Source organism: Balaenoptera physalus (assembly GCF_965194825.1).
Source record: "Balaenoptera physalus genome assembly, chromosome: 8".
Lineage (NCBI taxonomy): Eukaryota > Metazoa > Chordata > Mammalia > Artiodactyla > Balaenopteridae > Balaenoptera > Balaenoptera physalus.
The window spans coordinates 109,165,454-109,430,931 of NC_138887.1; the positions used below are offsets into that span (position 1 = coordinate 109,165,454).

Here is a 265,478-nt window from a genome sequence, read left to right on the forward strand (position 1 = left end):
ACTACACTTCAATTTTTAAAAAAAAACACACAAAGACTCTCTCCTTGACCAAACTCCTTTGTGCCTTCTTGTCAACTAGACCTCAACCTAGCCTATAAAACCCACCAACTCTCAACACAAATGATTTTGTCCCCCCACATTACAGGCTTGAACAAACACTAACATATTTTCTAACAGCTCAAGGCTGCATCCCTAGGATGACCCTAGCCTCTCTTTTCTCAAGGCTGCCAAAAGAATTTGCTGTTTGTTCTAACCGATGCCTGACAATAGGCCCCTGAGCATATTTTCTTAGAACATTTACTAAAAAGGGTTTAGTTGTGAGTCCTTCCACTGTCCCTTCGAGATATCTCTCTCTCCATCTATCTACCTATCCATCCATCCATCCATATCTCCTACAACTCAGGACCTGAAACCTGTTCCTTTAAAATTTATTCATCAAGAATAAATAGGATCAAGAAGGATAGGCCCTCTGTCCCCCGGTCTCTGTGGGAGGACAGAATCCTAGCTTCATTGTCTGCCAGGTAGCAAGCAGAGCTGGCCTGATCAGCATTTACACTGACCAACTCTGTAATTTCTCAATTCCCTGACTCTCCTGAGCCCCACTCACCTCTCCCTTCTCCCTCGTCCTCCCTGTAAAATGCCCAGCCACCTCTGTACAGTTGAGTTCAGTTCATAGTGGACTCTCTTCTCTATGGCAATAGTTATAGTTCTAATTCAGATCTGTCCTCACCACCTTAGTGTCCAGCTTTGTTTATCTTTGACAACTGAGCACTTTGGACTATAGTATCTACATGCTTGCCTTTCCCACTGGTCTCTCTGAAGGCAGAGACTGTGTCTTTCACCTCTGATTCCTTCCGCCTAACCAGTGTGCAGCAAAAACTCAATAAACATCTGATGAGTTAGTGAATCAGAGGAGACCCACGAATGTGGCCTGTGCAAACAACCACAGTGAAGCAGGAGAGCTGTGAAGACAAAGAAAGAGGTTCTTGGGAAAACTTGAGGTTTCAAGGTTGGGAAACATTTAAATTATTGTTTTCATAAGTTCATAAGTATACATAATTAAGTCACTTGTGGAAACAAGTATCTGGCAGACCTCCCCAGGAAGTTGATTCCATGATGAGACTAAATATACAAATGGACAAGGGCCAGACCATATATAAAAATAGAACTTTAACCCAGAGTCTGCAGCAACCAGTCGAGGAAGCCAATCCACTACCTTCAGCAACTAGTCCAGGAAGTCAAACAACCTCCATAGCAATCGGTCCAGACAGCCAGGATTTGGTTAATAATGGACAGCTTCAGACAGTTTAATTAATCAGTTCTTGCCCCAACTTCCAACTTGGGACCAACCACAGAAAGCCAAATAAGTACCCCTGACCAATCACACAGGATGCCCTGCTCCTACTTAGCCCATCTACAGCCATCCCCTGCCAACAGCCTCTGATGGGGCACACCTGAAGACCTGAAGTCTTCCCCCTTTCACCATCAAGCTCTCCCACCCCACTGCCTGCCTTCGAGTCTCTGCCAAATGTATATGATGGTGGCCGACTCCCCGAATAAATAGCGTTTGCTTGTTCTCAGTTGGGTGGTCTTTGTTTATTTCCACAGTGACTATTTGTTGAACTCTTTGTTGAAACATTTGTCCTGTTCTTTGTACCCTTCAGGAGATCTTTTTACCTCGGAGATTCCTGTTACCAGGTCAAAATGAGGGAAGCTATCAAGAGGGAGTGTTAGGCTGAATTGCGTGACCCCCAAAATTCATATGTTGGAATTCTAACCCCCGGTACCTCGGAATGTGACCTTATTTGGAAATAGGGTCATTGCAATTATAATTAATTAAGATGAGGTTACCCTGGAACAGACCTCTATTGGGCCTTTAATCTGATCTGTCCTTATATAAAAAAGATTTTTTGACACAGACACACACACACACACACACACACACACACACACACAGGGAGGACAACGTGTGATGAAGGCAGAGATCAGGATGATGCATCCACAAGCCAAGGAATCCCAAAGGTCGTCAGCAACCGCCAGAAGTTGGGGGGATGGGGATAGGCCTGGAACAGATGCTCCCCACGGCCCTCAGAGGGAACCAACCCTGCCGACACCTTGATCTCGGGCTTCCAGCCTCCAGAACAGTGAGACAGTACATTTCTAATGGTCTTAGTCACCCAGTTTGTGGTATTTTATCAGAGCAACCATAGCAAACTAATACAAGAAGTATGGTTTTTTTTTAAAAGCACAGTTTCAACTTGAAACCAAGGGGAGTCTTGTGCCCAGGGTTTGCAATGCCTGGACCACAGACATGAAGTGACTGAACGTGAACAGATAGGCAGGATGGTTTCCCATGGAGCTTCAAGCTGTGGTCATGTGGAGCGAGTGAGTCACACTTGGGGATCAGAGACCCAGGCTGTCTTCCTGCACCTCCCCATGGCCCAGGACGGGTCTCCTCTCCCACACCACACACTACCTGTTCAAGAACAGGTCAGGAGGGTGGAGATGCTGCCTTGGAAGACGGGACGACTAGAGGTGGCAGATGCCAGCCCCAGGGTCACACACACCCTGTGCACAGCACAGAAGCACCATTCCATCCAGACTTACCTGCGTGAGGGCTGGGAGTGGCCAGGGGTGGAGAATGCAGGACTTGAGGGCTCTCATGTAAGTCCTGGGGTAGCAGGTAGCCCCCTTCTAGAAAACCCTATAATAAACCCACACTACACCCATGGCTGTGCACACTGTCGCCTTGTTCTGGCCACACCTGGGGCCCCTGAGCTCGCTTCCCTCACCAGCCCACTCCCTACTTACTGCCTGACACTGCCACGCTTCGTCTCCTCCTGCCCCACTGCCCCCGTCTGACTCTGAATGGTCCTGGGCAGAGGAACACGGAGTGTTTGAGAAGCCAACACAGGGCGCCTCGGGAGCACATGAGTGGGAGAGCGAGTATGGGGCCGAGGCTGCTGCCAGCTGGGATCTGGAAAGCTCTTCTAGAGCAGCTCCGGTTGTTCATATGCACTTACTCAGGTTTCCTTGAGGAATGGGCACCTTTTAAAAGTTGCATAGATGTAGCCTAAGGGCTGCGAAAACCTAAGAAAAAAGAAATGACACGTAAGATGTAACACTTGGCTTCAATTACAGGTTTGTCTGGTACAAAACACACTTGCTATATAGCATATTTGTAAATGCATTGTTTAAACTGTACTGAAATGGGAATTCCCTGGCAGTCTACTGGTTAGGACTCCGCACTTCCACTGCAGGGGGCATGGGTTCAATCCCTGGTGGGGGAATTAAGATCCCACATGCCGCATGCCGCGGCCAAAAACAACAGCAACAACAAAAACAAAAACAAACTACTGAAAAGAAAAGGCTAAAGTTAAAAAAAAAAACTTGATTACAAACAATACTCCATAAAGGCCAGACTGATAAAGTGCCATTGATAAAAAAGGCCACAGCACAGATGCGACACTGTCCAGTAGACTACAAACGTGCAGTTATGCAATTTCCACGGGCAAAGAAGCCATTCCTATTCCCCACTAAAGCAGCCAGGCCCACAAATGCAATTATCATGTTTCTTCTGTGACATGTTCATTTCTAACAAGAAGGAATAAGAGGGCTTCCCTGGTGGCGCAGTGGTTAAGAATCCGCCTGCCAATGCAGGGGACATGGGTTCGAGCCCTGGTCTGGGAAGATCCCACATGCTGCGGAGCAACTAAGCCCGTGCGCCACAACTACTGAGCCTGCGCGTCTGCAGCCTGTGCTTCGCAACGGGAGAGGCCGCAACAGTGAGAGGCCTGCGCACCGCGATGAAGAGTGGCCCCCGCTCGCCGCAACTGGAGAAAGCCCTCGCACAGAAACGAAGACCCAACACAGCCAAAAATAAATAAATAAATAAATTTAAAAAAGAAGGAATAAGAGCTAAACTGGTTCTATAAAGGTAAGCAACTATTTCTCTGTTTTCACTGGCTGAGCAAGTAGCTTATTTCTCAAATTTTGTATTGTTATAAGCAGTATATGAAATACAGAGAAAAATTATACTTTGAAGATGCTGAGATCAAATATTCTTTTTAAAAACTGAATGATAAGTTACCAAGCCATGCAAAGACATAGAGGAACCTTAAATGTACATTACCAAGTGAAGGAATACAATCTGAAATAGCTACTTATTAAATGATTCCAGCTATATGACATTCTGGAAAAGGCAAAACTATGGAGACAGTAAAAAAGATCAGTGATTGGGGGTGGGAAGGGGTGAATAGGCTGGCTGGTCACAGAGGATTTTTAGGGCAGTAAAACTATTCTGTATGATGCAATAATGTAGGATACATTTCATTACACATTTGTCCAAAACCATAGAATGTACGCCAAGAGTGAACACTTATGTAAACCATGGACTTCGGGTAATAATGATGTGTCAGTGTCGGTTCATCAATCGTAACAAATGTACTGCTCTGGTGGGAGATGCTGAGAGCCGGGGAGGTTATGCATGTGTGGGCAGGGGGTATGTGGGAAATCTCTGCATCTTCTGCTCAATTTAGCTGTGAACCTAAAGACCTAACCTAAAAAATAAAGTCTATTTTTAAAAGTGGATTTACAAGTATCTGGGAGAATCTTAGTACTCACTCCAGAGAAGGGTGGTTTTTTTATGCATCAAATTAAATATCCTTGAGTTTAAAATCTTGAACAAAAGACTACTTATACAAGGATAACTTCCGTATTGTATGCACTAGCACCAAACTTTAATGCCTAAATTAGTTTATCAAGTCCATTCTTAGTATCACTGAATAAATCAAAATTGTAAGTACTTGTTTACTCTTAAGATAACGTACTCATTTATTTACTTATTTATTTGGGGGGAAATGTCTGATATACAGCCAATGGTCAACCCAGCTTTTCTTCATTTTATTCTTTATTCAATTTTACCCCCATTTCTCTCTCATTCTCCTGCGCCCACCCTCTAAGGCAACCATATTGGTCCCTATATGGACTCCTATAAAATATGAAGTATTATTATAAGTTTAGGTACTTTGAATTCACATAAGCTAGATTTCATCCTGCCTCTTACTTTGTTCACTTGCTAGTAATGTTTTGAAGATCTGTTTATACTTCTATGTCCATAAGTCCAGAGCTTCTAGCTGCTACACAGGATTCTACCACGTGAGCAACCACGGCTTACTTCACCATTTCCGGGGAGATGTACACCCAGGTTGGCTCCAAGCCCACCTCCACATCACACTTCCACGAAAATCCTCAGAGGCCCCCATTATGGGCTTGGGAATGTATTCCCTAGGGCAATACTGCCAGCTGCAGTAATGCAGGGTCACAGGAGAAACACATTCTTAATTAAACTAAGTGTTACAGGATAACTTGTTTTTTAAATCAACATACAGATATTTCATTTTGTCCCAGAAACTGAAACTGACTTTTGTTTCTTTCTATCTCCCTGTTCCAGGATAGACATCAATCATATCCACGCCTCATCCAAGAATAATACACACAACATTCCCACTGTTAGATATTGAATTTGATCTATTGAATTCAATTTTATCTTGAATATGAAGACAGCACTGCTAATCAATTTGTATCAGAGTTAGCATTTTTCTTTTAAATGTGATTTTTTTAAAGGTTAGCTATAACAGAAATTCTAGGCAAGTGTGCATTTTAGCTGAATTGAAAAATAAAATTTACTGCCCTGTTACTCTATTCCTGGCTCCGGGGCAGATTTCTCACCTTCAGATATACCAGGTTTGTGCCAAGATTGGGGAAATGTGGAGAAGCTGTTTTGTTCAAGAGAGCAATTCTGATGGAGCTTTTTAGAACTATGATGAGACCTCAGTGTGTTTTTCCCAGAAATGAACCAAAACGTAGCTTCTACTGGGCAGTTCTGAAAGTCTGTCCCAGAAGTGAGAACAAACAGCAGAGTGGGCTATGAAGCTGGATGACACCTGTGTTCCATGTTAAGATGGTGAGGAAACCTCAGATATCGTGACTTACAAGGCTTATACTGAGGGTATTTCAGATTCTATAAAACACTAGAATGTAAATGCCAGAGAGGCAGGGGTTTTAATAATTTTAAATCATTTTTTAAAACATCTTTATTAGAGTATAATTGCTTTACAATGTTGTGTTAGTTTCTGCTGTATAACAAAGTGAATCAGCTATATGCATATGCATATCCCCATATCCCCTCCCTCTTGCGTCTCCTTCCCACCCTCCTTATCCCACCCCTCTAGGTGGTCGCAAAGCACCGAGCTGATCTCCCTGTGTTATGCGGCTGCTTCCCACTAGCTATCTAGTTTACATTTGGTAGTGTATATATGTCCATGCCACTCTCTCACTTTGTCCCAGCTTACCCTTCCCCCTCCCCATGTCCTCAAGTCCATTCTCTATGTCTGCCCCACGTCCTACCTGGTCGCTGGGGGTTCCTCCCATCCCCTTAAGTGTCCGTGGTCCCCCACTGGTGCCTGCTAGGTGCCCTAATTGTGAGGAGACGTGAATTCTGGGTCCTCCTAGTACACCATCTTGACTCTGCCCCTTAAGAATCATTTTTAATATATTAAAATAATTTCCACAGACTTGATATACCACTGCAAGAGTTAAATTTTCCCGGGGACAGACAGAACCTCCCAGGGTACCCCAACATCTCCAATTTGCATTCAGAGTTGTCAGCCTTCCAGCCCATCTCTGGATAAAGCCACGTGGAAGGCAGCCAGCTCAATAGGAGCAAACAAACCTCTCACTTCCAGCTTTCCAAGGGCAATTCCCTTTGAAGAACCCTGGGGGTGAGAGGTTAGGGTGGGGTTGGCAGGGAGCCAGGTGGATAAGATCCGTGCGATGGGAGGAATTCGCATGTAAGGCAAATCAGACCTCCATGATGGTCTGAGGATGGTAACATTTTTTTCAGCTTCCTTGAGGTATAATTGACAAAAATTGTATATATTTAAGGTGTACAATGTGACAATATTTTTAAATTTTTTGCCCGGAGATGTTTAGCTTACCATTTAATGTTATCCACATAAATTATTTTTACAGGCATCTGTGGGTTTCAGTGAAACTCAAGGAGATAATGTAAGCTGACCAAAGTCACATCACTCTAAGTAGCTCAGCTTGGATTAAAAATATTAATAATAATAAATCTGATCTTCTCCAGGCTTGGAATTCTCTGCTTTAGGTCCTCATCAGCAAGACTGCCTGGGATACTGGGACAATGTAATGAGTCGCAGAATCGGAGTTGGAAGGGACCTTAGAGGCCAACAGATTTTATCTCCTCTCTCTCTCACACACACACACACACACACACACACATGCATTTAACCATACCTCAAGAAAGATGACCTGTCTGCTTGGTGACCTCCAGGAAATGATGTTCATTGCACTACGAAAGAGCCCCTTAGGACTCCCCTGGTGGCACAGTGGTTAAGAATCGCCTGCCAATGCAGGGGACACGTGTTCAATCCCTGGCCTGGGAAGATCCCACATGTCACGAAGCAACTAAGCCCGTGCGCCACAACTACTGAGCCTGTGCTCTAGAGCCCACGAGCCACAACTACTGAGTCCTGTGCTGCAACTACTGAAGCCCATGAACCTAAAGCCCGTGCTCCCCAACAAGAGAAGCCACCACAATGAGAAGCCCACACACTGAAACGAAGAGTAGCCCCCGCTCTCCACAACTAGAGAAAGCCCGCACACAGCAACAAAGACCCAACGCAGCCAAAAATAAATAAAATTTTTTAAAAATGAAAGAAGGAGCCCCTTAAAATCCATGTATATTGAAAACATAATAATTCAAAGGAAAAAAAAGCTTAGGAAATAATCCGGGAAAGTAGTAGTTGTTTCCAGTAATTTGCTATTTTAGATAATGGAACCTACTGAGAAAAGAATACTAAATATCAAAGAACAAGGTCAAGGAAAGATAATACGACTATGGAATATTATATAGATGTAAAATGATAACTATGAAAAGTATGTGGAAATTTTTTATTGGTCAAATTATAAAATATTAAGTATATATAAAAATACTCTATTACTCAAGCTGGTGAGGGTACAATGAGATGTATTCTCAAAGTGGACCTTGAGGATATAAATTGGCCCAGGATTTCTGAAAAATAATTGATAATATGGAATAAGACCCTTTAAATCTATTCAGACCATTCACCTCAGTGATTTCATCTCTAGGAATTTATTCTAAGGAAAGGATCTGAAAATTAGACAGTTTATACACAAAGATATTTAGCACACCATTATGTACAAGAGCGAAACATTAGAAACAACCAAATGTTAAACATTGGGGGAATGGTTAAATTATGGTAGATGCACAGAGAGGAATATTATGCAAAAAAAAAAAAAAAAAAAAAAATATATATATATATATATATATATATATATATATATATATATCCCCTTTCGCCATGTGAGGATACAATGAGAAGTCTGCAACCCAGAAGGGGTGCCTCACCCCAGTAGGCTGACACACTGATCTCTATGAGTTCCACCTCCATAACTAATTACGCTTTTCATATTTAAGCAAGAATGGTGAAGGAACCAGGAATTCTTCTGTTGAAGAGTTAAAGGGAATGCAAGTGCCAACCACAAAACTTTACAAAGGAACAAATACAATCAAGTTGCTAAAGGAAAAAATGTTTTTAGTAAAGAAATTAACTCAGATACATGGAAGCTATAAGACAATGAATTATACAAGAATTTGGGGGGAAATGTCTATTTAGACATAAAATGATGGGTAAAAATAGGTCTTCAGTGACATGGGAAAATGTTTATGACAATGCTTAAGAAAACAGAATAAAACATTGTATATAGAGTATATCCCTCAACTAGGTAAAATAGGAGGCATATGGAAAAGTCTGGAAGGAATTTCACCCAAATGTTGAGAGCTGCTTGAATAAGCTGCATAGTAACCTCAGGCAACAAAATACAGGGCAATATGTATGTCTGGGTAGCACATGTATATGTGTTTAATTGTGAATTAAATACCACCATGTCTTCCAGCTTCAGTAAAACTTGTAAAGAGCTGAAACTCTGTTATAAGGTACTTGCAAGTGGACTTGGATGAGTCATAAGTATGTATTGCAAACTCTAGGGCAATTGCTTAAAAGAATAAAAATAGAAGAAAAATTGAAATGTTAAGAGAGGAGAGAAATGGAATGATATAAAATGTTCATAAAACTAGAGAAGGCAGAAAAAGACAAAAAACACCCAGAAACAACACAATCAATGAATGAAAACAGTAACAAATATGGCAAACATGTCCACAATCACTTTAAATGTGAATGGCCTTGACATGTATACACTGATGTGTATAACATTGATGACTAATAAGAACCTGCTGTATAAAAAAATAAATAAAATAAAATTCAAAAACAAAATGTGAATGGCCTAAATAAACCAATTAAAAGAATATCAAAATAGATAGAAAAAAAACAAGACCCAACTATACATTGTCTACAAGAAACCCACTTTAAATATAAAGACATAGATAGATTAAATGTAAAGGGATGGAGAAAGATATACCATGCTAGCACTAATCAAAAGAAAGTTGGCATAGTTACGTTCATTTTAGAGCAGAATTCAAAGAAGGAAATTTATCAGGGATAAAGAGAAGCATTATAAAATGATAAAGGGGCCAATTTTCCAAGGAGATATAACAACCCTTAATGTGTATACTCCTAACAACAGAGCAACAAAATACGTGAGGCAAAAACTGATAGAACAGCAGGGAGAAACAGATGAATCTACTATTATAGTTGGAGACTTCAACACCCCTCTATCCATAACTGACAAACCCATCAGGCAGAAAATCAGTAAGGACATAGTTAAACAGAACAGCGCCATCAATCAACTGAATTTAATTGACATTTATAGACTACTCCATCCAACCACAGCAGACTACACATTCTTCTCAAACTCACATGGAATATTCACCAAGATAGACTATATTCTGGGCCATAACAAATTAAAGAGAAGAAATAGCTCCGTGTCACTCAGTCATTATGTTACCCCAAATAACAGACACTATTAATTTGAATGTATCTTTCTAGCCATGGAAAATGAAGCCGAGCTCGTCTTTTAAAAAGCACAAAATTAGACAATCTACCGTGAAATAATGTTTTTGCTGCCTATTAAAAAAAAACCCTAAGCTAGTAAGTCTAAAGAAATGGTAATATATTCACTTGAAATCAATTTTTCTCAGAAGCAGAAAGGTTGTCAGTTTTCGCATCTCTACAGACTGACATGAATCTGGGCTGTGTTCTGTTTTCCTTCCTTGCACAATGGGAAAATCCCTGCTCCTCCGAACACCAATCCCCCCATTATGCTCTGAATCCCAGCCCTTCTCACGCTCCTCTCTGTCTTCACTCCATGGGCCACCCCTATCAGTGCACAACATGTCTGGTATCCATAATTTTAAGGTTGCCATATTTAGCAAATAAAAATACAGACACGTAGGTAAATTTAGTAGGAATAAATGAAACTTTGATGTTCTTTGCCTGTGTTTTAGCTTATCAATATCATTTGTAATTCTGACTGCCACCCATCACAATACCATCCTTCTACATTTTGAGGCATATCAATTTCAGTTAAGTCATTCTGAACTCATTGATGTGAAGAGCATACAAACCCAAACTTCTGAGGTCCAGGGGACAGTAACCTCAGAAGACAGAAACCTTAATTATCCAGAAAGGGGTTGAGACACGGAGGACTTTGTCATAGGCCAAAGCAGACTTTTGACCCTGCAGAGATACTTGAGATGTTACTCTTGGTTCACCCATCAATGGGTTGGGGAGAAAGAGGTAGGCAGCCTGGGCAGGAAATGCGTTATGGAAAGTTGATGTGTGTGCCAGTGAAGGGAAAGAGATCGAGGCAAACACTTTTCACAAGGGTCCCCCCAAGGCAGTGTGCAGAAGCTTTTAAGTTACCTGCGTTAAAGCCGAGGCTAGAAATGGAATACGGCTTTCTGGACCCAGCCTCCCTGTCCATGAAGTCCTCTATCTCAGCTACAAGCACTGGGAAGTCCCTGCAAAATGCCATGAAATATGTCAGGAGGTCAATCGGCCAGTGCCCCCCAGTGGAGCACAGAATTAGCCACAAAGGGGTGGGGTTCTCAAGGTCATGGTGCCATTTCCCTCCAGCAGCTGAAGAACCCCAGACACATTCCCCCATCCTTCTTCCCAGATTACATCCTGCACCAGTTCTAATCCTTTTGCCCTCTTCCTGACCCTCCCCCTGCCCTTGTATACTTTGGAATCCAAATCAATAGATTATAAGATCAATTAGAAAGCAAATCATCGTGATCAGTCCCAATCAACAAACAAGATTAAATTGGCTGTCTGGATGGGAGGGGAGTTTGGGGGAAAATGGATACCTGTATATGTGTGGCTGAGTCGCTTTGCTGTGCACATGAAACTATCACAACATTGTTAATCGCCTATACTTCTATACAAAATAAAAAGTTTTTTTTAAAAAGATTAAATTGGCTGAGATTTAAATTTTTTTATTAAAATTTTGATTGCAGTATCTCTGATGGTGGAGTTATAGTGGTTTTTATTTCTTTTTGCTAATCTGAATTTGTCCAGAAAAGGTAAAATTAAATAGATTAGGTTTAATGGGCTACCTATAGTATTGGGTTGACCAAAAGGTTTGTTCGTTTTTTTCCGTAAGATGGCTCTAGTAGCACTTAGTTGTCTTTAACTTCATTCAAAACAATTTTGTTAGAGTGTATGTGACAGCTGTCATATGAACATGCATTTAAAAAAAGACTTATCAAAATTGGTGAATATTTGTGTAGCCATTTTAAGATTGAAGATGAAAGAAAAAAGCAACATTTTTGACATATTATGCTTTATTATTTCAAGAAAGGTAAAAATGCAACTGAAACACACAAAAAGATTTGTGCAGTGTATGGAGAAGGTGCTGTGACTGATCGAACATGTCAAAAGTGGTTTGCAAAGTTTTGTGCTGGAGATTTCTTGCTGGACGATGTTCCAAGGTCGGGGCAGACCAGTTGAAGTTGAGAGCCATCAAATCAAGACATTAACTGAGAACAATCAACGTTATACCATGCGGGAGATAGCCGACATACTCAGAATATCCAAATCAAGTGCTGAAAATCATTTGCGCCAGCTTGGTTACGTTAATCGCTTTGATGTTTGGGTTCCACATAAGTTAAGCGAAAAATACCTTCTTGACTGTATTTCCATATGTGATTCTCCTTAAATGTGATGAAAACGTCCCATTTTTAAAATAAATTGTGATGGACGATGAAAAGTGGATACTGTACAACAATGTGGAATGGAAGAGATTGTGGGGCAAGTGAAATGAACTACCACCAACCACACCAAAGGCCGGTCTTCATCCAAAGAAAGTGATATTGTGTATACGGTGGGATTGGAACGGAGTCCTCTATTACGAGCTTCTTCCAGAAAACCAAATGATTAATTCCAACAAGTACTGCTCCCAATCAGACCAACTGAAAGCGGCACTCGATGAAAAGCGTCCAGAATTAGTCAACAGAAAACGCATAATCTTCCATCAGAATAACACAAGACCGCATGTTTCTTTGATGACCAGGCAAAAACTGTTACAGCTTGGCTGGGAAGTTCTGATTCATCTGCTGTATTCACCAGACATTGCACCTTCGGATTTCCATTTATTTAGGTCTTTACAAAATTCTCTTAATGGAAAAAATTTCAATTCCCTGGAAGTCTGTAAAGGCACCTGGAACAGTTCTCTGCTCAAAAAGATAAAAAGTTTTGGGAAGATGGAAGTACGAAGTTGCCTGAAAAATGGCAGAAGGTAGTGGAACAAAAGGGTGAATATGTTGTTCGATAAAGCTCTTGGTGAAAATGAAAAATGTGTGTTTTATTTTTACTTAAAAACCGAAGGCACTTTTTGGCCAACCCAAAAATATGATGTTCTGATTTAAATTTGGTTAATTGCATCTTTTTTCAAGAACTTTACTCCTAAACTTGTCTTGCAAGGAATCCAGAAAGAACAGTAGCAGGGAAATGTAAAACAGCATTCTAAACACATACCGGTTCTTGGACCTCAAATCCAGGCAGTGATTATTCGCGTGCTCTCTCTCTCACTTAAAGCTTTAGGAATTTCTAAAGGGAATAGCTACTTCTGAATTCTGCTACAAATAGAACATCCCTGCTGTTCTTCAAAAGCAGCCACACCGCCAAATTACTCTGAGGGAAAAAGACCAACATTCATTTGTACTAAAATGCAGCAACTCCATTTTAGTTTTTAAGCCATTGTTTAAAAAACAAAAACAAAAAACCCCCAACTCTTTGTACTAATGTTTTCTTTAGAACAATCTCAGAATTGTAAAATCCTGAATGAAAGACACCACTGATTTGAGGCATATCATCACATCACACAATCAAAGTCGAAATATTTACACTAATGCGTATTTTCAGGGTACTGATGTAACCACCTATGAACCAGTCACTCTAAAACAACTTTACAATAGGAGCTTTCCAGATATGTTCTCTTTCATGCTTCTGTAATGCTATCCTTTGGCACAAATATGACACATAGTAGTTTAACTACATGAATATGGGTTACCTAGAATTGTGACTACAATTTTTGCAGTCTCCCAACACCAGAGAGATCAAACACACACCACCGCTAGTTATTCCCCCAGGTGGGTGTAGCAAGGAAGGTGTGGGAGCTCTTTAGAGGAAGAAAGTTACTGGATAAATAGTGCACGGTCCAACAACAATAAAAACATTTCATTAATTATCTAACCCAGGCACTGGACCAAAGGACCTCTCTTATTTGTTATTGTTTCTTGTTTGCTTTTTACCTTAAACCGTGCTTGGCAGGTGCAACGTGGAAGACGAGAAAGAGGGACAAGAAATGCCAACTATGGTTTAAGTTCACATTCACGTCAACCCAGTGGTCAGGCTCTGGGTGTGGGACCAGCCTGACCTTCCTCCTAAGCCTTAGCTGCTTCTCCTAACTCCTTGTTCTTCCACCATTTTGAACCTTTTCACATTCCGAGCATGTAAAATCTCTTAGGGGAACGAGGTGTACCAAGTAGTCCACACTGTGTTTTTGGTTTTAATCTGAAGGATACTTATTAAAACATAATATAAAGATATATTAAAACTATTATATTTCTTCAGCTATGTCTAAAATACTGGAGTATCTGACACCACTGTGTGAATATATGTATGTTTTTAAATCCCTTTATTTTTCTTTCAAGGATTAATTTTTGGTTTTCTCAAATGTGCTTAAACTTTCCTGATATCCTGTCCTTCTGTTTTGTTAGTTTTTTTTTTTTTTTAACCTCTGTAAACAGCTGAAACACACATTAGTTTCTTCATCGTGGTCTGCTTTCTCTAATTTTTAGGTTCAAATTCTCCTTTTGGTTGATGCTGTGAACTCTCCTTCGTGAAGGCTTATTTTCTGCCAAGACTTGCAACTGTTAACTGTGGTTTCCACTTCAGCAGGAGCTGACTGTCTTCAGAAGCAAGGTAAGTTCTGGGTCATGGATGCCCACGGCAGGCTCTTATTAGCCTCTGCAGGGGCCTATGGGCTTTATCTGTACCAGATTAGTTTTTAAATTTTCAATTAATTTTAGATTTAGAGAAAAATCGCAAAAATAGAGTGTTTCTGTATACCTTTTACATAGCTTCCCCTAGTATTAAAGTTAGCAGAATCAATAAATGAACCTCTGTACAATACTGCTAACTACACTATAGACTGTATTTGGATTTCACCATTTTTTCCACTGATAACCTTTTCTGTTGTTGTTCTAGAATCCTATCCAGGTTTCCACATTTCATTCCTTTGTTGTGTTCCACTGTGTTTTGTAGTTCCTCTTGTTTTTCTCAGTTTCAAGGGGTTTTTATTTTCTTGAGTTTCATAAACAACTCCAGGTTTACCCTATTACCTTTCAAGGTTATACAAACTTCGATCTTCTCAGTTATCTTTCTAGACTGTAGTCCTAATCTTTTAATTCCAAAATGAATCTGCTCTTAATGGAAGCATCAATTTGATTAGTGGGGAGCCGTAAAGCAAAACAGTTGAGTAGAAAGGAGTGGCACCAACCAATGTGAGTGACAATTCTGCAAATTCCACACACTGAATAGACTGCTTTCAACTTAATTCCTTGGAAAATGAAAGTACCAGGTGTTCTCACGAGGGACACGAAAATTAGAGAAAAACATCTCATGCAACTTTCACATTTTGCAAATGAGAGAATTATCATGTTGCAAAGGAAATAAACAGAAAATATCACTTGACACCAATTCATAGCATTTATTGACATTTCCATTTAAAATGCTAGGAAAGCTGTATAAATTGTAAACATGGAAACCAAACACTTGCATAAATTATCTCAAAAACTCTACAGCACATTAGAAAACAGTGCAGCTAACTGAAGGGTAGAAACATAACCAGCAAAGAGAAGGGAGGGTTCGATTACTAAATCATATACCCCTACTGAAATTTAAGGGCCCGTTTGAGACCAGCAAACCATGATTGTCAAGTTCAAATTGCAGTACTGAGGCCACGAGTGTCCTCAGTTTACTCTGCATATTTTCGTACATTAATATTCATAATCTAGGAATGAGAGTGCAGGAAGAGTCATAAGACCATGGACCTTGACAAAGTCGGAGGAGACAAGTGGGCATCTCAGAGCGGCTCGGCTAAGCAGCCTTTCCCGTAAGGGTGAGGCTCGCCCGACCCCCATGCTCCCTAGACTGTGCCCCGGAGGAGGGCAAAGTGGAGAGTTTCTACTCCCCTTTTCTGAAATTAACCCTCTGTTGCTTAGAGCAACCGAGCCCATTGGTGGAGCCTCCGTTCCTCCTAGCGCCCCCTCCTCCTTCCCCACATCTGCAGAAGGAACGGTACAGGGACCCTGGGTAGAAGCTGGCCCTGTACTATTCCGACCTTGCACACTTAGGGAGTCAAGTTATGAATGCTGGAAATCTGGTGCACATGAGAAGGGGCTATTCATGACGTTCCAAATTGTCCAGAAAGATTCCGTGGAATCAGGGACCTCGAGACCCAAATCACTTCAATTTTTCGCTGTCCCTTCTACTTATCCACTCTTTCTTTAAATGTGAAGTGGCCCCAGAGCAGAAAAGCCCAGAGGAAGAAAGAAAAGCAAAGAGCCTGCATGATTATCTACCCTGTGGGAAAGGAATTCGGACTGAGTGCCTCAGAGGGAGACATTCCTTCCTTCTTTCACTTGCTCACTGGTTCCCAACTTTGTTTCATGTTTCCAAGGCATCTGATATTCTTCTCCTAAATGTCAGTGCTGCTGCGTGTTAAGGTAAATTGTCGAGTGTTCTGTGACACACACAGCGTGGAATGAGGATCGTACCGTGAGGTTTCGGGTTTCAAGTCTTTTTCATAAAATGAGAGAAAGGAGTCCTAGTTTAAACACTGAACATCACCAAGGATATCAGAAGAAACCTGAAACACACACACTCCTTGTTCGCTAGGTAACAAGCGTAAGCGTAATACAGTTTACGAGTGTGTTACAGCAGTTGCTCAGAGAAACCCCTCTCACCTGTTACGAGAATATCCATGACGGTGCTGGATTAAACGTAAAAATGAAGTTCAAGTTATCGTCCCATAAAAACGTGCTTTGAAAAAAAAAAAACCCAAAAAACGTGGTTTGTGTTCAAATGGTCTACATACAGGTGCGGAAGTAGACTTCTTCACGCTCCTGCCTGGAACAAAGGTGGGTAAGTGGGCTCTGGAGACTGGCTTTGGGGACTTGCTCTGGAGGTAGAAATGAAATGGCTAAAACATCTACAGTGAAAGCAGGCGTGGTACTTAACACTGGAGCCCCCTGCCCACCCACCCCTTAACCAGCTCTCCTTCCAACCAACAGATTCATTCATGTCTAGGAATCTCACATGAGAGGGATAGAGAAGTGTATTTAATGATTAACTCCTGAAGTACTGCAAATGCAAATCAGGGTCCAAGTGACTGGTTTGGTCACTGGAGCACTAAGTTGTGCAAACGCAGTAAACACTGACCCTGTACACAGTTCAACAGGAGGCTCATAAAGCACAGAATTACCTGTTTCAGCCCGAAGCCTCCAGGTGTCCCTTCACCTGTGCCCTGCATCACAGGCCTCTTGCCCTGAAAAATCTGGTTGGCAAAAAAACAGCTTAGTCTGCTGCTCAAAAGCCACATACCACCAAAATGAAAACATGCTCTGAAATTAAGTATAATCTGGAGGAAAATGTGTAGGTAGCTGCAAAGAAGTCAAATATATTTATTTATAACCCACTATGCTCCACAAAGGATTAAATGTGGCCGAGTGGCTGACCCTTGAGATCTGCTCTAAGCAGTAGACCTCGGTGGAAGTCTATTTTCACACTTGACATTGGTCATCCAGCAGTTCCTGGGACTCTCCCCTCCCCTTCAGAACAGATCTCTTCCTCCGCCGACCTTCTTCCCAAGCCTGGTCATTTTCTCGCTGTATTCCTGCAAATGTATCCTCATAGCATCACTTCCTCCTCTTATAAAACTCCCTCAACCGTGCAGTTAGGGATTTCGTCCCCATATTGGAGCGGATCAGGATCAAGGTTATTTTCAACGGCAGCTTCACCCACTTTCTCCATCTGGCTCTTCCCACACCATCTCACCATGCGCCTGGGAAGCTCCTGTCTTCCTTAAAGTAGCTTCTGACATTGAGTTCTCCCCAAGATCCCACTGTTTCCCTAGGTGCAACTTCCATTCCTCCTTCTGAGTGCCTAATGCACTTGTGTACTTTCAGTGAATCTTACTGATGTTTAAACCACGTTATTCTTCCTTTCCTTCCATCTTTTACAGCCATGGGCATTGTCTGATTCAGATTCTAAGATCTCAGAAGGCGGGGCTCCTACTGATTTATTTGGTGCCAGCAACAGCAGAAAATCAGGAGCAGAAAGTTGCATGATGATTGAAAGTTAACGGTGAAGGAAGTGAATTTAAAGCAAAGCAGGAGAGAGGAAGCGGAGTCACACGGGGCCTCTAGTTTTGCTCTGGTTACCTCCACGTGGACTCGCTCACTGGGAGGCCACAGCAGATCAGATCACCCATCCCACCGCAATCACACAGGTATCGTGTACATTCTCACAGTGCTTTGTGCTCCCTCCTCAAGGGACGTTTGCACATGTGACCACATCTGATTCTCTCAATGAGAAATTTCCTGGGGGGCGGGCAGGGGAGGCCTGTTCTCGTTTGGCTGATGCAGAAAATGAGGCTCAGAGAAGGGACCTGACACAGCCAGTGAGTGACTGTGTAGATTCCGAAAATGATCATTTCTCCAAACAATCTTCTCTAAAACTCTGACTCAAATTTATAGCTCTTGTTATTACCACTAGAACTTTTCAAAGAGGAAAAAAGAACAGACGTAACATTTAACTTTTCCTTTTGTGGTCTTTCAATAAATGGAACTCCAGAGCCACGCGTGACTGCCACGAGGACCTCTCGTTACGTCGATCCCATTCACTGAGTGATGCTCCCCACGACAGCTAGTCTGTTCTGAGCCTCGTGACGGTCAAACTGAGTGCAAACTGAGTAGGCTTTATGGCCAACGCAAGAGTGCCGGGGATCCCACCGGCCTGCTCACACCCACCACACATCACCGGCTGTTTATTACACGTCATCTTTGGTCTTGACGTCGGTTTAAAAGTGTATCGGTTCTAAGAAGAAAAATACAGGTAGACTCCCCTTATGCTACTTTGAAAGGCATCAAAACTGCTACTGCAGCCCTGTTTAAAACAGAGGCCCGTTTCTGCCATGTACTAAGGAGGTAATCATGTTCGTACAATCTGCGTGTGAACACTTAGGACAATGAGAAGAATGGGAGGAGAGGGGCCAGCATTTACCCCAGCAGCTGGCACTCAATCTGAATTCACCGTAAGGTGTCCGTCATAAAATGCTGCTTGGATCTCTGAAATTCTTAATTACACATTCAAGAAACCTGGTATTTTTGAATGACATGCAAGGAGAATCTCCACTCTGGGCAAGTCTGGTATTAAACCAAGACCAAGAGGTGAGAAATCAAGCCCAGATCGGGGTCTTCTCTCCCCCACTCTTTGGAGCCTGTGAGGGTCGCCTAAAAAGGGGTTCCCATTCCTTTATTTAGCGTTCTCAAGAGACTTGTCCTCCTGCACTCCCCCTTTTTCAGAGGTGCAAAGATGAACAATGGCTACATTTTAATTTCCCAGAACCAACTTTCCCTGGATTGTGAGACTCTGAGTCTACACAACAGGCTTAATTAAGGAAGGGCTGAAACATGACTCTGAAACCCAATGATTACACTTTAGGAACCTATTTTAGCTGCTTCAGGGTTCTTAAAATTTCACACAGTTGCACAGATTTTGAGCAGTCAGAACCCCAAATTCCGCCCGTGTATCTGATGTTTAATTAAAGATATTAGTTGATCTACTAAAAAAGGATTCACGGAAATTTGTTATCTAAGTCTGTTTTTCTTCTTCATTTCACTCGGGTCCCAGAAAACAGAACAGCCCTTGTTACTCTATTCCTTACTACACTTTGGGAAGGGGAGAAATGTTTGCTTCAGGGGTCAATCTCAAGTGGAAGGACCCCTCTCTTGGGCCCAAAGACGGTTTTAACAGTCACTAGACGGAGTCGGGGACAATAAAATCAGAAACTAGAAGCAACATTTTTTCTCCCTCGTGGTCTCAAAGCTCTTCTTTCCTTTCTTGACTCATTACGAAGAGGCTGAACAGAACTCGGTTTCATTTCCAGGTCTCGGACACAGGGAATGTGATTACCATGAATGCATCCATGGATAACCATCCAACCATTCAGCGGTCCTAGGAATTCTGACAGACCATTTTTGCTTATGTAAGATTTCTCATTCAAACATAATTTGGGAGCAACTCATCAGCAAAGTGCAAGGATTCATTAGGACCTCCTGAAAGCCTCATTCTTTAGGCCTGGCCTGGATGAAGACATGTACTCAAATGAGACGCAATGGGCAGTTGCATGTGTCCGATTCACAAACCACAAATACAATTAAGAATGTAAATCTAAACTTTGATATGTATTTTGAATAACCAAATAAATATTAAGCTTTTTCCATTTTGGGAGGCTTTTTTTTTTTTTTTTTCCCTTTCTAGAACAAAATGAAACCTTCCACATATCCTTCCATTGAGAAAGCCAAAGTTGCATTTCACAGACGAGGTGAAGGGCTCTTGGAGCTGTAGCACCAGAAGTAGAAGGAAAATGCAGCTGATGGCTTCGTTTGGAATCATCAGGCTCTACGATCTATCATTTGGTTTCTCACTAGTAGCTTTTTAAATTCCCAAATAGTCTTAGTATTCATGTTGTTAATATTACTATTAAAGTAAGTTCCTATGGAGGAAAAGAGGAAAATTAAGTTGTGAATGTCTTCAAATCTCTTTTCTCAGAAAACAAAGCAGCAGGTTCATTGTACAAACCAGTCTGAATCACATCTTCCCACGGAAACACTAGATTCCTTTAATCCCTACACCATCTACACATTTTCACCTTTCACCTTTAAAAAAGAGACTAACTTAGTAATTTCATTAGCTTAGAATCGTGGTTTGTCTTTCGTGAAGTGCTGCTGGCTTTTGGCCAAAAGTACATAAATTTCAACTGAACCCAGGTGGTCACAAAATTGCCAACGTATTAAAAGCATCATGAGCTGTCACGTGACTTATGGCATCTTTTAAAATTGCAACTTGTTCCCTTACTTGGGCCCTTAGCCCAGGAGATGCTTGTCCTCTTACAAACACCTGCTCAGTTGATTTCCTTTCAGTCTTGCTTCCACGGGAAGCGGATACTTGGCAAATCTGCAAGGTGAGGCCAATCAGCTGTGGAAGTTCTGCACGGTGGTCTGCTTCTGGGAGAGCCGGAGAAGCTCCTCGCGGATAGCTTTGATGAGAGAGGCTGAGGAGTGGCCGGGCTGGAGGTCTTCCGTGGAGCTGGTAGGGTAGGCCAGCCCGGCGCCCGGCAGCCCCCTGTGCGGGAGGTTCCCAGCAGGAGCCAAGGGCTCCCGCCCTGAAGTCCTTTGCACCTGGAACAGCGGTGACGAATACTCCTGATGTCCGAGCACGTGTGTCTGAAAAACATGGCAAACGTTACTGTACTTCCCACGTGAAAACAGGAGGGAAGATCAGATGCAAACTGGCATTGGACGTGCTCCGCCCGTCTCCCACGCGACAACTCAGCCTCCCTGGACAGGAATGGAGAGAAGTAACTGCAGACAAATTGCTCGAGGGAGAGCAGTACCATGAAGAAGCCCATGAACTTAACAAGGGCCTAGGGACTTCTCTGGTGGTCTAGTGGGTAAGACTGCGTGCTCCCAATGCAGGGGGCCCTGGTTCGATCCCTGGCTGGGGAACAAGATCCCGCATGCATGCTGCAACTAACAGTTCACATGCCACAACTAAGAGTACGCATGCCACAACTAAGAGTCCACATGCCGCAACTAAGACCCGGCCCAGCCTAAATAAATAAATATTTTTAAAAAACCAAAAAGCAAGGGCCTATAAACACTTGCTTAAAGACAGACAGAAAGAATGAATGTGCAGTCGGCCTCACTGGCTAATCCCTACGCTGCCGTGTGTGGAAGTGAGTGGGCTGCTAGGGAACCAGGAAGGGCCCTGCAGAGCTGGACAGAGAGGGAGGCCAGAGCAGCCCACGGACGGGAGGGTCGGAGGAAGATGTCTGCTCAGAGGGATAAGCACGTACTGGCAGACGGACCGACGGGGACAGCAACTGCCTTTGCTCCGAGTCCAGAGCCCAAGGAAGGCACGATGAGAACACAGGCCGGGCCCACGGGGCAGCAACGAGATCTCAGAGTCATCTTCCATCCTATCTGTCCGTGTGCCTGTATAGCAGTGCCCTGTAGAGCCTTTTCTTTAAAAAGCTATCTGCGCTAAAACGTACAATAGTTTTGCTGGCGTTGGCAAAATAGAGATTGAGCATTCCTTTGACAAGAATCATACTTTTCAGTGATTTTTTTCCATATTTTTTCAGTGAAAAAAATCTCTCTTTTCATACATACACACACACACACACACACACACACTCACACACTATGTCTGTGGTTTCACTTGTGCGAAGAGCAACCTGATAGCCTGGTCAACATGACAGTCAAGCCCTAGAAAAACTTCTACATTTCACTTCTCCAAATCATGACCAAGAGGCCCTCTGAAAGTGCATGTCGGATTTGACGGGAAAACCCAGAACACCTCATGAAACTAAGCTGGGCACAGAAAAAGCAAAATGTCAGCAAATGTAAAGCAGAGACCTGAGACTATAAGGATAGCCATGTATCTTTCAGGGGAACATTATATTCTAAAGTTAATTTCTTTCCACTGAGTAAAAGCATCTAGTCACAAAGGGAATTTAGTGTATCTGCTGGAAAAGCATGTAAGTGCAACGAAAGTTGAGGCAGTGATAAGGATAAAACAAAAAATATTATTTTGGTTTGTGTTTTCAAATTCATTAATTTAATCCCCTTCAGTATGAAATTCTTGAGAAAAAATGAAAGCATTTGTAGAAATTACCAGTGCCCATATTGATTCCATTCTTATCAAGGAGTGACCACAGTGATAAGAAGCCTCCAAAAGATGACTTATGCATTGCAATGCCCCAAACAGTTTGCTTATGGCAAAGGCATCTACTCACGGTGGTTATAATGGAAATGACATTAACAAACCCACAATAAAGCTCAAATGGTGAGCAAGGAGGTATGTGAGATCATGAATATTTATACAGTGATCACACCAAAGATCAAGTCCAGATTTTATAGGTTCAAACACACTCCTTAAAGGTCAAAATTACAGAGACAGAAAGTAGGATGGTGGTTGCCTGGAGCTGGGGGGAACGGCGAATGGTGAGTTTGGGTTTAATGGGTATAGAGTTTCAGTTTTTCAGATGAAATGAGCTATGGAGATGGATGGTGGGATGGTTGCATAATATTACGAACGTATTTAAAACCACTGAGGTGTACACTTAAAAATGGTTCAAACGGTAAATTTTATGTTACATGTATTTTACCATAATTGAAAAAAATGGTAGGAAAAGTAACTGTTTCTTAGGCCTCTGTGCAGATTTTCCATAATGAATATTGCTTTTATTATTTTTAAGTTTTTTTTAATGGATCTTTATTGGAGTATAATTGCTTCACAATACTGTTAGTTTCTGTTGTACAACAAAGCGAATCAGCCATATGCATACACATGTCCCCATATCCCCTCCCTCTTGCGTCTCCCTCCCATCCTCCCTATCCCACCCCTCTAGGTCATCGCAAAGCACCAAGCTGATCTCCCTGTGCTATGCTGCTGCTTCCCACTAGGCTAACTGTTTTACATTCGGTAGTGTATATATGTCAATGCCACTCTCACTTCGCCCCAGCTTTGCTCTCCCACCCTGTGTCCTCAAGTCCATTCTCTATGTCTACATCTTTATTCCTGCCCTGCAACTAGGTTCATCAGCATCATTTTTTTTGATTCTATACATATGTGTTAGCACACAATATTTGTTTTTCTCTTTCTGACTTACTTCACTCTGTATGACAGACTCTAGGTCCATCCACCTCACTACAAATAACTCAATTTCGTTTCTTTTTATGGCTGAGTAATACTCCGTTGTATATATGTGCCACATCTTCTTTATCCATTCATCTGTCGATGGACACTTAGGTTGCTTCCATGTTCTGGCTATTGTAAATAGTGCTGCAATGAACACTGTGGTACATGACTCTTTTTGATTTATGGTTTTCTCAGGGTATATGCCCAGTAGTGGGATTGCTGGGTCATATGGTAGTTCTATTTTTAGTTTTTTAAGGAACCTCCATACTGTTTTCCATAGTGGTTGTATCAATTTACATTCCCACCAACAGTGCAGGAGGGTTCCCTTTTCTCCACACCCTCTCCAGCATTTATTGTTTGTAGATTTTTTGATGATGGCCATTCTGACTGGTGTGAGGTGATACCTCATTGTAGTTTTGATTTGCATTTCTCTAATGATTAGTGATGTTGAGCATTTTTTCACATGCCTCTTGGCCATCTGTATGTCTTCCTTGGTGAAATGTCTATTTAGGTCTTCCATCCATTGTTTTAATTGGATTGTCTGTTTTTTTGATATTGAGCTCCATGAACTGTTTGTATATTTTGGAGATAATCCTTTGTCTGTTGTTTCATTTGCAAATATTTTCTCCCATTCTGAGGGTTGTCTTTTCATCTTGTTTATGGTTTCCTTTGCTGTGCAAAAGCTTTTACGTTTAATTAAGTCCCATTTGTTTATTTTTATTTCCATTTCTCTAAGAGGTGGGTCAAAAAAGATCTTGCTGTGGTTTATGTCAAAGAGTGTTTTTCCTATGTTTTCCTCTAAGAGTTTTATAGTGTCTGGTCTTATACTTAGGTCTTTAATTCATTTGGAGTCTGTTTTTGTGTATGGTGTCAGGTGGTGTTCTAATTTCATTCTTTTATATGTAGCTGTCCAGTTTTCCCAGCACCACTTATTGAAGAGGCTGTACTTTCTCCACTGTATGTTCTTGCCTCCCTTGTCGTAAATTAGGTGCCCATGTGTATGTGGGTTCATCTCTGGGCATTCTATCCTGTACCGTTAATCTATATTTCTGTTTTTGTGCCAGTACCACACTATCTTGATTACTGTAGCTTTGTGGTATTGTTTGAAGTCAAGGAGCCTGATTTCTCCAACTCCATTTTTCTTTCTCAAGATTGCTTTGGCTATTCGGGGTCTTTTATGTTTCCATACGAATTGTATAATTTTTTGTTCTAATTCTGTGAAGAATGCCATTGGTAGTTTGATAGGGATTGAACTGAATCTGTAGATTGGTTTGGGTAGTATAGTCATTTTCACAATATTGATTCTTCCAATGTAAGAACATGGTATATTTCTCCATCTGTTTATGTCATCTTTGATTTCTTTCATCAGTGTTTTATAGTTTTATGAGTACAAGTCTTTCACCTCCTTAGGCAGGTGTATTCCTAGGTATTTTATTTTTTTTGGTTGTGATGGTAAACGGGATTGTTTCCTTAATTTCTCTGATTTTTCATTGTTGGTGTATAGGAATGCCAGAGATTTCTATGCATTAATTTTGTATCCTGCAACCTTCCCAAATTCATTGATTAGTTCTAGTAGTCTTCTGGTGGCATCTTTAGGATTTTCTATGTATAGTATCATGTCATCGGCAAACAGTGACAGTTTTACTTCTTCTTTTCCAATTTGTATTCCTTTTATTTCTTTTTCTTCTCTGATGGCCGTGGCTAGGACTTCCAAAACTATGTTGAAGAAGAGTGTCAAGAGTGGTCATCCTTGTCTTGCTCCAGATCTTAGTGGAAATGCTTTCAGTTTTTCACCACTGAGTATGATGCTTGTTGTGGGTTTGTCATATCCGGCCTTTATTATGTTGAGGTAGGTTCCCTCTATGCCCACTTTCTGGAGAGTTTTTATCATAAATGAATTTTGAACTGAATTTTGTCAAAAGCTTTTTCTGCATCTATTGAGATGATCATGTGGTTTTTCTTCTTCAATTTGTTAATATGGTGTATCACACTGATTGATTTGTGTATACTGAAGAATCCTTGCATCCCTGGGATAAATCCCACTTGATCGTGGTGTATGATCCTTTTAATGTGTTGTTGGATTCTGTTTGCTAGTATTTTGTTGAGGATTTTTGCATCTATATTCATCAGTGATATTGGTCTGTAATTTTCTTTTTTTGTAGTATCTTTGTCTGGTTTTGGTATCAGGGTGATGGTGGCCTCATAGAATGAGTTTGGGAGTGTCCCTTCCTCTGCAATTTTTTGGAAGAGTTTGAGAAGGATGGGTGTTAGCTCTTCTCTAAATGTTTGATAGAATTCACCTGTGAAGCCATCTGGTCCTGGACTTTTGTTTGTTGGAAGATTTTTAATCACAGTTTCAATTTCATTACTTGTGATTGGTCTGTTCATATTTTCTGTTTCTTCCTGGTTCAGTCTTGGAAGGTTATACCTTTCTAAGAATTTGTCCATTTCTTCCAGGTTGTCCACTTTATTGGCATAGAGTTGCTTGTAGTAGTCTCTTAGGATGCTTTGTATTTCTGCGGTGTCTGTTGTAACTTCTCCTTTTTCATTTCTAATTTTATTGATTTGAGTCCTCTCCCTCTTTTTCTTGATGAGTCTGGCTAATGGCTTATCAATTTTGTTTATCTTCTCAAAGAACCAGCTTTTAGTTTTATTGATCTTTGCTATTGTTTTCTTTGTTTCTATTTCATTTATTTCTGCTCTTATTTTTATGATTTCTTTCCTTCTACTGACTTTGGGTTTTCTTTGTTCTTCCTCTAGTTGTTTTAAGTGTAGGGGTGGATTGTTTATTTGAGATTTTTCTTGTTTCTTGAGGTGAGATTGAATTGCTATAAACTTCCCTCTTAGAACTGCTTTTGCTGTGTCCCATAGGTTTTGGGTTGTTGTGTTTTCATTGTCATTTGTTTCTATGTATTTTTTTTTACTTCTTCTTTGATTTCTTCAATGATCTCTTGGTTATTTAGTAGAGCACTGTTTAGCCTCCATGTATTTGTGTTTTTTACAGTTTTTTCCCTGTAACTGATTTCCAATCTCATAGCATTGTGGTCAGAAAACATGCTTGATACGATTTCAATTTTCTTAAATTTTCCGAGACTTGATTTGTGACTCAAGATGTGATCTATCCTGAGAATGTTCCATGTGCACTTGAGAAGAAAGTGTATTCTGCCACTTTGGGGTGAAATGTTCTATAAATATCAATTAAATCTCTGGTCTATTGTGTCATTTAAAGCTTGTGTTTCCTTATTTTCTGTTTGGATGATCTGTCCATTGGTGTTAAGTGGCATGTTAAAGTCCCCTACTATTATTGTGCTACTGTTGGTTTTTCCTTTCATGGTTGTTAGCATTTGCCTTATGTATTGAGGTGCTCCTATATTGGGTGTATAAACGTTTATAATTGTTTTATCTTCTTCTTGGATTGATCCTTTGATCATTATGTAGTGTCCTTCTCTGTCTTGTAATAGTCTTTATTTTAAAGTCTATTTTATCGGATACGAGTATTGCTATTCTAGCTTTCTTTTGATTTCCATTTGCATGGAATACCTTTTTCCATCCCTTCACCTTCAGTCTGTATGTGTCCCTAGGTCTGAAGTGGATCTCTTGTAGACAGCATATATATAGGTCTTGTTTTTGTATCCATTCAGACCCATTTTATATGGGTCTTGTTTTTGTATCTGTGTCTTTTGGTTGGGGCATTTAATCCATTTACTTTCAAGGTGATTATCGATATGTATAATATATGTATATTCCTATTACCATTTTCTTAATTGTTTTGGGTTTGTTTTTGTAGGTCCTTTTCTTCTTGTGTTTCCCGCCTAGAGAAGTTTCTTTAGCATTTGTTGTAAAGCTGGTTTGGTGGTGCTGAATTCTCTTAGCTTTTGCTTGTCTGAAAAGCTTTTGATTTCTCCATCGAATCTGAATGAGAACCTTGCTGGGCAGAGCAATCTTGATTGTAGGTTTTTCTCTTTCATCACTTTAAGTATATCCTGCCACTCCCTTCTGGCCTGCATAGTTTCTGCTAAAAAATCAGCTGATAACCTTATGGGGGTTCCTTTATAAGTTATTTTTTGTTTTTCCCTTGCTGCTTTTAATATTTTTTCTTTGAATTTAATTTTTGTTAGTTTGATTAATATGTGTCTTGGTGCGTTTTTCCTAGGGTTTATCCTGTATGGGACTCTGTGCTTCCTGGACTTGGGTGACTATTTCCTTCCCCATGTTAGGGAAGTTTCAACTATAATCTCTTCAAATATTTTCTTAGACCCTTTCTTTTTCTCTTCTTCTTCTGGGACCCCTATAATTCGAATGTTGGTGCGTTTAGTGTTGTCCCAGAGGTCTCTGAGAATGTCTTCTTTCCATTCTTTTTTCCTTATTCTGCTCCTCGGCAGTTATTTCCACCATCCTGTCTTCCAGCTCACGTATCCGTTCTTCTGCCTCAGTTATTCTGTTATTGATTCCTTCTAATGTATTTTTCATTTCAGTTATTGTGTTGTTCATCTGTTTGTTTGTTCTTTAGTTCTTCTAGATCTTTGTTAAACATTTCTTGTATTTTCTCAGTCCATGCCTCCATTCTACTTCTGAGATTCTGGATCATCTTTACTGTCATTACTGTGAATTCTTTTTCAGGTAGATTGCCTATTTCCTCTTCATTTATTTGGTCTTGTAGGTTTTTACCTTGCTCCTTCATCTGTGACATATTTTTTTGCTGTCTCATTTTTTTTTTCTTTTTTTTAATGAGTGGGATTGTGATCCTGTCTTACTGGTTGCTTGGCCTGAGGCTTCCAACGCTGGAGTTTGTAGGCTATTGGGTAGAGCTGGGTCTTGGTGCTGAGATGAGGACCTCCGTGAGCCCTCACTCCAATGAATAGTCCCTGGGGTCTGAGGTTCTCTGTTAGTCCAGTGGTTCAGACTCGGAGCTCCCACCGCAGGAGCTTCGGCTGGGTCCCCGGCTCATGAACCAAGATCTCACAAGCCACGTGGGGTGGCAAAAAAAAGAAAAAGAGAGAGAGAACAATAACAAAGTAAAAAATAAAATTAGACTAGGAAACTAACAGATATGTTAGAAAGAATATAAAACTGAAAATATAGATGAATCAACAACCGGAAGGTACAATGGCACCACAACAGTAAGAAAGAGGAGGAGGGAGAAGAGAAAAAAAAAAAAAGCAAGAAAGGAAAAAATAAAACAAAAACAGCGAAAAGGCCTTGGCTGTGGAGGGTGGGGCCTAAGCAAGGGCTAGGTTTGGGCAGTGGGCAGGGCCTATGCTGAGGACCCACAGGGCTGGAAAAGGCCCTGGGGGCTGTGGGGGGCAGGGCTTAGGCTCAAGGAACAGAAGGGGCCCAGGCGTACCCCCCAACCCTGGTCTCAGAGGATGGGGGGCCTCACCTGGGAGCCCAGCAGGCTCCCCATGCCCGAGTGGGCAGGGCAATTGCCCTCTGCTCCTCTCCCGCACCTCCTGGAGGGCCCCTCCCGCCTGCCCCTCCTGATCTCCCCAGCCTCAGGGGCACCAATCCTGTCTGGCCTCCACTTCTCCTCCCCACTCTGTCCCTCCACGTCCTACCGGTTCACTTGGGGGTTTCTCCTGTCTCCTTGGACGCCAGGGTCCCCCACCAGCGGCCAGCAGGTGCCCTAGTTGTGGGGAGACGCTAACTTGGTGTCTTCCCACACCACCATGTTGACTCCGCCCTCTTAAGTTATTTTTTAAAACTCATTACTTCAAGCCTGAAAGCTACCTCAAGAAAAATTATATACTTTCCCAAATTTCAATGCCAGTACTCTCCCACTCTGGTCAGAGGGAATTTACCATCTACAAACTGCAAGAAGAAAACACACTCAAGGGGAAAAAAAGTGAGGGGAGTTAAAACTTTATGTAGGTTTTAAAAAGAGATCCCCCAAGCAGAAGCAACAGCAGCTACACTAAGTGATCATGTCTGAATTCTCAACGACGATCCCAACACAAGGTACTCACAGCCTCTCTCCGGCCGGCTTCATCCTCCCCGTACGAAGGCCAGCCTGGTCCCGCATACTGGCTGCCTCTGCCTGGTTGGATTTCTACTGGCTGAGCTCCAATTCTGCTGGCAATTCCCACCTGTGTCAGGTGCTGGATCTGGGAGCCTGGAGGAACACAGTGAGTGGCCCAGTGAACACTGGTAGGGGGGTGAGGCTGCCCAGTAAGACACTTCGGTTCTGACCACAGCACGCCCTGGGGATACGAGCATTGCTCAAACGTGGCACCAATTCTACCTCCAGAGAAGACATTTCCTAAGAAAAACAGACCATGAGTTTCTGGGTTTGCAGGCTTTTACTTCCTTTCAATACAGTGGCTAATAGTGGTGTTCCTATTTTCCCAGCCAGCCATCAAAGGACTGGGAATAAAGGGCATAACAGAGGGCCCTTCCATTCATTTCTGTAGAGGCTACAAATAAGGATGACCTTATCTATTCAGAAAAAAGGAGTGAAAGGTTTTGGAGCCACAAAGAAGTTGAAACCTGGTTCTTGCTTATGGCTTTGAGACTCACAAGGAGCTGAAAATACAATATGCTTTTGTTTCCTTAACAGGCAGAGTGTGAATTCGGAATGTTAAAGTACATTTTTGTTACATTCACATTGTTTTCATAACTTTGTCATATGATAATTAAAAATTTAAAGCCACCCACCCAGCCTTCTCATTGAGGTATACTGATAGCAAAGACAGATGATCTCCAGCACTCATTCTACACTCAGACTCGCTATAGCCTTGTGTGACTGTGAAAGCCAGGCTTTAAACAACGTATTTTTCTCCCCCATCAACTTTGGCATACAGAAATACCCCTTTTCAACAGACGGAGGGAGGAAAAACAGATCTTTAAACACTGTGAAATAAAATACCAATTTCCAAGTGCTCCTAGGATCATCTAATTCATCTGTGATGCTCAGACTGGTCCCACAAAGGTTCAGGGTTTTCACAGAGATAAGGGAGGTGGCCCCCTCCATCTTCAAGTCCACTCCTACTCTAGTTGCCTAATTAATGGCCTCCGTTAATCAAATACATTTTTAAAAACGTACTCTGCAGGAGTGCTTGTCAGTTACTGAAGATTCATAACAGTATTAAAATTATTAGAACTATCAGTACTGTTTACCCAACAGACATTGTTTGAGCAAATCTTGCAAAGAACAGAAATGCAGTACAGTGTTCCCCATCACTTATAAAGGTTCAGACAGCTGCACAGGGAGAAAAGCATACCTTTGTGTTAAAATTGTAACAGTAGTTGAGGTCGTAGTTCAGACAGGATTCTGTATCTTGCTTTGTTCACTTAAGGAGACAGCACAAGCTCCCCCATGATTCAAGTGCCCCATCACCCCGAGCAAGCCTGGGTTTGCATTGCAGCTCAGCCACTGACAAGTCCCGTGACCTTGGACACCCAGTAATCACTCCAGCTGAGCCTCAATGCCTCACTTTTCAAATGAAGTTAAAAAGTCTACCTCACAGTGTTATTTCAAGGATTAAAAGAGATAAAATAGGTCAAGTACCAAATGCATAGGAGGCAACCAGGAAATCTTAAATTCCCTTTTTCTGGCTCTATCTGAGCTCTTCATTTTAAATAGCTGTACAGTTTACTACTGATGCCCTTATAACTGGGTATTGAGGGAGCTCACAGTTGTTTGTTATTCTGAATAATGCTCCAATAAACATCTTTGTACATGTGGTTTTTCTCCAGTATTTTGCATTTCTTCGGTGAGGGGAGCCTATATTCCCAAATTTACCAAATCAAAGGCTCATGAAGTTATACTGCCAAGCTGCTTTCCGAAAGTTTAACGATTTACACCATCACCGGAAATAATACAATAGTAATAATAATAATAATGGCAGCTAATATTTATTAAAATTTGTTATATGCCATGCACTATTTTAAGCACTTTACATTTGTTATCTTCTTCAATCATCAACCATAAGAGGTAAGTACTAATGTTATCCCCATTGTACAGATAAAGAAACCGAATGCTAATTTTACCACATCACATTATTATAAAAAACAATTTCATGATTGAAACGGTGGCTCATCATGGTTTTAATTTGCATTTCTTTAATCATTTTCAAAACTGGACATTTTTCATGTTTACTTTCATATGATATACACACATTTCTTTTGTGCATTCCTTCTTTCTGTCCTTTGCCTGTTTATCTTTTGCAGTTTGCCCATTTATCAATTTATGAGCCATTCTCTATAATAAGACTACCTCTTGGTCATATCTGCTGTAAATCTTCCTAGGTACTACTTTCCTTTTGCTTTTGGTAATTTTTAGACATATACATATTTGATAATTTTACATAGTCAGAAAAGTAACTTTTCTAGTATATCTTAGTATTTTTTCCATTACAAATTTTTACACAATTTAATCTCTTATGGCAAATTATTAGAAAATAACTTCCTCTTCAAATATTTCATACATATAATTTCTATATTCCTCCAGATTAAAAATGAGTATGTCTGAATATTCTGTTTGGTATAAGTGCTATGCAACAAGGTTCAAATACAAAACAATTAATAAGGGAAACAAGACCCACTGCAAAGCACAGCACCTGCAATGTATGGGAAATCCTGTAGGCTATCAGGATACATTCTTTGTTTTGTTGATTGACAGACAATGTAAAATACAAGATCACACTGGATAATTATCCATCAATTATCGCAAATTTGGAATTGGCCTAAACTAGTTACTTGATGACATTATGAAACTGTATATTCTCCAGAAAATGAGAAAATAGCAAAATAAATTATTTAACATGTAATGGCTCCTCTTATTAAAGCATCAGCCTCCAAAAGGAAGGAAATGAACAGGGAAAATAAAAGATGGGCTCTGAGCCCTGGTAATAAAATGCAGTAAGACGGAGTAATAATGAACTTTGAGGACTTTTTAGAGTAGCTGTACAAGAAACAGAAAGAAAAAAAAAGAAAGAAAGAAATGGAAAGAGCTCAGGATCTTAAAGTACACAGATGTTTTGGGAACACTGAGTGATATGCACAAATCAGTGTTCATAGCATCAACTATTCATGAGATGAAGTTTCATGACATGCAACAGTGATTTGTAATCTGGGGCACAAGACTGGGTCTCAGGCAACCTGGTGGAGGCCGACCAGCCAACTGCCTTGTCAGAATATCAGCTCAGCCATGCTGGGTGCTGTATGTCAACAACCAGCAGTGTCTCTCATTATGGGTCTGGAAGGGGTCTCTTAGCTGGTCCACTTACACTTCTGTTGGACTGATTAGGGAAATCAACTATGAGGTCTAGCAGTGTTTGAAAACTGGGGGATTTACAAAGATCTCAGAATGAATCCCTCATAAACGTCAAGCATCTACTGAACTTGATGAGGATTTGTTGTGGGTTCAACTATTATCACAAAATTCCCAGGAGACTCTGAGACAAATGTATTTTTTTCTTTTCTTCTCATTTTCTGAAAATAAATTTATTCCTAATCTGGATATAATTATTGAGGATACTCAATTCAGAAACCATTATACCTTTTTTGCTTTACCAAAATTCTAAGGGCTCTTCCTCAAATCTCTACATGCATCTCAAAAACTGACAAAAAAGATTGTTAAAATACTGGTATTTATAGCTCTTTTTCTAAAAAAGCAAAACTGAATATATGAAAAAATTTTAATCCCTAAATTTTAATTTTGGTCTGAAACAAAATTCCCTGTGTCTTTACATTGAATATACTAAATATTGTAGTTTTACAAGTAAACCACATTATGTGTAATGTTTCTCAAACAACTAATTAAAATATATTTTAGAATCCTTTAAAAATAAAACATACTTTCTCTCTGGCTTCAAGAGCTCCAGAAATTCGGCACTTTATGTTCTTTCAAGAACATAAACTGAGAACTTTTATTTCCTATGTGGAGATAATCTGGTATAGATTTTTATTTGAATTCCAACAGGTAATTAAAGCAAACCTAAATACTAAAAGTAAAGAAAAGCAGTGTGCAAAGACTTAAAAGTTTAGTAATGAATTAGAAGACAACTTCAGAAAATGTGACCTTTCACTGCTGAATTACCAAGTAAAGAACTGCACTGGTTACTCACAAATGACACTAAGATTGTTCTTTTAATGACTTGAAAGAGGAGGTGGAAAAAAACCTAGAACAGTTCCATGTGGCCACCAGCTTCCCCAGGCCCTCCACTGCTGACTCTGCCCATGTGTGACAGCAGGGAAGGGACAGGCATAGAGGCATGGGAAAATGACAAGGACATTTTAGAATGAGAAAAAGATGATTATTAATAAAGGTAGAAGGGAAAAAATGAGGGAGGTAAGGCTCGAGGAGAAAACAGTGGTTATACCCTCCCAGAAATGACCAAATAAAACACAAATCTCCCTCTGGTCACTTTCCATCAACTTTTAGGTTGCTTATTACAAACTGGAAAAGTGCCTTCTTTAAAATAAATGCTTGTTTTCGTGCCACTGCAAGCACTCAGAAATAGGTCTTTCAGTTCACTGTAAGACTTCAGAAACGTTTTCCCTGGAAGAGGTGTGGGTGTGAATTCCATGTGAAGGGACTGTTTTCGAGACAACTTACTCAGGAACAAATCAGAGGCTGTCAGTCTTGGGATCTCAGCCACTCTCTCCTTTCCTACTTCCCCAGCCCTACATCTTCACCGGGATCCGAGGGGACACGGCTCTTACCGGCGGAAGGGGCCAGTAACGGGATGCTGATACTCTGGGAAGTCGAAAATGATCTCTGCAGAAGTTAGCTAAAAGGAAACGCAAGGTAAATAGCCACATGTACCTGTGGTGCCCCCGACAGGCCGAGGCCGGGCCACCGATGGCACCTCCTCAGAGTAGATCCCTCGGGCAGCGAACGAGGTGGCTTCGGACGAGGCCTGGGGCTGCTGGGGCTCGGCAGGCACCAGCTCCGCAGACTGCAGCAAACCGGGGCCAAAACCTGGTCTGAAAGCGAAGTGCACCCAAGCATCAGGACCACACTTGCCTGACTCTGGCACTTTATTAGGTCCACCCTCAGCCCTTAAGGAAAAATAAGACCTACTTGTCTGTTGGCTTATTATCCATCTCCTCTCCCAGAACACAGGCTCCCCGAGGGCAGGGACTCTATTTGCTCACTGACAAATCTCCAGTGCTATGAAAAGTATATATACCACCCAGTATACACGCTGGAACACAGCTGATGCTTGTCCAATCTGCTGGATGACTGAAGAAGAAATGCTCTAGTTTACAGACCCAAAGAGGGTGTGGCTCAAGCTCCGGGGCCCGTTCACCTCCAGCGCCCAACTAAAGGGGTGGTTCTCAACCTTGGCTGCACGGTAGCGTCACCTGGGGAGCCCATGCTGCACCCGAGACCAGTGAAAACAGACTCTTTAGACGTGGGACCCGACACTGGCAGTTTTTAAAGCTCCACTGATGACCCTGAGCTTCATCAAGGCTAAAAACCAGTGCTCGAAAGCAGTGGTTCTCAAACTATTTAGTTCTAGGACCCGTTTGCACTCATAAAAATGAGGGCTCCCAAGAGCTTTTGTTTATGTGGACCGTATCAATAGAGAGTTTTCATGTTCAAAACTAAAACTGAAAAAATGAAAAATTCACTTAAAAATAACAATATTAAACCTATTACATGTCAACATTTTTCATAAAATTAACTATATTTTCCAACCACCCCCCAAAAAAAATTAAATGAGAAGAATTCTACATTTAAAAAAAATGTCCTTAAGAGAAGACATCTGGATTCTCATATACTTTGTATTCAATCAGTTGCCATCAGTTATTTTAAGAAGAAAAGCTCACCTCACATAAATATGTAGTTGGGAAAAGGAGGAAGATGTTAATAGCCTTTCCGGATAATATTCAAGTAGTATTTCGGTTAAATATTCTTCTTTGAAACCACACCAGAACTCAACAATACTTCCTTAAGGGTGAGTGGCAATACAGACTCTGAAACAGTATCAGTGAACTTTTCATCTCTGTTACATTAAAACCACTGGTCCTTCTTGCACTCTGAATAGACCTATGCATGGTTTTATGACACTGGTCATTTGGAAAATATTGGTTCAATGAGTCATGCAGACTTTTATTTTACTGACACATTTTATTTTACAGTCACCCCAAATCACATTCATTAATATCACCATTGAGCTCATCAGAGAAGGCTTTAAGTACTAGGAAGCTGTCAACTGCACGGTGGCAGACAAGTTTCCAAAATTCTAATTTTCACCTGAAAGCTCAATTTTATTATTGGCAACAAATGCTGTCAGTTGTTTTCCTTGAAGTGACAGGTTCTTTTTCGAGGCCAAACACCCAAGTCTGCTGGCTGTTTGTTCAAGGAAAAACATGGCACCAGTTAGTTCAATTCTCAACTCAAACAACTGAACAAGTGCCTTTCTTCAAAAGGCCATATTCAGCACAAGTGCTTTATAGGCATCTCCTCTTTTGTCACCCAGACTGTTAGAGACTCAAGGGTCTAGGTTTAATAAAATTAATTTTTACTACTTCATCAATGACATACTAACATAAAACTGGCATTTAAAAAGAAGCTGTGATTGCCCAGCAGTGAAGAATACTGGAGCAAGTCCTTCAACAGCTGGGTGCCACTGTCCGGATTCATGCTAAGACACCACAGTTTCACCCACCACTGCTTTCGCACTTTGGTGCAAGGGTCAACAGAATGAGAGAAGTCAGATAACAACTTAATATTATTATAAAAATAGTTTTGACCTGACAGACCTCCCTGAACGGTTCTCAAGGACCTTCTAGGGATCTAAGAATCTCACCCTGAGAACCACTCTTCTAAAGAAATTTAAGAATAAAAAAAGATGATAATTTAATTACAGTTTCTTGCAAATGACAGTTAACTAGTAATTAATAGATTATACCTGTTCGATGAGGAAGTACACCAACTTGCCCTTATTCTATACTGTCATTTCTGGAGTACAGCTCATAAACTGAAACTCAGTCTACCTATATTAATCTCTTTAAATAACTGCTGCTGTTTTAGATTGACCTCGGAAACAGATGTCTGACCTCTCTGGCCTTACATATCTAAGAGCTTAGCCAATGCACACTCCTTCTTCCAGATCTGTAAACTGGAGCTCACCTAACCTAATCATAATCTCTGGACCATCCACCCAGGAATTATCTCTTGCCCTTTACTTAATTATTTCTGCTTTACCCAGTCAATTAGCACCCTCCTGCCTACACTTGCATCCTTTTAATCCTAAATTGTGTGCTCAGATAGTTCAGTGCACTACAAATACTCTAGAATCTTTTATCTTGGGTGACCGTAAAATTTATCATCCAAACCAGAACACTTTTGAGAGTAAAATTTATTAATAATTATGCTGAACAACAGGTGTAAATTAGGACTGAACTGGGCAAATCAGATCACCTGGTCCCCCTATCATTAGCTTCTGCCCGGGACCACCTAGTCTCCACCTGTTCCCTTTACTTTGTTGCTTTTGGACCACAAAGCACTGCCTTGGTGGGGGAGGAGGGTTGGGGAAAAATAAAAGAAACCCTGCTGAAAATGAGGGCAAATAAATAAAAGTAAAGAAAGAGTGGGTTTCCCCGGGGGCGCAGTGGTTAAGAACCCGCCTGCCAATGCAGGGGATACAGGTTTGAGCCCTGGTCTGGGAAGATCCCACATGCCGCGGAGCGGCTAAGCCCGTGCGCTACAACTACTGAGCCTGCACTCTAGAGTCCGCGAGCCACAACTACTGAGCCTACGTGCCACAACTACTGAAGACCACGCACTTACAGCCCGTGCTCCACAACAAGAGAAGCCACCGCAGTGAGAAGCCGCGCACCGCAACAAAGAGTAGCCCCCGCTCGCCACAACTAGAGAAAGCCTGCACATAGCAACAAAGACCCAATGCAACCAAAAATAAATAAATAATAAATTTTTAAAAAAAGAAAAAGTAAGGAGAAAGCAGATAACATTCTTACCTCTGTGTGACTTCCAATCATTAAAGGGATAGTTGAATATAATTTCTGAGACTCTGTTTATCTACAATTCCTTCATTGAAATAAATCAACTGTCTATTCACATGTGGGCCTGAATTACCAACCCTCTCTTCTGTTCTAATAGTCTATTTGTCTTGCTTTATAACAATACCACACTCTTAATTCCTTGACAGTAATTTATAACATTTAGAACAGTGCTAACATCTTATTCTTCTTTCTCAAAGTGTCTTGGCTGTTCTTGGCCCTTTGCATTTCCACATACATTTCAGAGTGAGTTTGTCAGTTTCCACATATTAAAAAACCCAACAAACTATTGGGATTTTGAATGGGACTGCAATAAATCTATAGATCACTTGGGGAGAATTGACATTTAAAAAATATTGAGTTGCACAATCCATGAATAGCTTTCTTTAGAAGGCTTGAATATCTTCAGTTAGATTTATCCTGAGGTATTGTATATTTTTGAATGCTATTTTATATAGTATCTTTAAAATTTTTTATTTTCTGTAACTGCTCATAAACAGAACAGATTTTTGTATACCGGTCTTACAATGCTGTATACTGATCTTTGTAATCTTCGTATCCAGCTACCCTGTAATTTAACTATCTTGCTATTTAGCCATCTTGCTAAAGTCGCTTACTTCTAACAATTCATGTGTTGACATTTTAGTTTTTTCTACTACAAAATTCTATCATCTGTGAATAATAACAGTATTATTTCTCTCTTCGAATTCCTTAATCCTTTTGTTTCTTTTTCTTGCCTTATTATACTGGCTAGGACCCCAGAGGGCAATGCTGAATAGAAGTAATGCAAACAGGCATCTTTGTCTTGCTCTTGCTCTCAAGGGGAAAGCTTTTAACGTTTCACCATTAAGCAATATTTGCCAAGATACCTTTTTATCAGATTACTATCAGTCTGCTTCTATCCTGTGTTTGCTAAGATTTTTACCATGTATGGATGTTGAACTTTATCAAATGTTGTATCTATTGAAATGAGAACATTTTCCTCCTTTATTCACTGCAAAGTGGAGAATTACAATGATTTTTAAAAATTTTAAATTACTCTTGCACTGCTGGAAAAAAATCCAATTTGATTATGATATGATAGATATCCTATTGATTATATTGCTGGATATACTTGCTAATATGTAGTTTCAAATTTTTGGCATCTATGTTCAGGAGTGAAACTGGCCCTTAATGTTTCCTTTCTTGCAATGTCCTTGTCCTTCTTGTCTTTGGTATCAAGGTTATGCTGGTCTCATAAAATGAGTTGAGGAGTGTTTTCTCTTTTTTCTGTTCTTTAGCAGAGTTTGTATGACATTGGTTATCTTTTATTCCTTCAGTGTTTGGTAGAATTCACTGTTGAAGCCACCTGGCCCTGAAGTTTCCTTTGCGGGAAGAATTTTAATAATGACTTTAATCTCAATAGTTATAGGACTATTCAGGTTTTCTCTTTCTAGGAATTTTTCAAAGAACTAACTTTCAGCTTTGTTGATCTTCTCTAGTATGGTATTTGTTTTCTACTTCATTAATTTCTATTTTTATTTTTATTATTTCCTTCCTTCTACTTCCCTAGGTTTATTAGATCTTTTTTTAACATTGAGACAGACACTTAGATTATTGACTTTCAGCCATTTTTCTTTTCAAATATATTTTGAGTCTTTCAAGGCATCAAAGTGCCCCACTAACATGGCTTTAGATGTACCACACAACTTTCAATATGGTGCATTTTCAAGACTCCAAGCCTCATGAGCCTGTCAAAAGTTTTGCTCAGCTTCTCAGTCACCTCCTCTGGAATCAGCAGGTATCCGTGGGAGAAAGGCAGGGCTCATCTCTCTGGATTTGCTGGATCTTGGCCCCATACTGCTTCACTGCCCTGTTAGCCACCTGGTTTTTTGTTTTTATTTTTTAAATCTTGTCTAGCTTTTCCACTTATCATCAGCAAATTATCTAGTCTGTCACTACTGGAAGCAGGACTTAAATTCCAACTTTTTTCCTCCTCTTCTGGTTAGATCAAGATAACACACAACTCAAGAGTTTTTCATCTGCTCATATTAGCTAAAAGAAACAAATTTGCAAAATATAAGAAACAGCGTATGTGAGAAAGTCCTGATACATTTTCTCCTAAAAACCTTACCTTGGTAATGGGCCTGATGGGGGAGCCATTCCATAGTCTTCATATCTCTGGAAGAAATTCAAAAGAAGATGAAGATTAACATTCAATATTTATTATAAAGTGACAACAGCAAACTTACAAATTTAGATTTGCAGGATCAACTTCCAAGAGAATTATTTTCTCATAAAAAGTTAGCATGCTATCAGGGCATTCTGCCATCAAGTAATGCTAGAAGTTTCAGTTTGGGGAACTGGGCTAATAAACACACAACTAGTTTCTAGACCTTTCTTTCTTTTGTGAAAATATTAATAACAGACAGGGTTTCTGCACCTGCTCTTCTCTGTAGGCTTATCCTCTACAAACCTGTATCTTCTGCTAAAAAGGTGGGCCTTAAATGGCCACATTTAGTACAAATGACTCTATCAACATGGGCCACAATGGTCACCAGATCTAGTGGGTGCCCAATAGCAATTCAAATACACTCAAGAAACTAAACAATGCAAATGCTGTACCATGTTGTAGAATGCTATAAAAAGAGAAAGAATATAAAGAGAACCATAAGTTAGACCCTAAAAAGTGAAGTGAACACCTTCAGTTTCTGACAGTTTTCTAATACCAAGGAGGCCCAGCCAATACTCCCTGCCCTTAAATTCCACAAGGTGTCCGTGTATCCTTCAATCAACTCTTTTTACTTGAACTAACTTGCACTAACCAAGTGCTCTTTGACTGAAACAAGATGGCACCAGAATTTTTTTTTTTTTTTGGCAGCGTTGGGTCTTCGTTGTTGTGCACAGGCTTTCTCTAGTTGTGGCGAGCAGGGGCTACTCTTCGTTGCAGTGCTCGGACTTCTCATTGCTGTGGCTTCTCTTGCTGCAGAGCACAGGCTCTAGGCACGCAGGCTTCAGTAGTTGTAACACATGGTCTCAGTAGTTGCGGCACATGGGCCCTAGGGCACATGGGCTTCAGTAGTTGTGGCGTGTGGGCTCAGTAGTTGTGGCTCTTGGGCTCTAGAGCACAGGCTCAGTAGTTGTGGCGTCCGGGCTTAGTTGCTCCGCGGCATGTGGGATCTTCCCGGACCAGGGCTCGAACCCGTGTCCCCTGCATCGGCAGGCAGATTCTTAACCACTGTGCCACCAAGGAAGTCTCCCAGATGTAAAGAAACCTAGACCTATGTTGCATTCCTCATGAAATCAACATATCTTAACCCTAGCATACGTGGGACTCGGATTTTAACACTTCTTTTCAACAACTATGAATCACTATTTTGGAATCAGGTATTTTAGCAGGATAGTAACTCTGGACAGTATCCATCCAACCCCAGTCAGTTTAAACCAACAGGTTGTCCAGGATCAGGAGCTCCAAGTTAAGTCAGTAAGTCAGCCTTGCTTCTGGACCTGCTCTAATATTAGATCTTTATTTTTCTAAGCTGCCATTTACTGAATTATTATTTTGTTATTCACTATATGAACACTAACTCAGGCCCACAGCAACACAAAAAAGTGCTGACTATCTCTGTTTACAGATGAAACCAACACACAAGGAAGTTAAACAATTTCCCCCTAATTTATCTTTCTGACATGCTTTTAATCACTGGGCTGCACCACCCATGATTCCTAAAACCAGACTTTCCCTATTGAATAAATCGCTACTTTGCGGGGTTTTGGGGGGGGAGTAGGAGCTTTGGAGTCAGACACACTGACCAAACTACTCCACTTCCCTTGGTATATTTCCTTAGGCCAAGAAGTACGGAACAATCTCTGTAGCTCACAGAGTTCTGAAGGGATTATTAGACATGAAACTGTGCTCAAATTACTTCACCTCTGACCCTCACTGCTTCCCTTCCCTTGGCAAAGGGAGAGAGATTAGAACCCTGTAGAGTTTCTCAACTGAGGTAAAAAAGCCAAAGGGGATTATGGAAGAAGAGAGAAATAGGACGAAAAGGAGTGTCAATTCCTTTTCCAAATAATTAAACAGAAATCTGAGACTGGATAAAGATTATTTACAGTGGCCCTTGTGCTTTCAGCACAGTTTGGACTTTTTAAACATAGTCACATGCAAAATAAAACCAAAAACAAGGATCAAGGCTTCACAGTTTACCTATCAGGATTTCAAAAGATCTAATAAGTGATAAACTAAAAGAAAATCAATGCTAAGTAGCCATCTACTCTTTAACTGTTTTATTATTGTAGTCCTAGGCATTTCCAATCTATTGTAGTCAGAAAAAGGATACTATCTTTCTACAGACTACATGCCCCCAGTGAAAAGGTTTTAAAAAAAAATCGCAGACAGACGGCAGGCATTTCCTTTAAGTGGGTCACACGTGTAAAAAAGTTTGGAGGACAAAAGAGAACTTTAAGGTTTCAATCAGCTAGGTGAATAAAAATCCCATTTTAATGCATCCTTTCTTTCTATACAGTATAAAACAAGCCAACAGAGCAAGAAAGGCAAGTGGTGAGTGGAGTCTGGAGGGGCCTGAGGTAAAGCAACCAGACGGTAAGGTCTGCTCGTAAGATATCTTAGCTCAGGTATTCACACCTGCTACCTAGAGGACAACTCCACGGAGGTTAACTTTACTCAGGAAAGCAGAAATACCACCTATTAAGTGGCCTGACTCACCAACGTATAACTAACATCTTTACGCCGGCAAAAAAGAAAGAAAAATGTCATCAGATGGTAAATAAAGGTTCATGGGGTAACTGAAGGCACCTTGAAATCCACATTCCTGTGGTTTTTTACCGTAGTCAGCAGGAGCAAATAAAGGGTGATCAGGTTCCTCCTGGCAACAAACAGTAACTTTACAACCAATTTATAAACACGTTGAAGTTACATTAGATATGCCCAAATACAACCAATGATTCTGGTTTTCCATTAGATTAAATTGCTACCACTCCCATCAAAATATGAAGGGTAACATCAAAAAGTTCACATCAAAACCACTCGATAAGAGTATTTATAAAAATCTTGCTATGGGTCTGAGTTCTTGGTTAAGATGGAGGAGTAAGGCATTATCACGGAATCGTTAATCTGCAACACGCATGAACAATGAGGAAAGAATAAAAACAGTAATACAAATCTGTCAAAAATTACTGCTCCACTTGATCAGCAGATACCAAACAAGTAAATAAATGGGTAAAATATGCCATAAACTGAGAAAAGCAGTGGCCGGGGGGGAAAGAAAGATTCTGGCAACACAATGTGGCCCCTAACTTAATAAGAATAGCCATTCCTCTTTTTAACTTCAAAGATGTGGTAATAAAACAACAAAATGAGAGACCACAGAACTATGGAAATAATGTGAGGACCAAAACAATGCCAGTATGACTTTAAGAAATCAACTAATGGGGAAAAGAATAGATATGGTTTAAAAGCAAATCAATGCCACAGAGAAAAGTCCCAGGATAACCATAATCGAAGGCAGAGAAAAAAGAACAAAGTAGCCAAAGCAATTAGAGATAAATGATAGATACAGAAAAGAGACAAAGATGAACCAACATAAAAATAATTGGTACCTTCAACTCCAATAAACAGAACAGAGTAAGACAATTACTTCAGAAATAAAATAAAAGAAAGTTTCCCTGAGGTGAATGAAAGAATTGAATCCAAAGATAAAATGGACATTGGTTATTCAGGGCGGAAAATGATTCAGAAAAACTGGTTGAATGCCAAGAACTATTTACGCTTCCTAGAGGACAGGACACATACATCTTCTATCAGAAAGGGAGAAATTAAGATGGCCACAAATTTCTGCGCTGAACAATTCAAGGAGCAAAGAGAAGCAACAGGTAGATGCCAGCAGCGAACAAGTTCAGGTCGGGAAGTGAGATGAGAGCTCTCCTTTTGGAAGAACGCGACTAAGCGAAAAGGCGCCTGGAAGGTCTCCCTCTTCACTCCAAGTCCTCCTGTCACCCATAGGATGCATCTACTGTGCTAGCCTCTCAGCTTCCTGGTCTGCTCAACACCAATAAACGGCATTTTACTTGTCAGCCACCACCCTGACATCCTACTTTCAAGACCACAGGCAGGGAGGTGATTAGGAAATCTTCCAATAATCTTGGTGAGAGATGATGATGGCTCCAACCAGTGTAATGCAGTGGGTAGATCTGAGAGGAAGAATCTACAAAGCTCCAGCACGTTTAATTGCCCACTACTTTCCCTTTCAGTGTATGGTCTATCGTCACCTCAAATGCACCCTCTGATCTGCACATCTCTTCCCAGTTGTCCTTTCATCACATATGCCTGATAAAGCCCCAGCTCCAGATCAATCCAACTGCCTGTTTTCTCCTTGTCTACCCCTGGGTCTCTGAATGCTGATAAACAAAACTACAGAACTTTCATCTGTGCCACTATAATTTCACGATCGTCAGTCTGAACAGCGGCCTCAATGCTAAGTGATTACTCCCACGTCCCTAATCTGTTTTCTCTCATTCTCCACAAAGAGTACGTCAAGTTTCTACTCTCCCTCAACCCTCCTGCCTTGCCTTGCCACACTTGTCTCATTCTCAACAGATGACTCTGCTTTCTCTACTATGAGAATAGAAACCATGAGATGGGTGGTCCTGCAATGTACTGCCACCCAACTACAAACCTGACTGTACTTGCACCCAACTCTTTCTCCCTCCCACTGAACTGGAAGAAATACATCCCTTCATTTCTAAAGGTAACTCCTCCACCGGTACTCTGGATCCCCTTTCCCGTATCAGCAAGCTCTCCTCCTACACTGGCTCAGTGCCATCAGCAATTGAACATGCTGAAGCCATGTTGACTCTTCCTCTCTTGCACTGTGACAAACCACTCTCCAGTGTAAAATGAGAGCAATCTTTCCAAAAGGCACACCGAATGATGTCTCTAGCCTGCTCAAAACCCTTCAGTATCCAGGCACTACCCTCAGGATGAGGTCTAGGCTCCTAACCTCTCCGCTTCTTCCTTTCCCTCTCCTGCCTCACATCTCACCACTTTTACTTCCCACTTCCCCTTAGTTCCCCAGAACTAATTTCAGGGGTTGACTGCATCCCTGCTATCAATTACTGAAAGAGGAGTGTTGAAATCTCTGACCAGAATTGTAGATTTGTTTATACGTGCGTGCAGTTCTGTCAGTTTTTGCTTCATGTATTTTGAAGCTCTATTACTAGGCACATAAACATTTAAGATTTTTATGACTTCTTTTTTGTTTTGTTTTGTTTAAAAAGATCCATTTATTCTAAAATTCTTTTTATTTATACTTTTTTAAAAACATCTTTATTGGAGTATAATTGCTTTACAATGTTGTGTTAGTTTCTGCTGTATAACAAAGTGAATCAGCTATATGTATACATATATCCCCATATCCCCTCCCTCTTGCGTCTCCCTCCCACCCTCCCTATCCCACCCCTCTAGGTGGTCACAAAGCATGGAGCTGATCTCCCTATGCTATGCGGCTGCTTCCCACTAGCTATCTCTTTTACATTTGGTAGTGTATATACGTCAATGTTACTCTCTCACTTCGTCCCAGCTTACCCTTCCCCCTCCCCATGTCCTCAAGTCCATTCTCTATGTCTGCATCTTTATTCCTGTCCTGCCCCTAGGTTCATCACAACCTTTTTTTTTTTTTTTTTTTTAGATTCTATATATATATGTGTTAGCATACAGTATTTGGTTTTCTCTTTCTGACTTACTTCACTCTGTATGACAGACTCTAGGTCCATCCACCTCACTACAAATAACTCAATTTTGTTTCTTTTTATGGCTGAGTAATATTCCATTGTATATATGTACCACATCTTCTTTACCCATTCATCTGTCGATGGACACTTAGGCTGCTTCCATGTCCTGGCTACTGTAAATAGTGCTGCAATGAACATTGTGGTACATGTCTCTTTTTGAATTATGGTTTTCTCAGGGTATATGCCCAGTAGTGGGATTGCTGGGTCATATGGTAGTTCTAGTTTTAGTTTTTTAAGGAACTTCCATACTGTTCTCCATAGTGGCTGTAACAATTTACATTCCCACCAACAGTGCAAGAAGGTTCCCTTTTCTCCACTCCCTCTCCAGCATTTACTGTTTGTAGATTTTTTGATGATGGCCATTCTGACCGGTGTGAGGTGATACCTCATTGTAGTTTTGATTTGCATTTCTCTAATAATTAGTGATGTTGAGCATCCTTTCATGTGTTTGTTGGCAATCTGCATATCTTCTTTGGAGAAATGTCTATTTAGGTCTTCCACCCATTTTTGGATTGGGTTGTTTGTTTTTTTGATATTGAGCTGCATGAGCTGTTTGAATATTTTGGAGATTAATCCTTTGTCAGTTGCAAATATTTTCTCCCATTCTGAGGGTTGTCTTTTCAAAGATTTTTATGATTTCTTGATGAATTGGCCACTTTATTATTATGAAATAATCTTCTTTATCCTTGGTAATATTCTTTACTATGAGAACTATTTTGGCTAATGTTAGTATAGCCACTCCAGGTTTTGTGATTAGCATTAGCAATGGTATATCCTTCTTCATACTTTTAACCTACTTGTGCCTTTATATTTAATGTGGGTGTCTTGTAAGCAGTGGATAAGTGGATCTTGCTTTTTATCCAATCTGACAATCTCTGCCCTTTAATAGGGATATTAAACTGTTCACATTTAATATGATTACCAACAGGTCTGGATTTAAATCTACCATCTTGGTATCTGCTTTCTGTTTGTCCCATCTGTTCCTTGTTCCCCTTTTCCTCTTCTTCCACCTTCTTTTGGACTACCTTTTTATTATTTCATTTTTACTCCTTCATTGGCTTATTAACTACAATTATTATTATTTTTTTTTTAGTGGTTGCTTTAGGGTATATGTTATATAGTTTTCACTTATCACAGTCTACCTTCAAGTGCTATTATTCCACTTTGTGCATGGTATAAGAACATTAAAACAGTCCCCTTCTACTTCTCCCCATTTGGTCTGGGTGCTACAGTTTTCATACATTTTACTCCTACCCCACAATATTTTGTTACTACTTGACTTTAAACAGTCAATTACCTTTTTAAAAGATTTAAGTAATGAAGAAAAAAATTTCCTATAATTACCCACATATTTACATTTCTAGTGCTTTTCATTCATTTATGAAGGTCCAGATCTTTATCTGGTATCATTTTACTTCTGCCTAAAGGACTTTCTGTAACATTTCTTGTAAAGCAGGTCTGCCAGTGATGCATTCTTTCAGCTTTTGTGTGTCTGAAAAAGTTTTTATTTCACCTTAGTTTTTGAAAGAGGTTTTCACTGGATATAGAATTCTAGGTTGACAGTTTTTTCTTTCAGTTCTTTAAATATTTGTTCCACTGTTTTCTGGACAATGAGAATTCTGCTGTCATCCTTACTTTTGTTCCACTGTATGTTATATCTGCTCTTTTACTCTGGATAATTTAAAGATCTTTATCACTTATTTTAAGCAATTTCATCATATTTTTGGTATAGTTTGCCTCATATTTCTTGTGCATATGGTTCATCAAATTTTGTGGATCTGCAGATTTACAGTTTCAATCAAATTCAGAAAAAATTATTCCTTTATTTTTTTCTGACACCCTCTCTGCTCCTTCAAGAACTCCAATTACATGTATATTAGTCTACTTAAAGTTGTCCCACAGCTCACTAATGAGCTATTCATCTTTTAGTCTAATATTTACTCTCTTTGTTTCATGTTGGATAGTTTTTATTACTATGCATTCAAGCTTACTAATCATTTCTTCTGCAAATCTAATCTACCATTTATCCCATCCAGTACATATTTTTCATCTCAGACATTATAGTTTTCATTTCAAAATTTGATTTGTATCCTTTAATATTTTCAATGCTTCTAATTAATATGTTCACTCTTTCCTCTAGTTTCTTGAACATACAGAACTCCATTATAATTCTTTTAATATCTTTGTCTACTAATGCTACCATCTATGCCATTTTCTTGCTTCTCAGCTTGTCTGGTTAGTTTGATTGGATGCCAGACTTTGATTATTAAGTTGACCTTGCTGGATACTGTATATTTTTGGTTTTCTTTATAAATATTCTTGAGCTTTGTTCAGGTTCAGGTCTTACTTTTTTCTGTGTTAGGTAGAATGAGAGCAGCTCTGAGTACTCTAATCGAAGCTCCATGAATTATGAGGTCTTTCACACTGGTACAAAAGAAACTGTATTAGTCATCTCAGGCTGCCATAACAAAATAGCACAGACTGGGTGGCTTAAACAACAGAAATTTACTTTTTCACAGTTTTGGAGGCTGGAAAATCCACTATCAAGTTTCCAGCAGGGTTCAGTTGTTGGTGAGAGTTCTCTTCATGGTTTGTGGACAGCTGTCTTCTTGTGTCCTCACATGGTGGAGAGAGAGCTCTGGCGTCTCTTGCTCTTCTAAGGGCATCAGTTCTATCAGATCAGGGTTCCAACCTTATGACCTCATTTAACCTTAATTTCCTCCTTCAGGACTCTATCTCCAATATATTCGCATGGGGGTTTAGGCTTCAACATACAAATTTGGGGGGAATACAATTCAGTCCACAGCAGGAACATATTCCCACGTTTATGTGAGCTCTGAGGATTGTTCCCACTAATCTTCTGGGGTAGTTCTGTACTTAAAACTGGTCAGTACTCAAATGAAGATTCCATGCAGCTCTCTGGAATTATCTCTCTGTGCATCTCTCTGCTTTCCTGCACTGTCCATTGTGAACTCTAGCTGTCTTTTCCTCCCCAGACTCTCAACTCTGTTTTCTCAACTCAGGGAGACCACTGAGCTCTGCCTGGGCTCTTCCGCCCTGCACCATAGCTAGAAACTCTCTCAAGACTAGAAACTCTCTCAAGACAGTTGGGGTGACTGTAGGGTTCTACTCATCTCTAACGTCCAATGTTGTGAAAACCCATATATTTTGTTCAGTTATTTTAGCTGTTTCTGGAGAGAAGGTAAATCTAGATCCTCTCCTCCATCTTGTCCAGAAGAGGGAGTTTGTACCAGACACTTTCACTTCTGTGTCTCTGATAGCTTCCCCACTACCTGAAATACTCTTCTTTAATTGATAACCACTAATTACCCTCAGACTTCCACTCAGATGTCATTTTGTCTATAAAATCCTTCCCAAGCACTTTCGGTCAAGTGCTCCCCCCACACACTTTCCTCTTGCCATGACACCTGCCACACTGTGCTGTACTAAGTCACTGCTTCAATTGTCCACATACCCGCACTGGGATGTAGGAGCTGGAGTTGTGCATCATGCACCTCTGTATCCCGAGCACCCAGAACATGGCAGGTGCTCCATAAACATATTTGAATGAATAAACAAATGAGAGAAGCTTAAACAGATAGCAGCTACAGTCAAATTCATATTATCACCGAGTTTTGTCCTGTATCATCCATTTCCTTAAAGATTATAAACTACCAGTTACAATTATATACCAACTGTAATTATGAAGTAGTTTAATATTTATTGTTGAAACAATCTATATTTTTATGTTTAAAACAACAATGACTAGATTGAATATTTTTCCCCCTGCATGGTAGCCTTTATCTATACCTCAGGCCCACCATGCCTTGAAGGAAACAATCTATTGTGAAGAGCATACTTTCAAAATTCATACCCATTTCAGAGATGAAAATTCTTTTAACATATGTTTATTATCACCCAATTTAACCTTCATATGGTTAACAAAATTAGAGGAACCCTGTATAAACACCCCTTGAAGAAGAAATTTAAATTGTAACCTATTAACATCTTTCCAGAGTCAAATGTTTCAGTCTGATCGTTTAATCTGAAATAAGCAAAAAATAATATTTAATGCTACATCCTTGAGTTCTACTTCTTCTCTGTGACTTGAGAAGGTACATTTGAAAGGTCTGACTGAATATGAAAAAAATAAAGGATCACAAAGACAGATGAAACACTCAAATGTCAACTCCCAAGATGGAAATGTGGTATTTGAAAATGACTGTGCTTGGCTACATGTGGACTAGCTGCCTACACTCCCAGACCCTCGCCTCACCTCTTCAGTCCCAGGTGGGCTACACAAAAAAACTTAATGATTCTAGTACCTTCTTAACTGTACCTCTTATGGAGACATCAATGAGAATATATTTTGACACATACTCCACCTGTATTTCATGACAATGAAGGGAACTCAGGAAGATACCTCCACAGAACACCTGAGCTGCACAAAAGAATGCTTTCAACACTGAGAATTAACCTAGAAGATAATAAAAACTAAGACTCATCATCCAAGCTTTAATTCCAATCAAATCCAACAAGAGTATTGCAGGGATCATCCTGAAAACGAGGTGGACAGGCAACAAAGCTCCGACATCTTCCCCGTAAGAGAATTCTAGAAGGTCCACACTTACACTGCATGGGTTGTTGGCTGTCTGGGCTGGGCTGTAGAAGGACCCCCACTGGGTGGCTCGTCTCTCTTCCCGGGAAGGGGTGCTGTTCACAGGCAGGCCGGCTGGGACCCCAGGGCCTGCAGCCGCAGTGTTAGGGGGCTGGCTGCTGGGGGCCACGAGGGCAAAAGCATCATCCAGGAGGGAGTGCATGGTCTGCCGCGCCTCCTCGATGGACGGCTGGGGTGGGACGTACTGGGAGGCCGGGAAGGGCAGGCCTGGATACCTCCCCAGCTCAGCTGAAGACGGCGTCTGCACATCTGCTGGGAGGTCGGGATCAGACTACAGCGGGGGAAACAGCAAAGTGAAGAATCAGACACGAGCTTCTGTGGAGACCCAAAAACAAAACTCTAGGACTAAAAAAGAATTTAACAATTTTCACTGACATTGAGGAATGGGTTTACCATAAGAATTTTTCAAATCACAGCTGAGGAATGTGCATTACCTTTCATGGGGGCAAAAAGTTTGAATCAGAAGAAAGAAAAAAGTAAAAATATTCAACAGTCATTTGTCCAGCAAAACTCAATCAACTCCCTGAAATGTATCTCAGTACCTGGAAGTGCACATTTTTTCCTGAAAGCCCCTAGCAACCAAAAATGATGTGTCAGAGTCTATATACTAAAATACCTAGTTGACTTTCCCTAGATACAGAAACCCAAAACTAAAGCAGTCTATTGACTATTAATAATAGGAAGAATAGCCCTATACACCCGCAAAAGAGTTCAAAGGCACCACGATATTACAACTATGTGTGTATAAACCATTTTAATACCTATTACGACAACTCTTTACAAACAGTAAATAGTGTCAATTATTTGTTCAGAAACTACTTCTTTTAAATGGTGGTATCCCTGGATAACATGAGTCAACAAGAAAAGTTTATATTATATTCTATACTCACTGTCTAAGAGGCAGGGACATAAGTAACAATTATGATTTTTTTAAAATCTTATTTCCTGATACTACCTTCTGAGCCAAATGTTGTCATAATATACACTGGGTAAACTGTAAGAGACAAAACAAGGAACCAATGGAAGAAGAGGCCTTTCTGGTCTCAGGGGCCCCAGAAGCCCAAACATCACAATGACTACAACTGACACACTGAAAAGAGAAGAGGTTCTGCTCAAGGGGCTGGTGACCCCATGCCGTCCATGAAGAAGGGTGGGTGCCTTTTTCTGGAATGCTCTGCTTGCCCTACTGGTCCAAGGTTTAGCTTTGCTCGTTGGATCACTCTACATGAGGGCCAAAGGAAGGCATTCCCATATCTGTTTGGATCAGTGAGTCTCTTACAAAGAAAATCTCTATTGCAGAGACACGTCCTTCCCCTTAGCCAACTGTCTAAAATGCTTCCTAATGACTATGGTCTGTCCAGCAATGATCCGTTATTATTCACACCAGCGTCAAACACTTAACAGCAGCAGCTGCTTAACTCCAAACAGAGAGAAAACCAGATAACGGACTGGCAAAGCCACCAACAGCTCACAGACCTGTTCTGCTTAGCCCGCACCAGTCTTTAAAAAACAGATGGCCAATATTTTAAAAATCTGAAAATTTCCTACTAAAACTCAGAGTTCCGGATTCTCTTGGCAGACCTGGAAGCCCTGGCATCACTGGGCCCTCACCCTCTACAGAAACAAGTGCCATTAGGTAGAGACTTCCCCCCTGAGACGGGCAGGTGCTCTGCCCTTCACAACAGCGAGTGGATGGTCTCACTCCAAGGTACAATACACACTTAGTCCTGTGAGGCTGTTTCTCTGAAACACAATATCCCAGTAAAGCTCTACTAAATGACTTCGTCATCAAGGTAAGGATTTGGGGCCGCAAAGGTCTCTGGTTTATGACGTAGCATCGGAAAGACTCTGTGTTCCTCTCCTTACAAGGTGCAAAAGGAGGCCCACACGCATGCCCTTCTTCCGTTCTTGGTTTTCTTGAGGAGCAGACGGGGAAGAATGTAGTCAGTACAGAGCCCCCAACCTAACACTTCATGGAGAAGAGGAGAAGCATGTCTGTAAAAACATCCTACTGGTAAGTAAGAGCGTCTCTCCAAAGCCAGAAGCGATGTTCCTGCCGGTGGTTCCAGTAGCTGACTGGGTAACCGCACTGCAAGGAAGAGAGCAGTGTGGCCGCAGCCTAAACTGAGATTCCAAGGTGGGGGACAAACCCTACATACACTTGAAGAGAGTCCCTAAGAGCTATAGCCACTGCCAGCCTCACCCTCAGTAGTCATAACTTTAAAGAAGGTTTAACTTTTACAGCAAGAGAGACATGTTGTGAAGGTGTGAAGTGAGGTCCCCTTGGAGTCTCACTGATCCCATGAATCCTGCCAAGAAGGCAAAGAACTAGAGCCATGATGTCAGAGTTTCCTGTTCTCTGGTCTTCTTGCTGCCTCCACACTTCGCAGGCTAGACTGTTAGCAACCTGCAGGCCAAGAAGAGGTCTTGTTCATTTTCCTATGTCCCAACATCCAGCACAGTGTTTCACATGTAGATGGTACTTAATAAGAAATGAATAACTGTGATCTTCAGAAGCTGAGATTTACCCAGGATCCCTGAGTTGGAATTTGAATTCCATTCTCTTGAATCCAAGTTTGATGACTTTGTTTTAATTTATTTTATTTATTTATTTTTGGCTGCGTCGGGTCTTTGTTGTTGCGCACGGGCTTTCTCTAGTTGCGGCGAGTGGGGGCTACTCTTCCTTGTGGTGCCGCAGGCTTCTCGTTGCGGTGGCTTCTCTTGTTGCAGAGCACGGGCTCTAGGCGCGCAGGCTTCAGTAGCTGTGGCTCGCGGGCTCTAGAGTGCAGGCTCAGAAGTTGTGGCGCACAGGCTTAGCTGCTCCATGGCACGTGGCATCTTCCCGGACCAGGGCTTGAACCCGTGTCCCCTGCATTGGCAGGCAGATTCTTAACCACTGTGCCACCAGGGAAGCCCCCAAGTTTGATGACTTTGATATTCAACTTGTTTCCTTTGCACAGATACATGTTCACCTATCACTCCTCAGAAATACAGGAGAACTTTTTTACCTTTAGTCATCAGAGATGATGTATTCTGGTGCCTCTTTGCAATCCTTTGTACTATAAGAGAGTGATCATGCACCATGGTTGGCCCAGGACAAGCTCAGTTCATGCTTGTTGTCCTAGGATAATTAACAGCATCTCCTTTCACCCTCACAAGTGTCTGACTTGGATAATAAATTATATCGGCATTGACAAACTTCCATAAAGGGCCAGAGAGTAAATAGTTTAGGCTTTGTGAGCCATACAGCTACTCAACTCTGCCACTGTAGCAAGAGCAGCCATAGATAACACAAAAATGGTGGGTGTGGCTGTGTTCCAATAAAACTTTATTTACAAAAGCAGACAGCAGGCCAGATTTGCCTGAGGGTCAATGTCTGCTGAGGCTTGAATTACAATAGTAGCCCTAGTTACAAGAAATCCAGAAATATTTCTTTCACCTCAGGAGAACAGAGCTCTCAAGAAGAAGATATTTTGAGGCGAAAGCATAAAATTCAAGATAGTTCAAAAACATGTATGTCTAGTATAACCTTCAAGATGAAATACTACCTAAGAAGAGGTGAGTTCCCAAAAAGGCATTATCTGTGAAGGTATATGCTTCATCAGACTCACAGACTTAGAAAACAAATTTATGGTTAGCAAAGGGGAAAGGTGGGGGGAGGGATAAATTAGGAGGTTGGGATTAACATATACAACAAGGACCTATTGTACAGCACAGGGAACTCTACTCCATCTTCTGTAATAACCTATATGGGAAAAAATATCTGAAAAAGAATAGATATATGTATATGTATAACTGAATCACTTTGCTGTACACCTGAAACTAACACAATATTGTAAATGAACTATACTAAACAAAAATCATACAATATAAGCATTAAAAAAAAGAAAATATATGTTTCAGAATTTTTAGGGAGAGAAAGTAAAAAGTCCATCTGAGGAAGAATTTCCTATTAGGGAATCTTTGAAAAATGGAGCCACGTGGGATGAAGCAGCTGATTGAGGTAGTGTTCTCCAGGGAAGGGCTTCTTCCCACCAGCTGAGGGAGGAACCTCTGTGCTTTCTGCTAAGAAAAAAAGCAAGGAGAAAAAGGACAGTCTGGGCCACCATGAAAGAGGCCTTATTTATGGTCATTGAGAGGGCAAGGGCAGGACAGGTTATTCCCTCACAAAACTCAGTGGCACTGGATGATGGAACTCAGGGCTACTGAAAAAAGAACGTGCAGAACTGCAAAGGCTCTCCTACAGATTCGTCTCAGAGAAGGAGCCCTGGGGCTCTGGAAGCCAAGAGGGAAGAAGAAATGCTCCCCCTTCTTCTGCACATTGGTTTCACACAACAGGATCTCTGAGATCCCGGATGAGACAAAAACGAAAGATCCAGGGGACCATCCTGGGGAGCCAAGGGAAAAGCCCTCCCCAGATCAAGCCGAACACCACAGACGCCCAAACACCTGTCCAAAAACACGGCAGCGGCTCAGGAGCGCCATCTACTGTGAGAACTGCCTGAGGTTCCCCCACCTGAGGAATTCATTCACAGCCTTCAGAAAGGATTCCTTCATTCTGTTGGGGAGCAAAGCAGCCTAATTTGTAGACCTTCCAACCCGCGGGAATCACACCAATCCTCATGAGCCAGTTACGAAGGGATGGTCAGTCTCAGGACACCAGAAACACAGTAAGTTCCAAAGGAAAAGCCTGGTTCTTTCAGATGATCATGACTCAATTATATTTAGCCCCAATGTCAGTATGGTATTTGGCACATATGTGTAATTATGTTTAGTGTCTCTCAGTGTTAGTTATTTGTGTAATTTGAGAGAGAAAATATAAAACTCAAATAAGAAATCACTGGTTACATAAGCTCTAACTGAAGTGATCATGTACATCACAAACTCCTTCTCCAAGGATGTGTTTTTGCTAATTTCTCTCTAAGAAGGATGGCTCTGTAACTTTGCCTCCGGAAGGAGAAAGGTGGTCTTGTGCAATGAGAAAGGGCTTCACCCTGGCACAGGGCTACAGACGTGCATTGTGTGTCCCCAGTGCTGCCAGACACACTGGGAACGTGGGGCTCCTGCTCTGTCTTGGGGTGTCTTTGTGTCTGTATTTCTCACGGCCCCTTGGGGAGGCTGGCCCTTTCTTCCCTGCTCAGTGAGGTCTGTATGTGTCTTAATGCTGTCAACGTCTGCTTTAACACTACAAGCAACTCTGTGCCCCTTTCCTTTAGAAAAAATTGTTTAACTCCCTATTTCTTAACTTCCGTTAAACTCTTTCTTCCATCTTAAAACTAGATATATATATTAGCAAATGTAATATCCTCTTAGCACTCCAAGAACAGAAGATGGGACAAAACCCTAAATGTCCCTCCTACCACCATGAAACCCAAACAACTCTCTGATGAAGGAAAGAAAAAAGAAACTTTCTGGATGCTTCTGTTTTCCAATTGACCTCAAGAAGTTGCCATTCTGAAGCCTGAGGACAGGGTTTGCTTATAGGAAGTAAAAACACTGAGTGTGTTTCCAGAGGGCTCCCCAGCAGCCCCTTGGTCTCTATGACTCAAGTCTCTCTTCAGAGGAACTGCCCACCCCTTCCCCACCCTCCATGCCTCACAACCAAGCTGGCCCTGGCGCATCACCTACTGGGCATCACCACCACCCAGGGCAGCAGCCACCTCTCCCTAAGAGCGACCAGAAGCCAGGCTTGACGTTACGCACCGGGCAACCAATATAGGCAGAGTTGTGGACACCAGGGGGCCGTTTGTAAGTGCCGTCGCTGTCTGTGGTGATAAGTCTGTCCTTCTCAGCATCTCCGGGGCAGCCATTGACCTGATGTTTCCGGCGTGGTTTAGGAGAACGTTTTATCCTGGAGCTGCCGGGAGAAAAGAGAGGTTATCTTCATAGGGAATAACCTTCCGGCCATGGGCTCATCAACTAAACGCCAAGTATTTTCTGAGCACCTAGGACCCGCTAGCCACTGTAGTAAACACCCCACAGGATATAAACAATGTGTAAGACACAGTCTCTGCTCTAAGAAAGCTCACGGTCCACCTGGGCAGACTGTACTAAACACAGGGAACAGCAGAGAATAATATCATCGCTGGCTACCTGTGTCCTGATCTAGGTCTTGAGGAATGAGTAGGATCTGCGGACAGGGAGGGAAGTGGGGACCGTGTGGAGGGCCAGAAACAGGAATGCAGATGAATGTTTGGGGGGCAATGAAGCCACCGCCTAGGGGGCGGCAGTTCCTCTGTGCTGCTGGGCGGTGGGGAGCAGCTGGGTGAAAGGCAGCGCCCCGCTAGGTACAGGAGCCCAGGGTCCAGCCGGCAGGCAGCCCAAGTCAGCACAGGTGTGAGCAGAGCAAGACACAAACGAGAGCTGATCTCACAGAAAATGCCTCTGCGTTAGGGGGCAAGGGTCTGGGAGACCAAGAGACTGAGACTCTGAGGGCGGCTGTGCGATAAGGAACGAGAGATCCAAAAAAAAGAAACGAAAAGAAATGGGAGATTCGCCCAGCTGAACTGGAGACCAAGCACAGGAGGTGGAGATGCTGGGGGTGAGAGCTGAAGAAGAGAGGCAGGGGGAGGGAGCCATGGAGCAGCCTCAGAAGAAAGGCGCCACCTTTTCAGAAGTCTGAATTCCAGGAGACACGAAACCCAGGGAAGTGCTCTGGGGCCACTGGGACGGAATGAACGCAGCCTTCACCACAGGTGACCTCCAGGTGGGATGGCGGCCTCCCAGCCTACACAGCTTGGACTCGCTTCCAGAGACTTCTCCCCGCCCCCTCCACGGTCGAGCCCTTGTACCCCTGCAGCAGGGGCCCCCGGCCCGGCTCGGGGCCCACCTCTTCCTGGGCTCTATGAACACGGAGGGCACGCTGGCCGTGGGGTCCAGGATCTTGTCGATCTGCATCTGCGCCCTGCGGTACACGCGGTGCCGCTCCCGCGTGTCTCCCGACGACAGCTCGTCCAGCACCGGGAACTCGTAGTGCCCGCGGCGCTTGGCGCGGAGCCGGATCTTGTTCCGATGGTGCTCGATCTCCGACTTGTGCCGCAGCGCTGTCTGGATCTGGGAAACGAGATAGACGGAACGTTCTGACGGTCTCTGGGACCACGCAGAGAAAGTAGCTGGGAGGCCTTCCTGCGACTCTCCTCCCCCTGCCCCCAGCGGCCCTAGGCTCCAACGAGGCCCCGAAGGGGTGACAGGGACAGGCACACCCACACAGAGCGCGGGGAACCTCCTTCATCCGGAGCTGTATCCCCACACTCCACGTGGTGGGTGTGACGGCGGAAGCCGTGGTATCGGCCCCCAAACAGGGAAAAAGAACTCAAACCCGGGAAACTGGCCAGTGGCAACTCTGAAGATACTGAGGAACAGTGACAACTATATTTCATACTCCCCGAGAAAAGAGTAAATATTTTCCACACCCAATAATATCCCTACTTTAGAGATTTTAAAATTAAGACAGAGTGAAAGAAGGTATTTGCATTATACAATAAAATACCCATTTACTAATGATGTTTAGTGTTACCAAAACAAGCCCCCTGCCATGAGACACCCCTCCTCAAAGAGCAAAATCGACACGTATGGAAACACATCCTCGCTGGCTACAAGGGGCCTGACCTAGGTCTCCAAGAGCCGGCTGGTTCTGAAGCAGGGGAGGGAGGGAAGTGGGCAGAGGGTGTGCAGGGCAGGCACCAAGGTGCTGAGGGCCAGAAGCAGGAATGCGGATGCAGGTCTGGGGGAACGAGGCCACAGCTCCGGGAGCGGCAGGTCGGCTGAGCTGTCGAGGGGAGCAGACGGGGAATGCTTTCCCTCATGGAGGTGCATACTCTCGTTTTCCAAGCCCTTACCCCTGCTTCAGAGGACTTAACAGCAAGCGAGATGGAGACAGAGGGAAAAAAGGGAAACCAAACTAGGAATCCGACTGGGAGAAGAGAGCAGGACCAACGTCTAAGACAAGGCGGAAGGCTCCTGGCCACGCCACAGTGGACGAGAAGCCACGTACTCCTTGAGACTGCTTGAGAGGGAGGGTCAGGTGGAGGAGATTCTTGACAACTTCCCAGCAGGAGAATTCAGCAAGCCCCTCTTACTCTATCAGGATCTAACTGTTCTTCAAAATATATGAGGTCCCCACAGGAGGACCAAGACATGCTAGGAATCTGCACCAGAAGCTCCTAATAAGAAAACATTTCCACTGAGATGTATGGAGCCTATAGGTAGGTGCACCAGTACTGATAATGCCTCTTGTTCTTAACTTGGGTTTTCACTTTATGCTTTATAATCAATATATATGTTTCCTATACCATATGTATGCATCAAATACATTTTAAAGATAGTAAAAGAAAAAAGTGGCAATGAGTGCTATCACCGCACTGGTGAGCTCATTCTCTTCTTTTTTGGCCACACGGAGAACCCACTCCAGGGTGCTTACTCACGGCCGTGTGAGGCACATGCAACGCAGGACTGATGGGGAGAGGTCTAGGCTACGACCGGGGTCCTGCAGTGCCAGGGCCCCCGAGCATCCGTGAGAAGGGACAAGCATGTGTCCCCTTGAACCCATGATGCACGTTCTTCTGGTCACGTCCTTGGCAAGGAGCCAATGAGGTGTGGAGAGGAGAGTGTGTAAGAACTCTTGCTAAGACTTCTGTAAGATGATCCACTTTAAGGATTCAATTGTATCCATTATTACTTCACCTGGCAGAACTCACAAGAGCAGCAGGTATTTCTTAGAGGCAAGAAACTGACAGTCATGATGCTACCATGCGTGCAACCCTGAACAGCATTCATTCCACTCATGGTCCAGCCCAGGTCAAACTCCTCAAGTTCAAGTTAACAGTGACCTGACCTGGCCTTCTGGTTCCCCAAATCTTAGGGGAGGAAAGCAGATCTAACTCACTGTTCCAGGAGTCACTGGAAATACAGTTTCTTCCCAAGACTTACCTAGATGTTTGGGGCCAGAGCAGATCTATCAGGGATCACAGAGTCTACTGTGGTCCCAAGATTACCCCACATTCAACGATTCACTAGGAGAACTCTCCGGACTCAGAATGTTAAGTCCAATTTATTACAGCAAAAGGATACAAAGCAAAAAAAAAAAAAAAAAAAAAAAAAGGATACAAAGGAAAATCAGCATAGAGGAATGGCACATAGGGTGAGGTCTGGAGGAAACCAGGCACAGCTTCCAAGAGTCCTTTCCCAGAAAAGTCACGCAGGATGTGAATTCCTCCAGCAACGAGTTGTGACAACACATGTGAAACGTCTACCAGGGAAGCTCATTAGAGACTCAATGCCCAGGACGTTTACTAGAGGCCGGTCACATAGGCACCCTCTGCCTAGCAGGTACCAAAATTCCAGACTCCCAGAAGAAAGAGTTGTTCAGCATAAATCATGTTGCTTGTACAAACAGTTTAGGCACAGCGAGCCACTCCATTCTGGGAATGGTGGGAATCTTTCCAAGATCCAAATCCCCAAACCCCAGCCATGGGCTAAGGCGGACTTTCTAAGGATAGCTGCCCCCGTCTTTAATCTGCATATCCACCAGTGTGCCTACTGGTGTCCTTGAATGGTATCTGATCTAAAAACACTGAGTGCAAGCTTTAAAATTAAGAACATCCGTGAGCAGCTCATATCTTTAGCTCATATTTTTGACACTAACTTTCATTTTTAAGAAGTGACCACCAAATCAGGATCTAAGGTGTTTTTTTTTTTTTTTTACTAATGTACTTTTTCATAAAACCAAATACCTCTTTGTTAATTTTGTTGGTTTCTGCCACTCGGTCGGCCAGTATGGGGTGCGGAACTGGAGGTGCTGGGATGGGCTGCATGGCGATCAGCTGAATCTTATTGGGGACCCGCCGACTGGCCTCCGAGGAGCGGGAGATCCTGTCCACGTGCTCGAAGATGGAGGCTGACGAATGCTGCTCGTTCCCCGAGCTGGGTGCTGCCCCTGGAACAGAAGGAAAAGCAAAGTTAAGAAATAAAGTCATTGTAAAGAAAGAGCAAATCATCATAATTATGGATTACTTAAAGAATCGTCAGAGGGGCCCCTGACCAAAAACATATCCCCAACTCCATGGCAGAGTACTTGAAATGTCACTATTCGAGCTTAAATTGTCTGGGTTAAGTAGTGTCTCCTTCAGCCTTATTACAAATTACAAATATCCGTAGGCAGGATATGAAAACCACTATGACATTTTGTGCCCCAAAGGGTCCTGTTTTGTCTAAAGGTGTTTCAAAGTCTTCAGTAAGACAGGGTAAAGGACAGGAGAAGCCTGACGTGGGTAGGCCAGTAGCAATTTACAGAACTTGGAGGACAACACTTATGGCAGCTCTGAATGCCCATGCTCATTTGAAGTGATATAAATTTAGCTGCAAGGCAATTATACTGTTGAGATAACAAAAGACCAGGGGATTGTGGACCTGCCGGCAAGTACCGGTGAATGATTAAGGCTTCTGGCTTTTCAGTTCTGATGAAGAAAGAAAATGAAGAGTTAGGAGAAGAAAAAGCTGCTGCCTGCACGGAATTAGTTCCCACTTTAAAAACAGATGAAGAGAACACTGAAAAATGGTTAAAAGGGTAAATTGTATAGTATGTATATTTTACCACAATGAATTATTTTAAGTAACCAGAACTGCAAAGAAGAAAAATATTCAAATGTATAGAAAAAAAGATAGAAAAACACTTTTAACAGAGACTGGATCTTGGTATAATGAGTAATGTTCTCTAATTTCTTATTTTCTGTAATGTGGATTTTCTCTAGTCAGTATTACTTTTATAAAAGAAATAATCCTAATAAACTTTAATTTTAAAAAGGCAAAGAAGGTCTTCCCTGGTGGTGCAGTGGTTGGGATTCTGCCTGCAAAAGCAAGGGACACGGGTTCGAGCCCTAGTTGGGGAAGATCCCACATGCCGCGGAGCAACTAGGCCACAACTACTGAGTCCGCGTGCCACAACTACTGAAGTCCACACGCCTAGAGCCCGTGCTCCACAATGAGAAGCCACCGCAATGAGAAGCCCACGAACCGCAACGAAGAGTAGCCCCTACTCACTGCAACTAAAGAAAGCCCGCATGCAGCAACGAAGACCTAATGCAGCCAAAAATAAATTAAAAAAAAAAATTTTTTTTTAAAGGCAAAGAAAGAGATGAAGAGGGGCTGAATGGATAGAAAGAACTCTCCAGTTAGACACACTAAGATCCCTGATGCCCTCCCTCTAAGGCACAGGTCACCTCTGGACGCTCTGGACACTGCTTGAAAATAAATGGCCAACAGGCCAAGAGAAGGAGTGAAGGCATGCCGAAACTGTTTTTAAACAAAAGCCTAAGGTTTGAAACCTCGAGCATAAGTGAAAAATATACAGGTTTCCCCTCAGTGTAAAAAAAGTGTTGAGCAAGAGGGCAGACAGCAGAAGCAAGAAGAACAACAATCCTGCAGCCTGTGGAACAAAAACCACATTCACAGAAAGATAGACAAGATGAAAAGGCAGAGGGCTATGTACCAGATGAAGGAACAAGATAAAACCCCAGAAAAACAACTAAATGAAGTGGAGATAGGCAACCTTCCAGGGAAGAATTCGCAATAATGATAGTGAAGATGATCCAGGACCTCGGAAAAAGAATGGAGGCAAAGATCGAGAAGATGCAAGAAATGTTTAACAAGGACCTAGAAGAATTAAAGAACAAACAAACAGAGATGAACAATACAATAAGTGAAATGAAAACTACACTAGAAGGAATCAATAGCAGAATAACTGAGGCAGAAGAACAGATAAGTGACCTGGAAGACAGAATGGTGGAATTCACTGCTGCAGAACAGAATAAAGAAAAAAGAATGAAAAGAAATGAAGACAGCCTAAGAGACCTCTGGGACAACATTAAACGCAACAACATTCACATTATAGGGGTCCCAGAAGGAGAAGAGAGAGAGAAAGGACCAGAGAAAATATTTGAAGAGATTATACTCGAAAACTTCCCTAACGTGGGAAAGGAAACAGCCACCCAAGTCCAGGAAGGGCAGCGAGTCCCATACATGATAAACCCAAGGAGAAACATGCCGAGACACATGGTAATCAAATTGGCAAAAATTAAAGACAAAGAAAAATTATTGAAAGCAAGGGAAAAATGACAAATAACATACAAGGGAACTCCCATAAGGTTAACAGCTGATTTCTCAGCAGAAACTCTACAAGCCAGAAGGGAGTGGCATGATATACTTAAAGTGATGAAAGGGAAGAACTTACAACCAAGATTACTCTACCCGGCAAGGATCTCATTCAGATTTGATGGAGAAATCAAAAGCTTTACAGACAAGCAAAAGCTAAGAGAATTCAGCACCACCAAACCAGCTCTACAACAAATGCTAAAGGAACTTCTCTAAGTGGGAAACACAAGAGAAGAAAAGGACCTACAAAAACAAACCCAAAACAATTAAGAAGATGGTCATAGGAACATACATATCGATAATTACCTTAAACTTGAATGGATTAAATGCTCCAACCAAAAGACACAGGCTTGCTGAATGAATACAAAAACAAGACCCATATATGTGCTGTCTACAAGAGACGCACTTCAGACCTAGGGACACATTCAGACTGAAAGTGAAGGGATGGAAAAAGATATTCCATGCAAATGGAAATCAAAAGAAAGATGGAGTAGCTATACTCATATCAGATAAAATAGACTTTAAAATAAAGAATGTTACAAGAGACAAGGAAGGACACTACATAATGATCAAGGGATCAATCCAAGAAGAAGATATAACAATTATAAATACATATGCACCCAACATAGGAGCACCTCAATACATAAAGCAAATGCTAACAGCTATAAAAGAGGAAATCGACAGTAACACAATAATAGTGGGGGACTTTAACAGCCCACTTACACCAATGGACAGATCATCCGAAATGAAAATAAATAAGGAAACAGAAGTTTTAAATGACACAATAGACCAGATAGATTTAATTGATATTTATAGGACATTCCATCCAAAAACAGCAGATTACACTTTCTTCTCAAGTGCACACAGAACATTCTCCAGGATAGATCACATCTTGGGTCACAAATAAAGCCTCAGTAAATTTAAGAAAATTGAAATCATATCAAGCATGTTTTCTGACCACAACGCTATGAGATTAGAAATGAATTACAGGGAAAAAAATGTAAAAAACACAAACACATGGAGGCTAAACAATACGTTACTAAATAACCAAGAGATCACTGAAGAAATCAAAGAGGAAATCAAAAAATACCTAGAGACAAATGACAATGAAAACACGACAATCCAAAACCTATGGGATGCAGCAACAGCAGTTCTAAGAGGGAAGTTTATAGCTATACAAGCCTACCTCCAGGAAAAAGAAAAATCTCAAATAAACAATCTAACCTTACACCTAAAGGAACCAGAGAGAGAAGAAGAAACAAAACTAAGTTAGCAGAAGGAAAGAAATCATAAAGATCAGAGCAGAAATAAATGAAATAGAAAAAAAGAAAACGATAGCAAAGATCAATAAAACTAAAAGGTGGTTCTTTGAGAAGATAAACAAAATTGATAAACCATTAGCCAGACTCATCAAGAAAAAGAGGGAGAGGACTCAAATCAATAAAATTAGAAATGAAAAAGGAGAAGTTACAACAGACACCGCAGAAATACAAAGCATCCTAAGAGACTACTACAAGCAACTCTATGCCAATAAAATGGACAATGTGGAGGAAATGGACAAATTCTTACAAAGGTATAACCTTCCAAGACTGAACCAGGAAGAAATAGAAAATATGAACAGACCAATCACAAGTAATGAAATTGAAACTGTGATTGAAAATCTTCCAACAAACAAGAGTCCAGGACCAGATGGCTTCACAGGTGAATTCTATCAAACATTTAAAAAAGAGCTAACACCCATCCTTCTCAAACTCTTCCAAAAAATTGCAGAGGAAGGGACAATCCCAAACTCATTCTATGAGGCCACCATCACCCTGATACCAAAACCAGACAAAGATACTACAAAAAAAGAAAATTACAGACCAATATCACTGATGAATATAGATGCAAAAATCCTCAACAAAATACTAGCAAACAGAATCCAACAACACATTAAAAGGATCATACACCACGATCAAGTGGGATTTATCCCAAGGATGCAAGGATTCTTCAATATACACAAATCAAGCAATGTGATACACCATATTAACAAATTGAAGAAGAAGAACCATATGATCATCTCAATGGATGCAGAAAAAGCTTTTGACAAAATTCAACACCTGTTTATGATAAAAACTCTCCAGAAAGGAGGCATATAGGGAACCTATGTCAAAATAATAAAGGCCATATATGACAAACTCACAGCCAACATCGTTCTCAATGGTGAAAAACTGAAACCATTTCCTCTAAGATCAGGTACAAGACAGGTTGCCCACTCTCACCGCTATTATTCAACATAGTTTTGGAAGTTTTAGCCACAGCAATCAGAGAAGAAAAAGAAATAAAAGGAATCCAAATTGGAAAAGAAGAAGTAAAACTGTCACTGTTTGCCGATGACATGACACTATACACAGAGAATCCTAAAGATGCTACCAGAAAACTACTAGAGCTAATCAATGGATTTGGTAAAGTAGCAGGATACAAAATTAATGCACAGAAATCTCTTGCATTCCTATACACTAATGATGAAAAATATGAAAGAGAAATTAAGGAAACACTCCCATTTACCACTGCAACAACAACAAAAAAATACCTAGGAATAAAGCTACCTAGGGAGACAAAAGACCTGTATGCAGAAAACTATAAGACACTGATGAAAGAAATTAAAGATGATACGAACAGATGGAGAGATATACCACGTTCTTGCATTGGAAGAATCAATATTGTGAAAATGACTATACTACCCAAAGCAATCTATAGATTCAATGCAATCCCTATCAAATTACCAATGGCATTTTTTATGGAACTAGAACAAAAAATCTTAAAATCTGTATGCAGACACAAAAGACCTCGAATAGCCAAAGCAGTCTTGAGAGAAAAAAATGGAGTGGAGGAATCAGACTCCCTGACTTCAGACTATACTATAAAGCTACAGTAATCAAGACAATATGGTACTGGCACAAAAACGGAAACACAGATCAATGGAACAAGATAGAAAGCCCAGAGATAAACCCACCACGCTCCTATGGTCAACTAATCTATGACAAAGGAGGCAAGGATATACAATGGAGAAAAGACAGTCTCTTCAATAAGTGGTGCTGGGAAAACTGGACAGCTACATGTAAAAGAATGAAATTAGAACACTCACTAACACCATACACAAAAATAAACTCAAAATGGATTCGAGACGTAAATGTAAGACCGGACACTATAAAACTCTTAGAGGAAAACATTGGAAGACTACTCTTTGACATAAATGACAACAAGATCTTTTTTGATCCACCTCCTAAATAAAAACAAAAATAAACAAATGGGGCCTAATGAAATAAAAACAAAAATAAACAAATGGGGCCTAATGAAACTTCAAAGCTTTTGCACAGCAAAGGAAACCATAAACAAGACGAAAAGACAACCCTCAGAATGGGAGAAAATATCCGCAAACAAATCAACGGACAAAAGATTAATCTCCAAAACATATAAACAGCTCGTGCAGCTCAATATTAAAAAAACAAACAACCCAATCCAAAAATGGGCAGAAGACCTAAATAGACATTTCTCCAAAGAAGACATACAGATGGCCAAGAAGCACATGAAAAGCTGCTCAACATCACTAATTATTAGAGAAATGCAAATCAAATCTACAATGAGGTATCACCTCACACCAGTTAGAATGGGCATCATCAGAAAATCTACAAACAACAAATGCTGGAGAGGGTGTGGAGAAAAGGGAACCCTCTTGCACTGCTGGTGGGAATGTAAATTGGTACAGCCACTATGGAGAACAGTATGGAGGTTCCTTAAAATACTAAAAATAGAATTACCATATGATCCAGCAATCCCACTACTGGGCATATACCCAGAGAAAACCATAATTCAAAAAGACACATGCACCCCAATGTTCACTGCAGCACTATTTACAATAGCCAGGTCATGGAAGCAACCTAAATGCCCATCAACAGACGAATGGATAAAGAAGTTGTGGTACATATATACAATGGAATATTAGTCAGCCATAAAAAGGAACGAAATTGGGTCATTTGTTGAGACGTGGATAGATCTAGAGACTGTCATTCAGAGTGAAGTAAGTCAGAAAGAGAAAAACAAATATCGTATATTAACGCATGTATGTGGAGCCTAGAAAAATGGTACAGATGAACCAGTTTGCAGGGCAGAAACTGAGACACAGATGTAGAGAACAAACGTATGGACACCAGGTGGGGAAAGCGGTGGGGGGGTGGGGTTGGTGGCGGGATGAAGTGGGAGATTGGGATTGACATGTATACACTGATGTGTATAAAACTGATGACTAATAAGAACCTGCTGTATAAAAAAATTTTTTTAATTTAAAAATTAAAAAGAAAAAAGTGTTGAGCAAAGCAGTAAGGAGTAGTAGTTGATACTGTATAGAAGGAATGCACATCAGTGGTACATAAATCTTGGTACTTCCTCTCAGTTTGGATTATATGCATTTGCTATCGCAAGTGATTAGAAGTTATGTGCACAGCTCTGTGAATGGAGACACCTCTCTCGTCGGGGACGCCTGCTTCTCTTGATTCAGGCTATTCTCCAGCTTTCTCTCCCTGCCTGGAGGGAGCCTGACCGTTTGCACAGTACAAGCACAGCCAGACACCGCCATTCCTCCCTGCAGCGACTCAGATTACAGGCAAGAAGCCTAGAAGGAGATAATTAGCTTCACCAGATAAGGCTAGCCCTTGCTAACCCAAACTTTTAAAGTGACAGCAAATGTCACAAAGGGTGTCCCATTAAGCTACTGATACCTAAGGCTGAGACTGCTTTCCTCCAGGATGGTAACAAGATCAGGGTGCAGAGGTGACCAGGAAGAAAGGCCCCTCCCCCCGTGCTGTCTGTCTGCCTGGGTCCAGGGAGCTGCCGGCCTGTGAGTGACTCCTGTCCGTGCCCCACCCCACTCCCCACCTGGATCCTCGCTCTGTAATTCACCAACTGCAACAGGAGAGAAGCAGGGGACATGCAGAAAACCCTCAACTTCTGTACTGCCTGGAACCCAGCCATTCCAAAAGGCTGAAAAGAGCCGTTTTTTATTTGTCATATTCATGTATTATATATACACACATACATATATCTCCATACATATATATAAATAAACTGGGTTATTATATATAGAAATATATATATAATACATATTATAAACAGTTATTTTTATTGTTTGCTATGCATTGCACAATTTTTTTTTTTTAAAAAACTACCTGGATAATAACGACCAATGGAAAGTACAAGGGCTACGTAGAGATCAATACTGTGTGAATCCTGCCTTAAGGCAAGTAGGGACTTTGGATTAAAGTCCTTTCTCTTCAAATATTATAAAACAAACAAAAAATATATATATATATATATATAAAATGATAGAAATTACAGTATAGGATAATGCCCACAAAGCAGAATGGCACAGGAAAAGGCAATCTGAATTACTGAAATACCGAAGCAACAGAACATTTTTAAAGAAGTATTAATTTCATTATCTATAGGTAAATACATCACACTGCATTAATACTAAGGCCTGTGACCCACATTAATATCCTGTGAGGCAGGTATCACATCTGTCTCTTCGTCTTCATCCTATCCCAGCACCTAACCCATCACAGGCCCTTAGTAAACATCTGCTAACTGGATGAGTAAATGACTAGCCATCTCAACTAAGTTTATAAAATTCTACCTCGAAGAGGCCTCTGGGAATTCACTATAATGAAAAGAGGAGAGTTATAATTTATGGTCTCAATCATTTTATAAATGTGTCCTCCACAATTACTTGAAAAACTCTGATGTTATATGTAGTCAAAATAGTCACCCTACAATGTTGTTAAAAATTTAATTTGCTTTGCAAACTCTTTAGCATGTGCAAAAGTAAATGACAGCTTAGTTCCTATGTGAGATTCCAGAATCTGGATTTGCTGAATTCAAATTAATGAAGTTCTAACTACTTAAAAATCACAGCCTTGCATACATGCAACCTATGAGAGCATAAAGAAAATACTCAGCATTTAGCCATCCTTACCTACGTGGTTTATTCCTGATGATAAAGAGGAGACAGAGAAAACTAGAATTATGCTTGGACACAGCACTGGTAGCCTGAACGTAGCTGCCTTCACTTAAGGAACGTGTGTTACTCCAAACCTCAGCCGTCTTCACAACTTTGCTAAGGGAAAGCAGTGGTAATGATGTGACTTATTCTAAAACTGCAATAACTGTGAACGCAGGGACACTGAACACAGAGTGAATAGCCTCATAAGGGTCTCGAAGGTTGTAAAGGTATGCATCATGGTCTAGCCACCTTCCAAAACTGGTTAGCTGGGAAGGAATAAAGTACAACCCTGAATTGACCCAAAACCAAAACAATGGTCTTTTCTCGGCTTCCATTGCAAGGTGGGCCCTGAAAATGCTGGATGACTTGTGACAGCCATCGAAAGCCTTGCCAAGGAGTCTAAAGAGACCCAGCAGCCACGCCACCCGCTGTCGTGAGCGGCAACTGTGGTCCCAGGGCAGCATGCAGGAGGGACCCAGAATGGTTCTGAAGCAATCTTCCGCCTCCATTAATTTGTATTTCATTAGGATTTGCAACACAAGATGGATTTTTATGTGAATTACAAAATAATTTAAAAGCTATGAATAAAAATTCAGAATATTTTTATAGGGTATTTAATTAACTAAGTTCTAGGCAAGCTATAAAACACCTTTATGGCAGCATTAAAATTTTAAAGAAGTAAATAAAGTTTTGCAGGTGAATCGATATTTGTAGTGAGAAAACCATCTTTCTAAAGCATGAAAATAATGTACAAATTCTGGTGCATTTTCAAATCAAAATAGCGGCATCTGAGCTTCTAGGACCCACGAGAACATCTAGCCCTCTTGTCTCCTTCCATGGTCAACTCTGAGTCGAGTCCCAACACTGACATGCTTACTACTTGGATTTTAAATATATGTTGAGAGTGATATTTGATTTTTGTTAGCCATGTAGAATATACTGGTTCTAATACTATCAGTAAGGACTTAAAACCAGGAACTAAAAGCAAGATTTTCTCAGATATGCAATTAACAGAAATTAAGAAACTCCAGAGCTGATTTTTTTTCCCCAAATATTTCTTTCCCAGAATGAAAATTAGATTTTAATCCTGTCTATCTGAAACAGTACACCTGTTACCATAGTGCTAAATAATTTTTAAGATTCTATGAAATTAGAGCTAAAGAAAAAATTCTTTATTCTTCCCTTATTCTAAGGGGTATTTTTTTAACATTATAAAAGAAACAACTGGAAGAAACTGGAAGGAATCTCAAAAACCAGCTAGTTTAGTCCCACAGGAGCCCCAAAGACTAAGGGACATACAAAGTCACAAACATGACAGTGACAGAACAGGCCCTCCAGCTTCCAACCAGAATCTATTCATTTACAGAATATGGTTCACTCTGTACTGCATCTTTATACAAAGAAATTTGTGATGAAAATGTAAGTATAAAAATTACTATTAAAAATGATATCCTGGGAACTCCCTGGCGGTCCAGTGGTTAGGACTCCACGCTTTCACTGCCAAGGGCCTGGGTTCAATCCCTGGTAGGGGAGCTAAGATCCCGCAAGTGGCGCAGCCAAATAAATAAATAAATAAAAATAAAAATGATATCCTGAGGCACCTGAAGCATAAATAAAGCTCCAGCAAGTATAAGAGCTGTACCAGCACATTTAACAGAATCTATTCAACTAAAACCAAGCTACCTTGTCATCAGGCCAAAAAATGCTCCAAGTCTACTAAGACCTATGGGCTTAGTTCTACCGCAGGGCATAAGTTTTATGACAATACTCTTTAGAAGGGGAGTGAAGTACAGTTCATACGTGGCCTAAGGAGCTACAGCATCTGACAACACATGTAAATATATGCTAAACCGTCTAATCACACTCAACTATTTCCGGAAGACAGATCTAGGACCAGGACCAAATGTAATGCACTTGGACCTATGAGAAATAATCAACTTTCTAACAGTGACAACTGTGAGACACTTGAACAGGCTCCCAAAAAGGTCACTGAATCCTGGATGCAGTTTTTGAGACTCTGGTTTTAGTTTGATTCCTCCTTGTCCTTCAGAGAGGAAAATCATTAGGAGCCGCCACTAGAGTAGAAGGTGACTGTTAAGGGCTTCCCTGGTGGCGCAGTGGTTGAGAATCTGCCTGCTAATGCAGGGGACACGGGTTAGAGCCCTGGTCTGGGAAGATCCCACATGCTGCGGAGCAACTAGGCCCGTGAGCCACAACTACTGAGCCTGCGCGTCTGGAGCCTGTGCTCCGCAACAAGAGAGGCCGCGACAGTGAGAGGCCCGCGCACCGCGACGAAGAGTGACCCCCGCTTGCCGCAACTGGAGAAAGCCCTCGCACAGAAACGAGGACCCAACACAGTCAAAAATAAATAATAAATAAATAATAAATAAAAATTTTAAAAAAGAAGGTGACTATTAACCTCAAAATATATCGGTGAATCTCTAACTTCTAGCATGGCCCCATCCCAATGCAGACACAAAAACAGTGTTAGATGGTGACAGTCAATCTGAGAAATTCACTAAACGAACGATGAATATTCTACTGCACAGATTTTGTTTTTTTTTTAATGTTCTGCATTTGAAGTATAAAACCCTAGTCTACTGGAACCTCATAATTACTTTTTTTTTTTTTTTTTGGCCACACCACACAGCTTGTGGGATCTTAGTTCCCTGACCAGGGATCAAACCTGCAGCCCTCAGCAGTGAAAGCACGGAGTCCTAACCACTGGCCCACCAGGGAATTCCCTTATAATTACTACTTTTAAAGTGGAGAACAAGAAGGGTCACAGACCACTCTGCAGGGCTCTGTGGGACTTGCCATCGGTCACCGCTCCTGGAGTCTTGTCCCCTGCTTCCCTCTCACTGGACTCTTCACTTACTGTAGAGTCAGCATCTGAGGGAGAAACTCTGCAGACACAAAACAAATACAAACATTAGGAAAAAGAAAGAAAGGGGGGGGGAAAGGTCACATTCATTTGGATGTGGAAGTCAGGCTTCCAGGCAAAAGTGGGAGAAATCAAACAGTCCAGAACATTGTTTCGTGGCCTGGCATCTTCAAGGACCACATTAATAGCACACAGTCACCTTGTGAAGACAGCTTGACACAGCTGACTAAATGGCTCAGTGGGCTCATTTCAACACATGGTAGGAAACCAGGTACCCAGTGGAGGATGGTCCCCCAGCTCCCTGGGCTTGGACTTGCAGTCTGGGGCTGGCGTGGGTTGGGTTAGAGGATCTGGAGTTCAAGCTCGGTTAGGCGTTAGCTGGGTCTGCAGAATTCCTAGGAAGCCAGGGTAGTTCTGCAGTCACCCCATATAACTCCATATCTTTGGAAGAAGCCTACACTTACAATACAAAGGCAATGATTATCACTGAGATTTGATTCTATATATAAAAAGCAAGGGTGTCACAGAACCCAGGTTGCACCAGGCTAGTGAAAATCCTTAATCAGTTAACACCCCTTCTCTTTGGGCTTCCTGAAATGCCGAGACATTCTGGTGCCCCTGAGACATGCTAAAATATGATATTAACCATGCAGAACATTAAGATGTTGTGACTAAATGTTTAGGATGAGGCTACCAGAGGAGAAAAAAAGACCCTGCTATATTGTACTAGCATATTCAATCATCTTTAAGGATTTGATTTACTCTCACTCTGCAAAGTAATGAAGCAAATGATCTCTCTCTACATTATTCATCTTCTTTTGTAAAGAGTGTGTTCTAACATTCATTAAATTCTTAAAACTAGGCCAGAAACCCTGGAGCAGGTTTTTTGTTAAGTCAGAAATTATAAGATCATTTTGAATGTTGGTATGATCACACACTTTCCCCTTCTCAGCAGAAAATCGGGATTTGGGGTTCCAAAGCTCAAAGGAAAGCCGATAATCTGAGGCTTCAACACCAAAGCCTGAACATGCTTTGATCTAAAGTCAAGTTAATAAAACCTGATTCTGAACCGTGTCTTCACACAGCTGTAGCCCGTCTCACAGGGTCACAGGGCCACGGTAGGTAGTCTGTTAGCAAGCAGTTCTCTGTGCGCTTAATTTTGATACGTGGAATGGGAATTAACTGGGAATGGGGAGCTGGGCAGGGGGAGGCAATGAAGAATCCATGCACACGCGCTAACGAGGGTGACAAGAGGAGCACATGGAGAAAAGCCAAGCAAGGAAAGAAGGACATGATGAAGGTCACCTGCAGACCGAGCAAGGAAGCCACAGCTGCAGTGGCTGGCATAACGGGCAAGGGCAGAGCTGATACTGGCTGAGTGTGTATCATAGGCCATGCATTTTTTTATACATTATTCCTAATACCACCTCCAGAGGGCCTGGCATGGTCACCCCACAGTATGTACCCTAGAGCTGGTCAATCCCTAATGAAGTTCCAGGCGGACCACCAAACCATGACGGACAGTGATTTATAATCTTGAACACTTTGGGGAAGGAAAGCACACAGGCCTCCTCTGAGAGTCCATCAGAGTGGATCAGGAGCCATCAGGTTCGTTGACTTCGGGCAAATGTTGTCCGTCTTCCAGGCTGCAGACCCGGACAACACTCACCATCAGCCTTTCTGCTACTGGAAACTGACACATGGAAAACAGAAACGCGTGCCACGACAGAGAACAACACAGAAAGCCCGGTAAGAACCTTCCTCTGTGACGGACGTTCTTGGAAGGGATCTTTGCCTTGGGGCTCGGCACATCTCCATTCTCAGAGGGCGTGGTGTGGTCCTTCACAGGTCCTGGCAGCGGTGCTGGCTCGTGAATGATCAGTATGTCATCTTTATTGTGCTGACCCAGATGCTGCTTAGCAAAGTCGAAGCCCTTCACACTAGGGATCTGCAACTGAAACAGACACACACAGACACACACACACACGCGGGAAATCAATCTGAATCCGAGGACTGTAAGATGAGATTGTGAGGGCTGGCAAGATTGTTTGAGTGCCAGCTTCTGACCTAAGACTGTGCTTGCAATTCTACCCATCCGGCTCAACATGCATCTCTAAAGCATTGACCTGTGCAGGGTTTATACCTAGAGTTTGCAGAAAAGACAGATACTTGCTACAGATTCAAGTACAAGGATTAAATATTTAGACCATAATACAAAAGACATCACAAGACAATCCCTGACCGCTGTCACAGCAGCTACACAATTCCAGAGGGTGACGTGGGGTGAGATATTCTTCCTAGAGACTGGGGACTTGTGCCAGGCCTCAGAGGACAGGCCGAACTTGGAAATAAAAAGAGGTGGCTACACAGAGATTGTTCTAAGTTGTGTCAAGGACCAGAGAAGACTTGAGGTTTGGGAGAAGATTACATTAGCTGCACTCGAACGGTCAGGATGTAGGGGAAAGAGAGAAGGCCAGCCTGTATGTAGACGACTCCACATGCCAGCTGCTAGAGCAGAAAACCACTAAATGTTTCTAAAGAGGCAGATTTCTAAAATGCAAGCATTTAGGACAAAAGGAGACCAGTCAGAGGGCCCAACAGTACTACGTGCATGAAATGACAAAAGCCTGGGCCCAAACCTCCGCAATGAAAATGGGAAGAAATGAAAAGCTCTGGAAAATGGGAAGGAATGAACAGCTCTAGAGACCAGGCAGAAGGACATGGAAGCTCAAAACAGACTTGCGAGGCAAAGGGGAGAAAGACTCCAGTGCTGACATGAAGCTGCATTCGGGGTATCCCGAACGGTAGACGTGACATTAAGAGAAAAAGGTGAGTTGCGAAGGAATGATGACAAAGAGGTAAAAAGACAGGTTTCGCTCCACACATGCTTAGTTTGAGATGGCAGGAAAAGCTCCGAAGAAAAGTAGCTCAGCGTAGCTGGAGACAGAGGACAAGCTTGGGGGAACTCTCAGGCTGGAGGTGTGACCTTGAGAGCATCTGTATAGAAGGTGACACGTAGGGGAGTTGAGATTTTCCAAGATGAAAACAGAGCCTATGGATAAAACGTTGGAGAACATCTAACAGTTTGCGGCTCAGAGGAGGAAAAGGAAGCCAGGAACAAAATAGGCGACTTCAAAGAAACAGAAGAATGTGGACACTTCAATGTAACAGAAGCCAAGGGAATAAAGAATTTCTAGAAAGGAGTGGCCAACGGAGGTAACGGGGGCACAGAGATGAAGGAGAGAGGAGTCTTCTCAAGTGCACCCCTCACACTGGTGGATGCAGAAGCCCTACCAGGGGATACCGGGTACCAACAGCAAACCCACAATAAAAACCCTGTGAGCCCTGCGACCACAGAGTCCAGGGTCAGCTTCTGGGCCTGTGCTAAGACAGAAAGAGGTCTGAAGAGGTACAGGAGCGTGGGCAATAAAGGTGAGGCACTATTTTGGCGACACTGAAAGTGCCAGGGGCGGGTGTTAGCCGTTTCCTTTATTCGCGCTTACAAGGCAGAGGAAAATAAACCACATATGAATAGTTGTACCAAGGGTCTCCTTGGGAGGAGCCCCACATGCAGTCCCATCGGGCTGAATCCCACACCCACAGGGAGTCCTATCAGTCAGAAGACAAAGGCTAACACATGTAAGGAGCTGTTCTAGACACTACACCGCATGTAGACGTGAAAGGCTTCGGCGTATTTGTGCTAACTTTACGCACAGATGAGTGACAACGTCAATGGCTTCGATTTGAGATCTCCTAAGGTCTTCTAGCACTAAAAATCGAGGCTGGGTGGGTAGAAGGAAAGTAGCCTGCAATAATGGCATATGCCAGCAGAGGGGGACAGAACTTACTATAAATAGAGTTCACAAAGACACTGCTCAGAAACAAAAGGCAAAGACTGGCGTGCCTCTATTTTCTAAGTTAATGATATCGTGTTACCAGCAGTCTACGTCACCACACAAGGGCAGACTGTGAGTGGCACGCAGTCCTCGGCTCACAAACGCTGTTTCCCAAACAGTGAGCCCAAACCTGCAGCTCCATGACTCCCCCCGACCTACCAGCCATCTTCAGCTGGGCTCCCCAAATCTCTGGGGGTGTATACCTTCCTAGGGGCATGTGGCCCTTTTAAAGGAATCAAATTCCAAACAGACAACTTCTGTATGTAAACTTCTGGTTTCTCCTTTCTGAAGAATCCTTCTTCTACTTCATAGAAGAAGCACACCGTCATCCGTGTGTCTGCTTTTACCCCAGCTGCACCTCATTTTAGCTCCCTAAGGTGCCTCTAAATGAAAGAATAGGGACGTCCTTGGTGGTCCAGTAGTTAAGACTCCACCTTCCAATGCAGGAGGGTGCACGTTCGATCCCTGGTTGGGGAACTAAGATACCACATGCCACGGGGCAAGTAAGCCCGAGCGCTGCAACTAAGACCGGACGCAGCCAAAAGTACATAAATAAATAAATATTTAAATAAGTAAGTGAAAGAATAACAGATATAATCAATAGTCATTTAATCATCAACATCACCTCTTTTGCAACTTAGATGATTTGCTTTACCAAAATTGAAGGAGGAGCCCCAGATTGCCTCCTCTAAGCAAAGGTCTCCAAAGTGATAAGGGAAAAATATGGACAGTACTGCTTCCTTGGTGCAGTCTGTACCCAAGTCCAGGAACTAAATGCCTTCCCTGACACGATCTCAGGTTCACGTAAGAAACATATTGTACATATGTATATGTCATAGGGAAACAAAATTTGCTACCCCCAAATGTCTCTCTGGCATGCGGATTATTTCAAGCTGAAAACAATCAAGGCCCAAAAGACTCAGGAAGAAAGTTTGCTATTTCCTTCCCCCACCAACTGCCTAACAGAATATAGACAGAGGACCTATTCCAGAAAGAGAGCTATCACCACTCCTCTCTGCGTCCCCTGTCTCTGACTGGCCCAGCAGGCATTTGTTTAGCAAACATTTGCTTTTCCATCTCCATGTGAACTGCCTTCCTCCCCTGTGAAGTCCCAAACCACCACCAACATCCTCTTTTGTCTTTAGCTGAAGGTGATAGATATTTAAGGTGAGGGTTTTGGTCATTTTGGTGAGTTACTCAGTTCTATACATGGGTCTCTCCCATGTATACATGTTATTAAACCTTTCTGTGATTTTCTCCTGTTAACCTGTCTCAGGTCAATTTAATTTGTAGACCAGCCAGGAAAACCTAGAAATTTCTTCCTCCCTGACAATGTCAAAATGCTTCATAAATGCCAAGGCACCATGCAAATGAGATTGACAGCAATGTTATTGCTGTTGGTCAATGAAACATCAAGCAGTTAATATAGTCAGCTGAAAGTTCTCAGAGACCAGATAAAGCTATAGATACAAATTTAGATACAAAATTTTGTAATTCAGCAACAGGACATGACACGTGGTAGACCCTCAATAAATATCTGATGACTGAATGAATTTCAAAAAGGTCAGTTGAAGCATCAAACTTACTGGATTTTGTGGGGAACCAAGAAAAGGGTAGATGTCATATGAAATATACATCCGTTATAGCCTTAAAGTCCTGCTGGCTTTCGTTAATTCTGACTAATATCTTTTTTTCTGGTAAGTTTTTTTTTTCTTTTTGGCTTGTCTTTATGGAAATGCGGTTAGTTTTTTTTAATGTTTTTTATTTATTTATTATATTTTATTTATTTTTGGCTGCATTGCTGTGCACGGGCTTTCTTCTAGTTGCAGCGAGAGGGGGCTACTCTTCGTTGCGGTGCATGGGCTTCTCATTGTGGTGGCTTCTCTTGTTGCGGAGCATGGGCTCTAGGCCCACGGGCTTCAGTAGTTGTGGCATGTGGGCTCAGTCATTGTGGCTCGCGGGCTCTAGAGTGCAGGCTCAGTAGTTGTGGCACCCGGGCTCAGTAGTTGTGGTTCGCAGGCTCAGTAGTTGTGGCTCGCAGGCTCGAGAGCGCAGGCTCAGTAGTTGTCGCACACGGGCTTAGTTGCTCCGCAGCACGTGGGATCCTCCCAGACCAGGGCTCGAACCCGTGTCCCCTGCCTTGGCAGGTGGATTCTTAACCACTGCGCCACCAGGGAAACCCCCCCACTAATCTTTATTTTATTTATTTTTTTTAATAAATTTATTTATTTTATGTATTTATTTTTGGCTGTGTTGGGCCTTCGTTGCTGCACATGGGCTTTCTCTAGTTGCAATGAGCAGGGGCTACTCTTTGTTGCGGTGTGTGGGCTTCTCATTGTGGTGGCTTCTCTTGTTGCAGAGCACGGTCTCTAGGTGTGCGGGCTTCAGTAGTTGCAGCACGTGGGCTCAGTAGTTGTGGCTCGCGGGCTCAAGAGCGCAGGCTCAGTAGTTGTGGCACACGGGCTTAGTTGCTCCGCAGCATGTGGGATCTTCCCAGACCAGGGCTCAATCCCATGTCCCCTGCCTTGGCAGGTGGATTCTTAACCACTGTGCCACCAGGGAAGCCCCCCGACTAATATCTTTAAATACGTTCATTAGATCCCTGACATCTCTCAGGCTGGGTGAGTCACCTCCTTTTATAACAACAGAAGTTTTTTTGCTTACACACAAAACAAACGCCGTCTACATAGAAGGAAAAAATTAGAGAAAACACTGTCCTCCTCACTTACGGAATTGGCTCCTTTGGTTTCATCCTTATTTTCTGGAACACTTTTTCTAGTTTTTCCAAGTCTTAAAAAAAAACTGGAGTTAAGTGTGGCTGTATTGTGCCTCCAGCCTCCACATGCAGAATAAGAGTCAGTCAGCATTTTATAAAAGAGTCACAGTTCATTAGTGCCTTCAATATTCCCATTAGGACCCAGGTTTTCTGAGGAAACACGGCTCTTTTGTTCCTTCTTTCTTTAATATATCACAGAAGGGAAAGACCCCGTTGTCTGTATCTCCTCGGAATATGTCGCTGACAAGTCAGGGTGGGCTGGTAGAGCAGGTCAGCCGAGTAACAGGAGAGACCCCTGATGAATTTTAAAACACGTAAGTCATAAATATAATGCGACCCAGATGGAACACGACAGAGTGAAGTCCCTAGTACTCGGGTTAGCCTGAACCCCTGGGAAGGAGCAGTTAAGATGACAAGAGAAACCACAGAGCAAATCCCCAAAGTGGCTGAATAAAAATGCGCAGCCTTGACGAGAGAGCCATTGTTCAAGCGCTTGCTGTTTGATGGGTGCGGTGTGTGAAAAGTCACTACAGCCAGCACGCTGCTTCCGTTCAGGAGGTGAAGACAAGGCGGACCTACTGCCATCTGCGGGTCTCCACGGCGGCCCAGCATGGGGCCGCTGGTCACCCTGAGGTCCGGGAGGTGGCGAGCAGTCCTCCAAGATTCTCCCGCCCCCAGGCGGCAGCAAATCACGTGGGTGCACGGAAACCACCAACACTTTAGCTGTTACCAGGATCCTTGCGGAGGGGTACGAGATGAACTCCGCCCAGATGGAAGAAACGCTCTTGGAGCTTCGCTTCAACCCGTTGAGCCCCTTCAGTGGCGGTTCCAAACATAGATGTGCCCAAGCTCCTCCCCCCGCCCCCGAGACCCCCTCAGTGGCTGCCAGGGCCTACAGCGTCACCTCCGCCCCCTGACGCGTCCCATAAACCCCTCCAAGAATGGCTCTTGCCTACTTCTGTGGCCTCGGTTTTGGCTGTGCCCGTCCTTCCACTCACCTCTGCTCCATCCCTCCTGCCTGGGCCCACGTCACCTCCTCAACCTCCAGACGCAGGAGCGGCTGCCCGTTGCCCGTACTCCCCCAGCGCCCTGGACAGACTTCCGCTGCTGCGTGTCAGCTTTTAGCTGCTTGCCCTTCCCCCTTGTGAAAGCCCGCGAAGGCAGGGACCGCGTGTTATCTGTGCTCGTCACCCAGCCCAGCCCTGCTTGGCTGAGAGCGAACGCTCAGCGTCTGGTGAATGAACATCAGCGGCTGAGGCAGCTCCATCTGGCTGCCCACAGTGCCAGCCGGCTAGGAACCAGGGTCCTAGGCCAACCACGGGGTGTGGCCTGTCCCCGGCAGAAGGAACAAGGAACAAGTTTCCGCAGGGCCGGCAGCATCTAGCCAATGCCATTCATGTCTTTAAATAGACCCTCAACAGGGCGAGGCGGGTCCAAGCTGCAATTTTACTGGGAGCAGTAAAAAAGTGATGCCTTTGGGCTACAGATTAAAGGGAATACAGATAAAAGAAAGACATGGGTTAGGGGTTTTTTTCCTTATCATTAGAAATTTTAAAAGACCCTGCTTCAGAATAAGACAGAGTGGCCTCTCTCATCATATTTCAAAACTAATCTACTCCCAGACAATAAGAAGAGGTTTCCTTCTGCTTACAAGAAGAAGGGGGTGTGGACTTTGGGTCAGCAGATTTATCGTTTCCAGATGTTTGCAGCTCTGGGATTTGCTAGAAGATTTCAGAGAGCAGTGGTGAAGCGCCGTCAGGGGGCGGGGTGAGCAGAGCGTAGAGAGAAAACACAGAGCCGCACAAGAAGGAAAAAGAGCTCTCGCAGTCACAGGGAAGACAGCATCTTTGCAAAGTGCCCCAAGGAATGGGCTGGAGGCCCTTCACTATGGCCAGATAATCTTAGAAGAAACGCTTATGAAGTAGAGATATTTATTTTTAAACTAAATAGAAATCATCATTTTCTTACTATAAAAACATGACAAGATCTACATGGTGAGTGCCTCTGCCAGCAAAACAAAGACCCTGCTACGCTCCTAACAGGGTCAGAAAACACCTGTTCTCTCAGGGAGTCCCCCATGCAGAAGGCCTTTCCTGCAAAGATGCTGTAAAAGGGAATGCACAAATCCAGGCAGCTCTTGCAGAAGAGGGACTCCAAAGGCTTGAAGTTCTATTGGAAACTGTCCATTTCGATGTACAGCCACATCTGGGACGTGAGACTCTTTCAGAAGTAAAAGTGGGAGACGGCGAAAGCTTGCGGAAGAGTCTGCTGTGAACTCAAGGGATGCTGTCCTCTGATAGTTTAGTGAAGTAACAGACAATGGATGGGCTTCCACAGGAGTGTCTATGTTAGGAAGCACGGCACGTTACTGACCTAAATATATAACCATCTACACTGGTCAAATCTCTCTGTAACAACACTCTTTCACCAGAACAAAAGCATTTCCAAACCTACTGTTGATCTCATTACGATGAAATTCACACTGTGAATCATTTGGTATAGTAAGGACTTTTTTCCAGGTTTTTTCCATGCTATTCACCAGTCTAACAACAAAACGACCTTAGCAGACTATGTAAATAATAAATGAAGATAGGTAATAAATATAACCTTAGTAGAAACTGCTTCCAAAATACTGGGTAACCATAAGCTTGCAATTTAATCAAGAGTTTGCATTTCTGGGGGCTTCCCTGGTGGCGCAGTGGTTAAGAATCCACCTGCCAATGCAGGGGACATGGGTTCGAGCCCTGGTCTGGGAAGATCCCACATGCCACGGAGCAACTAAGCCCGTGCGCCACAACTACTGAGCCTGCGCTCTAGAGCCCGCGAGCCACAACTACTGAAGCCTGTGTGCCACAACTACTGAAGCCCACGCGCCTAGAGCCTGTGCTCCACAACAATAGAAGCCACCACAATGAGAAGCCCGCACACCACAACAAAGAGTAGCCCCTGCTGTCAGCAACTAGAGAAAACCCGCGTACAGCAGTGAAGACCCAATGCAGCCAAAAAAAATTAAATAAATGAATAAATAAATAAATTCATAAAAAAATTAAAAAAGAGTTTGCATTTCTTACTTAATTTGTAAGAAAAAGAATGCTCTTCATTTACCTTTACAAACAAAATGAATTTTAAAATAATACTTATTTTTTTCATCCATCAGGTCTAGGTTGATAACGTGCAGAATTTTTTTATACCCAGAAAATCAGAGTAAAATTAAAAGGTTAATAGGGCGATCCTTTATTTCTTGTTCTTCTGCCCCGGGCTTGCTTTTTCTTAGCAAACTTTTAGAGTCGAGTGAGTCCTCTAAATGTGTGAGACCCATAGTGGGTACATGTTAATAAACAGAGTCCACGACCACCACTTCCCACGCCCTGGGTGTGGCTGACCAGCGTGCTGAGCTCAGTGTTTGCACCTAACGAGCTCTTCTCTTACTTGGCACGTTCTTGCTCACCGCGGAGCTGGATGCTGACCAAGAGGCTATGTCCTCGCTCTGAAATTTGTATGTGACAAATACTGCGGAAACGGTCGAAACCTAAGTGTGAGAAGGGAACTGCTGTTACCATAAAAACTAAATTGAATGCCTTGGAAAGACATGGAAAAGGAGCTGCTAAAAAAAAAAAAAAAAAAGAAAGAAAAAAGAAACTGCTGTCAAAGTAGGTGTACGAGAATTAATTCTAAAAGACTGCAGAGTAGGGTGGGAGGGGGGGATACTGAAAAAAATCTAGAAAATTTTGTACTCAGGTTGCTTTGCTCTTTCCTAAAGAAACCCAAACTGGAAACTGCAGCTGATGCCTTATGTGTGTTGTTTCTTCACAAGAAAGACCACACAGAATTCCTTTTGGTAGACTGACACTCCAAATTTTTTTTAAAGATTGTCAAATAAAGACTAATTTTATATATATATGTCTGTGTGTCTGTGTATATATATCTATAAAGTTAAAATGTTTAAGGCATGTGTTACCATTTTTTAATGATTATGTGGTCTTGATCAAGGTGGACAACTAGTCTTGCAATATGCTGGACGGAAAATAAAGCAGCCGGCCAGCAGAGATGCGTATGAAAGAAATAGATACACAGATCAAAGAAAATCTTCCTTGGCTCTTGTTCTCTGAAAATATCCAGGGTTAAAATAGATCAGAATTCATACACAGAATGGATGTGATCTTCTAACTGAACATCTCAAAAATAAAATCACAGTGGAACTCAGAGCCCACAGCATTGCTGAGCCTTTACACAGCTTCATCTTCTGGGCATGGATTTAATACTACAGAAGACCTGGGTTTCTAAGCAAACATGGAGGCAAAGGGACACCACCACTAAAGCCAAAAGATTTCCTGACCAGCTCTCTCCCCTGTCCTTCAGTACCAGGAGCCTGACCTGCCCTACCCCAGTCCACAAGACGCTCACGTGAACGCGGGGGCAGGGGTCTGTCCCTTACCTTCTGACGCTGCTGAATGTTGGCCACGGTGTCAGGCTGAAAGTCCAATTTGTCCGTGCGGCAGAGTTTCCAGTAGAGGATGATGACGATCACCATCACCACCAGCACCGGCACGACCACGCCCACGATGACCCAGAGGTTGCTGCTCTGGGACTCAGGGGACGGCCTCTTCACCCTGTCCACAGCTGCAGACGAGGAGGAAAGGCCTCTCAGTGAGTCCTCTGCACTCTTTTACTGGACAGCCCTTCTGGGCAGTAAATGTGCCCTCTTCCATGAGAGACCCCGAAAGTCCCTGTCATTTCAGCTCAAGACAACTGGGGAGAGACTATGGTCTCCTGATGACAGGGAATGGGACGCAGTAAACAAACACAACACGTTCCATCTACAATAGAGTAGGGATCACGGTAACATACATGACGTGTCTAAAGGAACGTGGCTAATTCAATGGCAAAGTGAGGTTTGTTCCACGTCTCCTGATGTCCAGTTTATTCTACCAGGTCCCTCTCTAAATTCTCACTGCAGGAATGTTGCCATACCAAAAACTAGATGTCCCAGTAAGCAGTCTGTGAGCACTGCCTTCACTTCCTTACCCAGATCTCTCCCTCAACCCTTCAATTAAAACATGACTTTTAACTGAAACTGCTACACCAGTTGTCAATTTTAAAATTACATTAAATCAACTTACTTATTTTGAATCCTCCACTCCCCAACCTCCCCACTCCAACCCCTGCCTCAGCCCCCCATCTTTCACGGCCTTGGACGATCATGCTTCAATTACTCTGTCCTCCTTAATTTCCTTCACCAGCTCCTCTCCCTAACCCGGCCTCCCAGTTCTGGGCCCTCATCCTCTTCATTCCGTACTCATCCTCTCGCAAGATTCAGCTCTTCTTAAAACTGCTTCCCTGGTCCTCTTAAAGCTCAGGTTCCAATCACCAGGCTCTGAAAACCAAAATGCCCCCCTTCCCTGCCCAACTCTCTCATCTGTTAGGGCCACTTCACAACGACCTCTCCATGACCACACTAGATTCCCCTTGTCTAAGTTCTTTTGTCCTTGGTTTGTCTTGGTCTTGTAAATGGCACCTCGTTATTCTTCTACAATGCATTTTATTACATAAATGTACCATCCTGATATACTATACTACTTTGCTCATTAATATGGTCATGACTCTAAGCCTTGTCTCTTCAAATATATATCAGTCTTCCTGAGCAGAGACTAACTCTTACGCTCTTTTCATATCCTATAATGGTTAACACGTGCTACGGGATCAGAATGCTTTTACTCAAAGATGTAACAATAAAAAGATGCTTAGTGCTGGTTTAAGTTTGGGTTTAGGCCCCTTAGAGAGTGACCAGGGAGGGGAGCAAGGCCTCTCAAGCACAAGCACTATGAAAGAAGCACAAATCACAAAGCAAAGACTATGCGGGAAATGGAGAAAGTGGCAAAGTGTTAAAGTTTTGCATTTTTTCATTTGACCTGAATATAGTTTGTATATGGAGTTCATTTTGCATGAAAACAGCTGACAATATAGGAGTGACACAACCAAACTGAGGAGCTGAGACAACTGGGTACTCTCCTTAGTTCTAACCTAGTAAAACCCTGTGACTCGTCAAAACGAGGGCCTGACATCAAGTCCGCAGCTGTTTTGGGGCTGGCCCTGGTGTTGGCTTGGGCTCCCAGTCCCAGGACTATTGGTTTTCGGCATGAAACTGAGGCAAGAGGAGTGCAAGAGCAGATGAAAGTAGTCTTGAAAGGTGCCCAGAGCCTACTGCAAAGAATCTTTTCTAAAAAGTGAAGTGCTTAGCTGGAGTGGGGCACTTCTCCAACAATCAGAAATGTCATATATGAAGAAGTACAAGTAAATGTTTCATTACTTTTTTTTCTCACTGCTTTGAAATAGAACACACTAATATACAATCATATCTCAAACACACAAACACAAAGCACCAATGGTTATTTGCTTCAACTCTCCCATCATCACCTATAAGATGGAGAAAGTGTGCCCACAGCCCTCATCCTGGTTAGTTTCCAGGGTCAAGTATAGCTCTTACAAAGGACATTCCATCATGGAGGATAATTTCAAAGCTGTCATTTGTTAAAACCTGCCTTCATTGCCGAAGTTTCTCGGGAGTTTTTCAACACTCTCTGATGCTAAATTCCTTCTAAACATTTAGTTATCCCTTTACTGTTGGGAGCAAGTTTCTCTGAGCTCTTACAAGTATTGCTCCAAGGATTATAAAGGAAGAACACACACATTAAAATAGTAGTCTGATTCATAAAGGTATATTTAGAGAAATATACTCTTCCATGCCTCTCCTCTTCTTAATTTTAAATACCCAAAATCTGTGAGTTGGGGAAAAACGGCACTGAGAGTAGCCATTGCCAGGGGAGCAGGAGCCTAGACTCTTCCAACAATAATAAAGAAATATCAAAATACCTCTTTCTAAATTATGAGTGATGTGAGGACAGGGTGGGAGAGAAACAGGATTGAAAAGGGTAAGAATCAAGGACTTCTTTGTGTTAAAAGACCCAGAAGGAAGCCAATAAATGCAGAGGGCACCTCCCAGCTTCCTGCGTGACTCACTATCCCCATCAACATTCAAAATATGACATGTAAGATTTTGGAATATATACAGAGAAAACACATTATTTTACCTAAGACAAAAAATTTTTTAAATAGTACAGGAGGAGGGGAAAAATATTAAAAGTTAACTCAAGCTACTAAAACTCACTATAACACTATGAATATAAAATGATGGGTAGGAAAAAGAACAGCGAATGCTACAACTGCATGCAATCAAAATAAAGAAGGTCTTGGCAAATTAATTTTAATGACTGACCTCTTATATCTACTACGCACACATAAGAATGCTTTAAATTCAGAGTTTATTGTCAGAAAAAGACTGGCTTTTAACCCCAGCACAGCACAGATGACTGTGAGGGGCCACGCCTCACGCACTTACGTTGGGCAACAGCTCCTTGAATTCGGTAACCCAAGATGATGGCTGCTCTCTGGATATCTATCTTGTTAATCAGATCTGAAGACTTGACTGCACTGAGTCTTTCTCCATCTTGATCCTCCACAAAGTAGATGAGCTGCACGGGATTATCATCTCCCTCGAGCCTTGACACATTTACCACCTGAAAGATAACAGAAACTATCAGCATTTTAGAAGCTCATGTTTCCAGATGCCCTTTCTTGGGGCACTCAATCTTGACTGTTTTACTCAGGATTTATTCCTATCCCTAATAAGGTCATTACACCATTCCAGATCCCAGAATGCCCAAGATGCTCTCCTGATGGGAAGAAGAACAGTCAAAGTGAAAGTTCCTCTGTGCAGAATAACAAATGTGCTTTGTCTTGCTTGAAGTCTTCTCTGAGACAAAGGGGCAAGCAGGGTACACAGAACATACCAAGTCTAGCCTAGAATCGCCATCAACCAGCTCCAACAGGTCATGGGAGGGCACTGTTGTCCTCACAACATCAACCATAATGGTTAGGTACATCCCTGGTTCTCTGAAACTATTGATGGTTCTAGTCAATCCTTTCTCAAATCTATTAGCATTTTCTCCCTGTTCTTCTACGGCAGGGTTTCTCAACCTTAGTACTATTGCCATTTTTGATCCAGATAATTCTTTGATGTGGGGGACTATCCCAAGTAGAGTAGAATGTTGAGCAGCATCTCTGCTCTCTACTCCCTCAAGACCAGTAGCAACAGCCATGCCACGTCCTTCCTCACCAGCTGTGACAACCAAAAATGTCTCCAGACATTGCCAAATGTACCCTGGGGGGCAAAACCATCCCCAGGTGAGAACCACTGCTCTTGAAATAATAAATCTCATAAACTCTTTAATATCCCACTCTCAAAAAGGGATAGATCATCTAGACAGGAATCAATAAGGAAACAGCAGATTTGAACAATGCTATAGACCAAATGAACCTAACAAACATATAGAACATTCTATCCAGTAGCAACACAATACACATTCTTCTCACATGCACATGGAACATTTTCTAGGACAGATCATATGTTAGGCCACAAAACAAGTCTCAACAATTCCAAAAAGATAGAAATTATATCAAGTATCTTTTCTGATCACAACGGTATGAAACTATAATCAATAATAGGAGGAAAGCTGGAAAATTCACCAATACTTGGAAATTAAACAACACATTCCTGAACAACCAGTGAACCAAAAAAAAAAAAAAATCAAATGGGAAATTTTAAAAATATCTTGAGACAAATGAAAATGGAAACGCAACATATAAAAACTTACAGGATGCAGCAAAAGCACTTATAAGAGGAAAGTTTACAGTTATAAATGAAATCAAGAAAAAATAAAGATCTCAAATAAATAACCTAACATTACACCTCAAGAAACTAGAAAAAAGAAAAACAAACTTAGCCCAAAGTTAGCAGAAGGGAGGAAATAATAAAGACTAGCATGGAAATAAATGAAATAGAGAACAGGAAAACAATAGAAGAGATTAACAAAACTAAGAGTTGGTTCTTTGAAAAGATAAACAAAATTGACAATTTAGCTAGACTAACCAATAAAAAGAGATAGGACTCAAAAACTATAAATGAAAGAGAAGACATTACATCAGATACCACAGAAATACAAAGGATCAAAAGAGACTACTATGAACATTACATGCCAACAAATTTGACAACCTAGAAGAAATGGATAAATTCCTAGCCATATACACCCTACCAAGACTGGATCATGATGAAATAGAAAACCTGAACAGACCAATAATGAGTAAGGAAATTAAATCAGTAATCACAAACTTCCCAGCAAAGAAAAGCCCAGGACCAGATGGTTTCACTGATGAATTCTACCAAACATTTAAAGAAGAATTAATGCCAATCCTCAAAATTTTCCTAAAAATTGAAGAGGCGGAAACACTCTCAAATTCATTTTACGACACTAACATTACCTTAATACCAAAGCCAGGTAAAGACACTATAAAAAAAGAAAACTACAGGGCAATATCTCTAAGGAATACAGATGCAAAAATTCTCAACAAAACATTAGCAAATCAAATTCAACAGCATATTATAAGGATCACGTACCATGATCAAGTGAGATTCATCAACATATGCAAATCAATGTGATACATCACATTAATAAATGAAAGATAAAAACCACATGATCATATCAACAGATGCAAAAAAAGCATTTGACAAAATTCAACATCCATTCATGATAAAAACTCTCAACAAATTGAGTAGAGAAGGAACATACCTCTACATAGAAAAGGCTATATATGACAAACCCACAGCTAACATTGTACTCAATGGTGAAAGGTTGAAAGCTTTTCCTTTATGATCAGGAATAAGATGAGACTGTCCACTCTCACTATTCCTATTCAACACATTACTAGAAATCCTAGCCAGAGCAATCAGGCAAGAAAAAGAAATAAAAGGCATCCAAACTGAAAAGGAAGAAGTAAAACCATCTCTGTTTGCAGATGACATGATCTTATATATAGAAAACCCTAAAGACTCCACCAAAAAACTATTAGAATGAATAAATGAATTCAGTAAAGTTGCAGGATATAAAATAAACAGACAGAAATCAGTTGTATTTCTATACACTAATAACAAAGTATCTGAAAAAGAAACAAACAGTCCCACTCCCAATAGCCTCAAAAAGAATAAACTATTTAGAAATAAATTTAACCAAGGAGGTAAAGATCTGTATACTGAAATCTATAAGACATGATGAAAGGAACTGAAGAACACACAAATAAATGAAAATACATCCCATGTTCATGGATCAAAAGAATTAATACTGTTAAAATGTCCATACTATCCAAAGCTATCTATAGATTCAATGCAATCCCTATCAAAATTCCAATGGCATTTTTTTACAGAAATAAACAATCCTAAAATTCATATGGAACCACAAAAGACCCTGGTGACAAAGGAGCCAAGAATACTTAATGGGGAAAAGATAGTCTCTTCAATAAATGTTGTTGGGAAAACTAGATATTCACATCCAAAAGAATGAAATTGGACACCATCTTACTCACAAAAATTAACTCCAAATGGAAACACCTAAAACCGTAAAACTCCTACAAGAAAACATACGGCAAAAGCTCCTTGACATTCGTCTTGGCAATGATTTTTTGGATAAGACACCCAAAGCACAAGCAACAAAGCAAAAATAAACAAATGGGACTACATCAAACTAAACAGCTTCTGTACAGCAAAAGAAACAATCAACAAAATGACGAGGCAACTTATGAAATGGGAGAAAATATTTACAAATCATTATTTGATAAGGGGTTAATATCCAAAATATATTAAGGAACTCATATAACTCAATAGCAAAAAAAAAAAAAAAAAAATCTGAGTAACATATGGACATAGGATCTGAACAGACATTTTTCCAAAGATACAGAAACGGCCAACAGGTACATGAAACGGTACTCAACATCACTAATCATCAGGGAAATGCAAATCAAAACCACAGTGAGATATCACCTCACACCTGTTAGAATGGCTATTATCAAAAGGACAGGAGATAAGTGGTGGTGAGGATGTAGAGAAAAGGGAACCCTCATGCACTGTTGGTGGAAATGTAAACTGGTACAGCCACTATGGAAAATAGTATGGAGGTTCCTCAAAAATTTAAAACTAGAACTAGCATATGGACCAACAATTCCACTTCTGGGATTTCCAAAGGAAATGAAATCACTATCTTGAAAAGATATCTGCACCCCATGTTCACTGTAGCATTATTTACAACAGGCAGGACATGGAAAAAACCTAACTGTCCATCTACGGACAAATGGATAAAGAAAATGTGATATGATACATGATACGTACCCACACGACAATGGAATATTATTCATCCATAAAAAAGAAGAAAATCCTGTCATTTGCAACTACATAGGCTAAACCTTGAAGGCATTATGCTAAGTGAAATAAGTCCAACAGAAAAAGACAAATACTGTATGATCTCACACATATGTGGAATCTAAAAAAGCCAAACTCACAGAAAGAGTGTACTGGTGGTTGCCATGGGTGGAGAGTAAGGGAAATGGATGATGGTGGTCAAAGGGGGTACACTTCCAGCCATAAAGTCCTGGGGATCTAAAGTACAGCATGGTGACTATAGTTAACAATACTGTATTGCATACTTGAAATCTGCTGAGAGTAGATCTTAAAAGTTCTCACCACACACACACACAAAAGATAACTATGTGAGCGATGAATATGTTATCTTATTGTGGTAATCATTTCACAATATATACATATATCAAATCATCACACTGTACACTTTAAACTTACACAATGTTATATGTCAATTACATCACAATCAAGCTGGAAAAAATTTCATAAATTCATAATCTGCTGGGTCAAACAGTACTCTGATTTGTCCCAAAATTTATATCTCTCTGGTGTTAACAGTGAAGTACTCTTACGTTAGTACTTTAGAATCTAGTACACTCGATATATCACAGTTTTGCATAAATATAGCTTTCTATTTTGTTGCTATTTCTCTTAGTAATATGCAACAACTTTATGGCCCCTTTTAGACTGCAGCAAAATGGTGGACTGACGTTCCGAGAGAAAGATCAACGATAACTCCAACCCCTCTATTTTGTACACGTAATTTGAATGTTTGGTCTCTACTTTTGCCATTGGCAAAATGCAGCTGCTACTTTTCTAGCCACATGTACAGAACTGTAATAGTGCCCTGTGCTCTGGACACAGCTGCTGGTCTCCTTCTTCACCGCTCACTGGAAACTTTCGGCAAATCAACTATTTCATGATTTCATTGTGAATGCCTACTTCCAGATCATGTATAAAGATCCTTAACATAGGTCCAAACTCTCATCCCTGGAGAATCTGTTCTTTACAACTCTATATCTTGAGAACGGCTCAAGGGCCTGTCCAGCCCTCTGTTTGCTGTTTCTAGGCTAGTTCCTTGACCACTTCTGCTCCCTAACCACCTACTTCTTTCCCTGGAACTGTGCTGCAGTGGTTAACTTTTATTAGCCTTCAGAATGGAATACTATAAAGGGCTACTGAAAAGCAATAGATTATATCCACCTGTCCCTCTACCTACATGCCTATTTATTCCATTTTAAAGTTCTGATAAGTCTTAGAAATGCTTCTTCTTGCAGAAACCATATACCCAAATATCCAGTGATAGCCACCTTGAGTAAAGATTCTAGGGACTTCCCTGGTGGTTCAGTGGCTAAGACTCCACGCTCCCAAAGCAGGGGGCCCGGGTTAGATCCCTGGTCAGGGAACTAGATCCCACATGCCGCAACTAAGACTCAACACAGCCAAATAAATTTTTTTTTTTTTTAATTCTATAAGCTTCTCCAATCTGAAAGTAACAGTCAGTAAAATCTAATCCCAGCATCCTTTCTAGATGACTTCTTATCAGATTCATATCTAGAATCCATAAAACCATGGTATGATGGAGTCATCATTTGGGGCAACATTTTCAATTTCATTTTTTAAAATATTTTCTGATTAAAATCACGTGTTCACTATACAAACTGTATGCTCATTAGAGAAATTTTGAAAAACATGAAAAATAATTATAAAGAATAAAACAAAAATCACCTGAAATTCAATCAAAGAAAGAAAATCATTGTAAGCATTTTGGCATATTTCCTCCTGTTTTTTCATGATTTGTATATTAATATTTGGATATATTGCACACATTCTTTTGTAGCCTCTCTTCACTTGAGCTTTTTTCTATATTCCTTCACTAATTAAAAAAAAAATGATAATGGGATTTTCCAACATATAAAGACTTCACTACAATTTTTTTGCCCGTTCTCCAATTGCTGGACATTTAGGTTGTTCCAATACTTTCACTTTTACACATTATGCTTTGATGAAGAGTCCTGTACCGTTGTAAATAAATTCTTATCTACATCTTCGTGTCTGGTCATTCTAAAGGGGAAGAGACGTAGGGCACGGTTTCTAAGCAATCCATCCGATGGCACCGTTAGTCTGGGATGGCTTGGTTAACTTCCATGAATCCCGCATTTCCATCTCAGGGAACTTGCAGAACTAATCAAGCATCTCATTCTGTAGTTTTATGGTACTCTATAACTGTTTTATGTGCATAAATTAACCTCCACCCAGAGCTGCTAAATAAAGCAAGGCTTTTATAATTCATTTTCATTTTTATTCTTAGTTTTATAGTTATTTGTTTAATATTGCTCTCAGTTTTTTAATGAGTTTTTAAATTTCTCTATATTCTACTGCATCCGGCAAAGGAACTATTTTAGAAACCTAACAACCACCTTTCTGGGAAGGAAAATAAAGAGTAACACTTGCAGGGGAAAACTTGGTAAAAGGGTTGAGGGATGATGCTGATGCCAGCTCTCCACAAACTGCCCAGCTCCCCTACCCAGTGTCAGCGTCACGCCTCTCTCTCTAAAGCCTCTACACCACCAACCTCCCCACCCCTGCACACCAGGGTCTCACCCTGGCTTCCTGTCTCTGAAACGCCATAGCTCTAAACGTCCCCTCTTCCTAGCTCTACAAGTCAGCATTTGGTAAAGAAAAAAATCCAAAATAACGTAATTCACATGGAGATGGGAAGAAATTACAGCCCAACCTCCAGCTCTCTCTGAGTGTGCGCATTTTTAAAGGGGTCACTTTGGGATTCAAATGAATCTGTCATTTGTAACTTTCTGCCACTTTTACGTAGTGAAGGCAATTTGGGTAACATGAGACAAGCAGGGCTGGCAGGAGGCAGAGAGGACAGAGTGCCGGCATAGAGGGCAGAACATTTTCCTCTTTCCGGCCTCTCAAGGTCTCTTCCAGCTCAACGATTTGTCTCTATGACGCTATCAATAATGCTTACCATTCCACAGAACTGACTACATTTTTGGTAATTAAAAAACTACTCTTTGAAAAATCAGGTCATCCAGTGGTACGGCAACCCACTTATGTATTCTTTTGCTGTGGTCCCCACAAGGCCATTTGCTGTACGGACCCTTACTAAGGACTCGGGAAACATCTGTCTAGACCCCAGTGGAACTGAAATGCTGACACAGTCCGTGTCCTACGACAGCAATCAGTCTACGTAGCAGCATCTTCTCCTGGCATTTTCCATCTGCGTGAAAATACGGCCCATTTTTAGACGGCTCTCTCTCCTTCCCCTCCCCACTCCTTTGGCCTTCTTCTTACCTGTACCATGCTGTTCCCGGCAGCGATGGTAGCCCTTCTCCACATCCGCCTTCTGGTGGAAACTTCGCTGAGCAGCTGGGCCAGTTTGCGCTCCATCTCAGCTTGAAACACTTCATTCTGGAGCTGCTTCTCAACAACACCCAGGAGGACTACATTTAAGGTGAAGCACGCACAGGCCCCAAAACAAGTTGGCAGTGGAGAGAAAAGGATGTGTGCACAAGAGAAATGAACAAAGGATTACTATAAAATGCCGGTTCCCAGAGAGGAGACATTAAAAGGGGAAAGAGGCAAGCTGGACGGGGTGCAGGAGAGTCCAGGGAGGGTAGCCCACAGGTCTTATCTCTAAAGTCTACAAAGACTGGTGGCCAGAAGTCCCAGGAGCTCAGCAGTGCAGAAGCTTTGGAGCTCAGAGCTCCTACACAAGATCAAACGTTTTGTCTGCACTTATTTCAAAATTTCTGGAAATGGTTTGAGTTCATATCTTATCTTGACTCAAAATTTAGACTCATTAACTGACTTGAGATAAGGAGGCCTGTCTTCAGACATCTAGATTATCTAAACAGACAACATCTTGTCAGCCTTTACAGGAGAAAAAAGCTCGTGCTTTCCAGCCAGAACTGGCTCAAATCCCCTTTGAGATAGGACCACGGGCAAGTCACTTAACCACTATGAAAATTATCTGGAAAATAAGGCCACTGTACCATGCAAAGAGGTGGGGCCTTTATATGGGATGTTGTATGTGAAGCAACGAGAGCTGGCAGGGTCCGGGAACCTGTCAGTGGTGACTATCCCCATTCTACAAGTTTCCTCCCCATGACCAGTTGCTTACTCACTGTGCTGCTTACATGCTGGGTAGCCGCTGAGCAACCAACTCTCTTTTATACTTCTGCATACCAAGTTAGAAAGCCTTTATTTGCAACGCCATAGCTGTAAATATCTGACCCAGGCCCACAAGGCGTTAAAACATGCTTCTTATTGGCTCACCAAGTTACCTTATTTGTCCTTATAAAACCAGACATATGAGGCTTTTAGGAAAAAAAGAGATCCTTGCTTCAGAACCTTGTCCTATTCTGGTCAGAAGATCATCAATTCCTGTTAGACTTTGCCCTGGACTTGATGTATGAATTTTAAAGAAAGCCAATCCTTTTTGTGCCGTAACTCAGTGGGACACATTCCCACAGCCAAATTTGAATCCCTTTCTCATTCATTCTTTGCCAAGAATCTAAGGTACATTTTGCCCTGAATTTAGGACTCAGAAACAGGAAAGGCAGTATCCTTCTCAATACCCCCCCACAGACTTCTCACTCTTACAGTTCCCAAAAACATTATGTAAGTTAAACATACCTGTTCTTACCCAAGAGGACTTCAACAACTGCGATAAGTTAAGCTGTGGGTACTGGAAGGCTATAAAAAGCAAAGGGTGAGAAAGGGAGAAAGGTACGTAAAAAACCTGTTTGCAACAGTCAGAAAGGTGAGTGTTCTAGGGAGCGCTGGGTAAGTCACAGCACACCGCCTCTCCTACACTAATCAGCTCTGCCTATGGAAGAAAAAAGTGCCAGGCTGGCGAGAAGGCAGGGTCAGTGGAAGGGTCTTGAGCACCTTAGTCTCCGGGAGGAAGAGGGAGAAAAAGAAAGAAAGGGCTTACTCAAGTAACACGATGGGGCACTACTTCACAGAGAGCTCACCCGTAAGTTCCCCTTGAAATGTCATTGTTCCAGAGCAATGAATTTTTCACACCGTGCTCCTCAGAGCCCTGGAATTTCCCAGCAAAGACTCAGGCAGGGTAAAGTGACAATCTTCTATCTATCACTGAAAGTTGCTATTTGTAAATAACAATTTTAGCCCTGTCTACTTTTGCATTTTACAAGTTATTCCTTTCCATTTAATTAACAGAACACGAAAATACGACAAGAATCATTAAACCTTCTGGCTGCTCCATTCTGAAAAAGAATCTGATATCTTTTTTGCCTGACTTCAACTCTGGAATCTACTGTATTTGGGGTGGAATCTACTGTATTTTAAACATTTTGAAGTAAACGTTTCCCCTACCTCCACTCCATTTGTACTGTGAATTAAATCGCTTCCACCAGGAAGGAAGGTTTTGTTTGTTTTCATTTCTGTTTCTTTTTTCTTTCTAAGTGTACACACAGTGAACCTCACTCTTTCTGGTGTACAGTTTTATGGGTTTTGACAAATGCATGGACATGTGGAACCACCACCACAATAAAAATACAAGACATTCCCATCACCCCCCTGAAAATTGCTTTCCTCGCATCCTTCACCCCTGGAAACCAAAAATCTGTTCTCAGTCTCTCTGGTTTCACCTTTTCCAGAACCGGTATAATCTTTGATAGTGCCCTTGGCTCTCTAAAGAGAATAATAAAGCAAGCCCAGTGGGAGAGGAGGGTTCTGGAGGCCCACCCTGGCATGATCTGAGAAGCTCCAATTTATAGTCCAGATTTCTGTTAGCTATTTTATTTGAAAAGAAGAGGTCCGCCAACACAAGCACTCGCAGCCACGTCCCCAGCAGAGCAGCACTCACGTTCGGCAATCTGCAGCACTGGGTATCCCAGGTAGAAACTGAACTCCACCACGCTCAAGTTCCTTAGCATTTCGCTCACTTCAGACCCATTCAGAAACCCCTGCGAGCCTCTGACAGCAAAGACGATGTTCACCGGGCCCCGGCGAGGAGCCAGCCTTGAAGACCCCACAGTGATATTCAAGATCTGAAAGAAAGAAATCAGAATAAGCTTCTAAAATGAATTAAAATGTCTAGCCAAAAGCCTGACTATGATCTTGCTCTCACAATTTCCCTCACCAAGTTTTTTTTAAAGGAGCATTTTTAAAGGAAGAGTAATTGGCTTCACAACCTGGTTCCCTTTTGTAATACTCTTAAACCCTTAGTTTATTGAAAATGTTTCTTACATTAAGTGGGGAACTGAGCACATGTATTTATAGTCCCTCCCCTTTTCTTTCCCACCCCAAATCCCACTGAAATAACAACAAGATGAACAAAGGGGAATAAATCCACAACAGCACTGAGAACGGAAGAAAACCAGAGATTCTGTCAAACTACTGAAAGATGGAGAGAGGGTGGGATCATGTTGATACAAACCAGAACGGAGGGAACCGAGACCCCAGACACACACAGGCACAGACCACAGTAGACTGAGAGTGGTCTCCCTCAGGGGCCCCAGGAGGCCTCCAGGGCAGAGAGCTGCAGGAGCTGAGACTAGGGTGCGCTGGGGGACCATGATCTGGGTCACTAATTAAACACTGAGCGCCAACAGCTGAGTCGGTTGTCTCCCTCCCTTCTCCCTTCCAACTTCACACCCAGGCCAACTCAGAAGCGCTAGCAGCTCCACCCCAGGAGCCCGAAGAACTGCTCCCTGAGGAAGATGAGCTCCCTGCCTGAGAGGACCGAAGACCCACTGTGGCGTGGCCCCCTAGGCAGGAAGGTGGGTGGAGTTAACCGCAGTGCACACAAGAGACAAAGAAAGAAAGAGAGTGAGAGAATGAGCAGCTCTGCCATGAAAAACACACTAACTCGCTCCATCCCCAGGGTACAACCTCCTCATCTCACACGGTGGGCAGGGGTGCCCACGCTGCCTGTCCGTGACCACACGTTGCCTGGTACCCAGGGCTCCAGTGAATCCTCCCATCAGGAGACAAGGCTTATGTATATGTAGACACAGACTCTACAGCTGAAGTGGAAAGATGAACAAGGTGCCAAAACTAACCACCTGCTCCCTCATTCCTAGAGACAGCCAGCAATGGTCCACAGGTGATTACAGAAACCTAACAGCACGAAAGTGAAGGACCAAGATCAACACAGAGCAATGGCAAAGAATGCAGAGAAAACAGAGACAACTTAGTACATGGAAGACAACATATTAAAAATACTAATTAATGTCTCCAGAAACTTTCAAGGAAATATTGTATCATCATTCAAGATAAGCCTGCATCATAACAGGAAAGGCTGCAATGAAAAAAGAGCAAAAAAAAATGAGAAAACAATGATGGCTAAAAGAAAATTCAATAGAGGGACTGAATAACATAATGAACACAGCTGAAGACTAAATTAATAACTTAGAGGACAAGGTTTAGAAATCTGTAAAAATAGGGAATTTAAAAAAGAAATGGAAAAAATAAGAAATATGGAGGGTGAATCCAGGATCACCAAAATCTACTTAAAATGAATTTGAGAAAGAGAGAACAAAGAATATGGAGGGATAAATACCAAAGAAATGTAAAAACATCAGCAGTTTCCACGTAATACATACAAAACCTATCCTTTGATTAGTAGCTATGTTTTTAGAGTGAAGAACTGCATTTCATGGTATTCCATGAAACAAAATTCCATAATATGAAACACTAGTGTATTTAGGCATTTCCCCCATTGGATATTTAAGTTGATACTTAAAGTTGATATTTAAGTTCTTTTCTGGAACATTCTTGCATTTCCTACATAGGCTCATCTCTCTTCAGCTCACCGTATCTGAACTCCCTGGTTACTGGGCTCCTCTACAATGTTCAAATATACTTAGACTATTCATGCTCTGTGGACTCGACATGGCCATGGAAAGACATGATTTCTAATCCATGTGAACTAAATCTCCTCTGCTGGAGGGGATTAGTAAGAGTTAAGTGTGTCTTAAACAAAACATTATGAAACTAGTTCCTCTTTAAAAGAGAAAGCATCTTGTTCTGCATTCGATGCTATTCTCACCTGCACCGTGAGGTTATACGTCCCCTGGTGGTGTTTTCTCACTTCAGAGAGAGCTATCATCAGGCCTTTCTCGATGCGCTGGGTGAAGTTGCAGAAGCCCGTATCCACACTCTGAGGCACAAACTGCAGTACTGAAAAGAAGGACAGTGTCACAGTCCCATGAACAAGGTGTTTCTTTAGTATTAAGTAACGAGGAGAGGGAGAAAATAGTGTGTAAATCAATGAACTCTGATCCATAGTACAGGATTAAGTACTATGATGTGTTATTATTTTTTAATTGAGGTATAGTTGATGTACATTATTATATAAGTTTCAGGTGTATAACACAGTGATTCACAATTTTTAAAGGTTATACTCCATCCATAGTTATTATAAAATATTGGCTATATTCCCTGTATTGTACAATATATCCTTGAAGCTTATTTATTTTATACATAGTAGTTTGTACCTCTTAATCCCCTACCCCTATATTGCCCCTCCCCCCTTGCCTCTCTCCACTGGTAACCACTAGTTTGTTCTCTATATCTATGAGTCTGTTTCTTTTTTGTTATATTCACTAGCTTGTTTTATTTTTTAGATTCCACACATAAGTGATATCATACAGTATTTGTCTTTGTCTGACGTATTTCACTTAGTATAATACACTCTAAGTCCATCCATGTTGCTACAAATGGCAAAATTTTCATTCTTTTCTTATGGCTTAGTAGTATCCCATTGTGTGTGTGTGTGTGTGAGTGTGTGTGTGTGTGTGTGTGAGTGTGTGTGTGTGTGTGTGTGTGTGTGTGTACCACATCTTTATCCATTCATCTGCTGAGGGGCACTTGGTTTGCTTCCATGTCTTGCCAACTATAAATAATGCTGCTATGAACACTGGGGTGCATGTATCTTTTCAAATTAGTGTTTTCTTTTTTTTTTGGATACATACCCAAGAGTGGAATTGCTGGGTCATATGGTAGTTCTATTTTTAGTTTTTCGAGAAACCTTCATTCTGTTTTCCATAGTGGCTGCACCAATTCACATTCCTACCAACAGTGTACGAGGGTCTATAATGTGTTATTTATATGTATCATATCATGGAAATGTAGAAAGCCAACTGTACCAAATGACTACACGCAAGGTGAAGGTGACTTGTATCACTTTAAAATGGAAAAATATCTAAGATAATAATTGGAGCATCAAAAGATGCAACACTGAAACATTTCAAATAGAAATAAATTCATTAGAGATGAATTCTTAAGTATTTATGGGTGAAACAACATGATACCTGGTATTGTTTTAAAACACCCTAGCTTCCTCAAAAAAAGTTTGTGTGAGATAGATGAAACAAAATTGGGAAAATGTTGATAATTTTTAAAGTTTGTACGGGCATAGGTGGGCTAAATATGGTATTCTCTCTACTTTTGTATATGTTTAAAAATGTCCATAATAAAAAGTTAAATGAGGGGACTTCCCTGGCGGTCCAGTGGTTAAGACTCCACGCTTCCACTGCAGGGGGCATGGGTTTGATCCCGGTCGGGGAACTAAGATGCCACATGCCGTGCAGCAAGGCCAAAAAAAAAAGTTAAATGACATTAAGGAATCACTGTTAATTTTAGGGGGTGTGATAATGATACTGTGGACAGATGTATGTGTATGTATGCATGTATATGTATGTATGTGTATATGTTATGTGTGTGTGTATATATGTTTAATAGTCTTATCTTTTAGAAGCATAGTCTGAAATATTTATGAATGAGACGACATGATGCCATATCAAAATAATATGAGAGGAGGGAGTGTCGATGGGGGTGTAGATGTAACAAAAGTGGCTAGGAGTTGAAAATTGTTGAAGCCATACAATGAGTACCTGCGGGTGCACTAAACTATTCTGTGTATTTTTGTATATGCTGGAAATTCTCCATAATTATAAAGTTTTTTAAAATTTAAATAACAAATTTTAACATAATCCTCCCCAAATTATTTTGAAACACAAAAAATAAAGTGAAATTCTATTTACAAATCAAAACAACTATGCTCAATTTTCTTACCCGTTTGAACTTGGAACCTGGACTCTGGCATAAGGAAGGAGGGTTTCACAGCCAAGATTAAAGGAGTCTGGTCACGAACAAGTTTACTATTTATAAGTACATTTATGACTGATATTGCTGTGTAAACGAAGGGACCAGATGTTACCAGAAAAGTGAAGTCAGCGAACAGTTCATAAACCTATGAAAATAAAAAATGCAAAAGATGATAATTATCAAATTTGAGGGTACCATAATTCAAACTTAAAGGAAATCATACTGAGTAGAAAAAAAAGTTAAAAAAATAAATAGTTTTAAATGAAGGGGTATTGCTTCAGAGATAATTAAAATTTTATTTTAGTTATGCCTCTTACATATCTGTCAACTTTCTCAAAAACAGCACAAAATTACAAGAGCAAGGACAGTGAAAAAGAAGAGTCAATAATATGAACTGAATAAGGAATTAAGGAGAATTCAAGGTGTTTTACTGTACTTACCCCCCATAAAAAGAAGCACTTACTCTACTAAGTAGAGCTGTCCAAAAGAAACATGTGAGCCACATATGCGATTTTTAAATTTCTAGTGGCCACATTAAAAAAATATAAAAAGAAACAGGTGAAATTAATTTTAAAAACATTTTACTTAAGCCAATATATCTGACATGTCATTTCAATTGTAGGCAATGCAAAAAATTATTGAGCTATTTTACATTCCTTTTTGCACTAAGTCTTTGAAATCTGGTGTGTATTTTGCACTGACAGCACATCTCACTTGGAACAAGCCCCATTTCACATGCTCAACAGCCACACGTGGCTCGTGGCTCTGTTCGGGATGGTGCAGGCCTAGAGCGGGGCTTTCTGAGCTTATCAGGAGAGAGAAGGCACCGGCAGACGTCCAGCAAAAAACATGTAGAAATCTATCTCTGTCTCACTCGATGTACAGAAACATACATACGCACTCACTCTAAACTCTAATCCAAGCCCTTCCATGTAAATAAAGGGAAGCGAGATCATTAGGTCATCACCCCAAACTCTGGTCTTAGAGCCCTTTGTTCCAGCTCTGCCAGCACATCCCCGTGATAGACTAAACCTGGCCTCATCTGGGGTCAGAAGGGGCTTCCCTGGAGAAGCAATGTTTGAGCAGAGATCCAAAGGACGAGTAGGTGTCCACCAGGAGAAGGGAGGGGAGAGAGGAAAGCACATGTCCCACTCCCATTATGATGTGCATCCGACTCGGACTCCCCCACCAGACTTCCGTGCCGCAGGCACCCACCTTGAGCTCCACCACACGGTTGAAGTGGCTCCTCAACACCTCTTTGATGGACATAATGATGTACTCCTGCACAGCTCTGCGGGCCAGCACTGCAAATTAGCTCAGTGTCATTATGAATAGGCAGAGGATCCACGGCCCTCCTCGGTCTCAGCGTGGAGAAAAAAGACCCAGCGCATTCTCCTCCCTCCTCCCCTCCACCTGCCCTGTCCGTCCGCTGCATTCCTGCTCCACCTCTCCTGCCATCTTCTCCCCCTTCTTCCTTTCTGTCCCCCATCCCCATCGACACGAATACACAGAGCCAGGTTACTGATCAACCACATGCTGTACATATTAACAGGGCACAGGCTTTATGCGCAACTTGCCACTTCTCAGGAGGAACAAGTGGGAGAGTCTGATCAAGGGACCACAGTCACCAGACTTGTTCAGACATGACATCAAAGGTATTCCAGTTTCATGTGACTAAAGCAGCCGGCAGCTGCAAGGGAAGCTGCTGCCTGTCGGCTGGTGACTCGGACTACAGGCTGGGGAGAAGGTCGAAGTCTGTGACCCAGTTCAGAGGATACTGAGCCACTCCATGTTCCTCCGCTCCAAGTGACATTTACAGGACTATATAAGAACAAAGTGCCCCCTCTTTTCCAGGAAAAGTCAGAACAGTAAATTAGTAAGAAATTGCAACGGTGGCCCTTACACATTTGCCCAACTAACTGCTTGAACGAAACGTGAAGGCGTTTTGCTTTAACCGTGTCATCTACGCATCCAATGGGTTATGAGCTCCAAAGACAAACATCCTAGCACACATTTCTAAGGCTCCTTTAAATCTTTCCTTTGTTTTCATTGCTACTAATTTGTAATATTTTGTGGGCGCTTCTTATATGCTGGGCACTGGGTTAAATATTTTATATGCGTTAATGCATTTAAATCTTTACAATAACCCAAAGAAGTAGGTGCCACCATCATCCCTGTTTAATAGCTGAGGAAACTGAGGCTTAGAGAAGCCTAACTGTCTAACTGTCCGGAGAACTCAGGGGAGCTGGCAAAGCAGTGAAGCCTACAACCAGGAGTCATCTGGGTCCAGAGCCCACACTCTTTGCCACGATGCTACACATCACATAAGCATTTCGTATCAACACCTTTGGAAGATCACCCCAACCAAGAGAAGTGATGCGAAGCAGGGCCTTACCAGTTGTGATCAAATAGGCATCGGGAACCGTGATATCACACACATACGGCGACTTGGTGGTGACCAGCGCTGGAGTATGAACCGTCGCTTCGGGAGCCGGGGTGGTCACGGGATGAAGGGATGGCGGGGGGAGAACCGTGCCGCCCTCATGGCGATTCTGACTCACGGTTCTGCTGTTCAGGGTGGTGTGAACAGAATTCTCAGGGGCAGCACCGGTGTCAGATGTGCTCAGCTCAGTGGAGGTGTTCCTCGGGAAATCTGTGGGTGTGAATGATGGGCCACGCGTACCATCCGGCTCTGCAGGCAGAGGCGAGCGGATCACCTCAGGAAGAAACGAGGATGCCGATGGCAGGTACCCAGTGCTGGCCAGCACTGTGGTGACAGGGATGACTTCAGAGAAAGAGGGTAAGACGGACGTGGGATTGTTCATAGCACTGATACCACCATCAGAAGGTGTCAGGGTTGAAAAGACAGAAGATTCAGTTAAAACAGGTGTAGTAGGAACAGCAGTCAAAAGTGATGTTAAGTGAGTTTCAGCAGTCAAAATGGGCTCAGAACTGGAGGGCACCAGTGTGGGGACTGCAGATTCATGGGACATGAGTGAAAACTCAAAATAGGAGGTAGCTGCAGTGAAAGCTGAGGTAAAATGAGCTCCGGCATCTGTGGGTGACACTGTGGGTGCTTCAGAAAACTTTGGAGAACTGGAGGGAAAGCTGGAGAGTAGTGACATTTCAGAGTAACTAGGGAGAAAAGTGAAGGTGCTTAAAAGAAGGTCTGAGCTTGGCCAGAGCTGAGAAAACTCAAGGTTTGTGGAATTGGGAACAGAAAGCTGAGGTGACCGAGAATTGATAGAGTTGGTCAACAGAAGTGTCTCAACCAAGGTAGAAAATGCCTGAGAAATGAAGGTGGACAGATCACTTGACCTCGGAGACGGAGAAGCAAGTACTTCTGAAGATGGAGAGACCCAGCTGCTGAATTCCAGTGGTGGAGTGGAGAAAAAGCTGGATGTAAAATCCCAAATACTTGCACTTTCACGCTGGGAAAAACTGGCAGGTTCTCGGTCAGGGAAAAGCGAAGGCTGTGCCGACAGGTCCAACCTGTAAGACGTAAGAAGACCTGGGCCTCTGACAGCAAGCGATGGTGTGTTTTTGTTCGCTGTGATGGGGAAAGAAGAGTCAAGGAGAGCACCTGGGGTGACCGAGGAAAGCACGGCTGTCACACTGGATGGCATTACTTGAGTTTCGGCGACAGAGGAGGAGCGAAAAGCAGCAGCATCAAGTGACACAGGCACAGAGAGGTGGCCCTGGGGAGGGGACACTTGTGCGGTCATAACACTACTCATTTCCCCCTCAGCTGAAATACCGACGCTCGTTGCTGAGATTTCCACAGATGGAGAAGAGAGGGGAACCATCGGTCTTGAGGGGAAAAGTGTATGAAATTCTTGAGGGCCTTCATCAAATTCAAAGTCCACTGTGACACTGCTCAGTGGAGAGATGCTGCCCACTTCTGAGGGCCTTGAGAGGGTCGGGGACAGGGTCTCAGCACCATCCCCCGAGCCCACGTCCTTCTCCGTGAGGCTCGATGACAGCACGTACCGAGGCGACACCGCAGTGCAGGACACGCACCACGTGTACGGTCTGAACGAAGACACTGGGCTCCAGACGTGAGCGTCACCCGCACGACTTGGGGCCGCTGAATGGCCAGGCAATTCTGATGCCTCACTGGAGCTGGCGGGAAGACAGGGGTTATGTGAAACACCGGCTGACTGAGTAGAGAACAATCCAGACGCAAGAGGAGTTGAAAACAAAGCCAAATGTGCACTGCTGCTGCCAAAGGCAAGGGCCATCTGGGACAGAGCTGCAGAGCGGTGTGTGCCTGGAGAGACGGTTTCATCCAGACTTCCACCCAAAGCAGCAGTCACGTCAGAGTATCTGTCTGTACCTGCGGCCAGAGCATCCTCTGGAGGCGGTGAGACCTGCCCGGACAGGGGAGGAGGCTGCCGAGTGACACCATCACGTGGCGGTCGAGGCTCGGAATACTGCGAGCTGAGAAGGAAGGTTTCTGCACCCTCTACTCCCGAAGCCATGATCTCCGGCAAAGTCCTACTTGAAACGTGCCCGTAAGTGTCAGTAGGATAAAACACCAAGTTCCTACTAGGAGTTGGAATTATGCCCTTGGAAGTGGGAAAAGCTGACAGAAAAGCACTGAAATGATTGGGGGATTCAGCAGACATTGTTGGTTGTTGCACTGTGTTTTGCCAGGCTGATGAAACTTCTTCATCTTGTAAAGAAATGATGGGTAACGATGGAGTCGGCACGGAGTCTAACGTTTCTTTGAGCAGCCCTGGCAGACTGTGTGAGACGTATCGTATGGGAGAAACCACACGGGAAGTGGTCCAGGAAGTCTCTGGCAAAAAGTTATCCATTTCATCATCATCTATGACCTCGTTGCTCGTCACGGACACATAATTTGCCACAAAGATGCTGTGATCTGCTGTACTTTGGGTCCATTTTCCTTGGTTAAAAAAGTTTGTATCAAAAGTACTGGGGGATGGAGATGATCTGACGTGGAGAGAACTGCTTTGCTGGGACCCTGGAGCGGCTTCTGTTAAGGCCACGTGTGCAGTGCTGTGCACGGCGCTTTCCCTTGGCGTGAACTCCAAGGAGGATAAAGAAAGGTTGTGCTGTTCCAGAGGGAACTCATCTACAAAGAAAATAACAGCTGAGTTTAGCTGCAAGGCAATGAAAGTCATACTGCTAACATTTTGTTTCAGATATAAAAATATCCTCAATCAACAGATATCCACTCACTGTGAACAGCCACGATTCACAGTTAGACGTTAAACAACCAACTGGAAGTCAGAAATTGCCACAGTTACTGTCAGCATAATACCTGCGAATAGTCGTAAATGTGAGCACCACTTTTACTTAAGCCTGTGTGTGTGTGTGTGTGTGTGTACACACTGACATGTTTCTCTTACTTTCTAACAACACCACAGAATACTGTAAATGGAAGAGGCCTTACGGGCCTGTCTTGTCTGTTCTCTCTCATTTATCACATGAGAAAGAGAGGTTCAGAGAAGGTAACTAAATCAATTACATGATCACCCGGACAGAGGTGGAGCTAGAATCTGCACATAAGCCTGCCTTGACTCCCAAGCCCATGTCCTTTTTCTTCCATAAGAGTTGGCTCTTACGAGAAATGATCATGACCACTCTGACAGCATCACTCACCACCCAGGGAAGAGGGTTCAGCAGTTTCCTAGTTATAGGACCTTCCACATAAAGACCTCGGACTACCTCCAGGCTCACCTCTCATCATTCCCTGCTCCACTCTCACACCTTCCCAACGATGCTCTGGCCGAATGAGCTACCCAGATTCTCTGTGGCTTGGTGTTTTGCACATTCTTCTCTCTCTGCCTGGGATGCCCTTCCCAGGCTCTCCACCTGGATTACTCCTACCGGCCCTGCAGATGCAGCACAGATACTACCTCCCTCCTCAATACTCCAAAGCTGGGTGAGTGCCTCTCCCTAGGTTCTACCTGTCACATCCCTGATCGTGCCCCACTGAAATGAACTGTCTGCTCATTACACTCCGAGATTCTTGAGGACAGAAACTGTTGATCTGTTACCCCAGTGCCTAGCACAGTGAGTGACATATACTAAGAGCTCGATAAACATCTGTTAAGTGAATGAATAAATCAATGAATGAATGAATGGTGTCTGAGGACCAAGTTCTGATATGTGCCAAAAGCATCCCATCATCCTCTCAAACTTTCATATTCTTCATCCTTGTGACAGCTGTCACTATCATTTAAGTGGCTTAGGTATCTCCATCTGTAATTCAGGTACACTGTATAGAGAGGCAGGAAATGTGATGGCCCAGACCCCTGATGAAGGCCCAGGGCACAGGTCCTAGAGGAACACTGAAACAGAGAGCTTACAGGGACACTGGACCAGACAGCCTGATGGTCAAGCATGACTGCAAAGTTACAAAACACATAAGAAATAAGGTATTATGAAAAAGAGTCAAGAGAAACCGCCCCCAAAAGTAAAAAGAAGAAACCCACACAAACAGTATCAGATCTGTAAAGACTTCAGATATTGGAATTATAGGATACATTTTTGAAAGTGTGTTTAATTCATTTAAAATAATAAAGAAGGGACTGAAAACATGAGTAAGGAGCAAGAGGCTATGAAAATGGTCAGAAAGATTTGAAAAACCAAAAGAATATTTGGAAATGAAACAATATAATAATTAAAATTTTTAAACTCAATATACAATATGTAATAAACAATAAACAGCAATTTAGACACAGCTGAAGAGAGATTTAGTGAACTGGGGGACAGACCTGGAAATTACTCAGAATGTACCACAGAGAAACAAAAAGAGGAGAAACGTAAAAAAGAGAAGAGATATGAACACATAATGAGTCCAACACATATTTGATCAAAGTTTTAAAAAACAATAATGGAGGGAATTGGGCAGAGACAATATTCAAAGAGACAGTGCTAAGAACTGTCCAAAACAGTAAGAGACATGAATCCTTGAATTCAGGAAGACAAAGAATCCCAAACCACATGAATTTTCTTTTTAAAACCCATACCTATACACATGATGATACCACAGAACACTAAAGACAAAGAGAAATTATACAGGCAGTCAGAGAAAAGGAATGGCAATTACACCATGAGATAACTACTTCACAGAACTAGGGGCCAATTCACAATGAAATAACATCTTCAAAGTGCTGAGAGAAGATACTGACATCTAGATTTGAATAAACAGCAATACTCTCCATTTGTTAAAAGAAGGACATTTTCAGATTTAAAAAAAGTGGTTATACCAACAGAAGAAGTCTTTCTAAACAAGGATACATCGATACTTCAAAAGAAAAGGTAATTATCCCAGAGCGAAGATCTGAGAAGAAACAGAGAATAAACAGATGATAAAAATATGGTTAAATCTAAACAAACATTGATGGTATAAATGAACAATAATACTATGTAATTTGTAAGGTTACAAAAGACATAATATAGAATTAAAATAGCTTGTTACATTGCACAGAAGCTGAAACGGGGGCGTCCAGAGGAATCTGTGACTCACTAGCAGAGATGAAAATCAAGAGTTAAGACAAAATTCTATGAACAGATTTTGTGTGTATACACCAAAATCTGTAAGTGATATTTAGTCATATATTTATATAGATGAAATATTTCTAGCTGGTTACATTAGCATCTGAAAGTTACAAACTTACAGCAGATAGAAGCTGCTTACTTTATTTTTATTGGCATATAGTTGATTTACAATGTTGTGTTAGTTTCAGGTGTACAGCAAAGTGAATTTTATATATATATATATATATATATATATATATATATATATATATATCCTCCTTTTTTTAGATTCTTTTCCCATATAGGTCTTTACAGAGTATTCAGTAGAGTTCCCGGTGCTATACAGTAGGTCCTTATTGTCTATTTTACATATAGTACTGTGTATGTATCAATCCCAATCTCCCAATTTATCTCTCTCCCCCCTGGTAACCATAAGTTTGTTTTTTACACCTGTAACTCTATTTCTGTTCTGTAGATAAGTTCATTTGTATGCTTTTTTTAGGTTCCACATATAAGTGATATCATATGATATTTGTCTTCCTCTGTCTGACTTACTTCACTCAGTATGACAATCTCTAGGTCCATCCATGTTGGTGCAAATGGCATTATTTCGTTCTCTTTTATGGCTGAGTAATAGTCCATTGCATATATGTACCACATCTTCTTTATCCATTCCTCTGTTGACAGACATTTAGGTTGCTTCCATGTCCTGCCTATTGTAAATAGTGCTGCAGTGAATGCTGGGGTGCATGTATCTTTTCAAATTATGGTTTTCTCTGGATATATGCCCAGGAGTGAGATTGCTGGAACATATGGCACTCTATTTTTAGTTTTTTAAGGAACCTCCATACTGTTCTCCATAGTGGCTGTACCAATTTACATCCCCACCAACAGTGTAGGAGGGTTCCCTTTTCTCCACACCCTCTTCAGCATTTATTGTTTGTAAATTTTTTTCATGATGGCCATTCCAACTGGCGTGAGGTAATACCTCATTGTAGTTTTGATTTGCATTTCTCTAATAACTAGTGATGTTGAGCATCTTTTCATGTGCTTCTGAGCTGTCAGTATGTCTTCTTTGGAGAAATGTCTATTTAGATCTTCTGCCCATTTTTTTGATTGGGTTGTTTTTTTGATATGGAGCTGCATGAGCGGTTTGTATATTTTGGAGATTAATTCCTTGTTGGTTGCTTCATTTGCAAATATTTTCTCCCATTCTGAGGGTTGTTTTTTCATTTTGTTTATAGGTTTTCTTTGCTGTGTCAAAGCTTTTAAGTTTCATTAGGTCCCATTTGTTTATTTTTGTTTTTATTTCATTATCCTAGGAGGTGGATCTAAAAAGATCTTGCTGCAATTTATGTCAGAGTGTTCTGCCTATGTTTTCCCCTAAGCGTTTTATAGTATCCGGCCTTACATTTAGGTCTTTAATCCATTTTGAGTTTATTTTTGTGTATGGTTTTAGGGAATGTTCTAATTTCATTCATTTACATGTAGCTGTCCAGTTTTCCCAGCACCACTTATTGAAGAGGCTGTCTTTTCTCCATTGTATATTCTTGCCTCCTTTGTCATAGATTAGGTGACCATAGGTGTGTGGGTTTATCTCTGGGTTTTCTATCCTGTTCCATTGATTTATATTTCTGTTTTTGTGCCAGTACCATACTGTCTTGATTAATGTAGCTTTGTAGTATAGTCTAAAGTCAGGGAGCCTGATTCCTCCAGCTCCATTTTTCTTCCTCAAGACTGCTTTGGCTATTCGGGGTGTTTTGTGTCTCCATACAAATTTTAAGATTTGTTTGTTCTAGTTCTGTGAAAAATGCCATTGGTAATTTGATAGGGATTGCACTGAATCTGTAGATCGCTTTGGGTAGTATAGTCATTTTTACAATATTGATTCTTCCAGTCCGAGAACATGGTATATCTCTGCATATTTTTGTGTCATCTTTTGTTTCTTTCATCAGTATCTTGTACTTTTCTGAGTACAGGTCTTTTGCCTCCTTAGGTAGGTTCATTCCTAGGTATTTTACTCTTTTTGATGCAATGGTAAATGGGATTGTGTCCTTGATTTCTCTTTCTGATCTTTCATTGTTAGTATATAGGAATGCAAGAGATTTCTGTGTATTAATTTTGTATCCTGCAACTTTACCAAATTCATTGATGAGCTTTAGTAGTTTTCTGGTAGCATCTTTAGGATTTTCTATGTATAGTATCATATCATCTGTCAACAGTGACAGTTTTACTTCTTTTTCAATTTGGATTCCTTTTATTTCTTTTTCTTCTCTGATTGCTGTGGCTACGACTTCCAAAACTATGTTGAATAATAGTGACGAGCATGGACATCCTTGTCTTGTTCCTGATCTTAGAGGAAATGCTTTCAGTTTTTCACCACTGAAAATGATGTTTGCTGTGGGTTTGTCATATATGGCCTTTATTATGTTGAGGTAGGTTCCCTCTATGCCCACTTTCTGGAGAGTTTTTCTCATAAATGGGTGTTGAATTTTGTCAAACATTTTCTGCATCTATTGAGATGATCATATTCCTTTTATTCTTCAATTTGTTGATGTGGTGTATCACACTGATTTGCAGATATTGAAAAATCCTTGCATCCCTGGGATAAATCCCACTTGATCATGGTGTATGATCCTTTTAATGTGTTGTTGGATTCAGTTTGCTAGTATTTTGTTGAGGATTTTTGCATCTATGTTCATCAGTGATACTGGCCTGTAGTTTTCTTTTTTTGTGACATTTTTGTCTGGTTTTGGTATCAGGGGTGATGTTGGCCTCAGAAAATGAGCTTGGGAGTGTTCCTTCCTCTGAAATTTTTTGGAAGAGTTTCAGAAGGGTAGATGTTAGAAGCTGCTTACTTTAAAGGGTCACACTCCTTCATATGGAACATGACTTTTAAAAATGAATAGACAATAAAAGAAGAAAACCATTTCTCAGAGATTTTAGGTTATTTCATAGCAATATTATTAGGCATTGGTTGTCTTCCATACAACCTGGCTCTAGGATTTCTTGTCTATGTGCTTTTACTATTTACCTGCCACATTCCAAGCATGGGTAAAAGTAAAAATGATACTTATTACAACTACAGTAAAGTAGCAGCTGTTCTTCTCTACAGTAAAGGTTAAAAAGTTATAAATTTGAGAAGTAATAAAATTACAATATGTACAACTATGTAGCATAAAGATTTTACAGTTTTACTAAGAATAAATTATTTTATGTGTCTGTTTTAAAACTCTGCTATGATATGATTTATTTTGAAATACAAGACCTGAACAGAGAGCAAGATCCCTTTTAAAATGAATCACAAACATATTCATAAGTGCACTGGAAAACTGCAAGAGATAAAATAGCAAAGAAAGGAGCATTTAGTGGCTAATTTATGAGCCCAAGTATCTGATGCAAATTAGAATTCAATCAATTCTGCCTACAAAGGACAAGGAACAGGAAAGGCAAAGTGATCAAAAGAATGAAAAATTCTCCTAGCTAGTAAAACTGAGAAACAAAAACCTCTATTAAGAACTGTGAGGTGAGCCAAGCTGTGAAGGTTTCTTCCCCCTCCTTTTGGCCAAGCCCCAGGAGAGAGAAATCAACTCTAAAGAGACAGCTGCTGAAATGCCATGGGAATCACTTCTGTAGTTAATTCAGGAAGAGGTTAGAAAACCCAGGTGAGTCTCTCCCGGCAGAAAAGGCTTCGGAGACTCTAATTTCAAGCCCTGGAGATCAATTTTCAAGCTCTCAAGCATTAGGTCAGACGAGTGAAAGGTTCTCTCTCTGACGACAGAGAGAAAGGAATGGGGATGATACAAGCGTGATGGGGGATCTTGTTAAGATGCAGGCACTGTCCAGCAGGGCTGGGGTTGGGGGGTGGCCTCCGCTGAGCTTCTGCATGGCTCCCGGGGGGGCCATGCCTAACCACACTCTGAGTAGCAAGCACTAAGCCACTTTCTCCTGTATAGACGGTACAACACATACGTATCCAGTGCCGACCTTGTATCTCCTCCTTTGCTAGGTCCCTGCCATGCTATATGTAACAGAGCAGAAACTGCCCTGGTGCCATGCAGATTCACAGTGATTAAAAATTCATGAGACAAAACCGCAGACAGTACGACACCAAAGGTGAACCCCCAAAGTGACCTACAAACTGTGGGTGACAATGCTGTGTCAGCGCAGGTTCATTCGTTGTAACAAATGTACTGCTCTGGTGGGGATGTTAACAATGGGGGAGGCTAAGCATGGGTGGGGGCAGGGAGTATATGGGAAATCGCTGTACCTTCTTCTCACTTTTGCTGTGAACCTAAAACTGCTCTTTAAAAAAAATGAAATCTTAAAAACAAAACAAAAAAAAACCCATAAAACTTCTGAAAAAAACTCATGAGGGAGATGTCTGTCTCTAGGAATTTTTTGGTCTCACTCCCAAAGCAGAATTCGGTGTTTTACTGATATTTACCCTTTTTGAAAGTCATATTTTTCCATGTGGAAATCTTCCCTAAATATAGTAGTCGATCATGGAATCACGAACTTTTCAAGCTGAATGGATCCTTTAAGACCTCAGCAATCCCCTCGCAATGCAAACGAGGCTCAGAGTTTAAGCTGACTTGCTCAAAATAGCATCAAGGCAGAGCCAGCTAGAAAGGCAGGTTCATAAGTCCTCAGTGGTTGTTGAATGCTCTTCACACCACACCATGTTTAGTCACATCAGCCCATTTCATTAAGACTGCTAGTGAATAAATTACATTGAAAAACATGCTAAGTTATGTTATAAATGAGTTGAAAGCATATGCTAAATTCTGTGCTACCAAAACCTATGCAAGGCATGCTTTTTGAATTGTGAGGGCCCACCGTCCACATGGGATAGCTCACAGTTGCAGGCATGGGCGCTCAGAAAACAAAACATCCTCTGAGGGCTGGGCTGGAAAACCCAAGGGACAGCAGCATCAAAAACCTCTAAAGAGCTTTAATCCAAATAGAACCATTACTTTTGCTTCTCTGCTAAACTGTGGCGTTTTCAAAACATGATGAGTCATCTCAACTCTGTGGATATTAAGTCTACTACAAAACAAGAGCCCGCTTGAATTTCTAGGTGTTTAAAAACAAAAGTAGTCAGGGACTTCCCTGGTGGTCCAGTGGGTAAGACTCCATGCTCCCAATGCAGGGGGCCTGGGTTTGATCCCTGGTCGGGGAACTAGATCCTGCATGCATGCTGCAACTAAAACTCAGCATGCTGCAACTAAGAAGTCCACATGCTGCAACTAAGAAAGTCTGCATGCCGCAACAAAAGATCCTGCACACCGCGGCAAAGATCCCACATGAGGCAACTAAGAACCAGGGCAGCCAAAATAAGTAAATAAATACTAAAACAAACAAACAAAAGTAATCAGATAATTAAACCAATACCCAATTTGGCAAGTCTTCAGCAACTTTTATCCTTCTAGTTCTCAGGTTGTCCGAAGTAGGATTTTAGTGCCATTATTAAAACCATCGTTCTCCTTTTCCTACTTTTCATTTTTATCTCCCTGGTTTAGAAAAGAGTGTCTCTCTTCTCATTCGTTCTCCAACCCCAACTGTATACTAAATACCTTATACCAGGTTACTCTCTCCTCCAACTGGTACTGTTTTTATTATCAAATATCGAGTAGATAAGAGCTACTATTTATAAAGATATATTTATCAGGCAGTATATATAATAATATAAAGAACACCTGAGTTCCCATCACTCAGTTTAAGAAAATCAGTATTACCCTTACTTCTGGCATCCCCCATGTACCCTTTCCCATCTCTTCCCTTCCCACTGAGGGAACCACCATTTGGAACTATGCATCTCTCATATCCTTTTATTTATAGTCTTACCATATGTATGTATCCCTAAAGAGTATATTCTTCAGCTTTGTATGTTTTCAAACTTTATCAAGATGGAATTATACTGCATATATTCTACTGCAACTTATTTTTTTCACTCCATATTGTTTTTCACCTGTGAGTGGGTTTTTTTGGCATGAAGCTATAATTCATTCATTTTCACTTCAACATGAATTCCATTATATGAATATACCAAAATTTATTTATCTATCTATTGTTGATGGACAGCTGGACTACTGCCAATTTTCATTATTCCAGATATTTCTTATATGACCTTTCTCACCCATCTCCTGGCACACATATGTATATATAAAGTATTATGTATGTTCATGTGTATATATGTGCATTTATGTGTGTGTTTGTGTGTTGGTATATATATGTGTGTACATGCATGTGTGTCGTGCAAGTACATACATGTATATGTGTGTATTTGTGTATATGTGTATGCATGAGGGGTGTGGGTGCATACGTATGGGTATGTGTGTGTATGAGTGTGTATTAATGTGTGTGCCTGTATGTACGTGTGTATGCACCCATGAGAACTGCCCAGACAGAGGATATGGTTATCTGAAACTTTTCTAAATAATACCAAATAATCTTTCAAAGTAGTTGAACAAATTTATCCTCCCATTTGACTGCTGCAAATCCTCACCAATACTAAATACTCCTAGATGTTCACATTTTTACCAATCTGGCCAGTATGAAACCTTATGGTTGTAACTTGCATATCCCTAATTACAATAGACTGATCACCTTTTCCTATCTGCTGGCCACTCACGTTGTCTCTTCTAGTGTCTTTTTAATTCTACTGCCCATTTTGTTATGGGGTTGTCTATCTTTTTCTTTCTGATCCAAAGGCATTCTTGATAGGTTTTAGGTACTAATCCTATGTCAGTTATAGCTTCTCCCAGTTTGTGGCTTATTTGATTCTCTTTATGTGGTCTTTCGATAAACAGAAGTCCTCAGTTTTAATATGGTCAAATTTACCAATCTTTTCTATTATTGTTTGAGATTTGTGTGTGTATTAAGATGGAAGGTTTAAGAAATTCTTCCCTACACTAAAAGCCAGAATGATATTCTTCTATATTGTCTCCTAAAAGTTTTAAGGTTTTGCCTCTCTCATTTAAAGTCAAACATGCCTGTAGGTATAAGGTGTGTGCATGCATGCGCACGCATGTGTGTGTGTGCGCGCATGTGTGCACTGCTCCTTCAGAGAGGAGGTCGTGCTACAAAAATATGCCAGCTGAACCAGGCAGCATGTTCCATGAGGGGTCGATTCATGCTCTGGTCTAAGCTCCTTACCTTGACTTGGATGGAAACAAGGGTTTGCAGGCCAGCTTGCTGCGCAGTACTTTCTGGGCAGAGGATGTGGGATCTGCATGAGGCCCAGGTGGGGTGGGGTAGGTGGGGGCAGTACTGGCCACTGAAGAACACAGAGAAGAGCAGGAATTTGGGAGGGAAGGGAAGGAAAGATAAAGAGCTCCAAGATGGGGTCAGAGGGAGGTAGGGGATCAGAACATGTAAGGCTTGGAAGCCACGATGCTGAAGATAATGAACAATAACATAACTGCAACAGGAAGCCATCAAAGCCATTTAAAAGCGTGAGAATGGCCGAGACCTTCAAGATGGCGGAAGAGTAAGACGTGGAGATCACCTTCCTCCCCACAAATACATCAGAAATACATCTACATGTGGAACAACTCCTACAGAACACCTACTGAACGCTGGCAGAAGACCTCAGACTTCCCAAAAGGCAAGAAACTCCCCACGTACCTGGGTAGGGCAAAAGAAAAAAGAAAAAACAGAGACAAAAGAATAGGGACGGGACCTGCACCTCTAGGAGGGAATGTGAAGGAGGAAAAGCTTCCACACACTAGGAAGCCCCTTCACTGGCAGAGACCGGTTGGGGGGAAGCTTCGGAGCCACGGAGGAGAGCGCAGCCACAGGGGTGCAGAGGGCAAAGCGGAGAGATTCCCGCACGGAGGATCGGTGCCGTGCAGCACTCACCAGCCCGAGAGGCTTGTCTGCTCACCCGCCGGGGCGGGCGGGGGCTGGGAGCTGAGGCTCGGGCTTTGGTGCTAGCCGGGAGGGAGTCCGAGAAAAAGTCTGCAGCTGCCGAAGAGGCAAGAGACTTTGTCTTGCCTCTTTGTTTCCTGGTGCGCGAGGAGAGGGGATTCAGAGCGCCGCCTAAACGAGCTCCAGAAATGGGCGCGAGCCGCGGCAATCAGCGCGGACCCCAGAGACGGGCAGGAGACGCTAAGGCTGCTGCTGCCGCCACCAAGAAGCCCGTGTGCGAGCACAGGTCACTCTCCACACCTCCCCTCTGGGAGCCCGTGCAGCTCGCCACTGCCAGCGTCCCGTGATCCAGGGACAACTTCCCCGGGAGAACGCACGGCGTGCCTCAGGCTGCTGCAACATCACGCTGGCCTCTGCTGCCGCAGGCTCGCCCCACATCCGTACCCCTCCCTCCCCCCGGCCTGAGTGAGCCAGAGCCCCCAGATCAGCTGCTCCTTTAACCCCGTCCTGTGTGAGTGAAGAACAGACGCCCTCAGGCGACCTACACGCAGAGGCGGGTCCAAATCCAAAGCTGAACCCTGGGAGCTGTGCGAACAAAGAAGAGAAAGGGAACTCTCTCCCAGCAGCCTCAGGAGCAGCGGATTAAATCTCCACAATCAACTTGATGCACCCTGCATCTGTGGAATACCTGAATAGACAACGAATCATCCCAAAATTGAGGCAGTGGACTTTGGGAGCAATGATATATCTTTTTCTTCCTTTCTCTCTTTTTCTGAGTGTGTATCTGTATGCTTCTTTGTGTGATTTTGTCTGTATAGCTTGGCTTTTACCATTTGTCCTAGGGTTCTGTCTGTCTGTTGTTTTTTTTTTTTTTTTCTTAGTATAGTTTTTAGCACTTGTTATCATTGGAGGATTTGTTTTTTGGTTTGGTTGTTCTTTCTTTCTTTCATTACACTTTAATTTTTTTATTTTTAATAATTACTTATTATTTTTTATTTTAATTACATTATTTATTTTTTTGTTTCTTTCTTTTTTGGTCCCTTTTCTTCTGAGCCATGTAGCTGACAGGGTCTTGGTGCACCAGCCGGGTGTCAGGCCTGTGCCTCTGAGGTGGGAGACCGAGTTCAGGACACTGGTCCACCAGAGACCTCCTGGTTCCACATAATATCAAACGTCAAAAGCACTCCCAGAGATCTCCATCTCAACGCTAAGACCCAGCTCAACTCAACGACCAGCAAGCTACAGTGCTGGACACCCTGTGCCAAACAACTAGCAAAACAGGAACACAACCCCACCCACTGGCAGAGAGGCTGCCTAAAATCATAATAAGGTCACAGACACGCCAAAACACACCACTGGATGCGGTCCTGCCCACCAGAAAGACAAGATACAGCCTCATCCACCAGAACACAGGAACTAGGTCCCTCCACCAGGAAGCCTACAAAACCCACTGAACCAACCTTAGCCACGGGAGGCAGACACCAAAAACAACAGGAACGACGAACGTGCAGCCTGCGAAAAGGAGACCCCAAACACAGTAAGTTAAGTAAAATGAGAAGACAAAAACACACAGCATATGAAGGAGCAAGGTAAAAACCCACCAGACCAAACAAATGAAGAGGAAACAGGCAGTCTACCTCAAAAAGAATTCAGAGTAATGATAGTAAAGATGATCCAAAATCTTGGAAACAGAATGGAGAAAATACAAGAAACGTTTAACATGGACCTAGAAGAACTAAAGAGCAAACAAACAATGATGAACAACACAATAAATGAAATTAAAAATTCGCTAGAAGGAATCAATAGCAGAATAACTGAGGCAGAAGAATGGATAAGTGACCTGGAAGATAAAATAGTGGCAATAACTACTGCAGAGCAGAATAAAGAAAAAAGAATGAAAAGAATTGAGGACAGTCTCAGAGACCTCTGGAACAATATTAAATGCACTAACTTTCAAATTATAGGGATCCCAGAAGAAGAAGAGAAAAAGAAAGGGACTGAGAAAATATCTGAAGAGATTATAGTTGAAAACCTCCATAATATGGGAAAGGAAAGAGTTAATCAAGTCCAGGAAGCACAGAGAGTACCATACAGGATAAATCCAAGGAGAAACACTCCAAGACACATGTTAATCAAACTATCAAAAATTAAATGCAAAGAAAAAATATTAAAAGCAGCAAGGGAAAAACAACAAATAACATACAAGGGAATCCCCATAAGGTTAACAGCTGATCTTTCAGCAGAAACTCTGCAAGCCAGAAGGGAGTGGCAGGACATATTTAAAGTGATGAAAGGGAAAAACCTACAACCAAGATTACTCTACCCAGCAAGGATCTCAGATTCGACTGAGAAATTAAACCTTTACAGACAAGCAAAAGCTAAGAGAATTCAGCACCACCAAACCAGCTTTGCAACAAATGCTAAAGGAACTTCTCTAGGCAGGAAACACAAGAGAAGGAAAAGACCTACAAAAACAAACCCAAAACAATTAAGAAAATGGTAATACGAACATACATATCGATAATTACCTTAAAAGTAAATGGATTAAATGCTCCAATCAAAAGACACAGACTGGCTGAATGGATACAAAAACAAGACCCATATATATGCTGTCTACAAGAGACCCACTTCAGACCTAGGGACACATACAGACTGAAAGTGAAGGCATGGAAAAAGATATTCCATGCAAATGGAAATCAGAAGAAAAGCAGGAGTAGCAATTCTCATATCAGACAAAATAGACTTTAAAATAAAGACTATTACAAGAGACAAAGAAGGACACTACATAATGATCAAGGGATCAGTCCAAGAAGATATAACAACTGTAAATATTTATGCACCCAACATAGGAGCACCTCAATACTTAAGGCAAATGCTAACAGCCATAAAAGGGGAAATCGACAGTAACACAATCATAGTAGGGGACTTTAACACCTCACTTTCACCAATGATCATCCAAAATGAAAATAAATAAGGAAACACAAGCTTTAAACGACATATTAAACAAGATAGACTTAACTGATATTTATAGGACATTCCATCCAAAAACAACAGAATACACTTTCTTCTCAAGTGCTCATGGAACATTCTCCAGGACAGATCATATCTTGGGTCACAAATCAAGCTTTGGTAAATTTAAGAAAATTGAAATCGCATCAAGTATCTTTTCTGACCACAACACCATGAGACTAGGTATCAATTACAGGAAAAATCTGTAAAAAATACAAACACATGGAGGCTAAACCATACACTATTTAATAACCAAGAGATCACTGAAGAAATCAAAGAGGAAATCAAAAAATACCTAGAAACAAATGACACTGAAAACACGACGACCCAAATCCTATGGGATGCAGCAACAGCAGTTCTAAGAGGGACGTTTATAGCAATACAATCCTACCTCAAGAAACAAGAAACATCTCAAATAAACAACCTAACCTTACACCTAAAGCAATTAGAGAAAGAAGAACAAAAAAAACCCAAAGATAGCAAAAGGAAAAAAATCATAAAGATCAGATCAGAAATAAATGAAAAAGAAATGAAGGAAACAACAGCAAAGATCAATAAAACTAAAAGCTGGTTCTTTGAGAAGATAAACAAAATTCATAAACCATTAGCCAGACTCATCAAGGAAAAAAAGGAGAAGACTCAAATCAATAGAATTAGAAATGAAAACGGAGAAATAACAACTGACACTGCATAAATATAAAGGATCATGAGAGATTACTACAAGCAACTCTATGCCAATAAAATGGACAACCTGGAGGAAATGGACAAATTCTTAGAGAAGCACAACCTTCAGAGACTGAACCAGGAAGAAATAGAAAATATAAACGACCAATCACAAGCACTGAAATTGAGACTGTGATTAAAAATCTTCCAACAAACAAAAGCCCAGGACCAGATGGCTTCACAGGTGAATTCTATCAAACATTTAGAGAAGAGCTAACACCTATCCTTCTCAAACTCTTCCAAAATACAGCAGAGGGAGGAACACTCCCAAACTGATTCTACGAGGCCACTATCACCCTGATACCAAAACCAGACAAAGATGTCACAAAGAAAGAAAACTACAGGCCAATATCACTGATGAACACAGATGCAAAAATCCTCAACAAAATACTAGCAAACAGAATCCAACAGCACATTAAAAGGATCATACACCATGATCAAGTTGGGGTTTATTCCAGGAATGCAAGGATTCTTCAATATATGTAAATCAATCAATGTGATACACCGTATCAACAAATTGAAGGAGAAAAACCATACGATCATTTTAATAGATGCAGAAAAAGCTTTCGACAAGATTCAACACCCATTTATTATAAAAACCCTCCAGAAAGCAGGCACAGAGGGAACTTACCTCAACATAATAAAGGCCATATATGACAAACCCACAGCCAACATGGTTCTCAATAGTGAAAAACTGAAAGCATTTCCACTAAAATCAGGAAGAAGAAAAGGTTGCCCACTCTCACCACTATTATTCAACATAGTTTTGAAAGTTTTAGCCACAGCAATCAGAGAAGAAAAAGAAATAAAAGGACTCCAAATCAGAAAAGAAGTAAAGCTGTCACTGTTTGCAGATGACATGATACTATACATAGAGAATCCTAAAGACGCTACCGGAAAACTACTAGAGCTAATCAATGAATTTGGTAAAGTAGCAGGATACAAAATTAATGCACAGAAATCTCTTGCATTCCTATACACACAGATGATGAAAAACCTGAAAGAGAAATTAAGGAAACACTCCCATTTACCATTACAATAAAAAGAATAAAATACCTAGGAATAAACCTACCTAAAGAGACAAAAGTCCTGTATGCAGAAAACTATAAGACACTGATGAAAGAAATTAATGATGATACAAACAGATGGAGAGATATACCATGTCCTCGGATTGGAAGAATCAACATTGTGAAAATGACTATACTACACAAAGCAATCTACAGATTCAATGCAATCCCTATGAAATTACCAATGGCATTTTTCATAGAACTAGAACAAAAAATTTCACAATTTGTATGGAAACACAAAAGACTCCGAATAGCCAAAGCAATCTTGAGAAAGAAAAACGGAGCCAGAGGAATCAGGCTCCCTGGCTTCAGACTATACTACAACGCTACAGTAATCAAAACAGTATGGTACTGGCACAAAAACAGAAATATACACCAATGGAACAGGATAGAAAGTCCAGAGATAAACCCACGCACATATGGGCACCTTATTTTTGATAAAGGAGGCAAGAATATACAATGGAGAAAAGACAGCCTCTTCAATAAGTGGTGCTGGGAAAACTGGACAGCTACATGTAAAAGAATGAAATTAGAACAGTCCCTAACACCATACACAAAAATAAACTCAAAATGGATTAAAGACCTAAGTGTAAGGCCAGACACTATCAAACTCTTAGAGGAAAACATAGGCAGAACACTCTATGACATAAATCACAGCAAGATCCTTTTTGACCCATCTCCTAGAGAAATGGAAATATAAACAAATGGGACCTAATGAAACTTAAAAGCTTTTGCACAGCAAAGGAAACCATAAACAAGACGAAAAGACAACCCTCAGAATGGGAGAAAATATTTGCAAATGAAGCAACTGACAAAGGATTAATCTCCAAAATATACAAGCAGCTCATGCAGCTCAATATCAAAAAAACAAACAACCCAATCCAAAAATGGGCAGAAGATCTAAATAGACATTTCTCCAAAGAAGATATACAGATTGCCAACAAACCCATGAAAGGATGCTCAACATCACTAATCATTAGAGAAATGCAAATCAAAACTACAATGAGGTGTCACCTCACACCAGTCAGAATGGCCATCATCAAGAAATCTACAAACAATAAATGCTGGAGAGGGTGTGGAGAAAAAGGAACCCTCTTGCACTGTTGGTGGGAATGTAAATTGATACAGCCACTATGGAGACCAGTACGGAGGGTCCTTAAAAAACTAAAAATAGAACTACCATATGACCCAGCAATCCCACTACTGGGCATATACCCTGAGAAAACCACAATTCAAAAAGAGTCATGTACCACAATGTTCATTGCAGCTCTATTTACAGTAGCCAGGACATGGAAGCAACCTAAGTGTCCACTGACAGATGAATGGATAAAGAAGATGTGGCACATATATACAATGGAATATTACTCAGTCATAAAAAGAAATGAAATTGAGTTATTTGTAGTGAGGTGGATGGACCTAGAGTTTGTCATACAGAGTGAAGTAAGTCAGAAAAAGAAAAACAAATACCATATGCTAACACACATATATGGAATCTAAAAAAAAAAAAAAAATTGGTTCTGAAGAGCCTAGGGGCAGGACAGGAATAAAGACCCAGACATAGAGAATGGACTTGAGGACACAGGGAGGGGGAAGGGTAAGCTGGGATGAAGTGAGAGAGTGGCATGGACTTATATATACACTACCAAATGTAAAATAGATAGCTAGTGAGAAGCAGCCACATAGCACAGGGAGATCAGCTCGGTGCTTTGTGTCCACCTAGAGGGGTGGGATAGGGAGGGTGGGAGGGAGAGGCAAGAGGAAGGAGATATGGGGATATATGTATATGTATAGCTGATTCACTTTGGTATAAAGCAGAAACTAACACACCATTGTGAAGCAATTATACTCCAATAAAGATGTTAAAAATAAATAAATAAATAAATAATAGCATGAGAATGACACGATCAGAATAATGGTCCAAAAGTCCCTCCTGCTGCAGCGTGAAGAACGGGTTAACCAGGGCCAAAAGGAGATGTGGAGAGATCAGTTATGCGATCACAGCAATTTAAGCTTCAGATGATGGTGGCTTAGGTTATAGTGGGTTTTTTTATAGTTTTATTACTCAGACTGTGGCCCGAAGACCATCAGCATCACCTGGAGTGTTTAGACATGCAGCATCTTAGGCCCATCGAGACCCCACTGAGTCAAAAATGCTTTTAACAAGAGCTCCAGGTGATTTATGCACCCATTACAGTGGGAGGCACTAGCCTGAGATTTATTTTAGAGAAATCCATGTGGAAATATCAAGTTTGCAAGCGAATATCTGCACCTAGAGATAAACCTGCAAAAAAGTAAGAAGGGGAAGTTCGAGAGGTGGGAGAACCAGGAACGTGTGAGGACGAGAAAAGAGCAAAGGTGTTCAGGAGCCAGGCGGGGTCACCTGTACGGAATGGCCCTGAGAGGTCAAGAAAAGGAAGCACCCCCTACATATAACAGCAGGGTTCTTTGGCCTTGTGGTGGCAGAAGCCAGGTTGCCACAGGTTGAAGAGTGAATGACAGGTGAGGAAACGGGATTATACGCAGACAACTATTTGAGTGGTTTAGCTGTGTAGGACAGGGGAGGGAAGAGACGGCAAGTGGAGAGTCCAGGGAAGGTTGTTTGGTTCTCAGACAACAGATAAGAATCACCGAGGAGCTCATGAAATGTGCTTCTAAAAATGCAAAACGTCAACCTCAACAAGTGAAAACATCAGACAAACCCAGAGACGTTTTATAAAAGACCCGACTCTTGGACTTCCCTGGTGGCACAGTGGTTAAGAATCCGCCTGCCAATGTAGGGGACACAGGTTCGAGCCGTGGTCCGGGAAGATCCCACATGCCGCGGAGCAACTGAGCCCATGCGCCACAACTACTGAGCCTGCGCTCTAGAGCCCGTGAGCCACAACTACTGAGCCCGCACACCACAACTACTGAAGCCCGCACACCTAGAGCCCATGGTCCGCAACAAGAGAAGCCACGGCAAGGAAGAGTAGCCTCCACTTGCCGCAACTAGAGAAAGCCCGCGCGCAGCAATGAAGACCCAACGCACCCAAAAATAAATTAATTAATTTAAAAAAAAAAAAAAGATGTGACTCTTCAAAGATCTCAAGGTCATAAAAGACAAGGAAAGACTGAGAAACTGTCACAAGTCTAGAGAAGACTAATGAGATGGGACACCCAAATGCAATGGGGCTCTGGACTGGATTCCAGCACAGAAGAAGTGGAGAAAAAAGGGGTGAAATCCTGTAAAGTCTGTAATCTAGTTAACAATATTGTACCAATGTTAATTTCTTAGTTTTAATAACTCTAGTATGACTTTATAAGATGTTAATATTAGGGGAAGCTGAGTAACCGGCTTATGAGAACTCTGTTAATTTTGCAACTTTGCTAGATGTCTAAAACGCTTTCCAAATACAAACTAAAATAACTCAGGTTCTCATTCAGCAGCTTGGGCCTGGGGCTCAGGACTCGGTGTGGGTATTTGTGTTTGCTGCTGTTCCTACTGTCATGGAATCTGTGTTTTATACCACGCCACGGGTAATTCTAACCCGAGTACAAGGACCTTTCTTTGTAAAGGGCCGGATTAGGAGCAATGCTGATGGAACAATCCAGGAGAGAGGAAGAAGTGGAAGAGACAAAGGATGAGTGATGAGCCCAGGCGGCAGGGAAGGAAGAAGGAAATGGGATCCAGAGGGGAAGTGGCCTTTGATCCTCACCTGGAGGAGAGGGTGAGGGCAGAGAGGACACACTGCACAGACCTGCTGAGGAGAACTTAAGGGAATTCTGGTCCAGGGTGGGGACGGCAGAGTGACCAGGACAGTGGAGAATGTGTGAAACAAACAGGGGAGGGGCTGCCTCCAGACATGAAATGAGATGGCCAGGCTCTACAGTGGGAGCTACAGTCTGAAACCAGAGAGCAGGCTTCCCAGGTCCCATGCAAGGAAAACTGTTGTTCCCAAATCAGTGTTTTAAGCTGCAGTTCGATACGGGGACTGAGCCAAAGAACAATCACTAAAGAGCTCTCTGCACAGAAAAGAATCAACCCCACGGCGAATGAAGAGTAACCGACGGCCTATCCCCAGTATTTTAAGACCACAGCACTACGTAAAAACTTCTTTTAGAAATCTTCCTTTGCGGACTTCCCTGGCAGTCCAGTGGTTAAAACTCCACGCTTCAACTGCAGGGGGCACAGGTTCAATCCCTGGTCAGGGAACTAAGATCCCGCATGCCGCGCAGCCAAGGAAAAAAAAAAGAAATCTTCCTTTGACATCCTTTGTTTCTCAACTTTTATTAAGTCACAGACAACATTAAACTGTCTGGATCGCCACAGTTCACATCTGCATGAACTGAATTGTGTCTCCCAGAATTCTATGTTGAAGCTCTAACCCACACTGTGACTGTGTTTGGAGATGGGGCCTTTACGGAAGTAATGAAGGTTAAGTGTGGTCGTGAGGGCGGGGCCCTGATCCGATAGGACCTGCCCCCTCATAAGAAGAGGGACACCAGAGCTCGCCGGCCCTGGGTGCACTTGCACGGAGAAAAGGCCACGTAAGAACACAGCGAGGGGGCTTCCCTGGTGGCACAGTGGTTGAGAATCTGCCTGCTAATGCAGGGGACACGGGTTCGAGCCCTGGTCTGGGAAGATCCCACATGCCGCGGAGCAACTAGGCCCGTGAGCCACAACTACTGAGCCTGCGCGTCTGGAGCCTGTGCTCCGCAACAAGAGAGGCCGCGATAGTGAGAGGCCCGCGCACCGCGATGAAGAGTGGCCCCCGCTCGCCGCAACTAGAGAAAGCCCTCGCATAGAAAGGAAGACCCAACATAGCAATCAATCAATCAATCAATCAATCTTAAAAAAAAAAAAAAAAGAACACAGCGAGAAGACACCATCCCTAAGCACAGGAGGGGAGCCTCACCAGAAACCAACCCTGCTGGCACCTTGATCGTAGACCTCCAGCCTCCAGAACGAAGAAAATTAATTTCTGCTTAAGTCACACAGTCTGGCGTTTTGCTATGGCAGCTCGAGTGACCAAGACAACATCTTTCATTCCTGGTTCAAGCAAGAAGCTCTGTGATGGCTTAGAGATTACAGGAAACAAGAGCCTGCGGGCCTCAGGTCCAGCCCTGCTCTCCCACAAGTTCATTAACTGCCGACCCTGAGTAACTCACTGCCCATTCCTGGGTCTCAGGTCCCTCTTCTGCTCATAAGATACAGGGTTACTGAAAATTACTACCTGAAAAATGGGTGTTCAAGTGTGGACTTTCCATGCACAGGCCTGACACGCGACTCTATGCTTACTTATTCTGTAAGGGTTTCTCAGTCAGGATTCTCTGCTGCAGTATAAACAACTCTGGCTACATAAGCAGGAGGGGATTCAGTGGGAGGACACCAGAGGGGCCATAGAACAGACGAGGTGGTTCAGGTTCAGAACTGAGTCTAGAACCAAGTGAGACTGGGCAGCAGAGGGGCTCAGCAGGGTCTCTGCAGGGAGCGTCCGCTGATCGCGCTGAGCTGGGACTGCCGATCGCGCTGAGCTGGGACTGCCGGGACTGCCGCTGGCACAGCTGCCAGCAGACCTTCCCGGCCCCTGCTTCACAGCGTCACTCCCACAAAGTTCCAAGTCCAGCTGGGAGTGTCCCACTAGCCACGCCCAGGTCACATGCCACACTGCCTGTCAACTCTGCAGCCTTAGGACCCTCACACGATAGGGATTCCCCAGAAAGGGAAAGAGTGATCCCCAAAATGACAAATGGCTATTACATCAGTAGTGGGGCGGGGGGGGGCTTTAGTTTTAGCTGGAAAAATCCAAGCTAATAAAAAGCAAAGCACTGGTATAATACAATCCCAGTCAGAGAGAGAGAGACAACTGCTCCAGAACCTTCCACAGATAACAGAACGGCGTCCTGTTCTATATCAAACTTGCTCGGTTCCCCTGAAGAAATCTCTTGCAGTTAGTCACACCTTCCATTTCCTCCTCTAGAGATGGGGATACAGATAACGATTAGCGACCTCACTGAAGCATGAAGAGAACTAATGAGCAACTTCAGAAAACAACAACTGCAACCCAACAATACTGAAAGAATGGTTCCACGAAGCTTTTTAACAACTCATACTATTATAGCCAAAAACACTAGGATGGCTTCCCGTTGGGATTTGGGACACTATCTCTGCATGATTTTCTCATTTGAGGAGGTAAGGATATTAAAATGTTGGTTTAATTCAAAGCATGTCCCAGAGTATTTATTGGAAGATGTTCTGTTGCGCTTTGTTTTGTTTTATTCTTTCCTAAATAAAATGCAATCCTCTTTCACCAACCTGGAAGGCAAGGCTGTCAGCACTTTAAGTAACCAAAACAAACTAAACTAAATACTCAATTCACTAAGAACAAAGGCGAAAATACTCTCAGTCAGCCATCTGTTTCTAAAATAATTTAATTCAAAACACAGTCCCATAACAACAGGGAAAAGGACACCACCAGCTTCAAGATAATCTTCCGTCTCCAATTACACTCGGAGCTGGAATGGCACATGACGTCCCGTGACTAAGCATGAGAAGGCACTTCGCCCCCAGACACAGGAGCCCGAGGCCAGTAGTTTCCACACAAACACACAAGCCCAAAGCCAAGTGACCAGGAGACATCACTGCCTCCTGGGTGGTTCTCCTCCCAACAAACAGTCAGGAGCTTATGCTACAGGCTCAATTCCTTAATTCAGCTCTAAATTAAGCTTTTATTTTATATCAAAGGGAGCAGGAGGCTTAAAAGAGAGAGGGGGGCCATGCTGGCTGGAAGCAGCAGCGTGGACAAAGGCTCCGCGTCTGGACAATGCGTAGTGTGTTTGCATAACAAACAGTAGTGGCTCCATTTGGTTGGAGAGAATATTAGAAAAGTTGGCTGAAGAGCGTGAGAATGTTGGTGGACAATGAGAGCCACCGGATATTTGGAGCAAAGTGGCCTTCTTATCAAAGTTACGCTGCAGAAAAATCAACCTGGCAGAGCGCAGAGGGGCACAAAACATCGATCTACCGCACACACAGGTACACGGTCGAGGGGCAAGGAATGAGGAGAGTATGATCAGATGGGCATGGAAAAGATGTTACAAGAGAGACTGCACAGCAGGCTGGTGATAAAATTAGCCACTGATGAGATGGATGGGGCAAGAAAAGAAGAAAAAGTCCAAGGAGATTCTGAGTCACAGATTCAACTGCCCACTATAGACAATTCCACTTGAGTATCTAACAGGCCCCTAAAAAACCCTGATCCTCCCTCTCTGTGCCAGTCAGTAAGTCCTTCTCACAGTCAGCTTCTTGTAGTTAACTCTCAAATCCTTTCATCCCCACCACTGCTGAAGTCTGGGCCCCTACCACTGCTTGCTCATAGCCTCTGCGAGGAGATGGGCTTTCCAAGGTACTGCAGAGCACAGGACGTAGAGACGTTCTGACACCCTGGACACCGACCCTGCTTCCTTGCTCACCCTGAGGCTGGTTCAAGAACCAGGAGAACCCAGAGCATCTGTAAACAGTCCTCCCAATGACACAGAAGAGACTGCGTTGATAAGTGCTTCTTGAGTGGCGTGGTACACCCCAGTACAAAGGGTGGTGGCCCGGTAAGGGCTGGGCACCTCCAACATGACAATTTTCTGTTCGTGCACAGCGCCCCTAGAGCTGTGTGACTACCCCCTCCCGTGCGGCCCAGCCCCTAGGGCTCTAGGGCCAAGGGAACGTGTGCTAGGAAGTGCTGTAACTGTAGGAAACTCTGCCTGATCAGAAGTGTGCCCCTGGCCACGGAAATCGGTCGAGGCTGTGGTCTCTCCCTACCAGCCACAACCCACCCTAAACCCCTAAGCCTCTTCTAGCGCCTCCAACCCATCCAGGGATTTCTGACATGCAGAAACGATCAATCCATTTCTGTATATCCGAGGTTTATCTAAAGGAAGAAAAGAAATAATCCTTCCATGACATTCCAGTCTTAAGACCCTCCACGGGTTCCTAAGAGCCTTCAGAAATCCAAAGTCCTCAGCTGTGACACAAGAGCCCTCATCTTCCGGTCACTGCCTGACCTGCTGGTGTCACCTCCCCCAAATCAGCCCACACTGCCACCATTCAGCATTTCCTCTGACCACCACGCTTTTGGAAAGGCTGTTCCCTCTCCTGGAAACACCCATCCCTCCTTTCCCTAACTCCTGTCACGCTCCCAGACTTCTTTTTTCCATCATTCCCAGAACCCTGTGTGTGCTTTTCTCATAAAACTTAAATTGCACAACACTTGGCTTGTTCATCTCCCTCCCCTAGTAGACTATAAGCTGCTTGGAGGAAAAAACTGTATCTTTCACCAGTCTGCCTCCCAGGTCTAGCCCAAAGCCTGACGTGTCCATTCATTCATCAATCATTCATTCATAAATCCAACAAATGTCTACTGGTCATGTAAGCTAAGTGCTGGGTGTGAAGTGTCAACCAACACAAAAAGGTGTCCTGGCTCACGGACCTCACAGTGGAGAAGGGAGACAATAATTATAAATTGAGAAGACGGCTAAGGAAACAAGCAAGGTGCTATGGCTGAGGATGACGGGCAAAGAAGGTCAAGAAAGATGACTTTGAGGAGGTAATGTCTGAGCCAAGACCTGAAGAACGAGGAGGCAGGAGAAGAAGAGTGGGAGACTGCTCCAGGCAGAGGGGATGGCATGTACAAAAGGCCTGAAGCGGGAAAGATCTGGAGAGATGTGAAAAGAGCTGCTGTAAATGGTGCACAGCCAGCAAGGGGGGCCTGTCTCGGGCGAGGCTGGCGTGGAAGGCAGGGAACCAAGTCCAGGTGGGTGGAAATGTGATTCTAGTGCCCAACAGAGTAATGGGGGCCAAGGATACAGATTTGGGGATTACCCGCAGAAAGATGGTAAGTGAAATCAAATGACTCCATCAAGGCAGAGCGAGAAAAAAGTTTGACTGCCACACTCTACAGTGCTACGTTCATTTAAGGGGTGGCAGGAGACCCCCGTATTCTACAGCAGTCTGAAAGGGCCACCTTTAGCAATCATACCAAATAGAGCGCTATTTACATACACCTCTACAAGCTAACTCAGTCGAGCACACAAATTATTCTCATCCTTACTTAATTTATTTCCATTCACTGACAGTCTTCCCCAAACCCCCTTTTCTGCCTGTTTATTGGTATGAACAGCCTACTGATTAGCAATTATCCACATCGTTAACTCTCTAAGTTTCTGTAATTATGACCGCTCTTGGTTTGTTTGAGGGCTCCTTGGGACTTCAGGATGAGGAATAACATGAAGTTAATGCAAATACTAATTTGCCAAGAAACTAACCAGATCAAATATGCAGATAAGCCAAAAGGCAATTTTCCAAAACTGAGGTTTCTACCAGCCTGGAGACTTCTATATTTGTTATTGCTATTTAAAGTGAAGTGTTTAAATGCCACCAATAAACCAATTTTGGCATTTTTAACTTTTTATTATGAAATTTTCAGACATACACAAAAGCTGAAAGACTGGAACCCATTACCCAGTGTGAACACCAGCTTTCTGCTATTCTCACTTCATCTACACCACCCCCCAGCTTTTTTTTTTTTTTTAAATGAAAGTAAAGCATATCCCAGACACCATTTATTTCACTAGTAAATACTTCAGTATCACTTACAGGACTTTTAAAAATCGTAACTACAATCATTATCACAGCCAACAAAATTAAAAGTAATTCCTAAGATCATCTAATTATCCATTTCACACTTAGTTGTCTTTGATGGCCTCATAATATTTTTGTACAATTGTTTTTTGCAAATCAGGATCCAAAACAGGCACACACATTTCTTTGGTCGATGTATCTCCCAAGTCTCTTTTACTCGGTAACAGTTTTCCCCTCCTTTTTTTCTTTTTTTAAGCTCTCACTGTTTACCTGCTAGAGAAAAAGGCCTTTTGTCCCTGTAGATAGCCCACATTCTATATTTGGCTGTCTGTATTCTCATGGTGTCATTTAACATGTTCTTCCAAACCTCGGATTTTCTATAAACTGGATGTTACATCAAGAGGCTTCATTAGATTCAGGATCAATGTTTTTGGCAAGAATACTTTCCAGGTGGTCCTCTGTACTTGTCGCTGCATCACCACAGGAGGTGCCTAATACCTGGCTGTCCCCCTTTGAGTGATACTAACATTTATCTGGGGCTTTAGGTGGTGACAGCCTGCTCTAGCCATTCTAAAGCTCCCATCATCTTCTCACCTAATGATGAAGCAGTCAAGGTGATCACTGCTTAAATCCGTTATTTCATTAGGGAGGTTGGGATTTTTAACCCTGCCTTAATTAAAGATATTCCTAATGCTCAGACATACGATTACGGAAAGAATAATTATTATTTGGTATCTGAAACAATAACATATTTGTGTGTGTTTGAGAACATTTCTTAAGTCACCTAATTAGGAATTCAATACAAACATGCTGACTTCTAGACTGTTCTTTAGAAGGATTACTTATAAATCACTGACTGCACAGACTAAAGCTCTATGTCTGTCTGTCTCTCTCTCTAGAGTTCAAAGTTCCAAAAAGATAGCGAATAAGGAGTAAAGGAAATCTTGGCAATTACGCCAATTATGAAGGAGCAGGGGAGGAGGAAATAGAAATGGCAGAATATTTCCCAAAGCAGTACATTTATTTCAGTCCCTTTCCAAAGGAGAGATTAATGGAGTACTAAAATAACCTTAAGACATGATGGTTGGGCTTCCCCGGTGGTACAGTGGTTAAGAATCCGCCTGCCAATGCAGGGGACATGGGTTCGAGCCCTGGGCAGGGAAGATCCCACAGGCCGCAGAGCAACTAGGCCCATGTGCCACAACTGCTGAGCCTGCGCTCTAGAGCCTGCGAGCCACAACTACTGAGCCCGCGTGCCACAACTACTGAAGCCCACGCACCTAGAGCCCGAGCTCCACAACAAGAGAAGCCACCGCGATGAGAAGCCCGCGCAACGCAATGAAGAGTAGCCCCCGCTCGCCACAACTAGAGAAAGCCCGCGTGCAGCAACGAAGACCCAACACAGCCAAAACTAAATTAATTTAAAAAAATTAAAAAAAAATTTAAATTAAATTAATTTAAAAAAACATAAAAGACATGATGGTTAAACAGTTTCAATTTCTACTTCTTCCCAAAGCTCTTAACTAGAGTTTCTAGAAAACAGCCAAAAAGAATCTGAATCTTTTTCTTCCCTATTCCATACTCATAGAGGTGTTAATAAACAGTATAATACCTGTGTGGACAGAAGTAGGAACCCTCCCCACCTCCAAAACTGGCAACGAGAGTTAATACCATCTGAAGAATCATTTAATGCCCCTGAGAAAGCCTCTATTAACAGCCAAGCCTCCCAGGGTGCCTGCATTTCCCTCCGCTATGGAACGTGCAGTTCACTGAACTTCACCAGCCTGGGGCGATCGGGAGGGGAGGGGAGGGGACACGGCACCCTGTCCCCAGGTGTGACCTCCAGGGAGGATGAAGAGAGAGCCCTTATCTCCGCAAAGAGAAGAAATAAGGCAACGTTAAAAAAACGTGGCAATGGGGCTTCCCTGGTGGTGCAGTGGTTAGGAATCCGCCTGCCAATGCAGGGGACACGGGTTCGAGCCCTGGTCCGGGAAGATCCCACATGTCGCGGGGCAACTAAGCCTGTGCGCCACAACTACTGAGCCTGTGCTCTGGAGCTCGGGAGCCACAACTGCTGAGCCCGTGTGCCACAACTACTGAAGCCCACGCGCCTAGAGCCCATGCTCTGCAACAAGAGAAGCCACCGCAATGAGAAGCCCACGCGCCGCAACGAGGAGTAGCCCCCGCTCGCCGCAACTAGAGAAAGCCCACACACAGCAACGAAAACCCAACGCAGCCATGAAAAAAAAAAAAACGTGGCAATGACTGCCACTGAGCTGTATACTTTAAAACTATTAAAATGGTAACTGTTATGTTATGTATACTTTACCACAATAAAACAAAATGTTGCAATGGTCAACTGAGAGGTTTACAGGCTCTTGTCAACAATAACCACCACTGTGTGACAGCCGCTAGGATCTTATCCTTCTCACTTTATTGGTGAAGAAACCGAGGCTCCACAAGATGAACTAACTTGTTCAAGGCCCACAATTAGTACGTGGTTCGGATCTGAACCTGGATCCGAAAGCTGCCTATGCCCCTTGCTGTCTCACAACACCACGCTGCCTCTCTGGGGAGGTCTGTTGAACTGCACCCCAGAGTTTTCAGGGGGCATTTCTAATCATCATTCTTGAATAGCTATACACAAAAATCTTCATAATTACACAGCAAACAAGAATTCTATATATTAAAAACGGCTTCCCAATGTGAAAAGAAAACTATGCTCACTGCATCCCAGTACAGCCCTATCAACTTGGAGGGCATTCAACAGTATTTAAAAGAACCACACAGGAAAAATAACATCTCGACACAAAATCCACAGGGGCATGAAGCTAGCTCCTGGGTCAGCTCTGCATCAGGACTGCATGAAGGTGCTGCCACGGAAGGACCTGTAACTGATTAAGGTTGCTCAGGTCCACGGCAACTTTCCCGCTGACCGGCTTTCCTAGGCTTTGGGCTGGTAACACATTCAGTCCCCTACCTGTCAGGGTAAGTTGGAGGTTGGGCTGGAAGCAGGAAAACTCAAGCAATGAATACAGAGGACCACTACCCCCAGCAATCTAGAAACGGCTCCCCGGGGCCTCACACAGCAGATGGGCAACTACAGTGTGTCCCTCCAGGTTGCCTATCCTCCAGGTTGAGGAAGCTAAGGCAGCTTGCTAGACCCACGAGAAAGAAGCAGGGATACAATGACAGATCTTCCCACTTGTGACAACGATGAGGACAATAGCTCCAGAGGGCTCCCTGTGTGCCGGATGCTTTAATGGGTCCTTCCTGATGCTCACAAAGCCCCAGGCGGGGAAGGTACTGTTGGCATTGCTGTTTCACCAAAGGCAGGCATGGAGAGTTCTGGTTTGCCCAAAGCCTGGCAAGAGTTGGGACTAGGACCCTCCAGCACCAGCGACACACAGAACTGTGGCCCTGAATTAAGAAAGCAACACCCATCTGAACACATTTTAACTTAAAAGCAATAGAGCTGCCAAAAAGCTCAAGAAAAGATGCTCAGTGTCATTCGTCATTAGGAAAATGCAAATCAAAAGCACAGTGAGATACCAATTCATACCCACTAGGATGGCCAGAATTTTAAAAAAAAAAGAAAAAAAGAAAGAAAGAAAGAAAAGGCAAAACAAGTGCTGGGGAGGATGTGGAATAACTGGACTCCATACAATGCTGGTGCGTCCACTGTGGTAAAGAGTTTCGCAGTTACACACAGAATGACCATAGGACCCAGTAATTCCACTCCGAGGTATATACTTAAAAGCACTGGAAACAGGTGTTCAAACACGAACTTGTACAGGAATGTTCACAGCAGCACTACTGACAATAGCCAACAGGTGGAAACGACCCAAATATCCATCAGCAGATGAACAAAGTGTGGTATATCCATACAATGCAATATCATTCAGCCATAAAAAAGAATGAAGTACTCATACACGCTTCAACGCAGACGAACCTTGAAAATGTTATGCTAAGTGAAAGGCAGCCAGACACACCCACAAAAACACATATTGTTATGATTCCATTTACATGAAATATCCAGAATCAGTAAACCGACAAACACAAAAGCAGATCAGCGGTTGCCAGGGCTGGAGAGAGAGCAACAGAACTAGACAGTGATGGTGGTCGCACACAATTCTGCAAAGGTACTTAATGTCACTGAACTGCACACTTTAAAATGGTTAAAATGGTAATTTTAGGTAATGTGTATTTTACTACAATTTTTTAAAAAGGCAACCAATTCCAGGGCTCAAATACAAAAACTCCTAGGTGCAAAGTAAACATTCTTATCCCGACTTACCTTTGGTAAGTTCTCATTATCCTCAAGCTGTCTTTCCTTTCTACCAGCGCAGTGTTTCTCAGAGCGGTCCTGCTCTCAGAATCACCTGAAGATCTTTTAAAAATATGGATTTCCAGGCCTCTCCAAGGGGGCGGGACTCAGGAATGCACAGTTTAACACGTGCCCCAGTGCCTTAGCACCACCTCTAAGACTCCCATCCCTGTCCCTCCAGCCAGTAAGCCAGTTGCTGAAGCGTCTCAAAAGGAAAGTGTTCATCACCCCCTTCCCACCTGCTGGCAGCTGCTGTCTGGGTACCACCTCTGAGCCATTAGCATCTGCTGTGTTTAGCGCTCAGCTGCACTTTCCAAGTCAAGAACCCCCCCTCCCCCGGCAGAAGCTGACCTTAGCACCACTATTCGAAGTTCTTTTTCTGTTCCACTTCTGGTCCACAGAGGTGGCTACCCTGTTTTTGAGGCTGATGAGACTTTTGGGTTTTCTGTGCTTGTATTTCATCTACCAATGTTACGCATTTAAAGTACTGTCCATATTTAAAGCATGAACTCACACATGCCATCTTACCCAAAGACTGTGTTTCACTTCTGACTATCCCCACTTTAAAACCAGATTGCTAACATGTTTTCTTCTAGGCATATTAAAATCCTTCAAAACACACCAATCTTAACATAAAATTATAAAGGGTTTCTTTCAATATATGTAAGTGGCAGTTTTAAAATATATCCACAGTCTAGTTCAACAGCAAACGTGGCAAACAACACATTTAAGCTGGTTCCCCCCCCCCCCCCCGAGCTCACTAACCCACCACACTCCGCCCCTCCCCCAGTCTCTCTCCATCCTTTGCCAGCCTCTCCCCAGTCCTGTGTTCTTAGCTGCCTCTCATCTTCTCCCTTTCCTCAACTGGTTTCACATAAGAATTTGAAACCAAATAATAAAGTATATTCATTGTTACATTTACTGAGGGAGGTTTCTATTCTCCACTTTTAAACACTGGTTACAATTTGTTCTTTTAAAAAAACAAAACAAAACTTTTTTTTGCTTGTATGTAAGCCTTGGACGACTTCTCTAGAGGAATCAGTGGCCTCTAAAGAGAAAAAGCCTCTTGATTACTGATGCTATTTAAATAAGGAACACAGGGCATCCTCAGTGAGAATTTTAAACCACTCTACTGTCATGATACAATCACTCCTTCTTTTGCTTGGCTATAGGGACAAAAAGTCTCTCATAGACCAAAGATACCCTAAGACAGAATTTTAACTTTAAAAAAATGAAAATAAAAGCTTTATAGCAGACCTGTGAGAGGCACCTGGAGGTTCCCAGTTCTTTGGAATCCCTGACCCCACCCATTGTCTGTAATCTTCACCCCACTCTGACAATGACAACAAATGCCCCTGCAGTGATCCTGGCCCAGCTAAGAACCACTGCCATGTGCTTCATCTTCACTGGGGAGGCCTGGGGAGGGTGGTAAACCCCCAAGTCATCCCCGGCGGTATGCCCACTGCCAACCAGTGTAAGAAAACCACAGCACTGCGTTCACTTGGAGAATCAATGAGAGCTAATATCTGTTGACTGCCTGCTATGTGCCATGCTCTGTGCCTTGCAGGTATTGTATCACTTAATCTCCCCAACACCACGTTTTATAAACAAGGAAACTGAAGCTAGAGAGGTCAGGGAACCTGCAAAGGCCAGCTGTTAGGTCAGCCGTGGAACTGGGATTTGCACGCGGGCCTCCAGCCCTGTGCCTCTCATCCCTGTGGTCAGTCCAGGCGGTGGTCTCCAAACTGATGGGGTGACACACTCCATTAGTAAATGCTGAACCATGTGAAAGTATGACATAATAAAAGATAGATTAATTTTTTTAATTTTTAAACAAAACACAATAGCATGCCTGCTGATTCTGGCTGGAAGCTTGGGATCCATGCTTTAGATAATACACCTACTGGAAAATAGTTAAGTCACTGGTACTAAGAAAACCCACAGTCAAAGATACAAAAATTTTCCTGGTGGTGCAGTGGTTAAGAATCTGCCTGCCAATGCAGGGGACATGTGTTCGAGCCCTGGCCGGGAAGATCCCACATGCCGCGGAGCAACTAAGCTCGTGTGCCACAACTACTAAGCCTGCGCTCCAGAGCCCGCGAGCCACAACTACTGAGCCCGTGTGCCACAACTACTGAAGCCCACGGGCCCAGAGCCCGTGCTCCACAACAAGAGAAGCCACTGCAATGAGGAGCCCACGCACTGCAACGAAGAGTAGCTCCCTGCTCGCTGTAACTAGAGAAAACCCGCGCGCAGCAACAAAGACCCAACACAGCCAAAAATAAATAAATAAATAAATTTATTTAAAAAAAGTTGCAGAGATTCTGAAAGTTCTCCCTTTGCAATCTTAGGAGACTCTTAAACACAAATGCCTAGAGAAGCAAGGGAGAGAAGAGGTCCGGGAGAGAAGAGGTCCAGGAGTGAACCTCACAAAATAAAGGGCACAGGGTCAAGGAAAGGGGGCCACAGAGATTCATCCTGGGCCCAGCGTCGCAATTCAGGAAAGCAGGTTTGGTGAGGCCAGGTTTTCAGTCATTCCAAGAGAAGACAAATCTACATTTTGATGTGAAATCTCCCGATTTTTAAATGTTGGCAATTCTTTCAACATTTAGAAAAAATAAATAAATCTTCAAGCCAATGAAACCACTTTGCCAGGTTCAAGCTCGAAGGCAGAGTACCAGGAGATGTTTGCATCAAGTTAAGAGTTCCTAAAGTTACCTAAGAATCGCCTGTGTCCCCTGCGATGAATGCAGAGGCCCAGGGGCGCCCAAGACCTGGGACAGATCCCAGAACCGCCTGCAACACACCAGGCTCCTAGAGACCCATGGGTATGTCGCACACATCAAGCTAACACAGCTGAGCCAGCCCCCGGCGGGGCGTGGGGACAGCCTGTACAAGTTCACAAGCGCAAGGAACAGATCTGAAGTCAACGGCCTGCGGCTAGCCATAAGCCTCCTGTCTGACGCCACATCTGCAGGAAGACGGCTGAGGCCGTCTTATTTCAAGATCTGCACGAAACTAGCTACCCTGGCAAAACAAGCTGTGACCAAATTTGTGTATGACATGAGTGCACATGCTAATTTACTGTTTGAGCTCTTAGACCAGGATAGGGATTACCCTGGGGGAAGGGGACACACGGGGGGCTCCTGAAGGGCAGACGATACTCTGAGCTCAGCACTGTTATACACCTGAATTGTTTGTGCAAATTCATCAGGCTCTACACTTAAGAGCACTTTTCTGTGTATACATTATACTTTTAGTTACAAGTAAAGGTGTAGATAGATAAGTAGAGATAGAAATACAAACAATTTCAAAAGCTAAATTTCTATCAAATTTGTAAAATCCTTAAAACACTTCTAACAGATCCAAACACTCACGCTAAGCCGCTCACTTAGTTAAAGCCACTCAACTAAACTGTTAGAAAAAGGAAAGGCTGCCTACAGTCTTCCCTCTGTCTAGCTTTACTAGTCTTCAAGAAAAGAGAATACACTTTGTGAGCTTAAATTTGGGTTATGAGATGAATTCTCAAAAAGCTGTATGAAAACTACCTCTGGGATCGGAACTATATTTGAACGCCGTAGGGGGACTCGTCATTTAAAGACTATGGAAGAATAATCTCTTCCAGTTTACCTTCCTGTGCAGAACTCCCCATCCCCAGTTGCACTGAGAAGGCCTCGGCGCCCCAGCTCAGGCCCAGTACTGTGCTGATGTCATTGCTGGGTGATCCGGTCCCCAACGCAGCTGCTGCGCTCCTGCCCTCCCCTGGGGCTGAAACCTCACACCCCCATCAGATAATCTCTCCTACTTTGCTGAAACTATCAGCAGCATATCACACGAGGTCCCTGCCACCTTCAACCTCACCGCAGCCCACTCGGTCGCCACAGTTACCTCCCTATCACTCCTTCATCCCCAAGGTCAGGCGTGCCTCTCCTCTCCCCCACCTACACATCTTCTCCTCCGAATAACCTGAACGCCAAAGATGGCATCACAGAATGCAGGCTCTGAGGGACATTCCCTCCGCCGGCTTCTTCGTCTCTCCCTTTTCCTCAGATCTTCTCTCTCGCCTTCTACCTACACAGGCCTTCTCTCCCTGGAACACTGTCTCCTTAACCCTGTTGCTGCTCCGGGCACTATTTCTCTTTCTCCCTTCCCTTCCCTGGGCATTTCCTGGAATGCACAGTTGGCCTCCTCTCCCCGCACTTCCTCTTTGTTAGCTCTGCACTCACGAGGCTGGCCAAGGGGACAGTTCACGTCCATCTCCGCAGTTTCTCAAGCAGCTCCCAAATGAGCAACTGCACGGGCTTAAGCTATAAACCCACTCGTTAGATGATAACACCTGCTCTCTCCACAGAACAACTGACTCCAAATAAGTACACCTTTTAACAAAATACCAAAAACTGAACAAATCATCCCTCTGGGATCATTCAGGGACTGAGTTAATCAAATGCTAATAGGAAAACACTCCTAACTGATAGAAATTCTATACGTCCTGATGAGCAAACTACAGGAAAAAGGAACACAATATAGATGCCTGAACAATAGCCAGGAATTTAAAAGTACTGATGAACTGATGTTACAGAGTTACCTCTGTAAATATTGCAGGATGCCACTGCTTTTATTTATTTATTTTTTTAATTTTCATTTATTTTATTTATTTATTTTTGGCTGTGTTGGGTCTTTGTTGCTGTGCACGGGCTTTCTCTAGTTGCTGCGAGCAGGGGCTACTCTTCGTTACGGTGCGCAGGCTTCTCATTGCGGTGGCTTCTCTTGTTGGGGAGCATGGGTTCTAGGCGCGCGGGCTTCAGTAGTTGTGGCACGCGGGCTCTAGAGCGCAGGCTCAGTAGTTGTGGGGCATGGGCTTAGTTGCTCCGCAGCATGTGGGATCTTCCCGGACAAGGGCTCAAACCTGTGTCCCCTGCACCGGCAGGCGGATTCTTAACCACTGCGCCACCAGGGAAGCCCCACTGCTTTGTTTTAATCAAACAGTCTGGCTCCAAAGCATAACTAATATGTATTGAAAGAACAGTTTCTGGAATCAGACAAACTGAGTTTGAATCTCCACTAATGCTGGGTTGATCAATCCTGTCCTCAGTGTTTCCATCCATAAAATGTGGAAAAGAACACACGCTCCAGAGTGTCATTAAATAGACTAAGACAACGCAGGGGACCCTTAGCTGCATATCAGAATCGCCTGCGGCTCTGAACAGAATACTGATGCCTGGGTCACGCTCCCAAAGGTTCTGACTGAACTTTCTGGGTACACACTGGAATTTTGAAACTTTGCAGATGATTCTAATGTGCACAACGTCAAGGACCAATGAACAAACACGTGGCAAGCCATCCCGCCAAAATGCCAGCTATCAGTATGATCATTCATAATATGGCTTGGGAAAAGAAGAATTCGGGGCTCTAGGTCTAAACAAGAGAAGGCACATAGGGACTTCCCTGGTGGTGCAGTGGTTAAGAATCCGCCTGCCAATGCAGGGGACACGGGTTCGATCTCTGGTCTGGAAACATCCCACATGCCGCAGAGCAACTAACCCTGTGCGCCACAACTACTGAGCCTGCGCTCTAGAAGCCTACGAGCCACAACTACAGAAGCCCACGTGCATAGAGCCTGTCTTCCGCAACAAGAGAAGCCACCGCAATGAGAAGCCCGCGCACTGCAATGAAGAGTGGCCCCCGCTCGCCGCAACTAGAGAAAGCCTGTGCGCAGCAACGAAGATCCGACACAGCCAAAAATTAATTAATTAATTAATTAATTATTTTTTAAAAAAAGATGAAGCACATAAAAGAATCAGGCTAAGGCAAGTGAGCATTTTAATCATCAGGAACCTGAAAGGGGAAATAGGTTTGTTCTGCTCTTCTCAGCTAGTAAAATCAGAAAAATGTCATTCTCAGAAATAAGTTAAGGACTCTATAAATCAAGTGATGTTCATGAAGCTCACTCAGGGTAAAGGAGTAGGAACCGTAAGTTGTTGGTGTGAACTCCCAGGGCCTGAAGCCCTAACCAGCCGCTAATATAATAATCACCTAATGGGCCACTTTAGCAAAATATTTATACGCTAGTCTAGAAATGTATGTTTCACCCACTGAAATTTGCACTTGGCATTAGAGACACTTCTTTTTTTTTGGTAATTTATTTTTTTATTTTTTATTTTCTTAACATTTTTATTAGAGTATAATTGCTTTACAATGGTGTGTTAAGTTTCTGCTTTATAACAAAGTGAATCAGTTATACATATACATATGTCCCCATATCTCTTCCCTCTTGCATCTCCCTCCCTCCCACCCTCCCTATCCCACCCCTCTAGGTGGTCACAAAACACCAAGCTGGTCTCCCTGTGCTATGCGACTGCTTCCCACTAGCTATCTATTTTACATTTGGTAGTGTATATATGTCCATATATACACTACCACTCTCTCACTTTGAGAGACACTAACTCTTATCACTTCTGTCACTTTGTGATAATCTTGAGAAGATTCTTGGTTCCTTGAAGAAGAGTTCTAAAAGGTCCTATAAGGCTTTAAAAAAAAAGAAGAAGCATCACCCTTCCTACATGAAGCACTGCCCTCGCCCCCGCCAAAAAAAAAACCTCACAACAAACAAACTGAAAAATCCATAGTGAAAAACAAAAAAAATGAAAGAAAACATGAGTGAAGTAAAATGAGGAAAGCCACCTTAGGAAAGAATGTAGCGCTACATTCAAAACGGGAGGTTACGTGATTCACACTCCCAAAAAGAGAATCCATGGGACTTTAATTTTAAATTTTCAAGAAATAAAATTTCAAGACCTTCCTGTAATTTCATCTATCTTCCACACAACACAAATACACATGCATGAAACAAAATAAACTAAACGAACACTTATTTCACATGTATTATGACTCATCCATTCAAAGGAGCGTTTTTTTTTCACATTCTAAGATATCTGAAATTAGGATGCATTTGCAACCAAGGGTGTGCCATCATTTAAGTGGCAATGTTTTTTCTTCATGATTTTTCTTCCTCAGAGGTACAGAAAATAACTGGTCCATCGCACTCTTGATGGCATCTTAGCTTCAATGAAATATTATACTAGTAATCAGAAATAATATTACTATGTGCAAGGCTTTATGCTAGCAAGGGGCCAATAATCTAATCACAGAGATAGGATGTACGCAGAGAAAGTTAGATTAATAATAATTAAACTTAGCTCTTAACAAGGGCCTGTATGTAGTATGGATGTAATAAACAGAAACTGCTAAAAGAATATGAAGCACAAGACATTTGTGCAACTGAACTCTGTCAGTAAAAAATAAACACTGAACTTTGCTCTGAAGATAGTCAGAATTTAGCAAACTGGGGAAGCCTGGGCAGGTGTTGCCTCTGGGGGAAACAGCATGAGTAAGACGTTAAATGCAGAACGCAGAGGGCCCATCTGGGGCGTAATTAACCTGGGTCAGGTGGGCAGTTCAGGCGTTCACGTAATGGGAGACAGGGTGGAAGAGGGGGTGAGATTCTTGAGGACCTGAACAGCCAGACTAAGCAGTTTGGAATTGATCGAACAAGCTCGCCTGGCATCCTTAACATCCACCCCCTGCCAAGACGCCGGCTCTCCCGCAACAGCCAAAGGAAATTCCCCGGGCACCTGCCCTCTGGCCAAAAATGGTCTGCTTCCTCCCCTACGTCTTTCAGGGAATTTCTCTGCCTCTGGGACCCTCTATTCCCAAAGGATGCCAGAGTGGGTTTTCCACTTCGGCTTCCCCTCCAGATGTGGTCCCGGACCACCCTTCCTGGCTCACTGAAGCTTCTGCCTCTCCAGGAAGGGATTTGGACCAGGCAGAGCTCCTCAATTTTCGGGAAAAGATGGCCTTAAGCAAGAACCAGGGACTTCCCTGGTGGCCCAGTGGGTAAGACTCGGCGCTCCCACTGCAGGGGGCCCGGGTTCGATCCCTGGTCAGAGAACTAGATCCCGCGTGCCACAACTAAGACCTGGCACAGCCAAAATAAATAAATAATAATAATAAATCATAAATAAATAAACCATAAACAAACTTTCAAGTTCCAGCAGAGGAACTTTGGGGGAAAAGAAAAGCAAGAACCAACCACAGGAAGATTCGTGTAGTGCAGAAGAAACTGAGTAGTGTTAGATCAGGAGATGGGGGACTAAGGCGGGGAAAAGGAGAAGCCGCAGATGGAAGGCAGATCCAGCAACCCAGGGCGAGAACAAGGAGACAACAAAGCCATGGAGCATTCGAGCTGCGATGCCCAACAGGCTGATGATGCCACAGGAAAGACCCCCAAACAGATCAGCCAGGACTCATTAAGTCACCACCCACGCTGCGCTCCTGTGAAGCGCCCTCGGGTGGCCCCTCCATCTCTTCATACCAACACTGACAGGCCCCCACCATGTGCCAGAGACAGCACCAGACCTCTGCGATCTGGAGACACTGTGTCTGTCCCCGAGTTGCTCCTAGTCTGACAGTAAAAACAAAATTAAAAATAAGCCGCTGTAAGAGTTTCAGTGTGAGAGGATGAGAAGTTCTGTAGCTAGACAGTGGCGATGGCTGCACAACAACGGGAGCGCTTAATACCCTGAAAAACTGTACCTTTCACCATGGTTAAAGAGTAAATCTTATGTATTCTTACCACGATAACCAATCAATCACTGTAATACACGGTGGGAACAGTCAAATAGAGACAATGAACACAGCTGTGGCACAGAGAAGGGTCAGGAAAGAGGTGCTTAACAAAGGAAAGACAGCTGGGGCTGGACCCTGAAGGCTGAGCAAAAGGGATGTTGCAGAAAAGAGCCTGTGTTCCTCCAGCTCCCATCCTCCCACCCCCAGATCATACCCTCAGTCCCCCAGGATCACATCCCCGGTGTGGCCAAGATTCCCACCGCCAAACACCTTCTGACTCCTGGGCTCTGGATCTTGAAAGGTATGCACAGGGTAGTGACCCTGTTATGGGTGAACACCTGTTCATGATGAGATGAAATAGAAGATAACCAGACAACATGGCTGGGAAGAAACAATAGTCCTGGCGAGGTATTCTCCTTCTGGAAAATTGCTGAACTACACAAACTATAAATCTGTTTCTAAAATCCCCAAACAGAGGGCATATTTTGGAATAGTTATTCTGGAAAGCATTCTGGTTTACACACACACACACACACACACACACACACACACACACACACACACACACACACACACACACACACACACACACACACACACACACACACACACACACACACACACACACACCCCTTTTCCTTTTTGACCCAGTTATTCTCCTTCTATAAACCCATCCTAAAGGAAATAACCAGAAGCTCAAAGATCTATGTACAAAGAGGTTCATCAGAGCATTGTATAAAATGGCAAGGATGAGTGTCAATATAGATACCAAACCAAGAACGGCTTGAAAAATTCTGCTCTGCAAAGAACTACTATGCATCCATCAAGAAATATTTTAAGGAATATGTAATAGCATGGAAAATGTTTATAAGAAAATGAAAATTGCAATATGGAAAATTATACCGATAGTATGATCCCATTTTATGAAAAAGTCTATTATATATACCTGTATGTACATTTTTTAAAAGATGAGAAAGACGCATATCAAACTGTTCATGAAATACTATAGTTATTGTTAGATGGTAGAAATAAAGGTGTTTAATTTCTTCTAAATATATTTCCATATTTTCCAAAGAATATATAAATGAGTATTATTTATAATCAGAGACAAATATACTTTTCTTACCCCAAGACAGAAGGAATCAACGATATGCAGGAAACTTGGACATTGACAGTATTAAATTTAAAATGACATTTAACATCCACAGGCGTTTAAGTTCAAGGACTAGGTCTGGGACAAAGACGCAGTTTTGAGGCTCAAATGTATAGAGGTGACTCCTAGGGCCAAGATACTGATTAAAATCTTTAAGAAAGAAAAGAGGGTGTGAAAAGAGTTCTGAGTTAGGATTCAGGAGGAGGGAGTGGCAGTGAAAGATAAAAGAAAGTCTAGCTTTAAGAAGCGGCTGATGAGTCCAGGGTACTGCACTCACTGAGTCATTATTCTGGTTCACTCAATCGCTCATACAATCACGTATCCATTCAATCATTCACTGACAGGATCATTCTTTTCTTCAATCACCCATTTAAGTAGTCAACAAACATTCACTGAGGGCCAGGCATGGTGCTAGGCAGTGAGGACACAAAGACAAAAAATGCACCATTTTTCTACCCTCAAGAAGCTTCCAATCTAATTAGAAACAAATACTGCTCAGAGTGGTCAGTGCCATTATAGGGGTGCGTGTGGACGAATGGCGTCTAAACCATTCTGGGATTTCTGGAAGGCTTCCTGAAGGAGGTGATATCTGGGCTGAGATTTTTGAGGAGGGAGAAAAATCAGGCAAATGAGGAAGAGAAAAAGCATTCTAGCAGAAGGAACAGCATAGGGACAGCATGTGCAAAGGCACTGAGACATAAAGAACTCAGTGTAGTTCCGCTTAGGGGAATGACCATATGGCCAGAGCAGTGTGGTGGAGAGGCAGAAAATGAGGCAGGAAAGGGGGGGAAGCCTGCTCCACTATTATAGGCAGATCGAGAAAAATGAAGATTCAACAAACCAAGGACACTGCCATCCGTGGCATCACACTGCCCTTCTGATCAAATGAACTTAGTGAACACGCTGACTAGGAACGGAGCCAAGAGGCCCATGAACGAAAACACAAGCAGAAACCCAAAGTCAACTGATAAATCTCAGCCAACTACGTTGTTAACGCATGTAACTCTGGACCCCATTCGCATCCCATATCACTCGCTGCCCTGACCTTATCTCTGCTGTCCCTCTATTTTCTCTCCCTCTTCCACCCTCTACTATTCAGCCTTCCTTCCCCCACGCATTTTATCTCCAAGCACCCAGGCACTCTGCTAAAGGCATGGACTCCTGAGTTTGTCTATAAAATTAAACATTTATTTCCATGTATCTATCTATAGGTGTATCGGTGTATGTACCGCTATTAACCTGTGTACCTGTACACATGAGGCTTCTTTATGTACTCACGTGTCTTTGTGTATGCTGTATTTGTGAAAATGTCTGTTCATACATATTTCTGTCCTTCCTCATCTTTGCCTGAATGTCTTCCTCTGGGTGTACGTACGCGCATGTTTCCCTGTGAGTATGTGTGTATACAGGTGAAAAGATGTGCCGAGCATGAGTGGGCATGTGACGCACACGCAGGCCACAGGAGTGGGCATCTGCAGCTTCAGCCTGCGTGGCACCCACTCCCCCAGTCTTGCTTTGGGGAACACTCCCTCCACCATGATCGAGGTACCATTGTCACCCAAGATGCCCATTCCCTCATGGTCAAGGGATGGGCACCTAACCCAAGCCCCAGGCTCTCCCCCCAGAATTGGAATCTTGAACAGAATTATAATAAAGGCTGAAATTCATCCTGTTGGCTGTGCCCTAAAGGAACAGTCTCCGACTCCTACAGCCTGGTTCCTGAAGGTGTGGGCCCTGGGGCATCTTGTCAGGGCCACAGAAGTAGAAATTGACACACACATGAACATTTACATAACTTCCCAGCTGTAAAGTTCTGTGATTCAGGAACTATTTTACAACCTGTCACACACTTCCCATGACAACGGCTTTGCCCGGGATTATTTTTAAAACTGTGTTTCTCCCTCCCCCGTTCAGTTTCTTGCTGCCTCACTCTCCCACCAGCTATTCTTCCTCTCCCAGCTCCAGAGAGGACCGGCTTCTGCCTAGTCACCCTTAACTAATGTGGACGGCAGACACTTCTGGATCACTCACCAACAATCCAATATGACCCAAACAATGTGGCAGAGCTCAGAAACTGCTCCTGTTCAGGTAGGCACATAAGTTACACTACTAGAGAAGTACACATTTGTTTTTGCACTGTGGCCAAAAGTTCTAACCCATAATTTTTTAACCAAATAACCTTAGTAGTATTATAAAAATCTGGTGTATATTAATGTATTCCCTCTTGGCAATTAGCCAACAATCAAAACTAAAAGACTACCAGAAATCATGACCATAAACAACTAGAAAAAGTACCATTGATCCATCCATTCACTCACTCATTTACTAGTGCTGGGCACTGTGGAATACACGTGACTCTAACAGGGACCCCACCGTAGGAAAAGGGAATGAAGGTGTGTGGCCGAGGGGCCCAAACTGCACGGGGCCCAAACTGCACATGGCAGAGAGTCTTTGTATTTATTTCCCATAAAAAGCCTGCAATTAGAACCCAGATTTTATAAATGCAGAAAATGTAATCATTGTTATGATCATTTTTAACGTTGACATTGGTTATCAATTATTTCAGCATGAAATATGTCTTGAATGTTTGGTTACAAAATAAGATTTATTTAAATTTATGTTAAATTAGAAACATTTTTTTCTTGATTAGATGATCCATTAACAAATCTCTTTATAAAATTATGTAAATGTTACTGTCAGAGTTACAAGTTAGTAAATTCCAAAGAGCTAAACTGCAGGGTCAAAGTGTATATGATGATCACAGAGCAACTGTGTAGGGAACTGTGTCTCTGAGCCAGACACGATCCGTCTTTAAACACTCAAGGACTAATAATTTTCAACTCCAAACATCATGGCTGTGTTGTATCAGGTCAGTGCTCAGGACTAGAGGACAAAGATAGAAAAGACTGCCAGTTTCCTGACATGGATAAAATCTAGTCTGGTCAGAAGCTTCAAAAGTTAATCCAAGATAGGGTGAATCAAAGCAGGAATTAGAGTGATGTCCCAGGCTCAATTGCTCAAAGGCTGACCAATTGAGGGGGGCTACCAGGGTCCAGGAGAAACAGAATTAACCCCTGGAACTCTGTAGCATGGGAGATAGTACAGATGATGTGTCAGAAAATACACACTAAAATGTTTCCAATCCCAGCAGAAGGCTGAACCTCCCAGACACTCAGGCTGCAGCCCAGGCAGCAGTGGCAGGCACGTCACGGGAGTTTTCCTAGAGCCCTCCTGGAGGTAGAGCTGTTTCTTCCGTATGGACTGCGCTTTGCTCAAGAAATGCTTTCTAAGGCACTGCAGAACTACGAAGACAAGTGGAGGTGCCTTCCGGACTTTCCAAAGCGATCAAACTATTATGAAGATATACTCCTATGAATCAGTCAAAGTCGCCAGGAACATAATTGGTCGGAGTGCTGGGAAACTGCAAGAGCACTACAGACGCCATACAACAAGGGCAATTAAAGGGAAAGGATGGGCACACAATGCAGCCTCTCCCTCAGTGCCTTCATAACCAGACGGGCCCCATGCAGGCCATCAGCACGACCTGAAGAGCCGAAGCCATCTCCCCCTCCCTATGACCTGGGTGACAGCCAATGCCCACACCCCTCAGCCCACCAAAAAGAGCAGAGTCTCTTCTGGGGGCACAGCAGGTGGCTGAAATCCAATTCTAAGTTGTCCTAAAAGCTGTCTCAAGACTTGAAGTTTGGCACTTGAAGGGTACTTTAAATAGGCACCCAGTTAAAGGGCAAGAAACATCTATAGGGTCAATGGAAGGGGATTTTTTTCAAATCATTGATGGAAATGTTGCTTTTTGAGAGCCACCAGGGAAATCTTGTAAGACTGAAGCAATCATAGCAGCAGCTGGATAGAAAATAGATGTATTAAATCAACTATTCATCAAGATAAAGTTAAAATTTAAAAAAAAATAGATCTATTATACTCTTATGGGCTGAAAGAGCCACTATGGAACCAGTCCCAAGATGTAGCTTCTCTACCTGACAACCCTGCTGCAGAAATCCCCACAGGACTGAGGGAGGTTGCTGCTGTACACAAATGACCCTCGCCTCCGTGGGCCCTCGACCATTCACAATCACTTTACAGCTTCCTGCTCTACTCCTTCTACCATGGTCCACTGACCCTACAGTTATAAACCACTTTTTGCACAAAGCTCAACCTGCTCCTGCCCCATCGCACTGAAGTGATGACCATCCTACTGTCAAAAAGAAATGAGGCGGGCTTCCCTGGTGGTGCAGTGGATAAGAATCTGCCTGCCAATGCAGGGGATACAGGTTCAATCCCTGGTCCAGGAAGATCCCACATGCCGCGGAGCAACTAAGCCCGTGCACCATAACTACTGAGCCTGCGCTCTAGAGCCCGTGAGCCACAACTACTGAGCCCACGTGTCACAACTACTGAAGCCCGCGCGCCTAGAGCCTGTGCTCTGCAACAAGAGAAGCCACCGCAATGAGAAGCCCGCGCACCGCAACGAAGAGTAGCCCCCGCTTACCGCAACTACAGAAAGTCCGCGCACAGCAACGAAGACCCAACACAGCCAAAAATAAATAAAAAATAAATAAATACTAAAAAAAAAAAAAAGAAAGAAATGAGGCGACCAGACATTAAGTTCCTCAATGGCATCATCCCCCCACCCCTCACCTGCACCCACCCACACTTGCACCCATCACTCCCTCTGTCCCATCTGTCTCAGCGGAAGAGGCACCATTCTTCCTGTCCAAGAATGCTCCGGAGTCTGAATCCCTCCTCTCCCAGTTACTAGCTGTGTGACCTAAGGCGAGCTACTCCACCTCCTTGTATATCAGTTTCCTCATCTGTAAAATGGAGTTAATAATTGTAGCTGATAGGGTTGTTGCCAGGACTAAATAAGTTAATGCAATTAATACATGTCGAGTGGCTAGAAGAATGCCTGGCATATGGTAAGTGCACATTAAATGTTGGTTAGCTATTATAATTCCTATTGCTTTTATCATTTACTTCTGTCTCTTCTGAGAACTTGCCCTGGTAATTGCACCTTTTTCCCCATTATCTTCAACCAATTTGTGCTTGTGGTAGATAATCTCCAAAGATGATCACCATCAATTCATAAGCACATGCTATTCCATCCACCAATGGGTAGATCCTATTCCCTCCCGCCTCTTGAATCTGGGCTGGCCTTGTGACTTGCTCTGACCAAGAGAATGCAGCAGGGGAACTTTCAAGCCCCAGATCTTAAGTGAACCGGCAGCTTCTGCTTCGTCCCTCTTGGAAGCCAAATATGACAACCTACTACCCTGAGACCACTTCTCTTCGAGAAAGCCCAAGACACTCACACGGGAAGAGAGAGGGAGGGTACGTGGAAGAGCACGAAGATACTAGACATGTGAGGGACACCCTCGTGGACCTTCCAGCCCAGTCCCAGTACCAACCACACTCAGCCAAGTCAGTGACCTCAGGTCAGGCTACATGGAGCATAGGAATCACCCATCTGAGCCCTGTCCAAATTCCTGACCCACAGAATCACTAGAAATAAAATACTATTATTGTTTTAAGCCATTCAACCTTGATGTGATTTGTTATGCAGTAAAAGATAACTGAAACAATGGTCTCCTTCAGCACTAAAAGAATGCTCCATCGTACATCTCATCTTAAAACACAGTTCTTCCAACCTACATTTACTACCAGTTACTGACTTCTTTATATCACCACTGCAGTCCTCTATTATAACACTTAGCATATTGCTGGATAGTTATTTATGTATAGGACTATCTCTCCTACTGGACTGAGTTCCTTCAGGGCCATGACTGACTGCCACGTTTATCTTAGTATCCCCACATCCAGCATCACACTCAGCAAGTGGTATGTGTGCTCAAAAAGTGTTAGCTGAATGATGCATGCATGTGTGAATGAATGGGACCTCCATACATCTGGTCTACCTGCAGACATGCATTCTGGCACTGGAAACCCAAGACAAATATGGAAGAAAACATAGGATCCAAGAAAGCAAAATTTCAAGAACCGGATTCAAAAGGTGCAGGAAAGAGATAAAGGGAAAGATCAGCATGATGAAGCCAGAAGCCACAAACTGAAAGCCACTGAGATTTGAGGGTTGTTTCTGCAGCACAACTAGTTTATCCTAACTGATAGAATACATATTCTACAATTATATGTTGTTTTGTTCTCATGAGGAGCTGAACCCTAAATTGGAAGAGGGAGAAGAGGAACTTGAAGGATGTCAATGGTCAAAGTCTATATACACTGTGATTTAAAAAAAAAAAAAAAAAAAGAACAGTTTCAGGCCTAAGATTTCTGAAAATTATTTAGAAGGTTAAACTTTAACACCAGATCAAGGCAAGAACTCAAGGTGTTAAGACGCTGTGTTTTATGAAGAACTAAAAAGGCTCAAGGGGCATATAAAACAATGGAAGTAGGACAGCTTGGTGCACTGGTTGGGATTCAATGTATTTATTTTAAGGTATCGACTTCCTTCCACCAAAATTTCAAAGTTAATGAGAAATTGATTTTTAAACCGGTGGTATACACCAGTTTATTAATAAAGAGGATGTATCACAACCACACACTCTGCTGTCAGAAACAAGCTACAGAAAAATAGTACAGTTGAAACAAAGTAGAAATAGTATCAAAACCACAAGGATATGATCCAGGACATGATAAGAGAGAGGAAATGCGGTAAGATAATGTCACTTGGTATTAGGAAAACGATTACCCTCTGTGCTGGAGGATATGGAATATGGGCTCATAATATGAATTTTAACTTTCTGAAATTTTCTATTTTTGAAATTTTTAATTTTTAATCTGCTGAAGTAAAACAAAATGGCACCTTCACATAATACCCTAACTTTCAAAAGCCTGCTTCCTTCATTTCTCTTAACCAATATTTGATGAGCACCTTCTTCTTTGTGCCCGGCCTTGGGTGTGCCTTCACAGCCAGGACTTCTGACACAGGCAGGGGGCTGGCGAGGGGCCACAGGTGGCTCTGACTGCAGCTCTGGATCCACAGAGCTCACTCTACCAAGCAAGCAAAGCCTGTGAGTGGGCATTTCAAGGGCAGAGATCATGGAGTCATTCTCTAACATGGACCCAGAGCGAAGGAAACTCCCAGGGTGAGGAGGACTCGCACTAGTTGTGTGACCTTAAGCAAGTCTGTGAGCCTCTCTAACCTCTATTTTCCTCATCTGTAAAATGGGGATAACAATAGTGCCTACCTCATGGAGTTGCTGTATGGATTAAACGTGATACATTGCGCCTAGCACAATGTTTGGCACACGGCTAGCGCTCTGTAATTGTTGGGTATTATTATTCCCAGGTCAGCCCTGAGATTTCTTCAAGGGAAACCAGAGAAAGGAAGGCAAAGGGGACCTCAATCAAAGGCCTGAGTGCCTACTAACAAGCAAGGAAATGCAAAAGAGATATTTTTTAAAGTAGATATTTTTTACCTATGAGTTTGGCAAAGATAATACAGATTGGTAACAGCCTATATTATGGAAAGGTAGAAGCAAAACTGGCACTCAGATTCATCGCTAGAAAGAATGTTGACTGCTTCAATCTTTCTAGAGAGCAATTTGGCAATATATACCAAGATGGAATACATGAATACTGCCTAGTCCAATAGTTCTATTTCCAGGAATTTATGCTAAGGAAATAATTGGAAAAGTGTGCCAAGATATATGTACAAAGATGCCCATAGCAGTGGGGTTTTTTTGGTTTGTTTTTTTTTTAAATTTAATTTTTTTTATTTATTTATTTATTTTTGGCTGCGCTGGGTCTTCGTTGCTGCGCGTGGGCTTCTCATTGCGGTGGCTTCTCATTGCGGAGCACGGGCTCTAGGTGCGCGGGCTTCAGTAGTTGTGGCTCGCAGTCTCTACAGCGCAGGCTCAGTAGTTGTGGTGCACGGGCTTAGTTGCTCCGCAGCATGTGGGATCTTCCCGGACCAGGGCTCGAACCCGTGTCCCCTGCATTGGCAGGCGGATTCTTAACCACCGCGCCACCAGGGAAGCCCAGCAGTGTTTTTTATCACAGCAAAAGTTGAAAGCAATATAATTACCCATCAATAGAGAACCGGGTAAATAAAGTATAGAATATCCACAACGCTGAGTAAAATCATGATGTGGATCTATATTTCCTGACAAGGGAAAGGTTCTGTGATAAAGTTGTGAAGTGACAAAAAGCGAGTCAGCAAACAACACGTAGAAGACGGCACTGTTCCTTCACGTGTATGTGTGTGTGCTTATATGTGTGAAAAAAAAGTCTGAAAGGAGAAACACCAAATGTCATAGTGGTTATCTCGGAGTGGAAGGATCTGGGGTGATTTTCACTTTCTAACTCACATCTTTTGTACCATCGGAATTCATTAAATGTGCAACAAATCTGACGTGTTAAGTCTCGTCCCATCACTCCTCTCATTCTAATTCCCACCCTACCTGGGGTGATGACCAGTCCCGTGACACCTATGACACTCCCACCCCACACCCACTTCCTCCCACTCCCCACCCCGATGTCTCCACTTTGGGCGCACTGGCCTCCTTCCCATCCCCCCACACAGGTACACTCCCACCTTTGCGCTGGCTGCTTCATCTGCAGGGAACACCGCCCCCCAAGACCTGTCTGGCTCACCCTCTGGCCTCCTTCAAATCTTAGAGTAAATGTCACTGTTATGGCTTGAACCATGTCCCCGCCACCAAATTCATAGGTTGACGTCCTAATCCCGAATACCCCAGAATGTGACCTTATTTGGAAATAAGGTCACTGCAGATGTAAGTAGCTAAGATGAGGTCATACCGGTGTAGGGTGGGCCTCTAATCCAATGACTGTCCTTATAAAAAGGGGAAATTTGAATACCGACATGCACACAGGGAGAACCCCACGTGAAGACTGGAGTTTCGTTGCCACAAGCCAAGGCCTGCCAGAATCCAGCAGAGAGGCCAGGACAGATCCTCCCCACCCCTGCCCTTCAGAGGGAGCACGGCCCTGCAGACCTGGAACTGGGACGTCTAGCAACCAGAACGGTGCCGCAATAAACTTCTGGTGTTTAAGTCGCTGGGTTTGTGGCCCTTTGTTACAGAGGCCCCCGCAGCCAATACAGTCACCCGCTCCACGAGGCCTACCTCACCACCCAGATTCACACTTCAGCCCCTCACTCCCAAGCCCTTTACTGCTCCATTTCTTCACGGCATTTATCACCTAGTCACACATCATGTAATTACCTTTGTTCACTGATGCATCCCCAGGGCCCAGCACAGTGTCGGCCCGGAGGAGGCGCTCCAGAAAGATTTGCTGCACAGGTAAACAAACAACTCAGAACCAAACAGATCAAGTCTGGCCTGGAGGAGCTGACTGTCTAGTGGAGGGAGACGGAGAATAAACAGACCCGTGTAAGATGGTGATAAGCGCCGTGGAGACAAATCAGGGTCAGGTGCAAGGAATTATGGAGGGGCTGCTGTTTCTTGAAAAGAGAGTTAGAGAAGGCCTCTCTGATGACGTGAGACTCGAGCAGAGACCTGAAGGAAGGGGCGCAGTAAACCATGGAGATGATATCTGAGATAAGAATGTTCTAGGCAGAGAGAACAGTAAGTACACATAAGTGGAATGAACACATACCATTTTTACAATCAGAAAAAAAATAAAACTATTGTTAAGTCTGAAAATGCATCCAAATATTTAAAAGCCCAATTCCAAGGGCGAGGAAGAAGAATTCGGTTTTATAAATTCTTAAGACTCTATTCAGGCCCAGGATGAAAACTCCAACCCCTTCCTAGAGTCCCCTTCCCCAGCCCCATCCCCATCTCATCCTCCATCAAATGGCTTTCTCAACAATACAGGTGAGGTGAGGTGAGGTGAGAGGTGAGGTAAGAAGTGATGTATGAGGGATGAGGCAAGGTGAGGTGAGAGATAAAGCATAAGGGGAAAGGTGAGGTGAGAGATAAAGTGTAAGGTGAAAGGTGAGGTTAGAAGTGAGGGATGAGGGATGAGGTGATGTGAGGTGAAGTGGTCCTGAGGCTGAGAGGCCTGGAGATCCCTGATGGTGCCACAGAGCCAAGTGCCGGAAATGTGACTGCTGTCCTAGCCACCAGCTGCCGACCTGCCCCCATCAGATCTGGCCTCTGATGGTCTGCAGAGGTCTTTCCAACCCAGCCCGTCAGCTGCCTCAGCCGGCATGTTCCCACGCGAGCACCTGTCCTGTGTTCCTGCCCTGCCCCCACGCCACCGTGGCTCCCAGCTCTGACGACACCGGACCAGCTAGTTCCTACTCTGCCTCACTTTGGTTTTTTAATAACTGTAGTTTTTTAAAACCCACATAAGGGGCTTCCCTGGTGGCGCAGTGGTTGGGAATCCGCCTGCCAATGCAGGGGACACGGGTTTGAGCCCTGGTCCGGGAAGATCCCACATGCCGCGGAGCAAGTAAGCCCATGCGCCACAACTACTGAGCCCGCACTCTGGAGCCCGCGAGCCACAACTACTGAGCCCGCGTGCCGCAACTACTGAAGCCCACACGCCTAGAGCCCATGCTCCGCAACAAGAGAAGTCACGGCAATGAGAAGCCCGCGCACCAGAACGAAGAGTAACCCCCGCTCACCGCAACTAGAGAAAGCCCGCGCGCAGCAACGAAGACCCAACGCAGCCAAAAATAAATAACTGTTTTTAAAAAATAAAATAAAAACCCCCATAACATAAAATTTACTGTCTTAACCATTTTTAAGTGTTCAGTGGCATTAAGTCCATTTACATTGTTTGCCACCAATCTCCAGAACTCTTTTCATCTTGCAAAACTGAAACTCTGCTCCCACTGAACACTAACTCCCCCTTCCCTCCTCCCCTCAGCCCCTGGCAGGCACCACTCTACTTTCCGTCTCTGTGATTCTGACAACTCTAGACACCACAAAACTGGAGTCATACAGTTTTTGTCTTTTTGTGACTGTCTTACTTCACCTAGCATTAATGTCAAGGTTCATGCATGTTGCAGCCTGTGTGAGAACTTCCTTCTTTTGTAAGAAGGAATAATAACTCCCTTGTATGGACGGACCACATTTTGTTCATGTCTGTTGATGGGCACTTGAATTGCTTCCACGTTCACCTCACTTCTGACACCTGTTTGCTTCAGCTGCCTCCAGGTGCTTCTGTAATCCTCAGCTGTCACCACCAAGATCACTGCAGGGCCATGTAGGGCTGGACGAAAGGCCTCCAAACACGCCCAGGCCGAGGGGAAACACGGAGCAGAAGCAGTTCTCTGAGCGACGTGTCCCACCAGACGCCAGCCCAGTTCTAAACCCGCGGCTGCCCCTTCCCTCAGTTTTCCCAACCAACTTGAAACCTGAATTTTTACGAGCTAAAGACTCCCCACTAACAGGCAAGCACCAAAAGTCTTGGCAATGCACCCAACCTCAAGGAGACACTGCCTAGGCCAGAGCTTTTCAAACCTTAGTGTGCAGACAAATCAGCAACGCAGGCCCTGAAAAAGCAGATTCAGTAGATCCGGGCGGGACCTGGGGGCGGGACCTGGGGGCGCGCCTTTCTTACGCGCTCCCGCGGGTGCTCCTGACGCTGCTCCGCGCAGCACGCGCAGAAGCAAAGGCCTAGCGACCTCCCCTCCCCACCCCCACCCCCCGTCCACACCTGTCTCCTGGGCTCGGTGCGAGTTCCCCTAGAAGCTGGCTGTGGAAGAGTGTGTGTGTGTGTGTGTGTGTGTGTGTGTGTGTGTGCGCGCGCAAGTTCCCCTAGAAGCTGGCTGTGGAAGAGTGTGTGTGTGTGTGTGTGTGTATGTGTGTGTGTGTGTGCAAGTTCCCCTAGAAGCTGGCTGTGGAAGAGTGTGTGTGTGTGTGTGTGTGTGTGTGTGTGTGTGCGCGCGCGCAAGTTCCCCTAGAAGCTGGCTGTGGAAGAGTGTGTGTGTGTGTGTGTGTGTGTGTGTGTGTGCAAGTTCCCCTAGAAGCTGGCTGTGGAAGAGTGTGTGTGTGTGTGTGTGTGTGTGTGTGTGTGTGTGCAAGTTCCCCTAGAAGCTGGCTGTGGAAGAGTGTGTGTGTGTGTGTGTGTGTGTGTGTGTGCAAGTTCCCCTAGAAGCTGGCTGTGGAAGAGTGTGTGTGTGTGTGTGTGTGTGTGTGTGTGTGTGCAAGTTCCCCTAGAAGCTGGCTGTGGAAGATTGTGTGTGTGTGTGCGTGCAAGTTCCCCTAGAAGCTGGCTGTGGAAGATTGTGTGTGTGTGTGTGTGTGTGTGTGTGTGTGTGTGTGTGCAAGTTCCCCTAGAAGCTGGCTGTGGAAGATTGTGTGTGTGTGTGTCTGTGCGTGTGTCTTTCCCCTTCGAAGGCTCCCCAGCAGGATTTCCCCAGCGTTTACAGCAGCCCTTCAAGCTGTCTGGCTCCAAAGTTAATCCCAGCACCCAAAACCACGGTGATGAGGGGTTCCTTCCCCAGGTCCCAACACGAGAACAAAGAAAGGAGCCGGGAGAGTTTCCCAATGGCTCCACAGGGCCGCGAACGCCTGCCCGTCACCAGGAGCAGGAGGCCCCCGAGCCCTGACCTCCCGCCGAGACGTGCCACCCACCGCCCAGGACGGCTGTCACACCCTCACGTTCCGCCGAGGCTCTGGGCCACCAGGGCCGCAGGAAAGGCAAGCAGAGCGCGCCTGCCCAGCCTGCTGCCGAGACAGGCCTCCCAACTGCAGCCGGGCCGTGCGCCACCCGGCGATTCGTGCACTCACCTCCTCTCGATCTCCTCCGGAGACCAGTGGTGTTTCCTCAAGCTCCCGAGCCCCTCTCACACCTGCCTTCTTCTCAGAAGAGGGCCTCGTCCACCAGCCCCACGAACGGGGGGTCAGTCACCAGCCCCTCAGCCCATCTCTGCCCCCAGGTCTAGCGCCGTTTCTCCTTCTGCTCTCCTCCGCCCCAAAGTGAATCCCTCCAGGGCTTCCCTGGTGGCGCAGTGGTTGAGAATCTGCCTGCCAATGCAGGGGACACGGGTTCGAGCCCTGGTCTGGGAAGATCCCACATGCTGCGGAGCAACTAGGCCCGTGAGCCACAACTACTGAGCCTGCGCGTCTGGAGCCTGTGCTCCGCAACGAGAGAGGCCACGATGGTGAGAGGCCCGCGCACCGCGATGAAGAGTGGCCGCCGCTCGCCGCAACTGGAGAAAGCCCTCGCACAGAAACGAAGACCCAACACGCCAAAAATAAATAAATAAATAAAAATTTTAAAAAAAACCTGGAAAAACTAGGATTTGAAACTAAAAATTAAAAAAAAAAAAAAAAGAAAAGATGGTGGGAGCTCGAATGGGGGCGGCGGCAGTGGTGATGGAGAGAGGGGTGGGCAGACGAAAGAGCCGCTTCCTCCCCATCACGGCGGTCACTTCCCTGCATTCACTGAGGACTCCGCGCCCAGCCTGCGGTCCTCTCACCTCACTCCCGCCAAATTCGGCAGCCACAGGTTATTCCCCCGAAGCCTGCATTCACGGTCCACTCCAACAACGGCCTCCCGCAGCCACCTCGACCCGAAATCCTTAACCAAGACCAACACCAGAGTCGATCCACTCCCGAAACCTCAATCCCAGCCCTGGCTGAAACTGGTCTCCAGTTTCCAGCCCTCCGCCACCTCACTGCTACCACCCCTGGCTCTGCGATCTCACCTGGACCCCCTTTCTCAGCCCTTCTCCCACTGCTCTATCCACTGCTTCCCCTCCTTCCCCATCCAGCCCAGACCCCACCCCGCGGCAGCCCCACCACAGATCCCTCCACTCCCCTTGGCCCTTCATCGCGCCTGCCCAAGATTCCCAACCCTGACTCAAGCCAACCGCCCACCTTCCCTGGCCACACACGGCCAGTCAGATGCTACAGGACAAACGGCACCACAGGTGCGCTGGCAACACTACAGATTTCTCCCATCACCTTAGGCTTCACTCCCAACCTTCCCCCGGTCCCCTCCGATTCCTTCCCCCATTATTATTTCTCCCCCGCTCCCTATGGTGAGCCAGTCTGCCCACAGCAACTTCTTCACTTTGGGGGAATTATCCTTCAGTCACTTCTACTCTTTCTCAAATTTTCAACCACTGTACCTTTACTGATTCTTCCTTGAAGCCTATAAACATGACCAAGTCTATACATGTTTTCAAAATTTCCATCAAGCCCACGCCACTATGAAGTTACAGGTGGCAAATCTGTTCACGTCACTTCCTTCTTGCTTAATCACCTGTAGGGGCTCCCGTGGTTCTCATGAGCCTCCGAGTCTGACTCCACAGCCTGTGCTCTCGGTACTAGGTTTGTGAGGTGGGGCTGGAGTGGGGATCTAGGATGCAAGGGATCAGGAGAAAATGGACACGGTGGGTGTCCTGGGGGTGGGGATGCAGGAGGGAAGAGTGGAGGAGGATTGTTTTAAAAAAAGAATTGAACACAATGGCCTTCAGTAGGTCACTGGGCTAGAACATCTACAGGACAGTGAGACAGTGACACTCACAAACATTCAGTAGAAGCAGGACAGTTGCTATAACAAGTGCATTCCAAGGTATCCAACCTGTGGACCTGAAATATAAGAGCTAAAGGGAACTTGGAGATCATCTCAGCGACCCCTTATTACACTGATGAAATAACCCAGGACACGGTAACCTATCCACAGTCACACAGCAAGTCATTGGCTGAGAAGCGCACGTTCAGGTTTGTTAACTCACAGTTCAATGTGCTTTCCAACAAATCATGCTGCCTAAGCACATGAGAGAGAAATCATGTCACAGTGAGCTGCAGATGAAAGGTGGGTGGTCACAACTTGGAAACAAATTATATCAGTGAGAACAGCATCTTCCTATCTGGGAGAATCAACCTAGTGTAATTATAATTACAGTAATTAGCTGCTTCTAGCACCCAAGGCACTGAGAGAAAACCTGTGGCTCCCAGGTCCCCGGTGACTTTTCACAACCCCTGGCTGGGTTCTGTTTTCAGGATTAAATGAGGCATTTCCTGACAAAGACTGCAGCAGCTGTTCCCAAGGGGCCAGGAGGTGAGGATTTAAAATGACGTCCTCTATGCCCTTTGATTCTCAACCCAAAGACAACCAAGCAAGCAAGTTATAACCAAAAACAGTTTCAATGTCACGATTTTAAATCAATTGTTCTAACAGTTAAAAGACAATTGCAAGATATTAAGTGGTATATCCTCAAAATGCCATTAACTTTCAATTAGGGGTTTATGGTATCTGGATCATTGGTTCCAAGGTGAAAGTGCCTAAAAATCAGCTGTGAACTTGTTAAAAAGGAAGATTCTAATGTAGGTCAAGGGTGAGCCGCAGAAATCTAAATTCTTAACAAGCACCCACACGTCCCCAAGAGGCTCGAGGGATCACACCTTCGAAACATTTATCTAAGCCTTTGTTTATAGGATACTAAACCACTCAAAAAGTATAACAATATTCACCTCAAAAAGCTAATAATAAAATAGTGCATTAAGATAAAAATTTAACATGCCATGAAGCATAAATGCAATGAATAAAAAGAAAAACAAAATGGCAGATTTTGCTAATCAAAATAATCAAATTTCAAGATTATATAAAATTTAAAAGAAAATCCATTTGGAGGGGGAGAACACAACAAAAAGGAGAAAAAAAGGTTGCTATCTTTAATATATAAAGAAAAATTTTAAATATAGATGTGTGTGTATATATATATATATACCACAGGTAAATAAGCAAAAACAGAAAATTCGCAGAATACAAATACAAAATACACAAAAAATATTCAACTCAAAGGGCTTCCTTAGTGGCGCAGTGGTTAAAAAATCTGCCTGGCAATGCAGGGGACACGGGTTCAAGCCCTGTTCCAGGAAGATACCACATGCCACGGAGCACCTAAGCCCATGCGCCACAACTACTGAGCCTGCGCTCTAGAGCCCGTGAGCCACAACTAGTTGAGCCCACCTGCCACAGCTACTGAAGCCCGTGCACCGAAAGCCCAGAAAGCCCGTGCTCCACAAGAGAAGCCACCACAATGAAAAGCCCGCGCACGGCAACAAAGGGAAGCCCCTGCTCGCCACAACTAGAGAAAGTCCGCGTGCAGCAACAAAGACCCAACACAGCCAAAAATAATAAATAAATAAATTTATATTAAAAAATTCAACTCAAAAGTAATAAAAAATTAAAGCAACAAGAGTTTTAAAAATAATAGTCAATGCTGGTTACGATGAAGTGAAACAGTGAACTGCATAAACTGCTTGGGTTAATTTCAGCATTACAGCCTTACATAAAAAGTTGATTCATTCAACAACCACCTACTGAGACACGTATTAGGCACCAGCAGAGCCCACACACAAAGAAATATAGACAAAGCCTTACCTACAGTATAGCTATTCATCATAGCATTATTTATAACAGCAGAAAAAGCTGGAAATAATAAGAGAATAATTAAGTAAATTATTAGGATGGAAACTGTTTTTGAACAATATTTAATGAGTAGGGAAATGCTTAAGTTAAATATTGAGTGAAAAAAGTAAATACATATAATTCAGTTTTCTTTTTTTTAATGTTAACAAAGGAAAGAAAATTATTTACAGTGTTAGCTATAGGTTATGGGATTATAGATACCTGTTTTCTGTACCTTCCAATAATTTCCTAAGTTATCAATTTCATAACTCTTATTTTAAGAAAGACTTATCCCTGAATAAGATGAAGAAATGGGCACAATCCTTTCTTTTAATATTGTGGATGTAGGATCTCCTAAAAGGACTCCATTCAAAAACAAGTCCAAAATACTACAATTTGTTTCCACAAGACCAAACTTATAAATGTTTAAACAAGCAAACAAAAAAGGGCACAATCAAAATGCTGAATGAAATAGAAATAGACAAGAAATCAATAAAACATAGAAATTTAAATAAAGACTGAAATAAGGGGACCAACTGGAGGGTGGACTCCATTTAACAAAAGTTAACAAGGTAAGACAAACCTGCGGAAGGAGGCGAGAGTTTGCAGGCAGCCACAGAACGGACTACAGCCTCACCTAGGAGACCCAAGGCAGGAGCAAGACATGCCACTTTCTGACTAATACCACTTACTCTTCAGAAACAGAACCACCACGGCAGGTTCGGCAAAGCCTCCCCCAGCCCCACTCCAATGGTGAAAATACAACACTCAGGAAGAGGAGCCAGAGGGTCCTGGTGGCACAGAGACAAGACGTGGACTGAAATGCAGCATCTCTTCAGGATCACCTGCCACTCACCATGCCCAGCTATCCTACATCAGGAAGCCACCCTCCACCAATATCACTCCTCTCAGCCTTCAAGTGGATCGGGGCCACCTTTAAGAGGTCTTCCTTAAGGAGCCCTTTCACTCACTGCCTTTCCTGCCTGGGGACAGTCCGTGCAGGGGTCTGCACCTGCTTATGCGCTGCTCTGGGTCTCCACCTGGACCCTTGAGGACAGGCGCTGTGTCCCTCCCCTTCTCAGTTCCTATCCTATGACCCACCCTAGAAGCAGCTTTATTATTATTATTTTCTGCATGCCTCAACCAGGGGAGCCCAATACACCAACCCGTGAAATGATAAAGTCTCTGCTTCCGTGCTGTCAGCTCTAGAGCGGAAATATAATTTCAAGTCACCAAGTTGAATATTTGTACTGGGGGTTAAGGGGGAACAGGAACAGACTTGTCCCGACGAGAAAGTTATGGAGGGACAATACAAACAGCTCCATTTATTCTAAATTTATCAAGAGAATTACTTATATTATCCACAACATCTGCAGCACATCCAGATGGCCATGTTCACATGGGGAAGCTGAAGAGAGGTTACATGCGTAGAGTCTGGAGTCAAACTAACCTAAACTCCTGAAGCCTTAGTTTTCTCACCTGTAAAATGAGTGTGATTGGATCATGTAAGTAAAATGCAGCACCTGGCACACAGCAAGCACTCAGTAAATGGGAACAATTAGCTTGCCGTGTCCCCCAGCAGATGAATCCATGAGTATCAGATGGGCTTGCTTTGTTGACTAACACCAAGAGCCCTCTTCATGATTACCTCTTCTCATGGAAAGCCCTGGGTCTCTGCTCCTCTGGACACACAGGCTAGAACACTCAGAGGCAGGACTGAGAGCTGAGGGGCTAGGTCAGACAAAGCTGTTTGCACTCTCTGTGTACTGCCTGAAAGAGACCCATTTTGTCCCCCCAGCTCTGGTGTGACTCCCTGAGCAGGGCTCTACCCAGCTACAGGAAAGCTCTGAGGAGGTCTCAGGTGTGCCTAAGTCCACGGGTTAAGAGCCGTAAGGAGAATGGAAAAGAGATGAGTCTTCACCAACTAGCCTGTGACCTTGAGCAAGTCACTTCTCTGTCAGTTTCCTCTTCAGTCAGAGGAGCAGTTCCATTCTATGATCCCTTAAGTCCCTGCCTATGCTTTTTTGTCCCATCCTCTATGTGGCACTGGTTATAATTCCGACAGTGAGGTCCAGGGACACCTTCAAATGTGTTCCATTTCCTTCCAAAGCCACTTGCCAGTCCTCTGGCACTGCTCCCATGAGAAGGGAGGATTTGGAGTTGCTTCCACAGTTTTCTGGTTTTGTTCAGTGTGCACCAGCTCTGCGCACTGCTCACTCCACCTTTCCTGCCCCCAAAGTGGTCAAGTGTGTGTGTGTGCTGGGGCAATCACTGGCTTGCAGCATGTCATCTCAGAGATGGTTTCCAGACCATCCTGTGTGTAGGCTCGGGGTGGACAAATAAACATTTCAGAGAAGCAATATGAATTAAATCATTTCCTCAACAACAAAACCCGCCCACATGCTTCTTCATAAATCATGCCTCCTAATTCCAAGCTAACAGTCAGTAAACTGCATCTATTATAAAAACAGCCCTTACTCCTTTCATGCCCTGACACTTAAGAATCACAATATTTTCACACTCTGTTGTATTAATGCCTTTGCAGAAGTAACAGCAATAGCTATTTCCCTGGAAAGATCCATGGCCAGGGCGCTTTCCAAGAGATACTCTTTGAATGTTCTTTGTGTCCTGGTGCACTGGGGGACACCGCCAGCTGCCTGCATCTGGGGGGACGCAGGGCCACCCAGAGTAATGCAATACTGTTTTCAAGCAAACACACCGAATGTACCCCTTCGCCCCGACAATAAAGTATTTCCAAAATTTTGATGTAACCACATTCATATAGCCACGCACAAATACAATTCCAGTGCCTGCGTTTTGCAGGGAAAATAAAGGCACATTCTGAGATGAAGCCACCAGACCCGCCACAGGCTCCCTGGATAACAGAATAGCTTTGCAGACCTTCAGCAAGACTAGCCAGAACCCGCTTGCTTTTTCGTATTATTTTCTGCGTGTCTTTATTTGCTGGGCCCAACAAGAATGGAAAAGCATCTCAAGAAAGGAGAGCGAGGGAGCGCTGGAGAATAAAAGAGGATGGGCGGGGAAAGCCGGATTTTGAAAATAGCAGCAATGAAGGAAGGCAGGGTCGCGCCGGAGGGTCTCCGCGGTGCTTACCTGGGGCGCACGAGGCCGGCCGGGCCAGCAGCAGCAGCCAGAGGCCGGGGAGGAGCAGCCCCGAGCGGCGGCGGCGGGCGCGGCGGGCGGAAGGCCCGCGGCCGCTCGGCCCCGGGACCAGCGCGACCCCGGCGCGGGTCTTCCCCTCCATGGCCGCGCCTCGGCGTCGGCGCCGCGCCTCCGGCTGTCCCGGTCGGCGCCCCGGCCCGGCCTCGCGGTTCAGCGCTCTCAGGCCCGGGAGGGGCGGCCGCTGCGGCGGCGGCTGCTGGGACGGGGCGCCGCGCACCGGCGCGGAGGGAGGCCGGCGAGGCGGAGGCTGGCCGGGGGCCGGAACCGCGGACGGACGGGGGCCGCCAGCCGCACGCCGGCCTCGCCGCTCCGCCCCCTTCGGAGCCTCCAAGCCGCTGCCCGGCAACGCGCGGGCCCGGGCGCGGGCAGGCGAGCACCACCTCCCGGCCGGCCGGGCTCCTGCCTGCGGGGCTGCCGGCTGCAGGCGCGGGGCGCGGGCGCACGGGGGCTGCGCGGCGCGGGGTCAGAGCCCGGCCCGCCCCCGGGATCCGCCTCCTGGGAGGGGACGCGCGGGACGCTGGAGGCCTGGGCCCGGCCAGCGGCCGGCGCCGCCGCGACCCGCACGGAACACCGGGTCCGCCGCCCTGATGGCCCGGCGCGTCCCGCCCCCGGGGACGCCCGCAGGGAGGGAGGCCCACGAGGAGGGGTCAGAGCCGGAAAACCTGGCCGGCGCGAACGTGAAGGGCTTCTCGCTCCTCCTCTGGCTCGAGCCTGTGCGGGGCAGCAGGTGTGAGTGGGGCGCCTGCGTTGGTAGGACAGCCTTCGGGGACAAAGCGAGGGAAAGGTAGGGCTCCCTTCCCAGGAGCTCGACGTGCAGTAGAGGAGGCGAGAAAAGGCGCACACAGCTTTACCCATCCTGTCTCCCGTCTAGAGGTCTTGCCTCCTGTCTAGGTCATTGGGAAACGAACATACAGGATGCTCTGAGTTTGGGAAACCCGCAAACCACGCACGTAGTAGGCCTGCAGAAGGCGCCTGCAGAATCGAATTGAAGCAGAGCTGGAGAGAACCACACACGTTTAGGCCCTTTTAGGGAAAGGCCTATATTAACAATATATTAGATGATTTGGCGAGAGAAAAGACTGCAAGTGGAGAGACCAATTAGGATAAGATCTTAGCAGTGCATGACTGAAGTATCAAGAATCATAAGGTTTTTCACGATCAAATAGACATTTTAAAAAATTGATTATATCCATTTGTGCCAGAGTATGGGAAAATAGGCACTCTCAGATTCTAGTGGTGGAGGTGTAAATTAGTATAGCCATTTGGGTGGATGATTTAGCCTTATCTATCAGAATTTAAAATCAGCTCACCATCTGGTGCGGAAAATTCCACTTCAAAATATATATATATATATGTTTGTTTTGCTTTGTTTTGTTTTTGCTTTTGCTTTTCTTTCCCTTCCTTTCTTCTTTCTTTTCTTTTTTTTCAGCCAGGCTTAATTCAGACAGGTAAATTCAGCCAAATAATTCAATCAGATAAAATTCACCTGTTTTTAAAGTGTACATACAGCTCAATGAGTTTTGACATGAGTAACTGCCACCACATTCAAGTTATGGAACATTTCTATTGCCCTAAAAAGTTCCCTTGGGGCTTCCCTGATGGCGCAGTGGTTGAGAGTCTGCCTGCCAATGCAGGGGACACAGGTTCGAGCTCTAGTCTGGGAAGATCCCACATGCCACGGAGCAACTGGGCCCGTGAGCCACAGTTACTGAGCCTGCGCGTCTGGAGCCTGTACTCCGCAACAAGAGAGGCTGCGATAGTGAGAGGCCCGCGCACCGCGATGAAGAGTGGCCCCCGCTTGCCACAACTAGAGAAAGCCCTCGCACAGAAACGAAGACCCAACACAGCCATAAATAAATAAATAAATAAATAACCCTTTAAAAAAAAAAAAAAAAGAAAAGTTCCCTTGTGCCAGCCTACAGTCTAGCCCCTGCCCCTACCCCAATCCCTGGCAACCACCAATCTGATTTCTGTTTCTATAGCTTTGCCTTTCCCAGCATTTCATATAAATGGGATAACACAGTATGTAGCCTTTTGTGTCTAGTTTGCTTTACTTAGCATAATGCCTTGTGATTCATCCGAGTTGTTGCATACATCAGGAATTTGTTCCTTTCTATTGCTAACTAGTATCCCATTGAACGGCTATACCACCATTTGTTTATCCACTCACCAACTGATGGACATTTGGGTTGTCTTCAATTCTGTTTTGTCTTGGCTGTTATGAATACAGCTGCTATAAACATTTGCTTCCAGGTCTTTGTGTGAGCACATTTTCATTTCTCTTAAGTAAAAACTTAGGATTCGAATTGCTACATCATGTGGCAAATGTATATTTAACTTTATGTGAAACTGCCAAACTGTCTTCCGAAGTGGATATAATATTTTACATTCTCACCAGCAACGTATGAGAGTTACGGTTGTTCCACGTCTTTGTTAGCTCTTGGTTTTATCAGTCATTTTAATTTGAATCATTCTAGTAGCCATGTAGTGATATCTTGTTGTGGTCTTTAATTTGCATTTTCCTGATGACTAATGATGTTGAGCAACATTTTATGTGCTTATTTTCCATTAATATTTCTTTTTTGAAGTGCCTGTTTGAATCTTTTACTAATTTTATAATTGCATTGTTTTCTTATTATCAAGTTGTAGGTATCTTTACATATCCTGGATATAAACTCTTTTTCAGATAAGTATTTTTGCAAATATTTTCTCCTAGTCCATAGCTTGTCCTTTTTTTGTTTGTTTGTTTGTTTGTTTTGTTTTAGCTGCACCGTGCAGCGGGCAGTATCTTATTTCCCCAACCAGGGATTGAACCTGTGTCCCCTGCAGTGGAAGTGCACAGTCTTAACCACTGGACTGCCAGGGAAGTCCCCAAAGCTTGTCTTCTTATTCTCTTTTTTTTTTTTAAGACTTTTTTTTATTATTATTTTATTTATTTTTGGCTGTGTTGGGTCTTCGCTGCTGCGTGTGGGCTTTCTCTAGTTGCAGCGAGCGGGGGCGGGGGCTACATTTCGTTGCGAAGCGCGGGCTTCTCACTGCGATGGCTTCTCTTGTTGCAGAGCACGGGTTCTAGGCGCGTGGGCTTCAGCAGTTGCAGCATGCGGGCTCAGTAGTTGTGGCTCACGGGCTCTCACAGGCTCAGTAGTTGTGGTGCACGGGCTTACTTGCTTCGCGGCATGTGGAATCTTCCCAGACCATGGCTCCAACCCGTGTCCCCTGCATCGGCAGGCGGATTCTCAACGACTGTGCCACCAGGGAAGCCGTCTTTTATTCTCTTAACAGTACCTTTTGAAAAGCAGAAGTTTTTAACTTTGATGGAGTCCAATTTGTAATTTTTTTTTTTTTTGGCTTATGCTTTTTATGTCCTATCTAAGAAAATTTTTATCTAACCCAAGGTCACAAATATTTTCTCCTATGTTTCCTTCTAGAAATGTAATGTTTTAGCTCTACAAGTCATCTGAGTCAACTTTTATATATTTTGCTAGATGAAGTTTGCAGTTAACTTTTTGCATAAGGTGTCCAGTTATTATAGCACTATTTGTTGAAAAGACTACCATTTCTCCATTGAATCAATTTTATACTTTTTCAAAATTTATTACAACGTACATGTGGGTCTATTTTTGGACTTTCTATTCTGTTCCCTGTAAGATCTATCTATCACATGAGGGAGGGGAGAAAGCAAGATTAGAGTACTGTGTAATTCCATTAATGAAAAAAAAAGTATGGATTGGAAATCCACTTTCCCACTGGAAAAAGAAATAGAATTCGGAGAGGGGTTGAGGAGTAAATATTTGAAGAGAAATGTTCACTTTCATGGAGAGGAACATTCATTTGTTACTCTATATCTGAATACATCGGTCTATAATAATATTACATCATTTGCATTTTTAACACAAGCATACTGCTTTTGTATTTAAACTTTTTTTAACTAAAAACTTTGTGAGTTTGAGGGGAAATTAGAAAATGGATGAGACACATTCTGGATGTTAAATCAGCTGATGAAAATATGAGGAGAGGAAAGAATAAAAGGTGATTCAGAGGTTTTGAGGCCATATGTGCAAGGGTAGATCAAAGGAAGCCAGTGGAGAGGCTGGGGTGGAGGATGAAAAAGGTTGGGTGTTGAATGCGCTGACGGTGAGGAGCTGGGCCAGCACCCAGGGAGTGATGTTAGCACGAGTGGTGGGCGGTGGAGGTGAGCCTCAGGCTTGGGAGACAAGGCAGGTAGGGCTAAAAGTACAGATATGGAAATCAGTTGCACAGAATTATTAGCTAAAGATGTGAGAGTAAATGACTATGCCTGGGAAGAGAGGAAAGCGGAGAAGAGGGCTGAAGACAGGCCCTTGAGAAAGACCTTCATGTTGGAAAAACTGAAGAGGAGGCAATGAAAAAGGCAGGGAAAGACTCTGAGAGAAAGCTGAGGAGAACGACTGAAATGTGATGTCACCAAGGGCCTAGAGAGTCGTTTCAGAAGGCCATGGTCAATGTCAGGGACAATAGGACTGAGAAGATCTCTTTGGACTCGATGACATGGTCATTAAAAGGAAATTTTCTGTTGAAATGGGGATGGAGAAGGGTAATAACAAGGGTAAAAGAATGAGCTGGTTGGGAAATAATGGAGGCTACAGAGAAAGGTATCTGGCAGGGTTGAGATATGTATGTTTTAGGATAGATAAGCCTGAACATCCCTGTAGATAGAAGAGAAGGTGTCTGAAGACAGCGAGAGAATAAAATGCAAGGGAGGGGCTTCCCTGGTGGCGCCGTGGTTAAGAATCCGCCTGCCAATACACGGCACACAGGTTCGAGCCCTGGTCCGGGAAGATCCCACATGCCGCGGAGCAACTAAGCCCGTGCGCCACAACTACTGAGCCTGTGCTCTAGAGCCCGCGAGCCACAACTACTGAAGCCCATGTGCCTAGAGCCCGTGCTCCGCAACAAGAGAAGCCACCGCAATGAGAAGACCATGCACTGCAACTAAGAGTAGCCCCCGCTCGCCACAACTAGAGAAAGCCCACACGCAGCAACGAAGACCTAACGCAGCCAAAAATAAATAAATAAATAAATAAATAAATAAATAAATAAAATCTATGAAAAAAAAATGCAAGGGAAAGATAATTGCCAGAGTAAATTCTCAGAGCTCAGAGGAGATGGAATTAAGAGAAACATGTAATTCTTTTGAAAAGGCAGAGCCAGCAACCCGGGGTCCAGTATCAGGAGAGTGGCTTGATGCAATTAATTACATTACAGTAACAAGAGGCAATGTTATGCTTCTGTTACAATAACTGTGAGGAAACATAAGATGTGTCTGGGTTATAATGTTAAATGGAGAAAAACTAAATATAAAATGGTTTATGAATTGACATAAAGCGATGTGTATGACTGGAAAGGAATTGTATAATACTTAAAATTGCTGTATTAAGATGATGAGATTATGAGCGTTCTGTCCTTTGATGTTGTTATATTTGTGCTTTCAATAAAAAAGTCTTCCTCCAAAAGAAGAGAGGAAAGGACAGATGATGATGGGGCAAGATGAAGGGCTTAGGTGGTCTTTAAAGTGCTTTCTCCCTCTTCAACACCCTAAGTCTCAGTGTTACCTGGCAGGATTTGGACTATAAATTTAGGATTTTTTTTTTTGAAAATTGAAAAAAAAAGGAAAAGATCAGCGTGGCCTACAGGAGGTAGGGAAGTTTTCATGGACTACATGGGGCTTAAGCTGGGTCTTGAACAATGAGGACAATGGTAAAGTTTGTGAAAGGACAGAGGAAGAAAAGGAGAGAGGGTATTGCAGAGAAAAGAAAGGTAGGGAGACAAGGCAAAGAAAGGCAAGGTAGACATTGCAAAGGCAAGAAGGTAGAAATGAACAGAATGTGGGCACAGGATCAGGCCACTTGCCTGACTGGAGAAAGAGCTATTTAGAGAAATTTGGGAAAAGAGCAAGAATGGTCAGATTGTAGCAAGCAAAGAGTTTAGACCTGCCATGATCCAAACCAAATAACTACCTCGATTTACCTCAATCCCTAGGAAAGACCTCCTGCCTATCAAAAGGGAAGCCAGTGGAAAAAAAGAGAGATCCACGAAGTGCCCATGACCGAAGATACAAGGTTTAAAACCAAGATCCTTGTCTTGGATGGACTGGACTGGAGACGTCTGTCCCTCTTGCACAGTCTGGTGGCCATAATGGCAAGTAAGAATGTTCCTGAAGCAGGTTTCCAGGCCTCACCTCTTTGTTGCATTTTCCCTTACCTCCCTCCCTCAATCCCCTCCCCGCCACACACACAAACTGTCACAGATCAACTGGCTCAGTCCTCTGCCCACACCCTCCATGGCCGTTTCCTAATATAGCCCCAAACCCACGGGCAGCTCTCCTAAGACGTGCCAAAAATCCATAGGAGAATCGTGGCAGCAGTTGGTGAAAGAATCACCCTCCTTCTCTGGCATTTTACTAACTGCAACTCACATCTGACTGGGTTCTAAAACTCATCGACTCTGGCTCAAGTTCAGAAGGAGAATAATGATGATACCCTAGCTCAGTTCCTTGTTCTTCCCTCTGGTCATGAGTGCAGATCAATTACATGCATAAGGAAAGCCAAACCCACTCTATGGATCTGTCTTAATCTCCCTGCTTTTCTGGAAAACTCTTTCCTCACTCAAATCCCTAGAGGGACACCCTTCCTAGGAGAAATCTCTGCTCCTGAGCCTCCTGTAGTTGTGTCCATCACTTCTCCACTCATCCGTCCCTGATCTCCCCAACCTGGGTGTGTCGCCCTTCCTCTGTGCACAGCCCCTGGGATACCTCGGTCACGGCACTGACCATGTAGAATAAATCTTCATGTGTTTGTAAGTTCTTCAAGGGCAGAGACCTTCTTGTTTTCACCTCTTTATTCCTGGGTGTCTAGTGCAATGCTTGGCAGGTTGTAGGCCTCAATTAATACTTGGAGGTACAAGAACCAAGTTCAAAGCCAGTCTCTTTCCTCACCTCACCCCTCCCTGCCCCCACTAACAATTAAGCTAATTAATTAATTAGGGGAGCATGAGTTTGTCCATAGTCCTTTGGTACCAGAGCCAGAAGAATGTACCATGGCATCTACTTATCCATCCTTACACTGACAGAGTAACTTCTCAGACTTCAAAGTATGTCAAGAAATGCTGATTCCTGTGCTATACAGTATGAACTAGCAACAAGAGATTGCTTAAAGGGACTTCCCTTGTGGTCCAGTGGTTAAGAATCCACCTTCCAATGCTGGTCAGGGAACTAGGATCCCACATGCCGTGGGGCAACTAAGCCTGCAACGCAACTACTGAGCCTGCGCACTCTGGAGACCGCACGCCACACTAGAGAGAAGCCTGCCTGCTGCAACAAAGGGCCCGAGAACCACAGCGAAAGATCCTGCGTGCTGCAACTAAAACCTGACACAGCCAAAAATAAATAAATAAAAGAGATTGCTTAAAAAACATAAAAGGGGGCTTCCCTGGTGGCGCAGTGGTTAAGAATCCGCCTGCCAATGCAGGGGACACGGGTTCGAGCCCCGGTCTGGGAAGATCCCACATGCCGCGGAGCAACTAAGCACGCGCACCACAACTACTGAGCCCCGTGAGCCACAACTACTGAAGGCTGTGCACCTAGAGCCCGTGCTCTGCAACAAGAGAAGCCACCGCAATGAGAAGCCCGCGCACTGCAACGAAGACCCAATGCGGCCAAAAATAAAATAAATAAATTTATTTTTAAAAAAACATAAAAGGTCACTTCAGACATGACATTAGCTCAGCCTCGTGCAGAGTTTGTTAAGCTATAGTAATTGGCATCAGCAAAAGTTTATTAAGTTTAGTGAATAAACTTAAAGGCTCTTCACGGAAAAAGAGAAAGAACACAATCTCTGCCCTTTAGGGAATGACAATCTCCAAAGAATAAAATAAGCTTACAAAATTTGAATTTTATAGGCTCTGGATGAAAATTGTGAGAAGCTGGATGATAAAATTACCTGCCCACAAACAGCTCTGTGTGGAGCTCATTCACCATTTAAAAGAGCAAATTAAGAAATTTCTAGATCAGCACTGTCCAGAAGAACTTTATGCAATGATGGAACTGTTCTGTAAATCTGTGCCGTCCAGTGAAGTAGCTGCTAGACACAAATGGCTATGAGCACTCGAAGTGTGGCCAGTGTGACTGAGGAGCTGAATTTTTACTGTTGTTTAAGTTTAATGAATTTAAGGTTGAATATCCACATGTGGCTAGTGGCCACCATATTGGACCGCACAGCTTGACCATGAAAAAGAAGTACAATGACTGCCGTGTGGTAAACTAAGTATACAGAAACTGCCAACGTAGAACTCGCTATTCAGATTCAATAAGAAATCCTGGACTTGGTCCATGATGGCCGTTTGAAATCTATGGCAAACACCACTTTCTGTACCTGAGTTTCCTCATCTGCAAAATGGGAATAATTATAATAGTAACTACGTCATACCACCCTCAGTACTGTGTCCGTCTAACCTTCTGAGAATCAACTTGAAATCCAGGTTTGGGTGTGAGGGGCTGTCTGCCTGAGACTCAGGCCAGAGTGGAATTCAGGCACCATCACCCATGACCACAGAAGATGTTGGAGTGAGTCCCATGTGCAGGACGGATTAGCCATCAGGTGAATAAAAAATAAAAGATATCTGCAGATGAAACATCTGTAGTGAAAACAAACACCTCATTAATATAAAAACAAAACTTCAAAAGCTCCCCATCACTCTTCAAATAAAACCAGTTGCTCAGCATGACCTGCAAATGTTCACAGACTCCTGCAGGGACATCCAGCCGCTGGGACCATCCTTCCAGGCACCGTCCCAGGGCCTCTTAACGGGCTCTCCCACTGGCCCTGGCCCTTCACCCACCCTTCATCTGATGGGCTCCTCCTCAGCCCAGCCTTCCCTGACTGCCCTGCCCCCATCTAAGTAAGTGATTCCTGTTAGTCTCTTCTTCCTTAGCATTTACTATTTGAAACTGTGTATTTAATTTTGTGTTTGGTTTCATGTCTTTGTTTGCCATTAAATCATAAATCTCCATGAGGACAGAGACCATTACTTCTTGTTTAGAGAGGGGTATTTACACAATGGTTAATTGCTTAGACTCTTAGGCTAGGACTATCTGTATTTTGTGTCACAGCCCCATCACTTATTAGCTATGATGCATTAGCCCCTCTGTGCCTTAGTGTTCTCATCTGTGAAATGGAACAATTGTAATAGTAACTGCCTCATGGGGTTGTATAAGGATTAAACAAGTTGGTATATCTAAAGTGCTTAGAAAAAAAGGTAGCATATAGCAAGCTCTACTTTAATGTTAGCTATTATTATCCTTTGCCACTAATTGGTCAATGCCTGGTACAGTGCCTGACACATAGTATGTTCCCAGTAAATATTTACTGAATTAATGACTGAATTTCCATCAAGCTGCTAGACAAATGTTCTGATCTTTTTTTTTTTTCCTAACCACTTTTGCCATCTTAAAGCAATGACAGTAATCCCTAAAAGTATTCTAAATAATTATGACAGTGACCAGTTAATTTATAGTGTGATGTTGACCTCTTTTTAAATTGAAGTATAGTTGATGTACACATGTTAACTTGTTTTTAAAGATATAGATGCCAAGTTAATGAAGTATCTACCTGCTTCTAGCTTCTGAGAGTCTGTTAAATATTATACAGTGCCTGTGCCGTGTCTATAATCTTCTGATGTTCACTATTCATTCTGTTGTTGACATGAAGTAATATATTCAGAGTTTTCTTTGTGATCTGCTCGTCTTGTAAGCTTGGAGATAAGTTCGGCTTAGTGATAGCGTGGTTAACAACACAGGGTTTAGGTAAAGACAGGGTTTATGACTTTGAATACTGTTTTATCATTTAATAGCCATGTAACTTTGGTCATGACTTTTCTGAGCCTTGGTTTTCCCGCCTAAAAATGGAAATGTTAATACCTACTTCATAGTGTTGTATGAAAAAGTTAGATAACCAGGAAAGTCACTCAGTATTATAATTGGCATCTAATTATATACAATAATTATTATTGCTCAATTCTTTGTTGGAATTTCATTTAAGAATTTTGTAACTATGTTCAAAAATGAAATTGGCTTCTAATAGAATTTTTAAGGATTTTTCCTTGTCAATGTTAAGGACAGCACATATTTAACTCACAGAATTAATTTGGGATTATGCCGTATTTCTCATTTTTCTAAAAAGGAACTTTAATTTTTTTTTATTATACATTGTAGAAAAAGCAGAATATACCAAGAAGCAAAGTTATGAATATTAAAATTATCTGTAATCTCACCACTCCAAAAGAAGCACTGTTAACATTAGACCATACGCTCTTCCAGACACTTCAAATGCATAAATGCGTGCGCACACACATACAGAGAATACTGATATAAAATTGGGATCAGACTGTACATAAAATTTTGTTTCATTCAACAATATATTATGAGCATCTTTTCACCTTAGTAAATACTTCCAGGACATCATTTTTAATGGTGGCATTGTATTCCCATATTCGAACCTATCCTAAGTTGTTCAGCAAATTCCCTAATGCTGGACACATAGGTGGTTTCCAATATTTTACCACCATAAGTAGTGCTGCATCAGACATTGTGCTAGATATTAGCCCATGTTCATCCTCTACCCGTCTCCACCATGCTATTTGCTTCAGGAAGCAGACCTTTGCAAGAGTGCATCATTGAACTTCCTCCCTCTCCTGTGGGTTTGATCAATGGGAGGCACCAGCAAGAAATTAGACAGCAGAAAAAGAGGGACACAAGGGTATTTATTTCCCCAGGTCCTCCCTGAAGGGTTACTAGTTGGTGGCGTCCATGAACATAAGAACTTGAATTCATCTGGTGGCAGGTTCTGTGCTACGGCTACTCTCCCTGGGCTCCTGGAACAGTCCCTCCCCTTGCACCTTCATGCGTAGGGGGGTGTCCCCATCATTGCTAGCCCAAGTACTCCACCGACCCTTGTAGGCTTCCCTGAATCTGACTCATGTCTTTGTAAATAGTCCTTCATTACATTCTCCCCACTTATCCAGTTTAAGTGTGCCATCTGTTTCATGCTAGGACCCTAACAAATATAAACAATTTTGTAAGTAAATCTCTCTCTATATTTTTATTATCATCACATGATAAATTTCTGAAACTGGAATTATTTGATCAAAGAGATGTATATTTTTAAGATCTTTTACGATCTTGCCAACTTGTCTTCAATAGACTCTTCCTCCAGCAGTGCATGAGAATGTCAGCCTTGAGACCCCTTGTCCAACTGGGTATTATAATTTCTTTTCGTCTTTTGTTGTGTTCATAAACACTGCTATAATATGGAGTCATATCTTCAAAAGTGTGTGTTAGGGGGAGATTACCTATTAATCATTTTAGTCCATTTATTTTGGCTGTTCTTGAATAATTTTTGTGTTTTCCTCTGCTATACCTATTATAAATTGACATGCTAGCCCACACTTGGTCTTTAAGAATTCATTAAAATTTACCTGATTTCATCTTACCCATTTGTATAAGGGCCACCTCTACCTCTATGCTCTGTCAAAGGTGAAATCGTTTTGGGGTCACATCTCTCTTTGCAGAATCTTGCCACTCTTTGGACTTCAGTGAAGTTGGTTGTCTTGTGACCGCAGTTCTCCTGGGCTCAAGAAAAGTTATGATTTTGTAGGTTACCTAGCTTTTTCTTGGGACTTCCTACATCATGAGGTGAAGTACAGCTCCCCATTTAATTTTTTGAAACTTTAATGAAATCTTAAGGATCTTTCTATAAAAGCAAAACATCAAACTATCCAATACCCACATTCAATGTGCTAATAGAAAGAATCAATATCCTGCTTCTCATGTGCTAAATGGAAAACTACTTATATAAATGTTGAAGAGTATGAATTGCTTAATAACGAAGTGTTCCCCAGCTGCCATGTGCACTTGCAGCAAATACTATATAATTTGTGAGTATCTCCAGAACTACTGATTAGAACACAAAGAGGAGGGAAAATGGACACTGGAAACTACTGGGAAAAAGCTATTTCGTTTTGTAAGATTCTATTGCATCCACGCTATCTGAAGGGCAGGACTTGATAAGTTCATTTGTTTTTGTTTACCTGCATGTTTACATCAGTGAAATCCTCTGCAAAGTCTAAAACCACGTTTCCAATGTTGGGAGGGGTACAACCCAAAGACCTGCACAGCTTTCAGAAGCAATCACGTTTTGTGTTGAGGACATAGTATAAGTGATGTGGAGAAACATTTCCCTGGCGCCTAAATGGTGTAAATCATGAGCAGAGAGAAGCTTCTAAAATAGAGGCCCAGGCAGAGCCCTCTTGCCCAGGTCTAAGGGCAGTATTGATCTAACTCATCTATGTTTTGATAATTAAATGAGTAAAAGGACTTAGAACTGTACTTGTCACACAGGTAAGGTACAATGAATGGAAGCTGTTATAATTATCACTATTTCTCAACATTGATGAGACATATTAGCTTTATGTATCTTAAGGATACTGATTTAAGTCCCTGTGGCCTTTTATTTATTTATTTTTTTAAATTTACTTATTTATTTTTATTTTTGGCTGCGTTGGGTCTTTGTTGCTGCGCGCAGGCTTTCCTCTAGTGGCAAGCGGGGGCTACTCTTCGTTGCGGTGTGCGGGCTTCTCATTGGGTGGCTTCTCTTGTTGCAGAGCACGGGCTCTAGGTGCGCGGGCTTCAGTTTCTGTGGCCCTCGGGCTCAGTAGTTGTGGCTCGCGGGCTCTAGAGTGCAGGCTCAGTAGTTGTGGCACACAGGCTTAGTTGCTCTGCAGCATGTGGGATCTTCCTGGACCAGGGCTCGAACCCGTGTCCCCTGCACTGGCAGGCGGATTCTTAACCACTGTGCCACCAGGGAAGCCCTATGGCCTTTTATTTAGATTCCAAGTTCCAAAATAATTCTATTTGGTATTTCTTTAAATGTTATCTATCCCTTCTTGGTTGCCAAAAACATTCTTTATTATTAAAGTTCAACAATTTAAAATATTTATTCAGATTTCTTGTTTTAAACGATAATATTTGACAGGACACTGGGAACACTTTTGAACTTCAGGCTCGGCTTATTTTTTGTTTCCAATTCTAGGAAATGCTCATTGCAACCCTGATTAAGCTGCTAGTCTAGTACTTCCTCAGAAATTCTTTTTAATCTACAGTTGTTGGCACATACATACAATGGAATATTACTCAGCCATAAAAAGGAACGAAATTGAGTTATTTGTAGTGAGGTGGATGGACCTAGAGTCTGTCATACAGAGTGAAGTAAGTCAGAAAGAGAAAAACAAATACTGTATGCTAACACACATATATGGAATCTAAAAAAAAAAAAAAAAAGTTCATGAAGAACCTAGGGGCAAGATGGGAATAAAGAAACAGACCTACTAGAAAATGGACTTGAGGACACGGGGAGGGGGAAGGGTAAGCTGGGACGAAGTGAGAGAGTGGCATGGACATATATACACTACCAAATGTAAAATAGATAGCTAGTGGGAAGCAGTCGCATAGCACAGGGAGAACAGCTCGGTGCTTTGTGACCAGCTAGAAGGGTGGGATAGGGAGGGTGGGAAGGAGATGCAAGAGGGAGGAGACATGGGGATATATGTATATGTATAACTGATTCACTTCGTTATAAAGCAGAAACTAACACACCATTGTAAAGCAATTATACTCCAATAAAAACATTTAAAAAAAAATCTACAATTGTATTTCTGTGTCCTAATGCTTAGGTCAATAATTGTGCTGGTAATACTATAACTCTCTTACTCAGTCCTTCCGTGTCTTGAATTTGATTTTTCAATTAATCTTTGGCATTGCTGATTGGCTATAGTATAGATTTAATTATATAGTTATATACTTTTACTAAGCATAAAACATTTAAGTATTATCTTAATTTTTATAGCACTTACAAATACATTAGTTTTATCCTAATCTGTTTTTCCTCTAGTATTTTCATGAGATGCCAAGCAGATCTAACATTCTGCTTGAAATTTGTATTTCTACAGTTGGTTTTGGTTTTTCTCTTTTTGTACTATTACATTTTTTTTTATTGGTCTCAGGCTATTTTCTCCCTTTCCTCTTTCTTTGAGTGTTTTTCTACTGATTTTTGATGTTGAAGCTTTTGTTTCAGATGCTTTCATTTGTATTTTAGAGGATTTTGTCAGTTCCAGTAGATACTACAAAAAAGTGTGTTTGCACTTTATAGGTCATCCTTTATACCTTAGAAACAAGCTTAAAAAATGTGAATTTACATTTAGGGCATCAACCATGTTAGAAACCTTCAATTCACATGAATAACCTTTGATATTAAAAAAACAAATATAGACTCATTAATGTATTGTTCTTCTTAATGACATAATTCTATCAGTATCTTTATCTATAAAATATTTTAATTAATGAAATATGAACCAAGAAGCAAAGTTTAGCAGTTAGCCTCATTTTAATGAGGCAAATGTTACAGAAAATGTTTTCAGCTCTTTTCCATTTGAGAACAGTCTTAGTTTCCTCAATAAGGTAGCAAATGAGAACTGGCTCCTTGTGCCACCTACTTACTCAGGATTCTTTCCCTACTGAGAACTTCTACCAGTAATTGGTCAATATCAGATTGATCTTTATTGAACTGTGCAAGGGAAATCACTGGGATAAATCTCCGTGTCCTATTTGTGAATATCTAGTTCATCATGCTCGGTAGACAGTGACTGCCAGCATTGTTAGAAATTTGTTGGTTTTTTTTTTCAATTTCACATTATTAAAAAATTTTATTGTGTTTATCAAAGTAATACTTGTAATTAATTTTTTAAATCATATAGATCATAAAGAAATTGAATCCATTATTAATAACCTTCCAAAACAGAAAGCAACAGGCTGAGATGGGTTCATGGGTGATTTCTATAAAACATTTAAGAAAGAAATTATACCAATTCTCTACAATCTCTTTCAGAGAACAGTAGCAGAGGGAATAATCCCTAACTCATTCTATGAGGCTGACATTACCCTAATACCAAAACCAGATAAAGACATAATAAGAAAAGAAAACTACAGACCAATATCTCCCATGAACATATGTACAAAAATCCTTGACAAAATATTAACAAATCGAATCCAAAAAAGTCTGAAAAGAATTATACACCATGACCAAGTAGGATTTATCACAGATATGCAAGGCTGGGTCAACATTTGAAAATCAATTAGCATAATCCATCACATTGACCAACTGAAAAAGAAAAATCACATGATTATATCAATAGACACAGAAGAAGCATTTGACAAAATCCAACACTCATTAGTGATAAAAACTCTCAGTAAACTAGAAGTAGAGGGGAACTTTCTCAACTTGATAAGGACTATCTACAAAAAAACTACAACTAATATCATACTTAATGGTGAGAAACTCAAAGCTTTAAGACAAGGATGTTGTCCCCTCTCAGCCCTTCTTTTCAACGTGGAACTGAAGTCCTTGCTAATGCAATAAGACAAGAAAAGGGTGGTACAGCCACTTTGGAAGACAGTTTGGTGGTTTCTTATAAAACTAAACATTCTCTTACCATATGATCTAGCAATCATACTCCTTGGTATTTACCCAAAGAACTTGAAAACTTATGTCCACACAAAAACCTCCACATGGATATTTATAGCAGTTTCATTCATAACCGCCAAAACTTGGAAGCAACCAAGATGTCCTTCAGTAGGTGGATGGATAAACTGTGGTACATCCAGACAATGGAATATCATTCAGCACTAAAAAGAAATGAGCCCCCAAAGACATGGAGGAACCTAAATGCATATTACTAAGTGAAAGAAGCCAATCTAAAAAGACTACATACTGTTTAATTCCAACTATATGACATTCTGGAAAAGGCAAAACTATGGAGACAATAAAAAGATCAGTGTTTGCTGGGCGGGGGAGGGGAGATGACAGGCAGAGCACAGAGAATTTTTAAGGTAGTAAAAATACTCTGTATGATATTATAATAATGGATATATGTCATTATATTTTTATCTAAACCTATAGTATATACAACACTAAGAGTGAACCCTAAGATAAACTATGGACTTTGGGTGATAATGATGTGTAAAAGTAGGTGCATCCTGGGACTTCCCTGGTGGCGCAGTGGTTAAGAATCTGCCTGCCAATGCAGGGGACACGGGTTCGAGCCCTGCTCCAGGAAGATCCCACATGCCGTGGAGCAATTAAGCCCGTGTGCCACAACTACGGAGCCTGCACTCTAGAGCCCACACACCGCAACTACTGAGCCCATGTGCTGCAACTACTGAAGCCCGCGTGCCTAGAGCCTGTACTCCACAACAAGAAAAGCCACCACAATTAGAAGCCTGTGCACCACAACGAAGAGTAACCCCCACTCACCACAACTAGAGAAAGCCTGAGTGCAGCAACGAAGACCCAATGCAGCCAAAAATAATGAATAAATGGATTTGCCTTAAAAAATAAATAAAATAAATAAAAATAATAAGTAAATAAAATTTTTAAATTTTTAAAAATAAACATCTAAAAAAAAACAAAGTAGGTGCATCCTTGCTAAAAAATACACCATTCTGGTGAGTGATCTTGATAATGGGAGAGGCTATGCATGTGTGGGAGCAGAGGGTATATGAGAAGCCTCTGCACCTGCCTCTTAATTTTGTTATAAACCTAAAACTACTCTAAAAAAATCAAGTGTGGGACTTCCCTGGTGGCACAGTGGTTAAGACTCCACACTCCCAATGCAGGGGGCCCGGGTTCAATCCCTGGTCAGGGAACTAGATCCCACATGTATGCTGCAACTAAGAGTTCACATGCCACAACTAAGAAGGGCGCATGCCGCAACTAAGGAGCTGGCGAGCCTCAACTAAGCAGCCCGCCTGCCAAAATTAAGATCCAGCACAACCAAATAAAAAAAAAAAACCAAGTGTACTAAAATGTAGCAAATAATAAATGCCCAACCATAGGACTATGATTAATAAATGATACATTAAAAAATATAATGCAGCTATCAAATATAATTGTGAATGCTTTCAATTATGTGGGTAAATGCTTACAAAACAATATCAATCCAGAAGAGCATAATATGAAATTGTATTTATAGTACACTCTCAATATTTAAGAATATGTGCATGGAAAAAGACTGAAAGAAATATCCTACATTATTAACAGTGATTGTCTCTACACAGTCATATTATGGGTGATTATGTGACTTCCTTCTTAATACTTGATTTCTGTATTCTCCAAAATTTCTACAATATTATTGTATTTCCCCCCCCCCAAAAAAAATCTTTTGGAAAAATATTCCTAAATAATAAGAGTAATTCAAGGATACATAATACATTATTTTAAAACTAATAATGAATGTGAGGGGATGGATGTGCTAACTAACCTTACTGTGGTAAACACTTTGCAATATATATGGGTATACAGATGTATCAAATCATCACCTCGTACACCTTAAACTCACACGATGTTATATGTCAGTTACATCTCAATAAAGCTCGAAAAAAATTTTAATAAAAATTATAATAACATTACAAATCAATTTACAAAAACTCAAAACAGTACCTAGAATAAAATTTATATTTTGAGAATATAGCAACAAAGAGGAAATTACTACATACACACATAACATATAAATGAAATTTATTTATGAATGTTTAGATGCATACACTTGAAAGTTACCAAATAGGATAAAAAATACATTAAAAGAATATATGGCATTATCAAGTGGAGCTTACTCAAGAATTTAGGGATGTTTTAATATCATGAAAACCATAAATATAATCATATTAGGTAATTTAAATGATTAACATTATATGATTATATCAAAAGATGCCAATTCCTACCAAAAGCTTCCAATAAACAAGAATAAAGGATATTATTTCCCTTATTATAATAGACAATATTTGTTTAAAACCAATAATTAACTTCATATTAAATGAAGAAATATCCAAAAATATCTTATTACAATTTTATGTAACAAAAAGATATAATAGAAATACATAAGAAAAGATAAATATTTTTGCAGCTACTATTTTATATTTAAAAATAAAACCAAACAAGCCATCTAATACTGTTAGAACAAAGACAACTTACCTAAAGACAAATATTTTGAAAATCAATAGCATTCTGAAGATAGAGATTCCCATACTTAGTAGCAATACAGATATATTTAGCCAAGAAAGAATTTATGCAATAAGGGATATTCATGACCTAGACAAAAACATGAACAAATTATAATGAAAGCAATCAAGAAATACGTCAATAATGAAGATTTAATTCCTTGATGGAAAGAATTAGTATCATAAACGTAAGTCATAAAGAGTTAATTTTAGACCTAGACAATTCAAACCGAAGCATCAAAAGGATGTTTACCTTATATAACACATTCCTTAGGGCAAAAAAGATTCTTTGAATACTAAAAATATGTGAGGAGAAAGAGAATCAATGAAGAGCAATATGATACTGATTCAACAGATTCAAACGCAGAGTTTAATTCATTATACGGCAAAAAATATTTAACTACCAAGTGTTATAATTACCAAAAAGAATAAATAATGTTTTTGCTCAAAGCCGGGGAATAAAAGCATTGCAATGTAATGTACTAAGTGCTAGAGCTTTGAGAACACTCGGAGAGCTGCCTGTCTTGGGGTCAGGAAAGGCTAACCTGACATTTTAAATAATCTAATTTTGCCAGGTTTTGAGGCAGGAGGAGCGAAGGAGTGGCACTTAGAGGGAGCATCATTTACAAATAGAGAGTCACAAGATAAAATGGCACATTCCAAAAACTGCAAGTAGGTCAATACACGCAATATTGGTCTGCATTTGAAGAACTCAATTAAAAGTCAATATTTTAAAATCAGAAAATTTCTCATAAAAATTTCTGGATTTGTGGCTGCTTTTGACAAATTGGATGATACGTCAAATTGGGCCCCGCATTCCCACGTGGAAGCAAGAGGCAGTTGTCCCTTTTAGATGGGACAGTTTGCCACAGCACTTCCTCTCTTCCCCCATTCCTCTCACATCCACCTCACTTTATCCATTTATCTTAACTTTCTAGTCCCTGTAGGGATTTGAGTTTTATGACTTCTATCCTCCGTGATGGGGACCAATGAAGGTTATGGCAGAAAAAAGCAATACGATTAGGTCTGCATTTCAAAAGGTCAACCAGGCAGCAGGGGGAGAGAAGGGTGGTAAGGAGATCAATGACATCCACAAAAGCCTATTATATTAAAAATTACAATGGGGGTACCATCCTTGAAGTGGAACAGGGGTCCATCTCGCACTTCCTACAAAAAACTCTCACAAGACAGACTTGAATACCACTGAGTTATGAATCTGTAAAACAAATGCAAGAGGTGATGAGGGTTTAGAAAAAGGCAGTGTGTTGGGGATGGAAAGAAAGGGGTAGAGAGGATAAAAATTTGCAAGATTTTTAAAGTGGAAAATTCTGCAACACGGGGTAACCAATTTGACACAGGGAATAAGAAGAAAGGAAAAGTATAGGACAATTTGCAGGTTTTTGGCTTAAGTCATTTGGTGCTGACACTCCAAAATAAAGAACAAAAGGAGGAACAAGTCTGGAAGAAAGTCAGTCATTCAATTTAGGGTATTTGGAATTTGTGAAGCCTACAGATGTGCAGCTTCATCTCATAAGCCCTGATAAATTGCCAAAGAAACTCTAATCTGATAACTCTCTAACAGCTGAATCATCAAATTAAAATAAGAGGTATGATTACATAAAATGTTTTTATAGGATGAATACCAATGGAACTAAGATTAAAATGGAATATTGTAGAATTGAATAAAATATTGCAACAAAGATTACAAAGGGTCAATAACTTCATATATAAAGGCATAATTATAAGATATATAAAAAGAACACAATAATGTAAAAATCTACTAAGTCTTTTAATGTAAAGAATATGCATTTATACACTATACTGTTTCCATTAAGGATTTAACATGGCTTACAAAAGAAATATAACAGTAAAAGAATAAAACGTAAATAATAATAATAAAATATAAAGAAAAGTTTTTAATTAGCACCGGAGAAATCGTAACTAAGAAAAAAGAAGCAAGATACGCAAAACATAAGAGCTTTCAGAAATACTGTTGCTGGCAACCAAAATGAAGAGATTAACATAAGTTGCGTGACTCTTACTGTCCATTAGGAGAAAACACAGCACCTTCTCACTTTAAAAAGGACATTTTTGCACACCTCCCCCAATGGAAAAGTTTTCATGATTAAAAATTTTCTAAATTAAATAAATTTAGCTTGATGAAAAGCTCACTACTTTGGCCCTATTTCTCAAATGTTATGTTTTTGCCAGACAGTTAAATTAAAAAAAACAAAACAAAACACTTTACACACCAACATTTGTGGCTATTAATACAGCAAACACAGGAAAGAATTTCACAAAGCTGCTTCTCTGTGGTACCCCTTGATGAAAACAAGGAAATAAACATCAGGTACAACTAAAAAGAGACAGCTGGGTGGGCAGGGGCAGAGAGAAGGGGGGAAGGGAGAAGTCAGTATGGAATGGGCGAGGTATATAGATTTCTGATGGTCCATCCTGATCACAGAAAGAATGCATACAACTTGGAGGAATGTATGAGCTCCGCATCCTTCATACTACAGGAATCTGAGACTTTGGTAAAAGTTTAATAAGAAATGGAGGGTACACAGAGTGAGGCAGAAATCTCTGGTGAACACCCGTAAGTTATATACTCTGCGGCGTTGGCTGAGGACGGATCCACGAGAGTTGGATATCATATCATATACAGTCAACATGCTTTTACGAAAATTAAGGAGCCTATTAAAGGCCAAGTCACATCAGCACAGAGGAGGGGCCCAGCAATTAAAGGGCATGTACAAACTACACAAAATCAAGACATATAGAAAGAAGACATACCGAAAAATATTTACTTGCATATATATATATATATATATATTTTTTTTTTTTTTTTTTTTTTTAACCCATGCCCCCTGCAGTGGAAGTGCAGAGTCCTAACCACTGGACCGCCAGCGAATTCCCGCATGTATTTTTAAAGAAATGAAAATCAAGAGTATCATTCAGCAACTATAAGTGAAGCAAAAGTAAAGAATAACGTAAAAATTTAATATTGTGTGGATTTTAAGAAAAGAGTTATATTCAAAATTTGTTAGAAAGAATCAAAATATCCCAGAATAATGGAACTAGTTAAGCAAACGATGATATATTAATCTGTGCATGAAAATGATTACGCATGATAAATGTGAATAAATATGGAGAGATACTTATGGAATATTAAGCAAAAAAAAAAAAAAAAAAAGAGCATAAAGTGTATGTAGTCCCTGAATACCACAATGTAAACTATGTATATGGGCATACAGAAGAGCACTTGGCTGGGTCCCAGAACAAGTCCGCAGGAGCCTGCCTCTTAAGAGCTCTGGCCGGCCAGCCCAGGGAAAGCTCTCAGGAACCGCAGGATTTGCCCAGGACTGACCTCATCTACTCTCAGGTTTTACTCTCCCTTTGCCTGTTCAATGTCTAACCTCATCCTCAGCCACCCACCCCCAATTTTATCCTCCCAATCTGGCATTTTCTCCTTTTCCATCTTCTTTAATTCTCACCACAACCTGCGAGGTAGGTATCATTATGGCTATTATTAATAAACGATTAAATGAATGAATGGTTACAAATTAAATCTCAACAGAAGCTTTGTTTTCAGACCTTCCAATTGGACAACGTTCTTCTTATTTCACCGACGTCCTCTAAGGTTTACCTGAACATGGCTTCTTGGCTGACTCAGCAGGGCCAGAGACCAGAGGACCGGCCTCTGCAGCCCCAGCTACGTGTACTCCTTGTTTCTCAAGGCCCTGGGAATGCTCAGCAGAAGAAAATGAATTATCTAAAAAGAAGAAGAAAGAGATGAGGTTTCCTGACATAGCCCTTTATCACTCTAAATTTCATTCTACGTTGGGAGCATCAGCCCAGCTAATCATATCACCGATAAAACTCCCAACACTTTGTATTTGGAGAGTTCGTGTCGTCTGGAGTAAAATATACATATATATTTATATATCTCAACAGCAAGCAGAAAGTCACATTCCATAGCTAGGAGAGACACACTAAACAAGACCAGATGAAGAGAATAACAGGCCCTACCCACAGTACAGGGTAGAACGTCCCTGCCACCATTTAGGGACACACCTACACAGCCTCTGACACTGGTACTTGCAGAGCCCTCCCTACCTTCAAACCACCACTCACAGTTGGTCACTACCACCCCAACACAAGGAAATTCCCTATTAAAGCTTAGGGACTCTGATGATCTGGTTCTCCTATCAGCAATTCTCCAAAGCCCACCACCCACTGAAACTCATTTTCAGCTATAAGCAAATCTAATGGAATAAGTACTCTCGCATTGTCATTTAAGAAGACCAAGCCACACTTTATAGACCTTAAAAAAGGACAGACTATGTGGCAATATGAGAAGATATTTATGATGTTGTAGAACGTGAAAATGAAAGATACTAAACTAATGCAGACTTTGACCACCACTGGACTAGTATTTTCTAGTAACTAGTATTTTTTAGTAACAGTGAGTGGAGTCATATGTGATTTTTATTTTTACTGTCTGTTTTCCAAATTCTTCTGTAATGTGGTTAAAATTTCCTAAAAATTTAAGAAAAAACTTTAACTCAATTTAATAAAAGAAACCCATCCCTACATTATCCTTACCTAGCTTCTAGTCACTAGCGCACCTCCCTCCTCTTTTCTCCTACCAAAGCGGTTAAGACTGTTCTTCCTACTCCTGACCCCCAACTTACCGAGGAGCTACACTGTTCAATCACTTGGGCAGAGGCTCTTAGCTGGCAGCGCTGAAAATAAACTCCATCCCTTCCCTCCTTTGGTTAGAATCACAGTTCGATATCATAGAATGTTGACTGATGAAGCTTCCCCAAGGACAGAGCAGCAGTTAACCTAGGAAGTGCTTTCTCCCCAGACTCACTTTCAGCTCAGCGCTACACTGTTGATAGTGTTTTGTCTACCTCGGAGAGTCTCACCTTTATTTTCAAGCATCTTGTGCAGCTTCATGTGCTTGTAGGTAGCAATTATCTGAAAATTAACGACACTTGGAATATTCAGTCCTTGGTCCTGCAGCAGCTGCAGGGATGTAGCGTGAATTAGCTGATGGGACCGCTTGCACTTCGGCAGCCTGCACTCTCCCCTGACAAAGGACTTGCACACGTGAAACTTGTTGCATTTATCCTTGAGGTTGCAGTAACCATACAGGGCTTCACCTTTGTTGTAGAGCAAACAGACCTGGTACAGAAGTGAAGCAACACTTAGGACATTCATTTTCACTGTATCTCTTAAGCCAATAAAGGACAGCTTCTCTAAATGGCACCTTCTGGTCATCAGTGGCTGTTAAAATCATCATGGGTGAAAGGCAGATGGGTATATAATAGTTCCTCCACCCACATCTCCCCTAGCTGTTACTAATGTTCAGCTGCCTCTCTCTGACCTTGACTCTCAGTTGGCCCGCCCTCCTCTCCCAGAGCCTGTAGCCAATGAGTGACTTCTATGCAGGTACAAAAGGCTGGCCCCCTTGCCTCAAGGCTAGAACCATTCTTCAATGTAATTTTTGCTCTAGAGCCCCGGCATGAATCAAGTCAAGGCCAGACTTCACCTTGCTTGTAGCTCTCCCTTCCCTCTTTTTTACTTTACAGATTTTCCCCAAGGATCCCTCCTTCCATATATCACATGCACCTAAAACACTATGTCAGGCTCTGCTTCCAGGGAAACCAACCTGGAAGCGTGAACAGACAATTTATTATCCAAACTAGGGCATTTTTCAGGGAGCACTATTAATATTTGCATTGGGACCAGACATTGTGTACCTCCTGAGATGATGCAATAGGAAATACAACTTCCCAGGTATTAGCATGAAAGTCTGACATGGCTGGAAACCCCCCAGTCCCAGGCAAACAGGGACCGTTAGTCACCCTAACAATATACCAAATATACAAAAAATTCTTGCTACAAAATCAAGCCTAAATCAAAGCCAATCAAAGGTCCAGATCTATCAATTTACAGTAAATACAGGGGATAGCGGAACATGTTAAATGATATTAGAGGAACACAATTAGTCAAACCTAAAGTGTGGGAAAATTCTAGTGGACACAAATGACCTGGTTTAAAACAAAATGGTATCAGAGAACAAATGGATGGTTGCCAGAAGGGAGGCGGGTGGAGGATGGGTGAAATAATTGAAGGGAATTAAGAGGTACAAGCTTCCAGCTATAAAATAAGTCAAGCGAGATTCACTGCAGTGATTTTTTCATAATGTATGAAAATATTGAATCACTATGTTATATACCTGAAACCAATATAATATTATAAATAATTATACTTCAATAAAAATTTTCAGAAAATAAAAAAATAATAAAATAAGTCATGGGATCAACCAACAAGGGATTAATCTCCAAAATATACAAATATCTCATGTAGCTAGATATCAATAAAAACAAAAAACCAAATCAAAAAATGGGCAGAAGATCTAAATAGACATTTCTCCAAAGAAGAGAGACACATGAGACATGTCCAAGAGACACATGAAAAGATGCTCAACATCACTAATTATTAGAGGAATGCAAATGAAAACTACAATGAAGTATCACCTCATACCTGTCAGAATGGCCATCATCAAAAAATCTACAAGCAATAAATGCTGGAGAGGGTGTGGAGAAAAGGGAACCCTCCTACACTGTTGGTGGGAATGTAAATTGGTACAATCATTATGGAGAACAGTATGGACACTAAAACTAGAGCTACCATATGATCCAGCAATCCCACTCCTAGGCATATATCCAGAGAAAACCATAATTCGAAAAGATACATGCACCCCAATGTTCATTGCAGCACTATTTACAATACCCAGGACATGGAAGCAATCTAAATGTCCACTGACAGAGGAATGGATAAAGAAGATGTGGTATGTACATGCAATGCAGTATTACTCAGCCATAAAAAAAAAGAATGAAATAATGCCATCTGCAGCAACACGGATGGACCCAGAGATTGTCATACTGAGTGAAGTAAGTAAGACAAAGATATCATATGATACTGCTTATATGTGGAATCTAAATATATGATACAAATGAACTTATTTACAAAACAGAAATAGAGTCACAGATGTAAAAAAAAAACAACTTACGGTTACCAGAGGGGAAAGAAGGGGGAGGGATAAATTGGGAGATTGGGATTGACATATACACACTACTATATATAAAACATAACTAATAAGGACCCACTGCATAGCACAGGGAACTCGACTCAATACTCCGTAATGACCTACATAGGAAAAGAATCTAAAGAAGAGTGGATATATGTGTATGTAAAACTGATTCACTTTGCTGTACAGCAGAAACTAACACAACATTGTAAATCAACTATACTCCAATAAAAAAAATTTTTTTAAAGTCATGGGGATATAATATACAGCATAAAGAATATGGTCAATAACACTGTAATAACTTGTATGGAGACAGATGGTTATTAGACTTACCATGGTGATCATTCCATATGTATTTAAACGTCATACATATGAAACCAACATAATATTGCACATAAATTATACTTCAATCAGTAAGCCAAAAAATGGTATGCTGCCTATGATTGTGATGCCAATTTTCTAAAATGAACCCATAATTTTAGTGCAATTCCTACCTCCCCCAAAGAATTCCTATAAAATAGTTTTAGGAATCTGAATGATTCCAAAGCTCATCTGAAAAAGGAAAGAATTGAGAATCAATTAATGAAAAAAAGAAGAAACAGGAAGCCAGAACAGTTTTTTGAAAAATAAAAGCATTAAAATAAAAATGTAAAAAAACTCACAAAATGAGTATAAGTTAAGGCTTCTACAAGACAGTATTAAGCTCATATGGTCTTATTGCTCAGCTCTAGCAAATCTTGAAGCAATAGATTATTCTGACTTGGGGGCTAGGTCTAGGATCTGTTTTCTTTGATCTCCTGTACATTCTGGAACCAGTATCACACTGTTTAATGAAAGTAGTTTATATTTTAAGATATGATGGTACGAGTCTCTATGCCCAGTTTATTATAAAAGGATATATAACTCAGGAATAGTTGGATAGAAGAGATGCATAGGGCAAGGTATGTGGGAAAGGGTGTGGAGCTTCCATGCTTTATCTGGGCGCCACTCTCCCAGCACCTCCACATGTTCACCAACCTGGAAGCTCTCCAAAGCCATCCCTTTGGGTTTTTTATGGAGGCTTCATCACATGGGCACGATTGTTTAAATCACGGGCCATTAGTAATTGAACTCAATCTCTAGGCCCTTTTCCCTCCCAGGAGGTGGGAATGAGACTGAAAGTTCCAACCTTCTAATCACATGATTGGTTCTTAGGGAAACCAGCTCCCATCCCTAGGTTACCTAGAGGCTTTCCAAAGTTACCACATGAACATAACAAAAGTCACTTTTTATTGCTCTCACGTTTGACATGTACACACCGCTATATTTAAAATGGATAACCAGGGACTTCCCTGGTGGTGCAGTGGTTAAGAATCCGCCTGCCAACACAGGGGACATGGGTTCGAGCCCTGGTCCGAGAAGATCCCACATGCCACAGAGCAACTATGCCTGTGTGCCACAACTACTGAAGCCCGCGTGCCACAAATATTGAGCCCAGGCGCTGCAACTACTGAAGCCCGCACACCTAGAGCCTGTGCTCCGCAACAGGAGAAGCCACTTCAGTGAGAAGCCCGCGCACCGCAACAAAGAGTAGCCCCCGCTCACCACAACTAGAGAAAGCCTGTGCGCAGCAACGAAGACCCAACACAGCCAACAATTAATAAATAAATTAATTTTTTAAAAAAGTAAAATGGATAACCAACAAGGACCTACTGTAGAGCACAGGAAACTCTGCTCAATATTACGTAACAACCTAAATGGGAAAAGAATTTGAAAAAAAATAGATACATGTATATGTATAATTGAATCACTCTGCTGTACACCTGAAACTATCACTACATTGTTAATCAACTATACTCCAATATAAAATAAAAAGTTACAAAAAAAAATTTAGGAAATTCCAAGGGTTTTAGGAACTCTGTGGCAGGGGCAGAGACAAAGACCAAATATATATTTCTTATTATAAATCACAACATCACAATACTTGCCTCTTATTGATTTTTTTATGTGTACTGTACCTATATTACATACTGAATCTTTAGGAGTGTGGCAGAAAGGAATCACCAGGCGTTTTCACACACGAGATGTGAGGTACCACTCCTGCCTCATCCACTGTGCTTGTCCACGGTCCCTGCTGTCTAAGTGGCCGTGTTTTGTGCCACGTGCCACGCACCTCCAGTTCCAGATGATTAGACCAAAGGCAGGCTCCTGTCTTAAATGCAGCCAACCCATCAGCTGCTCACAGAACACTGACGTAGTCTAATATGACAAGATGAGGCTGGACCCAGGGTACTCGGGTAGAAGCCATAAAGGAAAAAAATGCAGTAAGTTTAACAATACAAATGTTAAGCTTCTACAAGTCAAAAAATTTCATAAACACTAAAGGTAAACAGAAGTTGCACCGTCCCTTCTCTCTGAGACAAAACAGACCACCCCCCCGCCCCCCTATAGCTGCCGCATCCTCCTCTCCCTTCCTGCCAAGATCTCTCGTAATACTTTCTTTGGGGATTCCAACCCTTCTGTTTAAAAAATTCTTTGTGTATAGCTAAACAGATACAAACGTGCTAATTCTGCCATTATAGCAGTTATAACGGGTACCTTTGGAACAACATAATGTAGTTCCAAAGCAATTCAAGTTAATACCTAAAGCCCCCAAAAAGTAAATGGGGGGCGGGATATTTGTAACAAATGTCACCAAAAAAGGGATCTGTATCGTTAAAGACATCCTATGAATTAACAGGAAAAGACAAACGCCTGGATATAAAAGTCAGCAAAAGTATAAACAGGTAATTCACAGAACACAGGCTTCATAATCAGACAAAACTAAATTCAAATCTGCCATTTTCTACGTGGGCAAGTTATTTAATCGAGCCATTTTCTATGTGGGCAAGTTATTTAATCAAGCCTCAGTTGCCTCACCTGTAAAATGGGGACAGGCATACCTCACTCATAGGCTATTAATCAGCTAAGGTATATGAATTACTCAGCATTCAGTAAGAGCTCAAAAAAACCAGTAGCCATTATTATTATTTCTATACCATACTTCTTGTGTATCAAAGCCCAATAAAATTATAGACTGCAGAAAGGCCAGCACTGTATCATACCCACCCCCCTTCCCCTCAGGCTGTCCTCTGTAAGCAGATTGTTGATGTTCTCCCCTGACTTTTTTTTTTTTTCTTTTATATGTTCTTTGTATTTCTCTTCAATAGTTGCTTGACCCAACATCTTTCTGTCTCCCCTGACTTTTTTCAAAGTGCAGATAATATGAGGGTGACTCCTTAGTGACTCACCTCTGGTAAAAGGCAGGGGTCATTCTGTAAAAGAAGGATCCGAAGCTGGGCCTCATTGAGACCAAACAGTCCCTGGTTTTTCAGGACTTGGATGTTGACAGGTATGTGGATATCATGAGAAAGGGTGCAGGTAGACCTAGAACACAAAGCTCTGGATCAGAGGCCCAGATGAAGAAGGGGCCAGACTGTCAAATCCCTTCCCTAGGGTCACTTTCAACTTGCAGGTGAAGTTACACAATTTTCCATGAACCCATGGATACTACAGGCTAATAAGCTCTGATAATAAAAAAAGCTGGGATGCCTTCCCTGGTGGCACAGTGGTTGGGAGTCTGCCTGCCAATGCAGGGGACACGGGTTCGAGCCCTGGTCCGGGAGGATCCCACATGCCTCGGAGCGGCTGGGCCCGTGCGCCACAACTGCTGAGCCTGCGCTCTGGAGCCCGCGAGCCACAACTGCTGAAGCCCGCGCGCCTAGAGCCTGTGCTCTGCAACAAGAGAAGCCACCACAATGAGAAGCCTGCGCCCCGCAACAGGGAGTAGCTCCCGCTCACTGCAGCTAGAGAAAGCCCGCGTGCAGCAGCGAAGATCCAATGCAGCCAAAAAATTAAATAAATAAATTTATTTAAAAAAAAAAAAAAGAAAGCTGGGATGATGCAACTCCCCTCCCAGAGCCATTTAACTCTGAATGAGGATGCTTTAAGGCCAAAGGGACCCCCTCCTCCAGTCACCTGACTTGACAGAGGGTGCCCGTGGGTGGGTTCTGCAGAGGACCGCACTGGGCCTTCTCCACCCCAAGCGGCTGCGCACCCCACCATCCACCAACCTTAAAAAGAATGCATGCCTCCTCCCCCCACCCTGCTTTCGGGGGCCTAGAGGAAACCGAGGAAGACTGGAGTTAGGAGGCCGCCTCAAACGACCTCTTCCAAATCAACCAGCCCTCAGTTTCCTGGGCGGGGTGGGGGGGGGGCGTCGAACTAAATCGCGCTTTCTAAACCTAGAGAGCATAGACTTGCTTCTGTAAAACGCTGTGCTCAAGTGGGAAGGGCCGATCTCTGGATAAAGGATCCATGAATCTCATGGGGTCCGCAAATGGCCCCCAAAGGGCCACTGGTGGAAATGAACGCAAAAGTCCCAACCTGATTTATCCCGGCCGTGCTGTGGAGGATCCCGGGGTGGGGGGTGGGGGGAAGGTGGGGGGGTAAGGTGGGCAGAAGCTGCAATCTGGGGCGGGGGGAGGCGGAGAGAGGTGGTTGAGAAGTCCAAGTCCAGACGATCTTCCGCCTCATTCCGCAGCTGGGAGCGCGGGGAGGCCTCCCCGCGAAGGACCCGGAGGGGCCCCTTCCCGGGGCTTTCCCTCCGCCCTTCCGGAGGGGGGCGTCCGGCCCGGGCCCACGACCCCTTTTCTTACTTCTTAGTTGGGTCCCGCTTCCGGCTGGCCAGGCCAGGCCCGCGGCCCGTGCGCCCTGACCGCCGCGTCCCGCCCGCCGCCCCGACCCTCCCGCAGCCTCACCAGCAGTCGCGGTTCGGGCACTTGCCCATCATGTGGCGGCGGCAGAGGTGCAGCTGGTCGCAGGCCTGGCACTCGCCGCGCTGGTAGCGAGCGCAGAGGCGCGCGGAGGACACAGCCACCACCCGCCAGGCCGAGGGGCCGCCGCCGCCGCCCGCGCCGCCCTCGCCGGCCGCCACCTCGGCCTCGGCGTCCCACGGGTCCTCCCGCACCTCCACCTCCTGCAGCAGGAAGCGGTCGGGCCCGGCCTGGCGCAGCACGTCCCGCAGCCGGGCCTCCGAGAGCTCCACGTGGCCGCGCAGATCCTGCAGGAACATGCGGCCGCCGTGGGCGCACAGCACCTTGGTGAGGAACGAGCACACCGTGGGCTCCGCCATGGTCGCGGCCCGGCTCCCTGTGCGGAAATCCGAGGCGGGCCGACTCCTCCCAGTCACGTCCACGACTACAAACCCCGTTCCCGGGGCGGGCCGGGGGGAGGGCGGGCGAGGGGCGGCCGCCCGCGGGCCGCGGCGCAGAGAGGCGGGCCCCCGGGCCTGGGTCCATCCTGGGCGCGGATCGGGCGGAGACAGACTTGATTGAGCGCCTGCTCTGCGCCAGGCACCCTTCAAGGTTAAGTCCTCGCCTGGAGGGGCTTGTATAGTCAGGGGGAATTTGAGATACTGGTAAGGGCTACAAAGAAGATGAAACGGGGAATGTGGTAGAAGGTGCCTACCTGGACGGCGTTAGGTAGCTGGGAGAGGAAGACCTCAGGACGTAGCTACTAGCCACAGTTGAGCACTTGAAACGTGACCAGTGCGAGTTGGGATGTGCTGCAAGTGTGAAATACACACACACCGGATTTGGAAGCTTTAGAATGCAGAGAGTGTAAACTTCATATTCATGATGTTAAACTGATAATATTTAAATAAAACGTTATTATAATTTCATCTGTTTCTTTTACTTCTAATGTAGTAAATGTAATCCAGAGAAAATGTAAAATGGCTCACTTTATACTTCTGTTGGACAGCACCTGTTTAGACCTGTACATTTATTAAGGAGCTATCTTTTTGCCCAACACCATGCTGATTTAATGACCATTTTTTGAGCCAACCGCTAATGCAGCAACAGAGTATAAAGATGGATAAAACATAATTGAGGAACTCAACTAGCCAAATTGCTGTCTTAACAGGGCGGTTGTGAGGATTAAATGAGTTAATGTCACATAAAGAAGCCAAAGAGGAAGGCCACTTTAGCTTCCAGATGCCAGAAGACCTTCTCTGCCGTCTTAAGAAATTTGGACTTATGGAAGACTTTGGGAAGCTACTGAAGGAATTTCCGCTGGCAAGTGACAGTGATCCCTCTGCCTAGAATGGTCCCCCGCACCCCCTTCTAGATGTCTCCTTTTTCTCATTCAACTCTGAGCTTAAATGTCTTCTCTTTAGCAAGGCCTTTCCTAAAGTAGCATCCCGGTCTCTGCATGGAACTTATCACTCATGTTTTTCTTCTTACTTATTGATATATTTGTAGAATTCAAACGTGTGAAAGCAGGAATTTTGTGTGTCTTATTCCTTGCTGTATCCCCAACACTTAAAAACAGTGCCAGGCTATATTGTAGGACAGGTGTTTTTTATTTTGTTTTTGTTTTTAAAAAAATTTTGTAGTAGACAATTTTTCAAGCAGGAAATTAGAAGACAGTGGAATAAGCACCCATATATATATCTATTTCCTCAAGTTATAAAATCTTAACCCTTTGTCCTATTTTATTTGCCTGATTGTTTTGGCTGAGAATTTGTAATTTTCGATTTCAATTTCTAGATAATTCAATCCTAAATACTTCAGTAGGCATGACTTTTAAAAATGGTAAATTTTCCTACATAATCCTGACACTATTTGCATAATTAACAAAAGTAACTGTAACTTTCCTTAACACTTCTAATGTAGGATAGGTGTTTTAGAAAGATCCCTGGCAGTAATAAGAATGGATTTCTAGAAAACCAAGACAGGATAAGGAATAACAGAAGAGAAACAGGAGTTGAGGGATTATCATCTCAATTTTGATTGTGTTGTTTGCAGTGGACAATCCAAGAGAAGATGCTCAGTGGGCAGTTGTATTTACAAGAGCTTAAGAAAGATTGAAGAGACTATTGATTTGAGTGACATCAGAGTACTAGTACTTGGAGCTGTGAGAGTTAATGAGTTCACTCAGCACAAATAAAGTGAAGAACAGAGACGGGAGGACAGAACCTTGGGGAGTAGCAACATCAAACATTTCTGAAAAATTGAGAGCCTGCTACGGCAAAGTAAATAAACAAACGGAACAAATAACTAAGTGGAAAAACTCAAACATCTGCTCATGCTTGGTTTGATGCCACTTTGTATATTTGAATGTAGGTGTTTTTGACAGCAATGGGTTGGCTATACATTGTTTTATTTACATTGAAGTCTGTATCAAATGGTAAATTTTACCTTCACTTTAATCATATCTATGTTGCCCTATAAAGGTTTTCTCTCTCCATCCAAAGCTTTATGATTAAAAACGAATGAGTGGGGACTTCCTTGGTGGCACAGTGGTTAAGAATCCGCCTGCCAATGCAGGGGACACGGGTTTGAGCCCTGGTCTGGGAGGATCCCACATGCCGCGGAGCAACTAAGCCCGTGCGCCACAACTACTGAGCCTGCACTCCTGGGCCCGTGAGCCACAACTACTGAAGCCCGCGTGCCTAGAGCCCGTGCTCCGCAACAAGAGAAGCCACCGCAATGAGAAGCCCGTGCACCACAACGAAGAGTAGCCCCCGCTCGCCACAACTAGAGAAAGCCCGCGCGCAGCAACGAAGACCCAACGCAGCCAAAAATAAATAGAAATAAATAAGTAAATTTATTAAAAAAAAGAAAAGAAAGAAAGAGTGGAGAAGGGCTTTTGAAGGAGTGACTGATAGGACAATTCTGCTGAAGATCATTTACATTTTTTTAACTTTTGTGCCTCAGCCTGGCTCTGTTCCCACCCCTAAGGTGTGTCAGCAGTTTCCAGCGTCTCCCTGTCTCAGCCCCTAGACAAAAGATGTGCAACCAACTGCAGGCTTCTGCTCACAGCCACCCCACCTTCCCCTGGCAGTGTGCTAAAGGCTCCTTGGTCATTGAGTCCTGGAATGATGAAGCTGGAAGGGGCAACACACATCCTCTATCCCCCATTGAATACACTGGTGTCTGCAATTGATTATCTTTTTGGAGATACCTGGAAATAGAGCAAATAAAAGCAGCAGAGCCAAAATTAATATTTATTTCCTTTTATTAGATAATCTCAAATGGAGCTTGGAGAAGAACAAGAAGAAATACAACTACTGAATTATAAGAAGTTGAGCTTACTTTATTCAACAAAATTTATCCAATGTATCAGCATATCAAGCAGTCAGCTAGGTATCTGGGGTGGCACAGTGAACAAGACAGGTTGACTCAGCTCTCATGGAGCTTACATTCTAATGCGGAAAGCAGACAACTCCAGGTTGGATAGATGCTTAAAATGAACAAAGCAAGCCGCAAAGTGTTTTAAAAACCAGAGATCCGGGAGGCAAGCATCCAGTTTAATCTATAGAAGGACTCCTTATGGAGGTTAGTAAGCTAATCTAAAGATGCTAGGTGTTAACTAAGTGAGTGGTTCTCACTGTGGTATTTTGGAAACTGATGGATTGTTGGCTTCACAATAATTGCGGACTTTTACTGGCATTGAGTGGATGTAGCTAGGGAAAACAGATGCCCCGCAGTGTATGGGCTAGTCCCACACAAAGAATTATTCGGTACCCTATACGACTTTCTAATGTCCTGCTGGACATTTATGTAGGACCTACAGCTCGCCTGAGAGAATATAATTCCTTTTTTCCTCTTAGACAATCTGTAATTTGTCTTGTCCTATTATCCTTATTTCAATTAACGTAACTTCGCTCTTTCCCTTACCACATACAGAGAAGGTATATAGTCTGTTATGACTTACCCTAATACTGGTTTTCATTCTGGTGTCACCCATACCAATAATCTTTCATTCTCCTGTACTTCTTTACAGGAAATAGCCTCTGATCGACTCTTAAATCCAAACCTATTCACTATAAGTAGAAGTAGATATCTATTTCATGATGTATAGCGTGGTCATGCTGGAGCATTTACACATTGATATTCATTTTATCTTTATTACAAACTTCTTTCTTTCTGTTTCTCCATTATAATAGTTAGGGCAGTAAATTGATTTCTTAAGAAATTCATGTAGATTGTAGTATCTGAATCATCATCTCAGGACAGCAAAGGGGATGTTACAAACTGTCTGCTCTGAAAAAGGTGAATAGATCTGATAGGGTTTGTGGTTGCCACCGTAATGGCAGTGGGGGAGAGGGCGCTACTGGCATTTAGTATGTGAGAGCCAAGTATGCTGAATATATTGCAATACATTGGACAACTCCTCACAATAAGTAATTACTCTGCATGCTATACGAATTTTGAATGTCTCACTAGACATTCGTGTATGACCTACAGCTCGCCTGCAAGAATATAGTTATTTCCTCATTTTCTCCATTTCGACAATCTGTAGATTTTCTCTTTTTTTAAAGTTTATTTTATTTTATTTTTTATTTTTTTTAACTTTTAATTTTTTAATTTTTTTGGCTGCACCACACAGCATGTGGGATCTTAGCTCCCAAACCAGAGATCGAACTACTGCCCCCTGCATTGGAAGCACAGAGTCCTAACCACTGGACCACCAGGGAAGTCCCTAGATTTCCTTGCATAGTATCTTCATTTCAGTTAAGGTGGTTTCGTTCTTTCTCTTATAGAAATAAGTATTATCATATGCAGATAAGTTACTGTATCACTAGTTTTTATTCCAATGTCCACTCGTATCCCTGCTTTTTTATTTTCCCATACTTCTTATGCAGAATAGCTTCTGATCTCCTACCCTCTTTTAAGTTCAAATTTATTCTTTATAAGTAGATGTAAACGTCTGACTACTTAATGAGGTCTTGTAGTATAGCCGTGCCCAAGTTATGTACCTTTCATTCCCTTTTATGTTGATATTAATTTTATTTAATTTTTAATTTCCTTCTAAAATTGTGTATAGGTAGAGTATATTACCACTGAATTGCATTTTTGAAGATAATGAAGAGGATGTTACAAAGTAATTGTCATTAAAAAAAAAAAAAAAAAGGCAAGAGTGCTGGGTGAGAACCACCGAGCTAGGTTAAAAGGGGCACCGAAGAACTGAAAGAAAGCCAGGGTGACCGTGAAAGAAAATAAATGAGAGGACAGGGAAGGGAGAGAGCATGTGGAGCCATGATGATGATTTTGAACTTTATTCTAAAGGCATGATCAGATTTGTGTTTTGAAAGAAAAAATTTTAAATTCTTGCTGCTAAGCAAAGAACAACTTAAAAGGCGACAAAGAGATATTTAAAAAGGAAAACATGGGAACTGCTTAGATGTGCAGGGGGAGGGAAAGAAAGGATGACTTCTGGATTTCTGCTTGAGCAGATGTTTTTCTGGGGGGAAAAACTGATTTGTTTGAGAGAGGCAGATGGAGAGCTCCATTTTGGACATGCTGAATTAGAGATGCCTGTGAAAGATCCAGCTAGAGATGTCCAATGGGCAGCCGGATAGAGTTGGATAAATAGCATCTCTACAATGTGAGGGTCAAGATCAGGAAGTGAAAACTCCAAAACAGAAGCTACCATGAAAAAAATAAGTGAACGAAAATACTTTCGGCAAGTGTCTCGAAAAATAACCCTACCCTAAAACATATCTTATACATTTGTTACTCTTGGAGCCCTTTAAAGCCAAGGAGCTGTAGAGATCTCTGCACTGATCTAAATTCTAATATAAAATCAACTCTAATGCTAATTAATTTTTATAACATACCTGCTGGAGGGAACTATAACAGGAAATGTTGGCGACTCGTATGCAATGTTGAAAAGGAAAACTGGAAGGAAAACCCTGATTCATAATAAGAAAGGGAACTCTTGGTCCAGGCACCTCAGCTGCTCTAAAAACTGATTGTGCTGCAATTCTACACAATCCGTCATATTTAGAAAAAGAAGCCCCTAGCAGGTGCGAGCCTTGTTTGGGGCATTGTTCTCTTCGTTCTGATTCTGTCTCACTAGGAAACTCATCTCACCTCCTTAGGGGCCCATCCTTCAGCAGATGGTCCTGCTCCTAATTTCTTGATGAGCCTCAACTGCCACAGCGAACGACTACAACAGCACTCAGATTTCTCAGTCGTGCTTGTGTGAATCTGGTTACTGCAGCTCAGTCCCCCCAAAATACCAACCAACACTTCATGAAAGTCTGACCTGAAAAAAGCCTTCTCTGTAATCACATTAGTTAGAATATAAACGTCTACTTTGCCATAATTTCATAGAGCCCAAATGGGCAGTTAACTCCAGTGGGTTGCTTCTCTCTGAGCCCCACTTAGCAGCTTTTTTAATTGAATTTCAGAAAGAGTCAACCTGGATGGAGTGCCCTAAATAAACGTAGAGATAAAGAAATGCATGCCCCCAAATCAGTTTCACCACAAAGAAAAGGTATAGTACTGCAGTTATGTCTGTGCTAGCATTTAAATTGCCCTTACATTTTTTCCCCCAGTGTATCCCTAAGAATTTTCCCCCAACTTTTCACAATCTTCCATCCAAGATTTGCTTGTACTGTCTTATGTCCTTATTTCAATAGGCATTTTTAGATTTCTCTCAAATTTCCCAAATTAATTTTCTTTCAATTTAACCAAAACGAAACCATGTCATGCAATAAACTAAAAGAGTAGTTGGGAGAGAAAGTTTGCTGCAATTACATAAGTTTTAGAAGTGAGTCTTTACCAGTTACATCTAAGGCAGTGATTCCCAAACTTTATGACACATTTCAATCCTCTTCCTGGCTCTCATCCCCAGAAAAAGTGATTTAGTTGGAGTGGGGTGAAATCTGGACAGTGGAATTTTTTTAGAGCTTCCCAGATGATTCAAATGGGCAGTAAAGTTTGGGAACCACTGATCAAAGGCATTTATAGGAGAGGAAATGTAAGTTTAACTATTATCTGGGGCAGTCTGGTTCTATAAGTGAACGGAATGGTTATGGCATCCTTTATGACGCTGTAACCATCATTTCTAACTAATCACGCAGGCTTTGTCTGTTTCGGTATATTCAATCACGTATTCTGGGTAAATCTGATCTTTCTGAAAGATGACAAAAACAGAGGGATTCAACCTTGTATCCACACAGCTGTCATACTGCAGAGGAGGGCTCACGTAAGCCGTATGTCCTTCAATAAAATCTCCAACCAGGACTCGGGCTACAAACATAACGATGTTTTTGGGATCACACAGGCAATTTTTATGGGAATTGATGGCATCTTTTGTGAAGTAATTTCCTAGAAAGAATCAGAAAAAGAAAAAGCTTAAGAATTATTATAATAGAAGGTATATAGTTTATAAGATTATTTACACATAATCACATGATAGGCATTGACCAAGCATATGTCAGCAATACCTTACTGAGACTTATAACTTTCCTTTGTACTTAAAAAAAAAAAAGTTCATTATGCAAGTAAACTTGAATAGAGTGTATAACCCTACTGAAATAACAGAAACATTTGCTACTCTGCAGGATTCACAGGTATGGTGTTAAGCCAACGGATACAATGAGCAACTGCTGATATCACAGTGGCCCAATTCATGCAAGGCAAGTTGAATTGTAACTGATAAACCAAAGATACTCCAACAGAGGCCATTTTATATTGTGTACATTCTAAGGAGGAAAAGTCATTTACTACTATGGGAAGGTTCTGGAAAACGGGAAAGGGAGACGAGACGTAGCACGAGCAAACAATTGACCCTGGCAGAGCTCGTCAGACAGTTGATCCATCGTCCTCAATTCTAAAACAACCTCTGATAATCACTGATGTTTCCAAACTCAGAAGACCAACAACCATTTCCTGACAAATTAAAATTTCCTGTTTTTATTTTTACTATTGCCCAATGTTTTTCTGCCCTTTAAAGGAAAAGAGTATATATTGCAAATTCTGATCTTCTATGCAAAAATTAATAAGTAAAATGAATTTGCTGTATTTATGATGACACATGTTTAATACATTTTTCTTTTATTTTGCTTGGTGTTACTATTGATTTTTTTTTCATAATTAAGATGTCTGAATTCCAGAAATATTGCTTATCCTGAATAAGTCAGATACAGGCCATTCTGGGTAAATGATGTTCAGCTATATTTAGAATTAAAAAATAAAAGTCTGGCTATACTGCCCTACCATTTACAGTCCCACTCTCCTTCCCAAACACAGTTAATGGCCTGGTGGGAATACTCTCACACTTGTTTCTATGTATTTACATACATATATGTACATAAACTCTGATACGTTTTATGTTTACTTGTTCCTAAATGGGATCATGCTATATGAACTGTTCTACAGATTTTTTTTTTTTTTTAATTTTTATTTATTTATTTATTTATTATTTATTTATGGCTGTGTTGGGTCTTCGTTTCCGTGCGAGGGCCTTCTCTAGTTGCGGCAAGTGGGGACCACTCTTCATCGCGGTGCGCAGGCCTCTCACTATCGTGGCCTCTCTTGTTGCGGAGCACAGGCTCCAGACGCGCAGGCTCAGTAATTGTGGCTCACGGGCCTAGTTGCTCCGCGGCATGTGGGATCTTCCCAGACCAGGGCTCGAACCCGCGTCCCCTGCATTGGCAGGCAGACTCTCAACCACTGCACCACCAGGGAAGCCCTGTTCTACAGCTTTTTTTCCCACTTTGGTCCAAGAAATCTTGCTATGTCAGTACATCTAACCCCAACTCATTCTTTTTAATGGCTGTATAGGATTCCACTGTAAGAATGCATCATAATTTAATTTAATTACTCCTGAAATTAACTGATGAAAATGTAGGTTGGTTTCACTTTTTTTTGTCTATTACCAGTAACACTTCTAAATAAATGCTAAAATAGCCTAGTAAATATATCTTTGAGAATGCATATAAATATTTCTGTAGAACAGACTGCAAAACTATAGTGGCTGAGTCATAGGATACGAGCATATTAAAGTTTGATATCACAAATTGCCCTCTAAAAGTGATCTAAAAATGTTACCACCAATAATAAAATCATGTTTCTCCACATCCTTGCCAACGCTGGATATTATCTATCCTTTTAATTTTTGTCAATAACACTGGGCAAAAAGATCTGATTTTAATATGCATTTTCTGAATACTAGTATATTGAGCATCTTTTCATATGCTTATTGGCATATTTCATATATGCCAATATATGAACTGCTTTTTCATCTTTTTTTTCTCTGAACTGCTTTTTCATCTTTTTTTTTTCCTGTTGTACTGTCTTTTTCTTACTGATGTGTGACCAAAACAAGCTTAAATTCAAGAACTAGTAGGTCCCTCAAGATCTTTTTACAGTCTTATGAAGTGAGCCAATAGGTACTTGGAAAATGACCAGGTATACAAACAAAAGTCAACCCACCATATTTCTCTTGTGCCACCCACTCCTCTCTGTGCCAAAGACGCTCCTTCAGCTGCATTCTGTACTGCTCTGTTATAGCCTCCGCAAGCAAACTAGGACTAGAGGCTATGCCCTCTTTATTTGTGTTATTTCTCACTGTGATGGACCCCCACTACATATTCTGTATGCACTACCCATCTCTTTTCATCACAGGACAGTCATACTTCATTTCTTAAGTGTCTACAAAGAGCAATTCCTCGTATGTCAATTTCTAGAACTTCTAAACAATTCAAGCTGTTTTGGAATGAAATCTTTCTAAAGCATACACACCTCTCTGATTTTCAAAAAATAGAACAAACTCATTTTACCCTTTATTTTACTAATACCTCAGATGCAGATATTAATTCTGACATATGGTGTTATAACAGAGGGATGCCCTGTTGAGTTACTAAGGTGGATAGAGCTGTGTTCTCCTATACTAATGACTCCATCATGAGAAAAAAAAAATTGTGTTTTTGCCTTGCAGATCATTTTTCCTCCTTCTCCACTTAAAAGCTATTAACTTTCTTCTTGCTGCCTGCCTCTAGTATCTCTTTATTCCTACTCCACACACTTGCTGGGCTGAGAAAAAAAACACTGTTATTGGCATAAGACTAAATGGATTCTGAGGAGCTCCCAAGGATAAACATACATGATCTTTGGTACAGGAATTTTATGACAACATGGGCTACTTATACAGTTGTTCACTCTTTCAGACCCTGAGTGACATTCCAGAAGGCTAACATTTACAGATAAGTGAATTCCAGTTATGCATGTAAAAGGTGTAAAGTAAATAGTATAGAATTACTGGTAAAAACAGATTTGACTTAAAGCAATTGGAATTAACCATAAAACATATTTTCGACATTCAGGGGTAGCTGTACATATGTCTTAATGGCACTGAGTTTTTTTTTACAGTTGTTCAATTAAATTTTTTCTATCTTCTAAGAAAGTCTGAGCGCTAATATGATTATTTTTGTTTATCAATGATAACTGAATGAAGAATGACTCTTTATACAGGCATTATAGATCTTTGGAGGATATTTTTATCATTCTCCATTGAGAAAAGAGTAACCATCACCCTAAATAAATGATTTTAAAAGAAAGCATCAGTTTTTTTTTTCTCCTTTTTTTTTCTTTTCTTTTTTTATGGAACGCTTCACGAATTTGCGTGTCATCCTTGAGCAGGCGCCATGCTCATCTTCTCTGTATCGTTCCAATTTTACTATATGTGCTGCTGAAGCGAGCACAGCATCGGTTGTTTTTAAATCATGCTTATATAATCTGGAATCTACATATGCTTAAATGATCCAAACCAAAGACCCAACCTTTTAGCCCACTCTCCTAAGACCTGGACTCCATCTTGTTGCAAATACCCCTTTCAAGGAACAGATCCTTTGAAACCCAGCATCCTCTTCCCCACTCCTGCCACTGCGTGGTTGTAGGCCACCCTCATTGCTGGCCGGGACTCCTGAGACAACCTCCTAATTGTTCTCTCCACCTGCAATCCTGGTCCTGCCCATCCTCTCTTCACACTGTAGCCAGAGACATGTCATTTCTTTCCTAAAGCCATTGGTGGTTTGCAGTTGTCCTCAGGATAAAATCCATCATCCCTTTAGCATGGCTTGCAAGGTCTTTCAGGATCTGACCCCAACCTACGGCCACAACCTCATCTTTCGTCACTCTCACCACACCTTAGGTGGGCTGTGCTGTGCTGTCCACAGCCTCCCTGGCCTTTGTCACTCTCTCGTCTTCGTAAACACTCTTCTCTCGACTTTCTTTTTTTTTTTGCCTAGCTAGCTTTTGTTTGTCCTAGAGATCACACTTAGACTTCACAATGTGCTGATTTTCTAGAGTCTACTTTGATTCATTTTTTCATGCATTCAGTATAACTGATGTAATGGGATAATACTGTCAAAAATATTATGCTTTTTTCCCTCCGATTCTTTATACACAACTATCCTTCATTTAGCCAGACACATACTTTGCCTCAAAGAGAATTAGAATCTTGGAAGGAGTATATAAGGAGAAAGAATTATGGTCAGCTTCTGATTACCAAAATAGGATCTAGAAATACATTGCAAAAAATGGCAGACTTTGTTAACTAGAAAGAACTCTGAATAAGACCAGGAGAAGGAACCCTCTCTCGGTTGAGAGTCAAAAAGGGCCAACTTGGCTCTGACTCAGTCTTTCAGGGACCTTGGGTCTGGGCCCAGAGGGTGGTCAGTGGCTAAAAGTCAGAGATGACAGGGGAGTCCAGGAGCAGAGGAATGCGCGTGTCGCACTCCCTGGTAGAACACCAACATTCCAATGCCCTGGAGACTCTTTGGAGTTTTCTACATAGACACTCAGATTATCTTGACATTTTTGTTTCCTTCTTTCTAACCATTTGGCATCTTGAGGTACCTGGGTTGCAGAATCTTGCACCCTGGATCCTAAACATGTTCCCTGACCTTATACATGTCCCGTCTAGTGTCTTGAATCCAGTTGGTACCAGGACAGGTCCTTCCTTGCTTAGCCGCCCCCCAAACAAGTGCTTCTTTTTCTAATTTCACTTTGCTTCTGCTTTTTATCCAAATCTGAGTTTTTATAATCTCCTCTGCTGTTAAGGTGGGTGGCTTTCACCTAACTGCTGCAGTTCTTCTCCTCAATCCAGTCTGATCAGTTCTGGGCCACCTTCCAGCCTGTAGGAACTCACTTACTCACGTGCCTTCAACTCTTCTCCTCTACGTCCTGTTACATGCCTGGTTTCCAACTCCAGTTTATCAAGATGTAACCCAGAGCCCTTCTATCCTTCCAGGCATGTCTTACCGCCTCTTACACATAGTCATGTATAAATTACACAGACAACAGCCTATCCAGAGGGGTTTCACGCGTGCAACAGGGGTTCTTTTTTTTCCCCTCAGAGAGTAGCCATCTCTTTGAGATCTGCCCCTTGGCCTCTTTTAAGATAACTGCCTGATTTTTTTAAGATTATGGACCCAGTGGTTCATACCAGTCTATCTAGACCGTATTAACAGCATCATGGGAGACAGGACTGGAAAGCCAACATTAAAAATAAACACAAACAGAACAAAAACACTTCCTAATTCCATGTAACAGGAGACAGGCCAAGGAACAGGATCCCTCCCTGACCTTCACAAGGGAGGGTGGCATGGGGAAAAGTTCCTTGAGGAATGCCCTGCACATCCGTGAGAACTGCAGGCGCCATCCTCGCCTCTTGCGTCCATGCTACACAAAGGCGTATACTTGGCCATGAACAACTCTCCCCTTTCACCAAATTAAAGGAAGAATGACAGCCAGTGAGTAACACTGTCAAGCCATCCAAATACATTTCAGAGCGTTTCAGCACTCTTCTGTTCATAAAAGAGGAGAAACAGACTAAGCATCCAAGAATGTCTCTATCAGAGCCAGTTATGGCCAAGACCTGGGAACATGTATGTGTGTGTATATATATATATATATATATATATATATATATATATATATGTATACACCGTATTTCCATTTTGTAGGAGAAATATTTGTTTGACTTCTGACATAAGAGACTCATGAGAAACTGATGGGTTTAAATGTCACACATGTTATATTTCACTCAAGATGTTTACTCCGCTTTCTCCAAACATTTCTCGGTAGGTTTTAGTGATGTGTTTAAACTTAAGAAACTTAAGAAATGCTCATCTAGTCATTCCCCAGCTTAAAACCCTTCATTAGCTTCCCATGCCCTGGGGTCAAGTCTATTGCGTGGCCATGTCCTGGACCAATTATTCCTGACTCTTTGAGGCTGGTGAACCCCACCTGTTCTTAGGAATACCTCTCCAACCAGATCAGGTGTCCACAGGGCCTGTTCTTTTCATCTACAGCAGCTGAACATTTGCAATCATTAAATTATGTGAAATAATGGGGGCGGGGGGTGGGAGCATGTCTAATTTGTTCGCCACTGTGTCCCCAGCATGTAGCACATAGAAGGCACTCAAAAATATTTGTTCACTGACTGATTGGCTTCTTGCTTTTTTTGTGGGGGGGGGGGCGTTGAATTTAATCTTAGGTATATGAGTTGAGCCCCCTTTGAAAATGTGATAAACTATTACTTGTTCCCTTAAGATGAGTGATTCTTGGACTTGCCTGGTGGCGCAATGGTTAAGAATCTGCCTGCCAGTGCAGGCAACACGGGTTCGATCCCTGGTCCAGGAAGATCCCACATGCCGCGGAGCAAGTAGGCCTGCGAGCCACAACTACTGAGCTCACATGCTGCCACCACTGAAGCCCGCGTGCCTAGAACCCGTGCTCCGTAACAAGAGAAGCCACCACAATGAGAAGCCCACGCACCACAACAAAGAGTAGCCCCTGCTCGCTGCAACTAGAGAAAGCCCGCGCGCAGCAACAAAGACCCAACGCAGCCAAAAAAAATTTTTTTAAAGAAAGAAAAAAAGATGAGTGATTCCTTGGTTTTTGTTTGGTTGGGTTTTGGGTTTTTGGTTTTTGAGTTGCATGAAGGAATTTAGGAACAAAAAGAAAGCACTGAAAAGATTTTGTGTAACCACCAGTGTGGCCTGAGATGGGAGAGGCCTCATCTCCCATCTTTGATTAGAACCTAGCAGTGGCAATAGGATGTGCATAGGTCAGGAAGAGCCATGGCTGGAACTGAGTAGCAATGGTAGACAAAGTCATCAACAAGGAGGAGTACCTTGCAAGATGTATGAGATGCCTTGGTTTCCTGGCCCTGCCCTTCCCGCAAAACACAAAAGACAGGAGGGAAGCAGGGCTAAGGTGCAGTAATCAAGTCCCACGGCAATTTCCCACTCTAATTTGGACATTTCAGGTTAACATGAGCTTATTTTCTCTACATGACTGTAAAAGCCTGGATGTCCTGGTTAATACAAAATAATTACATATACCTCATAATAGGAGCATGTGTAGAGCCTGAGTGATGGTTCTACTAGTTCGGCTTCTCTATCCCATACAAACCTTTTCCATATTTGGTGTCACGAATTCCATGTAAGACCCAGTCAAAATTATTCGCACAGATAGACTCTACTTGGGTGCGTCTCATTGCACAAAATAGGATTTGCTCGTCTCTCTTCATCTCCTTTTTCTTCCTAATAGAGGAAATGTGAGACTTAGTACCAGGAACATTCCTCATCCACTCCAGTTAATAACATTAATCCCAACTAAAGTCTAATCATCTTAAAATTTTATTCTGCTAGCTTTCAGAATGGAGCTACTAACATTAAGGCAACAGCTGTAAAAAATAAATATATGAAAACTTTTAAATGATAGACACATGAAAGCATTTAATTGTAAAGCTAAAGCTGAAAGAGAGAAGCTTGAGTGGACACAATGAAAACACAACTAGAGACTGAAGAAACTGTTGACTACTAAAATGAACCAGTGAATATAAATCTTAAAAGATAGATCTTCACTAATCCTTTCAAACTTTATGTCAAGAAACCTGATAATGTGGCCACCAACCTTTCAAAAGCCTTCAAGAGCTTTGCGTTCCGGATCTTCCTTATCTTTTCAATCTTGAAATTTTTCATGGAAGCTTTAAAACGCTCACTCACTTTGACATATTCCAGAGAGTCAGTATTGATCTCAAACAACTAAAAAAAATTTTAAAATATATGCGTGTGAAACAGGAAACATTTAAGGCATGATATGTCCATATGTGTGGCTCCCTGTGTCATGGAGTATCCTTGCCAGGCCTCTGACAGCAGATGGGGTAAGCTGGCTTAGGGTTTCCACATCTGGCAGTTCATTCCAGTGATGCACTAGACGGCATGGAGGCCGTCTGTTCAGTCTGACTTCAGGCTAACAGAGCATTATGCCTGAAGGCAAACGGAGCGTCCCCACCCCATCCCCAGGTGTGTGACTTAGTCCAATGACCTGGTGAGTTCCCTGCCTAAAGCCAGTGCGGGGGCAGAGGCATTGGAGGTACCCACGGAGACCAAGCAGAGCTGCCTGCACCCAAAGCTGGAGTCTGATGTGGAGGCTAAATGATCCAGGAAGAGTCTCGCCCCAACCAGGCGAGGTGATGAGGTAAGGCACACCTCAACTCCCACAGAAACTTGCTTTTTAACTCCAACTAATGACAAGTCGCTCTTACTGTGAGTTCCAGTTTTCTCGTCTGTAAGGTAGGGAATCGAGTATCTATTTTACAAGTTTGTTGTGAGGATCTATCCCAAGGAGATCGTGTGTGCCTGGACTCTGGAAACAGTGACGTGCCCTGTAGACTTGTTCTCTGGGAAAGTTGCACATGACACAATCACCATTTAGATGTCAGCCTTTGAATCTTGATTCAAGGGTTTTGCAGAAGCGATTCACTCACTCCTTCACTCATTCATTCATTCAAATACACACATTTATAGCAAAGTACTTTGTCCCATCTTTAAACAATTCACCCACTAAAAAGTAAAAACCAAGTACCTCATAGCCATTCGAGGATGAGACGCATGTGTTCCGTTGAGGAAGAAATATCGAGATGAAAGGCTCTGGTTGGGTCCTCACCTGCTGATGGCTGCAAACAAGCCAGAGAAAGAAATTCACCTGGTTCCCTGTTTCATGTGCCCAAATCACTTTCTGTGCTTAACTTCAACTAAGGTGAGGTTCCTCAGAAAACTTCCCCTTTGTATCTTCTTTGGACTACATCCCTGCATATTCCTGGTACACACATATCAGTAATCATGCTTTTAAAAAAGGTGGTAATCATTCATAATTTGGTAAATTGTTATTTTCCCATTGATTTAAAATGTAAAAGCCTTGACTCTTTTTTACATTTCTGCTTAACCTTCAAAGGTCCTAATGTGTTAGCATTAAGTAAGTTTGTCTTACAGCTTCTTTGTCAAGTGATAAACACTAAAATATGGGTATAGGGAAAAGAATCCTGCCTTTCCTGGATGAACTGTATTTCAGAGTAACCATACACGTGGGTGTTCTCTACTAACATGTACAATACATAGGGGTTTATTGTACAATTTTAAGTTTGAAATTTTCCATAATGAGAAAATTAAATTTTTAAAAATGCTTTAAGGAAAAAAACTCTTTAAAGACCCCCTTCTGTAAAATGAAGATTCTTTTGGAATGAAAGAAATTGGCCCCAATTTATATTTTAAGCTCCGATTTCCATACTATACCAGTATAGTGCAGAACAAATTCAATTGATACGTTGTAAGGAGCTCATCAACAACGCTATAGTTCATTTCTCTTCGGGCTGTTCAGAATAATACTCACAGCCCTTAGTCTGTCCTAAAGCAGTGTGTCCCCTCTGGGCTCATGACAGCAGGATTCAAGCTGGTTCTCTCCACAACCGCCCATGAACAGTTTCCTCAATTCATTTTATTCACTCACTCACTTAGCTGACTGTTTAGTATCACTGTGTACCATTCATCATACAGAATATCTCAAGAGCTTTGAGGAGCTGATATTTGTGGAGGGGACGGAAGAGGTGGAAGGTTATGCTAGGGGAGACAGGTGGGAGTGTACTCGACGCCTCTCAACCCTGCGATATTTTTACTTTATCCATTTGAATGTTAAAAGAACTGGAGGGAACCTTAGCTGGCTAGGCTGATCCAATTCTAATTCTTGGGAGTTTGAATTAAGAAATTCAGAGAAAATTGGGTAGTAGCGGCAGAAGGTACAGCTGAAGGGATATAAAGATTGGAATAATGAGGTTAAAATTGTCAAGCACTAGCCAGAGAAAAGTCTTAGGAGATATAAAGACAGATATGCACATAGATACAGATAAGGTTGCTGAGTCTCTTAGCAGGGGAATAAGAATAAGAAGAAAAGCAGCTAAGATTTACTTGACAAATGTACTAGGATCAAGCCCATGTTACAGATGGGGGGATGCAGAGTGATTAGTTTGTCCAAATCCACACAACTAATAAGCAGCAGGCAGAATCTGAGCCTAGACATGTAGCTCCAGAGTCCGGCCGTTAACCTGGTCACAGGCAAAGATCTGTGACCTCAGGCTGCTCAGGTCCTAAAGCAGTACTGGACCCAACTCCCGGTCCTAAGGCCCGCAGAGAGCTCAGGTCCCCAGCCTTGGCTTCTTGTAAAACGTTGTTTTCCCTACTACACCACGTTTATCCCTTTAGTAACTTCCCGTTTCCATGGAATACCTTCATTCTTACAACCAAAAGGACCTAATTAGAACACCGACTTCACACCGGCCTTGACGTCTGTTTTACATAATCACTCATCACCCAGGGAAAAAAAATCCAACTCCAAAAATGTTCATGAGCAATGTAGGTTTGACTGAGTTTCATGAGCAGACAGAGGAGTCACCCTGAAGCCCCACAGCAAAATTTCCTTTTCAAATCCCCTTTCATCAACTTTATCTTTCCCCAAAGCCTTTACTCAGGCAGCTACCACATCCCTTTTTTCTCTCCATTTCTTTCTCAGCCTCCCACCCCCTATAAATCCACTCAACAAGACTAGAGATACCCAGAAGAAGCCACAGCAAAGCAAAAACTCAGTTAATTGTGCATTTGATTCTTTCCTAGGAACAACCAGCCGTTCACAGCTGAAGAAGCTGCTCCCAGAGTAAGAGAGCTGCCCAAAGTCCCCCGGGAATTGGAGGGAAAGACAGACTTCCTGCTCTAGAATTCTTTCAGTCACGCTGTACCGCTTAGCAAGTACCTCACTCACTGTTAAAGCAAAAGGAAATTGCAGTGTTATGTGAGCAGGAACATTTCAGAAAACAGGGTCCAGATTCAGGAGTGACTCAATAAGATCAGTGTGTGAACACGTCAAACGTGTGCCAGCAAGCAACGTGCAAGACACTCACTCTTGTCCGCGCTTCACCTGCTCCACATCCCAGTAAGACACAAATGTCGGCCTTCTGACGATATCCTTTTGGGTCTTGGAAGCTATGTTTGTCTGAATCATCCCTTTAGACAGAAAAAAGAAAACACAAATCAAGAATCAGTCCTAGGAAATGATTTATTGTTATTTTTCAGAGGCTAGTAACACAGCAAATATTCATGACTCAACTGTACGTGTACGAATCGAGAAAATCCTTTTGGATGGAAATTACTCATGATAAAAACTTGTATTCTTCACTGCCCTTAGTATAAGACCCAGAAAACACAGAGGTAAATGAGCATTCCTGAATTAATCTAATCTTTAAATCAAAGTCAGGTGGTAAAGAGAGCTAGGGCAGCCAGATTACAAGACGTCACCCATGACAGGCATCAATGATTATGGGTTGGAATGTGGTAGCTATATCTTAGAAGTTTTTTCCTACCTCAAATGTGAAATGTCATTTTCAATTCATGCATGTTGTACACCTAAGTCTAAGCTGCAGCCAGCATGAGCTCTTTAAAAAGTAAATCATCGTACATTGCTAGTGAAAGTATAAAATGGTGCAACCACTTTAGAAAACAATTTGGTAGTTTCTTATAAAGTTAAACATGCACTGCCTATGCAATCCAACAATCCCACTCCTTAGTATTTACCCAAGAGAAATGAAAAGCTACATCCACACGAGAACTTGCGTTTGAATGTTCCTAGTAGCATTATTACAATAGCCAAAAAGTGAAAACAACCCAAATACCCATCAACAGGTTAATGGGTAAACAAACCATGGTATATCTATTTTTTAAAAAAAATTTATTTTATTTATTTTTATTTTTTTGGCTGTGTTGGGTCTTTGTTGCTGAGCAAGGGCTTTCTCTAGTTGTGGTGAACAGGGGCTACTCTTGGTTGCGGTGCGCAGGCTTCTCATTGTGGTGGCTTCTTTTGTTGTGGAGCACAGACTCTAGGCACGCGGGCTTCAGTAGTTGTGGCTCGCGGGCTCTACAGCACAGGCTCAGTAGTTGTGGCGCAGGGGTTTAGTTGCTCTGCAGCATGTGGGATCTTCCCGGACCAGGGCTCGAACCTGTGTCCCCTGCATTGGCAGGCAGATTCTTAACCACTGCACCACCAGGGAAGCCCCATGGTATATCCTTACAATGGAATATTACTCAGCAATGAAAAGGGAACGACTACTCTATATGCAACAACATAGATGAGTGAAAAACAGTATTCTGAGTGAGAGAAGTCAGCCATATGCAGAGTACACACTACAAGGTTCTATGTATGGAATTCTAGAACAGATAAAACTAATCTATAGTGACACAAAGTAAATTGGTTGCAGAGGAGAGACCGATTGCAAAGAGGCATGAGGAAACTTTTTGGATTGATGGGAGCATTCTAGATCTTGATTAGAATAGTATTTGCACGCACTTGTCAGCACCCACCCAACTGCACACTTAAAATGGATGCATCTTATTGCAGCAATTATGCCTCAGTATAGTTTTACATCAACATCAACAAAACAAACAAACAACGACAGAAAGAGCAAATCAGATCATGCCACAGCTCTGCTCAAAACCTTCTCGAGGTTTCCAGCTCATAAAATATTTAAGTTTCAACGTCTGCTCTCATCTCTTACACACCTCCTTCCCATGTGCATGGGCTGCCCCCTCCCTTCCAAAGTTTCCTCCTCCGATAAAAGCAGGCTCCCTCCCATGATTCCTCCATTCTCTTTCTGCTTCATCACATTGCTTCACTTTCCCCATAGCTGTAATTATTTTCTGAAGTTGCCTGGTTTGCCAGCATCCAGAACAGGGCCTAGCACACAACTGACACTCTAATACTAGTTTAATGAGTAAGAGCAAATAAGAAATAGAAAGAAAATAGTCTGGAACACTGCCAACTTCTCTGAGCTGGTTTCTATGAACCAAGTGAACAAAATTATGGGGCTAAAATTGCTCCACATTCAGCAGCAAGGTATATTGGTTCTCATCTCTCCACCATATTTCACCACAGGGAATACCACCAAAAAATTTTTTTTTAATTTAAGCCCATTTTTAATTTGACCCCAACAGAGGAGATTTTTTTTTTTTTTTTTTTTTGATGTGTTGGGTCTTCGTTTCTGTGCGAGGGCTTTCTCTAGTTGTGGCAAGCGGGGGCCAGTCTTCATCGCGGTGCGCGGACCTCTCACTCTCGCGGCCTCTCTTGTTGCGGAGCACAGGCTCCAGACGCGCAGGCTCAGCAGTTGTGGCTCACGGGCCCAGCTGCTCCGCGGCATGTAGGATCCTCCCAGACCAGGGCTCGAACCCGTGTCCCCCGCATTAGCAGGCAGACTTTCAACCACTGCGCCACCAGGGAAGCCCCAGAAGAGATTTTTATTTTTCTCTATTGCCTTCTAGTCTTGGTCCACGTGCATACATTGCTGCACTTATCGTGCACGTTAAATTTTTAAAAATTCATTTCTGTTTTAAATATAACATAAAAACCGAAAAGTACAGAAATACAAACTTGGGGGTCTGTCTTCTTCATTTAACAATATCAAATTTTGCTTTTACTGCACAGTTTTCATAATCATAATTTTTAACAACCACCCAATACTCCACTGAAATTTAATACCTTAATGTGTTCAGTCACTACCCTACTGGTACACAGGCTATTCCTCTACTTTAGTACTATAAGTAAGGCTTTAACAGAGACCTTTATGCCTATAGCTTATTTTTTCCTTGTGAATTATTTCCTTAGAAAGATTCCTGAGGGAATAAAAAAGCAAGCATATTTTAATATCTCTTAATATGTGTTGCCAGGTTGCTTTCCACAGAAGTTGGTATAATGGCCCTTCAAAGCTATATGACTTAACACACCATAATTGGTACAGGACCCAAATCTCAGGTACCACCTGGGAATGTCAAGGACCTGACAAAATCTCCTTTACCTCTTTCAAAGCACCTACAGGGCTGGGTCCTGAAAAGGCAAGTATCTGACCACACGCAGGGGGTGTCCCATGGATGCAGCCGATGGGACAGTACATTCAGAGGGATAGCAGTTTCTGCCCTAGTTGCTTACTAAATACAACAGACAGACGGGTAGAAGGTAACCAGAAAATCTTTCTATGGAGGCTCAAATAAACATGGTGGAAGGCAAAGTCTTTAGAAAAGGTGATGGATAAAACCATTGACCCAGATGATGAAGCCTAAAAGGAACAGCAAGGTTCTAAAATTCAGAAGGGGGGCTTCCCTGGTGGCCCAGTGGTTAAGAATCCGCCTGCCAGTGCAGGGGACACGGGTTCAAGCCCTGGTCTGCGAAGATCCCAAGTGAGTCCGTGTGCCACAACTACTGAAGCCCACGCGCCTAGGGCCCGTGCTCCGCAACAAGAGAAGCCACCGCAATGAGAAGCCCGCGCACCGCAACGAAGTGTAGCCCCCGCTCACCGCAACTAGAGAAAGCCCGCGTGCAGCAACGGAGACCCAACACAGCCAAAAATAAATACAATAAAATAAATAAATTTAAAAATAAACAAATAAATGAATAAAATAAAATAAAATTCAGAAGGCACCCACAGGCCCAAGGTCTCTACTGCAGTCATCAGCACCTGAAAATTCTGCCTCAGTCTGGGAAGCAGCCCACCTAGAATCAGAAATTAAGAATGGCAGAGCCGGGGCTTCCCTGGTGGCGCAGTGGTTGAGAGTCTGCCTGCCAATGCAGGGGACGCGGGTTCGAGCCCTGGTCTGGGAAGATCCCACATGCTGCAGAACAGCTGGGCCCGTGAGCCACAACTACTGAGCCTGCGCGTCTGGAGCCTGTGCTCCGCAACAAGAGAGGCTGCGATAGTGAGAGGCCCGCACACCGCGATGAAGAGCGGCCCCCGCTTGCCACAACTAGAGAAAGCCCTCGCACAGAAACGAAGACCCAACACAGCCATTAATTAATTAATTAATTAATTAAAAAAAAAAAAAAAAAACTAGCTGTTTATCCTCAAGCAACCACTCTCTTAAAAAAAAAAAAAAAAAAAGAATGGCAGAGCCGGAAGTACCCGCAGAGACCACGTAATCCAATGCCCCCATTTTACAGGGAGTTCGGTATGCTCCCCAGCTACTCTGCGTCAGAGCCGAGGCTCCAGAGGACAGGTCTTCTGACCGCCACTGGCTCCCACCCACTGAACTGCCTGCCTTGCTAAAAAGAACCCTGGTCCTGCGCGCAGCACGCCGGGCTACTCCATTCCCACTCCCACGCGGACACCACAGGCCGGATTCCGGCAACAGGCACCGTTGCCAAACAAAGACTTACCTTGGAAACTCAGCTCGTAGTTTTGTGAACCCGCCTGAAATGGCACAATTCCCCTGGGACAGGATAGAAAAAGAGACTCCAGGTAGGAAGAGTCGATGTTTGAAGCTTGCTCATTGTCTTTCTAATTAAAAAAAAAAAAAAAAAGGTAAGGACTTCAGGGTAGGCTTTTAAGAAATTTCTACTATGATATCTTATATAACTTTATTTTAGCCATGGGATTTGAACAGGAATGCACCCTGCCTCTCAAATCAGATGGCCAGGTTTCCTGGGTGGGACCACATCACACCCTTCTGTCGTCTCCACCGCGGGGCTGAGAGCACGCTCTACACTGCAGAAACTGACCATACCCTTGGTGGAGGCCTGAAAAACAGAGCTCTTTGCAAGTCTTTTACACCTTCCATAAAATACGACTCAAGTGTACAGAGCAACTGGTACCCGACGTGCAGACATGATGTCTAACAGAATCCTACACCCTGCCACGAAGTAGAACGTCACAGCTATCAGCCCATCACACGATGAAAAAGCACAGTTTAAAGCTGGTATGAAGGTACGTAAAACTCCAATAGGTGTACTGCTGTCCAAATGAGAGTGACCTAGCCCTTCTCCTCCAGCTATAATGAAAGGGGCACCCCCAAAATGGAATGATATTATCTCCAGCCTCAAGGTACATATGATGTGTCTGAACACCAGAAAGGGTGGGTAAAGGGAAGTGTGTTATCCTAGCAAGGGGGCAGGCTAGGTCACCATTCCACTGTCCCCACCCTATGTCAGGGATGACAGAACAGATATAAGCCCCCAAGAGCAGGGGTTCCCAACATCTAATGGTAAGGAGTTCTTGTTCCTCGTGATCTAGAATGGAGGATGACAGCGAGATCCTGTGGGCAGCCGGTGGTGGGCAGGGGCTCCCAGTCCCTTTAATGACAGGCCAGACTCTGCAGCCCTCAGCTACATCCACCCCATTCCCCTTCCCTAATGGAAATGCCTGCAGGATGTAAGGGGGGAGAGCCAGAACGAAAGCTTCCAAGGAAGGCGTCCCAGGTAGAGAGGTCTCTTAGCCTGGAGAGGAACATGGTGGCACAGGAAAACTGGGTTCAAGTATTTGCACACAGTGCAAAGCAGGAATAAACTTGATGTGTTTCTGGAGGTAGAACCAGGACAAATGGGAGGAAGGGACAAGAAGGCTAACTTCAGCAGAACTTTCTGAACTACAGTCGTGAACAATTACGTCACACCACAACGATGTTTGTTGCAACAGCTGCTGGGACATTATGTATCGGGATGATTGTAAAAGAGACTGCCATCCAGGGTGGGCAGTAGGAAACTAAGTTTCCATGATTAGATGATTCGCTGGGAAACCATATGCCTTCCTCAGACCCCAAAGAATGGCTGAAGTGGGCAAACACCTGCGAGCAAGGGTGGGGGAAGGCAGCCATCACCTCTGGGTACCCTGGATTTTTTGGGGTTTTCTTTGTTTTGGGTTTTTTGGGGTTTTTTTGGCTGCACCACGCAGATTGCAGCAACTTAGTTCCCTGACCAGGGATTGAACCCATGTCCTCAGCAGTGAAAGTGCAGCATCCTAACCACTGGACCACTGGGGAATTCCCTGGGCACCCTGGTTTGATGACTTGAATCTCTGCCCTAATTTCCCATCCCCACAGTCCTGTACCCCTCAACTGCCTGCTCAGCTCTGCAGAGCCCTGTTCCTGGCTGGAAGGAATCTGCAAACTCTAGGTCAAAGCCTTTGAAACTTGAATGTAAATGTGAATCACCCAGATCTTGTTAAAATTTGGATTATGATTCAGGGGAAGTGGGGGAAGAGTTTTGGAGCCTGCATTTTTAAAAAATTAATTAATTAATTAATTTTCTTTTTGGCTGCATTGAGTCTTCGTTGCTGCGCGCGGGCTTTCTCTAGTTGTGGCGAGCAGGGGCTACTCTTCCTCGCGGTAAGCGGGCTTCTCATTGCCGTGGCTTCTCTTGTTGCGGAGCACGGGCTCCAGGCATGCGGGCTCAGTAGTTGTAGCTCGCAGGCTTAGTTGCTCTAGAGCATAGTCTCAGTAGTTGTGGCACACGGGCTTAGTTGCTCCGCAGCACATGGGATCTTCCCGGATCAGGGATCAAACCCATGCCCCCTGCATTGGCAGGCAGGTTCTTAACCACTGTGCCACCAGGGAAGTCCCAGAGCCTGCATTTTGAACATGTCCCAGATGACACTGACATTGCTGGTCTGCGGACCTGACTTTGACCAGCAAGGCTTTAGGGTCTATATCAGCCATATTCACTAGAACTTTGTTTGACGATGGAAATTTCTCTGTGTTGTCCTATACGGTAGCCACGAGCCACATGTGGCTCTAGAGCACTTGAAGTGTGACTAGTGTGACAACAACTGATTCTTAATTTAATTTAAGTTTAAAATTAAATAGCCCCAGAGACATTGCTTTGGGAAAGATCCCCAGTGTTCTTCTTCCTTGCTGCAAGTAATAAATCCTTCTCTGGGGAAAAAAAAAAAAAAATTAAATAGCCACACACGGCTAGTGGTTGTCATACCGGACAGAACGAGGCCATTAAGTCAGTGTCTGAGCATCTGCCCAGCCTCTCATGGTTCACCAGTCCATTCCTCTGGCTCTGCCCTCACTGTACTCCAGTTCTGAATGGGTGAGTGAATGAATGAATGAATGAATGGTAGAGCCTCCAATTATGCATTCGCCCAGAAGACTTGAACTTATACCTCAGTTTCAGTTACCAGGTCTTGGCTTTTGTCTTGTGCCTACATGTTTGCCTTGATCTCGGCTTTCTAGAGCTATGGCTTGCCTTTGCCCTGGGCAATTCCGTCAGGTCACGCACTCCTGCCCCAAAAGGCCAGCTTTCACAGCTACTAAGCTTGGCTATCTGCTGGTAAACATCTTGAGGGTCTGGATCTGCACCCCCTGACTGACGCAAAGCCCATGACTGCTACCTGGCTCTGCCCTCCAGTCACTCCTGCTGTAACTCCATCCTGCACCATCGCTGCCCACCGTCCTCTCCTGGCCCACCATCCACATAGGTGCAAGTCCTGGTTAAGCACCTGAACTGCCATATATCAATCCTGCCTTCCAGAGGGTTCACTGTCAAACATATGCATCTACCCTTTGTTGGCAAAAGTTTCTATTTCTCCCAGTTCCTACCAGAGAGGTTCCTAACCCGGAAATCTCAGTTGCCCAACTCTTTTTTTTAACATCTTTATTGGAGTATAATTGCTTTACAATGGTGTGTTAGTTTCTGCTTTATAACAGTGTATCAGCTGTACATATATGCCCAACTCTTATTAAAAATTCAGTTGCAAGAAATAAAACCTGTAGGGCTCTGTCCGAAAGCTAGTCAGTCCACTCTGTTCTCTAAATATTCTAACCTGTACACTGGATCAAACCAGGTCATCAAACAGCGGTAAACTTGGACCATAATATATAATACATTGAACTATGAAAGAAACCAGGCTGCACCTTATGTCTGTGTTTCGGATCTCCCGGTACCACCATTTTTATTTTACTTGGATGACCAGCAAGGAAAACACCACACCCAGGGCCTGTTTTTCCTTCCTTCTTTTCTTTTTTTTTTTCCTTTTATAACAGAAGTGCCCACTCAATTTATATAATGATGGGTCTAACTAATATGAGACAGTAAGAGTTTATTCACATCCTCAAAGAACACATTCCATTTCTTACAACAGACAAGTGCCACAGATTCAATGACTATAACATTTTTTGTGTTCGTAGGTAGGAAGTTACATTCTAGAACTGTGCATTTAACACAGACTGAATATCCCAGGGAGAACTTCATATTAAAGAAGTTTTATCAGGAAGTTTCTTGATGTTTTACTAGGGGACATGAGTGACAGAACTTGTGTAAATTTAAATATGATCTTTTACCCCTTAAAGTTCCTTTTGGTCTCTGGGATCATGATGTCACTAGAATACAAATATTTTCTAACCCTTCTCCCCTGTCTTACTGAAAATTGCAAGTATTTGACCTAAGAACCATTGAGATCTATAGTTTACTATTTTAATTTCATTTCGTTTCGTTTCGTTTTATTTATTTTATTTAATAACCAAGGCTAAAGAATTTGAGTTTATAATTTCTCTTTCCACAGGCACCTCACAGAATCACTGTTATGGAACTGCACTTTGACATCATCCTCGGCTTAAATATAAGAAGAGCCCGTACAAAGCTAAATATCACAGGGGTTTTCATGCCGAGGTGCTTGATAGGTCACCGCAGGAGGGGAAAGCAAAGAGCTCTGAGCCCCGTCCTCTTTGCACAGGGCAGCTCTGCTTCACCCTAGTTCGCTCATGTAGGTTCTGTGAAAGATTGTTTGATAGCATGTATCTGCCGCTAAGACCGCTGGGAAACCACCATGTACTGCAGGGATAGGGGGACCAAGGTTGAAGACCTCACTCGCCACAGCACACAAGGTCCCCTCTGTGTGGCCCCATAGGAGACCTTTTTCTCAGGCCTCACCAACAGAAAAAAAGCCATGCTTCTCCTGAGTAACTGGAATGGTCTTTTCATGGAGGCACAGGGGATCATATAACAGATAGTGTTTCTTTGCTTGCTTTGGCAGCTAGGGAGCGCAGAGCCAAATGTATAGCCCATCCACTTCTAACCCTAGAGAATCTGACGCTGGCATTTCCTCGTCCCTACTTTGTCTTTGGCTTCACTTTCATCTCTTGCTTTTCTTTTCTCTTTCTCATCACTCTGATTTCATTGCCTACTTAAGCTCACTCCCTCCTTCTCTCTCTCTCTCTCTTTAATCCTATGAATCAAAGGGAAGAAAGGATACTAGACAGAAGCTCTGCTTATCTAAACTTCTCTCCCGAGTGGCATGGACTTATATACACTACCAAATGTAAAATAGATAGCTAGTGGGAAGCAGCCGCAGAGCACAGGGAGATCAGCTCATGCTTTGTGACCACCTAGAGGGGTGGGATAGGGAGGGTGGGAGGGAGACGCAAGAGGGAGGAGATATGGGGATGTATGTATAGGTATAACTGATTCACTTTGTTATAAAGCAGAAACTAACACACCACTGTAAAGCAATTATACTCCAATAAAGATGTTTAAAAAAAATTAAATTAAATTGAAAAAAATAAACTTCTCTCCCTTTACTATGTCCCTGTGCGGGTAAGTCTAGAATCTCCTAGTCCATCTGAATCCAGACTCTGACTGCATCCTAGCAACCATCTATATCAGTCTTCTGATTTCTCACTCCTGCCTCCTCTTCTGGCTGAAAGCAGTAGTCTCTGTACATTTATGTACTAATACATAGAAAGCTATCTCAAGGTTCCAACCCAGTCCCCGATAGCGAGGAAAGAGGGATATTTGGCTGGCTCATGGATCAAGGAGTTCCTTAAAAATAATTATAATTTTTTATGATGCAATTGGAGTCCATGCTTGCTGGGTATAATGTAAAAAAGCACCACTTCCTCTACCACGTCCATGCTCCATGGGTAACCACATAGGTGTCAGACACTGTACTACTAGTTTCTTCTGAAGTTGGCAAGTTTATACAAGAGGGTCCACAAGGAGGAATGGTACTCACCTTCTCTCCATATTGAACCCATTTGTCATATCCATTTCTCCAGTACCAAATCCATTTTGTGGTGAAGAGAGAACTGGGCGGCATTGTGACAGATGAAGGCGTGGAGAGACGTCGGACGGGATTATAATCACAAGTCATCTTCTGGAAACTGATTTTATAATTTCCAATAGAAATGCTGAGAGGGAAAAGTTTCGTGTTAACAAAATGCTTCACTGAAACAAAATGCTTCTGTTTTCTATACTCTGGTCTTCCCTAATAAGAGGATAGAATTAAACCTTGAGAGCTGAAAGGGATCTTTGAATTTCCCTTATACAGCTTTCAGTCTTACACATAAAAGAAAACACTGAACTACAGAGAGGTAATGCAACCTGCCTACCCCACATATTTAATGGTGGCACAAAATGTGTTCTTCCCTCAAAAAATATCCCCCATAGACAACTGTGCCCACACAAAACAATGGATTGGCTCAATGTTTGTTAGAAAGTCAGTTAGAAACTCACAGTAGGTCAGTTTTTTTCAATTATTATTAAAATAGTTATCAAAGTGTGGTCCAAGACCTTTTCAGGGAGCCAGCAAGGTCAAAGTTATTTTCATAATAATATTAAGACATCACCTGCCTTTTCCACCTTCATACCCTCACAGGTGCACAATGGAGTTTTCCAGAGGCTACATGATGTTTGATTTCACAATAAAGAGATTTGCAAAAATATATAACAATTTCAGTCTTCTCAGTGAATTTGGTTTTGTTTTGCTTTGGAAAAGTCATTTTTATAGTTTTACTTATATACAGTTATATATGCATATAACTATATATAATTTAGATATATAATTATCTAAAAATGTTATGTTAACATGAATGAGTTTATTGTTATTTTTAATGTATCAGTAAATATTTAATTTTTCTCAGTTGTGATTTTTTTTTGTCAGTTGTGATTTTTAATATGGTAAATATCAATAGCTATAATCCACATAAACAGAAGTTCTTTGGGATTCTCAATACATTTTAAGACTACATAGGGCTCCTGAGACCAAAAAGTTTAAGAGTTACTGCTCTATGAAACACCTCCTAGATCAGTGATGTTCAACCAGGAGCGATTTTGTGACCCAGGGAACATTTGACAATGTCGGAAAAACATTTTTGTTTATCACAACTGGCATGCAGTGGGTGGAAGCCAGGAATGATGCTAAACTGCCCTCCCAAAACAAATAATCATCTGGTCTCAAAAGTCAATAGCGCTAAGGTTGAAAAACCCTGCTTCAGATTTACCTGGGGGGAGAAATACACCTAGAAGCAAAACAGCTGACGCCACCCTCTAGTGGCAAAATGCAGCAACACAGAATCTCCACCAAAAATTCACTAAATTTGCAAACGACGACACATCCGTATTTTTCCCCCCAAAGAATTTCCTTGGAAAACAGGATGCAGCTTATAAATATGGTCATGGGTGGTATCACCCATATCAGCCCTAATAGAAGCAGAAATATAAGGTAGCCTCTTAGAAACCTCCAGGATAGAGAAAAGAGCGAACATAGAGGAAGATATAAAATGCTAAAGTATACAACAAAATCCTGCCCTAGAACTATATGAAATGACTCAAATCATTTTCTCAAACTATGAAATTAAGCCAAAGCTCTTCTGAGCTCATCATTTAGTACCTGTAATAGTCCTACGATGAGCTGATAGGAATACAAACCAACCTACGCATTGTGTTGTTCCGCAGGACACACGGACAAATATTAACTAAACAAATATTTGTGTCCCTGTTTATTTCACCTGAGTTAGCAAATACTCCCAGAGTCCCTCGTATTGGCCAGGCTCTGAGTGACTTCAAACCTGCCCCACTTATGTATTTTTCTTCATTAACTCAGCAGGCATTTGCCATTTTTATCTCAAGAGTTAACCTGAATGGGATTCTGAAGGAAAACGGCTTTTTCTTCTTCCCATAAGCATAGCACTGGGCTTTCTTTTGATGACGTTGTGCATCTCACAAGCCAGACCAGCCACCAACTTACGTGCAGACTTTGGGGTCACAAAAGGCCTTCTCAATATTCTCCATGAGCGGGAGGTCCATCCAGGTGTTTGCAAGTAACATCTGCCACCGGTAGGGCAGGTGGAAGTGAACTTTGTTGCAGCTCTCTAAAAAGAAAGAAAAGAAGTCTGAGCAATTCGGCCAAGTTCACTGCTGACTCTCCCCATCAAGGCCTGCCTTTCCCATCCTGCCTGCCCTGCAGGCACATTTCCCAGCTACACCTGTGCTCATGCTGGCCCCTACCTGCATTGCCCCAAACTCCAGGTTCCATTATTACCCATGGAGACTCATCAGAAAACAAAATTCTCTGCTCCCCAAAAAGCCATGTTACCCACATGGAAATCTGAGATCATTATAAATTTACAGTTACCCTTTCTGCACCCCACACGTGGATCTACTGAGACAAACTGCTCTCCAGCATAGGCAACTGCTTTTGTGTTTCCTTGAAGCCCTGGCCTAAAATTCATCTCTTCCAGAAGAATTCCCTCAGTATCTCGTGCTCTTCTGAACTGACTAGTGTTCTGTATTCCCTCAGCCAGCGCTCGGGACTCAGTCTGTGCTTTATTTATGTATTTACTCATTTTACGCAGTTTTCTAATTTGTGGATGTTTTGTTTGTTTGTTTTTGTTTGTTTGTTTTTGGCCGCACCGTGCAGCTTGTGGGATCTTAGTTCCCCAACCAGGGATTGAACTCCGGCCCACGGCAGTGAGAGCGTGGAGGCCTAACCACTGGACCGCCAGGGAATTCCCAAATTTGTGGATGTTTTGATGCCCCACCTTAACGACAAACTCATTGAAAAAAGGCCTGCATCATTGTTTAGCTTACTTCTCCCTTGCTTCACTGGCAGAGGGCTGGGCATGAAAAAGATGACCATTCAATGAATGCTTGCTGAAGAATGAATTAATGTTAGAAGTCCATAATACAGGAGTACAGAAAACAGTTCTATTTTTCACAATTTGCATTATGTTCCAACCGTTTTGAAATGTCTAAAAGATGTGTTACTGCTTTAGAACAAAAAGAGGCAGACTTAGACATCACAAGGAAATCCAAAGCGGCACTGCCTGGGATTTGGCTGATTCATAAAGTATAACCGGGCTTCCCTGGTGGCGCAGTGGTTGAGAGTCTGCCTGCCGATGCAGGGGACACGGGTTCGAGCCCTGGTCTGGGAGGATCCCACATGCCACGGAGCAACTGGGCCCGTGAGCCACAACTACTGAGCCTGCGCATCTGGAGCCTGTGCTCCGCAAAGAGAGGCCACGACAGTGAGAGGCCCGCGCACCGCGATGAAGAGTGGCCCCCGCTCGCCGCAACTGGAGAAAGTCCTCACACAGAAATGAAGACCCAACACAGCCAAAAATAAATAAATAAATAAATAAATTTATAAAAAAAAAAAAAAAAGTATAACCTTCTTCACACCCATTAGAATGGCTGCTATAAACAAACAAACAAACAAAAACAAATTAACAAGTGTTGGCAAGGATGTGGAGAAACTGGAACCCTCGTGCATTGCTGGTGAAAATATAAAATGATACAGCTGCTATGGAAAACTGTGTGGCAGTTCCTCAAGAACTTAAACATAGATTTACCATATAATCCAGCAATTCCATTTCTGGGTATATACCCAAAAGAACTGAAAGCAAATCTCAAACAGATATTTGTACACCTGTGTTCATAGCAGCATTATACACAACAGGCAAAGGTAGAAGCAACTCAAGTGCCCGTCAATGGATGAATGGATAAACAAAATGTGATAGAATACAATGGAATAGTATTCAGCCTTAAAAAGGAAGGAAATTCTCACAACGGCTACAACATGGATGAACCTTGAGGACATTGTACTAAGTGAAATAAGCCAGTGTCCGAAAAAGACAAATACTGTGTGAGTTCATTCAGATGAGGGTCGTAGAGAATTCATACTTATAGACAGAAACCAAAATGGCGGCTGCCAGGGGCTTCGCTGCCAGAAGGGGGAAAGGAGTTGCTGTTTAATGGGTACAGAGTCTCAGTTTTACAAGATAAAAACAATTTTGGAGATTGGTTGCACAACAATACGAATGTAATGAACCCTACTGAACTGTACACTTAAAAATAGTTAAGATGGTAAAATCTGTTATGTGTATTTTACCATAATTAAAAAGAAAATATTTTAAAGTTAAAGATTTTTGATTTAGGGAACGCAGGGCAGAATCTCCTCTTCAGACACAAGGCGAATGCGTCTAAGACCACTAAGTAATCAAGCAAATGAATCAGACATGATGCCTAGGCCTGGGGTGGAGGCATGAAAGGGCAAGAGTGGTGTAAGAGTGAGAGGGCAGCACTGTGTCCCAAGCAGCCCCATGGGAAATATTTCTGCAGGAATCCTGGTGGGAGGCAACAGTGTGGACAGGTGTGGCTCATTGACTGGAACGACACACGAGACATTGGTCGTGTGGAGCACGGGTCCCTCAGTACACATGTGAGGGGCGACTAGAGCCCATGGCCCAGAAGAGAGGCAATGCTTAAATCACGACAGGACACAAACTTTGAAAATGTGTCTGCTAGGATACTTTTGTTTGCTTTTTGTGTGTAAAAAGATGGGTCCCTGATTAAGTATAACAGTTCACCTAAAACTGAATTGTAAAAGGAGAAAGTATAATATCATGCAGTGGTGAAGTGGGTGGTTTGTGCATCTGCGAAATGGGTTAACAACAGAACCTAGGGTTGATTTGAAGTTTAAAGAAGATGAATGTAAGATTCTTAGCATTGCATCTGACACACAGTACACAGTAAATGTTAGCCATATTACTATTAATAAAGTTTCTGTTTCTAGAAAGTCCTTAAGTAAGTTACTCACTAAGTTGACAACCCTTATACAGATGGTCAAGACAAATTTCATTTGAGCCATGTTCATCCCTCGTAGAACATACGGTACTCGCAACGTCAGATGCGGAATCTACAAAACAAAAGAGGATGCATGTGTGCTGATCCTAATATTCAAACCGAAAATCAAGATATCTGGTCTTACAGTGGGGAAGAATATCTGAAATGGGGGCCACATTCAAGAAAATTCTTATGATTCATTCATGTACTGCTCATGAGAGCCTAGACATGAAAGCAAACATGAACATCTGGGTCACCTGAGAGTTATGTTTATTTCTTAAACCATAGTTGAACTATTCCTGTTCTCAATAAATGTAGCAACTTATTCTATACAGTTCTAGGGTTGGTCCTTCCACCTTCATATGTCAACCTCCTCCTCAGTACTGCTCCTTAACCAAAACCCCCTTTGCTCTTTAATACTGCTAAGGGACATCCAAAGAGAAACCACTAGCCCTAGCTGCTCTGCTGCAGACATGAGACATGGGGCCCCTCTCTGTCTCTCAGTGACTCACACAGAGCCCAGCCTGAGCCCTTGTTGTAATCTCACTGGCAGGGGTAACAGAGATTTGAGCAGAGTTCCGACCATGGGTCCCCTAGGCTGCAGCTCTGTTGCTTAAGGAAGGTGTAAAATGAGGGACCTTGGGCAGAGTGAGTGCTGCTTTGTGTCGGGGCAGTGGTCTCCCCATGTGTGGGCAAGACCTGGCTTGTCAGCCTCTGACTTTCAGAGCGTAACACGTCTTTCTCCCCACTGACTGCCGATGTGAAGCCAAAACCCGGTGGCACCAGTTTTACCTACATCGGTAGTTTCATCTATCACTTTACTAGAGCCATTTGGTGGCACTGTGGACAGACTAGCCCAGAATGTCTTCTCTGTGTGTTTACCATTAGCAATGGCCATGGCCCCATCGTCGGCAGCTGTCATTTGGCCAGCGGCCTGCAGATGACTGCGAGTCACTCCGGTGTCCTGACCCCTAGGTAACGATTTTTCTCTCTGCCTACTGGCTGTGGTTTTGTAATTTAACGATCTCACGGAAGCGGCATCTGTGGCCATGCCATCAACGTTATTATTAAAAAGCGGGAAATGCTGGCTGTCTTGATTCCCACGTCTGCCTGCCGTGTTCACGCAGTCCGAGGAAAGGATGGCCGTGCTCTTTCTGGTGGTGATGGTTTCAGGTGTTTGCGGAGAACCAAGAGGCGAGAAGGAGACAGCCTGACTGGGAGAAAACAAACTCTCTCTACCAGTGTCTTGGTCATTCTGCCAGGAGGCGGGGCCTTTCCACTTGGGAGCTGACGTCGAATCAAAAGTGAAGTAAGTATTGCTGTGATTCCCATAGAAAAGATCCGCTGGAGCGCCATTCTCTGCAAACCTCTGGCTTGCTCCCCCTTGACCGGTGCCTCCAAGATTGGCAGCCGCGGACGAGCCTGAGGAAGGCGGAGGGCACTCCTGATTTCCCAAATGCGTGAACTTGTGGGCAAGATCCTCGACAGGCGCATCATCTGGGGGAGACCGGCGGCCGGTGGGATCTGGACTCGGTGGGCAGGACCTCTGGGCAGAAGCTGCAGCAGATGGAAGAGCCTCCCCGCTGCCCCGGTCTCTGCTCTTGCTTCTCCCTCTGTACGCCGCGTCTCTGCGATGTGAAGGAGGAGCTGGGAAAGAAAAACCAAACAACGGAAGTCAGTGCTAACGTGACCAACTTCCCTGCCCTGTTCCGCCTCAGCTTTTCCAGGTTTGCTATCGAAGTTCTATCAAACTACTTTTGTGTGAAAATCTCGAGAATGTGCTTATGACAACGGAGGAAACTGTCATCCTGCCAGCCCTGCAGAAAACACCACCTATGACCTAGGATAAAGGTCGAACTGACACTGGCTCTGCTTGGCTTCTCTCGTGGGACTTAGCTGTGGCCCCCAAATGCCCACACTCTTAGGTGGGGCTGTCCACAATTCTCTAGTTCAAGTCACTCACCGCTAGGGTAAATGGAGAGACAGACTAGTGCAAATCAGGGAGGAGTTCCCCAAAATCATTTAGAGTTTGCCCATACTGTGATACAGGTGTACCTAAGTTACGGATTCACGATACTTAAAACAACAACAACAAAAGAAACTACAATAAAGGTCTGATTTCACTGAAGCTTGAGAATTTTCCAGAATTATTCATCCAGCCCCCCAAATGCCCAAGCTTAAATGAGCAATATCCAAAAAAGAAATATTGGCCTCTCCCTAGAAATGTGGTAAGTCACACCCCCGGGAAGCAGAGAGGAGGGAGGGAGTGAGCACGTGTGTTCGTGAGTACGTACAAAGTGCGGTGTGCATGCGTGTGATGTTTACATGTGGGATGTGCTGTGCTGGGTGTGTGTGCATGCATGAAGTGTGTGCATGTATGTGTGTGTGTGATACGCATGTGTGGTATACATGTGAGGGGTGTATGTGTGTGTGTGGTTGCACGCATGGTGTGTGACGTGTGTTGGCTGGTGAGGTATGCGTGTATGGTGTATGCGGCATGCACAAGTGTGAAGTCTGTGTGGTGTGACTGCAGGTGTGTTTGTGTGGCATGTGTGAAGTGTGTCCTGTGCATGTGTTACACGTGTTGTGCGTGCATGAAGTTTGCGTATGTGTGGGGTATGTACGTATGCAAGTGGTTGTTTTTGTGTGCATGTGGCTGGAGCGTGTGTGTGTGGTGTGTGAGTTGTGCTATTGTGTGTGGGAAAGAGGAGGAAGAGAGGTCCTTTCTCTTCCAAACCCAGGGGGCAGCAGGAATGCAGTACAAGCAAGCCTCCTCCTCCCATCAACTAAGTAGATTAACTAGAAGTGACAACAAAGAAAACTCCCTCTCGCATACAATAAATTTATATTGAGAAACTACACCAAAACCCGTCCTTCCAGATGTTCCCCTGTCGAGAGGTCATTGTCGTGCAGGAGAGAAAACACGAGATGTGGAATCAGAACACATGAGCTCTGCTCCTCTCGAGTCCTGTGAGGCCCTGAAAACATCACTTTTCTTGATTCATAGTATTACCCTTCACTCTTCTAAAAATGATTTAAGGCTGCTCGCAATAGAAGTCACTTAAGGGACTTCCCTGGTGGTGCAGTGGTTAAGAATCCACCTGCCAAAGCAGGGGACGCACGTTCGAGCCCTGGTCCAGGGGGATCCCACATGCCGTGGAGCAACTAAGCCCGCACACCACAACTACCGAGCCTGCACTACAGAGCCCCTGAGCCACAACTCCTGATCCCACGTGCCTAGAGCCTGTGCTCTGCAACGAGAAGCCCGCACACTGCAACGAAGAGTAGCCCCCACTCGCCGCAACTAGAGAAAGCCCAGCGGAGCAATGAAGACCCAACGCAGCCAAATAAATAAATTAATTTAAAAAAAAAAAAAGTCACTTAAAATTTCCAAGCCTCAGTTTCCTTATCCATTAAGTGAGGCCAATAATACACCTGCCTTGCTTCACAGCTTTGCTGTGAGAAACAATGATGAGATGTTTTAGGTGAAAGTCCCTTGTAAATGATAAAGCATTTCTCAAATATAAAAAGATTCTCTCACAGAATCTTAGAGTTATATATTCTACTTGCTTCATAAAATTCATCTCCTCTATATCTGCTTCATAAAGACATTAAAAACTGCAAGTGTTAATTCCATTAAACAATATGAAAATGCTTAAGAAACTGTACTGATCACTTCACTGATCATAATAGGAAGGCTATTATCCAAAAAAAAACAGAAAATAACAAGTGCTGGTGAGGAGGTGGAGAAATTGAGACCCTAGTGCTTTGCTGGTGGGAATGTAAAATAGTGCAGCCACTGTGGAAAATGGTATGGCAGTTCCTGAAATATTTAACACAGAATTACCATGTGATCCAGCAATTCCACTTCAGGGTATATACTCAAAAAAACTGAAAGCAGGGTTTCAAAGAGATATTTGTACACCCACGTTCATAGCAGCATAATTCACAACAGCCAAAAGGTAGAAGCAACCCAAGTGTCCATCAGCAGATGAATGGATGAACAAAATGTGGTATATCCATTCAGTGAAATAGTATTCAGCCTTAAAAAGGAAGGCAATTTTCAAACAGGCTACAACATGAATGAATTTTAAGGACATTATGCCAAGTGAGGTCCCCGGTGGTCCAGTGGTTAGGACTCCGTGCTCTCACTGCCGAGGGTGCAGGTTCAATCCCTGGCCGGGGAGCTAAGAGCCCACAAGCCATGCGGTGGAGTGCCCCCCACCCAAAAAGAAGGACATTACGCCAAGTGAAATAAGCCAGTCACAAAAAGATAAACACTGTGTGATTCCACTTCTAGGAGTTCCCTACAGTCGTCAGATTCATAGAGACAGAAACTAGAATGGTGGCCGACACAGGGCTCTAGGGGAGGAGAGAATGAGGCGCTGTTTAATGGGGGCAGAGTTTCAGTTCTGCAAGATGAAGAAAGTTCTGGAGATTGGTTGCACAACAATGTAAATGGACTTAATGCCACTGAGCACTTAAAAATGGTTAAAATAGTAAATTTTATGTTATGTGTATTTCTACCACAATTGGAAAAAATTACATGTATGTATTCTTTTTTTTAAAAGGCAGGAAATTCTAGCATGCTACAACATGGATTGGATGAACCTTGCAGACATTATGGTAACTTAAACAGTCACTCACAAAAAGACAACCACTGTATGATTCCACTTCTATGAAGGTGCTAGGGTAGTCAAATTCATAGAGACAGAAAGTAGAATGGTAGTTGTCAGGGGCTGGAAGGAGGAGAAAACAGGGTTATTGTTTGATGGGTGCAGAGTTTGAGTTTGGGAAGATGATAAAGGTCTGGAGATGGATGATGGTGATGCTTGCACAACAATGTGAACATAATGCCATCGAACTGTACACTTTAAAATGATTAAAATGGCCACTTTTATATTTTACCAAATTTAAAAAATAAAAATAAACAAATCTCAAATGAATAGTACTGAAGACTGTAAATTAAATTGTATACAGTGTTGCATTAATACTAAGTGTCCTGTGTTAGTTGTAGCGTGGTTATGTAAGAGAACAGCCTTGTTTAGAGGAGGCCGGTGCTGATACATTTAGGTGTGAAGTCTCCCGATGACCGCATACCTCAAATGCTTTAACCACAAAGACGTGATGTGTGTGTGAGTATCTAGATGTCCACATGTATGGAGAGAAAGTGATAAAACAACCATGACAAAATATCAACACCTAGTCCATCTGTTAAATTTTTATTATTTTCCTCTTTAAAAAAGTTTTATCAATTAGCTTTTAGAAAAATGGTAAACATTTAAAAAAATCTGATGGTGGGGGGAGATAGTGCTTAGCATGAAAATCGAGTTGCAAAATCACACATATACTATGATCATAATTACGTAAAAATTGTGTATGCATATGGACAACATATGGAAGTGAAAATAAGAGTTTTATGTGATGAGGTAGAGTGAGTATAGGTAGAGTTTCTCTCTCCTTGCGATTTCTGTTTATTTCTGTTCGTTCTAGTAATTAAAAAGTAGACCGCATTTACCTCTCCACCCAGAGGGTTTCTTCTGGCGGTGCCTGCTGTTGCAGATGTCCTGGATGTTCTGGACCACACTTGAGCTCAGCCCGTGCTCCCTCATGATGGCCAGCACCTTTCTGTCCATCAGGTTATGGGACCGGAAGCAGTTGGCATAACCACAATTCCCTCGGGTAAAGTGTTCACAGACGTGGAGCCTTTCACACGGTGGCCGCTGGTTACAAGTCTGTTTTCCACCCTCTCCCTTATAATTTTTACATATCTACAGAAGGAAGAAACAATAGCCGGAGATAAAACATGCTTCTCTATGTGCCACACGTTAAGGAAAGTTTATATAAAAATATCGGCTGTAATGACCTATATGGGAACAGAATCTAAAAAAGAGTGGATATATGTATACATATAACTGATTCACTTTGCTGTTACAGCAGAAACTAACACAACAGTGTAAATCAACTATACGCTGATAAAAATTAATTAATTAAATAAATAAATAATAAAACGCAGCTTTTCTTACTTCCTGATAAGAAAAAAAAATCAGAAGCAAACAGAGATATATCAAAGGAAAAAAATGCATGTGTATTCCACAATCTTTGATGAGTTCTATTCAATCGATGACTTATTTGGGGCAGAAGAGGCCTACAAACTAAGTAAAAGAAACTTGAATTTGATTAACCTCCCTTGGAAGAATCAACATAAGACGGCTAGCTACAGATAGAACCAAACAGGACCCAAAGGGAGCCCTACATTATAAAGGAACCCCAAAGAGGAAGGCCTGTCTTTGGATATCAATTCATTGTTCTGTTAAAAGGACATGTGGAGGGACTTCCATGGCGGTCCAGTGTTTAAGACTCCACGCGGTTCGGTCCCTGGTTGGGGAACTAAGATCCTGCAGGCTGCGCAGTGCAGCCAAAAAAAAGGACATGTGGGGACTTCCCTGGTGGCGCAGTGGTTAAGACTCCGTGCTCCCAATGCAGGGGGCCCAGGTTCAATCCCTGGTCAGGGAACTAGATCCCGCATGCATGCCACAACTATGAGTTAGCATGCCACAACTAGGGAGCCAGTGTGCCGCAACTAAGGAGCCTGCGAGCCGCAACTGAGGAGCCCACGTGCTGCAACTAAGGAGCTGGCGAGCTGCAACTAAGGAGCCCACCTGCTGCAACTAAGACCCAGTGCAACAAAACTAATTAATTAATTATTCAAAAGAGGACATGTGGGTCTTACCTACAACTGTTGGGAGTCTAGAATCTAATCTCAGCTAGGCAGAATGTCAGTTTCTCAAAAGATCAACTGAAGCAGATAATTTGTATATTCCTATGTAAATAGGTATATCTACATATCTAGCGCTACAGAGATGTAGTTCTTACTGAAAGGAGAGCAGAAGAAACACTTGTCACTGAGGCCAGACCAGATGATACAGGACTAGAAGATGCTGGTTGAAGTCTGCAGCCCTGGAAGCAGCTACATGTGACCTCACATCTGAATTACTTACTGGCTCCCAGCCTCGCTTTCCTATGATGTAAAGAAGGAAAATATTTGCTCTCCTCAGCTAACCAAGTTGTCGAGCAGATTAAATAATAAAATACGTAAATGTGTTGCGCAAAATATGAAATGTGATGCAAATGTTTGCATCATTACATGAAGAAGCTTAAAGATGAAAGCGTTTATAAGTTGTTTCAATGGTCTCTGAGCAAACCAGGTCAACATGGGCCACTATGATGTATCCAAGTGGCAAAGACACGGATTCAGACTCTAACGACCATGATTTAAGCCAAATAAACAACTTCTAGGACTTCCCTGGTGGCGCAGTGGTTGAGAATCCGCCTGCCAATGCAGGGGACACGGGTTCGAGCCCTGGTCTGGGAAGATCCCACGTGCCGCAGAGCAGCTGGGCCCGTGAGCCACAATTGCTGAGCCTGCGTGTCTGGAGCCTGTGCTCTGCAACAAGAGAGGCCGCGATAGTGAGAGGCCCGCGCACCGCGATGAAGAGTGGCCCCCGCTCGCCGCAACTGGAGAAAGCCCTCACACAGAAACTAAGACCCAACACAGCCATAAATTAATTAATTAATTAATTTAAAAAAAAAAAAAAAAAAAAGAAATACAACTCCTTGGGCCCTTCCCCATACCTACAGAGTCAGAGCGGCCAGAGGTAGGGCCCAGCAATCTGGGTTTGACAAACCCTCCAGGTGATTCTGACACACATTTAAAGCTTGAGAACCAGTGTTCTAGAGGCTTGAGTGAAACAAGAATAATTAGCAACTTCACAAATGATACTTTGGTTAACATTCCTAGTTCTATGCTGATGTTTAAGTAAGAATGCTCCTGCCAGAACAAATGAAATCATTTCTTCCTTTTAATAAATACATCTCAGTTACACAAGTTTCTATACGAGGAAGTCAGATTTGCCTGGTGCTTTTATGTTCTCACAGGTCAAGGCAAGGTGGAAGAGTGTGAACATTTTAAGCTTTTGAGGGCAGGCAGTGTGTCTGGTCCACTGCTGCCTTCAGAAGCCCGCCCTTGTAGGAACTCCTGAGTGTTAGTTGAATGAATGCAAAACAAACAATAAGTAAAGTGAGACGCAGAAGGATGAAATGCCTTGTCCAAGACCACAGAGGTGGTTAGTGGCAGAGTCAAGACTCTGAGAGACATGGAAGGACCATCCTTGACCAACGATCCTTGGAACTAGCTGAACTCTGGCTGACCCCTCCTGCTAAAACCTTGAAAATATTCTGCCCTACTCACCCAAGTTAAAACACTCCTTGAGAGACTACTCTTGCCCCAAATTGTCAAATAGAGACTTATGTTATTGATGCTCTGGTCGATTTTCCACTACAGGAACCAGCGCCTCAGACCTCTGGTTCAGGAGGCAGTGCAGTCTGCTAGTCTGTGATCCTACCCCTGACAAGTGGTAAATGGCAATTAAGTTATAGGCTAAAAATAATCTTCAAGCACAAGCCTTCCCACCCCACCCACTAAGCATGGGTACTGAATTCTTAAAAGGGAAAGGGAACCTCAGATGACACTTCAGACTCTCTGTGTGATAAAGGATGACAACAGCATTTTCCTACGAGGACCCTCCCAGCGCTTTTGTCAATGGGATCCATCACAACAGCACCTTCTAGTAGGTTCTTCCCTAGAGAAAGGAAGAGCCGTCACTCCCCTTATTCTCCAGGGATGTGATACAGAAAGTCTTTGGTGATTTTGGAGAACAGAAGCAGACAGCAGACCTGACGAGGGACCTTTCCAAACTTCCAAGTTTAACACTAGACTAAGGTTGGACCCCAGGGACACTCCTCTCAAGGGTCATAACAAGACTTCACCTGTCGTCATCCCTTCACATGAAAGGAAAAGGAGGGGGTGGCTCTGTTAGTCAACGGGACCTTTAACGAGTTGGTGTGTACGGCGTTTCCCCATGCTGGTAGCCAGGAGGGACTGAGCTGGCACACAGGCCAAGGGCCATAGGGAGCCCAAGACAAGACCTCTAAACCTAGGCTCCTGGAAACGGAGAGAGAGAGAGAGAGAGAAATCCAAGTACCTAAATGAAAGAATGCCTGGGGAAATGGCATATATAGTCCTCCTCCACTCTCTCTGTCTCTGAAGACATTTTTACAGACTGCCTTGCATTCCTATCTCTCTTGAGCTCAGTGATCAACTCAAAATCACCCCTCATGTCCTAAGTTTTCTAAGTCCTCAGGGAAACACACTGAGCTTAGAGTCAAAAGATGTTTAACCCCCCAGATATCCCTAATAGCTATCTTGTCATATATAAAAGCACATCTGAATTTCAACCTTGGTTATCTTTTAAAAATATATATATATATATTTATTTACTTATCTATTTTTGGTTGCGTCAGGTCTTAGTTGCGGCATGCGGGCTTCTCTCTAGTTGTGGCGTGCATGGGCTCAGTTGCCCCGCAGCACGTGGGATCTTAGTTCCCCGACCAGGGATCAAACCTGAGTCCCCTGCGTTGGAAGGCGGATTCTTAACCACTGGACCACCAGGGAAGTCCCCACCTTTACTTATCTTAATCTCGGTCCCTTCCACGCATTCCACTTGAGTCTTCCATTATGTTTCTGTGCCTCTCTTTCAGTGTGAGGCTAACTTCTCTACACAAGGGTTTTTCTCAGGTCAGATACCATTCTTTAAAAAGCATCCTCTGATTTTCAAGTCAATAGTCCTGTGTGGATGAAACTGTTAATTATCTGCCATTGTCCTTACCTTTCTTCTAATAATAGAAGCTTCCAAGTTTTAGCTGGACAGCTAGCTACCCAGCCAGAAACTACATTTCCCAGCCTCCCTTCTACCTAAGTGTGATCATGTGATAAGTTCTGGCGAATGAGATGGAGCAGATGCGCTTTTTACAATGTCCAAGTCGCATCTTTTAAAAAAGAAAGCTGCTTGCCTTTCACTTACTCCCTCTCTACATTCCTGTTGGTTAGAAAATGATGACAGTGAGAAGAGTCTCCTTGTACCTGGAGGAGGAAGCCACATGTTAAAAGAGAACAGAGATTATCTACTGGTCCAATAATAGAATGGATATTTTATATATAAGATAATAAGGCTGACCTACTGGCCTGAGTCCCTGCATGACATCGTGGAATCCAGCTGCCTGACCATCGGATACCTAGCTGCCTACATCTGGGCAAGACCAAAAGTTAGTGAACTATTTCTGTGAAAGATCAAATGGTAAATAGTTTAGGCTTTGCATGCCATTCAGTCTCTGTTGCAAATACTCAACTCACTCTTGTATGAGAAAGCGACAATAGACAATATATAAATGAATGGGGGTGGCTGTGTTCCAGTTAAACTACAAAAACAGATGGCAGGTGGGCTTGGCCCATGGACCATGGTTTAATGACCCCCGATCCAGACTGTCAAGTGATAGAGAAACAAAGTAATATTTTATTTGAATCACTGCACTTTGAGGTCTCTTTGTTCCAATAACTTAGCCTCAGCCAATACACCCTGTCATCTTCCAAAACCTTGCCTCAAAGCCCACCTCTTCCAGGAGGTCACTCGGATGTAAGGCATCACTTAGTCCTACTGCTATTTCTTCAGATCACACTGGCTCGCACAGAGTTCCCTAGCAGCCTAGCGGAGGAGGCATTCCAGACTCAAATTCTTGTAAAACTTCAAATAGGAAGGAAATTGTTGGAATCTCTCAGATAACTCAGCAACAATCACCTGTTGACCGCCACCTGCAGGCCCTGGTGCTCAGTTTTCTCTGCTCCAATTCCAACACACCCACGATGCCATGCTGCCAACAGCACTCTCCCTGCTTTTCAAACTAAGGAATTAGAACTTACCTCTGGCATAAAAAAAGGGTCATTTTGGAGAAGGAGCACTGCTAACTCCTCTTTGTTCAGTCCAGAGAGTGCATGATTTTTCAGGACCTTGAAGTTATCTTCTGAGAGAATCTCGTGAGAATATTTGCATAAATTCCTGGAAATAAATGACAATGGTCAGTGTTTCCACTTCACAGAAAGTAAAGAAAAAGCAATCATCCAGGGAACTTTCAATGAAAATCAATGCCCATATCCTTTGGTAACTAATACAGGTTGGTCCTGCTTCAAGAGTACACTTTAAAAATATAAATTGATGAAACACCTAGATGGGAAAAGGGAATATGAGGATTTTTTTCACAAATTATACACTTGTATACTTTATTTATTTATGTATTTATTTTTGGCTGCGTTGGGTCTTCATTGCTGCCCGCAGGCTCTCTCTAGTAGCGGCGAGCAGGGGCTACTCTTCGTTGCGGTACACAGGCTTCTCATTGCAGTGGCTTCTCTTGTTGCTGAGCACGGGCTCTAGGCGCACAGGTTTCAATAGTTGTGGTGCGTGGGCTTCAGTGGCTGTGGCGCGCGGGCTCTACAGCGCAGGCTCAGTAGTTGTGGCACATGGGCTTAGTTGCTCCGCGGCATATGGGATCTTCCCCAGCCAGGGCTTGAACCTGTGTCCCCTGCATTGGCAGGTGGATTCCCAACCACTGCGCCACCAGGGAAGCCCTGCACATGTATACTTTAAATTATTGCAATACTTCTTCAAACAATGTCTCCTCTAGTATACATTAATAATGTAGGACAAGGAAAAAATGGCGAAGAAACTGATACAAATTTAGTGGAAATGACTGCCCATTGAGCGACAAAGAATAATTAGGATAACGCATCTATGGATTGACAATAAAATCAATGAGAAAAGAGAATTCCACTGATCAAACTAAATTAGATGAAATTGTTCCTTGCTTTCTCTCTTCTATGCCTTACATACCAATGTATACCTATATGATTTGTGACTGCAAAAGAATGGAACAAGCTCATAATTGTATATTTCAAACAACTCTACAGAGAAAGAGATAAAAATCCTCTTCACTTTAAGACTGATGATTTAGGTCTGATAGTACTTTCTATGATGATGGAATTGTTCTATAATCTGACCTTCCTAAAATGTAAGCCATACATGACTAATGAACACTTGAAAGATAGGTACTAAGACTTAAGAAACTAAATGTTCTATTTTACTTTACTTTAATTAATTTAAATTTGAATAGCCACACATGACTAGTGGCTACCATACTGCAGGGCAGAGATTTAAGTCTTTGCTGTTCAAAATGTGGCGGGAGAACCAGCAGCTTCCCCATTATCTGGGAGCTTGTCACAAATTTAGAATGTCAGGCCCCACCCAAGTTCTACTGAATCAAAATCCGCCTTTCAACAAGATCCCCAAATAATTTAATCACACTGAAGTCCCACAAGCACTGACTTAGACCATTGAGAAACCCAGACAGTACTGATGTTTTCATTAGACAAACATAATGTGACAGTTATCAATGTTGAGCTAACAAACTCGTTCTACCTCTTCACTTACATGCGCTCCCTATAATATCGCCAACATCCTCAGATTTATGGTTTTAACAGTTGCTAATACGATGGGAACTTAATATTTTCTGGTTGGCTCAACCATTATCAAATTGTCAGGAGGTTAGGTAATGGCCAGATTTTCACTACATTACAACCTTTGTACAAACAACCTTTCTTCTTTTAGATTATTTCTTGAGGTCTATTCCTTTGAGAGTATTGCCTCAAAGGACACAATCAGTTTCCCTGCAGCTTCTGTTTCATTTTGATCTCCTGCTCTCCAGAAAACATACCAGCAATCTGAGAGCATGTCTATTTCCCCGCCAGCACATTAACATAGAGTTTTATCACTTTTGCTCCTTCAGTAAGTAGGAAATAGACTTATGGGGGACTTCCCTGGTGGTCAAGCAGTTAAGACTCTGTGCTCCCAATGCAGGGGGCCCAGGTTTGATCCCTGGTCAGGGAACTAGATCCCGCACGCCACATGGTGTAGCCAAAAAAAAAAAAGAAAAGGAATAGACATGCTTTTAATTTGCACTTTAATTATTAGCAAGACTGAAATATTCCCAAATGTAGGCTTGACGCTTGCATTTCCTCTTACTTATAGTATTTGTTCATATCTTTTAACTGTTTATCTAGTGGAGAATGGGTACTAACCTACAGATTTATAACTGTTCTTTATATTTTTTAATACTAATCTTTACCAGCCTTGTGTATTTCAAATAGTTTTGCATTTTTCCCTTTTGATCAAGAACTTATTAAGGTTGTTGTTCAACAATCTGATTGCTGTTCTATACAATCAGATCCTTCAAATTCGCCATTCGTAATTTAGCCCACTGTTTTAATACTTGAGAAATGAATTCCTCCACCACAGCTGGATAACTATACCATTTTGTTTCACCTTTAAAAGAGATATTTTCAACTTTAATTCTTTAAAATATCTGGAGCTTATTTTGACAACCAGCATCAGAGGAGGACAGAAGTGCTTTATATCAACTTTTCTCAATAACGTCTATTAAATTGGACTCCTTTCTTACTATTTTGTTATAGAGGACTATTGTTTGTTAACTTTTTAGCAAATTTAGAACTATTGGAATCCTTATTACGTTTTTATCAATCTACTGTTCTACTTTGAATCCAATACCATACAACTGAAATGTCCTTTGCACTGTATTTTAAATATTAACAGAATAATTTATCCTATTATTGGCTTATTCCTTTTCAAAAATCTCTTTAGTGTGCTTAACTATTATTTCCTCTATAGAAATTTTATTCTGGCTTTGTCACTTTCCACAAAAGATCATATTGAGAATCTAATTTGTGTTAATGCCATACATTAGATTGGATATTATGTCATCTTAACTACATTAAATCTTCTGATTCTGGAACAGAAAATATCTCTTCATTTATTCAAGTCTTATTCTATTTTTCTTACTGAGGATTAAAATCTTTCTTTTAATAGTTCTCTCACTTCCCAAATATTAAACATGAATCAGTTGCCACTATGATGTTTTAGTTGTTTGTCACTAGTAAACAGAAATGCGAATGACTGCAAAATTATCTTACTGAAATGGACAATGATTTTTTAAACGTAAACATCTACATAAAAGTTATTCTCGGGCTTCCCTGGTGGCGCAGTGGTTGAGAATCTGCCTGCCAATGCAGGAGACGCGGGTTCGAGCCCTGGTCTGGGAAGATCCCACATGCCGCGGAGGAACTCGGCCCGTGAGCCACAATTACTGAGCCTGCGCGTCTGGAGCCTGTGCTCCGCAACAAGAGAGGCCGCGATAGTGAGAGGCCCGCGCACCGCGATGAAGAGTGGCCCCCACTTGCCACAACTAGAGAAAGCCCTCGCACAGAAACGAAGACCCAACACAGCCATACATACATACATACATACATAAAAAGAATGTAAGCAGACAAGAATATCATTAAAAAAAAAAAACAAAAAAAAATTAAAAAAAAAAGTTATTCTCTAAGAATTAATCTTTAAAAGCCACTGTTCAAATAGTGACTTTTAATAGTCCCACACTATTCACGCTGTCTGCGTGTAAGGCATTTCTGAAGCACTCTAGAATTGCTTTCTTTTTTTTTTTTTTTAAATAAATTGTATTTATTTATGTATATATGTATGTATGTATGTATGTATTGGCTGCGTTGGGTCTTCGTTGCTGCACGCGGGCTTTCTCTAGTTGTGGCGAGCGGGGGCTACTCTTCGTTGTGGTGCGCAGGCTTCTCGTTGCGGTGGCTTCTTTTGTTGCGGAGCACGCGCTCTAGGCACGCAGGCTTCAGTAGTTGTGGCGCGCGGGCTCAGTAGTTGTGGCTCATGGGCTCTAGAGCACAGGCTCAGTAGTTGTGGCGCACGGGCTTAGTTGCTCCGCGGCATGTGGGATCTTCCCGGACCAGGGCTCGAACCCGTGTCTCCTGCATTGGCAGGCGGATTCTTAACCACTGCACCATCAGGGAAGCCCTAGAATTGCCTTCTTATCTAGCCGTGGAACCTCATGAGAAAAATCAGAATCAACAACCACGGCAGCCACTGCCCAAGCCCTTAAAACCCAGCCAGCCCTCCCACGCACCCTGCTTCATGCACAATTCAAGGGCAGCTGGTCAGGCTCTGGCGACAGCCTGTATCTTAGCCGTTTTCTCAGGCGTGCTCTCTCCTGGCTTTCTCTACCAGGAGTTCAGGCTTCTAGTGTGTGTCTGGCACTCCTTGATAAAGCTGACCTCAGCTCTCCGCTTGCTCCTGGGGTCTGTCCTTTCAGATAACTGCTGCTGACCTCAGCCACCACGACCCAGAGCCCTCGGCGGCTGGGCTGGGACGCCCACCTTATCACTCCTCCAACCACCACGGGAGGGGCGATCTGTGAAGAGACTCTACAACAGGAAGGGGACCAGCCTCCAGCCCAAAGCAGGAAATCCCTCCATTAGAGCTTTACCAGATACGTGCGAGCTTCATTACCTCACAAGGCATCTCACTCCACCGGGTACTGCCGTTAACGATCCTCTTGATATGGAACAGAAAATGACCTTGTTGAAACACCCTGCTGCTAGGCAGGTTCTACCCTCTGGCTCGGAGATATCTGACAACTGGGAGGAATTAAGAACCTTTCTTCCCTTTGAGCTCCAGTCCAAACATTGTGATCACAGAGCCAAGACTATGGTACCTCTCCTGTGGCCAGATTAGGGTCACAGATGAGGACCCAGTCCCTCTCCAGGTCCCAGCAAGATACAGCATCGGTCATATCTGCCCTCTGCCTGCTCTGTCCTAGCCAAGGAGCAGTGGGGCACTTCCAAGGTCCTGGAAGTCAACATTTCCTCTAAATAACTAAAGGCAGCCAGACAAGTCTAATAAGAACCCCTCTGCCTGGAGCCCTGAGTGTCCAGGCTTTGCCAAGCTCACCCAAGACACTCATGCCTGTAGGAAGAGCCCGCCCAGCACACACTGCGCTGGCTGGGTACTTGACGTTGCCCGTCTGAGGGCCCAGATCGCTTTTCATTTCTCATCTCCATCCTCAGGCAAACAATAAATGACAGAAACTGTTGCTTAGGGACTTCCCCGGTGGTTCAAGGGTTAAGACTCCATGCTTCCACTGCAAGGGCGCGGGTTTGATCCCTGATTGGGGAACTAAGATCCTGCATGCCACATGGCGAGGCCAAAAAAAAAAAAAGAAACTGTTTCCTATGGTTGGCATTGCGGAGACAAGTTTGGCAGCAGCACTCATCACGGTCAGGGCTTGATGGAGATCATGTTCAGGTTTAAGATGCAGAAGCTTCCTTCTCACTTTCTTCTGATCACTCTGTCCCAGCTCCAGGTCCCTAGTATTCGCTAGGAGGATTTAGCCAGGAAATAGTGTGAAAGTCTCCCAAGGCCTCTTGGGGGTTCTCAAAGCCAGTGGTTCTCAAAGTGAGGTCCCCTGATCAGCATCACCTAGGAGGTTGTCAGAAATGCAAATTCGCAGGCCCCATCCCAGACCTGCTGGGTGAGTCTCAACCTTCTAGCTCACATCAGAATCATCTAGAGGGTTTGTTAGAACCCAGATTGCTGGGGCCCACCCCCAGAGTTTCTGATCAGTAGGTCCGGGGTGAGGGCTGAGAATCTGCATTTCTGACAAGCTCCCAGGTGATGCCGCCGCTGCCGGTCCGATGAGCACACTTGGAGCAAGGATGCTGAAGGCTACCTTCTCCAGCAAAGAATAACGGGCTCGGCAGAAGGCTGATTCACAGCCACAGGGACTCCCCGCCTCCCGGCACAGAAAAGAGCTTGCCCACAAACCACTATGAACCGCCCAGGGGAAAACAAGTGTTTGCAGAATGCTGCCTGCACTTGGAGCAGATAAAATTCAAACAGCATGAGCTGGGATAAGAGGTGATAACTTTTAAAAAAAAGAGCGAAGATGGCCTTGGAAGAGGCAGGAATGTCTCTCAGGAATCTCAAGCCAAAAAGCCTAAAAACAAATGACCTTTTCACTCTTCTCTTCCAGTCACAGAACAAAATGTTACTTCAACCCTGGCAATAAACGCTTCCCCAACCACAGATGAAGTCTAGCCTGCAGAGAGGGTCTCATTCCTGGTTACACATAATAATCAACTGGGGAGGGCTTAGAAATACCTAAGCCTGGGCCACACCCTCAGAGACTGATTTAATTTGACAGGACGTGAGACCCCAGATGATTCCAATGTGCAGTCCAGGCTGGGATTGCTGGCTGGGCCTGTCAGATGAAATTCTAAGCTAGGTTCCTGAACTAGATACTCACACATGTGAACTCTAGCACTTCACAGGTCAGCAAACATAGGGCCAACCCTGGGCTCCACAATCAGACCAACGGTAAAAAGATAACCTTAAGGAGAGTCTTGTTTCTTGACAGTCATTTGTATCAAAATACCCCTTCTCTTCTCCTACTCACCGGCTCTGTTCCCCAACACCTCATGTGGGAGGGTGGACAAAATCAAAGAGCTAGTCAGTTTGTATAGAAGACAGGAAATAGCTCATCATGATTCAAGCCAGGCAAAAAAGGAACCAGGATGTGTGAAAGATAAAATCTAGAGAACAATCATCTAAAGAATAAAACGTCACCAATCAAAACCAATCCTGAAAAGTATTAGTCATGAGACTCCTATCCTCTATATGTTTGTACTTCTGATGTTCCAGATTAAATTGCCAGTTACTAGAGGCAGGGATGGTTCACTGAATCTGGAACCCCTAGTCAGATGGGGGAGAACCAGAGGAGACCAGCAGACAGCACAGGAACAGGATAAGGAACAATGTCAGGGAAGAGAAAGGGTGGAGCCGAAGAAATCGACCTGCTTTAACCACAACTATATTACCCAGAACACATTACGCGCAAAGAAGAGGACGCCCCCTGATTGCTGACCGTGATTAGCCCCAGGTGCAGATGGCCGAGGGTCCCAGCCGGGCAAGGAGAATGCAGCTGGTAGGCTGCAAGACTCTGGGCTGCAGGGGGCAACAAGAGGGGACCAGGCCCGCTGAGGATGGGAGAGGGGGCGGGCCGAGGAACTGACTGTAACCTATAACTGTACCAAGAGTAAGGCAAACAATGCAAGTGCCACAATATTGTATACAATCTCCCCAGTTTGACTTATTTCTCTGGTCCTTTTAATCAGTGGTTCTCAAACTCTGCTGCCCATTAGAACTACCCGGGGACTTTTTAAAAACCCTGATGCCCAAGTCATACCCTATACCAATTAAATCAGAATGGCCAGGGGTAGGAGTTGGGCATCAGTACTTTTAAAAGATTCCTCAAGGGCTTCCCTGGTGGCGCAGTGGTTGAGAATCTGCCTGCCAATGCAGGGGACACGGGTTCAAGTCCTGGTCTGGGAAGATCCCACATGCCGCAGAGCAACTAGGCCCGTGAGCCACAATTACTGAGCCTGCGCGTCTGGAGCCTGTGCTCCGCAACAAGAGAGTCCGCGATAGTGAGAGGCCTGCGCACCGCGATGAAGAGTGGTCCCCACTTGCCACAACTAGAGAAAGCCCTTGCACAGAAACGAAGACCCAACACAGCCATAAGTAAATAAAAAATAAATAAATAAATAAAAATTTTAAAAAAACTAAAAAAAAAAGTTAAAAAAAAAAAAAGATTCCTCAAGTGATTCCAGTGTGCAGCAAAAGTTTGGGACCATGGCCCTAAGTCCACATCAGGACTGAGAAAAAGCACAGGAAGTGACGAGAGTGAAGGGCAGGAGATGCCGCAGGGCATGCGGGATCTTAGTTCACCAACTAGGGATCGAACCCCTGCCTCCTGTATTGGAAGCGTGGAGTCCTAACCACTGGACCGCCAGGGAATTCCCACCAAAATTTTGATTAGAGACAGTAGGTCACACAAGGCTCCTCTCCTTGAACATGCCTCTTCTCCCTCTGCCACACTTCCCAACATAAATCCCTTTGGAAGTTAAGAAGAATATTAAAGAAGACTAGGGAGAAAGATGTTAACTGGTTAATGGTGTTTGAGGATTCTTTCAGTGAGAAAGGGGCAGAAGCTTCTAGAATAGCCTACTTTTGGTGACACAATAAATATTTGTTGACGTAGTGGGTAGAATGTCTGAGGTTTCCTGTATGTCTTGTGGTTCTATCATATAAGAGTAAGAGACATGTCACCCTAACCCTGGAGGAATGCAACACTTTTTTCATCATTTGCTCACTCAGCACTAAAGAATGCATTTCTCTTTGACTCCCTCAAACTCTAAAGCCACATAAAACTTGCATTTGCAATCTGCCAGGAAGCGCATCTGCAGATACCGTTTCTGAAAGTGTGGTTCCTGAACCCCTGCAAAAGAATCCTTAGGGTGATGGTTAAACACAAATTCCAAGGCCCCCATTCATCCCTTCTGAACCAGAATTTCTGTTGTGTGATTAGGAATCCACATTTTAATAAGCTCTCCCCAAGTGATTCAGATATACATCAAAGCCTGAGAAGTATTGCTCCAAAGCTGGGTACTTACTATACCACAGGGGCAACCCAAAATCGACCCATCAAGGTGTGGGAAAAAAATGTTACAACTCTTTATATTTATTTTGTATCTAAGAAAGTAAAAAATTATTGCCTGGGCTGAAAGAGGTGAAGGATTAGGGAGGATTAATTGGTTAATTTAGAAGGGGGATAAGAGAACCTTTAGGACTGATGAAAATTTTCTGTATCTTGATCATGATGATGGTTACATGGGTATATCTATTTGTTACGACTCTTCAAAGATTCTTCAAACTGTACGCTTTAAATGGGTATATTTTATTGTATGTAAATCATACCTCAAAAGTTGATTTTTTAAAGTTCTTTTAAAAGGTAAAAAATTAATAAATATTTAATACACAAAGTAAGAGTTATACATCATACGGTTTTTAAATAAATAGATACATAATAGGAGTACATGCTGAAAATGTTCTCTAATGACAGGGGTGAGGAATCAAAATGTTTGGAAACTACTTCCCCAGATGACCTCTCTTAACCTGAAGCTCTGAATTGGTCTGAAACATTCTTTTTTTTTTTTTTTTTCTGGCCACGAGGCACGCGGGATGGAACCCATGCCCCCTGCAGTGGAAGCGTGGAGTCTTAACCACTGGACCGCCAGGGAAGTCGCTGGTCTGAAACATCTTAAAATCTCTTCTTAGTGGGGAAGCATTAAAAGATCATGAATTAGGTCTCCACTTTCTTCTCTCAAACTGAGTCTAACTCTGGTGCCCCAATTTGGTTAAATTGGTTTCTCAATGGACTTGAAATCCTAGGTTCTTCTAGATTCTTTTACTCTTTTTCCACCACCATCTTGGGGCCTTTGTCAATTCCAAAGTAGCCTGGAGGTAAAGATCACAGACACCAGTTTGGAAATAAATGTGATCAGGAGCAGTAATCAAATCAGAAACTTTTTATGGACGGAAAACAAATCTATACTTATTTTAAATCTTTAATTCTGCCATCTCCACATTATGTAAAAAGTAGAAAATATTTTGTTATCAGATGCTTATTTGTCACTTATTTAAGATTGTTTATCATGATTCACAGTATCACTTATTAAGTTTCTTAGTTTAATTTTTGCAGAAGGCTGCAGAAATTGAAAGTCAAGTTTGATCAAATTCAAATAAATATGAAGCAAATCTGAAAGGAGAGCAAAAATTCACAAATGATTCTTATGGGGCACACACCCCTTCATGCTGTGACGTCACAGAAAGCAGCATGTCTCTAAGGCCATCAGCCTGACAAGGAGACTCCATGGACACAGCACAATCAGGAACAAAGGAGACATCCAAGAAGACTCCTCCTGGGTAAATACACCCCCTCAAATGACACGCAACATGCAAGAGTAAAAGGCAAGCCTTGAACACATATGCTAAGTGAAAGAAGCCAAACACAATGGGACAAATACTGGATGATTCCATTTAGAGGGAACATCCAGAATAGGCAAATCCATGCAGACAGAAAGAAGACTAGAGGTTGCCAGGGGCTGGGTAGAAGGAATAAAGAGGAGTGCCTGTGGATGGGTGTGGGGCCTCTTCTGGGGATGATGAAAATGTTCTGGAACAAGACAGTGGTGATGGTTGCACAGCGTCATGAATGTACTTATTGCCATTGAACTGTACACTTTGGCACAGCCAAAAATAAATAAATAAATAAAACAAGCATTATGCTGCAGCAATTTTTTTTTTGGATCTGTCTCCTAAAGTAAAGGAAATAAAAGCAAAAATAAACAAATGGGACCTAATTAAACGTAAAAGCTTTTGAACAGCAAAGGAAACCGTCAACAAAACGAAAAGACAACCTACTGAATGGGAGAAAATATTTGCAAATGATATGACCAATAAGGGATTAATATCCAACATATATAAACAGCTCATACAACTCAACATCAAAAAACAAAACAAAACAAAACAAAACCTAAACAACTCAATTAAAAAATGGGCAGAACTGAATAGACATTTTTCCAAAGAGGAAATGCAGATGGCCAATAGGCACATGAAAAGATGTTGAACATCGCTAATCATGAGGGAAATGCAAATCAAAACCACAATGAGATACCACCTCACACCTGTCAGAATGGTTTTTAAAAAGAACACAAATAACAAATGTTGGTGTCGAAGTGGAGAAAATGGAACCCTCGTACACTGTTAGTGAGAATGTACATTGGTACAGCCACTGTGGAAAAGAGTATGGAGGTCTCTCAAAAAACTAAAAATAAAACTACCATATGATCCAACAATTCCACTACTGGGTATATATCTGACAAAAACAAAAACACTAATTTGAAAAGATACATGCACCCCAATATTCACAGCAGCATTATTTACAATTGCCAAGATATGGAAGCAACCGAAGTGTCCATCAACAGATAAATGGGTAAAGAAGATGTAGAATATATACAGAATAGAATACTACTCAGCAATAAAAAAGAATGAAATTTTGCCAGTTGCAGCAACATAGATGGGCTTGGAGGGCATTATGCTAAGTGAAATAAGTCAGACGGAAAAGACAAATACTCTATTATATCACTTATATGTGGAATCTAAAAAATACAACAAACTAGTGAATATAACAAAAAAGAAGCAAACTCACAGATATAGAGAACAAACCAATGGTTGCCGTTGGTCAGGGGGAGAATATAGAGGTGGGGGAGTAGGAGGTACAAACTATTGGGTTTAAGACAGGCTCAAGGATGTACTGTACAACACAGGGAATACAGCCAATATTTTGTAGTAACTATAAATGGAAAATAACTTTAAAAATTGTATAAAAAAAATTTTTTTTAACTTCTAAACAAGGGTCACAACTTAAAAGGGCCAGAGACCGAGAATATATAAAGAATTAAAACCACAGTGAGGGGGGCTTCCCTGGTGGCGCAGCGGTTGAGAATCTGCCTGCCGATGCAGGGAACACGGGTTCGAGCCCTGGTCTGGGAAGATCCCACATGCCGCGGAGCAACTAGGCCCGTGAGCCACAACTACTGAGCCTGCGTTTCTGGAGCCTGTGCTCCACAACAAGAGAGGCCGCGATAGTGAGAGGCCCGCGCACCGCGATGAAGAGTGGCCCCCGCTTGCCACAACTAGAGAAAGCCCTCGCACAGAAACGAAGACCTAACACAGCCATAAATAAATAAATAAACAAATACTTTAAAAAAAAAAACAAAAACACAGTGAGGGACTTCCCTGGTGGCCCAGTGGTTAAGACTCTGCCCTTCCACTGTAGGGAGCGTGGGTTCGATCCCTGGTCTGGGAATTAAGATCCCACACACCTCACAGTGTGGCCAAAATAAATAAATAAATAAAAACACAATGAGGCACAATTTCACATTCCTTATATTGGCACAATTTGTAAAAGGCTGATGACATCAATTGGCAAGGATATGAAACACGGGAATGCTCATATTTTTCTGGTGGGAGTAAAACTTGGTATACAAACATGGAAAACAATTTGGTATTGTCTCCTAAAGCTTAAGTATGGAAATTCTGGCACTAGATACCTAGGTAACTTTTGCACGTTTACACAAGGAAAGATATACCAAAATATTACAGTTTGTAATAGCAAAAAACTGAAAACAATCTATATTTTAATAACAAGAAAATTGATATATAAATTGCGTACGTTTGTACGAAAGAAAGCTATTGTTTATAAAAGAAAGAACTAGAGCAGTCCCTCTCCTAAAATTTGTGGGGTTTGAGGCATGATAAAATGGAGGCCCATACACCAAATATCTAAACACTACAAAGTAATTAATCAAGCTAAGAAATGGTTCAATAAAATATGTTCTAATATATATTCTCTCTTCCTATCTTGACAAACATACTTTCATAATGACCTGGAAGGCCAAGTTTGAATTTAGAATGCTCAGACTCCTTTGAGCTCTATGAATAGGATGTAGTAAAATGAAGAAAGAAAGCCGCTGGGACTTCCCTGGTGGTCCAGCAGTTGAGACTCCGTGCTTCCACTGCAGAGGGCACGGGTTCGATACCTGGTCTGGAGCTAAGATCCCGCATGCCAGTGCGGTGCAGCCAAAAAGTTAAAGACAGCCCCCACTCCCAACTCCAGCCCCCCTCGTCTCTTCTCCCCCTCAGGCTCTGTCCCACATTGCCAGCACCATCATACAGAGGCAATGAACATGCCAGCCTGTACATCCAAATTCCTTCCACGTGTAGGAAGACCCAGGGAAGAAGCCCACTCAGGCTCTGGAAGTGAGCTTGGGAATTCTAGGGTCCTGGGAACCCAGAGCATAGTCTAGAACAGGGGTAGGGGCCACAGATGGAGGCCACTGGTTCTAGATGAGCACGATTCCTTAACCCCAGACTCCTCAATAAGTGAGTAGGTATACAGTTGGGCTGGAATAGGACCTGTAAAGCAGAGGGCCCAGGGCAGAAGTCCATCTTGCCCAGGTCTCAAGGTGGTACAGAAACAGGGCTTTGTATATTAGAGGTGAGTCTCAGAAACATTATGCTGTGCAAACAAGAGCAAAATAAAGCAAGTATTTGCATACCTAGTATTGATGTAATTTATAGGCTTGAAAACAGGCAAAATAATCCTAAATGTTGCTTAGAAATAAACACATGGGGACTTCCCTGGTGGCGCAGTGTTTAAGAATCCACCTGCCAATGCAGGGGACATGGGTTCGATCCCTGGTCCAGGAAGATCCCACATGCTACAGAGCAACTAAGCCCGTGAGCCACAACTACTGAGCCTGCGCTCTACAGCCCGCACATCACAACTACTGAGCCTGCATGCCACAACTACTGAAGCCCATGTGCCTAGAGCCCATGCTCCACAACAAGAGAAGCCACCGCAGTGAGAAGCCTGCGCACCACAACAAAGAGTAGCCCCCGCTCACTGCAGCTAGAGAAAGCCTGCGTGCAGCAACAAAGACCCAATGCAGACAAAAATAAATAAATAAAATTTATAAAATAAAAATAAAAGAAATAAACACATGTGTAGGGATTTCCCTGGTGGTCCAGTGGTTAAGACTCCGTGCTCCCAATGCAGGGGGTCCGGGTTGAATCCCTGGTCAGGGAACTAGATCCTGCATGTCACAATTAAAAGAGCCTGCATGCTGCAACTAAAGAGCCCACATGCCACAACTAGAAGATCCTGCATGCTGCAACTAAATATCCCACATGCCACAACGAAAATCCTGCATGCGGCAACAAAGATCCCGTGTGCCGCAACTAAGACCCAGCACAGCCAAATAAATAAATAAATAAATGTTTTTAAAAATAAAATTAAAATTAAAAAAGAAATAAACACGTGTAGAAAAATAATAAATGTGTGGGGAAAATAAATATCAAATGCAGAACAGTGTTGTGGGATTGTAAATTGGTATGCCCATTATGGAAAACAGTATGGAGTTCCTCAAAAAATTAAAAATAGAACACCATATGATCCAGCAATCCCACTTCTGGGTATATATCCAAAGGAAATGATATCAGTATCTTGAAATATTTGCACTCCCAAGTTCAATGTAGCGTTATTCACAATAGCCAAAATATGGAAACAACCTAAGTGTCCATCCACAGATGAATGGATAAAGAAAATGTGGTTTATATGTATAAGACGAAATATTATTCAACCACGAAAAGAAGGAAATTCTGCCATTTGTGACATGCATGAACCTAAAAGACATCATGCTAAGTGAAATAAGACAGACACAGAAAGATAAAACAAAACAAAACAAAAACCTGCATGATCTCACTTATACATGGAATCTAAGAAAGTCAAACACGTAGAAAAGGAGAATACAATGGTAGTTGCCAGAGATTTGGGTGGGAGAGGAGGGATGTTGGTCAAAGGGTACAAACTTTCAGTTATAAGATGAATAAGTTCTGGAGATCTAAGGTACAGCATGGTGACCATGGTTGATAATAAATATTGTATACTTGAAGTTTGCTAAGAGCATTGATACTAAGTGTTCTAACCATCAGGGACTTCCCTGGTGGTGCAGTAGTTAAGAATCCACCTGCCAATGCAGGGGACACGGGTTCGATCCCTGGTCCGGGAAGATCCCACATGCCGCGGAGCAACTAAGCCCATGCACCACAACTACTGAGCCTGCACTCTAGAGCCCATGAGCCACAACTACTGAAGCTTGTGCACCTACAGCCTGTGCTCCACAACAAGAGAAGCCACCGCAGTGAGAAGCCCATGCACCACAATGAAGAATAGCCCCCGCTCGCCACAACTAGAGAAAGCCCGTGTGCAGCAACAAAGACCCAACGCAGTCAAAAATAAATAAATAAATAAATAAATTTATTTTTAAAAAAGTGTTCTCACCATCAAAAAAATGGGGGTAAATAGATGAGGTGATAAATAGGTTAATCAGCTTGACTGAGGGAATCACTTCACAATGTATACATATAACAAACTATCACATTGTACACCTTAAATATATACAATATTTATTAGTCAATCGTACCTAAAGCTGATATGTTAGCTCTAGTTATCACCTCTAAAATGGGGGAGATGATCAAAGGTGAGAATTCAGGGGGTTTTAACTGTGCAATATTTTATTTCTGAAGCTGATTTGTGGGTACACAGATATTCACTGTATGCTTTATACATTCTCGTAAGACTTAAATATCACCTAATAAAAACTTTAATGAGAAAATTCTTTTAAAATTAAAAAATAAGATACCATTGTATACCCTTCAGATTGGCATAAATCAAAAAAATCTGATAATACTAAGTGCTAGTTGGCTATAAAATGGGGAAACTGAGACATCAAACATGAAAATGTAAATTGGTACAACCACTTTTACTACACTGATGTGTCAGAATCCTGAAAAGTTGAAGCTGTGCAAGAACTGAACCCAGCAATTCCATTTCCTAATGATCTACCTTGCAGAAGCTCTTGCCATGAGCACCAAGAGAATGTATAGTCTTGGCAGCATGCTTTTTTGTAGCAAAAAATTAGAAATATTCTAAATGCCCATTATTGCAGGAATAGGTGCTGAACTGTGGTGTAAATCATATGGTGAAATACTATTGAACTGTGGTATAAATCATATGATGAAATACTATATGGCTGTTAAGATGAATAAACTAGATCCTTATAACAACATGAATAGATCTTCAAAACATAACATTGGGTAAAAATTCTAAAACACATAAAACAATACTACATTTTGTATATGAATACAAATATATATGAGAGGAAATTTTTAAATCATGGAAGGGCAGGACACACCCCAAAATCATGATTAAAGCTGCTTCTGGGGAAAGAGGGAAATGAGACTAGGGAAGAGAAAAAAACAATAACCTTAGGCCTGTTATGGTATTTATTTTATTTTAAAATAAAAAAAGCAAAAATATAAATATAAATATTTATTCTGGGAGGTGAATTATAAGCTTATTATACTATATATTCTTTCATATAGTATAGCTTTCGTTATATACTCAGAATATATATACTCTGATGCTTGTTGTACTACTCTTTGCATTTTTTTGGTTGGTTTTTTTTTTTCAATTTATGAAATTGTCAATTACTTTTCTTCCTGTCTACCCATCCCCATCCAAAGTTTCTGTTATGCAAATGGAAAGGCATACAAACAGGAAAGAGCCCAGAGGAAACACCCACATTAGCAGAAACCACAAAGCTAGTTGAAGACAGACAGCCTGCTTTAAACAGTTAAACAGAAATCATGCTTGCAAAACAATATCTTGACCTTGAATTAATGAAAGATCACACTTCATACAGCTACTTGACGACACCAGTAGCTAAGTTAAGAAGTTATGCAGATCTGGGTTCAACACTAACTTTGCCAGCTATCTGCTATGTGACCTTCAGTAAAATTCTAAACAGCTCTAGGCCTGAGTTACATTAAGATGGGACTTAGGGACTTCCCGGGTGGTCCAGTGGTTAAGAATCCGCCTTCCAATGCAGGGGACATGGGTTAGATCTCTGGTCAGGGAACTAAGATCCCACATGCCGCAGGGCAACTAAGCCCGCGAGCTGCAACTACTGAGCCCGCGCACGCTCTACAGCCCGCACGCCACAACTAGAGAGAAGCCCACGAGCTGCAACGAAGAGCCCATGTGCCGCAATTGAGACCCGATGCAGCCAAATAAATTAATTAAATAAATAAATATTAAAAAAAAAAAAGATGAGACTTACAACACCTACCTCAGGAATCATAGTAGAGACGAACTTGGATACCATCTCTAAAGTGCTTATCATAGTACTTGGTAGACAGTTATTTGTTCAACAAATGGTAGTTATTATTTGTGCCAGAACTGGGATTAGAACTCCATGTGTGGGCGTATGTTTCAGCAAAGCAAACAGAAATACCCAAAATGATGGACCAAAACTAATTATCCAATAGCGAAGCAAGCCCTGTTGTCAACTAAAATGTATAGTTAAAAGCAACATCAGAGAGACTGCCCTGGTGGCACAGTGGTTAAGAATCCGCCTGCCAATGCAGGGGACACGGGTTCGAGCCCTGGTCCGGGAAGATCCCACATGTCAGGGAGCAACTAAGCCCGTGTGCCACAACTACTGAGCCTGCGCTCTAGAGCCCGCGAGCCACAACTACTGAGCCCGTGTGCCACAACTACTGAAGACCGCACGCCTAGAGCCTGAGATCCACAACAAGAAGCCACAGCAATGAGAAGCCCACACACCGCAATGAAGAGTAGCCCCCACTCGCCGCAACTAGAGAAAGCCCACACACAGCAACGAAGACCCAACCCAGCCAAAAATTAAAAAAAATTTTAAAAATAAAAGCAACATGAGAGAAAAGACCGGAACAGCAGAACTGATAGGAGAAATTCCACCTATAAATAATAGTACTACAGAGGAAAATGTAGCAGTCCAGCAAAAGGCAAGCTATCCTCATGCAGACAGAGAACAGTTACCAAACTGAATGGTAACCTCAGCATGGGTATCAACTGGTCAACAGCGCCCACCAACCTATAATCCACAAAGAAAGCCCTTAGACTCCCATGTGTCAAGTATTAGAAGACGAGGATTTATAAGTTGCTAAGAAAGGGAAAATATTTTAAAACATACTTGGGAAAAAAAATATATTTTCTAGGCTTTTAGGCAAAAGAAAAAGAATTCTCCCAAGGGTCCTTATTATGAGGACACAATATAAATTAATGGATTAAAAATTTGTAATTCCCAAACTCAAAAGTGATATAAAAAGATTTTAAAAATAAGACTGGATCCATACATTTAAGAAATAAGAATTTATCACTCAACTAAAAAAAAAAAAAAAAAGACTTTAATGAATTCTCCAGAGAATCCACCCAAACTTGCATAGACCAAATTATTCCTACAGACCATATTATTCATATAGAACATATTATTCCTCTTCTAAAGTATAAAAAAGTGCAGGTTAACTACCCAACTTACGAGCTTAAAATGGTTTTGAGTTGCAAACAACAACAACAAAATAATAACAAATAAAGTTACTGCATGTAACAAATTAAAACAGTTTCTAAATATATTAAATATATAACATATTGAAACAATTATGAAATATGACTGTGTAGGTTTTTTTCCCTGAAAATGAAAGTCCAAGTATAGGGCAATCAGAGAAATTTGAACACTAACTGGATATTATATGATATTAAAATTATAATCGTAGGGACTTCCCTGGTGGCGCAACGGTTAAGAATCTGCCTGCCAATGCAGGGGACACTGGTTCGAGCCCTGGTCTGGGAAGATCCCACATGCCGCAGAGCAACAAAGCCTGTACACCCCAACTACTGAGCCTGTGCTCTAGAGCCTGTGAGCCACAACTACTGAGCCCTCGTGCCGCAACTACTGAAGCCCATGCGCCTAGAACCGGTGCTCCGCAACTAGAGACGCCACCACAATGAGAAGCCCACACACCGCAACAAAGAGTAGCTCCCACTCGCCGCAACTAGAGAAAGCCCGTGCGCAGCAACAAAGACCCAATGCAGCCAAAAATAAATAAATGAATAAATAAATTTATAAAAAGAAAATATAATCGTAAAAAAAAGTGATCATTGTACTGTGGTTATACTAATAAAATAGAGTCTTTAATCTTTGGAGATACTAAAGTATTTACAAAGCAAATAATCTCTGGCATTTGTTTTAAAATAACACGTTTGAGTTGGGGACAGGGATGGGGAGGGGAGAATAAATGAACCAAGACTGGCCTTACTGTACTTTGAAAACTGTTGAACCGATGAGCACATAGGGTTCATCATTCTCTTTACTTTAGTGTATGTTGAAAATATTCATAGTAAAAAATTAAAAGATAAGAAGCCTATGTATTTAAAACTAATAGCCAACACTAACTGGCGAAGAATTTTTCACAACAGAAAAGATAACAAAGCCTTCCATCTCCATTGTTATTCGGTAGAGTGCTAGAATGTTCCTTCCTTTTTTCTATTCTCTACCCTCTTTTCCTCCTTCCTGATTTCATCTGCCGACTTAGATGACTCCTTCCATACACATAACTTCCTGAAACTCAGAAATAGACGTTCAAATTGTTGCCTCACGACATAATAAATATTTCTTTTTAATAACAATGGAGCATATTTTTAAAATTTTAGTTTTGCTCTAAACAAATTTTTTTAAAAACTTATCTCATCTACCACATCCATTTAAAACATCTGTCTTTTGTATGTTTTATCATACAAGTAGTGCGAGTAAGTAATCTAAATAGGTTTTTCACTAATAAGCACATGCTGAAAAGTTTGATGACCACCATTTTGGACACTAAGACACCACTTAAAGTTTTTAAGGATGGAGGAAGTGTGACAAGTACTACATCAAGAAAAACAATTTAGCAGAAGTACATACGGATAGGAAAGATGGGGAGAAAGACTATGGTCAGAGAAAATCATTCATTAATTCAACAAGGCATTCATTTAGAAGTGAGATGCGGAAGTAGGAACCAGACAGGGAAGGGATGGGAGAGGTCAATAAAAGAACTTGGTGTTTAAGGTATTATGAAGGAGGAAGAAGAGGTTGAGGGTTGGGGGGGGAGTGTCACAGACCCTGCCCTGGGGGAAAGAAGATGAGTTCGACACAGACTGGCAGGATATTCAGGTGCAGATGCTCCTCAGACACCTGGAGATGAAGAACCTAGAGTCAGTAGGAAGGCCGGGGCAACGGATGTACACAAGGAAGCCATCTTTGTAGATGTGACGACTAAACCCAAGGAAGTGAGGGCTCTCGGGGAGAGACCTGGAACACAGGTACATCAAAAGGCTTAACTGAAACCTTGGGGCACACCTATATTCAGGAAGCAAAAAAGGAACAAGTGGGAACACAGAAGCAGCTGCCTAGGAGATATGGCACACTGTTTCAAAGTGGTCCCAAGGGTAGGCGGTCAACGGCGCAGGCCACCGCGGGGCCCACGGGAAAGGTGCTCTGAAAGAGGACCCATCATTGGTAACCTTGAATAGAACCATTCTGGTCTTGGTGGTGCGGGCTAGAGTCAGATATCAGAAAAGTGATAATGAGGGGAAAGGAGGCGCTTGGAAAGGAAGGCCAAGCAGAGACCCGCAGCTCGCCGCGATGGAGACAGACCCCGGGGTCGAGCCGGCTGGGGGGCTGGGAAGACCGCACAACACCTAGGCGGTAAGGTAGCAGAGAGGGAACGACTCAAGATGCCAGAGAATGGAGGCATTTTCTTTCGTTCCCAAACCTGCCTCCAAACTGTCTAGGCCCTGGCTTGCCCAAAAGTACTTTATCCTTATGGAGGTGGGGAGTTCATCGTAGTCTTCACCGGGGCGGTAGCGCGCTAGCCATATTCAAAGGAAGGTCTGAAGGCGCTGGAGGGAAGGGAACCTTCGAGAGCAGAAGCACGGGCCCAGCAAGAAGGGAAGCAGAGGAGGGAGCAGCTGGAGGAAGAGGCATCGGGCGCGAGGTGCCCGCGAGGGCCCACCCCGCGCGGAGCAGCAGCCGCGACAGTCCTCCCAGACCGGGACCCGGGGAGACGCCCCTCCCTCCCAGGGCACTCACCGCTCCGACTGCGAATAGTGGCACCGGCCCAGCAGGTTGAGCTTGCAGAGGTGCAGGTTTCCGCAGGGTTTGCTGCAGTACTTGCGACGGCAGACCCGGGCTCGAGTGGTGGCCACCACGGACCGGATGACCCCGTCCTTGCCGCCCGTCTCCAACACCACGAAGCGGTCGGTCCCGGCCTCTTCCAGCACCTCGCAGAGCTGCGCCTCGGAGAGCTGCATCTCGTCGAGCAGCGCTTCCAGGGCCATGCGGCCCCCGTGGGCGCACAGGATTTTGGTGATGAAGCAGCACACCCCCGGGTCCGCCATGGCGCGCTGCGCTGGCCTGGCCGCGGCGCGGGACTCTGCTCCAGGGAGAATCGAAACTTAGAGTCCCGGGGGCGGGCGCGGGCGGCGCGCGGGCTGGGCGCGCCCCGGGCGGGGGAGCGTGCGCTCTCCGCCGCCGCTAGCCGAGCCCAGCGGTTTCGGTTTCCCAGTAAGCTTGGGTCGAGAGGCCAAATCTCACCGACGCGGTCCCTGTGTCAGATTTAAGGTCAATCGCGCCGGTAACCTAGTGGAAAGAGGGCGAACAAGCGCGGGCTAATCTGCAGGCGACCGCGGCGACCACCGGACGGCTCCTCGAGGGTCAGGTTCCCCAGCTGGGCACCGAGAGGCTTCTTCGGAAAGAAGAGAAACTAAAACTGATCTCGGAGCTCTGGTGGGGTTTTTATAAACCAGCCAGAGTGACGAATGACGCGAGTCTTGGGAGCTCTCTTGAGGAGTCCTAGGTTCTCTACCCCACCCATTCCCGGAAAGAACAGACCCAAGTGAGCGCTTGCTCCGAGCCCGTCGCCCTGCCTCCGGTATTAGTGAATCTTTACAACTCCAATGAGTTAGATGTTGTTATACTCACTCTACTTGAGGAAGTAATTTGAGTAAACACAGCCTACAAGCTGGAGCCTGGGAACCTGAGGTTCCCCAAATCTGGCCCCCAGATCGTGGTCCGCCTGGCCAGGACCAATGTGAACTTTCTCTCACACCACCCTTCCTTCTCAAAGGACGATTATTGCTCTCCCTCTTTTTTGCCTTCTTATGAGCTCTTTGAAGAACCACTTCTTGACACATTCTTGCCTGTCTACAGTCGCTAACAGAGGTGCCCCAGACACCGCTTAATCCCTGATAGCAATCAGTCACAGTCGGGCAGGCAGGCTTAGACATATCCCAAGGCTTCAGATAGGTTCCTCTCTCTGGATATTTGGACAAGACCTTTTCCCCCAGTGGGGACGCACTTGGACTCCCAGAGTTGGTATAAAGTGAGAACGTTTGAACTACAGAAGATACAGAAAGAAATTTTATCTGAGTTTCTCTTAATCTGACTAAAGCAAAGCCTCCTGAAAATACAGCTACCTTTAAACCCCTTCCAAGGGAGTTTCCTGCTAATTCAGTTGCCCTGGAGACACAATGTCCATTGCAATTAGCATCAAAAAGCCCAGGAGAACCTTCCATACTCTCCCACTGAAGTCCTAAAAACCCCCCTTTTGTTAAATTGAGATATATAAAGTTACTTCAGGCTATTCCAGGAGGTTTCCATTATTGGAAACTCCCCCCCTTCCAATGCTAAATAAATCTGGTCTTTTCTCTTTTTAATCTGTCTATTGTCAGTTAATTTGCAGGACCTAATCACTGGACTCAAATTGCAAGAGGCAAAAGGTTTTCCTCCCAAGACTCCCAGGTGAAATGGGTCATTGATCGGATAAGTAATAAACCTTTTTTTAAATGATAGAATTCAGTTGTCAAACTAGAAACTCTTCAGAATGATTCATGTGATTCTCAGATTGATAATTCATGGTTGATGATCCGTCTCTTAGGCATACAGCACTTTGGTATGAAAACCAGAGAAAGCTAGGTTCCCTCCAGCTATTACTTTATAGTTTCCTTTAATCCACTTGGCCTGATTTGTGGTCTGACAGGTTCCCAGGGACTGGGCTTTCAATATCAAATCAATTGAATTCACCACAGTATCTTCTGTGCGGCCCTTACTTTAGTTAGTCACTCTGAACATACAGAAGTTTAAGAAATAGTCCCTGCACTCAAGGAGCTTATGTTTGGGAAGACATGAAAAAACATTAAAACATAAGGGAATCCGTGGTTAAGTGCTGCAATGGGGTATAAAGGAGGTTGGAGAAGAGTACAGTTTGGCTAGAGTGGTTGGGATTAGAGATATAAAATTCCCCTCAATATGAGGCCCTGAGAAACAGTTTAAGGGGTTGTGGAGAGGGAAAAAAAAGCAGAGATTTAGGAAATTCGTGTTGTCACAGGTTGGGTTCTCCAGGAAGCAGACACTGATATGGAGTTGAGAGTACAGAAGATCTCCTGGAGTGTAACACCAGAGAAAGTCAAGGGAAGAAGCAGGATTGGTCTGTGAGGGCTGTCAGACCACGATGCAGACGTCACAAAGTCTCTGCCGGCCCAACGGGAGCAGGAGACTAGCCTCGGGCAGAAAAGCCTAGGCCCTAGTACCACTGCCTTGGATGGTCATTGGCAGGGGCCGCTGGAGCAGTGCGTGACTTCAGCTCAGTCACTGAGGTGAATCCTGAAGGAGCTGAAGCTGGAGGCGCTCAGCTAAGCACACTCCTTGCAGCTGGGAAGCAAGCCCTGCCTTGAAGGGAAATCTCAGTGACGCCCAGTGTCCGCTCTAGTCCACCTTTTGTGCCACGTGGATCTGTTGCTTCTCCATCTGTACTCAGGAAACAGCTTTTTCAGCACTCTGATGGGCCGCTCTTCCTGAAAAATAACTTAGGAGAGGGAAGTTAACAGAATGAACTACAGCTTCTGTCACTGCACCTGGTTGTAGGACCACAACTGGTCCTCATCATTTCCCTCCATCACCATCCATTTCTTTTTCTTTTTTCTTTTTTTATTGAAGTATATTTGATTTACAATATTGTATTAATTTCAGGTGTACAGAAAAGTGATTCAGTTATACATATGTATATATATTTTTTGGATTCTTCTCCATTGTTGTTTATTACAAGGTATTGAATATAGTTCCCTGTGCTATGCAGTAAATCCTTGTTGTTTATCTATTTTATATATAGTAGTGTGCATCTGTTAATCTCACATACTCCCAATTTATCCCTCCCTTCCCTTCCCCTTCGGTAACCATAAGTTTATTTTCTGTGTCTGTGAGTCTATTTCTGTTTTGTAAAAAAGTTCATTTGTACTATTTTTTAGATTCCACATATAAGTGATATCATATAGTATTTGTCTTTCTCTGACTTATTTTACTTAGTATGATAATGTCTAGGTCCATCCATGTTGCTACAAATGGCATTATTTCATTCTTTTTTATGGCTAATATTCTATTGTATATACTACATCTTCTTTATCCATTTGCTGATGGACACTTAGGTTGCTTCCATGTCTTGGCTATTGTAAATAGTGCTGCTAAGAATATTGGGGTGCACGTATCTTTTCAAATTAGAACTTTCATCTTTTCCAGGTATATACCCAGGAGCGTGATTGCTGGATCATATGGTAGCTCTATTTTTAGTTTTCTAAGGAAACTCCATACTGTTTTCCATAGTGGCTACACCAATTTACATTCCCACCAACGTGCAGGAGGGTTCCCTTTTCTTCACACCCTCTCCAGCATTTATTATTTGTAGACTTTTTGATGATGGCACCACTATCCATTTCTAATTCCCCTCACCCTAAGGTGGTCTCAGTCGATCACCTGGGTGGGTACCCCAAATCCTCATTCCTAAGAGGTCCGAGCACCTTCTCAGACCACCATTGCTGCTCTTGTCTTGTCCATTCACAGTCACAGTTGGGCAAAAGAGTACCAGTTGACACACAGATAGGTCACTGGAGTACACACATATTCCTCCCTGCCCCCTCTAACCTGCCCTACCTCCTGCTGGCCAGGTCAATTACCTCTGATAAGACAGTGATCCCTTGTCTTACTGCTGGTCTCTCACCATGAGGAGGGCAAAGTGCCTGGTGGCAGCCATAACGTGTAATCCAATGGGATCTTTGCTGTATCCCCAGGCAAGAATGTGCCCCTTTTGGGGACCAAGACCTCTAATTTTGCAGAGCCCGGACTTGTGGGGACAGGGAAGCTCAGTGGATCTGTGGGAGAGCAAAACTTGCCGCCCCAAAATATCACTTTAGCATGTGGATTATTTCCAGCTGAAAATAATCAAGGCCCAAAAGACTCAGGAAGAAACTCTGACCTTCCCACAACTGCCTAAAAAAATTTTAGCTAGAGGGTCTGTTCCCAAATAGAGCTATCACCAGAGATACCTGCCAAGAATATGGGCTGGGGCGGGAGGGGAAACACTAAACAGGGCCTAGAGGTCAGAGTCCATTCTGTGTCCCATTATGTCTGCGTGACCCAGCAAACATTTATTTACCAAACATTTGCTTTTCCATCTTCAAAGGGGAAGAAGGCCGTGTGAACGGCCTTCTTCCCCTTTGAAGTCCCAAACCACCACCCGCAACATCCTCTTTTGTCTTTAGCTGAAGATGGTATTTAAGGTGAGGGTTTCAGCTATTTGGGGGACTTACTCAGTTTTCCTGGGTCTCTCCCATGTATACATGTTATTCAACTTTGATTTCCTTCTGTTAATCTGTCTTATGTCAATTTAATTCTTTGACCAGCCAGAAGAACCTGGAAAGGTAGAGGAAAATTTCTTCCTCCCCAATGGGTCATTGGAATGATGCTAACTGAGGCCACTCATGCTTCCACCCACTGTGGAAGACACATGTATTCTTTCTACGGGGGACACAGCACCATACTACGTTATCTGACTGAAGGAGTATACTACGATGTCCTGGAGGAAATGTAATCACTGCAGTATATTGCCTCTATGCTGGAGCTTCGGCTGCACCTCTAACTGACCATTCCAATATCTTATCTATCCAGCAGCTTTGGGATTATACTGTGTGTGATATGACCCGTACATCCCATGTTCATGGGCCCATTCCTCTGTTTCCTGTAATGGAAAGAATCTTCTGGTCAGATACTGTGTTATGTGGGATCCCATGTCTGTGGATCAGGCAATCTTTAAGCCTCCAGAGAGTGGTGCTACTGACGTTCTGCAGGCAGGAAAGGCAACCCCATACCTGGAATCAGTGTCTATTCCTGAGACAGTAAACCTCTGGCCCTTCCAGGAAAAAAAGATGTCACAATGTCACAACTGGTCACCAAGTATCCTATTGGTCTCCTTAAGGAATAGTGCTTAGCCTTGGTCTTAATGGCTGGCACATTGGACATTTAGAGGTGGCAGTAGCTATATTTGTTTTGGTAAATGACAGTCCACGCTGTAGGTTTTTGTATCGCCTCCATCTCTTTTGCCACTGTAGGCTCTTTGTTCGGTACCCATCACGTAGCAGGGGTGGGACAGCGGCTCTGACAAAGGCTGGCTACATTAACTGGCCAAATTACTTTGTCTAGTTGGTACATCTTTTGTAATGGATATTTACTAGTGGGCTTAACATATTATACAAACAACTTCCCACTTTGCGTCCACTCCTACAAGTTCATCCAGGTGCCTCTATTCCAGCTCTTCTTGTCTCTGATTTTACAATCTTTTTCTTTCAGGTCCTCCACCCACCAGCCAGGCCACACACCACTGTCCATGAGTCCACATTTATTCTAACCTTGGGCCATTCTCCTTCCACACAACGCAGATGACCTGGTGCACACCTCAAAGCTCCTCCCATTGGGGAGATTTTCCTTCACCACCGTTTTTCAAGGCCTCCCCTGAGTATGACTGTAATGTAGCTGCCTTCCATTTTCAGCTTGTGCCCACATACTGAGGGGACTCATCCATACTCCCAGCTTGGTCTTTTTCTTCTTCCTTTACTGGTTACATGGGACCCCCCCTTCATACGGCCATAGGTATAAGCTGGTGGAGGGGTGCTGGTGCAAGTGTAATGAGTGACATGGGGATCTGGGCTACTTGTTCATACAGTTTCCTTGTACCCCCTAAATCCTGTATCCTGAGAGAGTACTCCTTTGTCAATAAATTCTGTGTACAATCTTATATTCCAACTTACTCGATAGAGATTTCTCAGAATGGTCAGGTTGGAAATCAAAATACAGCACTCATTTTACAGGATTGACAAGGAAAGGAGAAGAGAGGAGAGGAAATACTTGGATAGCTAGAGAGATTTTTTGTTTATTTGTTTGCTTATTTATTGCTGTTGTTTTACTGGAAGATCTGGGCATATCTGAAAATTTCAAAGAAATATATCTGGGGAGAGTGCAAAGCTGCAGTTGCTTGGACACATTAGCATGATATCAGGCTATGTGAATCAGCTGAACCACCAATCAGGGAGGGAAGAAAACATACACAAGGCAGTGACGAGTTAGCCATGCCAAGTCATAGAAATTTAAAGTACATAAACCTTGGAGGGTTGAGTCAGATGGAATGTCCAAAGTCCATGGCAAACAGATGCTCTCCAGGAGATATGGGAGTCAGGGAGGGAAGAAAACATACACAAGGCAGTGACGAGTTAGCCATGCCAAGTCATAGAAATTTAAAGTACATAAACCTTGGAGGGTTGAGTCAGATGGAATGTCCAAAGTCCATGGCAAACAGATGCTCTCCAGGAGATATGGGAGTCAGAGGGGGCATTAGTCAGCCAGACAGGGGAGGGCAGAGATGGGGAGCAGGCAGGCGGGGTTTTCCTACGTTGAACTTGGCAGCAGCAAGGCTCCCTGGGAGGAAGAGAACTGGGACGGGATGGAGCTGGAGTATACAGGTGGAGGGGTTGACTTCAGAGTGAGAAGGGTCATTTCCCTCTTTGAGGATGAATTTAGACTTTGCTTTGGTGGTGTTAAAGTGAGGAACTTCAGGCTGCAGACCTTTCGATAACACTTGTCTGAAGGCACAGGCCACAGGCATGCAGACAATGGCTTGATGTGGCAGCCAGCAAGTCCCACCTTCTGATATTTACACCCTTGTATAGTCCCCTCCCACAATGCATATGACTGATCTCTGTAATCAGTGGGATATGACAGCAATGACGGCATGAGTTTCAAAGCTAGGTCATAAAAAACATTGTGACTTCCTTGTTCACTCTTTTATCACTCACTGTAGCGAAGCCAGCTGATATGTTGTGTGGACCCTCAAGAGGCCCTATGGAAAGGCCCATATGACAGGTAACAAACGCCTCCTGTCCACAACTAGCACTACCTTGCCAGGCATGTGGATGAGCCCCTTGGAATGGGATCCTTCAGCTCCAGTCAAGAGGTCCAATGACTAGATCCCCACAGCTGACAGCTCGACTTGAACCTCGGGAGAGACTCTGAGCCAGAGCCACCCAGCTAAGCTACGCAGCAGTATGGGAGCTACTCAGTAACCATGGGAGATAAGAATATTGATTGCTTTAAGCTATTAAGCTTGGGGGTAAATTGTTATGCAGCAATGGATAATTAATACAACATCCCCAAATACACAAAGTAACAAAGGTCCAAAACACAAAGTAATTTGGACTGTGTAAGGAAACTGGGGAGGTAATCAGGTCCAGAGGAGGAATAAAAGAACAGATTAAGTGAAGCGAGCAGATGAGAGGAAGTGGGATTTACAACAGATTATCAGGTTGTGTGTGACTGGGAGAGACAACGGGGAACTCATGATTTCTGAGACCACTTTATGAAAGGTCAGGACATGGCTGGGCATGGCAGGCAGAGAGATGCCCACAGCAGGCTGTATCAGGGTGGCCTTTCATGGCTTGGGCTTCTTCCTTGAGTACTATTCCCCTTGGGATAGAACAGGACTGGGGCTGTGCCCTGAACCCTCTGGCACTGGGTGGGATGCTGGCAAGACCACCAGGCCCTAAGCATTTACTATGTGTTAAGTGCTTTCAATAATATGAAAACTTAAACAAATGTGGCATTCATACCATGGAACATTATTCAGCCATCAGAAGGAATGAACTACTAGTATATCCTATAATGTGAATGAGCCTGGAAAACGTTATGATAAGTGCAAGAAGGCAAAGACAAAGGGTCATATACTGTATGATTCCGTTTATATGAAATGTCCAGAATAGGCAAATCCACAGAGACAGGAAATAGACTGATGGTTGTCAGGAGCCCAGGAAAACAGTGAATAGGAAGTGACTGCTAACAGGTACACGTTTCTTTTGGAGGTAACGAAAACGTTCTAAAATTAGATAATGGTGACGCACATTCTCGTGAACATACAAAAACCCCATTAAATTGTACATTTTAAAGTAGTGAATTTTATGGCATGTAAATTATATCTCAATAAAAAAATAATATGAAGACGGAAGCACATGTAATAGCATTGACTGTGTGCCCAGCACTGTTCTAAATGCTTTCTGTGTATAATTTGTTTAACTTTCACAACCAATGGACCTAGGAGGTAAGAACTATTATTATCATCTTCCATTTACAGGTGAGAAAACTGAAGCCCAGAGAGGTTAAGTGATTTGCCCAGGTCACACAGCTAAAGCAAGTACTAGAGCCAAGAACTGAACCCAGGCAGTCTATCTCCTGAAGCTACAGGCTTAACCATTACGTTATACCACCTTTCACTTATAAATGATCTCAGGTGAATCTTAAA

General features: G+C 42.8%; 3 protein-coding genes across 4 annotated transcripts; all 3 read right to left on the minus strand.

The window, feature by feature from the left end:
• Positions 1-20,019: 20,019 nt before the first annotated feature.
• Positions 20,020-162,868, minus strand: KIAA1549. Of its 2 annotated transcripts, none has more exons than XM_082472857.1 (20): positions 162,489-162,868; positions 101,534-104,236; positions 100,354-100,442; positions 99,106-99,283; positions 97,079-97,209; positions 94,892-95,075; positions 93,694-93,753; positions 92,350-92,498; positions 85,135-85,312; positions 82,174-82,358; positions 72,824-73,020; positions 70,973-71,088; positions 59,730-59,932; positions 56,828-57,051; positions 55,702-55,855; positions 49,952-50,269; positions 39,643-39,689; positions 34,324-34,484; positions 29,522-29,667; positions 20,020-21,079 (listed from the first exon to the last, which is right to left on the minus strand). In XM_082472857.1, the coding sequence occupies exons 1-20, from the start codon at positions 162,637-162,639 to the stop codon at positions 20,828-20,830; spliced, it is 5,826 nt and encodes a 1,941-aa protein (XP_082328983.1). In that variant the 5' UTR covers positions 162,640-162,868; the 3' UTR covers positions 20,020-20,827. The 2 variants fall into 2 exon arrangements, with proteins under 2 accessions (XP_082328983.1, XP_082328982.1); XM_082472856.1 differs by having other exon boundaries at positions 71,000-71,088; positions 162,489-162,777.
• A 17,332-nt stretch (positions 162,869-180,200) lies between these two features.
• On the minus strand, positions 180,201-193,710 carry ZC3HAV1L (ZC3HAV1 like). Its single transcript, XM_082473132.1, has 4 exons — positions 192,577-193,710; positions 191,068-191,203; positions 185,628-185,886; positions 180,201-184,468 (listed from the first exon to the last, which is right to left on the minus strand). The coding sequence occupies exons 1-4, from the start codon at positions 192,948-192,950 to the stop codon at positions 184,332-184,334; spliced, it is 906 nt and encodes a 301-aa protein (XP_082329258.1). The 5' UTR covers positions 192,951-193,710; the 3' UTR covers positions 180,201-184,331.
• A 2,110-nt stretch (positions 193,711-195,820) lies between these two features.
• ZC3HAV1 (zinc finger CCCH-type containing, antiviral 1) lies at positions 195,821-260,465 on the minus strand. Its single transcript, XM_082472920.1, has 13 exons — positions 256,901-260,465; positions 236,426-236,561; positions 231,128-231,380; positions 226,492-227,256; positions 225,584-225,682; positions 222,734-222,857; positions 220,721-220,895; positions 215,149-215,269; positions 210,857-210,959; positions 208,495-208,585; positions 207,541-207,671; positions 207,037-207,167; positions 195,821-199,941 (listed from the first exon to the last, which is right to left on the minus strand). Exons 1-13 carry the CDS (start codon positions 257,206-257,208, stop codon positions 199,679-199,681), a joined length of 2,700 nt encoding a protein of 899 aa, XP_082329046.1. The 5' UTR covers positions 257,209-260,465; the 3' UTR covers positions 195,821-199,678.
• Between the last annotated feature and the right edge of the window lie 5,013 nt (positions 260,466-265,478).

Bases quoted from the DNA above. Each gene is read 5' to 3' on its own strand.
- ZC3HAV1 (XM_082472920.1), bottom strand. From the start codon at position 257,208: ATGGCGGACCCGGGGGTGTGCTGCTTCATCACCAAAATCCTGTGCGCC. The intron at 227,257-231,127 runs GTAAATGCGGTC...TTTCTTTCCCAG, and splicing joins GAAACCCTCTGGGTGGAGAG to CTCCTCCTTCACATCGCAGA. The intron at 199,942-207,036 runs GTTTGTATGGGA...GATTCTTTCTAG, and splicing joins TGACACCAAATATGGAAAAG to GAAATTACTTCACAAAAGAT.
- KIAA1549 (XM_082472857.1), bottom strand. From the start codon at position 162,639: ATGGAGGGGAAGACCCGCGCCGGGGTCGCGCTGGTCCCGGGGCCGAGC. The intron at 73,021-82,173 runs GTAAGGGACAGA...TGTCTGTTTCAG, and splicing joins ACATTCAGCAGCGTCAGAAG to TTGCAGATCCCTAGTGTGAA. The intron at 57,052-59,729 runs GTATTTGGTTTT...CTCGTTTCCCAG, and splicing joins CCAACAAAATTAACAAAGAG to ATCCAGACAGCGCTGCGGCA.
- ZC3HAV1L (XM_082473132.1), bottom strand. From the start codon at position 192,950: ATGGCGGAGCCCACGGTGTGCTCGTTCCTCACCAAGGTGCTGTGCGCC. The intron at 191,204-192,576 runs GTGAGGCTGCGG...TTTGTGTTCTAG, and splicing joins TGCCCGAACCGCGACTGCTG to GTCTACCTGCACCCTTTCTC. The intron at 185,887-191,067 runs GTGAGTCACTAA...CTTCTGTACCAG, and splicing joins ACCCCTGCCTTTTACCAGAG to GTCTGTTTGCTCTACAACAA.